Genomic DNA, 288358 nt, shown 5'->3' on the forward strand with positions numbered 1-288358 from the left:
AATTCAAGGTTTACAATTATTTTCTTATACATAATCCCATTTTAATTTTGGACCTCAAAACTCCAGGATATATATATATGCACACACACACATATACATATACATGTATATGTATGTATGTATAATATATACACAATTTTGTGTATTTACATATATATACACATATATACATATAAAGATTTGGTAGATAATAAAACTGGGCTCCAAATCCATGCTTTCTGAATCAAAGTTTTATGCTCATATATATATATATATATATATTAACATATGTATATATTAACATATATATATATAATTTATAATTACTTGTTTTTCTCACTCATGTCCCTTCTGGTCATATCACTGCCTACCTCCCTTAGCACTTTCCAGTATTCACTATTGTCTCTTTTTTGGCCATACTTTTTTTCACATTACATTTTCAGATTCTCTTCAGATTACCTTTGCCTACTGTAATTTAATTTTATTGCATAAGCAAGACATGTTGCTTATTTCTGAAAAAATGGAAATTGCATATTAGGACACTGAAAAAAACTTAAGAATTTTTTTTTTATTTGAGAGAGAGGGAATAGGAGGGAGAGAGGAAGAGAAACCTCGATTGTAGAAAGAAGTATTGACCTGTTGTCTCTCATATGTGCCCCAACCAGGGACTGAACCTGCAACTCAGGCGTGTGACCTGACTGGGCATCAAACCAGAGCTTTTGCTTTGCAGGGCAATGCCCAACCACACAGGTCAAGGCAAAACTTATTATTATTTATTTTGAGAGAGAGAGGAAAGGAAGAACGATTTGTTGTTCCACTTATTTGTGCATTTATTGGTTGATTCTTTCTCGGTTTTGATGTTATATTCACTATCATTGGTTAATTCTTGTATGTGCCCTGACTGGGGGTCGAATCCACAACCTTGGGGTACTGGGCTGATGCTGTAAACAACTGAGCTACTTGCCAGAGCAAAAAAATATCTTCTGTACCCACAGTTTACCACCATTAACATGTTATGAACATGTAAAGGTTTAACACCTTTAACACATTATGAACATTGTCCTGTGATTAAAGTATTTCATATATTAATGACATATAAATTCCGTTGGGTTAATATTCCATTAAAATGTGTTTTTTTAGTTGCAGGGCTAGACTTTTACAATTTTCACTGCTTGTAAAAAAATATCCTTTATTACAAATTCATTCAGTCCTTCAGCTTTTCTTTAGTTCTTTCAACGAGTGATCAGTCTCCATATCTTGGTTGACTTTTGGGTCAATAATAGTTCTTGATAACATGCTCGACTTCCTAGTGATCAATGTCAAGAAGTTAACTTAAAGTAGAAAATTCTTTTAGGCTTGGGACTTTGTTGTAATTTGACTGTTTTATACGACAAGAGACACACAGATTACCTGAAGTCTTTACCTTACTCGTAGTGAGGGAAATGAAAAGGGAAAGAGAAAGAAACATCACTGTGAGAAGCTTTGATGAGTTAGCTCTTTCATGTACTCTAACTGGGGACCAAACCTGCTACCCAGGAATGTGTCCTGACTGGGAATCAAACCAGTGACATTTTGCTTTGTGGAACACCACCCAACAAACTAAGACACACTCATCAGGGCAGTAGTAGTGATTATATTTACTTTCTTAAATATTAAGCTCAAACTATATATATTTGAAATAACCGGTAAGTAGTAGTCTTCTTTTGCCTTTAAAATTTTAAGTTTGCCTTATCCAACAATCAATCAATGCAAACCTAGTAGGCACATCTGCAACGACACAAAGTCAGTGGTCAAAACTAATAAAATGTGAAATCCATAATTACAGTCTCAATGATGCACATCATAAAGGGTTGAAGCACGTTTAACGAGGCATTCAGATTTACAACTAAGGTTAAAGAGTCTAAACCAGATGTTGGCAAACTACGCCAGAGGCCTGTTTTTGTTTGTTCTGAACTAAGAATGTTTTTCACATTTTTAAAGACTTGTAAAAAACAAAAACATAAAACAAAGAGTACGCCACAATATGTCTGGCTTACAGAGCCAAAAATATTTGCTTTCTGGTCCTTTACAGAAAAAGTGTGCCAACTTTAGATCTAAGTTACAGGAACATAAAATGCACTTAGAAGAAAAGATCAAGCATTTAAAAGTATGTTTGTAACTATAAAACAGTACATATAAGTAAAAAAAGTAACCAAGTCTTTACTCTCCTTTCAGCTTAGTTGCAAATGACATAAAAACTCATTTTTGTTTTATTTTTGGAAGTCATAGATTAATACAAAAAAATCACAATTTAAAAAGCACCCAAATACATTTAAAAACTGATTAGTGACACAAGAAATAAAATGAAGATAGATCACAATTGTAATAAAGTGATCAAAGAGCAAACTATCAATCATAGAATTCTACAACATAGAATCATAGAATTTTAGAAGAAGATGGGACCTTAAAAATCATCTAGTTCAGTCCTTGTATTTTAGAGGTGAGAAAATTGAGGCCCAGCTTTGGCAAGGGACTCACCCAAGGTCACATACCTACATTCCTACAAAGTGAGAACCATAACCCAGATCAGTAGAGATAGGTCAATATTATACTCTAATATTTATTTTTCCATTTTAACATATATAGGATTTGGAAAAATTAGACACCTTCACACATCTACAGAAATAAATCCTTTTATTTTATAACATTCCTTTTCTTTAAGATGCATACAGTACTTATAGCCCAAGAATTCTGAGAAAAGCTATAGAAGACCTGGCACTATTTTTGATAATTACACAACTGGGCAGCAAAATAACACCTTTATAAATGTCAGGACATATAGAAATAAAATTTAGTGTTTGCCCCCAAAACAGGGAAGTTACATTCAATACATTTCCTTAAATGTGCATTTTTTAAATGTTTAAATGTTTTCTAAAACTTTGGTCGCCATGCTTTATTATAACTTGTTAAGCTTCACAATTATGTAGATGATTAAACCCAAGTGGTAAGCAAATGTTTCACATTAACACAAAACATCAATAGCAAGCTAATACTGCACAATCATATTAGCAGACTGATATGAGAAATACATACTTTTCAAATAGCACACATAACTTTGTGATAACATAATTCAATGACTTTTTTTCCACTTCATAAAATAAGGTTGAGTAATGAGACATAGAAGAACATGATTACATAATAAAAAAGTATATTTTTTAATTACAAATCTTATTGTACATACAGGGCAACAAATTGTGATTTCTATAGAAGAGTGCAAATGAGCAGGAGTTTACTCAAAAATACTAAAATTGGATTCATTTCATGTGACTCAGATTTCATGAGTATTAAGGTATATTAGTTATTTTAGGTTTTTGTTTGATGGGACAAGTGGTGTGTTTGATATAGGACAGATGTATACTTACAGGCTACAAATAAAAATAGCCATTAATTTAACTTACTAAATGAGAAGTACAGGCACTGAAAATGTAACTTTAAATGTTCCATTTGTCATCATGTAAACAGTTCTGTTCATCACACCGTATTTCATGAAAGATTCATAATTCATTTCAAATTGTCATATTAAGCAATTCCTCTAAACTCTTTTTAATATGTGGCGGTTGAGATGCAGCCTGATTTAACAGATTCTGGCCCATCTGTGCAAAAAGTGCTTTTGATAATTTAGCTGTGGCTATTCGTATATTTCCTCCAGCTCCAGGCAGAGAGCCACTATTTGTCATGTTCCCTAAGAGATGCCATAAAACCACCAACACTTTCTGTTCTGTGGCATGGGGCTTTCTTTGATAGAGTTCCATAACAATATCTGAAATACAAAAATATGGTAAATCATGAGGTTTAAAAAAATAAATTCAAGTTCTACTCATTTAAAAGCATATAAAAATATACTAAACTTTTTCCCAATGCTATTATTCTAAAATATTAGCCATCCTACAAGAAGTAGGCTAGAAACTTTCACACCAAACATTGGAATCTTCAAGTATTAGAACTTCATACATGATGATTAGTTTAGACAAAAGTAGTAAAGATGGTAATGAAACCCACAAACATCTCAATGTTTACCAAATGCAGTTACTTAAAATGTAAACATTTTTGATCCATGACTCTTTTCATCAAACACATAATTTGAAATAGCAGTTTTCTATGAACACCAATATTTGATTTTAATTATTTCTATTTATCCTGCTTATTTATATTAATTGGGAGACTAAGCACTTACTGTATAAAAACTGGATAAAATTATTTTAAAGAAAATTTAGGGCATAAAAGTCTTAAAAGACCCTCTTGTGGACCATTATAAAATTTATTTCTACCTCATGGGTAATGATATTGAATTTGGTAGCTATCCTAAAATTAAAATAAAACATCGATCAGTTTATCTTTAATTAATAAAATATTTATTTAGAAGTAACAATTAAAAAATATTTACCAGCAAGCTTTTCAGTCATATCCTGTTTTGCTTTTCCATTTAAAAACTGAGCTTTTGTGCAAAATGGCTGTAGAAGCAAGTAATTGTCTAAACAAAAAGAACACAGAGACATGTTTAGAGTTATGAGATCTTAGTTTTCAATTACATAGCATTGAAAAGCAAAAAAATATGCAAATGATTACAAATGTGTTAAAAAGATTTTAAAATCTACCTTGCTCACCACTATTAAAAATTTCTTTATAAAACCCTTAACAGAGTAATATTCTTAGAGCAAATGAGACATAAAAATACAACACAAAATATCAGAGGAGCTATCATATGGTATATGTATACATACATATGTATGGGTATATGTATACACATGACATGTATACACACATACGTGTGTACACACACACACATCTCCATCCAGAAAAAGTACATCCATTGTTAATATAAAGAAAATGGGTTGCAGGACATTGATGTAAACTGGCAGCCAAGGAGAGTGGGCTGGAATGTGCATATGTGAACAATAACTTCACTGTACTAGTCAGTGGCTATGAAAGACGCCATTGAATGAGCATGGCCTCACATTCAAAATGAACAGGTAGAGCAACAAATCTGCATCAAATTTTGCCTTAAGCTTGAACATTCCTCTGCAAAAACTATTTGGATAATTCAGAAGGCTGCAGCTATGGGCAATTGGTGATGGGCAGCTTCATCATGACAATGCACCTGCTCATACATCACATCTCATGCAGTTTTTTAGTGAAACATCAAATCATGCAGGTAACTCAGCCCACCATCAGTACAGATTTGGCACCCTGCGACTTCTGGTTTTCCCCCAAACTAAAATCACCTTTGAAAGGGAAGAGATTTCAGACCATCAATGAGTTTCAGTAAAATACCACAGGGCAGCTGATGGTGATTAGGAGAACTGTGTGAGTTAGCAAGGTGCCTACCATGCAGGGGAATGAGGTGTCACTGACCTATGTACAATGTTTCTTGTATCTTCTTCAATAAATGTGTTTATTTTTCATATTACATAGCTGGATACTTCTGGACAGACCTCATACACAAAGAATTGCTTTTCTTCTAGGTATCTTATTCTAAATGGTTCTATATAGGTTTTTCAAAAAACAAAAATGATTGCTTTTGGGGTAGTTTTATTTTGAAATGATTATAGATTCAAAGGAAGATGAAAAGACAGTACAGAGAGGTCTTGGATGTCTTTCACCCAAGGGTTACTCTTACACGATTATAGGTGCACCCTCTACTTTGATCTTAATCTTTACTGTACTTTTTTCCATTATTATTTAGTCCTCTTATGGCCCCCACCCTCCAGCAACCCCCACACTGTTGTTTATGTCCATGAGTCCTTTTTCCATTTTGCTCAGTCCTTCCACACCACCATTAGCTGTCACCTTGCTCTCCATCTATGAGTCTGTCTCTATTTTGCTTGTTAGTTCAGTTTGTTCATTAGATTCCACATATGAGTGAAATCACATGGTCTTTCTCTGACTGGCTTATTTCACTTAGTATAATGTTCTTCGGGTCAATCCATACTGTCGAATAGGGGAAAATTTTCTTCTTTATTAAAGCCAAGTAATATGCCGTTGAGTAAATGTACCATAGTTGGTTTATCCACTCATCTACTGGAGAACACATGGGCTGCTTCCAAATCTTGGCGATTGTAAATAATGCTCCAAAGAACACAAGGGTTCCTATGTTCTTTGAAATTAATGGTTTGGATATCTTCAGATATATTCCCAGAAATGGGACTGCTCGGTCAAAAGGCAGATCCACTTTTAATTTTTTTAAATATTTTATTTATTTATCTTAAGAGAGGAAGGGAAGGAGAGAAGGAGAGAAATATCGATGTATTTTGTGAGTCCCCTGCTGGGAACTGGCCTGCAACCCAGGCATGTGCCCTGACTGGGAATCGAACCACGATCGTGTGGTTCCCAGGCTCACGCTCAATCCAGTGAGTTACAACCAGCCAGGGCCACTTTTAATTTTTTGATGGATCTCCACACTGTGTTCCAAGGTGGCTGCACCACTCTGCATTTCACCAACAATGCAAAGGGGTTCCTCTTTCTCCACATCCTTGCCAGCACTTGTTTCTTGATTTATTGATGACAGCAATTCTGACAGGTGTGAGATGGAATCTCACTGTGGTTTAAATTTGCATTTCCTTGAAAATTAGTGTTGTTGAGCATGTTTTCAGATGTCTACTGGTCATCTGTATGTCCTCTTTGGAGAGGTGTCTATTCAGATCCTTCACCCAATTTTTTAAATGGGTTGGTTTTTTTTTTTTTTGGTGTTGACTTTTCTATTTTTTAAGTTTTGGATGTTACCCTCTTATCAGATATATCAGCAAATATGTTATCCTATTCCGTGGCTTGTCTTTGTATTTGGTTGATGATTTCCTTTATTGTGCAACAACTTTTTATTTTGACGTAGTCCCATTTGTTTGCTTGTTCTTTGGACAGATACATCCGATAAAATATTGTGACCAGCAATGTCCAAGATTTTGCTGCCTATATACTTTCTACAATTTTTATGGTTTGGAGTAGAATTTTTAAGTTTTTGATCCATTTTGAGTTTATTCTTTTGTGTGGTGTAACAAGGTGGTCTAGTTTAATTTTCCTGCATATACCTGTCCAATTCTCCCAACACCATTTAATGAATAAACTATCTTTAGTCCTTGGAATGTGCTTGCTTCCTGTGTTTAATAATAATCGATTATGAAGGTGTAGGTTGATTTCTGGGCTCTCTATTCTGTTTCATTACTCTATGCATCAGTTTTTATGCCGGTACCACACTGTTTTGATTAACAGCATTATAGTACAGTTTCGTATTAGGTAGCATAATTCCTCCAACTTTGTTCCTTCTTACAATTCCTGTTGCTACACAGACTCTTTTGTGGTTCTATATAAATATTTCAAATATTCATTCTAGTTCTGTGAAATATGTCACTGGAATCTTGACAGGAATTGCATGGAGTCCATAGATTGCTTTGGATAGTATGGATGTTTTAATGATGTTAATTCTTCTTATCCATGAGCATGGTATGTGCTTCCATTTATTTGTATTTTCTCCTACTTCTTTCTTCAGTGTCTTGTAATTTTCTGAGTACAGGTCTTTTACATCCTTGATTAGGTTAATTCCTAGGTATTTCACTCCTTGTGTAACAACTGTGAATGGGATTGTTTCCTTAACTTCCTTTCTGCTGGTTTGTTACTGGCATATAAAAATGCAAGTTATTTCTCAATATTAACTTTGTATCCTGCTGCTTTGCTGAACTCATTTATCAGTTTTAATAATTCTTGGTGGAAACTCTAGGATTCTCTATGTATACCAGCAAGTCACCTGCAAATAATGAGTTTTACATTTTCCCTTCCAATTTGGAAGCCTTTTATTTCTTCTTCTTGTCTGATTACTGTGGCTAGAACTTCAAGCACTATGTTGAAAACGAGATGACATCCCTGTCTTGTTCCCAATCTTAAGGGGAACACGTGTAGTTTCTGCCCATTGAGTATGATGCCAGCACTCAGTTTCTCATATATAGTCTTGATTATGTTTAGGTATGTTCCTTCTATTCCCATTTTGCTGTAAGTTTGGATAAAAATGGGTGCTGGATTTTTATCAAATACTTTTTTTGCATCTATTGATATGATCGTATGGTTTTTATTCTTCACTCACTCTGTTTATGTGGTGAATCACATTTATTGATTCGTGAATGTTGTACCAATCTTGCATTGCTGGAGTAAACCCCACTCCATCACGGTACATGATCTTTTTGATTCATGGCTGTATTTGGCTTGCTAATATTTTGTTTAGGATTTTAGCATAGGCTTATCAAGGATATTGGCCTATACTTGCTTTGTAGTGTCTTTATCTGATTTTGGAATTAAGATAATTCTGGCCTCATAAAATGAGTTTGGAAGCTTACTCTCCTCTTGAATTTTATGAAATAGTTTGAGAAGGAAATGTTAGTTCTTGGAATTTTTGGTAAAATCCACTTGTGAGGCCATCTGGTCCAGGATTTTTGTTTGCTGGCATATTTTTAGTACACCTTCAATCTCACTAGGTGTAATCTGTCTATTCAGATTTTCTGATTCTTCTTGATTTAGTCTTGGAAGACTATGTTTCTAGGAATTTATCCCTTTCATCCTGATTGTCCAGTTTGTTGGCATATAGTTGGTTCATAGTATTTTCTTACAATCCTTTGTATTTCTTTCATGTGCTATTATTTCTCTTCTGTCATTTCTGATTTTATTTATTCGAGTCCTTTCTCTTTGTTATCTCAATGAGTCTGATTAAAGGTTTGTCCACCTTGTTTTATTTTTCAAAGAACAACCTCTTGGGTTCACTGATCTTTTATATTGTTTTATTAGAGTCTTTCTCATTTATTACTACTATGATCTTTATTATTTCCCTACTCCCTAAAGCCCACTTTGGGCTTTTTTGTTGTTGTTCTTCTTCAAGTTCCTGTAAATGTGAAGTTAGATTGTTTGAGCTTTTTCTTGTTTATTTGTTTGTTTTCGAGGTAAGACTGTAATGCTATGAATTTCCCTCTTAAAATTGCTTTTCAGTGCTCCACACATTTTTGGTTTTGTTCTCATTTACATTTGTTTCAAAGTATATTTTCATTTCTTCCTTGATCTCATTGTTGACCCATTCATTGCATAATAACACATCATTTAGCTTCCATGTCTTTGCATGATTTTCAATGTTGTTCTTGTGAACTGATTTCTAGTTTCAGAGCACAGTGGTCAGAGAAGATGCCTCATATAATTTCAACCTTCTTAAATTTATTAAGGCTTGTTTTGTGTCCTAACATGGTCTATCCTAGAAAATGTTCCATGTGCACTTGAAAAGTATGTATATTTTGCTGTTTTGGGTGAAATGCTTTTAAGATATCAGCAATTAAATCCATCTGATCTAGTGTGTCATCTAAGGCCTCTGTCTCCTCTTTGATTTTCTACCTGGAAGATCTACCCATTGAAGTCAAGGGGATGTTAAAATCCCCAACTATGACTGTATTTCTATTGCTATCTCCCTTTATGTTCATCAAGACTTGCTTTACAACCTTAGGTGCTGCTGTGTTGGGTGAGTAAATGTTTACTAGGGTTGGGTTATAGGTCCTTGTTGGATTGTTCCCTTTATCATTATGCAGTGAACTTCTTTCTTATTATAGCTTTGGCTTTAAAAGTCTATTTTGTGTGATGTAAGCATTGCTAAGCCAGCTTTTTTCCCCCTTTCCATTTGCATGAAATAGTGTTTTCAAGTTCCTTTACTTCTGGTTCCTGTGTATCTTTCAATCTGAGATGAATTTCTTGGAAGCAGCAATATATGGGTCTTGTTTTCTTCTCCATTCAGCTATCCTGGATCTTTTGGTTGGAGCATTTAAGCCATTTACACCTAAGGTGATTATTAACAGATACATATTTAGTGCTATTTTATTATTACACTGTTTTCCTGTTTTTTTCTTTCTTTTTCTTCCTTTTTTTCTTGTTGTTTTTCTTACAGCAAGCCCTTTAACATTCGTTGGAGTACTAGTTTGGTGTTAGTAAACTCCTTTAGCTTTTTCTTGTCTAGGGAGCTTCGTATTTCTTTGATTTTAAATGATAGCCTTGCTGGGCAAAGCAGCCTTGGATGTAGGTCCTTGGTTTTCATCACCTTGAATATTTCACACCACTCCCTTCAGGTTTGAAATGTTTCTGTTGAGAAATCAGGTGACAGTCTAACTGGTGTTCCACTGTAGGTAACTACCTCCTTTTTTCTTGTGGCTTTTGGGATTCTCTCTTATCTTTAGGCCTTGTGATTTCAATTATGATATGTCTTGGTGTGGGCCTCTTTGGTCGAACTTGTTCAGGACTCTGAGTTTCCTGGACTTGTGTGTCTTTTTCCTTCACCCAATTAGGGAAGTTTTCGGTCACTGTTTCTTCATATATGTTCTTGATGCCTTGCTTACTCTCTTCTCCTTCTGGTATTCCCATGATGCAGATGTTGTTATGTTTCATGTTGTCCAAAATATTTCTTAAGCTCTCATTTAATTTTTTTTCCTTTTTGTTGCTCTGCCTACATGTTTTTTGCTACTTTGTCTTTCCGAACACTAATTCTATCCTCTGCTTTATCTAACCTACTGTTTATTCCTTCCAGTGTATTATTTATTTCAGTTATTGCATTCTTTATTTCTGACTGGCCCTTTTTTATGGATTCTATGTCTTTTTTAAAGCTGTTGAGTATCCTAGCAATCATTACTCTAAACTCTCTATCTGATAAATTGTTTGCTTCCATTTCATTTAGTTCTGAGGAATTCTCTTGTTCTTTCAATTGGAGCCTGTTTCTTTGTCTTCCCATTTTAGCTGCTTTTTCTATTTCCCCCCCTTAGATGTTAAACTTTCAGTGATATAGCTGTTAGCTGTAATCAGCAGCTCAGGTTAAGCTCCACAGGGTAGGGCAGATTAATTCCAGCAAGCAGGGCTGTTGGTTCCCCTCTGGCTAATGCTACTTGAAGAGGAGTGGTCTGCTTGAGAAAGATGGCTTAAGTAGGATGGGGCATGACTCAGCACAGGAATGCTAGCAGCTGTTCCTTCAGTTCCCTCCCCAGAGCCACAAGCCCCAAATTCTCCTCAAGCATCTCTAGTCCACTCTACCTGCCCTCTCCCTGAGCTCAAGCTGTTTGCAAATGAAATTTTGTGCATTGGCCCTTTAAGCAGCTCTCAGTATCTCCAACTGTCTCTCCCTGGCAGACAAAAACCCTGCTGCTTTTCACCATTAGATGTTATCTGGGTTCCTTTCTGGCTCTGGTGCTGTAGGATTGGGAGCTTGTTTAAAGTTTAGACCCCACACTTCTCAAGGGAACCCCCAGCCACTGAAATATTCCTCCAGAATTTCAGCTGTCACCTTTGGGAACCCAGCCTGCCCTCACACCTCCTCCATACTCCCTACCAGTCTCATTGTGGTGAAGGGGTCTTCTGTCTGTCCTTGGTTATAAAGCTTCTCTCCAGCTAATGTTCAGTTAGTTATTTAGGATGAATACTCTGCAATTTAGCTGTAATTCCACATTGGGCCTGGGAGAAGGTTAATGTAGCTTCTACTTTCTTCTGCCTTCTTGGATCTCCTTCTCTGCTTCCTGTAAGTTCATTTTATGTCACCCTACTTTCATGAGCGACTTACATTAGTACCTGGTTTTGCTAACCAAAAGAAATCCCAAGATGATTTTCACTTTTATGAAAAAAAAAGGTGAAAAACATTCAACATTTGTTTGTAGTAAACCAATACAAAAGCAGTACACATCCCACTGCCTCTATGTTGGCGGAGTGGAACCACCTTTCCCAGCAACTACAAGTAGTATCTCAACATCAAGTTGCCAGAGATTTGAACTTTGTGCGTTCTGCGCTTTATCTTGGTTTACTTTGTGAATCCATTAGAAAGATGTCTCCTAAGGTAACTGCTTTTACAATTTAGACCATTTTGAATTTTGAATGGTTTCAGAGGAATACTATACTTTTGGGTATCAGGGGATACTTGTATAGCACAGTATCAAAACAAGGACTCTGACATTCATTGATATAATATGTATATTTAGTTCTATGTCATCTTATCACGTGTAGATTTGTGTAACCATCACTGCAATTAAGATACAGAACTATTCTATCACTACAAAGATCTCCCTAGTGCTTGCTACCTCTTTATAGTCCCACTCAATCCCTCTCCTTTAACTGCCCCTAAATCCTGACAATCACTAATCCATCTACATCTTTGTAACTGTATCCTTTTGAGAAGGCTACAAAAATTGAAATCCTATAGCATGTGACTTTTCAGGACTGGCTTTTTTTCCCACTCAGCATAATGCCCTTGAGATCCATCTAAATTGTGCTGTGTGTCAACAATAGTTCATTCCTTTTTATTGCTAAACAAGTGTTCTATGGTATAGAAGAATCACAGTTTGTTTCACCATTAACCTACTCAATTACATGTAGGTTGTTACAGTTGGCTGTTACAGATAAGCTATCATGAACAATCCTCTACAGGTTTCTGCATGGATGTAAGTTTTCACTTATATGAGATAAATGCTTACTAATGTAATTGGTGAGTTATATGTTAAGTGCATGTTTAGTTTTTTTAAGAAACAGCAAAACTATTTTCTGGAGTAGTCATACATTTTATTTACACTGTTACCAGCAATGTATAAGACATTCAGTTTCCCTGAAAACTTGTTAGCATTTTGTGTTTCACTACTTTTTATTTCAGTTGTCTTAATACTTGTTATAGAGCAAATGTTTGTGAACCCCCTCAAAATACATATGCTGAAATCCAATCCCCAGTGTAATGGTATTTAAACGTGGGCCTTTGGGAAGTGATTCAAGTCATGAAGGGGGAGCCCGCGTGAATGGGATTAGTGCCCTTATAAAAAGTCTCAGAGAGCTCCCGTGCCCCTTCCCTCATGCGACAACACAGCCAGAAGACGGGTATCTGTGAAACCAGACTGTGGGTTCTCACCAGACACAGAACCCCACAGAATCTGCCAACACCTTAATCTTGGACTTCCCATCCTCCAGAACCACGAGAAGGAAACATTTGTTGTTTTGAAGCCATTCAGTCCGAAGTTGTTATAGCAGCCCTAGGATACTTGTGTAGTGATCATGGTTTTAATTTGCATTTACAGTTCCCTAATGACTACTGATGTTGAACATCTTTTCATGCGCTTATTTACCATCCATATATACTCTTTGGTAAAAAGTTTTTCATGTCTTTGGCACATTTTCTAATCAGAAAGTTCATTTTTTCTTAAATGTTGAGTTTTGAGAGTGCTTTCTATATTCCAGATATAAGTTCTTTGTCACACATGTGGTTTGCAAGTATTTTGTCCCAATCTGTAGTTTATATTTTCATCCACTTAATAGAGTATTTTACAGAGCAAGTGTTCTTAATATTGATGAAGTCCCATCTATCAACTTCTTGCTTTCGGTGTCATGCTAACAGTTCTTCACCAAGCCCTAAGGTCCTGAGGATTTTCTCCTATATTACTTCCTAAAAGTTTTATAGCTAAGTTTTTCATTTAAATCTATGTTACATTTTGAGTTAATTTTGTATAACGTGTGGCTGAGGTAGGAAAAACATTGAAAAGTCTAAGATAAAAGGAGAGAAAGTCAATTTAATAGGGTAACATTTAAATCACTAAAAGTAATTTAAAGTATACTAAGTAAATGAAGAAACTTTATGGTAACATTAAATAATAAAAATTGAATTGTTAGGATTTCAGCATTAAAATATATATATATATATATATATATATAAAATAAGAAAGTACAAAAGTAAAGTCCAAGCAACTGGAGAGCCAAAATGAGATCTCTTACCTACATGCTGACTCAGTGCCTGAACAACATTTGTGGCAGCAGCATAGATGCCAGGATTCTTGGAATTCAGATTGTTATCGACTATTGCTGGAATTAGCATGTTGATTATAGGAGATAAGTTGTCTTTAAGTAAAGGAATCATTTTGTGCATTGTTTCCAAAGCAACCAGATTTACCTTGCTATTAGAATCATGAAGTCGAGATTTAAAAGCATCAAAAATCTGAAAGTAAAATGGTAAATTATTTGAAGTTAAGTAATATTTTTAAATATCGTATTTAAATTTCTTTTCGTATTTCAGGGTTTCTCCTTTAGCATACTGTTTAAACACGCATACATACACCTTATTTAACCTGAATTTAGAAAACAGAAACTTCATAAAATTTGAATGATAAATCTAAGTGTTGAATATTCTTATAGCAAAAATGGAAGACCTCAAAAACCACCCCAAAAGACAGCCTAATAAATTAAAGTTGAGAAATTTGACTCACTAAGCAGATGACTGATTTACTATAGATGTGATAAAAATTATGTTTTCTAAAAAGTGTGGGTTAGCTTAGCTGACTCTAAGGACTTAAGAGATATTTCTATTTTTATTTATTTATAGCAAAAGTAGACATGTAAGTTTTACTGGAGAGATTTCATTTCAGTTTCTTATGAGAATTTTAGGTGAAATTTTAGAGTTAAATTTTATTATTACCTCTTAACCTCATTACTTTAACAATTCTTCCTTGCTCTTCAGAATTCTTAACTTTCATAAATTAAAGATACAAAGCACGTCAGGTGAGTTAAGAGCTATTCTATGAGTCTGAGACTATTAATTAATAATTCCCGATATATAAATATATATTTTAAAATATGTAAATTTTTTCATATTGAGAACAGTCTTCCTAAGAGATTTATTTTTACTTGACAAAATCAAAATATGTAAATTTCTGGTTCCCATGATATGGTGTTGTGGTACTTCTGAAAATTAATGAGACACCACCTCTAGAATTAAGAGTAGTTAGTTATAGTATATTTGCCAAATTTAATGCACATAATAAAATTAAAAATGGAATTTAACATTTATTACTCTCTCTTATTGCTTGTTTTCCTAAAAGTAGGTATATAAATTGGTATATTTATATGTTTAACCTCTGTACAAAAACTTTAATATATACATTCTAGAGTAGAATTAAGTCTTTTTTTTTTTTAAAGATTTTATTTATTTATCTTTAGAGGGGAAGGGAAGGAGAAAAGGAGAGAAGTATCAATGTATGGTTGCCTCTTGTGAGTCCCCTGCCAGGAACTGACCTGCAACCCAGCCATGTGCCCTGACTGGGAATTGAACTGCAATCGTGTGGTTCGCAGGCCTGTGCTCAATCCACTGAGCCACGCCAGCCAGGGCTTAAGTCTTTTAAATATATACATCCTACAGTAATATCAAGTCTCTGGTTTATAAAATAGTTATTGATTCACTCAACGTATACTTACTGAATGTCGGGTTTCAAGAGCTTTCAAGGAGTTAACATCTAAATGGGAAGATTCATACAAATAAACAACTATCTTGTTACTTACTCTTCACTAGTTACTTTGACTGGTCCTCAAATGCTTTTTTTTTCCTCAAATGCTTTCAAAACAGCAAAATTTAATCTATTCTTTTCACTAAGGTTACTTTAACATTTTAAAATAATATATAAAGTACTAAGATTTAGGGCAACTTTTTATACTAATACACTCTATTTGTCCCAGACTGAAAATTAAAATTAATTTTGATGTGTCCTTACCTTTACAATATTTCCAACAACAAGCTCTTGATTGTTTTCAGTATCTGATAAAAGTTGCTTAATCCCATTAATACGATCACGGAAGTCTTTTGCATTTAGTAAACCAGTTATGACTTTGATATACTCAGCACTTTCTACGGAATTATGAGGAACTGATTTTCTGGTGGCTTCACGAATTTCAGTTACCTCTCTAAAGTAAAAGAAAGGTAAATTTAATGTCATTATTAATTTCTTATAAAAATACAGACATAATAAATAATTTTTGTTATATATTTATTTTCTAAGGATTCACAAAATAATCTAACCAAAAGCCCCTATACCTGTGTTGGGACCTCCAAGATCTCCCCTGGATTTGGTGATTTGCTAGGAAGCATGGGGTTCACCATGCAGTTTTACTCACATTGAATACTTATTACAGTAGAAGGATAAAAAGCAAAATCAGCAAAGGGAGTAGGCACATGGGTTAAAGTCTAGAGGAAGCCAGATGTAAGCTTGCTAGGGTCCTTCCCCAGTGGAGTCACACAGTACAAACTTAATTTCTCTAGCAACAAATTGACAACCTATGTGCAATGTTGTCTACAAAAGAAGTTTATTAGATGGTTAGTGTCCAGAGTTTTTACTGGACATCAGTCATGGTTTGTTTTCTGCCTAGGACGTATCAAAATACCAGACTCCCAAAAGGAAAAAACTTCAGTGTAAACCATTCTGATTGCCCAAATAATCTAGGCACCATAAACTATGCTTATTAGTTAGGGAATGGCGAAAACTATCTTGGAATCCTGGTTCATAGGTGTCAGGCATGAGCTAACTATGCAAGTAGGCCTTTTTAAGAACTGCAGTCTCAGGCCTTCTATGTTAACCTTTTCCTATGAAATAGACATGTGAACATGCAAGGGAAAATTAGAAATTTGGGACCAGCAGGATTCCAATGACTTAGTATCTGCAGCACAATGTTTTCCATTGCTATAAAAGGGTGACTCATTGTAGTAGGTGATAATATGTTTGAAACCAAAGAGTCTGCAAATTAATAGGTCCTACAGAGAGTGGTAACAATTGCCAGTAACTACCATTTCACCGACTAGCAGTATAAAAATCAATGCTAAAGCTGTCTTAGCTGCAGTGATTTAATGAATGACTCAGAATCATTATAAAAGTAGATACAGCAATAAAATATACATAAAAAATAGATACAGGATGATGATCTAAAAACACAGAGCTTGAAAATACTTATCCATTATTTATAGTTTGTTTAAATAATTTAATCTGAAGTTAATTTGTAAAATGATTCTATTCTAATTAATTCTATAATAAGAAAAATAAAGGATTACATTTATATTTAAACTGAGGACTATGTAATACATAAAAAGTGAATAAATAAAAAGAAAAAAGCAGAAGAACACCCCTAGAAGCCATCTAATTACTGAAACATATTTATAAAGATGGCTTTTTTACTGTTCAGAATAGGATGGATTTCCATAAAATAACACAACAGACTTCAGAGGAAAGATAAAGTAACATGAAAGAAATCACTACATATATTAACATTAATAAGTTTATTAAAAAAGAGAAGACATTAAGAATAATAGGATATAGGCTCAAACATCATCAACACAATATTAGCAAATCACATTTCATAAGTTAAAAGAATCATATACAATAACCAAGTGGGATTTATTCCAGGGATGCAAGGATGGTTCAATAGCTACAAATCAATCAACATGATACACCACATTAACAAAAACGAGGGATTAAAAAGTCATATGATCATCTTAACAGATGTAGAAAGAGCATGTAATAAAAATCAACATCCACTCATGGTAAAAATACTCAACAATCTGGATATAGAGAAAATGTACCTAAACATATTAAAGGCTATATTTGACAAACTCTCAGCTATTACTACAATCATCAACAAAAAGTTGAAAGTTTTTCTTTAATATTAGGAACAAGACAAGGATGCCAATTCTTGCCACTTTTATCCAACATACTACTGAAAGTCCTAGCTGAAGCAATTAGGTGAGAAAAAGAAATAAAAAGGTATTTGAATTAAAAAGGAAGAAGTAAAACAGTCTTTATTTGCAAGTGATACAGGTATACCGAAAGCTCTAAAGGCTCCACCAAAAAACTTTTAGAACCAATCAATAAATTCAGTGAAGTTCAGGATTTGAAATCAATATACAATATTCAATTGTTTGTAAAACACAAAAACACAACACGAAGTTTATAATAATAAACTATCAGAGAAATTAAGAAAACAACCCCAATTATAATTACACAAGAATAAAATACCTAAGAACTAAGGAAGTGAAAGACTTGTACACTGAAAACTGTAAAATAATGATAAAAAAACCCTTAAGACACAAATAAATGTAAGATATTTTGTGCTAACAAATTGAAAGAAATAATATTGTTAAAATGTCCACAGTATCCAAAGCAATCTATAGGTTCAGTTCAATTCCTATTAAAATTCCAATGGTATTTTTCACAGCCCTAATATTTATAGGGAACCACAAAAGACCCAGAAGAACCAAAGCAATGTTGAGAAAGAAAAACAGTTGGAGGCATCACATTTTCTGAATTCAAACAATATTACAAAGCTACAGTAACCAAGAAAGTATAGTATTTGCATAAAAACAGACATAAATCCATGGAGCAGAAAAAAGAGCTCAGAGATAAATCCCCACATATATGTACAATTAATTTATGACAAAGAAGTCAAGAATATATAATAAAGAAAGGATAGTTTCTTCAATAAATGGTGTTAGAAAAAGCAAACACCCACATGCAAAAGAGTAAAACAGGACCCCTTTGTTACACTATACACAAAAATCAACTCAAAATTAAGGACTTGAATCTAAAACCTGAAACCATAAAACTGCTAGAATAAAAAAAGGTGGTGAGCTCGCTGATATTGGTATTGGAAATGCTGTTTTTGGATCTGACACCCAAAACAAAGGCAAGAAAAGGAAACACAAGCAAGTGGGACTACATCATACTAAAAAGCTTCTGCACAGTAAAGGAAGACATCAAGAAACTGAAAAGGCAATCGACAAATGAGAGAAAATATTTTCAAATGATATATCTGATAAGAGGTTAATGTCCAAAAATATAAAGGACTCATCTGATGAAAAAAAAAGCAATCTGATTAAAATATAGGCAGGGGGACTAAATAGACATTTTTCCAAATAAGACATGCAAATGGCCAACAGGTACGTGAAAGGTGCTCATCACTAATCTTCAGGGAAATGCAAATAAAAATCACAATGCTATATCACCTCACACCTGTTCTATTATAGAAAAGACCAGAAGGCTATTATAGAAAAGACCAGAAGCCCTGGTGGGGTAAGTTCAGTTGGTTAGAGCATCATCCTAACATGCCAAGGTTGCAGGTTCAATCCCTGGTCAGGGCACATAAAACAATTAACCATTAAATGCACAAATAAGTAGAACAAAAACATCAGTATTTCTCTCTCCCCCCTCTCCTCTCTAAAATAAATAACTTAAAAAAGTAAATTTAAATAAAATAAAAAGACAAGAAATAAGTGGTGGGAAAAATGTAGTGAATCCTTGTGCACTCTTAGTGAGAATGTAATCTGCTATAGTATGGAGATTCCTGAAAAACTAAAAAATAGAACTACCATATGATTCAGCAATTCCACTTCTGGTTTTATATCCAAAGGAAATAAAATCACTACCTTGGAAAGATATATGTACCACTAGGTTCTCTGTAGTATTATGTACAATAGTAAAGGCACAGAAACAACCTAAGTGTCCGTTGATGGATGAATGGATAAGGAAAATGTGGTATATATACACACAATGAATTTTTTTTAATTTTAATTGTTGTTCAAGTGCAGTTTTCTGCCATTTACTCCCATCCCAGCCCACCCCCGAAGGCCTTGCCATCTCCCTCCCATTTCTAGCCACCCCCCCTTGTTTTTGTCCATGTGTCTTTTATACTTATTCCTGTAAAACCCTTCCCCCTTTCCCCTGAAATTCCCTCCCTTCTCTCCTTTGGTCACTGTCAGCCTGTTCTCTATTTCAGTGTCTTTAGTTATATTTTGCTTGCATGTTTGTTTTGTTGATTAGGTTTCTGTTAAAGGGGAGATCATATGGTATTCGTCTTTCACCGCCTGGCTTATTTTGCTTAGCATAATACTTTCCAGTTCCATCCATGCTTTTGCAAAGGGACAGTGAAATATTATTTATCCATACAAGGAAGGAAATCCTGCCATTTGGGATGACATGGATAGACTTTGAGGGCATTATGCTAAGTGAAATAAGTCAGAGAGATAAAAATATTGTATGATCTCACTTCTATGTGAAATCTAAAAAACCTCAAACTCATTAATAAAGAAACAGATTGGTAGTTGCCAGAGGCAGAGAGTGAAAATGGGTGAAGGTGGTCAAAAGGCACAAATTTTCAGTTAGAAGTTTGTACTGGTGACTACGGTTAATAATAGTGGGCTGTGTATTTGAAAGCTGCTAAGAGAGTAAATCTTAAAAGGTCTTATGACACAAAGAAATTATGTAAGGTGATGGATGTTAACTAAACTTATTGTGGTAATCATTTCACAGTACATACATACATCAAATCATTATGTTGTATACCTTAAACTAATATAGTGTTATATGTCAATTATAGCTCAATAAAATTGAGGGGAAAAAGAATGAACATAGTCACGGAACATTTATAAAATATATTAACTATTCAAAGTAAATGTAACATTAATGTATTGTGGAGACTATAACATAGGTAGATGTAAAATGCATGACAAAAACAGCATAAAAGATGAAAGGGGACATAAAAACATATTGTTGCATCATTCTTACTTTATACCTAAATTGGTCTAATACTATTTGAAAGTAGATTACTAGAAGAGGAAGATACATACTATAAAGTATGTATATTACAAAGTCTAGATCAACCACTTAAAAAAAATGACGAGGCAATAAATGGAATACAAAAATAAACACACATTCACACATTAATCAAATCAAAAGAAGGCATGAAAAGAGAAAAAAAGAAACAGAGACTATAGGACTAATTGAATAATATTATCAAGATGATAGGCTTTCACCCAACTATATGAGTAATTAACATCAAATATAAATGGTCAAATACCCCAAATAAAAGGCAGAGATTGTTAGATGGAATAAAAAAGCAAGACAATTATATACTGTCTACAAATAAAACCACTTTAAAAATATATACTAGAATATGCAAGTCAAAACCACAATGTGTTAAAGAAAAATTATTCTGACACTTGCAAAATGATACAGAAAACTTTATTCAAGAGTACTGCAATAGGGATTGCGACTATTGCAACAGGAGAGAAAGGTGTGTTCAACTCTGAATGCAGAGACGAATGGGGATTTACAGCCAATATACATAGTGAGGGGATCACTGGACAATACTAAGAGGAGACATCAAGTAGGCTACATATGTATACATCAAAGGTGGAAGATGAGGAACCTAGTCAGATAACAAGGGGAAGGGAGGGAATGACTTAGCAGGATTCTTTGCTAAGACTGACTTAGGTAGGCCGAGAAAGGGGCCCAAGCAGGAAGCCCAGTGCAAAAGAGGGCTCAGAGAGGCCTGTCTAAAACGTGGTCAAAGAGTCAGACAGTCTGTCAAATGAGATACCAGTTTATATCCACTTGGATAACAAGTGTTGATGAGGATGTGGAGAAATTGGAACCTTCTTTATTACTGGTGAGATTGTAAAATGGTGCCACTTAGAAAACAGTCTGGCAGTTAGTCAAAAGGTTAAACATAGGGTTATATCCTGTGACCCAAGAGATAGAAATATGTACACAACAAAATCCAAAGATCCATCAACAAAGGAATAACAAATATCCATACAATGAAGTATTATTTAGTCCTAAAAAGGAATGGGCTATTGATACATACTACAAACGGATAAACTTTGAAAACATTATAAGTCTAAGAAGTCAGTTACAAAAAACCTCATATTATTTTATTCCATTTATATGAAATGTCTACAACTTTAAAACCCACAGAAACCAGACTGCCTATAGTTGGAAATGAGAGGATTGTGGGGAAATGAGTACAGACTGATAATGAGTATGGGAATTTTTTTTTGAGGTGATGATAATGTTCTAAAATTGATTGTGATGACAGTTGCACAACTTAGTGAATATACTAAAAAACCACTGAACTGTATGCCTTAAATTGCTGAATTATACAGTGTTAGAATTAGATCTAGTTATTTAAAAAATGACATACCAAAAGAAAAAAATATATCATACAAACACTACTGAACTATTTATCAAAAAGTCATATATAAATATATCTGAACTTAATTACATTGCACAAAAACACACAAAGCAAAGAGAGATAGAACTGAAAGTGTAAGTAAACAATTTTACAAATATGGTTGGAGATATCAATACTCCTATCTCAGAAACTGATAGAGAATAGACAGCAAATCAGTTAGTATATAAAAGACTTCACTAACACAATCAATCAATTTAACCTGAAATTTTATAAAACATTACATCCAATCTGGGTATAAATACACCTATTCAAGTAAATATAAAAATATTCTCTAACAAACAACACATTGGATCATAAAAGAGTAATTTTAAAAGGATTGAAATCATATGGAGCATAATTAATGACACAACAGAACTATTTGAAATTATGAATAAGAAGTTATTTGGAAAATCTCCAAATATCTGAAAATCAAACATACTTCCAAAGAGTTCCCGTATTAAAGAACATATTCCTGTATTAAGGAAAAAACCGTAAGGTTTTAAACCATTTATTACCTTAGCATTAGTCAATACCAGGAGAAACCATCATAACATTATCAGTAATAAAATAGAACAACAACATCCACCTCATGAACTGATGCACTGAGAAGGGCATCACATAATTTTTGTGGTGTTCTTGTCAAAACTGCATGACATCCACTGTTAGAAAACATTAAATAAATCCACAGCATTTTGGTGAGAGAAGATTCTTGATATGATTTCATCCTTCTTAAATTTATTAAGGCTTGTTTTGTGTTCTGACATGGTCTATCCTAGAAAACGTTCCATGTGCACTTGAAAAGTATGTGTATTTTGCTGTTTTGGGTGAAATGCTTTTAAGATATCAGCAATTAAATCCACCTGATCTAGTGTGTCATCTAAGGCCTCTGTCTCCTCTTTGATTTTCTGCCTGAAGATTTACCCATTAAAGTCAATGGGGTGTTAAAATCCCCAACTATAAGCCCTGGCTGGTGTAGCTCAGTGGATTGAGCACAGGCCTGTGAAACAAAGGGTTGCTGGTTCGATTCCCAGTCAGGGCACATTCCTGGGTTGCAGGCCAAGTCCCCAGTAGGGGACGCCTGAGAGGCAACCACACATTAATGTTTCTCTCCCACTCTTTCTTCTTCCCTACCCCTCTCTCTAAAAAAATAAATAATTTTTAAAAAGTGAAGATTTAAAAAAAAACCAACTATAACTGTATTTCTTTCTATTGCTATCTCCCTTTATGTCCATCAAGACTTGCTTTACACACTTAGATGCTGCTGTGCTGGGTGAGTAAATGTTTACTAGGGTTGGGTTATAGCTCCTTGTTGGATTGTTCCCTTTATCATTATGCAGTGAACTTCTTTATCTCTTATTATAGCTTTGGTTTTAAAAGTCTGTTTTGTGTGATATAAGCATTGCTAAGCCAGCTTTCCACCCCCCTTTCTATTTGCATAAAATAGTGTTTTCAAGTTCCTTTACTTCTGGTTCCTGTGTATTTTTCAATCTGAGATGAGTCTCTTGGAAGCAGCACTATATGGGTCTTGTTTTCTTCTCCATTCAGCTATCCTGGGTCTTTTGGTTGGAGCATTTAAGCCATTTACACCTAAGGTGATTATTAACAGATACGTATTTAGTGCTATTTTATTATTACACTGTTTTCCTACTTTTTCTTTTTCTTCCTTTTTTTCTTGTTCTTTTTCTTAAAGCAAGCCCTTTAACATTTGTTGCAGTGCTAGTTTGGTGTTAGTAAACTCCTTTAGCTTTTTCCTGTCTAGGGAACTTCTTATTTCTCTTTGATTTTAAATGATAGCCTTGCTGGGCAAAGCAGTCTTGGATGTAGGTCCTTGGTTTTCATCACCTTGAATATTTCACACCACTCCCTTCAGGCTTGAAATGTTTCTGTTGAGAAATCAGGTGACAGTCTAACTGGTGCTCCACTGTAGGTAACTACCTCCTTTTTGGGGGGTTGCTTTTGGTTTTCTTCTTACCTTTAAGCCTTGTCATTTCAATTATGATATGTCTTAGAGTGGGTCTCCTTGGGTCCAACTTGTTCAGAACTCTCTGAGTTTCCTGGACTTGTGTGTCTTTTTCCTTCACCCAATTAGGGAAGTTTTTGGTCAATATTTCTTCATATAGGTTCTTGATGCCTTGCTTACTCTCTTCTCCTTCAGGTACTCCCATGATGCAGATGCTGTTATGTTTCATGTTGTCCAAAACATTTCTTAAGCTCTCATTTAAATTTTTTTTTCTTTTTGTTGCTCTGCCTGGGTGATTTTTGCTACCTTGTCTTTCAAAACACTAATTCTATCCTCTGCCTTATCTAACCTACTGTTTATTCCTTCCAGTGTATTATTTATTTCAGTTATTGCATTCTTTATTTCTGACTGGACCTTTTCCATGGTTTCTGTGTCTTCATTCATGTTGTTGAGTATCCTCATAATCATTACTCTAAACTCAATCTGATAAATTGTTTGCCTCTACTTCATCTAGCTCTCTTGGAGAATTTTCTCCTTTCATTTGAGGTCTGTTTCTTTGTCTTCCCATTTTGGCTGGCGCTGTTTTCCACCTTAGATGTAAACTAATTAGCCACTAAACCCATCTGTTGTTAATCTAATCCAGCTGTAATCATCAGTCTGGCTTAAGCACCATAGGGCAGGGCAGAGTAATTCCTGTAGTAGGGACCATTACTTCCCCACCAGCTGATGCCACTTGGAGAGGACTTCTGCAGTATTGGGAAAACTCAACATAGGGATCCTCGAAGGGACTCTTGCAGCTCTCTTCCCCAGACCACCAGCCCCAGACTCTCCTCAAGTATCTGTAGTCCACTCTGCTCTCCCTCTTCTGGAGCCCAGGGTAAGTGGCTGCATATGAAATTTTGTGCATTGGTCCTTTAAGAGCCTCTCTGCATCTCCAGTCATCTCTCCCTGGAACACTAAAACTTTGCTGCTTTTCACAACTCGACATTATCTGGGTTCCTTTTGGCTCTGGCGCTATAGGCTGGGGAGTCCAGGTTGGGGTTTAGACCCACACTTCTCCGGGAGAATCCCCCAGCTGCTGAAATATTCCTCCGGAACTTCAGCAGCCCCCTGTGGGTGCTCTACCTGCCTTCTCACACCTCCTCTGCACTGCCTACCAGTCTTGTGGTGAAGTGGTTTCTTCTGAAGCCTTGGTTAAAAGGTCTCTCTCCAGCTAGTGTTCAGCTGGTTATTCTGGATGATTTCTCTACAATTTATTGATTATTCCAGACTGGTCCTGGGAGGTTAGTGTAGCTTCCTCTTAGTCCTCCACTAGTTTGGATCTCCCACTTTACTAATGTTTCATACATGTAAAAGCAAGAAGGTATAAGTATATTTATACTTGCCTTTTAAAGCTAATTACCTCGCACTTTCTAAGTCCTTAACAACTTTTAAAACTCCATTAAAATTTGGTAAATACCTCTGGGACAGCTCATGGAAATATCCAAATGAGACTATTACCACTAGGGAGTAATTTCTCTAATGGTGTGCACTATAAATGATCTTACCTTTCGGCTGAATTGAAAACATCTCTAGAAACAGATGATGACCTTGTATTTCCGACACCACCAGTATGAGATCGTCTTCCTTTTGCTGAAGGAGTGTCTAGTGGTAAATCACCCAAACCCTATAAGTAAATATAAGAAAAGGCAGTGTAATGAAAGCTTTATAACTACTAAATTGAAATAATTCTCAAAATGTAATTTTCATAAACACCATTATTGATCTTTTTTTAATGATTGATACATTCTCCTCCCATGATACTTGAAAAGATTCACAAACATAATACACTTCATTTGAGTAAGATTAGTTTTTTCATGGTTATTTTAGTAAGTTCGGTATTAATGAAGCTGAAGTCTTTAACACCAATAGGTAGAAAATGTATTCTAAAATGTGTGTTACCATATATTTCTGAAATATCCTTTCATAAATTAATACTTTGCCCAAGGTTATCAGAGAGAAAGAACATAAATTACCACAGAAAAATTTTACAATATTAAACATATTTTTACAAAAAATAATTTCTAAATGGAATACTTTTTTAGAAGACAATTTCACATTTTCTTTCACTTGCTATTCTGAGCCAATCATTTCACAAACATTTCTTTTTTTATTTATTTTTTTAAGATTTTACTTATTTATCTTTAGAGGAGAAGGGAAGGAAAGAGGGAGAGAAATATCAATGTATGGTTGCCTCTCATGTGTCCCCTGTTGGGAACTGGCCTGCAACCCAGGCATGTGCCCTTACTGGGAACAGAACCGTGGTAGTTTGGTTGGAAGGCCCAAGCTCAATCCACTAAGCTACACCAGCCAGGGCTCACAGACATTTTTGAATCCCATTTTCTACCAAGATAAATGGGGCTTTCCCCCAAGGAACTCTCTATCACTGTTCTGCAGTGCAGTCTAAAAGCTGTAATAGTAAAACATACAAGCTAAATAAAACAGGCCCCAGTATGATAAGTATCACTATCTTCATTTTATACAAATAAAAATTCTGGTTAAGGAATGATGTGCCTAAAACTATAGATAGTTGCTAATTCTCAGAGCTGATTCAAACCCAAGTCTTGCAACTCCAATAATCCACACTACATTCTACCTAATATCAAGCTTCTGTTCAATAAACATTTAGTAATACCATGAATGTCTACTTAGCATTGTCACTGCTGAAATGCTACTGTAGATATATTCTAAATATAAATGAAAAAGTAATTATTTCTTTTACCTTCCTGGGCAAATGAACTCTGCTTTGAAAACTGTTTATATAATAAACTTTTTCCACATACCTTGTGTCGTAAGCTCTTAACAGATTCCTTAATATATGGCAAATCTTTACATGGGACATACTTTTCCAGCATTTTATCAAAATTAGGATGATACATCATGAGGAAAAGCATCTTTCGACCATAATACCTGTAAATATTTGAGTAATATGTAAATAAATTTACATCTTAAGAAGCTCAATTTCTGTGCTTAGATATAAAGAGCCAAAAGCACTGATTCTATATTTCAGGCACCCAGGGTCCATATCAGGGCTGGCCTTTGACAGAGCTGTGCGTTAGGAGAAGTCCTGGGCTTCTTGCCCAGTGACCATTTGCTGCTCATCTGCTTGCCAGATGTTTTGGCCTAAGTCAACCTTTCCTTGGTTCTGTATTTCTGACCCTCTGTCTTTTTTCCTAGTCACAACTTACCTGGGTTTCAACTTGTCAAAAACCTATTCTCTGCTACTTAAAACACAGCCAGGGTTAGTTGATAAATCATGGTTGATGTATTAATGAATGTGTGATGCTCTTTGAACTAGGTTTTTTACATTATATGACTTTTAAAATAATTCTCTTAGGATAATACTTTAAGTGAAGATAGCATTCTAATGGCAGAAAATGAAATATCATGGAAGTGCATACTGAAAATATCTTTGATTTTTTAAAGAGATTTTACAGTATCTAAAAAAAGAGAGAGATTTTACAGTATCTTATAATACCATATTACTATTTTTCAAGGAAGGCTGGCCCCCAAATAAATTAGTTATACTTTTGCCTATAACTTAGGATATGTATATGGGACTAGAAGAACCAGAGAAGGCGATGCTTTAGAGGGGAGATGGGTATAGGCTGATCTCAGTATTATATATATCAATAGGTTCCCAAATATAACGAAATTATAACAAGTGTGTAACAGAGAATAAAAATTACCTTTTCTCTCCCCAGAACCAGAATAAAGTCTATACCTGGAGAGCAGCTCCTAATCAGTTATAGTTTCAAAGACAATTCTAACTTTTAGCCCTTATAGTCTTTAGAATTTTAAAGACTATAGGTTTACCAGAGGCCCTAACTTGGGAATGGCTAAAACAAGCAAACAAGCAATGGGAACACAAAATGTGAGAAATATTAAAACTGAAAACTTGTAACCATTTTGTAATTTTAATTTTCCAATAAGAATCTAATAAGTGACAAATGGATAATAAGAATTACTATGCCATTAAGGTATAGTGACGACACAAAACCACTATTATCTTTTATTGCTCCAAACTAGTCTATGATGATCCAGCCCTCCTAATTTGTTTTGAACATTACTATGGCATGCAGAACTTGTAAAACGTGCCCTAAAGATGTCCTGCTCTTTCAGAATTATTTTATGTTATCTGGTACAGCTGATCTTAAGGTAGGGAGGTTGGTTAAGAAACACATATANTATAGTGTAGAATTTTAAAAACTATAGGTTTACCAGAGGCCCTAACTTGGGAATGGCTAAAACAAGCAAGCAAGCAATGGGAACACAAAATGTGAGAAATATTAAAACTGAAAACTTGTAACCATTTTATAATTTTAATTTTCCAATAAGAATCTAATAAGTGACAAATGGATAATAAGAATTACTATGCCATTAAGGTAAAGTGACGACACAAAACCACTATTATCTTTTATTGCTCCAAACTAGTCTATGATGATCCAGCCCTCCTAATTTGTTTTGAACATTACTATGGCATGCAGAACTTGTAAAACGTGCCCTAAAGATGTCCTGCTCTTTCAGAATTATTTTATGTTATCTGGTACAGCTGATCTTAAGGTAGGGAGGTTGGTTAAGAAACACGTATAAAGGACCCAGGGACAAAGCCAAAGAAGGGAAGGGATGAGGGTTGGAGTCCAGGGTGGGTGGGGCGGGGGAGAGTGATGGGTGGAAAATGGAGCAACTGTACTTGAACATCAATAAAAAATAATAAAGCATAATTTGCTGAAAAAAGAGATAGGGAGATTATCTAGATCAAATCTATTCACATGAGCCTTAAAAGCAGAGCACTTTCTGTGGCTCACAGCAGAAGAGGTTCTAAGCATGAGGAGGATTCAGCTTGCTATTGGCTGGCCACAGATGGAGGGGCTGCATGGATGCATGAGAAGGAATTCAGGTAGCCTTAAGGAGCTGAGACAGAACCCTGACAGCCAGCAAGGAAATGGATTAACTCAGTACTACAACCACAAGGAACTAAATCTGGTGAAAAACCTAGAAGCAGATTCTTCTATAGATCCTCTAGGTAAGGGTCTAGCACTGTGATCACCTTGATTTCCACCCTGTGAGATCCTAAATCAAAGCCAGTTGAGCCATGCCAGACTTCTTACTTAAAGAACAGTAATCTAAAAAAATCTGTGGGGCCTTACACCACTATATTTGTGGTAATTTGTCAATAACAATTAATATATTTACCTTCTATATTAGCTTTTGGTATAATGACTTCCATGGGATTAACTCCAGCTACCTAAAGGGTGTCTTTGCCTTAAAATGTTAAAAATTTCATATCCATTTTCACTTTCGTCTCTACGAACTCAGAATGACTCAGTAGTCATTCTCTTCCCATCTACTCTAACTTCCATGCTCTAACTTCATACATAACAGCCATTAATTTTTAAACTTTATGTGGGGCATTATCAATCACCCACTCCAACCTTCCTAATTTTATAGATGAGGAAACAGAAGCTAACAAAAGATGAATAACTTGCTTAAGGGAGAACTGTGATTGGGGCTAAAAATTGAACCTAGGCTTCCGATGAAGTCCAAAATTTCTGTCACCATTACACCTACTGTACCATCTATCTGCTAATTATTTTGTCATCTCTCTGTGACTGTTCTTAACCTTTATAAAATTGTTCTTCCAGTACAGAAAGAAATCAGAAATTCACAGAATTTTTCTGAGTACAGATATCTCCTGTTGCAGGAGATAAAATAAAATATGCAATTTATTTTCTCATGTGCACTTAATTTCCTTGGTTTCACCTGACTGCTTGGAAAATATATCATTTTCCCCTACATGCATTACCTTACATTTCCCCACAGGGAAATCCTTCTGCCACTATTCCGCCCATGGAGAACAGTGCTGTTTTTGTGCAATTCATCCCTGTGACATGGCATCTTACTACACAGAACTAAGTAGTGTCGTGTATAAATTTGGAGAATTCACTATACGCTCCCCCCAAATCATTTACAAATTGGTTAAATAAAACCATTCCCCTAGCACCGTTCCTTGGAGACACCACTTGTCCATTTAGAAAAATGTTCATTCTTTTTAAACCTTTGTTTCTTTTTTTAAGACCTTCTACTAAGAGATTCAGCAAATATTATTAGCAGCTATTCACCTGGTTTCTTGTGAGCTGTCCTGAGCAAACTTAGCAGCGGCTGGTAATATACGATCAGCCATATCTTTTGTTCCAGATAAAATATGCTCCAGTTCCATAAATCCCAATACATCTGATAGGTGCTGTGCTGTACATCTTCTTACTGCAGTGTGTAAATGGCTACAAGGAAACATGATGACTTAGAACAAAGTTCATATATGAATAATGTTCCTAAGATACACCTTTAAAGTTACATGATTAAACTACTATTAACCTTCTTTGCCCATGAAAGCAAAAATGACATTATTTGCATTAGCTATTCCTCCCTATGAAGTTAAAAAAAAACAAAAATTAAGTCACTAACATTTAGTTTTAGACCTACAAAAGCAGGTCTAAACATTGTTAGAATGGTGGTAATATTATTCTTTGTAAGATCAGTACCTAATATAATGTTTATCACATCCAAATTATTACTGTTTTGTAGATTTAACTATTTATTTTTTTAATATTTTATTTGTTTATTTTTAAAGAGAGGGGAAGCGAGGGAGAAAGAGAGCCAGAGAAGTATCAAAGTGTGGTTGCCTCTCACACACGCCCACTACTGGGGACCTGGCCCACAACCCAGGCATGCGCTCTGATTAGGAATTGAAAAGGTGACTCTCTGGTTTGCAGGCTAGGGCCACATACAAATTATTTAATAAATGGTTTTCAATTGAAATAATACTGAAATCTGCTTGTTTTTCTTTTTATCTCAGATTACAAACAACTGCATTTTTAGTTTAAGGACATATTAGGATTATTTTGAACATTACCTTTGTCCTCCATTGATAAGAGAAACAATTGCACGTGCAGGAGTTACACTACTGACCATAGCTTTCAAGGCTCTGTCAACATCTTCTCTTATAAATGTGTTTGATTCTCCTGCCTTATGCAACAAAACTTTCACTGTAGTATCTAGTTCTTGATCCATGCTCTTTTTCAGATAAGTGAAAAGATCACTTAAACACACCACGGCAGCTCGAGAAACACCAGAGCGTAAATTTTTCACCTAAAAAAAATTTCCAAAATGTACATTTTGCTGATATTCTGAAAGAAAATCAGTAATAATGACTTTGCAACCAAATTTACTGTTAAAGTAAGATGTTTTAATATATATTATCTTATATCCTAAAAGTTAACATTTAATACATTTTTTAAAATGTTGCCAAGTAAGACATGAGTTACTTAAACCATAGCTGGCATACTCACATCATCTAGTACAGTTTTTTAAAAGATAAATGTGGCTTATTCATTCTTTGCTATTCAAACAATCTTTAACTCAGCTAAAGATAAGGTTACCTCTTGAACTACTGCAAAATTTGTTTCATGCAACCTTGTGTTCAATATTTCAGAATGGAAAGCAGCTAAGCATCTAATAAAATTCAGTCCCTCAATTTTCTTCTCCCTATGGGAAAAAGAAAGAAATGACAAAATCACTTATTAAAATGAGGCAGGATGGCTTTCGTGTTTATGAAATACTGCCAATAAGGATATTTTGTCTATTTTCCCTTGTCATGTAGCAATCTCAAATTTTAAAAAAAATGTGAAGTTGTGTTGCTCTAATAGTTCTCTTCCTTGATTCAAAAAACCTAAGAGCCAAAACCACTACTGATAAACTTAAGCGCACATTCTATAAATAAAAGAAAAAATTTTTTCCCTACTGAGAGTGCCATATTATTTCTAGAGAACAGAGGGGAAGGAATGGCAAACAAAAGGTGAGGGAAGCAGTAAAATAAAAATGGAAAAAGGAAAGTAACTACCTGTTACCTTGTTGGTGAATGTATAATTCAAGAATAGAAAACCACCAATAGGCGGTTGTGTAATTTATATTTCTTTTATATTATTTAATGCAATGGTTTTCACCCTTTTTATCTCATGAACATATAAGCTACTAAAATTCTGCAGCACACCAAGAATATATATTTTTTGCTGATCTGACAAAAATAGGCATAGTTTTGATTCATGTACACCAATGACTATTGTTGTGTTGGCTGTTGTCGTTTTTTAATTTGACAATCTCAGGAAAAAGAGGTCAGTGCCCCTGAATAAATAATCAGGTATTGCATGTTTTACAAATTCTTATAGCACACCTGTTGAAAATCTTTGACCTGGTGAGGCAAATGAAGGGTAGGTGGATACTGACAACAACAGGGTGCATTCAACTGGAACTTAGATATATTTCAAATTTGATGGTTTTCATCTTGTGGGTTTGACAATGTGAGCTAAGAGGAGATTCCTTAGTTGGTAATATTAATGGTGATTAAATTTTAAAGCATTTAAATTCTCTGAGAAGTTATGGAAACAGAGAAAAGATCTAAAAATCTAAGAGTAAACCTACTTAAGTAACTGTGTGGTATGCCCTGGCCAGGTGGCTCAGTTGGTTGGAGCATCGTCCAATGCACCAAAAGGTTGTGGGTTCAATCCCTGGTCAGGGCACATACCGAGACTGTGGGTTCAATGTAGGGTCAGGGCACCTATGGGAGGCAACTGATCAATGTTTCTCACATCAATGTTTCTCTCACTTCCTCCCTCTCTAAAATCAATAAACACATCTTTGTGTGAAGATAAAAAAATAGTAACTATCTGATTCAAAACTTTCATTTGTTGGGTAAACATAAAACAGTATATAATTACAGTTTAGATGTAGAAACCACCCGATTCTATACATGATAGTAAACAGAAGGTAGAGTTGAGGGAAATAGAAAAAAATTAAGAAAGAGTGGCTAATTTTTCCCAATTTGGTCAAAATTAAAAACTCTGGGAGCCAAGAACAAGCCCCAAACAGGATAACCACAAAAATACATAATACAGGACATCATAATCCAAGTGCTAAAGAATGATGGAGGTAGCCATAGAGAAAAAGACACACAGCATACAGAAGAAAAATGGCAATAATTTCAGAAGACTTCAGGTCAGAAATATGAAAGCCAGAAACTAACTGAACAAATATAAGTGCTGAGAGGAAAAAATAAATGAACTTAACAAATCTTGACTATAGATGGAGATTTCAAAAGCCCTTTTCTAGTACTTGATAAAACAAATAGAAAAATCAGTAAGGATACAGAAAATTTAAACACTATTGATTAACTTAATGTGCTTAACATTTACAGAACATTACAACCAACAACAGCAGAACACAGATTATTTTTATGTGAAATGTTCATCTGAAAAAATTAAAGTATCTCTGTACTCATGGATTTCATAATGAAAAAAACACACAAAAAAATAAGGTCGGGTAGCATTATGGGATGTTAAAAATAAAGCAGCATAAAGGAACAGAGAAAAAACTATTTTAGTGAGGGTCATGAAAGAAGGCTTTTCTGAGAAGATGTTATTTGACAGGTATCTGAATGAAGGAGAGAGAAAGCTCTGGGGAAAGTGTTTAAAGAATGAAGTACAAAGTTCATGAGGTAGAAATGAGCTTGGGTGTTCAGAAAACTGACAGGTGGTTATGGTGGGTAAGTAATGCAGAGCATGGTAAGAAAAAAGACTACAGGAGTCAAGGGATAGAAAATAAGGGACCTCGTAAGCCCCAGTAAGCAGTTAAAAAAATTTTTTTTAGTGTTTTAGAGAGCATTAGAGGGTTTTATATGGGGAATGTCATGGTCTGATTTGTGTTTTAAAAGCATCACTTTGGCTGTTGTATGAGGTGAGCAAATAATGGGTGCATAGAAACCAGTGACGTCACTACTAGTCAGGTGAGAGGTAACTGTGGCTTACATTAAAAGAATAGTCCAGATTGCAATAAGTAATTGGGTTTAGGGTATGTTCTGTAAATAAAGAAACTGATGAAATGTGAAGAAAGAGGAAAAAGTTAACATTCTTACTTAGTATGAACGAGTAAATGTCCATGGCAGGGTCATTCAAGATGGTAAATACTGAGGGAGAAGATTTGGGACCAGAAAGGGAAATAAAAAGTTCTGTTTTAAGGATTTTTGCATATTTGTTCACAAAATATATTGTATATAAATCTGTAGTTTTCTTGTCTTTGTATGGTTTTGATATCAGGGTAATAGGGCCTCAAATAATAAGATGAAAAGTACTCCAGCCTCTTCAATGTTCTAGAAATTTATGTAGAATTAATTTTTTCCTTAAATGTTTGGAATAACTCACTAGTGAAACCATATGAGCCTGAAGTTTTCTTTGTGAGAAAGCTTTTTTTTTTTTTTTTTTAAAGAGAGGAAGGGAAAGAGAATCATTAATAGGGGAGAGAAGCATCAACTGGTTACCTCCCTACTTCACCAGACCAGGGACAACACACATTGGGACAAGGGATCAAATACGCCCAAAATAGGGAACAAACTCATAACATAGGTATGTGTTCCAACTGGAAATCAAAGGCACAACCCTTCCATTACAGGATGATGCTCCTACCAATGGAGCCACACTAGCCTGGGCCAGATTATCTAATTTCTTTTTTTTAATGTTTATTGTTATTTTAAGAAAGATTTTACTTATTTTTAGAAAGAGGGAAAGGGAGGGAAGGAGACAACAATATGTGGTTGTCTCTTGAGTGCCCTATACTGGGGACCTGGCTTGCAACACAGGCTTATGCCCTGAATGGGAATCAGACCGGCAGCCCATTAGTTCACAGGCTAACACTCAATCCACTAAGCTATACCAGCCAGTGCTCTTTTTTTTTTTTTGAGTGAATATTGGTAATTGGTGTAATTTCAAGGAATTTGTCCACTTCACTAAGTTGTCAAATTTATGGGCATAAAGCTGTTTATCGCGGGCCTGCGAACCACACGATCGCGGTTCGATTCTCAGTCAGGGCACATGCCTGGGTTGCAGGCCAGTTCCCGGTCCCCGGTTCCAGGCAGCGGACGCATGAGAGGCAACCATACATTGATATTTCTCTCCCTCTCTCCTTCCATTCTCCTCTAAAGATAAATAAATAAAATCTTTTAAAAAAAGCTGTTTATCACATTCCTTTATTATTTGTTTAATAGCTATATGATCATTAGTGACATTCCTTTTCATTCCTGATGTGATAATGTTTTTCTCTCTTTTCTCCTGTTATGTCTGACGTGAGGTTAATCAATTTTATTATTAATTTTTTCTAAGAACATACTTATGCTTTTGCTGATTTTTTAAAAATTATATTTTACTGACTATGCTATTACAATTCTCCTAATTTTCCTCTCTATGCCCCTCTCCATCCAGCATACACCACTTCCTCAGACAATTCCCACACCACCCTCCATGTCTACGGGTCATGCATATAAGTTCTTTGGCTACTCCATTTCATATATTATACATCATTGCCATGGTTATTCTCCTCGCCTATTCTCCCTTACACCCCTTCCCATCTGGTAACCATCAAAACACTCTCCGTATCCGAATTCTGTCTGTGTTCCTGTATGCTTAGTCTGACTTATAGATTCAATTGTTTATGGATATGTATTTATTGCCATTTTATTGTTCACAGTTGTCATCTTCTTTTTCTAAAATAATTCCCTTTAACATTTCATGAAATAATGCTTTGGTGATGATGAACTTCCCTTAGTATTTTCTTCTCTGGGAAGTCCTCATCTTCCCTTCCTTTCTAAAAACAGCTTTGATGGGTAGAGCAATCTTGGCTGTCGGTTTCTGCTTTTCATGATTTTGAATATTTGCCAGCCCCTTGTAGCCAGGAAGAATCTTTGGGAAATCAGTTGACAGTCTTATGAGAATTCCCTTATAAGTAACTGACTAGTTTTCTCTTACTGCTATATATATAATTGATTATGCCACTACAGCTGTCCTATTTCCCCCTCTTCATTCCCCCTCTTTAGTTCATGTCCACGTGTCACAAGTTCTTTAGCTTTTACATTTCCCACACTATTTTTGCCCTTCCCACCATCTATTTTCCCCCACTGTCTATGCAACTTATTCTCTGTACCTTCTCCCCCCACTCTCCTCCTCCCACTCCCCTGTTGCTAACCCTCCATGTGATCTCCATTTCTGTGGCTCCGCTCCTGATCTAGCTGTCCACTTAGTTTGCTTTTGTTTTAGGTGTGGTTGTTAATATCTGTGAGTTTGCTGTCCTTTCACTGTTCAGATTTCTTAACTCCTTTTTCTTAGATAAGTCCCTTGGTGATGATAAGGCTTGGTGATGATGAACTTAAACTTGACCTTATTTGAGCAGCACTTTATCTGCCCTTCCATTCTAAATGAAAGCTTTGCTTTCATTTAGAGAATGAGAGCAAATGTAGATAGAGAATAGCAACGGACTGAATTCTGGAGCACTCCTCACTTTTGAAATCAACAAAAAAGCAAGCATCAGAAAGTACTAAAGCAGGAAATGAACCATGACCCTGATTTTCCAAGGTGAAATGAAAAAAAAAAGTATATTAAGAAGAAGGGCATGTTGACCATGTCAAATGTTGCTGAAAGCTAAGTAAGATGAGGACTAATAAATGAAGAGTATAGATTTAGCAAAATGGTCACTTTTGTAGTTTTAGTGAATTGGTGGTCATTATGGGAAGTGCTAAAAGCCAATTAAAGAAGATGAGAAGAGAACAGGAGGTAAAAAACTAAAGACAATGAATTAGCCTTTTTAAGAACTTCAGCTAAAAAAAGGGCAGGAAAGAAATGTGAAGATGTGCAATTTAGGCAGGTTTTTAAAAAATAAAAGCTATGATAACACATTCTATGTTGATTAATATGATCTAGTAGAGAAAACTGATGATAAGGTGTACGATGGGGATGGAAACAGATAATGAAGGGACAGAGGACTAAATGGGACCAGAGCAACCAGTGGGTGCTCCAACTGAAGCAAGGGAGGTGGGGCGCCACTGTCTTTGTTTCCCTGAGTTGGGCTGGGCTGGCTGGGTGGCTGCTGTAGCTGTATTAGTAGTGAATAAATATTTCCAGGATTGTTGGAGGGCATATTTCAGAGAAGCACTTGGAGAAATGGTGGTATTTATATTCTAATGCCAAAATGTTTTTATAATCTATAATAAAGTTAAACTATGCCCGTATAGTATATAACTTATAATATAACTGGTAAATATAGTAATCATAGAACCAAAGTTCAGCTACATTAATGAGTTAAAAAAATTCAAACTACCTAAGAAGTAAAATAATTATTTCTAAGACTATTTTAATAAAAAATGTTTCAAGGTTTTTAATTAAAAATTCATAGAAAAATTTTGGAACTCAGCTTAGTTTTAAGTTAAGAATGGTGAACTTACCAATCCTCATCAGCTAAAAGCTTCAGGGCTTCTATCAGTGCTATTTCTGGTTTGGAAAATGGTCGTAGTTCTGACGAATCCATTATTTCTGGACTATGAGTAACAGAAGGCATCCTTTCTTTATACTGTGGAATGGCTACAGGAGATGCTTCGCCTAAAATTAAAAAAAAACTTACATACAGTACCAGGAAACTCTGATACAAAGGGATATGAATGATATTCTGATTATAGATTCTATAAATGTGTCTTATAAGGACTAGTACTATTAATTTAGTGCCCAACAAAAAATGTAGTATCCAAATACCAAAGCTATTTAAAACTTTACTTTTTATACACAAAATTATTGTTACATATAATGTAAATATAGATGGGTTTTTCAGTTATGAGTCACATAACAAAGACTAGCTTTAAGAACTAAGAAGCATATGATCCCACTTTGTAAAACTGTGAATATATACCTGTTTTACTATACAACAGATAACTAAAAATGAAGCTTCAGGTCATCTGCATATAAAGTTCTAGTAAAATATCAATTTTTACTCCTGGCACAGAACTAATAATAATATATCACAAATTCTAAGCCTATGTGTAGTAATAAGAACAATGTTTTTTCCATAATCAACTATTCTCCAGATGCAAGACACTGCCTTCGATGTTGGGAAACAGACCATCATCCCTAAGTGCTCGTGGTAATTACTGCCCTGAGGATACTGCACAATGTAAGACGAGGAGGTGTTGGAAAGGAAAAGATCAAAAAGATCAAACAGAATATGTGATGGCCTTTATAAAGGGGTAAAGATTTATTAGCTACTTTTCATGTTTATATTACCCTTAAAAAGGTAGTGTTAGGCAGTAGGAAATCACTACCATAAAAGTATTTATCAATCATGCTATTCGTGACAAGATGTTATGTAAAATACATGAGAAACACAAATATTTCACTTGATGTTGTATGCTAATTATGGGTTCAAATGCATTTAAAATTCAAGGGCAACAAGGCCTTCCCAATGTTAGCTTACTTTTACTAAATACTTTGTGCCAAATCTTGTAACTTCTTTTAAAAGCTTTACTACATTTAATTTTCTTTTTTTTAAATTTTTATTTATTTATCTTTAGAGGGGAAGGGAAGGAGAGAAGGAGAGAAACATTAATGGGTGGTTGCCTCTCACGTACCCCCTGCTGGGAATTGGCCTGCAACCCAGGCATGTGCCCTGACTGGGAATCAAACCTCGATCGTGTGGTTCTCAGGGCTGTGCTCAATCCACTGAGCTACACCAGCCAGGGCCATTTAATTTTCTCATAAAAGCTGAGTTAGGTACTCTCATTATCTCTGTTTTGCTGCTGTAAAAATAACTGAGTTTAATGGAGGATAAAATATTTATTCAAAGTCTCAGTGATAATGAGTGGCAAAGGTTGGATTTAGATCCAGGTCCACTATCACCTGTGATTTTGTATAAGAGGTCTAGGAAAAATTCCTGCTGTCAAGAAATTTATCACATACCTGACAAGAGATGTTCAAATAGATAAATATGTCATATTGGATTACTATAGTGATAAATTAGTAACAGTTTTTGTTAAAATAAATCATACATGGTAAAAATGATTTGACAACAGATATAATAGACCTAATTTTATTTTTCTTTAAAATTATTTACTTATTTGAAAAGATTTTATTTTTATTTATATTTAGAGAGAGAGGAAGGGAAGGAGAGAAACATCAATGTGTGGTTGCTTTTTGTGTGCCCCCAAGTGGGGACTTGGCCTGTAACCCAGGCATGTGCCCTGGCTAGGAATTGAATTGGCTACTCTTTGGTTTGCAGCTATGCTCAATCCACTGAGCTATGCCAGCCACGGCTTTAAACTTTTTTTAAAATTTTATTTATTGATTTTAGAGAGGGAGAGGAAGGGAGAGAAACATCGATTTTTGTTGTTCATTATTTATTCCTTCATTGGCTGATTCTTATATGTGCCCTGACCAGGAATCAAACCTGCAACCTTGGTACCTCGGGAAGATGTTCTAAACAACTGAGTAATCGAGTTAAGGCAAAAATAAAAAAAATTTAATTATACTTCACAAATTTGTGTGTCATCTTTGCACAGGGGCCGTGCTAATCTCTGTGTTCCAATTTTAGTATATGTGCTGCTGAAGCACTCACTCTCATTTTATTATTTTTGGTGATTCAGATGTATTTTCATTAGGTTTCATATATAAGACTGGTATGTATAACTTGAACAACAATTAAAATTAAAAAGAAAAAAATCCTAACTTAAAAAAAACAACTGGTATGTATAAGTAAAATCCTTCAGCTTTAGAATGTCACAACCCAGAAAGAATAACAAATACAAAATACTAGCCATTATTTATTAAGATTTTGCCTGGCCTTGTGCTAAGTGCTTCACTTACACAATCTAATTTCATTCATCCAAGAACCCTATCTGACAGTTATATTATTTGTACATTATGAAGAAATTGATGCTAAAGTTTTAAGGATTCCTTTTCTATATCTACTCCACCTCAATTATAGAAAGAATAAGTCATTATGGAGATGTAGATAAACACCAAATTTCAGCCTTGTAAGTTATATCTGTATTCATTTTTTCAGGTGAAAAAATGAAACAAAATTAAACAAAATTGTAGTTTAGAAAAGGAGGTGCACTGAGTATCAACCTCAAGCAGTAATGATCAAACTAAGTTTTTTTTAAAACTTCCCTTGTATACTGACATTCTTATAAAATACAATAAAACTGTCATGGTGATGTCAAACTGTTAAAATAGTTTCTAAAAGTTTACTTTCACTTTTTGTATTTATCTTGTAAGCATATACTTCTGTTGAAATAATACAAGGGTGGACTTTAAGGAAGCACTATCCTTTGCTTCCTAGAAACAAAAACTGTGAAGCCTCCATTATAGGCAAAAATCACAGAATTAGTTGATGTCTCTAGCAAGAAGGAATACCTAAAAATTTATGACTTGTTGCTATTTGTACTATTTGCTACTGGTAACTAATAGCTTAAGCAAGGAGTTTTGTGTGTTTTTCTCCCCATAGATTACCTGACATTAATAGTGAAATTATTTGAGAATGCTAACAGGCTTAAACTTCATGAACGAATAACACTTAACCCATTCTTTGGGCCATGTTTATCCAGTAATTCCATAGGCCAAAATCTCTCATTAGGCATAATCTCAACAATTACTAAAATTTTTAAAACAAATTTTTATTTTTTTAAATTGAGGTATGATTAACATGTAACATTATATTAGTTTAAGGAGGATAACAATGATTCCGTATTTGTAGACAGTGCAAAATAATCTCCACAGTAAGTCTAGCGACCATTGTCACCATATAGTTACAATTTTTTTCTTTTAAAATTTTTATTAATTTTTAGAGGGGAAAGGAGGGAGAAAGGGAAACACCAATGTGCAAGAGGAACATACATCAATCATTTTTCTCTTACACGCCCCCAGTTGGGGACGTGGTCCGCAACCCAGGCACATGCCTTGACTGGTAATGGAACTGGCTACCTTTTGGTTCAAAGGCAGGTGCTCCATCCACTGAGCCACACCCACTGGGGAAAATTTTTTGTTCTTGTAATGAGAACTCATTTTTAAAAAAGATTTTATTTATTTTTAGAAAGAGGGGAAGGGAGAAAGAGAGAGAGAGAAACGTTAGTGTGCAACTGCCCCTTGCCTACCACCTACTGGGGACCTGGCCCGCAACTCAGGCATGTGACCTGACCAGAAATCAAACCGGCAACCCTTTGCTTCTAAGTCCAACACTCAATCCACTGAGCCACATCAGCCAGGGCAAAACTTTTAAGATTCACTTACTTAGCAACTTTCAAATGTACCATATAGTATTATTAACTCTAGTCACCACTCTGTACATTATATCCCCGTTACTTATTTAATTTGTAACTAGAAATTTGTACCTTTTGACTCCTCTCACCTATTTCAACTTCCCTGCCAAACCTCCCTTTTGGTAGTCATCTTTAGGATACAGATTTTTAAGTTTTCAAGACATCTTGCATTATAAAAGAAATACAAGCTAGAAAGAACCTCAGACATTTATCTAGATTAGTTCAAATCTCTTTTATATTTATCTCTGAGAAGGTTAAATATGTTGTACAAGGTCATACTGTCATACTTCAGTACTTGTAGGCTTCAAAACTTGTCAAACCCTATACTGGTTGCATTTTCATGAGAAAAAAATGTTTTAGTCCTTGGTGCTTGCTTGGGAGTTATCACACTTGCTAGAACTTGTATGAATCACAATGCCACCCCGCAAAAGAAAAATGCTTCATTGCTCAGCCCTCGTTGGTTCTGGCTCTCATCATGAGTTCCAGAACAAATTAACAATGAGTACCGAGGTATCAATGTACTTATGTATTTTTTCTATACTCCCTGGTTTTCTTGGTTAATACCTAGACTTCAGATCCAACATAAATTTAAGATTGTTTATTATAGTTCATACAGTTTATTCCTCAGAAATAATTAATAATGATAAACAAAAATAATAATCCTTACTGTTTGTTTTAGTTCCCACAATAATTCATTTCAATTTCTGATTTTACCTAGTTGCTACTATAACTAAGACCTATTCGATATTTTTAAAAACAATACAGGACACATAGAGCCTACTCTTGGTCAGGGACAGAACCTTGTAAGTACTCAATGAATTACTGATAGTTTTGAAATGCCTTTGTAAGTAGCGTTGGCACAAATGGAATATTATGAAAGATGAGGAGATGGGATCACACTTATCTGTGTTTCTATAGAAACTATTTAAATACTTGTTTTATGTGGGATTTTACTCAGTTTTCAAATTCTACTAAAGAATGCCCCTCAGCTACCAAGCAAGCATTTGTAGCTTGTACATTGTGGCAGAACAAGCTAGAAGCTTAGTGCTGTGTCCTGTTTTTATAAATAAAGTATCTTGAAAATTAGGCAGTGGGATATATTTACTGAGACCATTTGACATGGCTCACCTTGCATGTATTTTTACAAGTGGGAATTAATGTTTTTATTTTCCCAAAGGCTGAGAAAACTGTCCTAGAAGACTGAGGAGCTGATGGTCTTTGTTATTTTGAAACTCCATGGACATGCCCCCTTCGGGATGGGCATTTCTATTTCCACTATGTGACTCCTGTATAAAGTTGGCTGTGGATTCTCACAAGGAAGAGTAATCTGGTCCTATGCCAGTAGACGGAAATGGATGAATAAGAAGGGCCCACATCCCCTATTGCTGACAGTGGCCAATGTCTGCCATAGTGGCTCAGCCCTATTCCAAATGTCCACAGAGGTGGCTGTGACATGGATGGCCCAGGGCCCCTTGTTAACTGGCCCGCTCCTGTCCAAGCCAGTGCCCAAGGAAAGTGCATCAGGGCCTTGGAGGCCTGTCTGCAGAGACCAGGGACATTGCCTTTCCACCTGGACTTCACTCCCAGGATAAGCTGTACAGTTACAAAAGAGTCAGGAATGTAGTACAGCACTTGGCAGTCATTTTAATAAATTCGGCCACAGTTAAAAAAAAACACACAATACAGGAAACATGGAACCTACTCCCGGCCAAGTATAGAACCTTGTAAGTACTCAGTGAGAGACAGAATAAATTATACAGATAATTTTAAAAAATCATGACCTAATACAAACCTGCTTCATAATCTCAGTTACCTTACCTATAAAATGGGAAATCACTCCTCAGCAAAACAGAAATATTTGCAGGGAATACAGAAGAGATCTTGGCGATAATCTGGACTTTTGAGATAATTTAAATATTTATCAGGGTAGAAAATGAGTCCTGTTTCCAGGTCACAAAGCTAATTAAAAGGGAGAACTGATATTTTGTTGGGGACCACTTTGTGTAGTATTGGGAATTCAAGCCAGGCCTTGAATAAGGGTCTGTAATGTAAGTCTTAACCAGAACGCTGGGAATGCTGGGAGGCAGGAATGACCTGACACTAGCACCAAGGTTTCCCATGGGAAATCAGGCCTAAAGAATGCATTATACCCCTTGAGGCTTCCCTTTGCATTAGCCCTGTTGCCAGGAATCAGATATCTAAAACCAAAGCAGAAGGAGTGAACTCCTAATCTCATGAACCACGCCTTAACCACCCTCTGGAAGTCAGTAGATCTAAAAGACCCTGACCTGAGGCAGACCTCTGGTTTCCTCAATTATTATCTATAGATAATATCTGTTTTCTGTAACTATGGCCTGTAGACATTGATTGATAAGCTTTGCATGGACCCTGTATACCCCTGCACATATAGTTATTAATAACAGCCTCAGGGCTCAGGGCTCCTCTCCTCTGAGAGATTAGCCAGCCTTTCCTACCCAAGTGGATCTTACATTGATAGCCTCAATTCATCTGTGACTCCAGGGGACACTGTGGGGCAGGGTTCCCCACATCATTTAAAAAGCCAGGTATATCTAAGGATTCCTTCTAGTTTACACTCTCTCCATCACAAATGAACTACCAGATGTGGTCCCTTCAGTTTAACAAGCATTTGTGACAGTACTCTTTACATTTAAACAAGTTAACTTACCTGAATCTGAGAACACTAAAGATGATGACCTTTTAAAACTGGCCCCATCTTTGAAAAGAGGGTTGAAAGTACTGTTCTCTAAAGAGCAACTCTCATTTTTGGATATTCCCACCTCATCTTCAAAAATATTTAAGTCTAGAAAATAGAAAAACAATCGATCAACTTCCTCTTTATGAGAAATAATATTTATTATAATAGAAGCTACTGGGTCTTGCATATTTCAGCATATTCCACTATTAGCCATGTCTATGACCTTCAGCTAAATGATAGTACACTAGCTTTAAAATATTAATAGTTAGAAAAACACACCACAAGCAAAGTTCCACTTACTTTCAGATGCCATTTTCTCGGTTCCTATATGTTTCATTTGTCCCCCAGGATTCTGTTCCTTCTTTTCACAATCTTTAATGTCAAAAGGTTCTTTTTCCTCTCTTCTCTTTTGTTTTATCTTGTCAAAAGTAGATTTTGAAACAGAAATTTTGATCTGCATGAAAGAGTTCAAATATCTGAAAGTATTCAGGGAATTTGATATTTAAAATAACTACCTTCATCTGAGGTAACTGTATATAGGCATTAAATATCTATATACAAAATAAACTACATTTCTTCATTCTTATTTCAGGAATTCTAAAATAGAGTAGAATTATACAGTGCTATTATCCAACTGAATTTGTGCCTCAGGATATTAGTCTGTTAATTGTATCCCAGAAAATTGTTTACATATACACATACACATATACATGCATAGTACATGTATAGTATTAGATGCTCTATACCAGAATGTGAATATATCTGGTGGTTTAAAAACCCATTTATTATTTAAATGACTAAACATCTGAATTTTCAATTATACTGAAATTTTAAAATTTTCAATTGAACACTCACCAACCCAAATCTGATAGATACAAAACAATAATTTAGTATAGGCTTAAAGTTACCACCCTAAAATTAAGCAAATACCCTTACATCTTTTTCATTCTTAACATCAAGATATGATGGAATACTTTGTTGAACTGCTCTTCCATAAATCCCTGATGGTGGTTCAATATTTTGTTTAACTGAAAATTTATCCCCATTTTCCACAGAAGATGTCACTGATTGGCTGCAGGTTGCTGGCGCTGAATTAGGACTTCCAAATACTCCTGAAATCAATGAACAACCAAATTGCCATTAAATATTTATGTGATATCCCTCTGGATAACACAGTTTAAGACAGGGCTCTTGTCAGCCTGCTTCAGTAGCTTAGTTTTAGTTAGAGTGTTGTCCCAATATGTCAAGGTTGGGGGTTCAATCCCTAGTCAGGGCAAATACAAGAATCAACCAATAAATGCATAAATAAGTGGAACAACAAATCGATGTATCCCTCTGTGTTTTTTCAAAAATAACTACCATTTGAATTTAAACTACAGTAAAACTGCCTTAGATATCCTAAAAAGGTCTTAGAAGTATCCAAACTGTAGCTATTTATGTACACACACAAAAAATGTCTACTCACACTCTCTAAAATCAATAAATAAAAAATTTAGCTCTACCTGGAATAGTTCAGTGCATTGAGTGCAGGCTGTGAACCAAAGGGTCACTGGTTCAATTCTCAGTTAGGCCACATGCCTGTTTTGGGCCAAATCCCCAGTGGGGGCCACGTGACAGGCAACCACACATTGATGTTTCTCCCCCTCTCTTTCTCCCTCCCTTCCCCTCTCTAAAAAAAATAATAAGTAAATGAATTTAAAAAATACAAGGCCATTGACTTTAAAAAATAAATCACATAGTTAATAAAAAATGTTAAATAATCATAAAATATAAAAGCATATACCTTAACAGAATTATAAGAGTATCACAAGACATAATGTCAAATGACATATGTAAGTTATGAGTTCACAGGAAGAAAAGGTTGGTATGCTCTGTGTTTGAGATGGTTTCAATGAACAAAGATTTGAGTGGTGATTGGAAAACACAATGGATTTGGAGAGGACTTCCTGCCAAGATGGAGGTGTAGGTAGACTCACTGTGCCTTCCTCGTAGAACCAAAATAAGGACAACAAGAATTTAGAAACAAAATAACAACCAGAACTGACACAAAATTGAACCGTATGGAACTCCAACAACCAAGGAGTTAAAATAGACACATTCATCCAGACCAGTAGGAGGGGCAAAGTCAGTTGGCCAGGCAGAGAGGGGTTACAACAAAAAAAGCGGTGGCACTGAGCATGCAAGGCAGCAGCTGACAAACCCCGGGTGCATAAGATGGCAGCAGATGGACCCCAGGTGCAGGATAGCAACAGGCAGACCCAGTGAGGCAGCGATTGTGAAGCTGGGCACAGAGTACAAGGCAGTAGGCGGTACCACATTGGCACACAGATAAACCAGGTGAAACTGGGGAGCGAGACAGACTGAGCAACCCAGGGGCCCAGCTTGGGAAATAAAGCCTCAAAACACCAACTGAAAACACCGATGGGAGTTGAGGCAGCAGGAGAAACTCCCAGCCCACAGGAGAGTTCGTTGGAGAGACCCATAGGGTCCTAGAACATACACAAGCTCACCCACTTGGGAATCAGCACCAAAGGGCCCAGTTTGCTTGGGGGAAGCATCAGAAGTGACTGAAATCCGACAGAAAGCAGAGCAAGTGCCATTGTTCCCTCTTGGACCCCGCGTACCCCACGTACAGCATCACAACCCAGCCACGTGGGTTGCCCCATCCTGGTGAACACCTAAGGCTCCGCCGCTCACTAAGTAACAGGCACAACAAGACCAAAAAATGGCCCAAACAGAACAGATCAAAGCTCCACAGCAAATACAACTAAGCGACGAAGAAACAGCCAACCTATCAGATGCACACTTCAAAGCGCTGGTGATCAGGATGCTCACAGAATTGGTTGAATATGGTTGCAAATTAGATGAAAAAATGAAGACTACACTAAGTGAAATGAAGAAAACTGCACAGGGAAACAATAGTGATGGGGAAAAAACGGGGACTCAAATCAATGGAATGGACCAGAAGGAAGAAAGAAACAACCAAACAGAAAAGAATGAAGAAACAAGAATTCAAAACATGAGGAGAGAACATCTCCAGGACATCTTAGGAACCTCCAGGATATCTTTAAATGTTCCAATATCCAAATTATAGGGGAACCAGAGGGGAAGAGGAAGAGTGACAAGTGGAAAAGTTATTTGAACAAATAATAAAGGAGAACTTCCCCAATCTGGCCAAAAAAAAAAATAGACCTTCCAGGAAGTCCAGGAAGCTCAGAGAGTCCCAAAGAAGGTGGACCCAAGGAGGAACACACCAAGGCACATCATAGTTACATTACCCAAGATTAAAATGAAGGAAAGAATCCTAGAAACAGCAAGAGTTAAGGAGACAGTTACCTACAAAGGAGTTCCCATCAGACTGTCAGCTGATTTCTCAAAAGAGACCTTGAAGGCAAGAAGGGACTGGAAAGAAGTATTCCCAGTCATGAAAGACAAGGACCTACATCCAAGATTGCTCTATCCAGCAAAGCTTTCATTTAGAATGGAAGGACAGATAGAGTGCTTCTCAGATAAGGTCAAGTTCAAGGAGTTAATCATTACCAAGCCCTTATTACATGAAATGTTAAAGGGACTTATCTAAGAAAAAGAAGATAGAAAACATAAACAGTAAAATGACAGAAAACTCACAATTATTAACAACCACACCTAAAACAAAAACAAACTAAGCAAACTAGAACAGAAACAGAATCACAGAAATGGAGATCAGATGGAGGGTTAGCAACAGGGGAGTGGGAGGAGGAGAGGGGGGAAAAGGTACAGAGACTAAGTAGCATAGATGGTAGGTGGAAAATAGACATGGGAAGGGCAAGAATATTATGGGAAATATAGAAGCTAAAGAACTTATGACACATGGACATGAATTAAAGGGGGAAATGTGGGTGGGAAAGAGTCTGCAGAGTGGAGGGGAATGAAGGGGGGAAATGGGACACTGTAATAGCATAATCAATAGCATATATTAAAAAGTCTTTCTTAAAAATTCTTTAAAAAAACCCCCACAACACAATGGATTTGGAGATGGAGGAAGGAGGGAAGGACATCCTATAAAATAGAGATACTTATAAGCAGAGTTAAACAAGTATAAAGCCTGTATGTGAAGTGAATAAACTGGTTTGTTACAAGGCAAGTAGGAAAATAACAGAAAATAAGTTTGTAAGAGTAGGTTGGAAGCAATCTGAGGAGGGCCTTAAAATAACCTAATGAGACTCTATCAGGCAAAGAATTTAGGAATGCTTTCCAGACATTTCATTCTATTTACCCAAAATAAGATGTATACCCTTGATGCCTATCATTATGTTCTAGTTTTTCAATTAAAAAATAGACTAGTTAGGATGTGGTAGGGGAATCCTTTCTCAATGCATATGTATATCCAGTTATCAAGTTTTACACTTTAAGTATCTTACAATTTTACTCATCAATTAAACATGAATAAAGCTGGAAAAGCCCACCTAATTTTAAAGGATATTTGCAACTGTGTTTCAAAGGTCTCTTAACCCTCCTGAAATATAGAACAGGTGTTAATTCTGATTTGGCTAGACACTATACAAGCAGTAATAAAATTATATTGTTATACTGATTACTAAAAGCTTACAAATAAGAACCACCATTTGAATTTAAACTATGATAAAACTGCCTTAGCTATCCTAAAAAAGTCTTAGAAGTATCCAAATTGTAGCTATTATGTACACAAAAAATTTATCTGAAAATTACGGACATGAATTTACTATAGTCTAGAAAATAGAAATATGAAGTATTCACGTCTAATTCTTTCAATAACTTTTCAAAAAGAAAGTTCTATTCAGCACCTGAATCACACTCTTCTCTATTCTTTACTGATATATTTTGCTTATGTGCAAAATATTTTGTTTATGTGCATAAAATATTTTGTATTTTAACAAAATACAATTAAAAAGCTAAATAATTTTGAAATACCTTTTCCAACAACTACTACTGAATCTTCTGATAAGGTATTTGTGGATGTAAAGTCAGAACTGGAAATCTGTTGTAAATTTGATGATGACCCTGTAAATCCTAAAGAAAAAAAAAGCCAACATTTAAAAATACTTATTATATATTACATAGTATTTTAGGATAGCATGGTATGATATTTTATTTTCCTTTTTGTAATATTGTTTTAAAAAGTGGAAATTTATTTCATACAAAGAATTTACAATGTACTTATTCACACATATTCATTAATTCAATAAATATCATTAGAATACTCAGTATAGACTAGGCACCATAGAGAAAAGAAACCCTCTTTTCTTTAAGAAGTTTATACATGCCCAGGTTAGTGGGAAAGATGCACAAGAAAACAGGCAGAGCGTGATTGTCAAGGGTAACAAAAGGGTAACCATGAAGTAAAGCCTCTAACCCTTGGAAACCGATCAAGTCAATCTCACAGCAATCTGTACTTTCCTAGGTTAACTTTCACCTCGGTTTGTAATTATTTATTTAATTATCCTCTCTCCTACTAGACTTTAAGCTCTATGGGAATAGAACCTATGTCTAGTTTTGATCATCATTCTTTTCCGGGGCCAATTAGTATAGTGCTTGGCACATAGTAGGTATTCAATAAGTCTATGTCAGATGAATGTTATAAGGTAGAAAAATAAGCAAAATACAATTAATTTAGGGCCTGTGAAAGAAAACCATGGTAAATTTAATTTAAAAACTGCTTAAATAAATTAAGCAAATATCCAGTCAAGAGAGAGGTATAGATAAACACAGTACTCAAATCATCCTACAACCAAATCAGAATTATAACTAAACTACAGAACAATCATCATTCATAACCTCCAGAAATCTAGATGAACGCAAGTCCTACAACTAAAGATATAAAGAAGAAGCCACACTGAAACTGGTAGGAGGGGCAGAGACATGGAACAAGCTTATCTCACACACACATGAAGGAGATAAAAATCAAGAAGGATGTCTTAGCTCTGAAGGTGCTCCCTGAGGAAGAGACAGAGAGCAAAGATTTGAAAAGCTATGGGAAAGTGACAGGAAACTTCCCTAACCTGGTGAAGGAAATAGACATTCAAATCTAGGAAGTACAGAGAAATTCAAACAAAATGAACCCAAAGAGGCCCACATGAATACATATCATAATTCAAATGCCAAAAGTTAAAGACAAAGAGAGAATCTTAAAAGCATCAAGAGAAAATCAGTTAGTTACCTACAAGGAAGATGTTGTAAGAATGTCAGCTGATTTCTTAACAAAAACTTTGCAGGCCAGAAGAGACTGGCACAAAATATTCAAAGTGATGAAAAACAAGGACGTACTCTACCCAGCAAAGCCATCATTTAGAATTGAAGAATAAAGAGCTTCCCAAACACAAAAAAGCTAAAGGAATTCATTACCACCAAACGAGTATTGTAAGAAATGTTAAAAGGTCTTCTTTAACAAGAAGAAAAAAAGATTGAAAATATGAATAATAAAATGGCAATAAATACTATCTAGCAACAATTAACTTAAATGCAAATGGGTTAAATTTTGCAATCAAGAGACATATATATGGAGGCTGAATGGAAAACAAGACCCTTATGTATGTTGTCTACAAGAGTTTCAGTTCAGATCAAAAAGCACACATGGCCCTGGCTGGTGTGGCTCAATGGACTGAGTGCTGCCCTGAGAACCAAAGGGTTGCTGGTTCAGTTCCCTGTAAGGGCATGTGCCTGGGTTGTGAGCCAGGTCCCCAGAAAGGGGCATGTGAGAGGCAACCACACATTGATGTTTCTCTCTTTCTCTTTCTCCCTCTCTTCCCCTCTGTCTAAAAATAAATAAATAAAGTATTTTTTAAAAACCCCACACACATAAAGATCGAGATAGGGGTGGAAAAGATATTCCCTGAAAATGGAAACAAACAAGCAAACAATCAAAAGCCGGGGTAGCAATACTAATACCAGATGAAATAAAGTTTAAAACAAAGACTATATAACAAGAGACAAAGGATGACCCAGCAATTCCAGTTCTGGGTGTTTATCTAAAGAAGCCCAAAGCACTAAATCAAAAAGATATATACATGCATATGTTCAATACAGCATTATTTACAACAGACAAGACATGGAAGTAACCTAAATGTCCATCAACAGATGAAGCAGTGATGGATTTGTACAATGGAATATGATCTAGCCATAAAAACAGAATGAAATCTTGCCATCTGCAACACCATGGGTATACCTAGAAGGTATCATGCCGAGTGACACATGTCTGACAGAGGAATACAATGTTATATGATTTCACTGACATGTAGAACCAAAAAAACAAAATAAATGAACAAGCTGAACAGAAACAGACTTTAGATACAGAGAATATTATGACAGTTGCCAGATGCAAAGGGTGTTGGGGAGATGGTGAAAAAGGTGAAGGGATTTCAAAGTATAAACTCATAGTTACAGAACAGTCATGGGATTATAAAGTACAACAAAGAGAATATAGTCAATAATACTGTAGGAACTATGTGGTGTCAGATGGGTTCTAAATTTACAGGGCTAATCACATAGTAAGTTATATAATGTCTAATCACTGCATTGTACACCTGAAACTAATACAATAGTGTATGTCAAATATATGTAAAAAAAAAATAAAGTAAAAAAAAGCAAAGAGAAGAACATATACAGTATATTACTTGAAAAACCTGTTATGTATACTCATATCTTTGTGTGAACATGAAAAAAGGCAATAATAATTATATGTATCAGACAAAAATAATTAGTCAATAAATAAAATGTGACAAAAATTAAGCAGATAAATTACTTTGCTAACTTGCTAAAGCTAATGACTTGTTTTGGCTATGTGTGAACATGGCAGAGATTAAAGAAAGACACCCATGTAGGTGATCATTTTTCATATTTTCCTTTAAGTATAGTTTAGAATAATCAAAATTAATGTTCATGTGACAGCACATGCTAACTAACAGAAACATCAGATAACCCCAGCAGGTGTTCAGTAACAACGCGAAGAAAATTTCAGTAAATGAAACAATTTTCTCAACAATAATCCACAAACATAAAATTTATATATAAACTACCAAGAGATGATTCAATAATTAGACAAACTTCATGAGAAAATATATAAAGAGCATGTTATCTTTAAGTAATTTAACTTCATTTATCAAAGAGGCTGACATAACTAATCATTTTTAATGTTACTTTTACTTTTTACACTATATTTTCTTCTAAACGAAGATGTATTGAAAGAAATATTGCTCAAATTTCAGTTCTAAAATATAAAGGAAAACATTTTAGAAGATCCTTTAGCCATAAACTATCCTTATATAATTACTTTTTGTTAATTTTGTCCAATATATTCAAGTAGAGAAAGAAAAATATTAACTCAAGAAATCTAGTTTGCTGACACTCTAAGCATCCATTACTAATCACTTTCTCAAGTCATTCATTGGGATCCAGATTGTTATCATGTTAGAAATGAGTAGGTTCAGAGAGCAACCAGCAGAGGAGAGGAACAGGAAGAAGAGGTGATTCTGAGATCTAATCCTATAAAAGTCTGAGTTTTCTTACAATATGAAGTCACTCACATATGCACCTCATTGTGATATTTCTTTTGGAAGCCTTTTCATTCACTGTACCAATGCACTCAGTATTCAAGCAGATTTGAGAATGTAATTTTTAAGTGACTGTGCCCATAGCTACACTGTTCGTTTTGGATGGCTCATCACCACTCCATTCCTTTAACATGTGGCACTGAGCACCTTTATATACAAAGCATAAGAGGGATATAAAGATAATAGTATCTTTATTTTTCAGTATCTTAACCTACTTCAGCCCAGGACAGTGGGGAAAGCTTTCTAAAAAATTGGCTTTTAAGCCAGTATTCAAAGAGCAGACAGGACCTGGACACATTAAGATTGGGAAACGACATGTAGGCAGACAATACATGCTAACTAAGAAAACTGCTAGTACTAAAAATGCAAAAGCATAAGACATGAAAGGCAGTACAACAGTAAGAAATCATGCAAAAAAAAAAGTTAAGCTAAGGTAAGATTCTTAAGGATATGAAAAATTAAGCTGCAGAGTAAAAAATTTATTACGTGGGAACAGGGAACCACTAAAGATTCTGAAAATGTTAGAGAGGGTGTCTTTATTTAAGAGAATTCTGGCTGAGTATGCAGCCTGCATAAAAAGAGACAAAAAATAAAAGGCAAGATGTCTGAGCTGAAAGCTCCTGTAATGATCAGGGACAGGTAATGAAGGCCTGGGTTAAACTAAGAAGTACTGGTAGGATGGGCCACTGATTAAACTTGGAGGGTAAGGAAAAGATGCTCAAGTTTTAAGTCTCCATAACTGAGAAAATGCTGATGCTAGTATCAGAAATGGGTAACAAAGGAAGGGAAACAGGTCTGAAAGGAAGGTAAGTTTGGGTTTGAACATGTTTATTCTTGTTGACTACAAGATCAACTGCTGGTCAAAAGATATACATATTTTTATGATTCTGCGGTCCAAAAATGGATACTACTTGCAGTGAATCAATATATTTAGCAATTACTTCAAAACAATTATCATTATAAAAATAAAGATGAGCCCTGGCTGGTGTAGCTCGGTGGATTGAGCTCGGGCCTGCGAACCACACGATCGTGGTTTGATTCCCAGTCGGGGCACATGCCTGGGTTGCAGGCCAGTTCCCAGCAGGGGACTCATGAGAGGCAACCATACATTGATATTTCTCTCCTTCTCTCCTTCCCTTCCCCTCTAAAGATAAATAAATATTAAAAAAAATAAATATGAAAAAAAACCCCTGTCATTCTCTTTTATAAAAACAATGAATAATTGCCCTGGATGGTGTATATTGAGTGCTGGCCTGAGAACCAAACAGTCACCAGTTCAATTCCCAGTCAGGGCACATGCCTGGGTTTCAGGCCAGGTCCCCAGTAGGAGGCATGCAAGAGGCAACCACACATCAGTGTTTCTCTCCCTCTCTTTCTTCTCCTCTCTCTAGAAATAAATAAATAAAATCTTTAAAGAAAAAAAAACAATGAATAACTAATCTCTTCCACAAAGAACAGATATTGAATTGTATTATGGATTAAAATTTAAGAAATTTACAAAAAAAGTTTCTAATCAAGATCTCTTAATTTACTTCCACAAAAAATATACATGTCCTAGAATGCCTAATTGCCTGCACACATATGACTTAAGATACTAGAAATAATAAAAGTTGACCTTATTACAACCACTGCTGTCATACAAAAAAAAGGGAAGCTTCTTACTCACTGGATGACTTCTAATTATTCTATTTAAATATTTATACCCCTTAAAATCACTCCTTACCGGAAGAGAAATTTTTAAAATGTAGCTATAATAAGATGTCTGAAACATGGACAGGACAATAACAGAAATGCAACTTGCTAACTAAGTTAAAAAAACAAAGAATGTAAATTATTAGGGCAAACAAAGAAGCCTTCCCAGGTTCTCCTACAGGGAAATTATTATACTCCTGTTTGTAGTTTTACTCATGGTTGTAGCCTAAGTAGGCATTTGAGAGTCATTTACTAATATGATTTCTCCACCCCATCTTAGTGGTAAAGTGTCTTATTTAAAAAATGTGAGTGTGTGTGTTCTGGGGGTAGGGGACAGTATCAGTAAGGATTCCCTAGTTTTAACCTGTTGGGCAGTTGCTACCCTGCCTCCTCAGTCGCAATAGCTCCTCAGGCAAGCCCATAAGCCAATAGATGAATTGGTGTGTTCTCCTACTTAGCAAAATTATTTAAATAACATTATCGGCAAAAGGGTAAGAGAAAAAAATATCAAAATGGAGAAATCGCAGTTGTTTATTGGCATGCTTTGGGGGGATTCTGATTTAAAGACATTTGGTCTTAAACTTTAACTTGTCATGAAATTTACCAACCTTTTGTATGCTTATGTCTTGGGTGTTCCTTATTTTGTATTTTTAAAACACTAGATGAAATGTCGTATGACCTATTATCTTCAAAATCACCACATCCAAACCCAGAGTTCATACGCTGACCAATTACACTTACATTGGTTGTTGTAATCCCTATAAAATAAAATACATAAAAATACTTATTTGAATGATTCGGGTAATGTGATAGAGAGATACATACCTCCCCTCTAAGTCTATATGCCTTCTAGCCTTTTAAAAATGTCAGTAACATAGCAGTTGAAATTGTAACAATTTAGGATTGTTACACAATTAAACAATTATTTTTTAGGATTAAAAAAACAATTATTTTTTAATTGTATCTTATTTTAAATTTTTTAATATTTTTTACTTACTGGCAAATAAGACATTTATTATAAGCCATCCTACAACATTTCATAGAACAGGCTTTAAAATTACAAAAAAATACAAAATTCAGTGTTAAAGAGATTATCAAACATATATACATTGAGAAATACGACAAGCATTTAATGTTTAAATGACATTTTTAACTTTGCAACAAAAAGAAAAAAAATTACCTAGAATGTTTACACTGTCTGTGTCTTGTATTCCTCATTTCTCTCTTTGCTCCCACTCTTGTGTAATGGGTCTATCCTGGTCTGGCTGGTAAGGCTGGACACCACATAGTGACTAAGAGCTCATAATCTGCAATCTCACTTCCTGACTTTAAATCATAGCACCATCATTTAAACCACTGACAGAACCTGGGCAACACACCTAACCTTACTTGTAAAATAGGGATAAATAACAGTAGTACTTCTTCCAGAACTGTTGTGAGGATGAACTGAAGAAAACAGACGTAAAGGGCTTAGTGCCTAGCATGTTATAAATTCCCAAATGTTACACTCCTATTTGAATTAAAAATAAATAAAAACCCTACATAGACCTCATTTTAATAAATTTTAATCTGTATGTTTGAATGTTTAAACTGACCACCCTATACTAATATTCTATCGCTGACAAAAACCACAAAATGTCTACTAAATGAAAACCCTAGGCAATATACATGGAGTCACCATCCATTTTTATATATAGCTCTTAGGTAAACCACTAAGTAGTAACAATAAAATATTACATTTTTAGCCCTGGCTGGGTGGCTCAGTTGGTTGGAACATTGTCCTGTACACCAACAGGTTGCAGGTTCGACCCTTGGTCAGGTCACATACAGCAGGCAACCCAATCGATGTTTCTTTCTCACATCAATATTTCTCTTGGGCCCTGGCTGGTGTAGCTCAGTGGATTGAGCACGGGCCTGCAAACCACACGATTGCAGTTCGATTCCCAGTCAGGGCACATGCCTGGGTTGCAGGCCAGTTTCCAGCAGGGGACTCATGAGAGGCAACCATACATTGATATTTCTCTCCCTCTCTCCTTCCCTTCCCCTCTAAAGATAAATAAAAATTAAAAAAAATATTTCTCTTGGAAAAAAATAATCAATTAGAAATATATCTTTGAGTGAGGATTATAAAAAAACAAACAACAAAATACATAAAAATCAACCCAAATGAATTACGCGGTAAGTTCCCTGACACCAGGCCTAGTGATACTTTTTTTTTGAAATTGACACCAAAAGTAAAAGCAACAAAAGTTAAAAATAAGTGAGTGGGATTACATCAAACTGAAAAGCTTCTGCACAGTAAAAAAAAAAAAAAAATCATCAAAAAATGAAAAAGTAACTTACAGAATGAAAGAAAATATTTGCAAATAACATATCTGCTAAGGGGTCAATTTCCAAAATATATTTAAGAAATTCATGCAAGAGCCCTGGCTGGTGTAGCTCAGTGGATTGAGCAGGGGCCTGCGAACCAAACAACCACAGTTCAATTCCCAGTCAGGGCACATGCCTAGGTTGCAGGCCAGCTCCCAGCAGGGGACTCATGAGAGGCAACCATACATTGATATTTCTCTCCTCTCCTTCCCTTCCCCTCCAAAGATAAATAAATTTAAAAAAAAAAGAAATTCATGCAACTCAATAGCAAAAAAGTTAACATCCATTCTAAAAATGGGCAGAAGAACTGAATAAAAATTTTTCCAAAGAAAACATAAAGATGGCCAATAGGTACATGAAAAGATACACAGCATCACTAATCATCTGGTGAATGCAAATAAAAATCATGATATATCACTTCATACCTGTTAGAATGTCTATTATCTAATAGACAAGAAATAAAAAGTATTGGTGAAGATGTGGACAAAGAAAACACTTACGCACTGTTGATGGGAATTAGTGCAGTCAGTGTGGAAAACAGTATGGAGGTTCCTCAGAAAATTAAACAGAGAATACTATGTGATCCAGAAACTTCAGTTTTTGGTATATATCCAAAGCAAACAAAACCACTGCCTTCAAAAGATATCCACATTTCCACATTCACTGCCGCATTATTTACATTAGCCAAGATATAAAATCAACTTACCTATATTTTGGGGACTATAAGTCACACCCTCCACTGATCTGGGAGGAAAATGGGGGGGTGCGTCTTACAGTCTGAATGTAGCTATATATTTATTTACATTGGTGAAATATTATGTTATTTATGTTATTAAATATTTTACCACATTTTTTGCTTCAAATTTTTTCCCTTTGTTTTCCTCTAAAACCTAAGTGCATCTTATGGTCCAAAAAATACAGTAAGTATCTATCTATGGATGAATGGATTAAAAAGATGTGTTATATACACACAATGGAATATTAGCCGTAAGAAAAGAATGAAATCTTGCTATTTGCAACAACATGGATGAAGCTTCTGGGCATCACAATATGTGAAATAAGACAGACAGAAAGAGACAAAAATACCATACACTCTTCTTTATATGTGGAATAAAAAAAGGTTAAAGATATAGAGAACAGACTGGTTACTATAAAATTCTAACTCTGAAATGTATTCATTATCATTTTTGACATCACTTACAATAAAAATCATACTTTCTATAAACCGTATTTATAAAACAGTTATACAATACCTATACTGGTGCTTTGTTCAGCCATCTGGAAAACTTTATTCTTTCCAGAAGAATGTCTTGTTACACAAGGTTTTGATCCAAATGTTGGAAATACATCTGACCTACAATTAAACAAAGTAATTTCAATAAACTTTTTATAATCTTAAATCAAACATTCTTTTTTATTGGTACCCCTAGTTCACCTTTTGAACTTCCAACCTTTTTAACATACAGTCATTCTTAATTATTCATGAGATGATAGCCAAAGGAATGTAAAACTCTCCAGCTTTTACTGTATAATCTTCTGCTGGGTCCAAAAAACAACTAATCCAAAGAAAGTCCATTCCAAATGAAAAAAATGATTCTAATTATCTAATATACTATCTTCCTTCATATATAATAATATAAAAAGAGACTTAACTATATGATAAATAAGAGATCAGCAACAAATGAGTTTAGTAAATAATACCAATTTCTTCTTGGACTACCATTTGCTGTATTTTCCTCACTTTATAAAAGGCCTACGGGCCTTAGTTCACAAAGAAAGCAAACCGAAGAATGTTAATCTTACTGTAAGAAAACTTTTAAATAAGCGTTGTAAGGTCAGTAGTCCAATGATAGATATCATAAACAAGAGTTATTATGAAGGAGTAAAATTCTTCACAATTGGGTAGGCATATTTGTTCATTGGCCTAGCCAGAAATGAGTTAAACATTTTAGAAGACTAATTTCTCTAGAACAGATTACTATAAATTTACATTTATATTCAGTATAATTCACTTGTATGGAAGTATTTCAGTCTCTAGAAGGGTGGTTCTCAACAATTTTTTCTCCCCAAACCACTTAAGGATGAGGGCCCTACATGAAGTAGTAGTGGCCATTTCTTTGACCATGATTCTAAAAGCAGGATGTGAGCTGCTTGGGAATAACTGCTCTAAAGCTATTAAACTTAAATGCAGAAATACTAAATTCACTGAAGATAATTGAGTCCACATACAAAGGTATACTGAACTCACTTCTCACAGAGTTCAGTATTGGAAGAAATCAACTCCATGAGGCAACAGAAGGAACAGTGAATTCTAAATGTTAGAGTATCAAATGAATTTCTTTTCTCAACTGGGTACCAAATTACTTATAGGACCTTGTAACTGCAGTAGTACATAACATAAAATTTCACATTCATGAAAGATAAGGGAAGGACTTTAGGTCTAAAAGGTAAATATGTATTTGAAAAAGATAAATACATATTTGAAATGTCTCATAACAATGAAAAAATAGTTACCAGATCATGTATCCATTCCAAATTCATTTTGTAAAAATGTTGCATTAGTCTACCTAGGTAATTACAACAAAGGACTTTCCAGTAAGAAAAAAATTGGCAAAATTGCAAAATAAGCTGCTATTTAAATTAAAAATGAAAATCATAGGATGAGAAAAACTTCTCACAACATGACACAAAAATTCAGTTTAATTTTATAAACTGCTGAAATAAAACACCTTTTTGCATTAAAGTTAATAGAATACCATCTCTCTTTTGACTATGCAATTTCTATTTATTGTGCTTAAAGTTTATTTAAGTGGAAATAAATTTAATTTCAAATATTTACATCTAACAGTTGTATCTAAACAGAATTCAGGATAAAATTAAAGAAAAATAAAATTAAAAAGTCTGACAAGATTAAGCGCTAACAAGTATGTGAAACAATTAGAACTCTCACACGTGGCTGCTGGGAATGTAAAATTGGAAAAGCATCATAGAAAACTGTTTGACAGTTACTGAAAAAGTAAATGTGTATCTTTTACTCCAATCTTAGGTTATTGTCTATAACAAAGAAGGAAAGGATTCTCTGAAATCCTAAAATTTTGTCACAGAGATCTCACAAAGTTGGGATCACTGTTTAAGACTTAAGAATTCATTAAGTTAATTCAAAAAAATCTATTGCTACACTAAAAAATATTCTCTGTCAGTGTGGGGTTGCCAGTACTCCAATTACAACACTACTGCTTTAAGACGATGCCTAAGAGGCCTGCAAAAGCTGACACGAAGTCCTACATTTCTACAAAATAATGGAATATAAGAAATAGTAGGGTTAACAGCTAGGCGGTGCTGATGCATAAAGTAGAGGAAACTGGTGCTGAGTTTAAATGAAAGCAGTAATATCAGCTATAGGTCAATTGCCAAAGAGTCAATGACCCAGAGAAGAGCTAAAAAACAAGGAATATCGTGGTAAATTTTAGACAGGTAATTGAAAAACTGGGGCGTGGGAGAAGAGATATCATTCATATTAATTTAGGTGCTCTAGATTAAAGCTGGGACTGTGTTGTCTCTCTCTACTGCCACCTCAAACCAAAGCCACGCAAAGTAATATGCATAAACTTTTCCACTGTCTTTTAAATGTATTTTAATACCTTAAAAATTAGAAAATTGTTTTAAAGGTTTTTTTTCAAATATAATATTAGAGCTTCAGAAATAGAATACAGATTAGCCTTCATTTAACAAGTCAAAACATAAAATACATTATTCTCTTTCCCTGGGGAGTAGTAGACAGAGAAGAAGTCAATGATTCTTGGCTGTAAACTCCACTTTCACTGTAAGAGCTGATGTTCGGAGAGGAAGACCGAGATGGAGAGTCCACAGTCAAGTCGAGCTTAATTGCAGAATCAGGGCTTTCAAGATCAGAAGTACTGCCACTCAGTTTTGCTCTTTTCTTAGCTGCACTGTTACGAAGGGACCTAAGAGAGCTCTGCATCTAAGAAAAAATAAAAATAAATAACTTTATGAAATAATTATATTAGTAAAAGTTATTCTTAGAGTTTTAAATCCATAAACCAAATCTAGTTAGCCACTTTTCTTCAATCCAGTACTAACCAGACGGATGTTAACATTTCTGCACATAGTATAAATAAAGATCTCATCACTTTGATATTTGTGAACAACCCACTGATTGTAGACTCCAGAAAAGGAAGGATCTCAAGCTATTATTCACCATGGCATTTCCAGCACTGGGCGCAAAGACTAACATATTGCAATAATTCAATTAATAAATGAATCATTGAATCAGATGGTAGGCAGCAGAGTGAGTTAAAGTCATGGAGGTCCAGCTAACCTCACGCCACTTGTGTGCTTATGTGGTTATTTAGAAGTTCTATGAGATTAGCAAAAAGTAATCCATTTTCTAACTATTAAAGTTCACATCCACCTTGCCAGAGTTATGAGTTCAGAGAATAACAGATCATTTTATGTAATTCCTAAAACCAAGTATTTCTAGAAGTGCAGAGCAGAAATCATTATTTGAAACTAATACATTAAAGTTGGGAATAAAAGTATGAACAAATTAAGGAACACAGAAATATACACAAGCTGTGTTTTGTTTACATTTTGATTATAACAATTATAAAAGCTGGTTCAGTATTATGGCCATTTCTCTAGTAAATCTTTGAAAGATTCAATATCCAAAAAGAGTAGTATCCTCTTACATTTACTAATAATCATATTTAAAAAATTACCCTTTTGTCCTGGCTGGATAGCTCAGTTGGTTAGAGTGCTGTCTCAATATGTCAAGGTTGTGGGTTCTATTCCTGGTCAGGGTACATATAAGAATCAACTAATGAAGGCATAAATAAGTGGAACAACAAATCAATGTTTCTACCACTCTCTCCCTATCTCTGTCTCTTCCTCTTCCTGTCTCTAAAAAAATTTTTTTTAAATTACCCTTTCAATTATACAATTAGAGAAAGAGGCTTATTTTTAAGCTATAAACACAATGTGAAAATATATAATCAGATGACATTTATGTATTATTGTAGCTAAGGGCCTCTTCTTTAAGTTTTTTTTTTTTCCCAATTTTTTTATTTAATTATTTTTCAAGTACAGTTTTCTGTCTATTACTCCCATCCTGTCCCACCCCCCATCTTCTTTAAGTTTTTTCTTTAAATAAATTCCCTTCCAAGTACCACTGAAAGACAATGAAAAAATAACCATAAAAATAAGGAAATAGCCCTGGCTGGTGTAGCTCAGTGGATTGAGCGTGGGCCTGTGAACCAAAGGACTGAGGTTTGATTCTCATCCAGGGCACATGCAGGGGTTGCAGGCCAGTTCCCAGCAAGGGATGCATAAGAGGCAACCATACATTGATATTTCTCTCCCTCTCTCCTTTCCTTCCCCTCTAAAAATAAATAAATAAAATGTTTAAAAAATAAGGAAAGATTTTTACAAGTTAGAATTTGGAATGACTAACTGTACTTTATTAGTTTTACACACTTATTATTAAAGAAATACTTTAAAAATACACATTAGTACTTCTTTTTATTGAGCAAACAATCTGTACGTGATGCTTACATCTTTAAAATTCATTAAAAAAAGACCACAAATGATCAACATCTAGTGTTTCAATATCTAGTGTTTCAGTTTACATAGTTAATAATGTAAAAACACTGTTTTAAACCTGGTATCAGGCAAACTGAAATGATAAAAAGGAAGCATCTATGAAAATAGTGCTCTGAGTCCAAAGTAATATAGCAGCCACATTCCTCCTCTGGCATATTAAAATGTACAGTTATCATATTGGCAATACAGTTTTATAGTTTAAATGGAGTGATCCAGGAGTCAAAGATGAGTATCCAATATGATCTCAATTTCATAAGATAAATAAACTTGCACAAATGCACAAAAGACATGCTGAAGAATAGGGAGGGAACTACATTATGTCTCTTTTATTTAACAAACTATAGAAATGATCCCTGAAAGTATAGTCCTGTGTGTCTCATTTACATACAAAACAAACAAATGACACATTTTCATTTGGAAAGGGTTAATGTAAGAGTATACTGCTATATTATTCTTACTTTAATTTTTTTTATTTATTATTGATTTCAGAGAGAGAAAGAAGAAGCAGGGGGAAAGAGAGACAGAGACCGATATCGATTTGCACTCTACCCACATATGCATTCACTGGTTGCTTCCTGTCTATTCCTTGACTGGAGACTGAACCCACACTCTGGTGTATGTATTGGCGTGATGCTCTAACGAACTAAGATACCTGGCCAGGGTGCCTTTAATTAAAAACAAAACAAACAAACAAAACAATATATATACACATAGAAGAAATACTTGAAGTAAGACACTATATAGTGTGTTAACAGTAAATTATTCTGGGCAGTGGGATTTGGTGTGATGAATTTTCTTCCTAGTACTTCACTGAAGTTTCCACACTTTCCATAATGAATGTAAAATATTTTTATAAATAAGAGAACATGTACTGGGATTAAACACTACTTGATTTTTACTCAGATAAAACTACTATATTATAGAAAATTACAAGCACTTAAAAATAGTTAGAAACAATATTTAGTTCTAACCTCTTCTTGATCCAAATCTTTATCCTTGATATTTAATTCTGAAAGATCAATTTTAAGACTATCTCTCTCACTCTTCCAAATATCATCAGGCTCTTTCTTTTTCGGTCCCACTGTGCTTAAACTGGCTTTATCAGGCAAAAGGCTGATTCCTCTTGGTATGGGAGGGACAGGCTTAGTCCCATTCAGGCCCCGTCGGGAGGATGGTGATCTCACCAAAGCAGGTGTAAGTTGAACTGAAGAAGGTTTTTCTTGAGAATTTTCTCCTGCACAAAAAAATGTATATTTTACTTTTTATCTTTTTTTTAATTTCAGAGAAGTGGAAGGTTTAATCACAAGTGTTTAGAATACAGTGTTTTTAAATTAAAAGTCACATTATCTTTTATTAGAAATAGATTACTACTTAAAATGAGCTAAAAGTATCACTGTTCCCTGAACGAACATAACAAAAATGAGCCAGCACAAATTTATTTATATGAACAAAAATATTAAATACCAAGTTAAATTTCTATCTTCATACACATCATCATGACTATTATTTGTAAGGTAATGTCCATAATAAACTAGAACAGTTACTTTTCTTGCTTGATGTAATTATATAAACAACATCTGAAGGACTACTATATGCAAAGCAGTAGTAACACTGGTCACTGAGGAGAACAAGTTGAATAATGTCTCAGCTTTCAATACGATATTTGATCTTGTAGGAAAGACAAATTCAGAAAGAAATTATTAATACAAGGGAATGAAGGTTCAGTGCTAACACAAAGTGATAAAATTGACTATGAGTTAAAGTGACCTTACGTTTACAAAGTGGAACATTAATATCGTTTAAAGGTGAAACATCTTACCTCAGACACTGAGGATAGAAAAGTGTGTGCAACATAGGGGTTGCCTTTAACAGATTTTTATTTGAGACTGAATCTGCCTTGAATAAACTTACATGCTGATTTCATGATTTTGAAGTGGGCTATTTTTAAACTAAACTCATGAAAATAATTTTAACATACACCAAGCATTCCACAATTACTGAATGAATACCAGACATTATAGTATTTATATGAATGACATTTTATATTTGTAAAGCTAAAATTCATTAGTAGGTTCTTAGGATGTTCAAAGTCATGTCCATTACAAAGCATTATTTTTTGCCTAGTTCTGAAAAAGGATTCTTAAATGGCAGTATCAGAAAATGAACTGACAATTTCAACTGAATTCTATATTACATATTTCATCTAGTTAACATATTATTAAATATTTTCCAAATATTTACTAATGCACAGAAATAAATGCAATTTACAAGCTTTCAAATATCTAATAACCTTAACTTAAAGCATAAAAATAAATTTGAAAAAAAAAGCGTTAATTTTTACCATCATTTCTTCCTGTGGGGCCAGATGATTTTTGGCTGACAACCTTTTTCTGAGGACTTGGCTTTGATATTCCTTCAAAGCTTTTAAGAGGCCAGGAATTTGAGAAATTAACAGAATTATCCTGAGACTTCTTTGGAGACACAGTAAGAGATGTGTGTTTTGGGCTAGTTCGAGGTGAGGAGAAAGGACAGGATGGAAGGATGTAGGCTCCTGGACTTGGATTTGGGCCAGAGTATGATGAAGTACGTTCGGTTTGACTACCAAATGTTTGCTGTGTCTTACTTCCAAAATTTAGGCTAGGATACACTGTAATAAAACAAAAGAGAGTGCATTATTCCCACTAAGCTGTACACCTGAAACCAATACAATACAAAATTGAAAGAAGTATAAGAGACAATATGTTCTCTCTCTCTATATATATATATATATAGATATATATGTATGCACATATACTCCTTTGTATGTGTGTGTGTGTGTGTGTATATATATATATATATATATATATATATATATATGTATGTATGTAACTTCTAACAGTTTTAAGATTTTCCCTTTTTACATTAAGGTTTTTCCCATCTGGCATTTATATTTTTGTATAACAAACTTTAAAAAAAATCTTGTATATAATTACAAATTTATATGTATATTTTTGTATATAATTACAAAAAAATTTATGTATGGAGTGAGGTAAAGATCTAATTTAATCTTTTTCTATATAGATGGTACAAGTTCCTAGNTATATATGTATGCACATATACTCCTTTGTATGTGTATGTATATATATATATATATATATGTAACTTCTAACAGTTTTAAGATTTTCCCTTTTTACATTAAGGTTTTTCTCATCTGGCATTTATATTTTTGTATAACAAACTTTAAAAAAAATCTTGTATATAATTACAAATTTATATGTATATTTTTGTATATAATTACAAAAAAATTTATGTATGGAGTGAGGTAAAGATCTAATTTAATCTTTTTCTATATAGATGGAACAAGTTCCTAGTGCCAGTTTTTGAGTCACCTGTTCTTTCCCTTTCGTTTATAAATTTCCTATATATTATTTGCGTCTATTCTTAGATGCTTCTTAATGATTCCATTACTCTATTTATCTATGCCTATTACAATGATTTATTTACAACTGCATTATTTGATAAGATAAGTTCCCTTCCAGTTTGATCTTTTTAGAATTATCTAGGCCACATGGTTCAAACTCATTTTCACCAGGGGCCACGTCAGCCTCATGGTTGCCTTCAAAAAGCCAAATGTAATTTTAGGACTGTATAAATGTAACTACTCCCTAACTATGGGCAAGGAGCTCTACATTTGGCCCTTTGAATGCAACCCTGAGGCAATGTGGTCCCCAGTGAAAATGAGTTCGATATCCCTGATCTAAGCCATTCTTGACTCCTCCTCCTTTTTCTCATATAAATTTCAAGATCAGCCTCTTAGGCTCTATAAAAGATCCTGTTGAGCCCTGGCTGGTGTAGCTCAGTGTATTGAGCATGGGCCTGCAAACCAAAGGGTCACCGGTTCGATTCCCAGTCAGGGCACACGCCTTGGTTGCAGGCCAGGTCCGCAGTGGGGACACATGAGAGGCAACCACACACTGATGTTTCTCTCCCTCTCTTTCTCCCTCCTTTCCCCTCTCTAAAAATAGATGAGTAAAATCTTAAAAAAAAAAAGATCCTGTTGAGATTTTGCTTGAAATGACACTGAATTTACAGATTAATCTGGGAAAAAACTATCATTTTCCTGATACTGAGTCTCCCTATTTAAAAATATAGGATCTTTTAATTTACTCAGGTCTCTTTCCTGTCTCCCAAAGAAGTAGTTTAGTTATCATAATAAAGGATATGCAAATCTTTGTTAGATTTCCAAATATTAACACATCTTGCTGATATTACCATTCCTTAAAAACTACATTTTCTGATTTTATCAGCCAAGATGAGGCATAGGTAGATACACTTTGCTTACTACACAACCAAAAGAAGAATAACAATCAATTTTAAAACAAAAAACAACCAGAACTGCCAGAAAATAGAACTGTATTGAAGTCTGACAACCAAGAAGCTAAAGAAATATTCATACAGACCAGTAAAAGGGGCACAGCCAGGCAGCCGGGGTAGAGTGGATGTGCAGCAAGGTGGTGGCTAGCAGACCTGGCAGGTGAGGCAGCAGCTAGCAGACCAGGCAGTCCCACATCCAGGTATGGATAAGCCAGGAGGAACAACTAGGGAATGAAACAAACTGCGCAACCCAGGGTTCCAGTACCAGGAAATAAAGCTTCAAACCTCCGGCTATAAAAATCTGTTCGGGTTGTGGAGGCTGAAGAAATGGCCATTCTCATAGGAGAGTCCCTTGGAGTGGCCACCAGGTCCTAGAATATACACAAGCCCGCCGAGCCAGGAATCAATGCGGCACCTAAAAGGGCTTAATTTGCTTATGGGTAGCAGAGGAAGAGACTGAAAGCAGGGTAAGAGTCCAGAAAGCAGCACTGTTCCCTCTATGACCCCTCCCCCACATACAGCCACAATGTAGGAAAGTAAGTTGCCCCACACTGGAAAATACCTAAGACTCCACCACTTATAATCTAATTGGTGTGCCAAGACAAAGAAATATGGCCAAAATAAAAGAACAGATCAAAACTCCAGAAAAACAACTAAGCGATAAAGAGATAGCCAACCTATCAGATGCAGAGTTCAAAACACTGGTAATCAAGATGTTCACAGAAATGGTACAGAAATGGTTGAGTATGACTGCAAAAATAGGGGGGGAAGTGAAGGCTATAAAAAGTGAAATAAAAAAAAATATACAGGGAACCCACAGTGAAGGGAAGGAAAGTGGGACTCAAATCAACAGTTTGGAACAGAAGGAAGAAATAAACACTTAACCAGAATAGAATGAAGAAACAAGAATTCAGAAAAGTAAGGAGAGGCTTAGGTACCTCCAGGACAACTTTAAATGTTCCAACATCTGAATCACAGGGGTGCCAAAAGGAGAAGAGGAGGAGCAAGAAATTGAAAACTTATTTGAAAAAATATTGGAGGAAAACGCCCCCAGTCTGATGAAAGAATTAGACATGCAAGTCCAGGAAACTCAAGAATCCCAAAGAAGTTGGATCCAAGGAGAAACACACCAAGACACATCATAATTAAGTTACCCAAGACTAAAGATTAAGGTAAGAATCTTAAAAGCAGTAAGAGAAAAAAAGACAGTTACCTACAAAGGAGTGCCCACAAGACTCTCAGCTGATTTCTCAAGAAAACCTTGCAGGCAAGAAGGGGATGGAAAGAACTGTTCAAAGTCGTGAAAAGCAAGGATCTACATCCAAGATGACTCTATCCATCAAAGCTACCATTTAGAATGGAAGAGCAGATAAAATGCTTCCCAGATAAGGTCAAAAGTAGTTCATCATCACCAAGCCCTTATTATATGAAATGTTAAAGGGACTTACCTTAAAAAAAGAAGATGATCAAAACTGTGAACAGTAAAATGACAACAAACTCACAACTAATAACAACTGAACCTAAAACAAAAACAAACTAAGCAAACAACTAGAAGAGGAACAGAATCACAGAAATGAAGATCACATGTAGGGTTATCAATGGTGAGGGGACAGGGGAGAGGGGGAGAAAAGGTACAGGGAATAAGAAGCATAAATGGTAGATACAAAATGGTCAGGGGGAGGTTAAGAATAGTATGCGAAATGTAGAAGCCAAAGAACTTTTATGTATGACCCATGGACATGAACTAAGGAAGAGGGAACGTTTGAGGGAGGTGGGATGCAGGGTGGAGGGGAGATAAAGGGGAGAAAAAATGGGACAACTGTAATAGTATAATCAATAAAATATACTTAAAAAAACCCTACATTTCCTTTTATTTTTTAAAAAATATTTATTTATTCATAGAGAGAGGGGACGGGAAGGAGAAAGAGTGGGAGAGAAACATCAATGTGTGGTTGCCTCACATGTGTCTCCCACTGGGGACCTGGCCTGCAACGCTGGCATGTGCCCTGACTGGGAATCGAACCGGTGACCTTTTGCTTCACAGGCCGGCGCTCAGCCCACTGAGCTACACCAGCCAGGGCAAAAAACCCTACATTTTCTGAAAGTAGCTGATGTTCAGGAACTTTATTACATCCAAGTATTACACCTGGCAACCTTGCTTATTTATTTAATATTTTAATAGTTTTCTGTGTATCCTTTAGGATTTTCTATGTAGATAATCTAATCATGATAATTATAATAATGGTGTTATGATGATCACAACAATGCGCTAATGTCTATTGAGCTCTTACTATATGAAAGTGATGCTCTAAGTATTTTGTAGGTATTAACTAATTTAATCCTTATAAAAATGTGGGTAGGTATTATTTCTATTTTACAGATTTAAAAACAAAGTACAAAGGAATATTAAGTAAATTACTGAAAGTCACACTAAGGGCATTATAAAACTGAGATATCAACCCAGCCATTTGGGGTCCCAAGCCTGTACCCTAAACTACATCATACCATGTTTTATCTGGGAATAATGAAAATTTTGTTTCTCTCTCTCATCAAACAGTGTAATTCTAATTCTGAGCTAGGCATTCCTGAAATAGGTAACAGAATGACTACCAAATTTTTATGGCTAATTTCCCCTTAAAATCCAGACTTAACATCAAAATGCCACTTGACATCTCTACAGAGACAGATGTTCTAAACATTACATATCCAAACAAACTCTTGGTATCCAAGGCAGATCTGTTCTTTTCCTCCTCTCCCTCTTCCTGGTAAATGGAAGTTTTATTCTTCAAGTTGCTCTGGCCAACAGCACTGGACTCATTCCCGGCTCCTCTCTTCTCTCGAACTTCACATCTAACCCATTAACAAATCTCACTGGCTCTACATTAGCAATACAGGGTGATCACTAAATCTGGAAACTTAGATGAATACAGAATAAAAGGCTTATTCATATTACATTATTATACCTGTAAAATAGTTACAGATGTTTCCAACTTTGCAGCCACTTCGTCTATCATAATCCAAACACTTATCAATACTTTCATTGCATCTTCTCTAATACAAACCATGTCATCTCTCACCTTTACAATTGCCATAACTTCCTAATTCATTTGCTTTGCACTCACACCCACTCAGTGCTCTGAGTAGCAGCTCTGATCCTTTTTAAAGGCAGTCAAGCCCTGTCTGGTGTAGCTCAGTGGATTGAGCACAGGCCTGCAAACCAAACAACTGTGGTTCGATTCCCAGTCAGGGCACATGCCTGGGTTGCAGGCCAGTTCCCAGCAGGGGACACATGAGAGGCAACCATACATTGATATTTCTCTCCCTTTCTCCTTCCCTTCCCATCTAAAAATAAATAAATAAAATCTTTTTAAAAAAAAGAGCAGTCAGATGAAGCTGTTTCTCTTCTCAAAAACCTCCAATGACTTCCCAACCCGCTCAGAACAAAATACCAAATTCTTACCATGCCGTACAGGGCCACATGTTAAGTCCTATAATTATTCTCCCTCTTAGTCATTCCACTGACATTCCTGCTTTTTATTCCTAGAAAAAGGTCAAATATGGCCTTACTTCACAGCACTGATACACTGTTGTTCTCAATGTCTGGAATGTTCTTTCTCCACATACCTATGTGGTCTAATGCTTCACATCATTGAGGTTTCTGTTTCAATGTTCTCACTTCAGAAAGTCCTTCCCTCTCACATTCCGTCCCCTCACACTGTCTTATTTTTTCAAAGCACATATTTCCATTCTTATTGATCATTAATTATCTTCTCCTCTTTCAGATTCTGATCTTTAGATTTTTGAACAATGTCTAGTCTCAATTAAAGAAATTAACAATAAATAAGTGCTCAATTGCAGTGGTAACAGTGAACATTTGTTCCCTTACTTGACTTTAAAGTGAATTCTAATGTTTGACACCACTAAGTATATTTGCTATTGGTATGTACAGGTATCATTATCAGGTCAAGAAAGTTATTCTTACTTTGTTTTGAGTTTGTAATTTTGCATGGATATTGAATTTTCATCAATTGCTTTTAGTCTTATTTACTAACACAATTATATGGTTTTTCTCCTGCTACAATAAAGCTCACCTACAGGTTATTCTAGAAAACCTCAACTTAGACATAATATGTAACATACAAATTTTAAAAACACATTCCTAGACAATATGTAGATTTAGTTTCCTAAAACATTGTTTAGGACTTCAACTTTCACAAAAGTATGACTGGATCACCATTTATTTATTTTCTTTATTCACTGACTTTATCTGTTCATGAAATTAATAAGGTTACACTTATTTCATAAAGTGAATGAGTCCTTCCTTCCTTCCTTCCTTCCTTCCTTCCTTCCTTCCTTCCTTCCTTCCTTAATTCTCTTAAGTTTGTATAAGATTTACCTCTGCCTTGGAGATTTGACGAAACACAAGGAAAACCATCTGGGCCTGGGATATTTCGTTTGTTTTTATGGGTAAAATTTTAAACCTAAAATTCCTTTAATGATTATAGATCTGTTTAGTTTTTATATTACTAAGATAACTTTGACAAACTTGTTAACTGTGTTGTTCAAATATACGACATCATCTAAGCCAGCAGTCCTCCACCTTTCTGGCACCAGGACTTGTTTTTCCACAGACAGTGAGGGGTGGGGTGTGTAGGGGGGCAGGAGGCAAAGCGGGGGGGGGGCAGGGCAAGAGGGGTAGCTCAGGTTAGCTTCACTTGCTAACAGCCACTAATCTCCTGCTGTGGAGTGTGGAGGGAAGAGGACGGAGACAAAAGGGGAACTCAGAAAAGGTGCGCTTGCAGCCTAGTTCCTAATAGGCCACAGATGGGACCCTTACTGGTGTGGCCCAGGGGTTGGGGACCTCTGACTAATCCCAAACTTCTTTATCCTAATAAAATTTTCCACTAACATTTGTAGATTTGTTAATTTTATCCTTGTAATTTTGTCAAATTATATATATACACTCACATGTGCATGTACACACACGCATTTTTTAAGCCTTACCTTCTTAGTGAATTGTTCTTTTTTTAATCAAAATGACCCTTTTTAGCCCAGAAAGTGTTTTTAGTTTTTAGTACATACATTTACCTTAACATCAATATTTTTATAACCTGCTTTGAGTATTTGTCAAGGGTAACAGTTACCCCCTTATCATGGGAGATAGGTTCCAAGACCACAGATGCCTGAAACAACAGATTGTACCAAAGTCTATATATACTGTTTTTTCTACACATATGTATCTATGACAAAGTTTGTTTTATATTTTAGGCACAATAAAAAATAACTAACAATAAAAAAGAACATCAGGCGTAGTGGTATAGAACAATATAACAATTTACTATAATAAAAGTTATGTGAATTGAGCCGTGGCTGGGTGACTCAGCTGGTTGGAGCTTCAACCATACACCAAAAGGTTGAGAGTTTGATCCTTGTTCAGGGCACATACCTAGATTGCAGGTTCAATCCCTAGTGCAATCAAATATGGGAGGCAAACCAATAGATGCTTTGTTCTCTCTCTACCCCTCCCACCTCCCACCTCCCCTCTAAAATCAGTAAACATATCCTTGGGTGAGGATTTAAAAAAAATTTGAGTGAAGTGAATGTGGTCTCTCTTTCTCTCCAAAATCTTATTGTACTATACTCACCTTTAAACTTAAAGGGGGCACTTGATGGCATATCTTTTTGGCATATCTGTATTTGCAGCATCACTACTCTTATGCTTCGGGGCCGCTACTAAGTAATACATGGGTGACCTGAACACCAGCACTGTAATACCACAACAGTCAATCTGATAATCAAGACAACTATTAAGTGACTAATATGTGGGCAGTGTATCCAGAATGGATGCGTTAGACAAGATTCATGTCCTGAGAGAGACAACTGAAACAGCAAGACAATTCATACACTACTCAGAACAGCACATAATTTAAAGCTTATTGTTTATTTCTAGAATGTTTCTATTTGGTATTTCTGGATCTATGTTGAATGCAGGGCAACTGAAACTGTACAAATCAAAACCATGAATAAGGGGATTACTGTGTATGTTTTCCATGCTTTATAGTCTCTTTCTACTTTGATTTATTTTAGGTGTGACTTAAACATAGGATTTAAGTTTTTAGAAATATAATCATTTCTGTTATTTAAATGGTATGTTCTGTCTATTGAGTTACTTCTACAGTCTTATTTTGTGCTTCCTATTTATTGTGTCTTTTCTTTGACACCTTTTTCTTGACTTTCCCTGCTTTTTCATTTTATTCCACAACTGATATAAAAGTTTAGTTATAACCTTTTGGAGGGTTCCCTTAAATTTTCCTTCAATATCTTTTTTTTAAGACTTTCCATGAAAAAGACCTAGTATATGCATAGTAACAAATACAAAGTTCTTCTGAATACTTAAACAACTATATATATTACTGGTATCATTTACTTTTAATTCATATCTAACATGGTTAGAATACCATACCTAGATTTTATTTGGATGGGAAATTGGCTACAGTGGTCACACATCTACATACAGAACAAAAACTCTGATTTCCTGATTTCGGTTACAGTGTTTTATTAGTAAATTCTGATGCTTCCATGTTAGTATCTCATTATATATTCCTTTTGTTAGGAGATTTAAATATATTTCTTACAAATAAATCAAAAGTCAAATCTTTTATGCATATAAACAGAAACAATGGTATGCAATAAAATGTACCAACACTTTCGACAGTTAGTGTGGCTCACTGCAACATTTAAATTGGGACAGGAAGGACTTCCAGTCAAGATGGAGGCATAGATAAATGTGACTTGCCTCCTTGCACAACCTCAGTGAAATTACAACTGAACTATAGAACAACCATCACTCAGAACAATCAGAATATCCAGCTGTATGGAAGTCTGATAACTAAGGAACTGAAGAAATCACATTCATCCAGATGGTTAGGGAGGCACAGAAAGGTGGAGACGTGAAGACGCGGAACTGGCTGGCCTCAAACCCATGTGTGGTGGATATGAAATGGAGGGATATCTCAGGAGGTATCCAGACCCAATCAGACCACACAGCCCAGGGTTCAAATGCCAGAAAGGTAAGTCCCCATAACTTTTGGCTGCAAAAACCAGTGGGTGTTGGGTCAGCAGAAGAAACTGCAAGATGCTCAGGCCTCTCCTCTTTAAAGGGCGAAAGATTTATACGATCTGAAGAGAAACCAGAGTATAAGCCTCTCCTCTTTAAGGGCCCCACACCACACACAGACTTACTCAGATTCACACCTTCTGGATTCCAGCATCAGGGCAGCAGCCTGAAAGATGCCAGTGGAATATAGGCAGGAACCAAAGTATCTGGCATCAGAGCAAGAGCTGGAGGACAGCTTCTTCCCAGACAGAATTGAAGACAGAGGCTAGTGTACCTTTTCTGAGCCCCCCAACACAGAACCACAGTACAGCGGCACCATATCCGAATCTCCATCACCCTGGCTCACACAGTAAGCCCCACCCCAATGATTACCCAAGCATCCGCCCCAACCAACTTACAGGCCCACCTGAGCTAGAAGCAGTGGGTTTTCCATATGAAGGGCTGAGCTAAGAACAGGCTTCAAACCTTCCTAAATCCACCCAAACAAGCAACAGCTTCCTTCTGGCTGAGTGGTCCCAAGCCTGGCACTAGCAGGAGCCATCCGTAGATCACTTTATAGCTTATGCCAAGGGGCCCCACACAGAGCACAGGAGGAGGATGACCTTGGCTTGAACAACCTGGGAAACCCCAGAGCCTTCACATGCAGCGGATGGTTACAGACCATGTCAGAGCACCACCCAACCACTTCCATAAGCCATGGAGGGAGGTAGTTGCTGGCCAGGTGTCACAGCCAGTCCTACTAGCTCTCTGTACTACATAAATCTCTCCCATTGACCTGCTCAGGGAATACTCAGCCTAAATGGAGGGCATACCTCTAACACACAGCTTGGGAGATAGGGGAGGCTGTGCCACTGGACCCTACAGGACACCTACTACATTAGGCCACACTACCAAGACATGGAGTCAAGGCAGCTACACCTAATACACAGAAACAAACACAGGGAGGCTGCCAAAATGAGGACACAAAGAAATATGACCCAAATGAAAGAACAGAACAAAACTCCAGTAAAAAAATGAAACAAAAATAGTGATAAGCAATCTGTCAGATGCAGAGTTCAAAATGCTGGTTACAATGATGCTGAAGGAACTTAGTAGGTACTTCAACAGCATAAAAAAAAAAACCCAAGCAGGAATGAAGGATATACTAATTGAAATAAAGAATAATTTACAGGGAATCAACAGTGGAGTGGATGAGGCCAACAATCAAATCAATGATTTGGAATATACTGAAGCAAAAGACATCCAATCAGTACAGTAAGAAGAAAAAAGAATCCAAAAAATCAAGGACAGTGTAAGGAGACTCTCAGACAAGTTCAAATGTTCCAACATTTATATTCTAGGGATGCCAGAAGGAGAAGAGAAAGCAAGAAATTGGAAACCTATTTGAAAAAATAATAAAAACCCCTTCCCTAATTTGGTGAAGCAAATAGACAAACAAGTCCAAGCAGAAGAGAGTCCCAAACAAGATGGATATAAAGAGGACCACACCAAGACACACCATAACTAAAATGCCAAGGGTTAAAGATAAAAAGAGAATCTTAAAAGCAGCAAGAAAAACAGATAGTTACCTACAAAGGAGTGTCCATAAGGCTATCAGCTGATTTCTCAAAAGAAACCTTACTGGCAAGAAGGAGCTGGAAAGAAGTAATTGAAGTCATGAAAGGCAAGGATGTATATCCAAGATTAGTCTACACAGCAAAGCTCTCACTTAGAATGGAAGGGCAGATAAAGAGCTTCCCAGATAAGAAAAGAACTAAAGGAGTTCATCATCACAAAACCATTATTATATGAAATGTTAAAGGAACATATTTTAAAAAATCAAAACTATGAACAATAAAATGGCAATAAATATCTATCAATAACTGAATCTAAGAAGCAAAATAAACAAACAAGCAAGACAGAAACGGTATCATAGATATGGAGGACATTGGGATGGTGGCCAGTGGCAGCGCTGGTCTGGGGGAATGGGAGAAAAGGTAAAGGGATTAAGAAATACAAATTGGTAGTTACAGAATAGGCAGAGGGATGTTAAGAGCAAGTATAGAAAATGGAGTTGCCAAAGAACTTACACACATTACCCACGGATATGAACAAAGGATCGCTGAAGGAACTATGGGGTGCTGGGTAAAGAGGAGCAAAGGGGGAAAAATTGGGACAACTATAATAGCATAGTCAACAAAAAATAAAATAAACTTGGGACAGGAACTTCTAGATGATTTGGCATGTGGCATTCACCCCTCAGGTCTCTCAAAAGCGCCATGGAGAATGTTAGCTGAGAAGGTGGTGGTCCTGACCTTCTCAGGACCGACACTTTTGACAAAACTGGTTAAGTCATATAATTTTCAATATGTAACTTTCTAGTAAGTTAAATCTTGATATTAGAAGAACATGATATCTCTTTAGCAGCTGCTCTAATAATTATTCTGAGAGGCAGAAAATTAGGTAGACTACAAAGACCTGACTAAACACTAAGAGTGAAGGTAGTCTTCAAAGGTAACGTAACCATTCAGGGATACCCTAAACAGGGCATGCTAAACAACACAGAGAATCTTCTCTGCTTCTACTAATTATGATTTCCAAAGTTATCTAGCCAAGATTTAGGAAATTACTATATTATTAAGAAAGACAGACTATTTTATTGGGAACAACACTACAAAGAAAAACTTTATGGAGTCATATGGCCCTCTGGAGTGTGTGGAGGAAAAATGTAGCTAAATATAAATGCAATATTAACTAAGTCCTCTTCACTAATTTCGAATAGGCCTTACTTTTTCATCAACAAATATACACAGAAGTACATCCCTATCATTCAAAAAATTTTAATAAATATATGACAAAAATTAAAATGTCTCTAAAATATTTGATTTGATCCTACTTTTAAATAATAATTGATAAAGCTATTAATTAGCATCAAAAACTCTAAAACCCCTTCAAATCCAAAATCCATACAACTGACAGCCTCAAACATTGCTTTTGTTCTATAAGAGATCTGAAATGATAATCAGGAAGTTATGGTTCCTAACAGGGGACACAATAAAATCTAAATAGCTATAAAATTTTAAACTATTATTGAAAATAACTGTCTTCTGCTAACACAATACTCCTTAATGGATAATGTTACTCTCAATTACTTGATTTTAAATGCTCACCTTCACCATGAGTAGAAAGTCAATTTTAATCAGTCATATTTATATCATGATTATTAAATCTATAATTTTAGGGTAACAGTTATTAAAATTTTTACTAAGATGTAACTTTTTTGGATGAGTATACCTATACAAAATAACATACAACTAGATTTGAAAACCTTACATAATATTTATAAATCACTTGTCTATAAATAAATTGGGAATTTAAACCTTTATCTTGATGACTGTTAGTTGTCCCCAGGTACTGCAAATCAGAATCCACACTTCCAGTTTTACCATGTATCTGTGAAAATCCAAGCTGTCCACATTTCCCAGAAAGATTTGTCTGATGTGTTCCAGTAGTGCCTTTGGAAGGAAGGAAGGAGAAAAACATAAAAACAAAAGTTAGCTCGATTTCATGAATACATCTAATTCCATAAATGTTGGTAGTCATTTATGTGGGAATAAATACAGAAGTATATGAAGTGACCCAGGCAAGCATGAAAAGGAAAAGCTTTTGCTATTGGCAGATCTGACTAGAGGCAGGATTAAGTAAAGTGCACAGAAAAGCATACTGAAAAATGTAGACAAAAGCAGTTTCTTCCTACATGTTCCCTTCTCTTACCATGTAATGTTCCTTCAGACATGGCTTTTTTTCTTCCTAGTATTTGCAGTAGACATTCTACCCTAAAAAAATCTACTGCAGAACTCTCCTACCTTCTTTCCTATCATAGCGTCTGAGCTTATCTAGGTATATGAGGTCTGTCCAGAAAGTATCCAGCCATGCACTATGAAAAAGAAACATTTATTGAAGAAGAGACAAGAAACACTGTACAAGGAGAATGACTCGTCAGACCCCTTCAAAGTAGGCACTTTGAGACCTCACACAGTTCTCCCAGCATCTTCCACTGTTCTAAACACTCTGCAAAATCCTTTGTTGGAATCACCATCAGCTGCCTCATCATATTTTCCTGAATCTCATCAATGGTCTGAAACCTCTTCTCTTTCAAAGGTGAATTTAGTCTTGGGAAAATCCAGAAGTGGCACGGCTCCACTGAATCAAATCATTAGAAACTGCAGCATGATGTGCCTTCTGCTCTGGCAGTAGAAGCCATGGAATGAATTTTGCCACAAAATTTTTCATGCCAAGATCCTGCATCAAAATTTCAAACACTGAAGTTTTTGGTATCCCCAGATTAGCTTCTAGGTCTTGCACTGTTAGTTGCCAATCTTTGTTGATTGCAGCCTGTACATGCTCAACATTCTCAGGTGTTCTGCTTATTGCAGCAGGCCTTCCAGAATGTGGATCACTTTCAACAGATTCTTGACCACCCTTGAAGTGTCTGTGCCACACTTTTATTTGTGAACTTATTTCATCATCCCCAAAAGACTTCTGAATCATCTGAACTGTTTCCATGGAGTAATGATCAAGCTTAAAGCAAAATATGATGCAGATTCATTGCTCTACTGGCTAAGTCATTTTGAATGTGATAGCCACACAATACATGTGCTCACTCAAGGTGCCTACCACACCCCGTGACCACTACAGTGAAGTTGTCATTGTTCATACACACGCATGCTACTCCACTCTCCTTGGCTGCCAGATTACATCAATGTCATGCAAACCATTCTCATTACATTAACAATGGCTGGACTTTTTCCGGACAGACTTTGTATTTCCCAGATTGCTTTCCCTCTCCTGTGACTGGTTCAGCTTAATCCTGAGCAGGGGAATAAGTCAGAATTAAAGAAGGTAATAATGATCGCTCTGGGATTCATTTATTCATACATAAAATGAGCTGATCCATTGTAGTTCTAAAACTATGATTTTTAAAATTCTCTTCTTATAATTTCAAGCTCCTCTATCCTTCATGTACTGGACATATTTTAAGTTAATTCTCATCTTCATGCTTTGGTTAATCTCTCTACCTTCAACAGTCTCTCTCACCTCACTATCACAAAACCTTCTCCTCTTTAAAGTCCAGCTCAAGTGCATGCTCCTTCTTGGAGTTTTTATGAGTCACTTTAATACCTATGATCATTTGCTTTCTTGAATCCCATATAATTTGTATCATCTGATCCATCTTTAGGTTATATGTTGTCTTATTATCCAGTTATTGAAAATCTGTATTACTAGGGAAGAGTTTCTCAATGGCATAGAAATCATGAGCCTTATAAAAGTTCAAAGTAATGGTATAAGCATAACTAGATATCTTTTTGCATTTTTTCTCTATTAAATTACACAATCATCACAACACTTTTGTATATGAAAATACTTTGGAATATTAGTGCATAAAGATCTATAAATTCTCTTAGGGTAAAAGTGGTTTCTAAATAGTGTCCAAACTCACAGCCAACAAATTTCAGTGACTGATGACATTTGGATAATAAATGAATGTTAACATCTATGAGAAACTCATAAACCATTTTCCCTTTCCAACTGGTTCATTCTGTTAACACATTATTGTTTTTCTAATTAGCTGGGTGCTAAGTCTTGATATCTTTCCTTACTACCCTTCTTTATCTTCTATGTCCAGCCATCATATTTTCCTGATTATTCTTTTGTATACCATTTGTAAACAATCTTATCACCCTGACTTTTTTCCTCAACATCAACAAAAAAATCTCCATTAGCTCCCTATAGCTTATAAGTATTTGCTCAAATCTTTAAGCCTAGCCACAGGGATACCCATACCAAATGTATCTTTGACCATCTAGAATGAATCTCGCTTTCTATAGCTCCCAGAATATCTTAAGCCTATTCCTACTGTAAGCCTTTGCTCTTCTCATACTTCCCATCTAACTACTTGTATCACATACAGAACAATGCAATTCAAGTACTATCTCCTCTTCAATGCCTTTTCTATGACCATGTCCTCTGAACCACCGTTACATCTGCTTCTATAACACTTAATTGAACAATTAAACATCTTCATAGTCAGTCTGGCCAAAAAAACCTCATGGCACTCCTGACTTTCTCTCCGTACACCCACATTCCACACCTAATCCACTAACAAATGTTGTCAACTCTACCTTTGACAAATAATCAGAATCTAATCACTTTCACTACATTCACGGCTACCCTAGTCAAAGCCTCCATCAACTATAGCCTGGATTCCTACAACAGACTCTGTTTTTGCCCTTGCCCACCCTAAATTTGCTTTAAATGCAATGTCAAAAAAAAAAAAGCCTGGAAAACACAAGGCATCTAATGTTACTTTTTCCCTCAAAATGTTCTTCACTCAGAGTAAAAGCCAAAGTTCATTCAATAGTCCACTAGGTCTTACAAATAAGAACCTAATATTTCTAGAATCATTTTCTACTTGTCTTTCCTTTACTCATTCATTGCAGACTTACCAGCTCCTTGGATCTTTCTCAAACAGGTTCTATACTCTCCACTTACTCTTCCCTCTTCCTGGAATTATTTGCTCTTCTCTCTTGATACGTGTATGGTTTGCTTCAAGTATTCCTTTCTGAATATGGCCTCTTTCACCACATTATTTAAAATAGCCCCTCCTCCATACCACTCTTCTCTGCATAATTTTTTCCATAACATCTACCATTATCTAACTTAATATATTTTGCATTTACTTAATGTCTGCTTCACCCTAAATAGAGTGCAAGATCTACAAGGCACGAAGTTTTCCCCTTTTGTTGACTGTTATATCCTAACTACTTGGTAAAGTACCTGAAACATAAGATATACTCAATATTATTGACTTACACTAGGATTTAAAGGGTTTCAGTGAGAAGTCCCTCTAGGGTCTTATGAGATAATATATGTCAAAGTTCCCTTTCTTACTAGATCTTTAACAAATATTTATTGAATCTGAATTGTCTGCTAGATTTTTAAGTTCTATGAGCCCTTGAATAAACTATAAAGTTTAGAAAAATCTTTTACTTAGTTTAACATGTCCGTTACTTCCACCTATTACTTACCAGCAGCACATACAGGAAGTGAATCTGAGTTAAAATCCCGACTGTTTTGAAGTAAATTTCTTGATACTCTTTTTCTGCTAAAACATAAATCATCACTGACTGGCATTCCTTGGGAGGGCTTTAATTTTGAAGATGAGATGAAATCATACGCTGAAAGCTATAAAAAGAGAATAATAAGTTAGCAAATTTGTGTTAAGTCTATAACAAATGAGATAATTTAGACCCAGTTACAAAATTCAGACTAAAAGAAATTATTAAACTTATCAAATATACAATGATAGAAGGTGCATTATATAGTATGGTATAATAACAGTATTTTTCATTGTATGATAGAAACCCCATTTTTCCCCCTTTCTTACTACTTCTCCCCAAATCTCTTCTGTACCTTACCTTCCTAAAGTACACATCAGCCAGCTTAGAAAGAAATAACAGTAACAACAAAAAGAATGAAATGACATCTTGAATAGAGAAAATAACATTTCTGATTCAGCAACACAGCTCATCACACTATGCCCTCTGTGTTTCAGCATTAGAGAATAAATGACAACTGGAAGTCACTCAACCGGCAACCATCCTACTCAACTACTATTACCGAGGCAAGTTTATTATTCATAATCTGCAGCCCAAATGTAAATGTATAAATAGTCACAGTTCTCTTAAAACACAGAATGGCGCAAAAGTAGGTTTACAGTTGTGAGTATGTGAAAAGTTTATTCTTTAAAATGCATTTTTAAAAATTTGTTTTAGAAAGACAGCAAGTGGGAGAAAGGAGGGGAGAGTTAGGAAGGGGGCAGGAGGGAGGGAGTGAGGGGGAGAGGAAGAGGGTGAGAAATGTCAATTTTGTTGTTCCACTTATTTTATGTATTATTCCTTGGTTGATTTTTATATGTGCCCTGACCAGGATCAAACCAGCAACTCTGGTGTACTGGGACAATGCTCTAACCAACTGAGCTACCCAGCCAGGGCTACAGAGTTTTTACTCTTTTTTTAAATATATTTTATTGATTATGACATTACAGTTGTCCTATTCCCCCCTTTATTCCCCTCCACCCTGCATACCCCCTGCCCTACCATTCCTCCCCTTTAGTTTATGTCCACGTGTCTCAAGTTCTTTAGATTTTATATTTCCCATATTATTCTTGCCCTCCCCTTGTCTATTTTCTACCTACCGTCTACACTACTTATTCTATATACCTTCTCCCCTCTTCTCCTCCTCTCACTCCCCTGTTGCTAACCCTCCATGTGATCTTCGTTTCTATGGTTCCACTCCTGATCTAGCTGCCCTCTTAGTTTGCTTTTGTTTTGGGTGTGGTTAATATCTGTGAGTTTGCTGTCCTTTCACTGTTCATATTTTTTCATCTTTTTCTTAGAGAAGTCCCTTTAACATTTCATATAATAAGGGCTTGGTGATGATGAACTCCTTGAACTTGACCTTATCTGAGAAGCACTTTATCTGCCCTTCCATTCTAAATGAAAGCTTTGCTGGATTGAGCAATCTTGGATGTAGGTCTTTGGATTTCATGACTTGGATACTTCTTTCCAGCCCCTGCTTGCCTATAAGGTCTCTTTTGAGAAATCAGCTGACAGTCTGATGGGAACTCCTTCATAGGTAACTGTCCCCATATCTCTTGCTGCTTCTAGGATTCTCTCCTTTATTTTAATCTTGGGTAATGTAATGATGATGTGCCTTGGTGTGTTCCTTCTTGGATCCAACTTCTTTGGGACTCTCTGAGCTTCCTGGACTTCCTGGAAGTCTATTTCCTTTGCCAGATTGGGGAAGTTCTCCTTTACTATTTGTTCAAATAAGTTTTCCACTTCTCACTCTTCCTCTTTCCCTTCTGGTACCCCTATAATTCGGATGTTGGAACGTTTAAAGATATCCTTAAGATTCCTAAGCCTCTCCTCATTTTTCTGAATTCTTGTTTCTTCATACTTTTCTGTTTGGTCATTTTTTTCTTCCTTCTGGTCCACTCCCTTGATTTGAGTCTCAGTTTCCTTTCCATCACTATTGGTTTCCCATGCATTTCCCTTCATTTCAATTAGTTTAGTCTTCATTTGCTCCTCTAATTTGTGACTAAAATCAACCAGTTCTGTGAGCATCCTGATCACCAGTGTTTTGAACTGTGTATCTGATAGGCTGGCTACTTCCTGGTCACTTAGAGTCATCAGCTCTGGGGCATTGAGTTCTTCTTGAGCCATGTTTTGGTCTGTTTGCACTTGTTATGTATGAGGAGTGGAGCCCTAAGTGTTCACCAGGGCGGGGCAACTCAGTCGCTGGTTTGTGATACTGTATGTGGGGGCGGGGTCCAAGAGGGGCAATGGGGGTCCCCTCTGCTGCTTCCCACCACTGGGGCCTGTGTGGTCTGTCTCACTGCTCGCTCCTTCGCCTGGTTTATCTGAGCGCAAATGTGTTACCACGGTCAGCCTGCTGCCTTACACCCTCACTGGGTCTGCCTGTTGCTACCCCACACCTGGGATCTGCCAACGGCTCCCTGAGCACCTGGGTCCGGCAGATCTTTCCTGCCCGACCCTGCTCCACTGCTGGCTCCGCCCCTCTTACCGGTCTGGCTGAACAGTTTGTTGTTGTCGGTTCCATATAGTTAAATTTTCTGTGTTTTGGTTGCGTTTTTGTTACTAACACTTTGTTGCGTTTAAACTTGGTTGTGTGAGGAGGCACAGTGTTCCCACCTATGTCTCCATCTTGGCCAGAACTCCAGAGTTTTTATTCTTATATTATTATTTTTGTACAAACAACTGTAAGCCCACTTTTGCCTGACCCTATATTTTCTTATGATAGGCATTTTAGTTAAAACAATGTATATAAAACTTTATATATGTCTTGTACTTCATAGTTTCCAATTCCTTTTTCACATACTCCCTTTGATCCTTGTGGTACAAAAGTGCCAGGATAGAATTTTGAAGTTGTGCCTGATCATAGTTAAAGAACTAAATGAGAGCATGATTCAAATGTTCAGAATTCTTCACCAATGACAACTTCAGTTGTTCTGGATCACTTCACATTCAACAAGGCTATAAAGTATTTTAAAAATTGAATGAACCTACTAGAAATTATACTTACTGTCTATGTATTTATTTGGAGTTTTCAGACAGAAAATTTAATCAAATCTAGACACATGGTGAACTATAAGCCTTCTCAATAATGCCTCTTCACAAATATTGCCAATTATCAAACACCATTAAAATACAATAAAATTAAAGCAAGGTCTGTTTGAAAACTTTTTAGCTACTTGTCAACTAAAAGAAAAGTTTATAAACTACTAAATATACCTTACGGAACTTGTTACGCCTCATCAAATTTTGTGAAAAACCTGCTAACTCCTTCAAAAATTAACCGAGAAAATACTGAGAGAAAAATAAAAAACAAAAAGAATGCCTCAGAACAAAAGGCCTGACTTTATTTTATCAAAATATATTATAATGTCTATGATTAATTATATAATAGTCAGTAATACAAAGACACAATGAAATAAAAAGGAAACCAATGATAGTCAATTTCTGATTAGTTACATTTAAGATATACCCAGTAAAAATAGTAACCCAGAAAAAATTCTCCAGTATGGGATATATTTCACATCAGATTTACTCTGTAATTACTTTCTGCTTAGGCAACAAAATATTTGTATGTATACGCCAGATAAAATAACTAGTGGTGGTGGTGGTAATGGTGATAAAGGGGGCAGTGGTAGCAGTGTGTGTGTGAGTGCGGAATTTTCATGAACCTAGAAGTCAGTCAGGGATTAAACTTTGCTACAGAAAATTCTGCAAATATTTAAAAGCAGACTATAGGACATACTATTATTAATATGACGGACCCTTTTTGGTCTCATTTCAAATTAGTCAAGTGATCTTTCATCAGGATAAGCTTTGATGGAACTAAACAATGAACACAGGGAAAGGGAAATGAGAGTAAAAGAGGAAAGTACAGACATAGTTACAAGCTAAATTTACAAAATGTGAAGCAGTCTGTTTAGAGCACTTTAGGAACATGGCACTGAGTTTTTGGTCTTTGACGTTAATATCTAAAATTTTCATTTGTTTGATTCCTTAGAGTTAACGGTAAATGAAAACATCATAAAAGGCAAGTTTCACATTTAATATTAACAAGGACTTCAAATTCACAGTCTTACCTACTATTTGAATCGTGCATTCAATTCCTTATATGTTTTTCATAAAAGATTCTCTGTCCTAATAATGCTTTTTATTTCAGGAGTGTAAAGGGATGTATAAGGGGGTTTAAAAGGGGTGTAAAAACACAAATACAGTTTAATTTTATTTTGGTATAGTAGCAAATTATCAGAAAAATACCTTTTAATAGCTAATGCCCTCAGAAACCCCCTACATTCCTGCATTTATTGAACTCAGACTAAACTTAATCTTGATCTCCAGTTTTCGGAGCCTTTCATCTTCTGCCAGTTCTTTTTGGTTTTGCCTTGACTCCAACTTTGCCCCTTAATGGTGGTCATTAAATTTATTCCAATTACCCAAAGTCTCCTTCTGGAACACCTTCGTGTGCTTTTTTCTAATGCACACTTTCTATGCACACTTTAAGAAAACATAGGTGTGATACTATGTATATAAAATTTTGTATGTCACATTTGCACTTAACATTATAACAAAAGTATTTCCCATGTGGTCAAAACCTCTCATAAGTACTATGAACTTTAATTACAAAAGTAGTAATTGCTTATCATTAACAAACAAAAACAATATAGAAGTGAGATATAAGATGAAATTCTTCTTTGGGACCACTTCACTAGAATCCTATTGATAAACTCTAGTAACTCATCTTTTTCTATATGTAAACATTCTTCAGTAACTATTTTAAAAGTAAAAATAAATCACACAACACAGTGGCACCTAGTAAGTACTCAGTATATTGTAGACACCCTTCCATGTTAACTCATACATATCTGCTTATTCTTTATAATGGTTGTCTAATATTCCACATTATGGTTGGACTGATGTTCCCTACTGATGGACATTTTTTTGGTCACAACTTTTCACTATTACAATCTTGTAGTCAACATTGTTATGCACATTTCCTTGTGTATCATATTAGCATTTCCGTAGAACAAAATACTAAAAATGAAATTGTTAGGTCTAATGATATAAACTATTTTTAAAGGCCTCATAATATTCTTCTGACTAGATATGCCATTCTCCTATTATGGAATACTTACTTGGGTTACTTCCAATATATTTTTTATATTGTGATAAGGAAGAAATGTCAGTGAGGGAAATGGTACATACCTGGCTTAAGATAGTGCTGATTGAAGGAGACTGACAGACTTCGGAAAGTTTGTCACATATACTGCACAGGTAAAATATATTTTTAACAGAACTCAAAATGTTTTCTTTGCTATCCTTAGGTATCCTACATAAGGGTAAAATACCCAGATAGAACTCTGTACCTGTCAGCTAACCAGTACCAATAAAGTGTACAAACAAGACTTACTATGTCCAGTCTGCAATATATATATTTTTCTTTCTCATTTCTGGTTTTTCCTTGATTTAGCCAATTAGCAGACTCTCTTACATGAAAGAAAAGAAACTGCAAAATAATAAGCCAAAAGTTTCTGACTTCTTGATTAATGTTTACTTATGGGGGTTTCACTAATACATTGTCCTTTTGGGTCTTAACATGAGAATCAAACACATGGCCTGAAAGTGTACCTTTTCTGAGACTTGGATCCTTTGCTAAACAATATGACTCTTACACAGTCAATGTGATTCAGGGCAAAGCCTGCTCCTGGTTCTGATTTTGACTGAGCACATACACAACAGTTTCCACACAGATGGCAGCAGTGGTGGAAATGGGTTTTGATTTTATGTCTATTTTGTGATTTCTGCTGGATGACAGTACCCTGCTCAGGTGGCAGCTGATAGGGAATCTGGAATCTTGTTTCCTTAGTGCTGTGTTCTGTTTATGTTTGTTTTTAAATGTACTGATCTGAACTCCTTTATGCTAATAATGAGACTACTCTCTCCATTCAAAACTTACGGGTTTTTTTTCATGTTTACTTATTATGGACCTAATACCTGTAAGTGCCTATAAAAATAAAATCCCAATACCAAAGATGAAAGGAAATATTATCCATAACATTCAAAAATCAGCTTTCTTCAATTTCTCTAAATGAATGACTAACTACAAATTAACATTCTTTAGAATTCTAAAGGTAAAGATAGAAAAGAAACTTATTTAATTATAAGTTAGACAAACCAAGAAAAATGATAATTTTCAAAAGCCAAACAAAACAGTATTTAATAGTTTTCCAAACCTTAAGCAAATTGTCTTTTAGAAGGTAAGTACATTCAATGCCATTATTATAGATATGGATATTGAAACACAAAACAAAAAAACAAAGTGCCTCTCCAAATTCCTGGGAATCACAATTCTCAATCTATTAGTTATCTATTGCTGTGTAATAAATTATCTCAAAATATAATGGATTAAAACAACAAACATCTTCCTGTAGACCAGGCATTTTCAAGTAGCTTAACCACATGGTTCAGATTTCTCTGGAGCTACAACCAAGACTTAGCTGGGCTGCCTGCTATCAACTGAAGGATTGCTGAAGTTCACTCAGGTGGCTACTATCAGGAAGCCTCAGTTCCTTGCCATTTAGGCCTCTCCAGAGGACTTACTCATAGCATGGCAGCTGGCTTCCTCCACAGCAAGTTATCTGAGAAACATAGCAACCAAGATGGAAGTCATGGTGCCTTTTTTTTCTTTTTTTAAAATATTTTATTTATTTTTTAGAGAGAAGGGAAGGGAAGGAGTGGGAGAGAAACATCAATGTGTGGTTGCCTCTCATGTGTCCCCTACTGGGGACCTGGCCTGCAACCCAGGCATGTGCCCTGACTGGGAATCGAACCACTGACCCTTTGGTTCACAGTCTGTGCTCAATCCACTGAGCTACACCAGCCAGGGCTTTTTTCTTAAATATATTTTATTGATTATGCTATTACAATTGTCCCATTTCCTCCCCTTCATTCCCCTACTCCCTCCATACCCTCTCCCACCCACATTCCCCCCACCTTAGTTCATGTCCATGTGTCTTGTTTTTTAGCTTCTACATTTCCCATACTGTTCTTGCCTTCCCCCGATTTTCTACCTACCATCTATGCTACTTAGTCTCTGTACTTTTCCCCCCCTTTCCTCCTCCCACTCCCCTGTTGCTATCCCTCCATCTGATCTCCATTTCTGTTATTCTGTTCCTGTTCTAGTTGTTTGGTTTATTTTTGTTTTAGGTGTGGTTGTTAGTAATCGTGAGTTTGTTGTCACTTTACTATACATTTTTTACCTTCTTTTTCTTAGGTAAGTTCCTTTACCATTTTATATAGTAAGGGCTTGGTGATGATGAACTCCTTGAACTTGACCTTATCTGAGAAGCACTTTATCTGCCCTTCCATTCTAAATGAAAGCTTTGCTGGGTAGAGCAGTCTTGGATGTAGTAGGTCCTTGCCTTTCATGACTTGGAATACTTCTTTCCAGCCCCTTCTTGCCTGTAAGGTCTCTTCTGAGAAACCAGCTAACAGTCTGATGGGAACTCCTTTGTAGATAACCGTCCCCTTATCTCTTGCTGCTTCTAGAATTCTCTCCTTCATTTTAATCTTGGCTAATATAATTATGATGTGCCTTGATGTGTTCCTTCTTGGGTCCAACTTCTTTGGCACTCTCTGAGCTTCCTGGACTTCCTGGGAGTCTATTTCTTTTGCCAGATTGGGGAAGCTCTCCTTTATTTTTTCAAATAACTTTTCCACTTGTTGCTCTTCCTCTTCTCCTTCTGGTACTCCTATAATTCGGATGTTGGAACATTTAAAGGTGTCCTGGAGGTTCCTAAGCCTCTCTTCATTTTTTTGAATTCTTGTTTCTTCATTCTTTTCTGTCTGGTTGTTTCTTTCTTCCTTCTGGACCACTCCATTAATTTGAGTCCCAGTTTTCTTTCTGTCACTATTAGTTCCCTGTGCATTTTCCTTCATTTCACTTAGTGTAACCTTCACTTTTTCATCTAATTTGCGGCCATATTCAACCAATTCTGTGAGCATCCCGATCACCAGTGCTTTGAACTGTGCATTTCATAGGTTGGGTGTTTCTTTGTCACTTAGTTGTATTTGCTGTGGACCTTTGATCTGTTCTTTCATTTGGGCTATTTTTTTGTCTTGTTTCGCCTGTTACTTAGTGAGGGGCAGAGCTTTAGGTGTTCACCAGGGTGGAGCAACCCACATGGCTGGGTTGCATTGCTGTGTGTGGGGGTGAAGTCAGAGAGGAAACTATGGTGCTTGCTCCACTCTGATTTCAGTCCCTTCTGCTGCTTCCCCCAAGCAAACTGGGCCCTTCTGGTGCTGGATCCCGGGTGGGTGGGCTTATGTACATTATAGGACCCTGTGGGTCTCTCCAGTGAACTCTCTCATGAGGCTGGGAGTCTTTCCCTGTGCCTCAATCCCACCGATGTTTTCAATTGGTGTTTTGAGACTTTATTTCCCTGTGCTGGGGCTCTCAGTTGTGTGGTCTGTCTCACTCCCCAGTTTCGCCTGGTTTATCTGTGTGTGAATGTGGGACCTCCCAGTCAGCCAGCCTTACATGCAGTGCCTTGCTTCACAATCACAGCCTTGCTGGGTCTGCCTCTTGCCACCCCATGCCTGGGGTCTGCCAGCTGCCACCTGTACTCCCAGGGTCCGCCCGCTGCCGTCCTGTGCAACCGCCTTGTGTGCCCCATGCTGCTGCTTTTTGTGCTGAGACCCCTCTCAGCTTGGTCGCCCGACTCTGCCCCGCCTATCGGTCTGGATGAATGTGTCTATTTTAACCACTTGGTTGTCGGACTTCCATACAGTTCAATTTTCTGTCAGTTCTGGTTGTTATTTTTTTTTCTAAATTGTTGTTGTCCTTATTTTGGTTGTGCAAGGAGGCACAGTGTGTCTACCTATGCCTCCATCTTCTCATGGTGCCTTTTTATGACCTAGTTTCCTAAGCCACAAATCAAGAATTCCTACTTTAATTATTTGAAGTAGGCCCAGACACATTCAAGGGGAAAGGCAAATGAACTCCAATTCTTCAAAGAAAGAATCTCAAAGAATTTGAGGTAACACTCATATATGTAAAACCAATCACTTAATAATTATGCTTCCCCGATGAACTTAATGAATCCATTGATGCTTAATTGTGTTTTTGTTTCTTTAGCTGGTCAGTATAGCTTTCTTTTTAATTTACCTGTGTTTGTCATATCCTTTTAAAGTAGAATGTGACTTGAACATTACATTTCTATTCACAGAACCTGCTGAGTTACTTTTCAATGGCTTTACAACATGCCTAGGTGAGCTTATAATTTTGCTACCCTAAATAATACTTTTCTATAGAAAGAAGCCCTATGGATATGAAATATGTTTATTTTGCCACTTAAATGATTATGAAAAGATATGAAGTGTGTAGTCATAAGGCAAACAAAAAGGTAGTTCTTGGTTACATGACTTAGTTTTTTTTCTGTGTCTGTGGGAAACAAAAATGGGTTTCTTTGGATGAAGCTGTATTTAACAGATATAGCTGACACTACCTAGGTAAAAAAAAATTACAGGAAAATACAAGTATGTATACAAAATAATGGGTATGTTTTATCCACTTATTAAGGGAATTGTTATAGCTCTTTCAGGATGGTGAAACATTATAGTGTATATGTTATTTGTTTTTAAGGTTTATTTTTTAAATTATCTAAAAATTATTTTTAAGTTGTTAAATAACTCATTTACACTGAGAAAAGAAACGCTTTTTGGTTGTTCATGATTTCAACAAGCATTAAATATAAAAGTTTTTTTGACTTCCGGCCAAGATGGAGGCATATGTAGATACACTTTGCCTCCTCATACAACCAAAAGAAGGACAACAAATTTAAAAACAAAAATTAACCAGAACTGCAAAAAAATTTAGCCGTTTGTCAGTCCATCAACCAAGGAGTTAAAGAAGAAATACTCATTCAGACTGGTAGGAGGGGCAGAGAACGGCAGCCAGGTGGAGAGAACAAGTGGCAAGGCGGTGGCTAGAGGAACAGGACAGGCGGGGTGGCAGCTAGCAGAGCAGGTGGTCCTACATTTGGGAGCAGATAAACTGGGAGGAAAAACTGAGGAGTGAGACAGACTTCACAACCCAGGGTTCCAGTGTGGGAAATAAAACCTCTGACTGTAAAAACCTATACCCATAAGACTATCAGCTGATTTCTCAAAAGAAACCTTGCAGGCAAGAAGGGACTGGAAAAATGTATTCAAAGTCGTGAAAGGCAAGGTCCTACATCCCAGACTACCCAGCAAAGCTATCACTTAGAATGCAAGGGCAGGTATAGTGCTTCCCAGATAAGGCCATGTTAAAGGACTTCATCATCACTAAGCCCTTCTTATATGAAATGTTAAAGGGACTTATCTAAGAAAAAGAAGATGATCAAAAATATGAACAGTAAATGACAACAAAGTCACAACTATCAACAAATGACCCTAAAACAAACAAACAAAAAAACCCCTAAGCAAACAACTAGAAGAGGAACAGAATCGCAGAAATGGAAATTACAGTGAGGGTTATCAGTGGGGTGGGGGAGTGTGTGAGGGGGGTAAGGTACAGGGAATAAGAAGCATAATAAGGTCCAAAATAGACAAGAGGAGGTTAAGAATAGTATAGGAAATGGAGAAGACAAAGAATTTATATACATATGACCCACAGACATGAACTAAGGAGAGGAATGCTGATGGGAGGGGGAGTGCAAGACAGAGGGGAATAAAGGGGAGAAAGAAAGGGACAACTGTAATAGCATAATCAATAAAATATTTAAAAAATAAATAAAAGTACATTTTTCAAATTTCTCAGATAACCCAATAAAATTTTAAACAGAAATTAATTACTACTTATTTGAAAGAACCCTACACACCTATACTGATATTAAATGTGCTTTTAGAATTAATCACGATTTTGACAAACTTTAAATCTAAGGATATTTTTATTCAGAAACTCCATGTTTTAAAAAGAAAATTAAAGACTACCTATAGGAAACAATCCAACATCCAAGAAAAATCCCTGTTTTTAGGATTAAGTTCAGATCAAATACATTAGTGCAAGTCAATAATTTTAGTTTTTCTATTATTTTAAATGTCATATTGCATCTTCTAAATCTTTCCCACATTCCTCAAATATGCATCCTCTGTTTTCCATTCTCAGCTTGTGTGTGTATTTACCAGAATATTGAAGGCAGTATTAGAACCCTTCTCTAAAGATGTGGTTCACAAGTCAGCAGCATCACCAACACCTTGGAGCTGATTAGACAGGTAGTCTCAAACCTTATCCCAGACAAAATGAATCAGAATTTGCATTTTAATGAGATTCTGAGACAATACATATGCACATTAAAGTTTGATATGCACTGTTCTAAAGTTCATATACTTTTGACATATACACACATGCATACCTTCTTGCTATCTCAAAATTTTTCTGTATCTTAAGTCATCTTCCTGATGTTTTTCCTTCAATTCCAGAGGAAAAGACTTCCTTATCTGTTCCAAAGCTATCCTTTCTCTACACCTGGGTTCTTGAGTCATTCAGTCTTTATTTAAGGACATTAATTCCTTGCCTTTTTGTCTCAAATGTGATTTTCAAATATGGTTACAGGGAATAAACTGTACATATTTTGTACATATAATAGCTACCACAGTGCAGTACAGAGTAGGCATGTTAAATTCACAGCTGTCTCCATTCTCTGCCTCTTCTGAATCAAGTGTTTTCCTATTTTAAAACACCATAACAACTCATCCTGCTACATCCTGCTATAATCTTGCCTGGTCTTTTCTTTCACTGTCAAATCCTTAGATATTTTCTTTTAACAGATACTAGTTGATTTTGACTGTGGGTGCATCACCATGCTTAATACTGTTACAAAAACAAACAAAAAACCCAGTCCCTATTATCACAGTGCTTACCATCATGGAAAAGAGAAAAGACTTGGCTCACAAGTGCTAAATACCAAAGGGCCAAAAAATGCTAGCTAGTGCTAAATTTAAAGCGTAGTCCACAGCCTCACACTTGGCTTTGCACAGTGAGAAAATCAAAAAGATGGTGAACAAATGCTTGCTGCCTGTATTACCTTATCAACTCATCTCAAAACTTTAAAATTTGACCTCTGTCTACAACATTCTTCTAAAACCACTCTTTTTCATGTCCCAACGACCTTTCAATAACCAAATCTACCATGAAGCAGGTATGCTCCTTCCTTTTAGTCTAGGTTACTTACTACTATGACTCTTACTATATTGTAAAGAAATCTGTTAGGAAAAAAATAGCTCTTATGGTAGCCAGCTAGTTATTTCTGATTACTTGACCCCACTAAGCCATTAAAACACTCACAATAACATAGAAAGAGATGTAAAGTTAGAACAGCAGAGGAATCTGGTTATCAGTCTATGATATGCCAGGACACAAAAATAATATGACTAGGTGATGGAAACAGGAACAAGTCTAAATATTCAAAAGTAAGGAAGATTAAACAGACCAAGATAACTTATAATCTAACATATTTTTGAAAGATTTTATTTATTTATATTTAAAGAGAGGGGAAGGGAGGGAGAAAGGAGAGAAACATCAATGTGCAGTTGCCTCTCACGCAGCCCCTACTAGGGACCTAGGTTGCAACCCAGGCATGTGCTCTAACTGGGAACTGAACCAGCAACCCTTTGGCTGGCAGGCTGGAACTCGATCCACTGGGCTACACCAGCCAGGGCTATTATGAGCTAATATTAAACAGCCATTAAAAATCCTACTATAGTATGCTTTATTTGATGTTGAAGAAAAAAATGTTCATGGTAAAGTAAATAAAAAAGAAGACTTCTATATATGGAAAATAGAATCTACACCTGTATACAGAAATTGAAATGATAGTTGAAGTACAAATCAAAAAACATTCACTGCAGACCTCTCTTAGTAGTGAAACTGCTGCAAATTTAAATTTCTTTGTGCTTTTTTATATTTTCCAAATTTTCTACAATGAGCACATATAACTTGTTTTAAACTCAGAAGTATTAGAGGAAATCAAAAAAGATAAAACTAAGATAAAAGTACCACAGAAATTATCTTACAGGTGGCAGGCTGAATATATAAGAGCAAGTCATGATTTTCCATTTTCATTGTCCTCAATCTCTTCTGCATTTAACAGTACTGATATACTTCCTGAAACTCCACTTCTAAAACCTTGTTCTTACTTGGTTGTCTTCCAATTCTTACAAATCCTTTCTCTTTGCCTTGTTTGGTTCTATCTCCTACTGCTATTCCTTAATTGGGACTGTGTGCCGAGATCAAGTCTTAAACACTCTACTCACAACCAATCATTCTCAAATTTCAGCAATTACTTCTCAGTACAGTTACTTCCAAGATTTACATCACTAATTCTTTCCTTATGTTCTGAATAGCAGTGTTTAAACTCAACTGGAATATTCTATCTTCTTCCACTAAAATTAATTTTCTCCCAAATTAATTTCCTCTTTTTGGACTTTCCTATGCATATTCATGAATCTGTTACGCATTTGTCATCTTAAATTTTAGAGTTACCTCTCTCTCTCTCTCTCTCAACACCTAGTCACTGAATCCTTTGAAATATCTCTTACATATATCACTTTCTTTCCACTAAGTCTCCAGTCTCCAGCTTCTCTGAAACACACACAAAAACACCATACAACTTACACATTACTGCTGTTGTGATTAATTTTCCTAATACATTGCTTTAAAAAAATCCAAGTAAAAGCAACAGGAAAAATATAGAAACTAGTCTCAAACCACTGTCAAAATTAAGAGGGTAAACTAAATTCTAGTCTCCAATCTAGTCCCTCCCTCCCTCTTCTTATCTTATTTCCTACCACTACAGCTACAAAAATCATGCTTCCAAGCAAACTCAGCTATTTATCTTCAAAACAAGCTACCGAAGTATGTATTGGGTTGGCCAAAAAGTCCATATGTTTTTTTTCCATAAGAAACACATTTTTCATTTTCATTAAGAACTTTATTGATTCAGATATTCTGTGGCTATCTTCTGTGTGCTATAATGTTACTTGTTCTCAATTAATATCTTGACTTGATCACTGTCAACTTCAACTGGTCTACCCAACCATGGGGCATCATCCAGCAAGAAATCTCTAGCAGGAAACTTCACAAACCACTTTGACACAGTCAATCAGTTACAGCACCTTCTCCATACACTGCACAAATCTTTTCTTGTGTTTCAGTTGCATTTTTACCTTTCTTGGAATAATAAAGCATAATATGCTGAAAATTTTGCTTATTTTCTTTCATCCTCAATTACTAAAATGGTTACACAAAAATTCACCAATTTTGATGTGTGTTTTTTTAACGCATGCTGATATAACTGCTGTCACAATACAATCTAATAAAATTGTTTCAAATGTCGTTAAAGACAACTAAGCACTACTGGAGCCATCTTACAAAAAAAAAATACTCCCCCCCTATCCAATAAATGAAACATTCTTGAGTTTTTCTGGAAGCTTTGCTATTTAATGTCACTAACCAATATTACATGTGGACAAGAGAGAAATAACAGATTAACAGCAGACTGCAAATATTGAGGCAGAGGTGGGTAAGAGCCAGTACAAACAAGACCATGGACCAAGACATTCTGGAAAAGACAAACTGGAGTAAAAAGATCAATGGTTGCTAGGAGTTAGGTAGGGAATGAAGGAGGAGTAAATACTCAGAACACAGAGGATTTGGGGGGCAGTAAAACTATTCTACTATGATTGTACGGCAGTATCAGCAGTATGATACTGCCGTACAATGGTGGATAATGGACATGGGTATATTTGTCTAAATCCACAGAATGTATATCACCAAGAGTAAAGCGAAAGTAAAGCTATGGACTTGGGGTAATAACGATGTATCAGTGCATGTTCAGCAATTGTAACAAATGTACCGCTGTGGTGTTAGGTGTATTGTGGGAGGTTGTACATGTATGGGTGAGGGGGTATATGGGAAATCTTTGTACTTTCTATTTAATTTTACTGTGAACCTAAACTGCTCTAGAAATGTTTATTATAAAAAAACTGCACACATAAAAATAAGTATGTAATCCCTGTCTTCTATTAAGATAATTTCCAATGTAGTTCTTCTACCATTTCTGACCAACAAAATATAACTTAATTTCTTACATAAGTTTTAATTTCACCAAAAGCTTGCAAACACAACATATGCCTACACTGAAATTTCAGAAAGGCAGTTCAAGCACCAAAGTTCATAACTTTGGGAAAGTGCCCCAATTTTAATTAACTGCATCCTGTCACATGTCTGTTTTACAACAAAATGAAAAAATGGAATCTGGAGCAAGGTTAAAGATTCCGGATAAATGACCCCCACACATACCTAAGTTTAGGTAGTCACATTTCTCCAGGGAAGCTGGCACCACATTTACCCATTAATCAATATGTAATTTTTTTCACCTATCCCACCAACTACCTAAGTTCTCAGAACAAAAGATTCTCTCTCTTGGGGGCTCGGGGCTCTGGGGCACTCTTGGCACTCTTGGCTCTCTGGGCACCTGGCCTCAGGTCACCCAGGGGCTTTCCACCCTGGTCTTCAGCAGCTCTTACTTTTGCCACCCTGCTTTGCCTTGAAACTTTGCCTTCCGCCCCCCACTCTAGCTAGTCCCATTCTCTTCTATAGTAACAAATTACTAATAAATTGATTGCATGCTAATAGATTTTGCTGATCTGTTAAGTCTTTATATGCACCAGCAGCAAGAACCAGGTCTCTCCCATCAACAGATGGAATGAATGAGAAAATTAGTTCACCTCAACCTCTTTAAGGTCAACTAAAAAAAGGACTAATTCCTTATTTGCAAAAATGATCTCCATACTCTGCCCCTGCCTACATTTCTAGTGTCTTCTGTTACTTCCCACCACAAAGCCTTATTCGGCTCTACAGAAACGCACCATTTCTTAATCTGCTAAATCCTTTCATAACTCAGTCTCTGAACATATATTCTCTTGATCTGAAATTCACCAGGATCCACACACACTTCGCAAACTCCTACTAAGTTCTATAACACTACTTGAATCATAATTACCCAGAAAACAATTAAGAAAAGTTTGAACATAGAACTCTGTGAGATACTTCTAAGCAGAAAAAGAACTTCAAAGAAATCTTGAACTTTATTTAATAGGTAGTTAATTGTTATTGGTGTAGTAATTATTTTTTGTGTATTGTAGTATACAGCATATGAGTAAGTATGACTGGGATTGGGAACCAGAGTTTTATTGTGGGCAATACAAATAGGGACTAAAATTAGATGAAGAAGAGCCCTGCAATGCTGAATTTGAATTGAGGGTATCAGCATGAATTCATTAAAAAAAAAAAAAGTACTTGCTGGTTCTTCCAGGTGAAAGGGCGAATCTACAATGGTAGGCAATAGCAATGAGTACATCTATACACAGACTTTGGTTTTTAAATCACATGCTTCACTAAAAAGCAATTCTGGTAGGGCCCTTGGGAGGAAAGAAAAAGGTTGATTCTAAGTCTGGAGCAAGAACAGTACAAGATGAGCCTGGTCATCACATTATGTTTAAGTTAAGGAAGTGTTCAAAGAGCATCATGTCAAAAGCCATAGGAGCCAGCTACTGGTCAAATCTTTGAGACAACTTTAGCATCAAAAGTAATACTTAAGTAATTACTTAAGTACAGATTTTAAAAGAATGCCAAGTGACAAATATAGGAAAAATATTAACAAGTTTTTAAATGATACAGGTAAGGATCATTAAAGAAAGCTAAGAACAGCCCTGGCTGGTGTAGCTCAGTGGACTGAGCATGGGCCTGCAAAGTAAAGGGTTACTGGTTCGATTCCCAGTCAGGGCACAAACCTGGGTTGTGGGCCAGGTCCTCAAAGGGGGCCCTTCACAGGTAACCACACACTCATATTTCTCTCCCTCTCTTTCTCCTTCCCTTCCTCCTCTCTATAAAATAAATAAAATTTTAAAAAAAGAATACTAAAAACAGTGGGTGAAGGGTTGTTAAGGTATTCATAGGGCCTCAAAATATCATTTTACAAATCACGTGCAAATTATAAAGAAGAAAATAAACCTTTACAAGGATGTGATCTGGCTATCACCACCTTAAGCAAGTGATAAAATTTAGCATCACCAATAGTAGGACAATCTGGTATTATATTTCTTGTGGTGTGATGCAAAGTTAAGTTCACAGCATCTCTCTTATGCAGTATTTCTGCTAAAACTGTTTGTGTTTAATGTAATCATAAGAAAACAATCAGATAAATTGAGAATGCAGGAAATTATACAAAACACTACTCTAGATTCTTCAAAAATGTCATGAATAATCAAAGAAACAAACAGGTGGGCATGTTGTTCTAGATAAGAGAGATATACAGGGTTCAGCACAGGTAAAGCCCCTTTTTACTACTGAATCACAAGCATGTAATTCTGTAACACAATAATACCACACTCAAGAACATCATATGACATTTTAGGTGATATGTTCAAGTTAAACCTATACAATATTACACCCATATTATTATCCTACCAACCACACTCAAGCAGGCATTACTTTGGTTGGACCCTCTATTAACCATATGGACCTTTATTAGACCTGGTTGATAAAAGTAAAACAAATACTATAAGACACATTTTGGGGACAACCAGAGAAGTTTAAATACAGGCTTTATATTAGATATTACTGAATCACTACTGATATTCTGAGGTGTGATAATGATATGATGGTTAAAAAGGAGAGTGTCATTCTTAATGAGATCTATGCTAACACATTTAGGAGCAAAATATTAACGTATCTTTCAAATGGTTTGGCAAATATAGAGTACATATGGCAAGATGATAACAACTGGAGAATACAGATGAAATATATGAATATTCATTGTATTATTATCTGTAGATGTGAAATTTTCAAAATTAAGGATCTCAGTTCAGATGTCATATCTTGGAAGGCCTTTTTAACTTTTCTAGTGCAATTCTTTTTTCTGTTTTCAGTATTCCCACAAGAGTCTTTACATTCCTATCTTAGCACTTAACAAATTTGTAACTGCCTGTTTACAGGTCTCCTTTGTGGAACCTGTCTTATTTTCACTCCCAGAACTAAGCTCTTTATCTGGCAGTACCTAAGAGGTTAATAGTGTTTGTTGTATGAGATAGTTGATAAGCCAAAGGGACAGGTCAAAACTGAAATCCACGTACTGTCTCTACCATATCGTGCCTAGAATTTAATCAAATCTACCAAGCAGAAAGCCTATTAAACATTCCTATGTGATCAGTATCATCAATAACAAATACCCACATCAGCAAATTGATTTGAAAACAAAGCATAACAATCCTAAAGCAGCTTTACCCTTAAATCATGACAGATATATTTTCATTTTAAATTTTTTTAGTTTCAACACAAGAAAACTAAGATGCATACCTGTTCTACATCCTTGGAATTGGAGGTCTGGTTTTCTCCCATGACTCCAGGCTGCTCATTTTCCCACGGTAATTTATTTTTTCCTTTTCCTGCACTTAAAACCCTTCGGGTACAGACAGTTGGACTGTATGATCCATACATTTGCATGCTATCCCTTGTGTGGTCACCACAGTGGCAGTATGCACTCTGAGTTCTGTTACCAGCCAAAAGCCAGTCTGTATCTGCTCCGTGTGCCACATGGCTTGACCTACCCTGGGCAGATGATGGCATGAGTACTGCATACTCTACAAATCCCTGTTCTGTTAACCTTGGGAGGGTTTTCCTAGCCAATCTGGCTTGCACAGCATTCATCACTCCATCTCCATTGTCTTGTAGTTCAACAGTATCCACAGCTTTGAAAAGAGCGCTGGTTTTACCTGAGCCCATTGATGATGCCAACACAGCAAAGGCTTCGAGAGCTGCTTGGCGAACCCTGCGTTTGCTGTCTACAAGTGCTGGGGCAAGATCAAAAGACAGTTTGGTTAAGTCAAAATCCTCACTGGGATAAGTTAAGAGGGAGCAAATGCAAATGTTCACCACCTCCTCCCTTACTCTGGAATGCTTATGTTTGAGATGTTCAAGGAGTAAACAAAGCACCTGTTGAGGACCTACTTCCTTCATTAGCTTGAGGAAGATTTTCATGTACTCTTGTTTGATCACCAACTTGTTGTCTGCCAGAACTTTGACAGAAGCTGCTATAACTGGTCCCAAGAAGTGTTGTACCTGCTCTCCAAGGCGAATAACCAGTAAATGCAGAACCTGAAGTGTGCCATGGACCACTCTGAAGTTAGAATCATCTAACAAATTATAGAGCAAGCTAATAAAACTGACAAGGCTAGAATGTGGGGTAGAACTAACGTTAAATCGTCCCATCACCTGTTTTAATTCTTCAATGGCCTGAGTCCGGTTCTTATAGTCTTCCTGATCTAACAATCTTGAATGAAGCTCCTGAGGAATAATCCCAAATTTAAAATTGCTGTTGGAAGTGGTCACTGCACAGGGAAGGGGATCTTCAGGAAATCCACAGGCTTCAAGTTCCAAATAATAAGGAACCTGACTGCCAAACTGGGACTCCAGGCGGCGATTGTAGTGTCTCCTCAGAGCGGACGGCAGGCGAGAGATATAGGATTGAAACTTCTCTTGGCCAAGTCGCTCCCCAATTTGTTGAAGTGCACAGAAAGCTGTCTCAGATTCTTCTTCTATCTCCTGATCGCCAAGCTTTCGGGCCAAGGATATTATCACCTCGGTAAGATCTAGGCCGAGCAACAAATCCTCAGTAGTAAGCAAGATAGGGAACAGGAGCGCTGTGGAAGCTCTAAGCCGGGCATCAGTACTTTCCAATCCTTGCTGTATAAGTGTTCTCAGCACCTGTCCAGCACTACGTTTCAGACATACGTGCAGGATCTGCAACGCATCTTTCCGCAGGGCTGGGTTCTCTTCCCGCAAAGAAACCACCAATTGAGGCAGAAGTGCTAAGCTAAAGGCCTCTTCCAGCTGGCCTGCCTCCCCCTGACCCCGAAGAACATCCGAGAGGAGCTGCAAGCAGAGTCGTTTCTCATCATTATCTCCTTCTACAAGCACTCGACCCAGGGCTCGATACAACGCTTCCTTCCGTCTGGGGAAGCCAAGGCGACCACCCCGCCGTGGTAAAACAGCCTGCAAAGCCTGGAAGGCCTCAGAAGGATCCGGCGCGGTCCGGAAGAGTTGAAGGAGCCGACATTCCTCTTCATCTCCCCCTGACAAACTACCTCCAGACCCATTCCAACTATTTGAGATGGCCTCCGCGGACATCAAGAGGGTCGAGGCCAGAGGCGAAGGTGTAGGGGGACAGGAACCGTGGTCTCCTGAAGCTCCGGGGCAGCAGTAATTTTTCCCGTCTCTCATGGTACCCCCACCTCGACTTACATCAGTCTCTGGAGCGGAAGGAAGACTGCGGCTCTGGGGGTGATAGGAGCACTGGGGTGGAAGGGGATGCAGCAGGAGCAGCGCAGAGGGCGCACCCGCCATGGAGGGTCGTTAGGAGGCGGAGGCTAGAGACAACCATCATCTCCAAAGCGCTTGATGGAGTCCAACCTTCTGGTTCCTCTCCAAGTCCCAAGCTGCAAAGGAGGAGAAGCAGCAGCTTCAGCCAGATCCCCGACCACCCCCAACTCCGGAAGCCTTAGGCAAAATGGCCCCCGCCTAAAGCCCCCGACCCCTCGGCTTCCACCGGGCGTAACCAGGGGCACCACGTGACCAAACCGATCGCTTCCATGGTGATGCATCCAGCGCAGACCTCTTGACCCGGAAATCAACCTGCCGTGGTGACTGCTGGGTCATGTAGTTCACACCAGGTGTTAAAACTAAGTAGATGTGTCTTGGAAAAGGACGTGAACACGCTGCGAAGGTAGCAGGTTTAAGGAACGTATCTAGAGCTGAGAAAGCAAAGAGGGTGTGAGTATGGGAGGGGGCGGGGAGGAGGCATTAGGCGGAAGTGACGGTATTCTCGTCCAGGGCGGAAGTTCCCTGCCCCACCCGTGAGAATTGAGGTTTGACTGGAGGCGAGCGAGGATCCAGCTCGGGTTCCAGTTGTCCACGCTCCTCCTCTTGTTGCCGGCACAATTCCTGGGATTCAGGTATTTTTCTATTGCTGTCCACCTGCAGCTCAGGCATTAGCAGAGTTTTGCTGAAGTGCCGCTGGTGCTGGAGAGAGGTAAAGAAATAAACGGGAGCAAGCCGGGAGAAAGGAGACATCTTGTACAGGAGTAGTTTAGCGTTGTAAACGAGTTGCAATCTACAGCTCTGAGGAAGTGCCGTCCCTTCCCCCTGTTGTGCGCTTACTGGGCCAAAGTTGCGCATTAAGGCCAAAAAGTACGTTACATACTTTTTCAAATCCTGGTCTTTTGGGGCCCTTACTCTCCCCGCCCGTCTCTCTTTTCCGACTTTGCTTAAGCTCAGCGGTGAATGGGTTCAAGGTTTTATGTCAGTTTTCCTTACCACCATAACTTTAGGTTCTCTTTGAAAATATAATCTTGGATATGTCTTTCGCGCCCCCCCCCCCAGCTAAACTACCTCTCCCTTATATGTTCTCAAAATCTTCTAATACAGTTCTTCTGTGGGACTCACTCCTCCCACTCCCTCTGTCACCCCAGCCTCTCTGCAGCATCTTCCTGCGTCTCTGCACCCTTTCAGTCTCCTGGAAACGGAGATTGCAAAGAAAATTTTACTTGGGGTAGAAGTTCTCGACATCACGGTCCTAAGAGATTTCTGCTCTGTAGATTTTAAGGCTGATACTAGACATTTTATTTTAGATGAAGTGTGTATTCGACGAGCATTTTCTCCTTGTAAATGAAACTTAAGCAGTCACATTTGAAGAGATGGGGTGTCTAGTGTAAGGCTGACTTCTTTGAAGTGTGGAAGAGAATTTTTTGTCTTTGAAGTAATAGCACAATTACTTTTGAATCACTCATTGAGAAAAGTCTGGGTTTTCATTTGAAGTCTCCAGTTTATTATACACTTCAAATATCTCTTAGATACACTTGAGTCACGTGTGACAAGTCACTTTATAAATAATGTTGCTGAATAATTTAAGAATAATTTCTGGATGTTTTCTTAAAGCACAAGTTGAATACCATACATTTCTTTTTTTCTTTTGGGACTACAGTAAGTGTAAATAAAGCTTGTGTAAACCATGCAACTTGTTTTGGTTTTAAGCTCTACATTGTTCCTTTAAAAGTATGCATTTTGGTGGTTAAATGAATCTACCTAAATTTGGTTTAGGTATATTTCAGTAGATCAAAGAAAAAACACTTTCTCTCTCTCTCTCTTTTTTTTTTTTTGGTAGGAAGAAGGTAAGGGCAGGGAGAGAAAACCAAGAGATGCTTGTGGCAGTTGTCCATGAGAAGGAATGTCTGATTTTCATATTTCCAATGTATACTTTTACTCATATATTCTCAGATTTTTGGAACCCAGTGCAAACTAATCTAAATAAGAGACTGATTTACATATTAGAATGTACACATTAGAATGCTGCTTTATGTTGGAATAGGTTACCCTTTCCAGTGATTAGAATTTTCAGGTTGAAAACCCAGTGCACTCTTTCCTGTATCTGAGAGCTTGGGACTAGTAAGTAGAGGTTTTGTTGTAATCATGGAATCAAAGAGAAGGCACTTAGAAAGGCTTGAATGATAGTCATCATCAAAGTTATGGTACAGGCTTAAGAATTATTCCTTATCCCGATTGAGAATTCTTCTCCAGGGGCTTGGATACTTAAAGGAACCAGTTATCATGTCCTTTTCCTTAGAACAAAGCTAGATAAATCTTCATTTGACTACTTTAGCAGATCCTTGTAGATAGATCGCTGTGTTATAGATTGCAATTTATCTGTTACATTTAATTTCCTGGATGAAGACTTGGAAAATGCATTAGTGTCCACGGTGGATATTTAGGAAATGAGATCTTAACAGCATGACATATCTTTTTTTTTTTAAGACTTTATTTACTTATTTTTAGAGATGGGAAAGGGAGGGAGAAAGGGAGAGAATCATCTGAGAGAAACACTGATGAAAGCCCCCAACTAGGTATGTGCTGTGATTCTAATTGAACTAAGGACCTTTCTGCTTCATGGACAGTGTTCAACCAACTGAACCACACTGGTCAGGGAAGCTTCACGTATCTTACTAATTATCTTTTAGGGTTATTTTGTGAAAGATGAATCTCAACCATTTAATGTGTGTTCTGTTGATTTCTATTACAAAGATTTTTTTAAGTCTTATTTTTGAATTCTAAGAATTAAGGGAATTCTAGGAATTGTTTATTGACTAGAAAAGCCTTTTATATTGAATCATAGATATAGATAGGATGAAAAAGTTAAATTCCAGAATAGTGAACTGTATTGTTCAGTGTACTAATAGTACACCCCTGAAAGTTGAAAGGAGTTAAGTAAGCATACATTGAAAATAGCAAATTCAGGTAAAACAGGTTAAAATTATCAGTGATTTCAAAAAAGTTTAGTTGAAATAAGGGATTATAGGAGTGTCTGTGATATATAACTTAATTTTTTTAGCTGAATTTAAGCAAGGTAAACACAATTTTTCTAAAAACATCCTTTATTTTCTTTGTCAGTGATAAGATATTAGTTGGTTAAATGAACCACTATCGTTTTTCCGGTGTTTTTACTCAAGTGTAACAGATTTCAGGAATGTTGAAATCATTGTGAGTTTTGTAAACTATTAAAAATTGTGTATAGGTTGAGAATTTATTGTGAAGAAATACCATGTAATAAATATTAACAGGTAATTATAATACTACCACCATTTATTGAGTGTTTGCAGTGTGCCATACACTGTACTAGGTACTTACTGAATTTTAATTAATTTAATTCTCACAACAAATTTTTGGGGTTATATTTTCTACATTTGTATGATGGCACATTTTATGGATGTTTCAATTGGAGAGAATTGGACAGAGAAAGAAAATAAAGTTCAAATTACCCAATTTAGCTACTTGGTTGGAGCTTTGGAGAAGTTTTGGTAGGGGAGAGTGTTTAACCTATGGGATAAAGTTAGATTTTTCCATTATTGGTTATTCATATCTTTTATTATATTGATGTATTATTTGATTATATAGATTTTAATCAGAGGGGAGTTTCTGTTTTGAATCTTTTTACTTTCTTGTTTGATTCAAAACTTTAAGAGGGTTAAGAAATTATGAGCTTAAAGAAATTCAAGAAATTGACTTCTGGCCAAGATTGAGGCGAGACACACTGTGCCTCCATGCAGAACCAAAAGAAGGGCAACAACAAATTTAAAAACAAGAAACAACCAGAACAGACAGAAAATTGAACTGTATGGAGGTCCGACAACCAAGGAGTTAAAGACTGGTAGGAGGGGCAGAGACAGGCAGCTGGGTGGAGAGGACTCACAGCAAAGCAGCAGCTTGAGGACAGCATGAGCAAGGCAGCTGCTGGCAGGCTGGGCAGTCCCACCTTTGTGTGCAGATAAACCAGAAGGAACAACTAGGGAACAAGATAGACGGAGCAACCCAGGGTTCCAACTCAGGGAAATAAAGCCTCAAAACCTCTGACTGAAAACACCTGTCAGGGTTAAGCGGCAGCAGGAGAAACTCTCAACCTCACAGGAGAGTTCACTGGAGAGACTCACTGGGTCCTAGAATGTACACAAACCCACCAACCTGGGAATCAGCACCAGAAGGGCCCAATGTGCTTGTGGGTAGTGGGGGAAGTGACTAAAAACCAGCAGAGAGCAGAGCAAGTGGCACTGTTACCTCTTGGGCCTCTCCCCCACGTAAAGTGCCACAACGCAGTGATGTGGGTTGCCCTGCACCTGGTGAACACCTAAGCCTCTGCACCTTGCTACATAACAGGTGCGCCAAGACAAAAAAATATATATATATGGCCCAAATGAACAGATCAAAGCTCCAGAAAAAAATACAACTAAGCATTGAAGAGGTAGCCAGCCTATCAATGCACAGTCCAAAACACTGGTAATCAGGAAGATCACAGAATTGGTTGAGTATGGTGGCAAAATAGAGGAAAAAGTGAAGGCTACACTAAGTGAATTAAAGGAAGATGTACAGGAAACCAACAGTGACGGGAAGGAAATGGGGACTCAACAGTTTGGAGCAGAAGGAAGGAACACTCAACCAGAACAGAATGAAGAAACAAGAATTCAGAAAAATGAGGAGAAGCTTAGGTACCTCCAGGACAACTTTAAATGTTCCAACATCCGCATCATAGGGGTGCCAGAAGGAGAAGAGGAGGAGCAAGAAATTGAAAACTTACTTGAAAAAATAATGAAGGAGACTTCCCCAATCTGGCCAAGGAAATAGACTTCCTAGTCCAGCAAGCTCAGAGAGTCTCAAAGAATTTGGACCCAAAGAGGAACACACCAAGGCACATCATCATTAAGTTACCCAAGATTAAAGAGGAGAGAATCCTAGGAGCAGCAAGAGATAAGAGGACAATCACCTACAAAGGAGTTCCATCAGACTGTCAGTGGATTTCTCAAAAGAGACCTTACAGGCAAGAAGGGGCTCGAAAGAAGTATTCCAAGTCATGCAAATCAAGGACCTACATCCAAGATTGCTCTATCCAGCAAAGCTTTCATTTAGAATGGAAGGGTAGATCAAGTGCTTCCCTGATAAGGTCAATTTAAAGGACTTCATTGTCACTGAGCCCTTCATTTATGAAATGTTAAAGGGACTTATCTAAGAAAAGGAAAGTAAAAAAATAGGAACAGTAAAGTGACAAGAAACTCGCATCTATTGACAACTGAACATAAAAAAAAGACAAAAATAAGCAAACAACCAGAACAGGAACAGAATCACAGAAATGGAGATCACATGGAGGGTTTTCAGTGGGAGAGTAGGAGGGGGAGAGATGGGGGAAAAAGTACAGAGAATAAATAGCATAAATGGTAGGTAGAAAATAGGGGGAGGTTAAGAATAGTATAGGAAATACAGACGCCAAAGAACGACCTATGGACGTGAACTAAAGGGGTGAATGTAGATGGGAGGGGTGTGCAGGGTGGAAGGGAATGGGGTGGATGGGACAACTGTAATAGTATAATAATAAAATATATTTTTAAAAATTAAAAAAATAAAGCTTACCGTGTGCTATTGAAAAAACAAATTTTAAAAAACAAGAAATTACTAGTTTCTTTTTCACGTGTGGAATTGAACGGATGTTTTTGATGTATATAAGTGATGTATTTTAAATTACTTTTATGTTCTAAAGCCATTGTGCGTATCTAAGTCAAAACTATAATTTTATACAGAAATCCAAGCTTTATTGCATTTTAAGCACTAATTTGTATAAGTTAACAGAATTTCATATCCATTGCATTCGGTTTTTCAGTGGATGGGTTAATCATGTAACTTAGTCTTCAGTACCGGCTTCAGGGACTTGCTTTCTTTGTCATTGCTGAATCTGTGATGTAGTGATTCATATTATAACAGGCACTCATTTTACTTTTGTTTCTCCACATATGAAGAAAGTCAATCTCAGTAAAAAGGAAAATATGTCAACTTGTGTTATAGACTCAATGGTAAAATTATATGCCATCATTAGTTGAATTCTGTCAGGAACTGAACTGTGGGAAAGAAATTTAAGAAAACAGCTGATATGATCAAATATTCTCTTAAACTCATAAATTACACATTTTACAGAAAAGTACTTGTGTGTTTGAATTTTTTTAAACAATCCTCATTTCCCTTGACCATTTATTTGTTTTCATTGTAGCAGATAATTGCCTCCCAACTGATTTCAGCACCACTGTTTTGTAGTTTAGGTATCAATTAAGTAGTTGCTAAGTAGTTGCACACAGCTTGACCTTTGTTAGCTTTGTTTTAAAACCTAAAATTGTGAAGCTGCCATAGACTCTGGAAAGCTTAATTTTATCTAACATTGTCTTTATGTTGTGAATATTTATGTAACAAGAATGTGATTAGAAGTGAATAACACTATTACCTTTTAAAAAACTTTTCAAATGAATGCCATTTGTTCAATATTGACTAATTCAGTTACCTGGATTTGGGGTATACCCGAAATTTGTTTTATAATACCAAAATTAAAAACAAAATAAGTATGGCAGAGATGTGGAGGAAGACAATGCAGCCTTTCTATGATATAAATAACAAAAGGAAGTGCATGTTGCATAGATCCCTCTTTATTTCATTTGAAATCCTTTTTGTATTTTGTATCTCATCTACATAGTGTTTGATTATATTTTATATATACATGTATATGTATGTGATCTATCCTTTTTGGGTTTCTAGTCTGCACTTTTTTTTAGTTTCTTGTTTGAATTAAAACGTCAATGAAATTAAGAAATTATGAGCTCGTGAGACAGTAGAGTGTAGTTATTTAAGAACACTGGAAACAGAGTACCAAGGTTTGAGTCTTCCCTTGGGCTTAATGCGTGCCTCAGATTTCTGTATCTACAGAATAGGAGTAATAATAACAATGCCTATCTTGTGGTGTTACTCTGCAGATGAAAGCTTAGTACATATGACAGTCATACAAAGGCAACATTTGTAAATATATTCAGTAAGTATGTTAAGCAGGTCAGCGTTGTTCAGAATTGTTAATTTTCAATCTAATGTGTAGAGAACATTGTTCTAACATTTGAAAAAAATTATAGGCCCAGTAATGTCTCCTAATTATGTAATCTTATTGGCTCTCATGAACTCTCTGAACTTCAGATTCTGCATGTGTAGGTCTCATGCCAAATTTAGTAGCTGATATATGCATAAAATTTCAAAAACATGTAAAAGTAGAATAGAATAATATGAGGAACTCTCATGTGCCTGTCAGCCAGCTTCAACATTTATCAACTCATGACATCATCTCTGTCTCCATCCACTCTGTTATCCTATAGTTAGTAGTTTGAAGCAAATCAGTGAGATTATATTATTTTATCTATAAATATTTCAGTATGGGTTTGTATGTATAGAAGGTAAAAACTCTTAAAAATGTAACTATAGCCATGGTTGAGTACCTCAGTTGGTTAGAGCATTGTCCCCATATGCCAGGGTTGCAGGTTTGATCCCTAGTCAGGGCACATAAATATAAGAATCAACCAGTGAATGCATAAATAAGTGAAACAACAAATAGATGTTTCTCTCTCACTTCCTCTTTCTTTCTAGAAAAATAAGTAAATCATTTTTTAAATTATAACATCACTATTCAGCAATAAAATATAACAATGATTACTTAAGATAATCAATAATCCAGTCACTATAAAAATTTGTTCCCTGGTGTGTTGTGTACATATGCATATATGTGCACATGCCTCTATGCTTCACATGTTGTATCTGCTTAGAACATCTTTAAGTTTATTTTAATCTGTATGCTCCTTCTCTTTTTGTTTCTTTTAGTTTATTATTTGAAGCATCTAAGTTATTTCATAAAATTTCTTAGGTTGTTTTTGATGATTCCATCTTTCTGCTTTTTCTGTTCTCTGTACGTCAGGTAAATTTTTATTGGTTCTGTACTGTTGACTACGTGTTTGATTTTGGTGTGTGGTGGGGAGTGGTGCAAGAATATTCATAGGTGATATTATGGTCTTCCATCAGAGACAACCAGACAACCTTCCAATGTCTGGTTGTCTCTTTGTGATGTTAGCAGTACTTCGTAATTGTGCCTACCTCCGCTAATTCATTAAGATTGCAGGATGATAATATTCTATCATTTCTTCTTTATTTACTAAACTGGAGTACTTTTATAAAGAGAAAGCTCATCTCTCTGGTAACCCAGTGGTATAGTTAGTATAGGAAACCCATGATAAATGCTTGATTCTTTCCTTTTAGTTACTAGGTTTTCAATAATGACTTGATTCATTAGCATCCTCCAGTGTTGAACAAAAAGAACTTTTTTTAAGTATAACTTTGATTTTTTTGAACTCATGAATTTAAGTATATCTGATGTGTTTTAATCAATTACAGTTACTATTATTGAGCAGTTTGTTCCAGCTTTTGCTAGTGAGAGCTTGCTCACTTAGACTCCTAATTTTTTATGAACTTAATCATTGATAGCTTTCTTGCTATCTAGTAAAGATTTCAAATTTGTCATGACATTTTTCTTCCCCAGGCCTGAAATCAGCCATTTGGCCAAGGAGTTATGTTCCCTTGAAGGGGAACAATATTTAGGGACCACATTTGGGTGCTGTGAATGCTCTTTACTACTTGGTTGGCTATAGTTTCTCGCCCTTTCCAGTAGACAGAATTAGGTGATGTAATTATTTTCTTCCTTAAGATAATACTATGTGTATTTTGTACATTTTTATATCTCTTACATGTATTTTATGTTATATACATGTTATGTGTTAGCATATATAATATTTATATATATATTTATTCTGCTAATTTTATTCAAAATCAGACTACAAGGTTTACATTTAACATCTCAGCCTTACATTTTTATCTTTTTCTCTCATACCGAGGATTCCAGATCACAATGACCCTGAGAATCATAGAATTAGAAATGTCTTGTAATGATGGATTTGCGACAATGCACTTGTAACATTTTCAGAATACAAATGTCACTTTCAACAGTAATGTGATTACTGCAAATGGTATAATATTTGGGAGTGGGGGTGCATATCTTACTAGGGATGGTATGATACATTACTGTTTTAAAGTTATTTGAATTGTTATGATTAGAAATGTATGATTAGATTGGGCCTTTGATATCATATCTGAAAAGTTAACTGCTGTACCCAAGGTCATCTAGATTTTTCTCTTCTATTATATTCTAGGAGTTTTATAGTTTTGCTTTTACATTTATATCTGTGATCCATTTTTAGTTAATTTTTATGAAGTATGAGTATCCAAATAGTTACAGCATCATTTGTTGAAAGACTTTTCTCTGTTGTATTGCCATCACTGCTTCATTAAAGATCAGTTGACTGTATTCATGTGAGTCCATTTCTGGGCTCTTCATTGTGTTCCATTGGTCTATTTGTTTTTTCACCTGCAACATACTGTCTTGACTACTGTGGCTTTACAATAGATAATTCATGAAGTAGTGTGAGTCCTCCAACTTTGTTCTTCATTATTGAGTTAGCTTTGAGTCTGTTGCCTTTTCATAAAACTGCAGAATCAGTTTGCAATATTCATAAAATAACTTGCTGGAATTTTGATTGGGATTACATTGTACCTATAGTTCAAGTTGGGAAGAACTGGTATCTTAATAATATTGTCTTTCTATCCATGAACATGGAATATCTCTCCACATTTATTTGGTTAGTTCTTTGATTTCTTTCATTAGAATTTTATAGTTCTTGTATAGATCTTGTATGTAATTTGTTAGATTTACACCTAAGTATTTTATTTTATAGGTGTTAGTGTCAATTATAATGTGTTTCTAATTTCAAATTCCACTTGTTCATTGCTGGTGTATAGGAAAGTGATCAACGTTTGTATATCAACCTTGTATTTTGCAAGCTTACCAAAATTGCTTAGTAGTTTCAGAAGTTTTTCTGTTGATTGTTTTGGATTTTCTACAATCATGTCATCTGCCAACAAAGACCGTTCTATTTTTTCTTTCCAACAGTATACATTTTATTTTCCTTTATTGTCTCATTGCATTAGTTAGCTCTCTTTTTTCAATCCCTTTACTAATTTTTTATCTATTTGTTTCCTGTTTATTCTTCACTTTTCATTCTGAATAACATTCTTCTTATCAGACAAATGGGAATTGAGAGGGGTATGTTTCACAAAACAGCACATATACTTAAATTAATTAAATTAATTGCATGTAAAGGAATTGAGTTTTTAAATGTTCGTAGACTTCCAAGTGAAGTTAATTTTGACTGAGCCTTTTGAGAATTTGAACTGGTTGAAAAGTTGAGGGAGAAGAAAGATTGTAGACAAAATCTGTGATATGGTAAGAAAATATTTGTGCAGCACTGTAGTCAATTACATGGCATGTATTGATTGAAAAGGCATTTTGGAAAGAATGGGAATTAGTGAAAGTGATTAAGGGAAGAGGCACTTTAAATAAAATGAGACTTAGGTGCTATCTCATGGCACCTGAAGTTATACAGAATTTTATAAAACCATTTTCATGTAACTGTTTGAGGTAGATGAGAGGTATTCTTATTTTACAAATGAAAAAAATTAATGCTTAGATTAAAAAAATTACCAGTACTATATAACAGTATGTGACCTTACTATCTATATTAACAATGTCTCTCTTCTTCACTGTTGTCATTTACAGCTTTTCTCCTTGCCATAGTAGCTTACACTAGTAATTCTTTAACAGTTTATTGTGTCTTCATGTGCATTATCTGATTTGATTCTCTAAAGCCTTATGAGATACATAGTTTAGGTATTATTATAATCTAATTTTACAGATAAGGAAAATAATGATGAGACAAGGTAAAATTAATGATGTAAAGTAGGTAGAACTGCTTTCTTAATTCCATCAGTTACTTTCTATATCTGCTTGCCTTTCCTATTGTTCATTTTTCACTTTTCAGTCTAGATATTAACTTTTCTATTAGCCTAGGCTAAAAGAAGGTAGATAGGTTACAAAGGTCGACACCATAGTAAGTAGAATAAAAGATGCAGATATAAACTTGCATGTTCTAGTTTCTGTCTTTGTACCAATACTCTATTCTGGAATTAAGTACCTATTAGAAGACCCACCAGTTTCTTGAGACTTGTTTATACCATGAATGAGAATTATTCAAATAGATGTGTGTGGGATCATTTGGAAAGATCAGAAGTGGAGGTTTGTGATGTCAGCTGTCAGGTGGCCATATTACCACAATTTGTTAATAGACCTAAAATTTTGTTGAAAAGTGTGAAATGATGAAGTTCTAGACAAAGATAAAAATTTCAGTATTTGCATAGCTTTACTTAAAAATGCACAGAAATGAAGTGTTATACTCTCCTACCAATATTTATATTATTTAACAGTGTTGGGGCTATTTTAACTTTTTGATAATACTTTAAAAATAGGAACTAAATCTACTTTTTCATTATTTCCATGAATTGTATTTTAGGTATAAATGAGACAGGGAGGAAATGGTTTATATTGTGTTGCTGTTATATAATTACGTATTTTAAGCAGCTGCTACATTCTAGTTTGAAGTGTCTATGTATTGATTTCTCATGGCTGACTTAAATTACTACTAAAGGAACTCAGTTGCTTTAAAAAAACAGAAATTTATTCCCTCACAGTTCTAGAGATCAGATGCCTATAATTAGTGTCACTGAGCTGAAATGAAGGTGTTGGCGGGGCTGTGTGCCCTCTGTAGTCTCTAGGGGAGAGTCTGTTTCTTCTTCCAGCTTTTGGTGGCTGCCAGTATTACCCCGTTTGTGGCTTTATCACTGTAATCTGTTGTCTCTGTGGCACGCTGCCTTCTTTTCTGTCTGTGCCAGATCTCCTCCCCTCTTCTTGTAGGGAACCTGTGATTATGTTTAGGGCACACCAGGATTATCCAGGATAATTTCCCCAACTCAGAATCCTTAATGATAATCTGCAAAGTCTTTTTTTCTTTTCCCCATATAAAGTAACGTTCAAAGGTTCCCGGATTTGAGGAGCCATTATTTAGTCTACTACAGTCCTTATTGCTTTTCACTTTTTCTTCTTTTTTCCCCCCTCATCTCTTCTTTCCTATTTTTATTCTTTTTCATCTTTCAGAAGCACATGGTAGCAAGCAGATTAGATATGATCTGAATTTATGAACATGGGTTGAGTGGGTATGGTGTAAATCAGTGAGTGACCCTTATTGTCCTTACTATAGAACATCAGATTGTATTCACATTAACTTTTTGTTGTCATCTAATTAGTTGACAATAGTGGCACCTTTGTAAAGTTTAGCTTCTTTTATCAAAGTAATTATTGAATCTTTGCGTAAAATATGTGAGTTAACTGATATTGCTATCCAATCAAAGGACGTGTTGATTAGATTGGCAGTCATTGATGATATTAGGAAAATAGCCAAATAGCTACTAACATTGTTTCATAACCAGTTTCATTAAGGAAATGTTTTTTCACCTTTGCGTTTTGTTGCAGTCATAGCTCAGACTTGAATGGAATGAAGGTAAACAGGAGGGTTGGCAGGCTTCTGTTCCAGTAGTTCATTGTCAAGAGACCTTTGTGGTTTTAGGCATAACATAAAACCTTTGGACCTCTGTTTCTTAATATCTAGACTAAAAGAGTTGAATTATATGACTGGTAATATCTCTTTTAACTTTAAAAGATTCTATCTGGTATTTAGCATAAACTATTTTAAAAACCAACAAACAACAAATCTTTTTTATTTTGTACTATTAAGAAGAGAAATATTGGCAAGATTATTTTGAATTAACTGTTCATGCTTTTTATTTTTCTGTAGATGGACCACACATCCCCAACCTACATGCTTGCTAACTTAACCCACTTACATTCTGAACAACTTCTACAGGGTCTGAATCTTCTTCGTCAACATCACGAACTCTGTGACATCATTCTTCGAATAGGTGATGTTAAAATCCATGCTCACAAAGTGGTACTTGCCAGCATCAGCCCATACTTCAAAGCTATGTTCACTGGAAACCTTTCTGAGAAAGAGAACAATGAGGTTGAGTTTCAGTGCATTGATGAAACTGCTCTCCAGGCCATTGTGGAATATGCCTACACGGGAACTATTTTTATTTCGCAGGACACAGTTGAATCACTCCTTCCAGCAGCAAACCTACTCCAGATAAAACTTGTCCTGAAAGAATGTTGTGCATTTCTTGAAAGCCAACTTGATCCTGGTAATTGTATTGGAATTTCTCGTTTTGCAGAGACATATGGTTGCCGTGACCTTTACTTGGCAGCCACTAAATACATATGCCAAAATTTTGAAGCTGTTTGCCAGACTGAAGAGTTTTTTGAGCTTACACATGCTGATTTGGATGAAATTGTTTCCAATGACTGTTTGAATGTAGCTACGGAAGAGACTGTTTTTTATGCACTTGAGTCTTGGATCAATTATGATGTACAAGAACGCCAGAAATACTTAGCGCAGCTACTTAACAGTGTGCGATTACCATTGCTGAGTGTTAAGTTTCTCACTAGACTGTATGAAGCAAATCATCTTATTCGTGATGATCGCACTTGTAAACATCTTTTGAATGAAGCTCTAAAGTACCACTTCATGCCTGAACATAGACTCTCTCATCAGACAGTCTTGGTGACGCGACCTCGCTGTGCTCCCAAAGTACTTTGTGCAGTAGGAGGAAAATCTGGACTGTTTGCCTGTTTGGATAGGTAAATAGAGGATTGATGTTAAATATTTTATACTTTTTAAATGCATTTTCCGTGTTTTTAGAATAGTTTGAATTTCTTATTTTTTTATTTGCTTCTCCTTGCTTTTTCTCTTCTTCCTAAACACTTTCCTGGTTGTTTTAATCACATTGTCATCTTTTCTCTACAACTTTCAGCTATTAACACCCACCCCCCACGTGCGCCCCAGTGCATATACTTCATTCTTCTGGTTACTCACTAACTTTTCTCCTACTTCATGTCTTTTTTTCTTTATAAAATCATTTATATCTTTATTTTAGTCACACCAGGTTAGAGAAATTTGAAGCCAGCTGTATCAGAACATGCTAAAGAGAAGAGCTAGGAATCTGATGAGGGAGACGGAGGACGAGATTGGGTTTGTATGAATCCAATTAATTAGAAGAACCACCAAAGAAATAAGAAAAAATAGGAAACTGATAGAAATCGTGGACTTTATGTGCGATTTATGTTCTTTGGTATAAACTTTTTAATGACATTTGTAGAAAAGTTTTCTAATAATTTGGATCTGTCAGATGATTTCTATTAAGAGACAAATAATAAAGTATTTTAGACTTTGTGGCCATATGGTCTCTGTCATAACTACTCAACTTTGCCATGTGTGAAAGAAGCCATAGGTAATACATAAATGAATTAGCATAGCTGGGTTCCAATAAAACTTATTCACAAAAATAGCTGGTGGGCTAAATTTGCCCCATAACCATGGTTTGCCAACCCCTGCTTTAGAGTATACAAATAACTTTTATACATTGAAAATATAGCTGGATGTTATCTGTGCCTTTCCTTTTAATGGAATTGCTTCCTGAAAACTTTTATGTTGGGTATATTTCTTTAATACTTTCTGTTTCTTTCTATTTCCAAGAACTTGATTGATTGCTCTCCCTGCCTCAATGAAGATACTATTGATGTTTTATTGATGTCAACCGGTACATTCTGTACCTTTTAGAAAAGCCTCAGTGTACATTTAATATTATCATTGAAATCAGGCTACGAGTAAAAACATCGGTGTGGTACACTACGTAAATTATTTACTTTTCTCTTTTAAGATTATTTATTTTGGGCCGAGGGGTAGGGAAGAAAAACGAGAGGGGGAGAGCTCTGGCTGGCGCGGCTCGGCATACTGGGGGCCAGCCTGCGGATGGAGAAGTCACTGGTTCAGTTTCCTGGTCTGGCGCATGCTTGGGTGCATGTGTGGGTTGCAGGCGGGGTCCCTGGAAATGCCAGAGGCAACTCACCAGTGTTTCTCTCGCATGACCATGTTTCTCCTTCTCCCTTCTTCTCTCTAAAATAGATAAATAAATGGAATCTTTTGAAAGAGAGGGAGAGAAACATCAATGTGTGAGAGAAATATTGGTGGGTTGCCTCTCGCATACCTCCCATTGAGGACCTGCCCTGCAACCCAGGCATGTACCCTGGCCAGGAATTGAGCTGGTGACCCTTTGGTTTGCAGAGGATACCCAACCCACTGAGCCACACTAGTCAGGGCTGTTTATTCTTCTTAAAGGCATTGATTATTGGCATGAAGTGAATCATATTAGTGAAATGTTATGACGCAATTCCAAATAGGAATTTACATTGTAAAAATTCTTGAACGGTTATCTCTTGGTCTCTTGAGTATTAAAAAATAACCGATTATCAAAGAGTTGTAAGAACTGTTAATATCTGTAAGTCAGTCATCTTTCATCATAGAAGCTATCAGAAGAAAAAAGCGTGATATGATTTATAACTATGAAAAAGTTAGAATCAACCTGAATATTCAGATTAATTCTACAAAATGTATTAAACACCTGTGCATCAGACACTGTGCTAGATAATGGATCTTTAACAAGTTCATAATTTAGTGAAGGGGCAAATATTTAAATAGATAATTGTAATGTATATTTTAATATGGTGATAAAGATAATTCTATGGAAAATATTAAGGAGAAGCATTTATCCCATTTGGGGGATTTAGGGAAGATATTATGGAAAAGTTAATGTCCAAGCTGAGTGTTAAAGGCTAAGCAAGAGCCAAGCAAGAAAACAGTGGGAAGGTCACAGGAAGCACAGAAAGATAAAGTCATATGTTACGGTATAGGCTATGCAGAAAATGAAGAACCATTTGGTATTCCAAAGTATACAACTTTTGCTATCAAGTAGTAGGCCAAGTCAAAGAAGGTTTTTGTGTCCCATGATGACAGAGGATATAGGTGGGTTAAAAAACTATTTTAAGAAGGGGAGTAAAATGATTTTATATCAGATCATTCTTGACTGTTTCATGGAGACATAGCAAGGTGGCCAGGATTAACATCAGAGTGATTAGGAAAGAGGTTATTGTAAAAGTAAGTACAGGCAAGAGGTTATGAGGTCCTAAATTAGGGTAGTAGTTGTAAAGGTAGAGAAGGGGGTTCATTTAAGAAATTTTTGAGAGACCAGATTGATAGGATTTCACTGAACATATAAGAGCTGATAATGAGAGGGCAAATCAAACATGAGTAAGATTTCTTGGTTAGATATTGGATGAATGGTTGATTAGGTTATATAACAAGATAAAGAGAGAATATAGGAGGAGCGACTTAACCGGGGAAGTAATGTGTTTAGTTTTTGAATACTGTGTTTGAATTGCCTATTAAATATCCAAGTGAAGGATATTCTAGTACTAGCTGGATATGATTACAGAGCTCAAAGACAAGGTCAGTTCTGGAAATTGGGTAGTTAGCATATAGTATAACTTCGAATTATAAATTAAAGCCATAACTTCCTGTCACTCAGGAAATTACAAGGAGTTCTGTGCTAGGAACCTGGGACAAAAACCAAATACATTTTTTTATTACACTGTTATTGTATGTCCCTGTATACCACCTAATATAACCTAATTGCCTAACTTGTTTATTTGATTTTGACTTCTTAAATCTGCTTTGTCCTCTAGAACTCACATTCTATTATAAGAAAAACCTGTTTTATCCTTAACTTCTTGTTTGCTCTAATGAAATAAGGCTGAGGCTTAACGAACACTGTTTTTTCTGTCTTAAAACTTTTTTTCCCTTGCCTCATGTATCACAGGTCCTAAAAGTTACTAAGTACTTTTTTTTGTTTTGCTGCTCATAGCCACTTTCAAAATTTCTTTATCTCCCCTCCCTCAAAACCCTCCACACATGTCACGCAAGCCTTTGCCATCAGGCTATGTCATGTCATGCCCCTCCTGTTACCATCTGCTGTTCCTTCAGTAACTTCATTTATTGATGATTTTTATAAGTGGTTGTCTTTCTCATCATTTACATAAATAGTTATTCTTACTGATGTCAACATCTACATAGTATAATCCACAGTTATCCAGCTCCTTTGCCTCTCTCCTTGAACTCACTCCTACCCATCTTTTCTGCCTTACCTCAGGCATCTAGTTTCATGGTCATACCCTCAACTTCGTTATTACCAGTGACTTGAACACTTTGAAGATCTTGGTTTCAGACATTTCACTCTCTGTCCACCACCTCCTTTCTTGCCAGCTTGTTTATTTCAGTACACCCACTGCAGCCATTCTTTGTACCCTTCAAGATCTTTAGTCCTTTGGCCTTCTAATCAGTTAGTCAGATTTCTTGCTCACCAGCCACCACATGTCCTTGCCTTCGCTCTTTACCCAGCTTCGATTCCAGGAACATCGTTGTTATCATTACTTTGAATACACTCATGGCCCTCTTACCAGTCTTTCCTTCCACTGTACTCATCTAGTTAAATTCAGTTTCCCACTTAGGCCGTGGCTGCACCTGAGCAACAGAACGTGGCTGGAGAGACACGTATATCCATCTTAACTGGTCTCACTTGTGGCTCTCAGCACTCCCAGTCACCCCTATGCCTTTCCCTAATTAATGTACTCTTTCACTTCCTTGGAGGACTGTTTTACATCATCTCTTCTCTCCATAAAAACATCCTCACCCTCACTTTCCAACTCTTCAGCTGATGACCTTGTCTCTTAACTCTACTGAGAAGATAGAAGCAATCTGAAGAGAGCTATCTCATTTTTCCATCACCAAATCTACCAACTTATTTCTAAGACCAATCCCTCCACTTATCCATTTATTCACCAGTTTCCACTCCGTCTCTCTATACAAGGACTTTGCTCTTACTGTTATTCTGTCGCTGTTCTGTATTATCACTTTCTCCCACTTTACTGCGTAATAGCCAGCAGCATACAAACATGTTCTAGTTTAAACACCCAGATTAAATTAATCTACCTTTGACTCTTATCGACTTCCTTTGCTCTTCTTTATAGCTGCCTCCTCATGTCTTTCACTCTTTATTGTAAAAGCCTTGGAAAAATTGCCTATACCCACTGTTTTATCTTCCTTATCTCCTATTCTCTCTTGAGCCACTCCAGTCGATATATGTCCCCACCATCTCAGTGAAACTGCTCGCCTTGAGATCAAATAGTTTCCTGATGTATTGTTCTCATTGGAACAAATTCACATTTTAAAAACAAGCAATATAACAAAACTGTATTTAGTTGTTCAGTAACTATTGAATGAACAACTTTCATTGCACTTTGACCATATATGATAAAGAAAATATATTTTTATGCTATGCATTTTGAGCCTGGAACATTGGATACTTTTTCCCAACTTTTTTTTGTAATGAAATATCTATAAATGTAAGAAACCATATATAATATGCATGGTAGATACCCAAGTATCTATTAACCAGCTTAAGAAATAGACTAATAACAATATCTTTGAAGTCTGCTTATGCCCCTCCTAGAAGCTATCTCCTTCCCTCCCCCAGAAGGAATCACTATTCTGGATTTTCTGTGCATTATCCCTTTGCTTTGTGTTATAATTTTGCTGCATCTTATATGTGCCCCAATATATCATTAGGTTTTACTCATTTTTTTGGTTTTACACATTTTATGTAAATGAAGTGTTATATATATTCTTCAGACATGTATTTTTTCATTCAACAGTAAATTTACAAAATTCATCTGTGAGACTGCATGGGGAAGTAGTTCATCAGTTTCATTGTAGTATATGGACATAATATTTTCTACAATGAACACATTAGTTACAAAAATTAATTGAAGTTCCTGAATACACATACAGAAAAGTTCACAAATTCTAAGCTCAAGGCATTACCGCAAAGTGAATATTACAAACCAGATCAAGAAATAGGAAACATGACCAACACCCAGAAACACCCTTGAGCTCCCTCTCTGTCCTCCCCAGAGGTAACCAGTAACCTCATTTTTACCCCAGAGATTGGAAATGTGTTTGAGCTTCATATAAATGGAACTACCCATATTTTGCTGTGTGTAATGTGCACTTCTTTGCCCAAATTTTTGAGGGAAAAATAAGAATGTGTGTTATACATGGAGAGTACTAAGTCTGTATCTGTATGAATGGTTTTAATTCTTTTATTTATGCTTATGCATTAAAAGTATAACTGTAGAAAGTGATAATGATATCTGTATGCAAAATAATACCCTGAAATACAGTAATCAATTTTGTTTCTAAATATAAATAAGTAAAAAATTAAAAGATCTTTTTTTCTGAAAGTTTGGGTCAAAATTATACACGGGGGTGCACTGTACATGGAAAAATACAGTATATAGAACATATTCTTTTGAATTTGTCTTTTTTCTCTCAATATTATATGTATAAGTTTCATCCCTGTTGTGTGTAGTTATAATTTCTTCATTTTCATTGCTGTGTGGTATTCTCTTATGACATACCACAATTTCACCATTTTTTGGTTGATGAACATTTGGCACATTTAAAAACATCTAGTTTTTTAAACTATTACAAGTAATGTTTCCGTGAACATCCTTGTACATATACATATGTGTACATTTCTTTTGTGAACATGTCTAAGAATGGAATTGCTCAGTCGTAGGATGGATATACCATCTCATTTTCCCTTCTCCTTTAGATGGATGATTGTCGTGCCGCTATGAACATTTCTGTGTGTGTGCTCGGTACAGAACTGACTGTAATAGGCACTCAATAGAATACATGCAGAAATGCTACTGCTCCATTAGAATGTGTGTGTATCTTCACTTTTACCAGATGGTGTGAGATTGTTTTCCAGAGTAGCTTTATCAGCTTTATCACTGTCACTAACAAAGTACTCATTCCTTGTTCCACATTCTTGCCAATAGTTATTAGCTATTATCTGACTTTAAATTTTTCCCAGTCTGGAAAGTGTGTTGTGGTTTATTGTGGTTTATAATTTCATGTCCCTGATTACTAGTGAAAAGAAACATTTTTACTTGTTTATGGACCATGTTGATTTTTAAAATTTAATTTTTTTCTGCTTATTCTTTAGTGTGGAGATGTACTTTCCTCAGAATGACTCCTGGATTGGTTTGGCACCCTTAAACATGCCTCGCCATGAATTTGGAATATGCGTTTTAGACCAAAAGGTGTATGTTATAGGTGGTATTGAAACTGATGTGCGTCCAGATTTCACTGTTAGAACACATGAAAATTCAGTGGAGTGCTGGAATCCTGACACAAATACCTGGACCTCTCTGGAGAGGATGAATGAGCACCGAAGCACCCTTGGAGTGGTAGTGCTTGCAGGAGAGCTTTATGCTTTGGGTGGTTATGATGGACAGTCTTACTTACAATCTGTGGAGAAGTACATTCCCAAATTAAGGAAATGGGAACCTGTGGCACCCATGACGACAACACGAAGTTGTTTTGCCGCAGCTGTGCTGGATGGAATGATATATGCTATTGGTGGGTATGGTCCTGCCCACATGAACAGGTACTTAACTTAAGCTGTACATTTTTAAAGTATTGTTAACAGTGATCTCTGGTTTTTAAACAATTCTTGTGTATAAATTAACTTCTCTTTTTTAATTTTTAAAGTGTATAATATTAATAGACATTTTGAAAATTTGATCTGCTCCCTGATTATGACTCTAATTGTTTTACTTGGGGATTTAGTACAAACCTAAGATTCAGTGCCTCTTACTATATTTTACTTTTCATTCAATCAGTATAAATGGGTAGATTTTAAAATTCAAAAATTTGAAAATAAGATGAAGTTAGACAACTTTAGATTTGGGGTGTGTGTGTGTGATAGATTTGTTATTGCATTACCTAGTAGAATAAAAACTTGAAAAATGTAATTTCTATATGCTTATACAATATTATAATGCATCATATAAACTTAGAGCCTTATTTAAATACTTCTTTCTGTGTTCTTACTCTATAATCAGGTATTATGTGATGCTGTTATGCTGCATGCTGAATTTGAGGTTTCTGCGCTTTATATTATCCTGTCCATAAAGGAGAAAAATATGTCAGAAAAATAAAAGCATAAAGTGACTGCTTATATAGAAAATTATTCGTAATTCTGAACCTTTGTTGAAAACTGATGTGCCAGACATTTTATCTCTAATACTAATTAAAATGGTACATGGTTTATTATGAGCATTTTAATGAAAGAATACATTGTGATTTGTTAACTGAGAAAGTAATGGCACAACAGCATCTCATCTGTAAATACTTTGGTGTAAGCTAAGATATTTCCTTTTTTCTGTTCTCTTAGTTGAAGGAAAAATATTTGGGTCCCAGGCATACATTTCTATTATTTGAGAAGTTGCTGACAGAAATTTATAGGATGAAAGGTTAAGTATTTTAGTTTTGAGATAATGCTCTTGAAATTTAGGTTTTTGCTACAATTCATTGCCAACTCTTGTCCAGTGTTTTGCTCTAATGGTTTTTATCCTGGTGACCTTTCAGAAACAGTTGTGGTTTAGTCTATATCCCAGTCTAGTCTACTCTCTTATCTCTGTTCAGAACTCCAGAATTATGTCACTGACTCTCAGATGCTTTAGGATTTTTTTGAGAAGTTATGTTAAGACCAGAACAAACTCAACAAGCTTGCCTTTGTGCCCCTTCTAGGAAAAGCATAGGCTAAAAGGGCTTCTGGTATTTTCTAGAGAAACTTTCTTGGAAATTCTGATTTGATCTGGATTTAAATGAGATAGCTTGGAAATGCCAAGTATTCTCTGGAATGCAGATTTGACTTAAATCCCTGAATTCTCCTAAATCACTCTGAGATTATTATCATTAGCTAGTTCATGTTATGAAGTCTGCGGTATTTGCTTTGTAATAAACCACCATGAATTCTCCTGTATGAAAATAAAACGTCTTCTTTCCTTCTCTCCCCTTTTCCTTAGCTGTGTAGAAGACTTAGTGTCCTTAGAGTGCATCTATGTTCAGTTGGGTGATTTTCAAAGTCCTTTTCCATGCATACTTATTTACTTTATTCTTATATGCATTCTTTGAGGTTGTATTATTGCGATTTTTGTAGGTGAGACAAAATGACTTAACCAGGGTTACACATAGCCAAAATGGTAAGGCTAGGGTTTCTTCAGCTCTAGATATGCCTCATTAGCACTTCAACCCAGTTCTCTGACTCCAGAAGTTCTATAACCTTAATATACTTTGCTGCTTACACAATATATAATGGGATAGCATACAGCTATTTTTGTACGTGGTCCACAAGGTAATCTTTTATCCCTGCAATCTCACTAGCAAAATCTAAACATTTGGAACAGACTACTCTGTTTTTTATCTGACTGTTTATTTAACTTTTAAGAGTTCAAATGGTGGGGTTTACTTTTGCTTTAGTAGGGAGAATGACACAGACTATGTGGATTAATTTTCTTCTGTGAATATTTGCAGTGTGGAACGTTATGATCCAAGTAAGGACTCCTGGGAGATGGTTGCATCTATGGCAGATAAAAGGATTCACTTTGGTGTGGGTGTCATGCTGGGCTTTATTTTTGTGGTAGGTGGACATAATGGTGTCTCACATTTGTCAAGTATTGAAAGATATGACCCTCATCAAAATCAGTGGACTCTGTGTAGACCAATGAAAGAACCCAGAACAGGTAATAATAACTTACTAATTTGTAACATATAGGACAATGTTTTTTATAGTGATGGAATATAATAGTAAACAGTATTACTTGTTCAGGGGTAAAAAACTTTGAGGTAAACTGGAGGCAACTAGATGAGACAAAACTGCATAGATGTCTTTACTGTGGTTTTACTATGCCAGTGCACATATTATAATTTTGAGAAATGCTGGTAATACAATGTATCTTATAGAAGCTCTTCTTGTCCATTTAACAAACGTCATCTTTCTGTATTTACACACACACACACACACACACACACAATCCTCAGATGTTCCGTTTTGCTGCTCACTTTCAAATGTTCTCTCCTGCTCAGGGGTTATAGCTGGTTAAGAAAAAGTTGGATTTCAGGTTACCTAGAGAAAAACAAACACATCAAGGAAAAGAAGAAATTATCTTTGAGCCCAACTGAAATCACATTATTTTAAGGGGAAAGTTTTAGCCCTGGCTGGTGTAGCTCAGTGGATTGAGTGCGGGCCTGCGAACCAGACTATTGCGGTTCGATTCCCAGTCAGGGCACATGCCTGGGTTGCAGGCCAGTTTCTGGCAGGGGCCAGTTCTCTGCAGGGGATGCACGAGAAGCAACCATACATTGATGTTTCCTTCCTCTCTCCTTCCCTTCCCCTCTAAAGATAAATAAATAAAATATTTTTTAAAAAGTTTTAAATTATTGTGGAATACTTTAGGATATTCTTTGAATTTGTGACGTAAGAAGCTCATGAAACATAAACTTGCAAAGAACACTGAAAGGACAAAATGGAATGAACTATTTCAGTTGTTTACTATAATTAGTTTCCATGGTGTTATTGGGAGAGAAAGCCATAAAAAATTGAGAATGTAAAAAAATTTAGGCAGTCTTGTTCTTTTTAGAACTATGACATATAAAGTAGACTTTTTAGAGAAGAAACTGTGTAGCTCAGCTATTTTAAATATTTCAATATATAGGTTTCCCCTGCTACTTGAAAATAGAGTGTTCCTATGACACCTTTCAGTAAGCCAAAATGGTTAAAACCTAGAAGCAATTATGTTAGGACATATCTTTTTAATGGGTGCGCAGAGTAAATTGATATAAAGCACAGGTGCTCACGGACACAGGTCAGAGCTCTGGCGGCTCGATGCTGAGCTACTGAGTGTGGTTCCCAGGGAAGGAGATGGGCAGTGCCGCTCTTGCCACGTAGGGTGCACGCTGCCTCTATACCTGCTCGCTGCAAAACAAATGCCGAACCGTTTTTTGTAAAAAACAAAAATCTTCAGATTTTTTTGGTTAGTGAACCATGCACAGTTGACCCATGAACAGCATTAGTTTGAACTGCTCAAGTCCACTTACATAGGGATTTTTTTTCAATACTGTAAATATATTTTCTGTATCTTAGGATTTTCTTACATTTTTTTCTCTAGCTTGCTTTCCTGTCAGAATATGGTATATAATATATGTAGTTATAAAATATGGGTTAATTAACCATACGGGTATATATTATTGGTAAAACTTATAGTCGACAGTAGGCTATTAAGTTTTTGCAGTCAGTTCTGCTTGAATTTTTGGTTGTGCTGGTGTTGGTGTCCTCAGCCCCTGCATTGTTCAGGGGTCAACTATACTAAGGTGGGTGGGTTTTTTATAAAAGCAAAATGGTGTAATGTGAACTTCTGAAAAGAAGGAGATACTTGTATTTGAAAACCTGGTAAAAACAAATGATTTCTTGAAAAATATATGTAAATATGAATTGAGAAGAAAGCTTATGGAAGAATATATAGTACATTCTTTTTTCATGTTCATTCTCCTTCATTAAAAACATTGCATTATAAACATTTTGATTCATAAATAATCAATGTGGGCAGTGCATTTTACTACATTCTTTTTTTTTACTTACCCAAGCCTTTATTTAAAAAGTATCTGCCATATGCACAATCCCATGCAAACTATTAAAAGAAGGCAGAGATGAATTTTAAAAATAGTGCCCACTCTCAAGGAGTTCATAAACTAATGATAGTGACAAATAGTTTAACAGAAACTGTAGGAAAGGAATTGCTGCATTTTTAATACTAGTTTCCTGTGGAGGAGGGGAGAGAGAGAGTAGGATTGGAGAGCAAAAGTGAAGAAAGACTTCAGCTCTTACCTTACTTTTGTATACAGGGATATTACTGTATTGTTTGTGTGATTAATAGATTATTAATGTGCATTTTAAGAAGACATTAAGATACTAGTTAACTTATTTTTAGTGAGAAGTTTACTGGATGGTTAACATGTTTTTTCTCCATTTTCACTCACCTCTTCTAGGAGTTGGTGCTGCGGTAATTGATAACTACCTTTATGTAGTCGGTGGTCACTCAGGGTCTTCCTATCTGAACACCGTGCAGAAATATGACCCTATCTCAGATACATGGCTGGATTCAGCTGGCATGATATACTGTCGCTGCAATTTTGGATTAACTGCACTTTGACAAGTGTGGCCTCATGGAAATAGGTGATGAACCTCATGTCGCATGAAAGGATGCCCAGTTTTCTAAAACCCCAAAGCTGCATTGCTTTCTTTTTAACTTGAAATGACATGAAGACTCCAAGTTTTGTTGGTACTTTGAACTGACAAGTAGCTTTGGTTGCTCTTGATTACACAGTGAATTGATAATCAAAAAAAGGAAAGATCTTGCTAATTGAATTGTGCACTTTCCCCCTGCTAATACTAGGATAAAGTAGTTTTATGTTTGTAAGTGTACATGTGGGGAAAAACTTATTTTTTTTTTTTAAGTTTTAGCTCTCTTCCTCGGATGTGTACCATGATTTACTAGGATAAATGATGTTTGGATGCTAGACTGTAGTAAATGACTGGATAGAGTGCTGATACTGTCTGTTGGGTATAAATTCATATGCTTTACACTTTAAATAAAGGGCTGCTTTTGGGGGTACTTTTAAGGGGTGTAAATTATATGCCATAGTGACTCACCCGGACATTATTTTTTGCTAAGTGGCTTTAGGACTGAGAGCATAATAACTGCAAGACAAATGCTTTTAGTATCATGATATTTGGGGGCCTATTTAAAGAAGTCATATTTACTGTTTATATCTTTTTTATATGGGCAGATTAATGCTAAATGAATTTACTTAGCCATCTATGCTATGCTAAGCATGGATAGAGTTAAGCATATCAGTTTAATTTTTTAGTAGTACAGCAAGCTTCCCAATGTTGATGTAAATATTTGACATATGTTTAGTATCATCCTTGATGCATATTAGTTTTTCATACATCCTTATAATAATTTGAGTTTTTTAAGACATTTGTTTGCTTTTTCAAGCATTCTGATATAAAAATGGTGCTAACTGTAGGAACTATAATGAAGCTATAACAATGTTTTTTTGGATGTTCAGTATGAGATATGCATGACATGTTTTGATAGTATTTTTCATTTTTACTGGCTTGATTTATTGGTACTTATTAAAAATGATAGTGAATATACTAATGATAGCATCCAAAAATTATATAAATACCCATGTTCTGCTTTCCATAGTGACTTAAAGAAAGACACATTTTGATCTTTCTTCCTATGCTAAATATTACGTGTCCTTCTTAAAACTAGGAATATATGCATTAACTTTAAAGCACTGGGCAGTTATGCATTACTCTGCATTTCTTAGGTAACTGAATATTTTAAAGTTATTGAGGAAAACTGGAACTTAGTGTTTACTTGAGTAATGGTTCTAAATTTGGTCCTATTTTGACTAAAGAAGTGCTCTTTTAAAGCAAAATTGTTTGTTATTGCCAAGTGACAGCTTATTTAAAAGAAGTGGTTGGCTCATTTTGTTTTAAGCATGTTTTAGTGAATGTCTATTAGTCTTGAACACATAACCTTGCATTTTATCCGGATTGTTGGTACTTTTATTTTTGGTACAATAGTCATTTTATTTTATTTTCCTTTTTTTTTTTTTTACCTGCCCACTATCTCTTTACAGTCTCTGTAAAACCAGTGTATATTTGTAAGAAAATTTCATACTTCATTCTTAAGTGCCATAATGTTTTAAACTATTGTTAAGAAGCCATTCTTAATTATAAAAATGTAAGTTCGTCTGTTAGCATATGTGTTATTTCTTAAAAACTGTAGCTGGGCAATTTGCTGTTTTCCTTGTTCTTCCATAAACTGCCAGTTGTAGATTTAAACATATATTACTAAACTATGTAAAAATCACCTTTAAACATTAGTATCATGCTTTGTGAATATTTGCACAAATTATAAAACCTTGCAAGTGACTTTTAGTCTCTTCTAATTAAGAATTCAACAGGAGCTACTAGTAAACTTGATAGGCTGAGAATTTTCTATGTTGCTTGTTTAAAAAATCAATGATATATAGCAATAACTTTTTAATTGATTTTAATAAACTTAATGAATAGAACAAGGTGCACTATTGTGATTGGCCTAGACTTTATTTAAAGAAAAGCAGTTTAAAATAGATTTTATCACATACATAAATGTCCCAACTTGATTTTCTTTGTATTTATGTCAATAAGCTTGTTAAATATATCCTGTTGTTCTATTTTTAATCCTTTGTCCCCAGAAGGGAATTTGAAAGACTACAAAATTATTTTAATTATAAACAGAGCGACACTATATATTTTATTTTAATAGTATTTTACTCTGTATCATTGCCACTACCAAATTAGTATAAAATATATACTTCATTTGATAAATTAGATCAAAGGCATTCATTGCTTTGGAAAAATCTGAATTTGATGTTGAAGAAGACTGAATGTGAAACATTTTGGGCAATAATAGGAATCATGTACCAGAGAACAAATTGTGAAAACCTGTAAAAGGAAGAGAAAAAACCCCAAATTTAACAATATTTATTTCAGGTTTGCCAAACCTACTGTACTACTGTTCACAACAACTGGAATTATTAATGTGACCTGACAATTAATAACTTTACAACAGGGCTTTTTTGTACAGATTTTTGAGAAGTTTATTTATGAATACTCTGCTGACAAATTGTGAATTTAAAGCAACATGTGTCTTATGTTAAAAAGGATAAAGGTATTTGATTATAAATTCCCAGGGTTAAATATCAGTATATTAGAAATCAACAGGAGACAGTTAAGGTTGCCCCAAAAATTTTGAAAAAAATTTTGACAGCGATAACTTGTCTAAATCACTTGGAAGATAATTAATTGCCTTTTATAATTATTTTACAAAGACTTAACCATTTAGGAATGTTTGGCTATTTAGTATTTGTTGAGTATAGTAATAGAACTTAAGTGCTTTTTAATGTAGCCCAAAGGATATTTATGTAAGTTCTACTTGTTATTGCTAATATTGTTTTAGATATGAATGAATATATAATTATAGGGAGTGATATCAAGTATTAGGAAAACATTAGGTTTGAAAATTATTTTGATAATTTGACAAATATGGAGGGTCTACTACATGTATGAGATATTGTAATAGATACTATAGAGGCTAGAAATGTAAATAAGTTTTTCACTCAATAAAATATAGTGAGGGAGACCTGTACCCAAAGAACTGTTATGGTAAAGTGTGAATCTAATTCTTAATCTCCACCATCATAAGAAGTAATTAGAGACCCAATTTATGTATAAACATTTGTGTCCTTTAATGTTCACTTAGGTTTTATTGGCATGAAAGAGAATTATTTTAAAAACCCAATGTCTGTAGAAATTCAAATTTCCTGGAACTTGATAATATATTTTCTAGTAGAAAAACAAAATTATAGAAGCTTTAAAAAATACTAGCTATGTTATCAAGGCTCTGGCCGACATTGAAGGAAATACATGTACATACAGTGCTCTGTTTGTTTTGTGTTTTGGTGTTGAACTTCTGGTATTGCCACCTAAGTGCTCATTTTTAGGAAAATCAGATTCTAGAGTAAATATACTGCTTAAAGTTTAATGAACATTTGATAACCTCTATAACCTCTGTAGTCTAAAAGTTAAGAAATTACAAGATGTCACAAGTCAAGTTAACATCAAGTTCTACTTTTTAACCCATTTTTTCCTTTGTGAAATGGCACTTTAAATCAGACATGTTTTAATTATTCTGTGGCTGGATATATATTGGATTTTCACTTCCAGTATATTGATTCAGTGTTGATATACATTTGAAAAGAGTCAAGAATACAGTTAAGTTTAAATACTATAGGTTTGTAAGTTATTGGTATGAATATGGAGTTAAATAAAAATCCAGTTCTCTGCACAGAGAAAAATTGTTATCCATATGTTTTTTTATGCCTATTTAACTTAAGATAATTAATTGTTATTTTTGTCATTACCATGTGTAGGTCCCATTTATTTTAAAATACCAAGCAAAAAGTTCCAAGTTTGCCTTAAGATACAAATGAAATTAAAGAACTGGATAATAATGCCTATATTTTTGCCTTATGAATTGTGCTGTATCATAAACCAGAGATGGTTCTGATTTTAACAGGATTCTGAAATTTTGTAGATGCAGAGTACAAATATATGTACTCTCTTGAAAAGAATGTGATCTAGTTGTGGATTATGTTAATATTTAAATGTTTCTGTATCTGTACTTTACCTCTGAATATGTATCTTTTTAGCATCAGGGTTTCATTTTATTTTTGTTTACATAGGAAAGTGACATTTAACTTGTTGGAAGTTGTATTTTGTTTTTTATTTTAAAAATTCTTTGTACGTACTATTGTGGTAATGCTCTGTGATGACTATGGTTACATTTCATTTAATGTGAAATGTTTAGAATAAATTTGAAAAACATGACTTTGTGTCAGTTGTAAACTAACCTAAGCTAACTTAGCATGCTCAAATTTTAGGTTCTTGGTAGACATTTGGTAGCCACAAAAGTTGAGGTGGATGTAGAATAACCACACATTCACACACTTATTAAAGAAACATTTATTAGCAGCACAGGCATAAGAGTTCAGCGGCTAAGTTTAATGCAGCTCCGGCTTTCTTATCCTTTAGATTCTGTAACCACTCTTATAAGAAAGGTTTATTGGAGGCAGACAAGGTAACTTCCAGAGAATTTTTTTACCCTTTGGGCGCATCAGGTAACCAGCCACTCTCCTAAAGGGAAGAGCTATAAACAAGAAATTGAGCTCCAGGTGCCATCTTTAAGGAAGTTGTAAACCACAGGCTTGAATGGATTCAGATAACCTGTCCATGCAAGGATTGGAAATGTCTCATATTTTTAGATACTCTCGAAAAGGGACTTTTGGTTTAATTCTTGATTTGTAATGGGTTTTTTTCCCCCTTAACCTGAAAATCATGGTATCTATCAACATTCACACAATTACCTATTTGATTTATTTTAATTATACTTTTAGTTTTGAAATAACAACATGATGTAAATATAATGAATGCAGTTAAGATGCCTTCGTAATTCTTTTTTTTTTTGACCTTAGAATATATTCCACAAGGATAAACAATAAAACACCACTGGTTTTAGAGTCAAATAAAGTAAAATTTTTACTTGGTTAAAGCATAACTGCTTTACATTTACTGTATACTTAGGTTATTTTAATGTTTTCATTTCTACGGATATGTTTTTAATTTTATTTATTTTTATTTATTATTATTTTTGTAATATGTTATTTATTTATCTTTAGAGGGGAAGGGAAGGAGAGAGAGAGAAATATCAATGTATGGTTGCCTCTCGTGCGTCTCCTAGTGGGAACTGGCCTGCAACCGAGGCATGTGCCCTAACTGGGAATTGAACCTCGATCCTTTGGTTTGCAGGCCTGCGCTCAATCCACTGAGCTACACCAGCCAGGCTTAATTTTATTTTTTATGTGATATAAAATATTTACCTGACTCCAATGTTGAAACTCTATGAGAAGATGGATTCACAAAGTGTTTGTCTGCATTTCCATCTCTTACACTATGTTCATTTGTATTCCCCTGGAGGTAGTCATATTTATTAGATATTGGTTCCATTGTTTCATTTTGAAAATATGAGTACACCACCTTCCTTTCCCATTACCTTACAAAACAGCATACTCTAAAAACAGTTTTAAACTTTTTTCTATATATTCAGAGGATTATTCCACATCGATATATTGAATTAAATTCTTATTTTCTGCAGTTATGTGGTACCATACTGTGTGGATATACCATATGGCTTTTAAGTAGTCTGTTGATGGATATTTAGGTTGTTTTCAGACTTTTTATTTATAAATAATGCTGTAATGAGTAGCCTTGTCCATTTGTCATTTTGTTTTGAGTGTAGATTTTAAGAACTGGAATTGCTAGGTGGCATGGTAGATACATAATTTGCTCAATTTTGCCTGTTTTAGTCCAGGCTGCTGTAACAAAATAGCATAGACTGAATAGCTTATAAACAAGTTATTTCTCACTGGAGCCTGGAAGTGCAAGACCAGAATGTCAGCATGGCTGGGTTCTGGTGAGACCCTTCTTAGACTGCCCATTTCTCATTGTACTCTCAAATGGCAAAGAGTACAAAGGGGAAGAAAGCTCTCATGATTCTTATTATAAGGACCCTAATCTCATTCACGAGGTCTCCATCTTCATGGCCTCATCTAACCCTAATTACCACCAAAAGGTCCCACCTAATACCATCACAAGGAGATGGTTAGGTTTCAACAAAAGAATGCTGGGAAAACATGCAGTCTGTAACATTGTCCAATTCTCCCAAGTGGTTATACCATTTTCCATTACCATCCACAGTAGACAGGATTGTCTTACAGATTATTTTCATTAGTCTACATACTTGAAGCATATTGAAAGATAATATGTGGCCTCAGAATCTTTTTGGCTCAAATTCTGTCTAATATGAAAATACAAAGAAAAGTTTCAGATCCAAGATGGTGGAGATTAGGTGGGTGTTATACTCACCTCCTTCTAAAACCAAACGAAGTACAATGGAAATACAGAGCAAGCAACATGGATAACCAACTAAAGACTAGCTGAAGAGAAGTCTTATAACAGGATTTTCAGAAGAAGTCACACTGAGACTGGTAGGCAGGGCAGAGATGTGAAAAGAGCTGGCCTGCCCCCATTCGCAGCTGCTGAGATTCTGAAGGGATATCTCAGCTGCAAAGATTCCTCCTGAGGAGCATGGAGTCTCAATCCCATGCCAGGCTCCCCAGCCCAGAGCCCAGAACTAGAAAGAGGCAGCCATATAACATCTCTGGATGTTATGTGGGTTCTAATCTGTCATGGAGAGATGGGAGTCAGCTAGCACAGATGCCCTCTTAAAGGGCCAGTGCACAAAACCTCATTCTCAGTCCCTCACCCTGAGCTCTAGCAGAGGGAAAGAAAAGTGAACTGGAGTCATGTGAGGAAAGATGGGTTTATGGCTCTTGGTAGAAAGCTAAGTGGACAGATTCTGGGATGCTTGTTCGGAGTCATTCTGGACCATCTTTCCTGGGTGGAGCACTCCCCTCCATACAGCATCAGCCTGGGAGAAAGCAATAGCCCCACCAAGAGTTCCTCACTCCACCCTGTGGAGCTTGTGACCTGCTAAGGAGTCAACTGCCTGGACTGAAGCATAGAGATGCCAGTAGGCAGACGTGGGGTGTCAGTGACCGAGTCACATGAATTTGGGGTGGGGCCCCTCCCCCAACTTCCCCATGAACTTGATTGGCACTTCCCACAAACAGGATACCTGCTACCTCCTGGAGAGTGCTCCAGGCTCCTCGTGGCCCCACCCTCCTGACTTTTGGTGGCTCTGCCCTGCTGAAATCAGGACACAATTCTGGACTAACTGAGTCGTGGCTATGGGGTAGGAGGCCACTGCCTCCACATTCCTCCAAGCATCACCAGCACCTCCCTCTCACAGGAGATCCTGGAAGCCCTGTCCTGCTGAGATCAGGTTCCTGGCAGAATCTGGGACAGACTGAGTTGTGTGGCCCTAGGACAGGGGCCATGTTTCACTTGCACGCCTGACCAGTGCAGAGCCCTCCCTTCACATGGCCAAATCTTGGTCTGTTTGGGCCTGGTAAACTCTGCCATTCTCACCCTGTCAACTCCCTGAAACCCCACACCACCACAAATGTGTTCAAGCACCCAGCAAGTCGGAGCTAGACTTGACATACTATGGGACGTTTGCCAAGTGGCCTCTGACCCTGGAGCACCATGTTCATGTGGTCAAGGAGACTGCACCACAGGGTCCCAAAGAACAACTGCTACATAAGGCCGCCCTACCAAGACTGTGAGATCTACCTAATACATAGAAACAAACACAAAGAGACAGCCAAAATAAGGAAGCAAAGAAACATGCCTCAAATGAAAAAACAGGAGAAAGCTCCATAAAAAGAGCTAAATGAAAGGCAAGTAAGTAAATTATCAGATACAGAGTTAAAAAATGGTTATAAGGATACTCAAGGAAATTAGAACTTCAACAAAGAAATATCAAGCATAAGAAACTACACAGAAACCATTAAAAAGAACCAGTCATACAATAAACATTAACAATTCTTCACCCAAAAAAGAATCAATCAAAATGAAGAATACAACATCTGAAATGAAGAATACTCTAGAAGGAATCAACAGTAGGTTGGATGAAGCAGAGGATCGAATCAATGACTTGGAAAACAAGATAACAGAAAACAGTGAATTGGAGCAGTGAAAAGAAAGAATTATTAAGAATGAGGGTAGTTTAAGGAACATTTGGGACAACATGAAGTCAAACTATCTGCATCACAGGGGTACCAGAAGAAGAAAGAGAGCAAAGATTGAGAAACAAAGAAATAATGACCAAAAACTTCCCTAACTCAGTTAAGGAGAAAAAACACACAAGTCCAGGAAGTGCAGAAAATCCTAAACAAGATAAACTGAAAGAAGCCCACACTAAAACACATCATAGTTAAAATGGCAAGGGTTACAGATAAAGAATCTTAAAAACAGCAAGAGAAAGACAGTATCTACAAGGGAAATCCCATAAGATTGTCATCTGTTTTCTCAACAGAAACATTTCAGGCCAGAAGAGATTGGCATGAAATATTCAAAGTGAATATTCAATACACAAGGCTATCATTTAAAAGTAAAAGAGAAATAAAGAGATTCCTAGACAAGAAAAACACAAGGAAATTCATTACCACCAAATCAGTGTTTCAAAAAATGTTAAAGGGTCGTACAAGAAAAAGAATACAGAGAAACATAGTGATAAAGAATAAAATGGAAGTGAATATGTACCTATCAATAATCACTTTAAATGTAAATGGCTTAAATTTCTCTGTCCTTTTTCATGCTGATATGGTTCTCATTAAATTCCTGGAGTATCCTTATAACCATTACTTTGAACTCTGTATGATAATTTGCTTGCCTCGATTTCATTTATCTGTTTTTCTGAGGATTCCTCTTTTTTTTCTCATTTGGAGGTTCTTTGTTTCCCCATTTTAGCTGTCCCTTGGTGTGTGTTTGTATGTGTTAGATCTGCTTTCACTCCCTGTCTTCATAGGGTGGCCTTATGTGGTAGGAGTCCTATGGGATACAGTGGTACAGTCTCCTTGATCTCCTGATCTGGATGTTCTAGGAACGTCCTTTGTGTGGGTTATGTAGACTCTCCTATTGCATTTGGGGCCTGATTTTTATGGCCCTTTCATTAGTGGTGTCTTTCCTCTGGCTGGCTCGCTGAGAGGCTCAAACCTCACCACATTTTGTATCCCATTGTACAGGTGCCGACAAAGCAAAGCAAAACAATACAATAAAACAAAGACAAAGCAAGCAATTCCTCCAACAACAGCAGCAAAAACAGTGATAAAAGAGCAAAGAATAATAAAAGTGGGGATAGAAATGAAATAGTAGAGAAGGGGGGGGAAAGGAAAAAGAATAAGGGAAGACTGAAGGAAAGAAAACTTTTTTTATGAGAGGAGAAAAGGAAGATAACATGAGTAATGAACAGAAAGAGGAAATCGGAAAAAGAAAGAGATTAATAGAAATAAGAAAAGGAAAGAAGGAGACAGTGGAGTAATCAAAAGTAAGAGTAAAATGAGAAATATGAAAGAAAAAATACAACAAAAGTAGAAGAGAAAGACAAAATAGAAAAATAATAAAAAGTTTATGAAAAATAATAATGAAAAAGAACAAAGTGGAATTTGTCTCATCAGAATTTAATGCTAGCCAGCTGAGTTTTTCCTTTGAATGGCTCTGATGTTGTCTGAGGCTGGTATAAACCAGTGTCAGGTACTGTAGATGTCTAGCCCTTGGCAGTGTGCTCAAAGTGATCCAAAGTTTATGGCTAATTCCTCCAGGCTCGGTTGCACCCAGGATAGGCCAAGCTGCTCTGCAAAACTGGCTTTTATCAGCAGTGGGTTCGGGGGCCGGTCAGTAAACATTCCAAGGTACCACAAGATCTGCCTCTGTCTTTCTCTGCCTGCTGGCCTACTGTCAACCTTAGACTACCCACAGACCAAACTGTTTCTGTGAGGGCTTCTGGTGGAATTGCAGGGATAGAACTCCTGGATCTACTGTGGATGATGCCTTTCAGACTTCAGAGAAGATGGTGGTGTATCCCCTTAATAAAGATCACATTTTTATTTAATTTTTTTAAAAAGTTTATTGTACAGGGGAAAAGGGGAAGGGTTTACAGGAACAAGTATAAAGGACACATGAACAAAAACGGGGGCAGGGAGTGCTGAGGGGGAGTGAGTTGGGATGGGAGTAAAAGACAAAACTGTACTTGAACAACAGTTAAGATAAATAAAAATAATTATAAAAAGAAAAAAATATTTTAATTTTCAAGTTTTCTGTCTTTTACTCCCATCCCAGCCCACCAACCCCAGTGCTCCCCACCTCTCTCCCATTTCCACTTCCCCACCTAGTTTTTGCCCATGTGTCCTTTATACTTGTTCCTGTAAATCCTCCCCCTTTTCCCCTGAAATTCCCTCCCTTCTCCCCTCTGGTCACTGTCAGCCTGTTCTCAACTTCAATGTCTTTGGTTATATTTTGCTTGTTTATTTGTTTTGTTGATTAGATTCCTGTTAAAGGTGAGATCATATGGTATTTGTCTTTCACTGCCTGGCTTATTTCGCTTACCATAATGGTTTCCAGTTCCAATAATGGGGGAGGTGGTGGAAACATGGGAGGGAAATGGGAAGGGCTGGGGTGTTGGGTTGGGGTGGGGGTAAAAGGCATAAAACTGTATTTGAATAGTAACAAAAATATAAATAAATAAATCATATAAAAAGACACACACACACAAACATAATAAAGGCCATATATGAGAGACGTATAGCCAACATCATACTCAATGGGCAAAAACTACAAACTTTTCCACTACCATCAGGGACAAAGTTGTCCACTTTCATCACTTCTATTCAGCATAGTATTGGAAGTCCTAGCCACAGCAATCAGATAAGAAAATAAAATAAAAGGCATCCAAATAGGAAAAGATGAAACAAAACTGTCATTGTTTGCAGATGACATAATAATGCATGTAAAAATCCTATAGACTCCACCCAAAAATTACTCGACCTAATAAGTGAATTTGGCAAAACAGAGGGATACAAGATCAATACTCAGAAATCAAAGGCATTTTATACACCAAAAATGAAATATCAGAAACAGAAACCATGGGAAAAAATCTCATTTGATATAACAACAAGAAAAATAAAGTACCTAGGAATAAACCTAATCAAGGAGGTAAAAGACTTATACTCAGAAAACTACACAACGCTGAAGACAGAAATCAAGGAAGACACAAATGGAAACATGTACCATGCTCATGGATTGGAAGCATTAACATCATCAAAATGTCCATACTACCCAAAGCAATTTACAGATTCAACACAATACTTATTAAAGTACCACTGGAATATTTCACAGACATAGAACAAACACTTCAAAAATTTATATGGAACCATAGGTGACACTGAATAGCTGCTGCAATTCTCAGAAAGAAGAGCAAAGTAGGAGGGATCACAATACCTGATACCAAACTGTATTACAAGTCCACTGTAATCAAAACAGCCTGGTACTGGCATAAGAACAGACGCATGGTCCAGTGGAACAGAGTAGAGAGCCCAGAAATAAGCTCAAGTCTCTATAGTCAATTAATATTTGACAAAGGGGGCAGCAGCATAAAATGGAACAAAAATAGCCTGTTCAACAAATGGTGTTGGGAGAACTGGACAGCTACATGCCAAAAAATGGAACTCAACCAACAAATTACACCGTACACAATGATAAATTCAACGTGGATAAAAGATTTAAATATAACGTGTTACAGCATTAAAGTCCTACAGGAGAACAGGAAAATCTCAGCTATTACATGCAACAATATTTTCACTCATCTGTTCCCTAGAGCAAGGGACATAAAGGAAAGAATAAACAAATGGGATCTCAGCAAAATAAAAAGCTTCTGCACGGCTGAAGAAAACAGCATTAAAATGAAAAGAGAACCAACTGTATGGGAAAACATATTTGCCAATAATACCTCAGACAAGGGTTTTATCTCCAAAATATATAAAAAACTCACATGACTCCACTCTAAGAAGACAAGCGAACCAATTAAAAAATGGGCAAAGGACTTGAATAGATACTTCCCCAAGGAGGACATACAGAGGATCCAGAGACATATGAAAAGATGCTCAGTATCACTAGCCATCAGAGAGATGCAAATTAAAACCACAATGAGATACCACTTCACACCATTGAGAATGGCCATCATAAACAAAGCAACAAACTTGTTGGAAAGTTTGTGAAGGAAAGAGAACCCTAATGCACAGAAAAGGGTGGGATTGCAGACTGGTGCAACCACTATGGAAAACAGTATAGAATTTTCTCAGAAAACTAAAAATGGAACTGCCTTTTGACCTGGCAATTCCACTGCTAGGATTATATCTTAAGAACCCTGAAACAACAATCCAAAAGAACCTATGCACCCCGATGTTCATAGCAGCACAATTTACAATAGCCAAATGCTGGAGGCAACCTAAGTGCCCATCAGTAAATAAATGGATCCAAAAACTATGGTACATTTACACAATGGAATACTACGCAACAGGAAGAAGAATCTCCTACTTTTTTACGATAGTATGGATGGAAATGGAAAGCATTATGCTGAGTGAAATAAGCCAGGTGGTGAAAAACAAAAACCATATAGTCTTACCATTAACAGGAAACTAACAAAAGGAACAAGCAAGCAAAATATAGTCAAAGACATTGAAATTGAGAACAGGCTGACAGTGACCAGAGGGAAGAGGGGAGGGGATAATGGAGGAAAAGGGTGAAGGATTTACAGGAACAAGTATAAAGGACACATGGACAATAATAAGGAGGAGTGGAGACAGGGGAGGGAGCTGGAAGGACTGGGGTGGTGGGAAAGGGTGGGGGAAAACGGCAGAAAACTGTACTTGAACAATAAAAAAAAATGTAAAAAAAAAGAGTTGGCCCTGGCTGGTGTACTTCAGTGGATTGAGCGTGGGCCTGCAAACAAAGGATAGAGGTTTGATTCCCAGGGCACATCCCTGGGTTGCAGGCCAATTTCCAGCAGGGGATGCACAAGAGGCAACCATACATTGATATTTCTCTCCCTTTCTCCTTCCCTTCCCCTCTAAAGATAAATAAATAAAATCTTTAAAAAAAAGAGCTGGAAATCCAGTCCTGTCCCTCCACCAAGTCCAGTCAACATATTCTCCAAGTATTTAAAAAAAGTTTTTAAATGATTTTATTTATTTATTTATTTCTGGAGAGAAGAAGGGGAAAGAAGGAGAGAAACATCAGATTCTGTCACGCCCCCTACTGGAAAGTGGCCCGCAGCCCAGGCATGTGCCCTGACTGGGAGTTGAGTCAGGCATCTTTTGGTTTGCAGGCTGGCACTAAATCCACTGAGCCACACCAGCCAGGGCTTAAAAAAAATTTTTTTTAAATGTTTGTTTATGAGAGAGAGAGAGAGCGAGCTCCAGTGCATGAGAGAGAAAATGTGATCAACCAGCTGCCTCCCACATAGCCCAACCCAGGATTGAGCCTGAAACCCAGGCACATGCCCTGACTAGAATGAACCCCTCGCCCTCCTGTGTGTGGGAGGATGTCTCCAAACACCAACCCACACTGGCCAGGACTCACTAAATATTTAAGGAGGACCCATCCCAATGACCCCCTCGCTTTCCTCTCAAGTCTCTTCCCTCTTATTAAAAATAGAAAGTATTTTAGATTAATTCTTGTGAATTACTTTAGCTACAACAAATTTCTTTGTAAATTTGATAGTGTTTGAAAATTCTTTTATAATTTTAGGGTTTATAACTTTCTAATAGATATTAAAGGTCATTAGGCTTTGTGGGTAGAGGTAGAGGCAGTAGGACTTGACAATTGTCCTTGAAGTCACAAACTAGACAATCTTTCCTCCCAGACCTTCTGCAGGAATGCTAGGCCGTAATTGTGAAAAGCTTAAAGACCTCACAACAGATGTGTGCCGATCTGCTCTTCCCCTGTACTCTCAAAGCCCCACGTGCTCACCCTGCCATAGAACTTACCTCTGTAGTCATCAGGCTACTCATCTTGCCCCTTTTCTAAACACGTATACCTTCAGGGCAGAAATTACATCTAGTTCAACTACCAGGTAGTAGATAGTAGGTATGTAGTAAGTGAACACTGCAGAGAAAGTATGTCTGATGTTAATTTATTTTGGCTTGTAGCCCCCAAATCAAGCTTAGCTTGGCTGGGTAAAAATTTTTCCAGTCAGCCATTTTCCCAAGCCTTAATCTGGTGGCTTCTCGGTCTGAGCACAGATCAGCTCTTATTTCCTGCCATCGTCTCTACTCCTCTCCTTTCCCTCTGTCCTAAAATTTCCATACGTTGAATGTGCAGAGATGTCTACTTTCCTACTCATCACAAGCTTGCTCAGATAGCTTTTCCTACTCTACCCTTAAGGCAAGCTAATCATGCTCAGTGTATTTTAATCTTCAATTCCTCCGCTGTTAGGTTAACAGGGAAACAAAGTCGATTTTGTTGTATGCTTTTGGGGACAATGTATACCACAGGGTCTTGCTTCCAACTCTGGCACCTGGAATACTAGTTCTGAGATGTAGGTAGAACATAAAGGAATAATAACTATAAAATAATGAATTCTTGAAAGCTTGAGAAGATAAAAGCTTCTGAAGCCAAGTGTCCAGGTATAAAGAAATGCCTGAACCGGGGGCCACAGCAGTTTTGTTCACTCACTTCCCTCTCTGTTTCCTCATGCTGACTATTTCTGTCACCACTATGTCAAACCCCGGGGGACACATCTCTTATTTCAAAGCCCCAACTCATTGATTCTTGGTCCTCTTCAGTATGAGTGAGCCATACTGGGGAGAAATCATGGATGATCATTTTCTTAACATTTTTTATTTGGATTTACTGATTTTTTACTGACTTAAATGCACTTTTATAATCATGTTTAAAAAATAAAGCTATACAACTCAAAGGGAAAACAGAGAAGTGACCAAGTTACAGATTTCTAATACTACCATAGTTAACTCGTCTACACAGCTCCTTTGCTCCCCAAGTTCCTACTCCAGTTCATTTTTTAGGTCCCTGCCACAGAAGCTCACAAGATTTTCCTCTTGACAGCTTGCAGAACTCATTGAGAAAACAATGGATGGACTATAAAACTGACTGCTCATTGTGGGTAAATAACCTAAAATACCTCCTCAGGTAGACAGCAGTGTGGGAAACCCCTCTGCCTGGTTTCAGGAGTTGTAACCACCCATCATGGATAAGGCTGAGTGAGTGACCTCCAGACTGTGAGCCACTAAGGAGACAAAGCTTATCTCTGGCAGCAGTGCTGCTTCTGCTTCATCTTCTGCCTCCAATGCTTGGTTGGTTAGTCAGAGACGGATAAGACCCCTCAGAGGGGGGGCAACCTAAGCCGGACACAATCACTTGGGAGGCCCCCGAGGAAGGACTTCAGGGGCTGCAGCAAAGAGGGGGTGACTTGCTCCCCGGCTATTCTGACACAGCCTGAGTCCCCATTTCCATTTGGGAAAAGCACTTCCTGACTCTAATCCACTTAAGCCTAAAAAACCTATGACAGGGAGGGCAGTGCAGCCCTTTGCCTGCTAGAGCGGGTTCCAGAGTGATCGAGCATAAGAAAGAATTCACAAAGTCCTGTGAAGCCTGCCTTGCTAAGAATGCTTTCATTCATATAAGGGTACCAGCAGGAAATGAGTATGTCTCCCAAAGTTTCTGCAACCCCCTTACCTGACACACACTGACTCAGACTAAGCCCTCAGATTTCTTTGAAATGTTATCTACTGTTTGATCCTTGCCGCCTGACACTGATTGATGAGCTTTACCTGTATTCCTTTGTATTGTGAACCTAATAAAAGCTGTTGAGGAAGGGGTTCTTGGTCCTTCTCCTTTGAGAGACTGACCACCTCTCCTCCCCAAGCAGATCATGTCTTGGTAGTTTCATTTTCATCCATGGCTGATGGGGGCACTTGTGCACAAAGTTTCCCCCACATAGCAGCATATAAAGAAACAATCTAGTTCCAGAGACTCTCCATTAACTTCTTCTTCAATATCCCAAAAATAGAGTAAAAGGTTATGTTTTCCCTGGGATCAAATTACATTTGAAGTTAACAGTTGTCCAGTGACCAGATAGTGAAACCTGCACCATCTGGGTGGGTTAGAACCTGTTAGTAACACATAATTAAGATGCACTTCAAAAGCTTTGTGGGTTTAGCTTTTTATGCAGAATTTGATGCTGATTTTAAATGTTAGAGCATTAACAAAGACGAGAATATAGTGGGGCAAAAGTAGTTTTACAGCTGTTATTACTGTACTATGAACTGTAAGCCTACTTTTGCCCCCTGGTATGTTTAGTTTGGCTGTAGTTTGCTACTTATTTCAGTCACTTTTATGTGAACTGCTTACCCTTACTTACAGTGCATTACAATTATTTTCAAATAATTGTCATTAACTCATTTAATTATAAACAGTTGACATACTTAACAAGTACAGCTTTTTGTCATAGTAGTTAACTGCTTACATATAGTTTGTTTGCTCATACTCTAAGCATGAAATAGAACATAAAATTCACTGTAGTAAGCGTGCGAAGCCTGCCTGAAGTCAGTTATCTTTCTTTTTTTTTTCCTGATTGGATCAGATCCAGTGAGAAGGCCTCACATACTAAATCAACTCTAATAATTAATAGTGAAAAGCCATCCTGAAGGGGTAAACCTAAGTAAGATCCCTTGCTAAGCTGGGGGGGTGGGGGGGAGATTTCTTTTGAAGAAGAAAAGTAAGTTGGACATTCTTCCTAAATTTGCTGTATTTATTCTTTATCCTCCTCTAAGGCTATGGTTTTAAAATCATTTTTTGCTTTCCCCATAGGTATAGTTATGATTTGAGGCATGTTGATTATTCCTTCATACCACTGCCCACCTGTACAATTTCTCTAAGAGTGTTTAAGGTTAAAGAATTTTCGGTACCCTCCCCTTCTCATTTTGCAGACAATCTAGTTCATTGTTTTTTACCGCTTTTCTATTATTTGGTAAGCAGGGAATAATTTCTTCTTTCTACCAACCAAACACCACAATAAAAATAAAGTACCTATTATCCTTAAACCCCACTATCTTGGGTCTAGAAGACATACTTAAATTTCAGTACACATTAAATCCATTGCTGATATGAGTTACTGCCTAATTTTAAAAAATCCAAGAATTTCATTTGCAAGAGAATTTGGGAGACTTGCCTGTACATGAAAGAGGTAGAAAAAAATGTTTATTAGCATGTTCAAGGTAGTCAAGATTTTAACAAACATCTAAATCCTCACAACAACCCTGTGAGGTAGGTGATTGTTTTGTGATAAACTAGTATCATTCCAATTAAAGTGCAAATTCTAGAAAAGTAAATCTGCAGTAGGCATAATTTTGTTAATGATACCATTTACATATAAGCTAGAATTTGTGTTTTTCTATACTTTGATTCATGCAATAGAGCCCCCAGAAAAGTTTACTGTGAATCAGATCCTATTTAAATACATGCGGGGAACTATTTAAATAAACCCTGGGGTGAATTTATTTTTGTAAAATAAATCACTACTTTTTATCTCATGTAAAAAAGGAATTTTCATAGTATTTGCTCAAAGTGAGGCATTTTCAGCAACGCTTTGCTCACATCTATACATTCTTCAGTATGTTCTCTCAACACGGCACCCTGCAAATATAAGACAATCTACTGAATTAAACCTAGCAATTTGGTATATGGCAGTGACCTGGGTTATCATGTAGAAATTTCCAAACATAGTGTGCTCAATCTCAACCCAAAACCTAAGGTGGACTGTTTAATGAAATGTAAACACTAAAAAAATTGTAATAAACTTCAAAATGTATTTTCCCTTAAGAATATGATTTAATGTTTTTCTCTTTAAATTTCAAGAGAGAGAGAGAGACCTTAGGGTCTTTGAAGAGAAACACAATGTTCTGTTATCTTTACAATTCTAGTGATTTCTATTGCAAATCAAAGTCTCAAACTACCAATATACTGCTTATAAAGGAGCCAGCAGATGTTACTTGAAAAATCTGTTTTTCTTCCTGTGCCAATATGACTTACTAGAAAAATACTTCCAAGTACCCATGTTCTTTTAAGTATATATTTAAAATACATTTCTACTATTAATCCAACATTTGTAAACATCCAGTTGCCTAAGTTTTTATATTTGTCTTATGTGCAAAATACATTTTTATTGGAGAAGTTCCATGACATTTAATTATGAGATAATTGCTTAGATTAGTTATATAATTATTTTTTACAATAATTCTAATTAGGCTTAGGAACTTAATTCATATTTAAGATCCTCTGGCAGGTTTATAATACTTCGGCAAGTGTGGTTAAAGAAATCTGCCATTATAAAGAAATCATTCAAGCCCAGAAAACATTCTCACCAAAAATTTTTAAAAACTGCTTCAGGGAAATTAGGCAAAACCACAGGTACAATAGACTAAGCTGTCTACAACTTGTACATTCAAATACATACTAGGTCCAGTAATGCACTTTGGATTAGAGTGAGGTAGGGCAAAGAAATAGTGTCAGACACATTTTGAACTGTGAAATTTATAGAAACAGAAACACTGACTTCTACCCACACTTTATTTGGATATACCCCTTGCCCCTCAAAGTGGAGAATTCAAATGACAAGTGTTTTCTTAGATTCATGGACAGAATTGCAAAAAATCTTTGAGGTACATATAAATAAAAAATACAAAGATACATTTCATTTCAACATAAAATATGCTTGTATAAAAATAAACCTGGATATAGAAAAAAGAAATACAAACATTCTTGCATAGATTCTCTATATAAAACATTTACCTGGGGCTAAACACTGGAAAATACAATTCTGAAACTAGTATAGTTGAACTATTTCCTTGGATACCAAGTATATACAAAATAAAAGCCCTTCATCTTGGGGAGCATGGGCAAGAGGGAAAACAATTAAATTTAGCATCAGCCTATATTTATTTTTCTGTTGCTCGAATATAAACCAATGATGACAACAGAAGAAACTCTGGCGGTTTATTTAGCAAAATTAAATTCACATTTCTGAGGCCATCATAGTGCATCCAATGTCCATCAATCTGGAAAGCTGCAGAATAATGATGTTCCTCTTTGTTAAATAATGTGGCACCTTCCAACAAATATCTGTAAATTTAATGACAATGCAGAAAATATATTTTGTTCTCAAGGTAAACATTCCTCAAATTCTTAAATAGGGAGTAAAAATTGAGATTGCTTACAGTCTATTCCCTAAAAAACATATTCACCTATAAAAGTAATGTACTATAATTGGTAATTTGAAATAAAATGTTTAAGAATGTTTTAAATTGATATAATTTAAGAATTAAAAATGTACCTTAATTCATAACTTGTATGGTTCTATTAAATAAAACATACAAAAACCCTGTTTTTTAAAGAGAAAGTATATACTCAGGTTTTTTTTAAAGGTTTATTTATTTATCTTTAGAGGGGAAAGGAAGGAGAGAAGGAGAGAAATATCAATGTATGGTTGCCTCTCATGAGTCCCCTGCTAGAACTGGCCTGCAACCCAGGCATGTGCCCTGACTGGGAATCGAACCACGATCTTGTGGTTCGCAGGCCCATGCTCAATCCACTGAGCTACACCAGCCAGGGCCAAAAAAACTTTTAAAGCAAAAAGTTAAAAGAATGTTGTAATGTCCTAATTTATATGCAGGTATTTTTATCTGTAATGATGACAGCAGCATTTTATTTTTAAATGATGACTTCATATTACATAGTACTTTTGACTTGAAATACAATGGCCAGTATTACTATGTATAGGTACTATCCTAAACATTTTTCATGTGCTATTTCATTAAACTCTCACAGTAGCCCTGACTGGTGTGGTTCAGGTGCATTGAGTGCTGGCCTGTGAAACAAAGGATTGCCTGTTCGGTTTCCTGACTGGGTTGTGGTCCAGGTCCCCAGTAGGTGGTGCACAAGGGGCAACCACACACTGATGTTTCCCTCCCTCTCTCTCTCCCTTCCCCCTCTTTAAAAACAAACAAACAAACAAACAAACAAATAAAATCGTAAAGAAAATTCTCACAGTAATGGCACCAGATATAACCTGTCATCTCTGTTTTAGAGATAAGAAAACTGATGAGTTAAACTGGTTACGTTACTGGCCTAAGTGGGGCTGATTTGAACCCAATTCTTCCTACTCCATAATCCAAGCACCTGAGCACCACGCACAATGCCAGAGACTAATTTCCCATATAGGTTCTGAACTTATCTAAGGTACACAAATTTACAGATAGCTATGATCTTTTCAATAATATTTCCTTAAGGGCTGGGCAAAATCATAATAGAATAGCAGAAAAATATAAAACACATTTACTTTTACTAGTTTTGTGAAACAAACAAAGAACACCTACTTGTGATCAGATAAATCCAAGTGATAGGGTACATATGCCAGATCTTCCGATTTCCAATGCTGCATATTTAAGACAACAAAAGGAGGTGCCCCATGGCAGAAAACTCGTTGGGAGAATTCTCTTAAACCATCACACCTAAAATTGAAATACATAAACTTTATTAAACTTGGAATAAAGCTGTCTCTGATCACTTTTGGGTTGTCTTTATTACTTCGTGTCATAATAAGCATAATTACCTATTTTAGGTATTGGTAATAGTGTGGCTATATTAGTATCTTACATGGGATGGGCAAAAGTAGGTGTAACACAAAGTTTATTATTGTATTATTTATGAATTATTGTATTATTTGTATTACAACTGTAAGCCTACTTTTGCCCACCCTTGTATATCTATTCCCAGAAGTTTATAAACTCTGAGATTCTACATACAATAAATGATATTTTTAAAACTCCAGGAAAAGCTAGCCATTTTATCTAGGCTTACAAAAGTGAGTAGCTTTTATTTTTAGATACATTTTTCTTTATATAAGATGGTTTCAAAGGGAAATAATGGCAGAGAAGGGAATAATATAATTCTTACAGGCCTCTTTGACTGGATAAAATTCCCAAATTGCTTCCATTTCCCATAGGATGAAGCAAATTCTGTTTTATTAGCAGCCTCAAGTATTAAGCATATGAATCAGAACACAATAAATACAGTAAAATCTTGATTAACCTCAATGCTCGTGGTACTGTATTTTGGTTAACGAATATTAATTGACTAAACTAAGTTAACAGAAAAATCATTTTGTTTCAGTATTTATCTCTAAAATATATTAGTTCACTTTCTGAACTTAAGTACAAATTAACTGAACATATTTTATTCTCTCTTTTTGTAATTAGCTCTAAGATCATCCTTCTGTAGATAGAGAAATTAAGACATTGGGATGAATATATTCTTTCTGCTCCTTTGGATTTCTTTTTCTTTACACTATGTTAAGTTTTTTGGTTGTAATTTACCTCTTTCTCCCAAATGAGGAGTGCAGAAAAAATCCAGTTAACTGAGGGTCCCGATTAATTGGGTTCTGGTTAACAAAGGTTTTATTGTACGTACTCAGCAGTGGGGGAAAAAAGAAAAGGCATTTGCTTTGTATTTGTCAATTAACTATATTATATTCTATTTGATAGTGACAATGCAGCATAAGATAGTATAGGAAACTACAAGGTGTTAAGATAAAAAAAAAAGTTAGACTTCCTTTAACATCAAAGAACATGTCAGTCCAGGTTTCTTTATAAACAATGCAGAATACTTTCACCTTAAATGACTATTATGTACTCACCCACGTTCTTCGCATAGTTCAATCTTGGAACAGAATAACTCATCCACAGCCAGTCGTATCAAGTTTCCATGTGGAGTTTCTTGGGGAGGACTACAACAATTGCAAAAGCACATAAAACTGCTTCAACATTTTACAGGTAAATATATTATTAGGATTACAAAATTTACAGGTCGATTCATGATTAGCAAACCAAGTAAAAGTATAACTTCTGTTATTTACCTTTGTCTTATAGATAGTACAAAAACTGGATAAATTTAATAAATGTCAATGTATGAAGCTTTCCAAGAAACATTAAATCTTTCTATAAACTGAAATATGCAGTTGTTGTTACTTTAAAAAATTTTCCACCAGATAAATTTAATAAATGTCAATGTATGAAGCTTTCCAAAAAACATTAAATCTCTCTATAAATTGAAATATGCAGTTGTTGTTACTTTAAAACAATTTCCACCAGAATCAGCTGGTGTGGCTTGGTGGGTTGAGCAGGAGGTCGTGAACTAAAAGATCACCAGTTTGACTCCTGGCCAGGGCACATGCCTGGGTTGCAGGCTAGGTCCTTGGTTGGGGACCTGTGAGAGGCAGCTAACAGATGATTCTGTCCCCTTTTCCTGCCCTTCCCTTCTCTCTAAAAAAAATAAATAAAATCTTTTAAAAACTTTTTCCCTCAGAGGATTCAATAGAAAGGGTTCTGGTTCTAGGGGGAAGAAAGTAGGACCCAGAATCAGAGAAGCAACTGGTTACTCAAGTTGACAGACTAAGTTGCAGCCACTGTTGGCCTCAGTTACCTGATTGGTTAAAATTTTTTTCCTACACATTTCAGAAGTCGTTTTAAATACAGGATTAAAAAAACAGGCAAAAGCTTAAAAAAGTTATACAGAGTATGATAATATTTTATTAAGAAAAGCATAAAATATTAGTATCAATAAAATAGAAATACTTCATTATAGTTCCAAAACATATGCAAATTAAAGTTAGTTTAAAAAAAGACAAATTTCTGAAATGCTTTTTAATCCATTATGATTTAGAACAATAGAACTTTTTTGCCTGATGGATTTCAAAATCAACATCCTCATATCAGCAATACAAGGAAATGGAAAAAGTGTATTTCAAAAAAAGAGAGACATTAATTGTTAGAGTCTAAAAATAATACCTTCAGCTTTTCATAAGTATCATGATGTTACAATATTAGAGGTAAATATGCTATAAGAAAATGTGAATTTAATAAGTTAGGGTATGGAATATATACCTCCCAAAGAGAACAATTTAGGCTGTTTTTCTGGACCATGGGGCCAAACACACTTTCTGAAAACAATGCATTTAGGTCTGCACTTCTGTCCTGGTTCCCCCCGCCCCGGCTGGCCATTATCCTTTTTCCAGCACTTGTCCCCTTCCGGGCTTCAATGTTTCCCCATACTCTATCTACCAGGCCTTGCCATTTGGGCCTTCCTCCCTGTCACTCACCAACTTGGAGGACTGGCTTCTCTCTGAAACTCAAAAATACTTAGCAGGACACCAGCATCTTTCTTAGTCAGCGAAAATGCTCCTTATAGCCACATCTTCTCCAGGTATTATTAGGATTCCAAGTTTGTGATTACTGTCTATAACTAAGCCCTGGTCATAACATGTAGGAGTATTTTCCTTCTTGTTCATGTAGATCTCACCCACCAGAGATCTATTTAAAGGGTGAAACATGTTGGAAACATGTATTGGGTAGTGTTCTTCAAGAGGTTACATTTGTGACATTGGAATTATCTAGTCACATTAGTAAATTCAAGACAAAAGCAACATGTTTTGCACTCTGAATAGTGTTCATTTTTTTGCAAGAGAAATAGTTGGTTTTTTAAAGTAAATTCTAAGATGTTTGTATGTTTCTGAAAGTGTTCATAGTTCATTTTTTTGCAAGAGAAATAGTTGGTTTTTTAAAGTAAATTCTAAGATGTTTGTATGTTTCTGTCATGGGACCTATTGAAGAGTCTTTAATTTGTGCGGTTGACTGATGTGGAAGTAATTACACATAATCTTGTACTATAAGAAGTACTTTGATTATATATACAGATTTATATTTATCGCACTTAATTTAAAAAGCATATTATTTCTGCTAAAAGTGACAAAACAGACTTCAGAGAACATAAAGCAGACTTTACAGCAACTTACTTTATATTAATGGTGCGCTGCTGATCTTCCTGCACGCGAGTTGGGCATCGCCAGTTGGAACAGTAACTCTCTTGTATGGTAGACATGAGATTTTCAAGATTTTTTGTAAAATTATCATGTTCATTCCCAAACAAATCAATTATTAATGAAGCTTTATAAACTTCAGATTTATATTGCTGTTTTTCCATCTTGTCCCAAATCCAAAGTAGCTTCACAGTTGTAAAACTATAGGTGTCCATTAAATAAAGAAAACAGTCTATAAACTCTCTACCTAAATGAAGAGAGAGTTCTCTGGGAAAATTTTCATTTTCATGGAGAATGACATAGAGTAACATTAAGAATCCATCTATGGTGCAGGTATTTTTCAGTCTTATTTCCACGTAGAGCGGGGTACAGGACACTGCTTTGCGGCCAGCTTTGATAGTGAAAACACCTCCCCAAGGAAGAACGGGCCTCCAAAATGAGCGATCTTGGTTATAGTTATTTTTAATTGATGCTTTGATCTCTTCAAACAGTGTCTTCATCCTGTATTTTAAAAGTTAAAATAGAACATGCATGTGACTACATGTTATCTTTTAATGGAAATAAAGCTATCTAAAGACTTCAATTCAATTTGGTTAAATGGCCTCCCAATATGATAAAATTGTTTAAAACAATTCTAGTTATTTGGGGGGCCATATGCATGGTCTTTGGAAAAACTATGTAAGCTGCAACCCTTTTTTGAGGTAAAGAATAGCCATTTGATAGTTTATATTAATCATACCACAGATTTTATCTGTGCTATAGGAAAACCCTGTAACAAAAAAACTTAAATGAAAGTAAAGCTAAAGACACAATCTAAATTTGGCTGTGTGCCTTCCTAATGTAAACCTCTTCCTACCACCCTTTAATATACAAGCGCTATTTTCTTATTAATATATGTAGTTTCGCTTATAAAATGAATACATTGCAAGGAAATCCTTATGTGGGCTATAGAATAATGACCAATTATCTTTGAAAGATAACATAAATAGAGTAATCATGAGAACTTAACTAAATAGTAGCATAGCTAATACAAAAATAATTTCTATGAATGCTGGGATTTTTACTTACAATTTAGGACCATGCTAGATATTTTACTGAATTGGCCAAATATGTCATTGTTTTTTTCCCTGTAAGATGGCTCTAGTAGTACTTAGTTATCTTTAACTTCATTTGAAACATTTTTGTTAGATTGTATTGTAACAGCTGTCAGATCAGTGTGTGTTTATAAAAACTTATAAAAATTGGTGAATTTTTGTGTAGCCATTTTAATATTAAAGCTGCAAGAAAATAAGCAACATTTCTGGCACATTATGCTTTATTATTTCAAGAAAGGTAAATATACAAATGAAATGCAAAACATCTGTGTAGTGTATGGAGGAGGTGTAGTGATTGTTCGAACGTGTCAAAAGTGGTTGGCAAATTTTCGTGCTAGACATTTCTCAATAGATGATGCTCCACGGTCGAGTAGACCAGTTGAAGTTGATAGCAATCAGATTGAGACATTAATTGAGAACAATCAACATTATACCACACAGGAGATAGACAACAGACTCAAAATATCCAAATCAATAAAGTTGGTGAAAATGAGAAATGTGTCTTTTCTTTTATGGAAAAAAAAAACCATATAGACTTTGTGGCCAACCCAATACAATTTGAATTACAGAAGCCATGCCTTGACATCTGATTCATATCTTGAAAAGTATCCTGAATCCCTTCTCTGCATGTTTTGGAGAATTTGCTGAGGTGTCCTCCCTATTTAAATCAGCACCTATCCTTTCCCTAACTTTGAGGATAGCTAAGTATCTTGTTTTTTAAAGTTACTGACAGTATTCTAATAAACATATTCATGTCATATGTACGTTATGTAAAGCAACATTTAAAAAAATTAAAGAATAAGGTTCTAATGAAATAACTGAGAAACTGCTTTACTTGGGACCAAAAAAATAATGTCCAAAAAGCATCACAGTGTTTTTCAATGTGGTACTTTTATGGAAAAGTATACGAGTATTTTTTATGAAGAAAAGGGAAGTTAGAAAGAGAAGTGACTGAGGTGTCTTATTTTGACCATCTTTTGTAGTTCCACACCCTCCCAAGCATAACATGAATCCAACACTCAGTACTGCAAACCTATGTTTTATTTGCACAAGAAATTTAGTTCAAACTGATTTTGCAATACTAGCAGACTAAAAATTCAGTTCCACGATATATTAAACACATCAACAGTATTTTTGGCTTGAAGAAAGATAATCTGCACGCTAAAATGTTCAACACTATATTTAGTCTGAAGTATAGATGTTTATATATAGTAACAGGTTGGTTCTAGTCAACCAATTAGGAATAAGAGGGCGTGGCAAATTTGGAACCTAGGAAAACGCTCAGTTGCTTATTAAGAACTAACACATCTCTGGCGCAGATTTGAAAGAAAAAATTCGTAAGGCATTCAAATACGTAAAAAATAAAAATAACTTTATTTATGCTGAATATAAAGAACTTTGTAGCAAGGTCATAAAATCAAGAGCTTGAGTTCAGATTCCTAAATATTTCATTGAAAAGAAATCGTAAGTCTCCACTGGTTTTTTCCCAATTATCTTTTGGACATGACCGGATGAATAATAACTACAGCACTATAAATCAAGTTATACTCTAAAAGAATTAAACTACAATTTTACATGTATATATGTAAAAAAAAAAGGGGGGGTAGAGTAGTGGAAGAACTAGAAGACACAATCTAGTATTCGCATTAACGTGGTGATTTGTCCCAAAGAAACTACTAAAAATTACTTTAAAAGATGTAGAAACAGCTACAAAGAGCTTTATTTAAACCTGCCTTGTTTTCGCCACACCTTCTAAGATTGTTCGTTAGGCACTGTATTAAAAATCCTGTAGGAGTTATTCGGCTGTCTTTATTTTCCTGCCCCAACAGGCCCTGCAGTTTGAATAAACCTGCTCAACTCCCCGACCTTTTATTTCCTTGAAAAACACCACCTTTTTGTCGCCCCCCCCCCCCGTCATTTTCATGGGTGACAATTTGTACTCTACTTTAGTCATGAGAGCCAGCCCATTTGCCAAAGGCACTGACTGCTGGACGCCCTAGCAGCCTGGGCGTCCTAAAGGGCCCCTCTGAAATCAGCGTTCCAAAATAATCTGAAAAATGGCCACGAGCCCCCCCCTCCCCCAAGCAGCACTGGGCTTCCGGCGGGGACTCACTAGGCGCGCGGTGGGCACCCTGCTGAGCCCCTCCGAACCCCAGCCACACCCACCAAGCCCCCGGCCCGCCACACCCTGGAAGGCCTGGCACCAAGCACTGGCTCCGCAACGCGGGGACCAGAAGCCGGTGCACCAAGGCTGGACGCCGCTGGACGCCCCTGTTAGCTCCCGGGTAGTGGCCCCGCAAACCGCACAGGACTGCGGGCGATTAGCTAGAAAACTGGGCCGCGGAAGGCATTCCCACACACCACAGCCTCTGCACCAAGAAGCCGACTCCTCGTACCTCCCCGGGGACCGAAAGCCGCCGGTGCCGCCGTCCCCGTCGCCGCCGTCGCTTGCTCATGGAGAGCCCGGGCTGCCGTCGAGGACACATCTACTAGAACCGCCGGCTCTCTCGACCCCCTCTGGCGTGAGTGCTGGGCTCCGGCACGGTCTCCATCGCACCCACCGCGGCGGGAGCCACAGCAGTGGCGCCCAGACCCGATTGGATAGGACCCAAGGAGCCAGGACCGCGGGACGCGTTGCTTCTCATTACCGGGTAAGACTCAGCCAGACCTCCGCCTCCAGTCCCCCAGCCCCCAGTTCCCAGCCTCCTGACGGCGCTGCTGCGCAGGCGCAAGGACGCCTAGGCCAAACGTGTGTCAGTCCGGTACGTATACAGCATTCAGCTTCGCCCAATGGGAACCAACAGCAGGTGCGGAGTTGGGGGTGGGGGCGGGACCTCTCAGAGAGGGGCGGGGTTCTAGTGTTAGAGGCTGAGTGGAGCAGCCAAAGTGGGCAGGGTTTGCACGGAGGCGGAGCTTAGCTTGGCTATTTGAGGTTTGTACCATTTTTGGAACTTACTTGATTTTAATTTAATTTTAGGTCTTGTGATCTCAAATTCTTAACGCAGGAGGGGCAAACTTTGTTTTCTCAATAAGTTACAATTAGTTAAGCTTTTGATATAAGTATCTATTTAGAAAGAAATGAGTTACCATTAGTGTGTTAAATGCTGTCTTTAGTGTTGAAGGTAAAGCTTGTCCAAAATGATGTAATTTATAATGAAAGTTAGTACCATTCAAAGAAATTAATAGCTTTAGCCCACTGTAGAGATGAATTTTTTTGTTTTGGATATGAGAAGGCCCCATACGTAAGCGACAGCCGGAAATTTAAGTTAGAGTTGCTTAAAGCTAGAATCGCTGGGCTCAACCGTAATTCCTGTGCAGTAGGCTCTAGTTCTTATATCTTCCCTTAAAGAGTCAAAGCTCACATGGCTCTGCTCCCATAGAACACAGTCCACCCTGGAAAACTACCTCTACCCACACTTAGAAATGGGATACTGTTGAGATTTTCCCCATCTAGTTGTTTAACGGATGAAAACTGTCTGGAAAGTGAAGCTCAACTCTAGAATACACAATCCGGGGAGCTCAATGACAGCCCAGCACATCATTGTGGTCCTTAGACACACCAGAGTCTGGTGGAGGTTGGATGCCTTCTTCACTAATATGGTGGTCAGCCAAGCTATGGACCTCATGGACTTCTCTCAAGAAGTCTAGTCATGGAGGGATGGAGGCTGGGAGAGAAGTTTGACTTACTGAAGGTAATTAGTACCATTGGAGATGGGAAGAAATGGATATCTTTCAAAGCAGAGGGGGAAGAATGATGGCTCTGCTCCCACAAAAAGAATTAATAACTGTCATAGTCTGTTCTTTTTAGTTTTCTGCTTTTTTATTATGGTATTTCATAGGAAACTGAGGCTCTGGGAGATTAAATAACTAGTGCGTCTACATTGGAATTCACATGTGAAAAAGTTCACTCTCAATATTAAAACTATTCTGCAAGTAGAAAGTCCTTTTAAAATGTTTAAAAATTGGCCCTGAATGGTGTGGCTCAGTGGATTGAACTGCAAACTGAAATGTTGCTGGTTTGATTCCCAGTCAGGGCACATGCCTCAGTTGCAGGCCAGGTCCCCATTTGGGGGTATGCAAGAGACAATTGATTGATGTTTTCCTGCCTTCCTCTCTCTCTAGAAATAAATAAATAAAATCTTAAAAAATAAAGAAGTTATTAAAAATCTTTATAAGTTGAATATGTTTAACTGACAATCTCTAATAAGATATAGAATTTATTTTATACTGATCAGGTCATTCTTTTCCACAAAACAGACCCAATAGTGGTGGTTGTCACCATTCCTAGAGAATAGTGGGGAGATGGCTTGTTAAACTCAGGTTAGGCTTGGCTAGGAAGAAGTGTGGATTCCTTGCATACTTGGATGGCTCACAAAACTCATGAGGCCTTTAACCCAGATTTTCATTCTGCTTCCTTTCTATTTCCCTCAAAGTCTGACTGCTGAGTTGCGGTTTTTTTAAAAAAGAACTTTGTTGAGGTATAATAGATATAAGGAGCATAAAGTATAAAAACCATCACTACAGTAAAGTGAATATATTCATCATCCTCAAGTTTTCTCATGTCTCTTTTTAATTTTTCCTCTGATCCATCCTTGCCTCCCACACCTAAGCAACCACTGATCTATTTTCTGTCACTTTAGATTCATTTGCCTTTTCTAAAGAAATATACATATATAGAATCAGACAGTATGTATTATTTTTGGAGGGATCTGGTTTCTTTAACTCAATATCATTATCTTGACATTCATCTATGTTTTTCCTGTGTATCTATAGTTCATTCTTTTTTATTGCTTTTTATTGTATTTCATTATATGGATGTATTACAATTTACTTATTCACCTATCTGTTGATGGACATTTGGGTTGCATCTGGTTTTGGGCTGTTACCAATAGCTACTATGAACATTGTGTACAACTGTTTATGTGGACATACAGGGGTGGCAAAATTAGGTTTACAGTTGTTAGTACAGAAAAAGACATGCAGGTTATGATTATTAAAATAGTTTTATTAACCAAGAGAATGTCTCAATGTAAGCGTAAGCCTGCTTTTGAGCACCCCTGTGTATTTCCTTTTTATCTTAAAAAGGAAATATCTAGAAGTGGAATGGTAAAAATCTAGAAGTGGAATGGTTGGATCATATAGTAGATGTGTGTTTAACTTTACAAGACACTGCTAAATTGTTTTCCAGAGTGGTCGTGGTTGTTCTATTTTACATTCTGATTAGGAGCATATTCAAGTTCCATTTTCTCTACATCATCACTAGCACTTGGTATGTCAGTCGTTTTTAATTTTAGCTGTTCTAATAAGTGTAGTTGAATCTTGTTGTGGTTTTAGCTGGTATTTTCCTAGTGACTAATGAAGTAAAGCATCTTTTTATGTGCTTATTTGCCATTTGTATATCTTTTCTGGTTAGGTGTCTTTTCAGATCTTTGACCCATTAAAAAAGTTGGGTTGTTTGTTTTAGGTTATTAGAGTTCTTAATACTTTCTGGAAACAAATTCTGTATCAGATATATACTTTACAAAGATTTTCTCTCAGTATGTTTTTTTTTATTCTCTTAACAGTACATTTTTAAGAGCCGAAGTTTTAAATTTTAATAAAGTCCAAACTATTTTTTCATGGATTGTGCTTTTTGATGTCATTTCTAAGAAATCTTTACCCACTCTAGACTCATAAAGACCTTTTCCTATGTTTTCTTATAGAAGTTTTCTAGTTTAGGCTGTTGTATATTTAGGTCTATGACACATTTTGAGTTAATTTTTATTTATGGTTTGAGACATGGATCCATGTTCATATTTGTTATGTATGGATACCCAATTGTTAAACAATATTTGTTGAAAGTCTATTCTTTTCTACTGTGCAGCCTTTGTGCTTGTGTCAAAAATAAGTTGTGCAATATCATTTCACAAGCATTCCATTTAATATTTGTTTCCTATCAATGGTGTGTCACGTAGTGTGGTAGCACTGGAGCTAGTTATCAGTAAGTGTTTAAGCCTTCTTAGGTTGCAAAGACTAGAGACCAGATATTAATAACTTAAAATAAGAAATTTATTGGAAGAATGTGAGGCATAGTAGGGTTAAACAAAAAGCCAAAAATCAGGTCTTAGCTACCTTGATTCATCAATAGTGTGGTAGTTCTCCAAAGGACGATGAGATACTATTAACAGAAGAAGAGGGAATGGTGTTGGGCACATACCTCATAACAGTGCTTCCCAACACTTTTTACACCCACACATGATAAATAATCAGAGTTGGGCGGTGTGTGAGGATAAAATGATGGAGATGAAGAGATGTCTCTATAGGGTGTGGTAAAACATTTGTTACATTTTTCTTTATATTATGTAATTGTAAGAAAAAGAAAAAGTATTGTGGTGATATGAAATATTGAATTTCTATAAAGTATATTAAAATTTTAATGAGAAATTTAGGCTTCTTTCCTTGACATAGTATTTATTTCAAACCTTCATTCAAACCTAGCTAATATGTATAAGGAAAGTGTATATATCATAATAGACATGTCTGTTGATAAATTTTCACCAAATGAACCCACTTCTTGTATGTTCCAGTTACATATACTTGCATAACAAATCAACTCTAAATTTGTGGCTTAATATAGCAACATTTATGTTGCTTATGAATTTGGAATTTGGTCAGGGTTTGGCTGGGATAATTTGAAGGCTGGGGGCTGGAATCATCTGAAGGCTCCTTCACTTATATTATTTGGCTATTGATGCTGATACAGGGTGCAGCCAAGGGGGGTGGCAAAAAAAAGATTTGGAATGGTGTCCAGAACTCAAGGTGTGTAGGAATATTGGAGAGACATTTAAGATGTCCTCACCTCTTACTCCACAGGTGTCAGTTGGGAGAAGGGACACATGGAGCCGGAACATGCAGGGCTGTTTTGTACAGCCACAGCCTTGCAGCTAATCCATGGCATGTTCATTTAACATATCTATAGCCTTTGGCTGGTTGCTTAGATATGTTAAATGGCTGTGGCCAGGCTTGGAGCCAGGGGGATGAAGTCACTTCCCCCCAAGATGTAACTGGGGGGCAGGTCCCCCAAGTTACAGCACCTGTGTGGGAGCTTGGAGGAGATTGGCTCTAGGACATGGGGCATACCTGCCCAGACTCATAATGGCCGCCCAGTAAACTTGAAATAATACAGGAATGCTGGCAGGTGTAACTGATTGTGGGAGGAGTCGGAAATAGGGGTACAGAGGAAGATTGGCGCAGGGATTTAAACCCAGACACGGCAGCCATTGGAGAGAGAGCTATGCGGGTTTGGGCAGAGTGAGGACCCCCTCTTGGCGAGGTGAAGGAGAGAGCCATGCAGTTTGGGCAGAGTTAGGACCCCCTATTAGCCATGTGACGGGGAGAGCCACGTGGTTTTGGGCAGAGTGAGGACCCCCTCTTGCCCAGGTAAAGAAAGCCATGTGCTTTTGGTAGAGTGTGGACCCCTGCAGCTTTGGTAGAAGAGCCCCACGCGGGTTTGGGATGCTCCCTTTGGCTGCCTGGCCTGGGAAGCAGGGGAAACTTTGCCTGGAAGAAGAGTGAAAGAACTCTTTGCCAGTGGACCACAAGAAGGTGCCACATGACTTTGGAGTAATTAGAGATTCTGCCTGGATGGCGACACAGATGATGGTACCAGTGGCCTGAAACACAGACATGTGCTCTTTTCCTCATTTACGGTGCCCAGAGTTAGGACAGGGGGAGAAGGGAGCACTGTGTGTGTGTGTGTGTGTGTGTGTGTGTGTGTGTGTAGGTAGATACCCTAAAAGACTTTGATATTTTAATGGAGACGTTAGGTCTGAATAGCATTAAAATAAATATTTTGTTTCCTTTTCACAAATCTCTGGCATTGAGAGATGTCTTTCCAATTGGCAGCAGAGATCGGGCCCAGTAGGGGGTCTGGATGGTATTAGTATACCATCCTCTGGAGTCCAGGCCCCAGTATATCTGTTTTATAACAGTTTTTGGCATCCCTGGGTGGGCCAAATATTGTCCCTGCCTTGGTAACAATGCTACCTGTTACTGGGATCTTAACTGTGTCTGTGATCAGAATACATCCAATTGATTCTTTGACTTTTTCATAGCATGGTGGCTGGGTACCAAGGGTGAGCATCCCAACAGAGAGCCAGATAGAAACTCTAGTGCCTTTTCTTACCTAGCATTGGGAGTCATGCAATTTCAGCTCCAGTGCATTCTGCATAATGGAGGTGAATCACTAAGGCTAGCCCATATTCAAGGGGAAGGAATTGGGCTTCACTTTCTGATGGGGAGAGTGTACGAGGATCTGTGGATACGTTTTTAAACTACCACACTTATCTAACCAGTGCCCTCATCAAGAAGCAGAACATTATCAAAACCTCACAAGGGCAGCCGTTATCCTAGTTTCTAATAGTATAGATTAGTATTGCCTGTTTTTGTACTTTATGGTAATGGAATCATACAATAAGTACCTTTTGTGTCTAGCTTTTTTCTCTCATTATTGATTTTGAGATTCATTCATGTTGTTCCATATAGATTGTTCTTAATACTGTTTAGCATCCTATTTTGTAAATAGCACATAAATTTTTTTGTCCTATTTATTGTTGCTAGGCATTGGGGCAGTTTCCAGTTTTTGGCTAATAGAAGTGCTGATTTAAAATTCTAGTAAAGGAAGCCCTGGCTGGTGTAGCTCAGTGGATTGAGCGTGGGCCTGTGAACCAGAGGATCCCGGTTTGGTTCCCAGTCAGGGCACATGCCTGGGTTGCAGGCCGGTTCCCTGCAGGCCAACTCCCAGCAGGGGACCCATAAAAGGCAACCATACATTGATGTTTCTCTCCTTCTCCTTCCCCTCTAAAGATAAATAAATAAATAAAATCTTAAAAAAAAAAAGAAACTTCATTTAAAAAAATAAATAAATAAAATTCTAGTAAAGGTCTTCTGTTCCTTGTGTGTGTTGAGAATATGTGTAGGATTAAGGTAAGGTATGTAGGATAAAATTACTGGGTTTAAGGTATGCATATGTTAAACTTTAGTAAATACTGTTAAACACTTTTCCAAACTCTGCCACCTGTAGTGAGTAATCATGAACATGATCTCTTAATACTAGGTTTTATACTTGAAATTACTACACAAAATCCCCTTCAAGATGTATTAATAATGTACTCCTCAGATTCTGGATAGTTACCATTGACAGACAAAGCTGGGCTCAGCTGTCTCTGTTGACCAGAACATGGCTTCTCTCCACATGGTGTCTTTTCACATGGTGGCTCAGGTCTGTAAGAGAAAGTGTGTTGGTGAATAAGGCAAATTCTGCATGACCTTCTGTGACCCAACTTCAGAAGTCTAGCCCAGTTTTTGTGCACATAATTATGTGATGGCAAATACTAGAAGACAATTCATCACTTTTCTTCTATTCACAGAACATCCTTTATCATCATTATTCAGAATTTAGATAATTTTACTTTTTAATTCTTTTTTGACATTTTAAAAATATATTTTATTGATTATGGCATTACAGTTGTCCCATTTCCCCCCTTCATTCCCCTCTACCTCGCACACCCCTCCCCTGCCATCTCCCCCTTTAGTTTATGGCCAAGTGTCTCAGGTTCTTTAGATTCTATATTTCCCATACTATTCTTGTCCTCACTCCTATCTATTTACTACCTACCGTCTATGCTACTTATTCTCTGTACCTTCTCCCCTCTTCTCCTCCTCCCACTCCATTGTTGCTAACCCTCCATGTGATCTCCATTTCTATGGTTCCACTCCTGATCTAGCTGTCCTCTTGGTTTGCTTTTGTTTTAAGTGTGGTTGTTAGTAACTGCGAGTTTGCTGTCCTTTCACTGTTCATATTTTTTATCTTCTTTTTCTTAGAGAAATCTCTTTAACATTTCATATAATAAGGGCTTGGTGATGAACTCCTTGAATTTGATCTTACCTGAGAAGCACTTTATCTGTCCTTCTATTCTAAATGAAAGTTTTGCTGGATAGAGCAATCTTGGCTGTAGGTGTTTGGATTTCATGAGTTGGAATACTTCTTTCCAGCCCCTTTTTGCCTGTAAGGTCTCTTTTGAGAAATCCGCTGACAGTCTGACGGGAATTCCTTTGTAGGTGACTGTTCCCTTATCTCTTGCTGCTTCTAGGATTCTCTCCTTCATTTTAATCTTGGCTAATGTAATTATGATGTGCCTTGGTGTGTTCCTTCTCAGGTCCAACTTCTTTGGGACTCTGTTGAGCTTTCTGAATTTCCTGGAAGTCTATTCCATTTGACAGATTGGGGAAGTTCTCCTTCATTATTTGTTCAAATAACTTTTCTTTTTTATTTAAAAGATTTTATTTATTTATCTTTAGAAGGGAAGGGAAGGAGAGGAGAGAAATATCAATGTGTGGTTGCCTCTCATGAGTCCCCTGCTGAGAACTGGCCTGCAACCCAGGCATGTGCCTTGACTGGGAATCGAACCGCGATTGTGTGGCTCGCAGGCCCGCGCTCAATCCACTGAGCTATACCAGCCAGGGCTGTTCAAATAACTTTTCAATTTCTTGCTCTTCCACTTCCCCTTCTGGTACCCCTATGATTCAGATGTTGGAATGTTTAAAAATGCCCTGGAGGTTCCTCAGCCTCTCCTCATGTTTTTCAATTCTTGTTTCTTCATTTTGTTTTGGTTTAATGTTTCTTTCTTCCTTCTGGCCCAAACCATTGATTTCAGTCCTGGTTTCCTTCCTGTTACTGTTCGTTCCCTGTATATTTTCCTTTAATTCACTTTCATAGCCTTCACTTTTTCCTCTATTTTGCCACCATACTCAACCAGTTCTATGATCTTCCTGATTACCAGTATTTTGAACTGTGCATTGATAGGTTGGCTTTCTCTTCATTGCTTAATTGTGTTTTTCTGGAGCTTTGATCTGTTCTTTCTTTGGGGCAATTTTTGTGTGTGTGTTGGTGCACCTATTATGTAATAAGGGGAAGGCCTTAGGTATTTGTCAGTGCTGGGCAACCCAGGTCACTGCGTTGTGGCGCTGTGTGTAGGTGAGGGATCTGAGAGGGAATAATGCTGCTTGCTCAGCTCTCTGCTGGTTTTCAGTCACTTCCCCCACTACCCACAAGCAAATTGGGCCTTTCCAGTGCTGATTCCCAGGTGAGTGGGGTTGTGCATGTTCTAGGACCCTGTGGGTCTCTCCAAAGGTTTCTCCTCATGTGAGACTGGAAGTTTCTCCCACCACCTCATTCTCCACAGACTTTTTCAGTCAGAGGTTTTGAGGCTTTATTTTCCCACGTTGGAACCCTGGGTTGTGCAGTCTGTCTCACTCCCCAGTTGTTTCTCCCGGTTTATTTACTCCTAGCAGTCTTCATGAATGTTTCTTCTTTAACTCCTTGGTTGTCAGACTTCCATACAGTTCGACTTTCTGTCAATTCTGATTGTTTTTTTTGTTTTTAAATTTGTTGTTGTCCTTCTTTTGGTCGTGCAAGGAGGCACAGTGTGTCTACCTATGCCTCCATCTTGGCTGGAAGGTCCAGTATCTTTAAAATATGTATTTTTTTTGTGCCAATGTTGCTGTCCTCCCCAAGTATACAGATGGCAGCCACTTAATATTATCTCATAATTCACTGAGGCTTTGTTCAGTTTTTAGCTGTGTTTCCTCTCTGTATTCACTAAGGATCCTTTCCATTTCCTGTCTCCAAGATTGTTTTCTCTTCAGTATAGTCTGATCTGCTCTGAAGGCCATTCAGTAAATTTTTCATTTTTTAGGATAGACCACATGTTGGGACAGAAAATAAGTCTCAGTAATTTAAAGAAATTAAAATCATATCAAGCATCTTTTCTGGCCATAATGATATCAAACTAGAAGTGAATCACAGGAAAAAAAACCTGAAAAACACACAAAGACATGGAGGCTAAATAATATGTTGCTGAACAATGAGTGGGTTAACAAGGAGATCAAGGAAGAAATAAAAAGATATCTTGAGACAGATGAATATGAGAACACAATAGTCCAAAATCTATGGGAAAGAGCAGAAGCAATCCCATGACAGAAATTTATAGCATCACAGGCCTACCTCAAGAAACAAGAAAAATATCAAATAAACAATCTAACGTTATACTTAAAGGAGCTAGAAAGAGAACAGCAAACACAGCCTAAATATCAGAGTGGAAATCAGTGAAATAGAATTTAAAAAAATACAAAAGATCAATGAAACCAAGAGCTGGTTTTCAGAAAGGATAAACAAAATTAATAAACCTTAACCAGATTCATCAAGAAAACAGAGGACCCAAATAAATAAAATTACAAATGAAAGAGAAAACATACCAAAGACACCACAGAAATACAAAGGACTGTAAGAAAATATTACAAACAACAAATTGGGCAATCTGGAAGAAGTAGATAAATTCCTAGAAACATACGATTTTTCAAAACTGTCACTGGTTGGTGTGGCTCAGGGAACTGAATGCTGGCCTATGAGCTGAAGGGTCACTGGTTCAATTCCTGGTCAGGGCACATTTCTGGGTTGCATGCCATGTCCCCAGTGGGGACCACATGAGAGGCAACCACACACTGATGTTTCTCTCCCTCCGTTTCTCCCTCCCTTTCCCTCTCTCTAAAAATAAATAAATCTTTAAAAAAGGGATTTAAAAAATTTTTAAATAAACTTAAAAAACTCAATCAAGAAGAAGCAGAAAATCTGAACAGGTTTATTACAACAGTGAAATTGAAGCAGTTATTAAAAACTTCCAACAAATAAAAGTCCTGGACTGGATGGTTTTATAGATGAATTTTTCCTAGCATTCAAAGAAGAGCTAACATGTATCTTTTTCAAACATTCAAGAGGAGGGAAAAGTCCCAAGTTCATTTTATGTGGCAAGTATTATTCTAGTTGTAAAACCAGATAAAGATACTACAAAGAAAGAAAACTATAGGCCAATATCCTTGATTACTATATACACAAAAACCCTCGAGAAAATATTAGCAGTCCAGATGCAGCAGTACATTAAAAAGATCATACACCATAACTGAGTGGAATTTATTCCTAGAATGCAAGATTAATACAAGATCCACAAATAAATAAATGTGATATACCAAATATTGTCATATGATCATATCAATATGGGTAGAAAAACATTGACAAAATCCAGCACCCATTTATATTAAGAACACTTAGCAAATGGGGAGTAGAGGGATCATACCTCAAGATAATAAAGGCCTTTTATGACCAAACCACAGGTAATATTTTACTCAATGGGCAAAACTACAAGGGTTTCCTTAAGATCAGGAACAAGACAGGAATGTCCACTTTCACCACTTGTATTCAGCATAGTACTGGAAGTCCTAGCCATAGCAATCAGACAAGATGAAGAAATAAAAGGAAATCAATTAGGAAAAGAAGAAGTAAAACTTATTATATGCAGATGACATGACACTGTATATAGAGATCCCTAAAGATTCCACCAAAAAAACCACAAAACCTACTAGAACTGATAAATACATTCAGTAAAGTGGCAGGATACAAAATAAAGATCCAGATATTTAGTTGCATTTTTATATACCAATAATGAACTGTCAGAAAGGAAAACTAAGAAAACAATCTCATTTACAATTTCATAAAAAAAGAACACCTAGGAATAAATTTATCCAAATAGGTAAAAGACCTGTATGTGGAAAATTATGAGACACTGAAAAAGAAATTGGAGAAGAGGCATGTCCTCTAGGCACAGGACCATGACACATGCAACATGCCAGCAAGCAGATAGTGGCTCACAGCAGTAGAAGGGCACCATGGACTGCATTGTGCATATCCCCAAGGAGGAGAGCAGTGCTGTGCTTCTGGAGGGGCAGCTTGGCCAATGTCAGCCACTACTTCCCCATGCAAGCCCTCAACTTCACCTTCAAGGATAAGTATTATAGAAACAGGTCTTCCTGGGGAATGTGGACAAGCTCATGCAGTCCTGGAGGTATTTTGCTGGCAACCTGGCCCCTGGCAGTGTTGCTAGAGCCACCTTCCTCTGCTTTGTATACCTCCTGGATTTTGCCAGAATCCATCTGGCAACCAGTGTGGGGAAATGGGGCACCAAGCTGGAGGCCAAGGGCCTGGGAGACTGTCTGGTGAAGATTACCAAGTCTGATGGCATCCAGGGCCTGTACCAAGGTTCCTATGTCTATTGCAGGGCATTCTCCACTACTGGGATGCCTACCTTGGAGTGTACCACCATGCTGCCTGACCCTAAGAACACCCATATCATGGTGAGCAGGATAATCACCCAGATCATGAGGTCCTGGTAGGCATGGTCTCCTGCCTTTTCCATGCAATTCGGAGGCTGATGATGCAGTTGAGTGCAAAGAAACTGACATTATGTATAGGGGGACTGTGTACTGCTGACAGAAGGTCTTCAAGGTGGAGGGGGCCAAGGCTTTTTCAAAAGCTCCTGGTCCAATGTCCTCAGGGGCATGGTCTGTGCCTTTGTGCTCGTCCTGTGTGATGAGCTGAAGAAAGTCATCTGGGTGTGTCCCTCACTTAGACATGGGGACCAGGAGAGCCACATAAAATACTTCACTGTTAGAGACTATTGATCTTACAGAAATTTTAATGTTCTTGCACAGTCAGATCATGTGTAGAGTGCTGGGGAGGACTCTGGAACACTCACTGTGATCAGGCCAACTGGTATCCTGATTCTATGCATTGATTGAAGGGAGGGGAACCCTGACATCTTGCTGAGTTCATAGGCAGGGACACTTTGCCACACAGGCCTAGAGCCCAGGTGTTCACAGGACCACATGTATTTAGTGTTTATTTAAAGGAAATCATGTTGCCCATTTGTACTAAAGCATTTGCTATTACTTCTGAATATTTGCTATTACTTCTACGTTGGGCATTCTGCAAACAATTGAAACCAGACGCAGAGAAAAAAAAAGCAAATCAAGAAGATAATAAGTGGAAGTGTATACTGTGCTCATGGGTAGGAAGAATTAACATTGTTAAAATGTCCATACTACCCAAAGCAATCTATGGATTCAACACAATTCCTATAAAAATACCAATAATGCAATTCACAGAACTAAAACAAATAATCCAAAATTTATATGGAACCACAAAAGACCCAGAATAGCCACAGCAATCTTGAGAAAGAAGAACAAAGTTGGAGGCATCATGTTACCTGATATCAAACTATAGTACAGGGCCATGGTCATCAAAACATCATGGTAAGGCATTATAATAGGTAAGGCATTATAATAGGTCAACTGAACAGAATAGACAGCTTAGGAATAAACCCATGCCTATATGGTCAATTAATATTTGACAAATCAGGTGAGGATGTACAGTGGGGTAAAGACAGTCTATTAAATAAATGGTATTGGGAAAATTGGACAGATACATGAAAAAGAATGAGACTAGACCACCTTCTTATACCATGTTAAAAAAACTTAAAATGGACTAAAGACTTAAATGTAAGACTCAAACTATAAAACTCTTAGAAGAAAACAGACTGTAAGATCTCTGACATTTCTCTTAGTAATATTTTTTCTGATATATCTCCTTGGCCAAGGAAACAAAAGAAAAATAAACAAACAGGACTACATCAAACTAAAAAGTTTTTGCACAGTGAAGGAAACCCTCAATAAACTGAAAAGACATATTCAAAATGAATGGGAAAACATATTTGCCAATGATACCTCAGATAATGGATTAATATCCAAAATTTGCAAAGAACTCATAAAACTCAACATCCAAAAAACAAACAATCCAGTTAAAAAAATGGGCAAGGACCTGATAGACACTTCTCCAAAGAGACCATACAAATTGTCAATAGACATATGAAAAGGTGCTCACCATCACTAATCATCAGAGAAATGCAAATTAAAACCACAATGAGATATCACCTCACACCCATGAAAATAGCTATCATCAGTAATTAACAAACAACAAGCACTGGTGAGGATGTGGAGAAAAGTGCATTGTTGGTAGGAATGGAGTTTGGTGTAACCACTATGAAAAACAGTATAGAGATTCCTCAAATAGTTAAAAATGGAACTGCCTTGTGATGCACAGATTCCACTTATGGGAATATATCTGAAGAAACCAGAAACACTAATTAAAAAAAAATTATGCACACCCACGTTCACTGCATTATTTACAATAGCCAATATATGGAAGCAACCCAAATGTCCATTAATAGACAAGAGGATAAAAAAGCAGTGAAACATATATACAGTGGAATATCACTCAGCCATAAAAATGAAATCTTACCATTTGTGACAGTTTGGATGGACCTAGAGGATATTATGCTAAGTGAAATAAATCAGTCAGAGAAAGACAAATATCACGATGTCACTTATGTGTGGAATCTGAAGAACAATATCAATGAATAAAAAAAACTGAAACAGAGTCAGTCATTGATGCAAAGAACAGACTGATGACTGCCAGAGGGGAGGAGGGTTGGGGGACTGGGTGAGAAAGCTGAAGGGATTGAAAAGTACAGATCGGTAGTTATAAAATAGTCATGGGGATGTAAAGACAGCATAGGATATGTAGTCCATAATTCTGTAATAACTATGTATGGTGCCAGTTGAATACTGGAAATATAAGGAAGACCACTTTGTAAAGCATTTGTCCAATCACTATGCTGTACACCTGAAACTAATGCAAAAGAATATTAGCTGCAAAATGTAATTAAAACATTAAACAATGTAAATTAATTTTTTTCAGATATTGTATTTTTAGGTGTAGAATATCTTCTTGTTTCTTTTATATTTAATAATTTTCCCTTTGAGGTGTCCTATTTTCCCTTAATTACATCGATGTTTTCTTTTAAATCTTTTACCATATTTATAATAGTGGTGATAAAATCCTTGTCTGCTAACTTCATCATCTTAGTCATTTGTAGGTGACTTTTTTTTTTTAAGATTTTATTTGTCTTTAGAGGGGAAGGAGAGGGAAAGAAACATCAATGTATGGTTGCCTTTTGTGCCGCCCCTGCTGGGAGTTGGCCTGCAGGGAACCTGCCTGCAACCCAGGCATGTGCCCTGACTGGGAATCGAACCGAGATCCTCTAGTTCGCAGGCCCGCGCTCAATCCACTGAGCTACACCAGCCAGGGCTGTGGGTCACTTTTTATTGACTGATTTTTTTCTTGGTGGTAGGTTATATTTTTCTGCTTGTCTACATGCCTAGTAACTTTTAACATATGCACTATATAATGGATGTTATGTTTTTGTGAGTCTAGATTTTTTTGTTTTTAATGGAGTGGTTTCCTCTGACAGGCAGTTCATTTACTTATATATCAATTTGACACTTAAAGCTTTTAAGAAATGTTCAGCTTTGAGATAATGCTATATTCTCGTGCAATTGGAATAAATAATAGAGATCTTGTGTACCTTTCACCTAGTTTCCTTCAATGGTAACTAATATCTTCAATGACTTTGGTACAATATTAGAAGTAGAACATTTAAATTGTTACAACGCAGGGATCTTATTTAGATTTGTTTTATATGCATTTTGTGTGTGTGTTCGTTTAGTTCCATGCAGTTTTATCACATGTAGGTTTTTTTTTACTTTTATTTTTTAAATGTATTTAATTATTTTTCAAGTACAGTTTTCTGTCTATTACTCTCATCCCATCCCACCCCTATCACATGTAGATTTTGTGACTGTTAACACAATCAAGATACACAGTAGTTGTACTGTACCTGGGCAGCCTGGGGTCTGGCTGCTTGCCACCATGTTCACACATAACATGAAGATCTGTGGGGAAGAAAATAGGTTTTTATTAAAAGGGTACCTGATTTGCGAGGGCTGGGAGCACTCCCGCTCCTAGCCGACGACGTCATCCACAGAGCACAGAGATTCCCTTCTTCCCCCAAAGATAGAAATATTCAACAAGTAACAAGTATGTAAAAAAAAAGAAGAAAACCAAACCAGAAGTTCCTCTTCATTTCTCATTTGTAGCCCAAGGTTATTACTCCAAGGGGTCTAGGTCTCTCCAGCTCTGAGCTTTCTCTCTCTGGTGCACCCTTGTGAGGTCAATGTCTCCATTGCCCTGCAGCAGGTTTTTTTCCTCTCTTCCTCGGGTCGAGGGTGTACTGCCAGATTACTCCAGACGGTCTTGCACGGAAAGCTCCATGCATGGGGCCCAGTGCCTGAGGCTGCCTGTGCCCCTGGGGCCAAGAAACATTCCCAGCTCACACTTGCATTTGCTGCTGCCAGCCTCCTTGCACTGCTGTCAGGGCGAGAGCGCAAAGGGCTAGTACTAAGGAAGGCACACATCACAGTGAGGGACTCCTGTTCCAGGGGCTGGCTTCTGACCACGTGAGGCATAAATCCTCAGTGCTCCTGCCGGTGTGGGGCAAAGCAAGAGAGAGCGCTGGGCGGCCTGGCATCTGCCACTCCCATGAGGGCTCCCGTCCATAGAGGGGAAGGAAAGGGAGAGAGGTTTCTGCCTTTCCATTTTAAAGCCCCCTCCAAAATCCCACACGCCGTGGGAGTGTCCACCTTTTTAACCAATGTGTGCTAATGTCGGCCATGTTTGCCTTTGCTGCTCTTTCAGCTGCCATCATCCACAAGAGGGTAAAGTCTCCAATCAAGCATAGGAGCACCAGCTTTTCGATTTTGGCCACAGCTGGGGCGTCTGGCCCTTACAGCTCAAGAAAGTCCTCACAGCTGTGCAGCCTGTGTCAGGAGCTGCACTGATATTTACAGTAGCCAGAGGGTGTGGGAAGGGTTTCAAGCCGTAGCTCCGGTTTCATTCCTGAGCTGCCTCGCAGCCCCTCCTGCTGCTGGCTGCTCGGTTGCTGGAGCAACACACGCTGGCTTGTTTACAGTTGCCTCAGGCTGTCTCCCTTTTCTGGCAGCCTTTCCTTTTGGTTAAGGCGGGCTGCTTCAATCTGTCTTCTCCGCAGCTGTTTCAATACTTCCTTCTGTGGGGAAGTACTGGCTCTGGCAGTGGGGCTTCCCCTGGACTAGGGCCTCCCCCACCTCCCCTTGACTTGGGCAGACCACCCTGTACACTACCACAAGAATCTCTTGTGATACCTTTTTAGAGCACACTGGGTTGTTTGCGGAGGGTATTTCTCTTGAGATTTATCCAAGTTGATGTGTGAAAAATAGTTTATTTCTTTTTATTGCTAAATAATATTCTGTTATGAATGTACCACAGTTTGTTTAACTATTCATCTGTTGAGGGGCACTTGAATTGCTTCCAGATTTTGCTAATTATGAATAAAGCTTCTATGAGCCTTTCTGTATAGGTTTTTGTGTGTATACAGTTTTCATTTTTCTAAGATAAATGCTATCATTAATAAATCAACGAACAACAAGTTCTGGTGAGGATGGAGAAAAGAGAACCGCAGTTATTGTTGGTAAGAATGCAGACTGGTGCAGCCACTGTGGAAAACAGTATGGAATTTCATCAAAAAACTAAAGTGGAACTGCCTTTTGCCCCAGTTATCCCACTGCTGGGAATATATGGCCTGTCCAGAAAGTACCCAACCATATAATATGAAAAATAAAGACATTTATTGAACAAGACACAAGAAACATTGTACATAGGAAATGATGCCTCAGCCCTCTTCTAAATAGGCACCATGGGACCTCACGCAGTTCTCTCAATCGCCATCAGCTGTCCCATCATATTTTCCTGAGTGTCTTCGAGAGTCTTAAGTCTCTTTCCTTTCAAAGGTGATTTTAATTTGGGGAAATTGGAGAAGTCACAGGGCGCCAAATCTGGGCTGCGGTGGGGGTGGGGGGAGGTGCTGAGTCACTTGGGTAATTTAATGTTTTGCTAACAAACTCTGTAAGAGACATGATGCATGAGCTGGCACATTGTCACGATGAAGTTGTTAATTACCAGTTACCCATAGCTGTGACATTCTGAATCATCCAAATAGTTTCTGCATAGGAACTTGATGTTCTGCATAGGAACTAATGTTCAAGCTTAATGCAAAATTTGATAGAGATTCGTTGCTCAGTCATTTTGAATGTGACAGCCACACAGTACACATGTTCACTCAATAGGGTCTACTGCCCCCACTGACCATGTATAGTGAAGTCATCATTGTTCACACATTCCAGTCTGCTCTCCTTGGTGCTAGGTGACATTGATATCACACAAACTGTTCTTGTTATACTAACAATGGCTCAACTTTTTCCAGACAGACTGTTGGGAACAAGAAAAATAGTCTCAGCCCCAAGGAGCCTGCGTCCCTAGCAAACATCCTGTAAGTCAATTGCCATCTGTTTAGTTTCAAAATTTTCCTTTCAGTTGGGTCAGACCCCACCCTGTTCCCACGTGCAGGCTCTGTAAGCCAACAGCTAACCGCCACATCTGCTTTTGTGCAAGGCTTGCTTGCTTGCCCCTATATAAGGACTTGGCTATAAGCGCTGGGCACGACTCTCGTTTGCAGCCCTTGCGGACACTGTGTCTCTGGACACTCTGAGAGTTCGCCCCTGTGCAGGTTAAACATGGCCAATAAAGTAACATCTTTGAAACCCTGAAAGTTTCCGACATTTATTATCATGGTTGGTGAATGCAACACAGACCATATATATAATCATATATAAATTTACCACATTTGTGATTATAGAACTCCTACCACCAATAACGCTTATCAGTAGAAGAAAAATCAATAAATTTTATAAAAGTGTTTTAAAATGTATTTCACTGACTTTTCTATTGGGAGAAACAGTGTTTAATGATGGTCAATATAGGGAAACCAACCTGTTTTCTTTGCAGGAATTTAGGCTGAAAGTTCGTGTTTGCAATTCAGGTAGCAGAAAGCCAGTTTATAATTTGGAGTTATCCTTTTGTAGATAGATCAGTGGTTTTCTGTACTTGCTAGGCTTCAGAACCATTTGTGGAATTAAAGAAAGAGAGCTATGTAATGGGGATGTAAAGTACAACATAGGGAATATAGCCAATTGTATTGTAATAACTATGTATGGTGCCAGGTGGGTACTGAAAATATTAGGGGATCACTTTGTAAATTATATAATTACAATCACTATGCCGTGCACCTGAAACTAGTGTGAAATAATATTGAATGTCAACTGTAATTAAAAATAAAAGTATAAAATACAGACATGAGGATTATATACCTAAAGATTCTAAAACAGTAGGTTTGGGTAGGACCTAGAAATCTGTCTTTTAAAAAAAAGCCTTTTTGGTAACTCTTATGTGTTCCTTGGTTTGAGAACCACAGAAAGATGGAATATACATATTAATTAGTAAGAAGAGATCGCTTGAAACAAGTCTGTATTAGTCAAGACTCTTGGTTACAAGCAAATGTCAGAAACCCAACAGGCCTGAGCAAAATCCATTTGCTGGCTCATGTAACTGGGTCGTTCAGAGTGGACCTGGCAAGAGCACTCAGTGATGTTCTACAAGGGTTCAAATGGTCTCATTAGCTACGTCTTTCTCTCCTTTCTTCCTCTCTCAGCTTTTCCAACAGCTCCTTTCATGTGGTGGGAAAGGTGGCTTCTGATAGCTATAAGCTTTCATTTTTATTGTTCATAATTCAAAAGTAAGAGACCTTCTGCTCTTAGTATTCTCCTATCAGATTGCATGGATGGACCCTAGGCTCTGCTTGATTCATGCACCCAGCCCTTTCACTAACCTCTGTGAAAAGGATGGTCATGTGAGTGGCAAGGGGTCAGACAGGGCCTTGTGATTACGTTTCATCAGTACCATGTAGATTGGAGAAGGAGGAGGTTTTTGGTGGAAAAGGATGTATTGGGGAGATAAAAACACAGATATACTCTACTGAGGCCTACCTTTCTGAGTATGATGTAAAGACTTCTGGTGGTACAATAATTTATCATGGGCATTAATCATTTAATCTTTAATTCATTCATTCATTTATGTTTATTTAATCTTTATTGTATTTTTCATCATCATTTAGTCTCCTTATATCCCCTACCCCCCAACAATCACAACACTGTTGTCCATGTCCATGAATCCTCTTTCCTTTTCACTCAGCCCCTCCCCACAATCTCTCCCGTCCCCAACTAGCTGTCATCTGTTCTCCATCTATGAGTTTGTCTCTGTTTTGCTGTTAGTTCAACTTATTCGTTCGATTCCATTTATAAGTGAAATGATATGGTATTTGTCTTTCTCTGACTGGCTTATTTAGTTCTTTAGCATTAAGCATTTAATCAAATTATGCAAAGCTTTTGGGGTCACCAAATTTCAAGCAGGGACATTTCTGTTGGAGTTATTGTACAAGCTAAGTATAGGATACACCTGTTAAAGTTTGAAAAATATATCTTCTCTTAACCCTGATTTTCATGGATCAGGGTTAAAAGAACCCTAATGGAACCCATTGGAAGCCATTTGGAACCTCCTAAATGGCTTCCAATGATCTCTACCTCTTGGTATTCACATCCTTGTGCGGTCTTCTTCCGCTTGGCTATAAGCTGTAACTAATGACTTGCTTCTAATAAAAAGAATATGCAAAAATGCTGGGATGTCACTTCCAAGATTGGGTTATAAAGACTGTGACTTCTAGCCCTGGCTGGTGTAGCTCAGTGGATTGAGCATAAGCCTGCGAACCAGAGGATTGCGGTAAGCATAACCACAGGCTTATGCTCAGTGGATTGAGCATAAGCCTGCGAACCAGAGGATTGATTCCCAGTCAGGGCACATGCCTGGGTTGCAGGCCAGTTCCCTGCAGGCCAGTTCCCAGAGGGGGTGCATGAAAGGCAACCATACATTGATGTTTCTCTCCTTCTCTCCTTCCCCTCTAGAGAAAAATAAATAAATAAAATCTTTTAAAAAATTCTGCTAAAAATTTAAAAAAAAAAAGACTGTGACGTCTGTCTTACTGACCCTATCTTGTCCTTTTTTTGGTTTGCTTATTTTCATGAAGCTGGCTGCGTATTGGTGAGATCCAAGTGCAGGGAAATATTGGAGAGGTCCAAGGCAGGAAAATTAAGACATCCTCTCACCAACAGTCAGCAAGGAAATGAACCTTGCCAGTAACCAACCACATGAGTGAGCTTGGAAGCACATCCTTCCCCAGGGAAGCCTTGAGATGACTGCAGCCCCAGATGGCATCTTGGTTGCAAACTGTCAGAGACCCTGAGGATCCAGCTAAGTGGGGCCCAGATTCCTGACCCAATGAAATTGTGAGATCATAAATGTTGTTTTAAGCCATAAATTTTTGGATAATTGGTTTGCAATAATAGGTAAAAATACTATGTGAGATTTAAAATATAAATTTTAATATTCTATATACATACTTCAAGGATTATTGGGACCTGGAGGTTACTTGCTCTCTTAGACCTGGGTTTTGGTTATGCAGTGATGACTGCTGAATTGTTGCATCTTTCTCCGAGTCTCTTTTGTTAGTTAGATCTGGATTTCTGTGTTTCCTTTGCAATCACTCTTTGTAATTCAGCAATTCTGAATCACATTGCTGCCCATCCCACGTGTTAATTTGGTCCAGGGCCAGGACGTGTGGGGGTAACTTTGCCAGCAAGTTACCCCATCCACCACGGATGAAAGTAACACTACCAAGACATGCTCTGCTTGGGGAGGAGAGGTGGCCAATCTCTCAGAGGAGAAAAACCAAGAGCCCCATCTTCAATGGCTTTTATTGGGTTGTAATACACAGGAATATAGGTGGTAAGGATCAAACAGTAGATAACATTTCAAAGAAATCTGAGGGCTTAGTCCGAGTCAGTGTCTGTCAGGAAAGGGGGTTGCAGAAACTTTGGGAGACATACTCATTTCCTGCTCAGACCCTTAACATATGAATGAAAGCACTCTTAGCAAAGCAGGCTTCACAGGACTTTCAGGAATTCTTTCTTATGCCCGATCACCCTGGGTCCTGCTCTAGCTGGCAAGAGGCTGCACTGTCTCTTCCATCACAGGTTTTCAGGCTTAAGTGGATTAGAGCCAGGAAGGGCTTCTCCCAGAGGACATGGGGACTCGGATTATGTCAGAATAGCCGGGGGGTGAGGGTCCGTCACTCCCTCTTTGCTGCAGCCCCCCAAATCCTTCCTTGAGGGCCTCCCAAGTGGTTGTGTCTGGCTTAGGTTGCCCCTCCTCTGAGGGGTCTTACCCATTATTGGCTATCCGACCAGGCATTGGGGCAGGGGAGTAAGCTGAGGCAGCATTTGCTACCAGAGACAACCTTTGTCTCCTTTGTGGCTCGCATTCCAGAGGTCTCTCACTGATCTTTAGCTATGGGAGGCAGTTATAATTCCTGAAACCAGGCAGAGTGGTTCCCAACAAGGATGAGTGTGAGGCAAATGAGAAACTTAGGTAGAAAATTAACAAGGTCCTAGGCACCATACCTGGCTCTGATTCAGCCAATTGAGCTGGTTTTATGTCTTAGTTCCTATTCTTATGAAATTATCTGTTTACCTGTGATGGTGTCCTAATGCTTTAGGAGGAAATGAGCTTTGTCCTATACCTAAGCCTAGGTAGATACCTAACTAGTATGTATATGTCTTTGTGTGTGGCAAGTATGCATTTGTGTAAATCTATTTTCTTATACATTCTGTTCATCCCTTTCTTAATGTCCCCTCTCCAAGGGAGCAAAAGTTGCCAATCTGGTTGGCTAGGGCCCAGGACATTCACTGGGCACTGCATTACTAGTAGGCAGGACACTGTGCTTTAAATATCCTAACCTATAAGTGGTATTCAATTTTGATTTTCCTCCCTTCATGTGGTGAGCATATGCCAGCAGGTACTGTCTTTCTAGAGCAGCCCAGACATTTTTCTCTTTTTTGTGTCTTGAATTGCGTTGAGCTGTTTAGACAAAACTGTCTATCGGTCTTTCTTTCCCCACCCTTGTATGTCCTCAACTGGGTAGTTACATGATGGCAGAGTCCGTTTTCTCTCGAGCCCTTCCATTTTCGATGTTTGGGGAGGAGGTGGGAAGCCCATTTAAAGTGTCAGGACTAAGCCACATTCTTCTAAGCCCAGCTTCTATCAGACCTCAGCATTGGCAGTTAAAGAGTGCTGGCCTGACTGTTAATAAGGTAGTAATTTCCCCACTTTTTAAAAAATTAATATTTTATTTATTTATTTTTAGAAGGAGGGGAAAGGAGTGAGAAAGGATGAAGGGAAAGAAACATCAATCTCAATTGGTTGCCTTTCGCATGCCCACGACCAGGGAACTAGTCCTCAATCAAGATATGTGCCCTAATTGGGAATTGAACCACTGACCTTTTGGTCCTCCAGTCAGGGCTGATTACTTTTTTTTTTTTTTTACTTATAGCTCTCATGGTTGGAAAATGTGCAGGCAGAAGAGGTGAGGATAGGGCAGGATCTGAGCTTAATATGAGTCTAATGTCATTCAAACCTCACCTTGCATTCCTAGATAGTGCTGTTCACTGTGGGGGTAAGTATAAACAGAGAGCCTAAAATTTAAAATCAAGGCGCTGTGTGGGAAGACTTTGGCTTTTGATTGGTATGCAGCAGCTGGCTCCAATTGCGGCAGTCCAGCTGAAGCAGATGGTACTACTGGCATGGGGCCGTGGCTGGGATTGGCAAGAAAACGAGTTCATTTTGGGGTCAGAATCAGGTTCGACTGAGATCAAAGCCTGTGGGGGAAACTTTGCATGCAAGTCCCCCTGTCGGCCATGGATGAAAATAAAACTATGAAGACGTGATCTGCTTGGGGAGGAGAGGTGGTCAGTCTCTCAAAGGAGAAGGACCAAGAGCCCTTTCCTCAATGGCTTTTATTAGGTTGTAATACACAGGAATACAGGTAAAGCTCATCAATCAGTGTCAGGCAGCAAGGATCAAACATTAGACAACATTTCAAAGAAATCTGAGGGCTTTGTCTGAGTCAGTGTCTGTCAGGTAAAGGAGTTGCAAATCTTTGGGATACATACTCATTTCCTGCTCAGATCCTTATCATATGAATGAAAACACTCTTAGCAAAGCAGGCTTCACAGGACTTTGTGAATTCTTTCTTATGCCTGATCACCCTGGAACCTGCTCTACTTGGCAGAGGGCTGCACTGCACCCACCCCCCATTGTAGGTTTTTAGGTTTCAGTGGATTAGAGCCAGAAAGTGCTTCTCCCAGATGGAGATGGGGACTCGGGCTGTCCCAGAATAGCTGGGAAGCAAGGGTCCATCACCCCTTCTTTGCTGCAGCCCCCCAAGTCCTTCCTTGAGGGCCTCCCAAGTGATCGTGTCTGGCTTAGGTTGCCCCCTCTCTGAGGGGTCTTACCCGTCATTGACTAACCAACCAAGCTTAGTCATTGGGGGCCAGAGATGGATGAAGCAGAAACAGCGCTCCTACCAGGGAGATAAGCTTTGTCTCCTTAGTGGCTCACAATCCGAAGGTCACTCACTCAGCCTTATCCATGAGGGGCGGTTACAACTCCTGAAACCAGGCAGAGTGGTTCCTGACAAAAGCCTGAGTGAGCAGGTGTTGAGAACCATCCTGCCTAGTTTCAGAAGCTGTAATCCCCCATGCCTAAGGATGAGTAAAAAGACCTTGGGACCCTAAGCCACTAAGGAGACAAAGCTTATCTCTCTGGCAGGGGCACCACCTCTGTCCCCTTTACTTCACCCTGCCTGGTCCCAAGTGGATGACTGGTTAGCCAATGACTAGTAAGATTCCTCAAAGAAGGGATGAGATAAGAGAGGCATGGTCAAAGAGGGGCCCTCAGGGAAGAACTTGGGGGGCTACAGAAAAAAGGGATGATGTACCCTTGCCCCTAGGCTTTGACATAGCCTGAATCCTCATTCTGTCTGCAAGAAGTCTCCTAATCTCTTGGCTGCCTTACTTGCCCTGCCTGACTTAATCCTGAAATAATGCCAGAGGTGGGTGTGGCTCTATGCTGGAAAAGGCTGGTTCCTCAGGGTGATCAGACCTAAGAGAGAATATGTAAAATCCTGTGAAACCTACTTTGCTAATACCCTCATTTAAATGATTAGAGTCTAAGCAGGAAATGAGTTTGTTTCCCCAGAGTTTTATGGTCCTTTAGCTAGCTGACCCTGACTCAGAATAAGCCCTCATAGTTCTTTAAATGTTATCTATTGTTTGATCATTACTGCCTGACAATGATTGATGAGACTTAGGTATACACCCTGTATTCCTATGCAAATTAAACCCAATAAAAGCCCATTGAGGAATAGGATCCTTGCCCTTCTCCTTTGAGAGTTCTGCTACCTTTCCTCCCCAAGCAGAATGTGTCTTGGTAGACCTATTCTCAACAGTGGCAGCCAGGAGGGGCCCTGCAGGCGAGCTCCCCCCTCCTCCCCCACACTTGAAGCAGGAATCTGGTCTTACTAAGGGGAGAGAAGTATTTTCTCAGGGTGAGGAGAGCCTTTTTAGGAGCTCGTAAACTTGCAGAGACAGCTTGAGATGTTAGAGCAGAGTGCATAGGGAGAGGGCAAACTCTCTGGGATCAGAGAAAACTAATGTCAGAATGACAGGTCTTCAGTGCTCAGGCTTTGTGAGAATCTGTTTTGTGGTTAGGTAGCATGAGCCCATTCTCCTCCTCACCTCGTATCTCTGTTTTTTCAGTAAGGGTAACTTTTGTTCTCCAAGGAAGATCAGGTCCTTTTGCAGGGGGAAACTAGGTGGTAACGAGGGATTATGATTTATTTGGGTTTTTATTTTTCGATGTTGCCCTTGGAGTAGTGAAGATTAACTAAGGCCTTGGGAACTAAAAAACTAAGGAAGAGCAAGTTTTGATGAGAAACCCTTGGCAAAAAGTGCTACTTTTCCTTGGACCCCAGGAAAAAAGAAAACAGCAACTGCACAAATTACCAACACCTTGAGTTTCTGTAAACCTTGGATTTAATTGAAGTCAGTTGCATTTAATTGTATACACTGTAGTCTCCAAATGTTTAGCATGGACTGACCAACATTCTGGCAGACAGAAACCACAGAGAATTTTGTTTTTTTCTTGCTTTTTTTTTTGTCTATCCTCCTTTTCTCAGATAATACAAATGGTCTTAGTAGGTGACAGCAATGTGGGAACTTTGCTTTGTCTGGGAAATACCACTGGGGAAGTTATTACATTTGGTTCTAAATTTTTAAATGGATATGGAAATGGCATTGATGTTCTTGTATGTTTTACTGATATGTTGAGGAAGGGAAATTAGACACCTGAGGGTTGAGGATAGGATTAATTTAATTTAGGTGATGCCAAATGAAGAGAACTCATTCTAAGGGGAGACCACTAGTCTGCAGCTGAAGCAGGCAGCCACGCCTCTGTGGTTACCCTCCTGTGGACATTGAGCATAATGAGATTGAAGGAGAGAACTGTGGGTCCTAATTTCCTTGAGACTTTTATTTCTTCATATTTGGACTTTAATTTCTCCATGGGAACTTAAAAACAAAAGGTGGGGGTTAGAGGTGTACTAATTTAGATTGCTTAACTCTTTGGTGACGTGAATCTGAATTTTTTCTTTCTCACTGCTTTTAGAGAGCGAGGAAAGGGGAGAGAGAGGAGAAAAATATTGATGTGAGAGTGCCAACAACTTAATTTAATTTCAATTTATTACTCATTGGATTAGAGCGTCCACGTCCACTATTATGTATTTACAGTAATACTGTGGCTGTGGACAATGCAGGCATGGCAGTACCAATGGTTAAGATGAGGCTTACCTATATGTCTCCTATTTTATGTTCAACTGCCATAGGAATAGAGGAAGTGCCTTGTTTAAATACAGTGCAAATCCCTGGTGTTGATTACGTCCATGAAAGTTTGTCAATAGATGCATTCCATCATATGATATTCAAGTTAATTCAGAACTTTTGTTATGGAAGCCCCAAAGCCAGTCAGTGCCCTTTTATCTTTCGGTGCATAAATTCTTTTAATAAATTCTGCATTTCCATTTGGATCAAATTGTGGACTTTGTTTTCAGGTTTTTGTTTTGTTTGTTGGTTTTCTCTCCCTCTATCCAAACATCTTTCTTTTCCATTTGTTTGTTTTTTTGAGAGTGTGTGTGTGTCTGTGTGTGTGTTATTATTGGATATACTTCAGGGGTGATGACGGTCCTTGAACCTGCTTATGCTTATAAATTTCTTATCCAAAGAGCATCGAATCAGTATCCTCAAGGTTAGGAGCTTTCCCTGTGGCAACACTTGTTTTATGGGGTTTAAGACCATAGGTTTAAGTCAGGTTCAATTGAGCCCCTTTGCTGTGCCAAAGGGTGCCATGGGTGTTTTTTCATATAACCCTGAGGATGAGATCTCAGTTACAACACGGGCATTTAAGAGTCCTGGTGAGCCGTTTGCTCTTAGCATCCAGGCACTCAACACACCACCTAATGGCTGCTTTCCTGTCTCTTCTCGTCCTCCTCCCTCCCATCTCACTTCCTCTCTTATGACCTAACTACTGTTCTTTCATGAGTGACACCAACAGACTTGTGTGTCGCACAGGGTATATAATTATTCCCCTGAGAACTTCATACAGCAGGGACAGTGCTTGTGAGCACAACCAGTTTGTTCTAGGGAAAGAGTCTTTCCCCAGAGCCTAGCATCCATCACAGCTCCACTCTAAGACACAGATAGGTCTGGGCTGAAACCTGTGAACCATTCCTTGATACTTGGCAGTTAGGGAGAAGAGTACAGTGTGTTTTTGTCTTTCTTCACCTTTACCTTGGGAGTGGACAGAATCACTTGAAGAGCGAAAGGTGTGGCAATGAGAAGAAGGAGGGAAGCTCTGGGACTGTGAAACTCCTCTCCTGTTCACTGATGGCAGGAGAAGCAGTGGCCAGTGGGCTGGTTTCGGCAGTAATACTCTATCTCCTGATTATTCCTTGTTGGGGCCTAAAGACGGCGGATGCAATCTTTTCAAGAAGATAGCACCAGGAGGGCTTGGCTGAGGCAGCCCCAAACAGGATACTGCAGCCGAGCCAGGTAGCCCCCACCCTTGTGGGCATCCCTTGATCCCGCGTACTAACTACCAATCAAGATGCTGATCACGCGCCCACCCACCAACCGTCGCCAAGAGCATGCAGTGAGCATGCACAGGACAACCTATCAGGACCACCTCCCCTTTTCCCCTGCCCCCTATATAACAGCCCCGCCTAAAATAAAATTTGCAGCTTGATCAGAATCCTTTGTCTTGCTGCCTTTCTTCGCACCTCTTGTTCCCATCCCTATTCATCCATTTCAGGTAGACTCGGGACCCCAGTTGACTGTTCCGCGGGATGGAACAATTCCTTGATTAATAATCCTCTGGTATTGAAGAGAGAAAGCACTAACAGTTTTTGAGATCATGGCAGTCTCTGCACTAAATAGTCTCTGGAAAACATAAGCAGTCTGGAGAGCTTTCGTATAAAAGATTTAAAAAGAATCGCACATCGGCGATCCCTCTGCTGAGGTCTGGAAGCCTGAGCACAGGCCATTGAAGGACAGAACTGCTGGCTTTCTGAGGCTTGTTTCCGGAGCAGGGGAGGTGGGAAGTGGCAGGCGAGGGGCAGGACACTGGTGGCAGCAGGGCTGGGTGGAGGGAGGACAGGAAAGCATCGGAGGAGGCAGCAGCAGCAATGGTAGTACAATGGCTAGTACCATGGCAGTGAGGATGGAAAAAGAGGAATGCTTGACACAGGGGCTGTCCCCAGAAAGCAGAGCCAGAGACTAGGAGTTGGATAAAGGTAGTTTATTTGAGAAGTGATTATTTGAAGCAGGGGGAAAAAGTGTAATGTTTGCTTGAAATAGCAAGGGACTGGAAGTGAGCTGTTCACCACCGCTATGGCTGAAATCAGAGGTGGGCTTTGAGGACGGGATATGGATACACGGGAGGCATTTACTGTTGTCCACCCCTCACATAGCTCCTGTTCACATGTACCTCCCATCAAGACCACCTTATCCCTGAATCCTTCCCTAGGAGCTAGCTGGCTTCAATAACTAGGTAAGAATTACTAGTGGGTTAGAAGAATAAGCTTTAGTCCCTGCCGTTGCAGTGGGTCACAAGGCCATGAGTGACTTTTTTTTTCCCTATCCTCTACCACTCATTCCATATTTTTCTTGGTTAGCACTTGGTGGGTGTAGTTTGCTTGTCTGGCAGGGTGATCCAGAAAGACTGTGTGATCCCTGAAGGGTCTGAACTCTTGTCTTGCTCTTTTCAGGTATGGTTGTTACAGTTGCCTGTTTGCTGTGTTGACTGGACGTGGAAGCACCAGAAGATACAGGTGCACATCCCAGATACCAATACACCTCTCCGTGCCCCCATTATATAGTAGCAATCTTAGTTCCTCGTGGTAATCAGAGTTCACTGCCCTTGCAGCATATTTACCTTTTTTGTTATCTGCTGGGCCATGGGCATCAGAATACCAAAGTGAGCAGGACTCTATCTATAGTTTCAGATTCAGTGCAGTCCTTGCCATGCCTCCTGGTGGAAATAAACCCTTCTGAGAACCAAGACCCAAAATCAGACAGCCCAGGATGGGGGGAAGGGAAGCACACATTCTGTACCCAGAGTCACTGGGAGTGATGGAGAGATGGGCCAATACCACGTCCACCTCTGTTCTGTTCCCATATGATCACCTTTCAGATCACAAACTCTGTGCCAGCCATTGGTTGAACTGCATGTACCGCATCCTGGAGCACAGTGCCCCTATCTTTCGGAGTATTAGCCCTGAATTGATGCCTCAGCTGACCTTTAATAGGATTTTCCAACATTCTATTAGTCCAGTTACTTCTGCATGAGTGAAAACTCACCTAGAGCTGTCCCCCAAAGTTGCTGCTGAAATCAGGGGTAGGCTGACCAACTTTTAGTCAGGCATCTGCTTTAGGGGAGAAATGTTAGTATTATTTAAAATGACCAGAGATGTTTTGAAGGCTGCCTTAATTTTTGCCTGGGGAAGGGAATTGATCTAGCCTCACAGATGATACATTATTTTCTAGCTTTATTGAGGTGTGATTGACAAATAAAAACTGTATATATTTAATGAATATAATATGATGTTTTGATATTTATAAATGATTGCCACAATCAAGCCAATTAACATATCTATCACCTCATATATTTATTATTTGTGTGTGTGTTTAGAACATTTAGGTTCTACTCTTTAGCAGATTTCAAATATGCAATGCATTATCGTTAACCATACTCACCATGTTGTACATTAAGTTTAAGGACTTATTTCTCCTGTAACTGAAAGTTTGTACTCTGACTAACATCTCCTCAATCGCCCCATCTCCCTATCTTTCGGACCGTATTTTGCTATTCTAGTCATTAATGGTGGTTGCCTTCCCAGCAAACTTTTTGCTCATTGTCCCCTCCCTCAATTTCTTTTTCCTCACTTATATATTGATTTTCAAGTTCCATTGTTAATTCACTCACCCTTATATTTGAGGATTTCTGGGAAAATGCCTATCTTTTACTTTAAAACACCCTTACCTTTATTTTTGATTCAGAAGCCATTTCTATTTCCTGTTGAGGTAGGAGGTCATTGAAAAGATGACTGTAGAATTTCACATCTTTTTTCACTTTACCTTTATTGTTCTTGCATTTCTTTTAGATTTTCTAACGGGTTAAACCACGCTGCATGGTGTAGGTTTGTCTCTCTGCCTCCAGATGGCAGTGCAGTACCATCAAAGAAGCCCACAAATTTTTCTGTTCTACTGCGCTACTGGTGTTCTTGCTTCTGTAAAGATGACCTTCACTTTGCCAGTGAGAGTGTCTTCCCCTTTCATTATTTCCTCTTTGACCCAATCCTGAAACATTTGTGAACTAATTATATCTGGCATAAAAGTGAGATTTGCAAAACATCAGGGTAACTACAGGGTGCTGGATTGGGTTCAGGGTGCTGCAAAGGCACAGAACCCATTAAACTTGGCATTTTATTTTTTAAGTATTTTTTATTGATTATACTATTGCAGTTTTTCTAATTCCCCCCACCCTTTGTCCTCCCTCCACCATGTCCCCCCAACCCTCCAGCATTCCCCACCCCTTAGTTTGTGTCCATGGGTTATACCTATAAGTTCTTTGAGCCCTCTGTTTCCTATACCATTTTTTATCTCTCTCCATCTATTGTATGCCTCCTGATTATGCTTCTTATTCCCTGTATTCCTCTTTATTTCTCCCTTCCCACTCCCCACTGAAATCCCCACCATGTGATCTCCATTTCTCTGATTCTGTTCCTGTTCTAGTTGTTTGCTTAGTTTTTGTTTTCATTGTTTTTTCTTTTCTTTTAGGTTCATTTGTTGATAGTTGTGAGTTTGTTGTCATTTTACTGTTCATATTTTTGATCTTCTTTTTCTTAGATAAGTCCCTTTAACACCTCATATAATAATGGCTTGGTGATGAGAAACTCCTTTAACTTTACCTTATCTGAGAAGCAGTTTATCTGCCCTTTCATTCTAAATGATAGCTTTGCTGGATAGAGTATTTTTGGATATAGGTCCTTGCCTCTCATGACTTGGAATACTTCTTTCCAGCCCCTTCTTGCCTGGAAGGTCTCTTTTGAGAAATCAGCTGACAGTCTGATGGGAACTTTTTTGTCGGTAACTGTCTCCTTTTCTCTTGCTGCTTCTAGGATTCTCTCCTTTGTTTTAATCTTGGCTAACGTAATTATTATGTGCCTTGGTGTGTTCCTCTTTGAGTCCAACTCCTTTGGGACTCTGGGCTTTCTTGACTTCCTGGAAGTCTATTTCTTTGCCAGACTGGAGAAGTTTTCTTTCATTATTTATTCAAATTAGTTTTCAATTTCTTGCTGTTGTTCTCCTCCTGGCACCCCTATAATTCAGATATTGGAACTTTTGCTTTGAGTCCTAGTTTCCTTCCTGTCACTGTTGCCTCTCTGAATATTCTGCTTTATTTCACTTTGGGTATCTTTCATTTGCTCTTTCGTTTTGTGACCAAGATCAATCAGTTCTGTGAGCATTTTGATTACCAGGGCTTTGAACTCACCATCAAATAGGTTGGCTATCTCCTCATCACTTAGCTCTCTGCCTGAGTTTTACTCTGTTCTCTCATTTGGGCCCCGTTTCTTTGTTTCAGTGAATCTGTTAAGTTGTAAGGGGGTGGGGCCTTAGGTATTCCTCTGGGTAGGGCAACCCTCCTTGCTGTGCTGCAGAGCTGCCTGTGGGGAGGGGCCAGAAAGGGAACAATGCAGCTCCCCTGGTGGCTCTAGGCCCACTTTCCAAGGAACCCTTGTGTGAGACTGGGAGTTTCTCCCACCACAGCAACCTCTGCCCTAGTCCATAGTCAACTGTGAGTCTCAGTTTCCCATTCATTCAGCCTCACCACGGGTTCTCTCTGTCTGCTGATCTAACGGGTGTGGTTGTTCTGGTTGATTTTTTCTTTAACTTCTTGGTTGTTGGAGTTCCATGCAATTTGATTTTCTGGCGCTTTCAGCTGTTTATTGGTTTTGGATTGGTTGTCATCCTCCTTTTGGTTGTGCGAGGAAGCGAAGGGTTTCCACCTACGCCTTCATTTGGCCAGAACCTAGACTTGGCATTTTAATGATAACAAAAATTAGGATAGCTTACAACATGAAGAATTCCTGGTCATATTGACACGTTATTAGGGCACCTAGTACAGAAATTGAGTGCTGTATAGCACTTCCAATTAGCATCACACATCTCAATAGTCACAATTCATAGGTAGCATTTATTGTTATTTCTCAATTAGTACATATAATTACCATCACCATTTCAGTGTTTTGCTATTATGGGTAATTTTATTACAGAGGCAGATTCAAGAAGGCGTTAGTCCATTTGCCATCCCTTTCCTCTGTCCTGCTATTTAAACCCCCAGACATGTGCCTGTGACCCTTTGTCTCTGTCAGTGAGTTTATTCCCTTATGAGCTAGTTAACTCTGCTTCTTTCCATGCCTTTAGCCTGGACCCTTAACACTAAACAGCCTCTTTGAAAATGTATTACCCTGGCCTTGAGGGGGATGCGAAGTGGGAAATGTATTCTCAGTGTAAATCCTTCATTACCGGCAAAGAGTCAAGCCAGTCTTTCCAGCAAGGCTTTACTGCTGTTAGCAGGGTGATGGATGGGCTGAATGCTTGACAGGTTATGGATTGTCACTTGAATCACTGTGCGTTCCTTAGCATTCCCCTGCTGACATTCCAGTTCAAGGATTATTGCCTATGCTTCCATGATATTTTTCTGGCCTTAAGCCCTTCCTGGCACAGCTTGGTGTCTCTTTGTAACTCACAACTCTTCAGTAACTCCCCACTATCAAATGAACAGCCCAATTTCTCTATCTACCCCTTGTGATGTAGCCCCAAGACATTGTTGGTTTTCCTCAGTACTGTGTTTCCCAGAAACCTGGCCTACTCGGTGTTACCTGAAGAAATGGAATGATGTTCAGGCTCTGCCCTTTTGCTCACACAGGTCCTGTCTCTGGAATACGCATTCTCCCACCTCCATTTCACTGCTGAGATGTTAGCAATTCTTCAGAACCTGGCTGAAATCTAACCTCTCCTGAGACACAGTCCTCTGTACTCCACACTGGAAACAATTTTCTGTTTCTGTACCATCCATAATGCTTTGTTTTTGCCACTTTTATGGCATTTGTAATGTCTTTTATTACACTTATGTATTCATATGTCTTATCTTTCCTGCTGGAGTGCAGGGTTTTTAAAAGACAGGGATTTTATCATATTCTTCTTTATATTTTTCTCAATACCAAGGACATAATAGACCAGCGATACACTTATTATTTTTTAAAAGATTTTATTTCTCTTTAGAGGGACGGGAAAGGAGAGAGGGGGGCGGAAAGAAATATCAATGTGTGGTTGCCTCTTGCACGTCCCCTATGGGGACCTGGCTCACAACCCAGGCATGTGCCCTGACTGGGAATCAAATTGGTGACCCTTTGCTTCACAGTCCGGAGCTCAATCCACTGAGCCACACCAGCCAGGGATAGACATAATGCTTATTAATGTGTACATAAAATCCCATTTTTGTAACAGTATATGTACCTAACTGGTGAAATGGCAGTTTTCCTGTTGTCATGGAATTCTGGCAAACTCTGAGACACTGGACAAAAAGTACCACCACATTTTTAAAAGAGATGCTAGGTTATGTGCCGGAACACTTGTAAGATATTGGCCCAGCCCAGCCCAGTATCCGTCATCAGCAGCAGCCTGTTTCAGTAAAGCCTGGACATTCATTGGGAGGATTCTTTGATGGGAGTTTGTAGTAGATGGGTCTTTGAGTCTTCTCCACAAGCCAAATGGAGAGAGCCACACAAGGAACCCTCAGTGAGGTCAAGGGGTACTTGAATGAAGGGGAGATTGCGTTTTGCTCCTCTGCTGTATGTCTGCTGAACAGCACAAGTGTATAGATGTGGCACATGAGAGATTTAATGGATACCTGTGCCCAGGACTTTAGGGACAGATATAGGGAAGATCGAAACTGATGACTGCCTCTCACTTGGACACTTCTGACTTTGGGAGGCTACCTGAGATACAGCAGAAATGGGAATAGGTGGGGATAGAGATTTGTGAATTCTGTGAGCCATGTAGACACTGGAGATGGTGTTAATGGTCTTTATAAAGTGTCTTGTCCAAGAGGGCTGATTGCTTTGAGGAAGGGCTTCAGTAGAAAGAAGCTTCAGTACCTACCTCAAAAGGCAGGTACTCAGGGAGTGTTTGTATCCTGGAGAACATCGTTGGTGTCTGGATGTTATAGGTGAAGGTGCCATAGAGGTGCACAGGTGTCTAAAAAAGGATGAAACTAGTGCTCTTCACCCCATGAGAGAGAACTAGAATTTGATTGGGTAATTGACACAGGGCAACAGATGAGTAAAAAAGCCTTGTCTCCTCATCCCTCTCGCTAGTCCGACCCAGCCTCCTGTCTGAACCAGAAGAGGAAGGGAGGAAGTGAAATGAGGATTGTGAAAGAACAAAAGCCTCCTTCCTCTGGCTCCTGCCCCATAGGTCTCTAATCCTCACATCAGTTCTGAAGTGGGGGAGAGGACAAACTGTTCCTCTGTAGCTGAAAGTGACTTGCGAAGGATTGGGGTCCACTCGTCCAGAGGAGGAGGAGGAGGGAGAGCTGACAGATACAATCTGAAGGAGGTGGTAAAAAAAGAGCTTTCCTGTTTGCACACTACCAGGTTTAACCCATTAAATAAAACAGACACATCTGTCTATATATCTATCCACCTACTGTGGGATTAGATTTACATTTTTTATTTTTGTTTCTCTAAATTTTCTAGTTTTTTTAAAAAAAATAAATGTGTATTTTGTAAAAATATAAAAATAACCTCATTGTAATAGACAATTCAAAAAATAAAAGTTTCAAAAAAAATAAAATTACTCACAATTTACCTATCCACATACAACTGTTGATGTTTTTACTTATAGTATATTTTCTATCCATGTGGTTATTTTTAAAACAGTTGTAGTAGTAGTATTTATGTAATTTTGTGTTTGCTTATTTAATGTAGCACTCACCTATGATTTCAGATATTTTGGAAAATGTGGAAGACAAATTGTGGAGGAAATAGAATGCATTTAACCTATCTGTATTGCTGGAAATTTGGGATGGAAAGTGTTTCAGGGGTTTGACTAGTGTGAGGAGCCTGAGCATTCCAGTCCATCCCAGTTCCTGCACCAGGTTGCATCAGCGTTAGCGTCCAGTGTGTCAAAGGCTGAACAGGCCCAAAGAGCTCAGAATTTGGCAGGTACATTGCTGAAAAGGCTTTGATTGGTACAATAGAACAGAAGAGGAAAAGAAGGTGGGTAAAAATATTTTATAAAGTAAAAAGTTTTTTGATAAGGAAAATTATTTATACTATTGAATAAAGCTGAGTTGGAAATTAATATATTATGGTTGCATACCAACTTGTAGTTCAAGTAGCCCTTTCATGAATAATTTCTCTCTCATTTTTAAAGCATTTCAGAATAACTGCTTATGGTATAAATGAGGAAGAACTGTTATATTTCTTTTAGGGTAGAGGCAGAAATATTATGAAATGCAGAAATAATATGTCACTGCTCAGAGTCACACAGCCAATAAATGACAGCTAGGATTTGAACTCAGGTCTTATGTCTTCCAAATACGAGTGCATTTTTCACAACTTGCTGCCTCAGATGAACACTATAAAAATCACTAGTTCCTCAATATTTCACTAGTTCATCTCCCTAAGAATGGCACTACCAAAGAGAGAAATTTTATGTAGTTATGAGTACAAACTGGAGACCATGTAACATTTTCCATCTCCAATTTCTAGCTATATTCCTCAATCGTTTAACTATTTTGTGACAGAATGTCATCTAGCAAATTAGAACTTTTCGTAATATTATTACTGTTAAACAGTTCATAAAAGGAGGTACACCAGATGATTGGTTGTCTTATCCAAGGTTCGAAAGTCCTCCCTCTTCCTATTCTCAGTTTATTTTAGGAAATCAATGGTATATACAACTAAAATTAGATTTCAAAGATATTTTGAAATTTAGGAGAGATCTATTGGAATGAAGATAGTGACCCTGGTTACTGACATGTAACTCAGAATACTTAAAAATAAACTCCAGGTCTTGTAGTTCCCAGGTCAGAGCTGTTTCTATTATGATATGCTGAGATTCTGGGTCAGTGTTGTATATGTGAGGGGCACATCTGTTCCAATCAGGGCAGCATGGCGATTTCTGGGCTTTTACACAGTCACCCTCAAACCTAGACAGGATGTATGGCATAAAGACCATTGGGACACCCCTAATGACTTAGAGATAGTGCGGTTTGGTGAAGGATCTCTGGATGGTGAAATCTAGACACCTGGTCTTATTAGCTTCCATATTGCACCAGTGCCTTTGCACTTGCTGTCCTCTTTGTCTGGAATGCCCTTCCCCCAGGTATGTCTTGTCCCCTCGTTTCATTTGCTTCTTAGGGAAAACACTCTTGACCTCTTTATCAAGTGTGGCCCTTCCCCTGTTCTTTCCCTTTCTACTCCCATGTTCTAGATTTTTCCTAGTTTTTATCGTCATCTACCATTACATTGTTTCTTGTCCTCGTGATAGTATGGCAAATGCAAGCTCCACAAAGGCGGGGACTTTGTGTAGAATCAGCTTGATTCTCATTTAGAACAGGCCCTGGTATGCAGGAACCAATAAACTTTTTTAAAAAATATTTTATTTATTTATCTTTAGAGGGAAAGGGAAGGAGAGAGGAAGAGAAACATCAATGTATGGTTGCTTCTCGTGCACCCCCTGGTGGGAACTGGCCCCTGCCTGGAACTGGCCTGCAACCCAGGCATGTGCCCTGACTGGGAATCGAACTGCGATTGTCTGGTTCGCAGGCCCGTGCTCAATCCACTGAGCTACACCAGCCAGGGCTGGAACCAATAAACTTTTATTGAATGAAAAAAAAAAACCCTTCAGTAGTAGTTGTGTATTTAGAATCGTATTTCAAAGATGACTAGTTTAAATAATCTTATATTATGTATCATCATAATAAAACATAATGTTATTTATATAATAAATATAATATATATATAATATTATAGTCTTTCTGCCAAAGATTTTCCCCATTTAAATGCTTTATTTGAAAGGCTAAATTTGAAACATGATTTAAAAAATTGAATAACTTTATTTTTTAAAGGGAATTGATAAATTTCACTCTTGAAACATGCATTTTTAAAGATTCAAGTATTGTTTAAAAATCCCTCATTACTGCTGAAAATATTTGCATGTGACAGATGAAATAAAAGTGCAAGACTGTTTGTTAAGTTACTTGTTATCTTCTGAAGATTGCATCTCTACTAACGGCTAGCTTCATGCATCTAGGTTTAATGTTGAACCTAATATAAAACTGAATTCAGAGAGATATCCTACTGTTAAAATCTTAAATTGTTACTTTAGGCCAGTTCAATTATAACAATTCTGTAATTTGCCTCATCATAGAATTACTGGGAACACTTGTCACAAATAAAGCCCACCCCTTCCCCAATCAGAATCACTGGGCAGTAAGGTCTAGGAAACTGTATTTTTCACCTAGTGATGCTTTTTATCATTAGGCAATTTTGAGAAATTGCTTAATACCAATGATTCTTATAGTAAGTACAACTGGGGAATTTATAAATGTGTGCTTGTGAATTCTGTCCCCAAGTACCCAGATTTTAGAAGATGCGAGTGGTCTATTAACTACCCCTAAAAAACAAGGGCTCAAAAGGGTCCGTGTCAAGGATTTGGCTCAGCAGAATGGGGCCTGTGGTCATCAGTGATTGATAGCTTATCTAGTTTAGAAATCCTGGAGGAAAGGCAAATGGTGAAAGGACAGAATAGGAAAGAGCCTTAAGCCAGGAATCATGGCATATTAAATATCAGAGCTTGAGAGTAAGAGCCTAATTTTAACATGGACTCCATCTGAACCAAGTTGCAATTCGTATGCCTGCTGAGAAAGTGGACACTTGTGGGTCTGGGTCTGTGGGAAGAGCAGCAGGATAATTTCAACTGATTAGGAAATGGACTAACTATAATTGGAAGGAGGTGGTGATACTGCTTGAAGAAAGAGGCAGGAAGCTTTAGCTGCCTGTGGTTTCTAATAACGGAGATTTCCTTTGTCCCAAAATACCTTCCTTGACGTATCTTTAAAGAGTGACCTTCAGATAATGTAGGTTTCTGAGCCCTATGTTAGATGTATGGATTAGAAATCTATAGGAGTGATACCAGGGAATTGCATTATTAAAAAGTCCATAGTGATTCTTATACATACTGAAGTGTAAAAATCATGACTTTATCAGAAGTTCTGAAACAGAAATATGTCTAGATAGGCATATGTCTAGATAGGTAAAACTGCAAGCCTACTGGGAAGGATAATACATGAAATGGATTATCAGACTTTCAGTGAACTAGCTCTCTGGAGGAAAAAGGAGCTGAAATAATAATGTAGGGGTGGAGGAAGAGCAAGTAAGTCAAAAGCAAAGGCAAAGAAACTCTCCTGGTTGGGTCTGAGTTGGTTTTCCATTTATGTGGGGGAGAAGCATTCAGAGGAATAGGAAAACTGGGGCCTTTGCAGATGAGCCAAGTGGCACCTTCAACAGAGAAACATGCTGGTGTGGCTGGCACAGAGCAACAGAGTATTTCTCTTGTAAAATGAAGAGATGTTTTATGGGAGAGTATAAATGCTCTCCCTGAAAACTTAGGGCTGTACTACTCCAGTGTTTTTCAGACTTTTAATAATTGTTATAGTTCTATTACTGATTCCTTTAAAGACCCCTGTCTTTATTTTGCTTGCAGGCTTAAAGGGTGCTTTGGTTCTAGTGACTAGTTCTTTTAAAAGAAATATTCTAGAAAAAGAAAGGATTTTGAAATTCAACTTGCATAGTTCATGGATATATTCTGTGGGAATACACAGCGATCCTCTTTTTTACTTCTATCCTTATAAAACAATCATTGGATTTCAATTGCCCTCTTAAAAGGACCCAACATTTGGAGCAATGGGTCCTTCTCAGTGTAAATTATTAAATTGGCATTTTGGGTTAAGAATGACACCGTTGTGACTTTGACATCTAGTGGGCATGAGTGATCTTCTAGGGACTCATGACTTTAGGGTAACCTGATAAAATTGAATTTATTAACTTGTAAAACAAAGAATTAATTTCTTCTGATCTCACGAAGATGGAGATGTCCTGTGTCAGAACATCTACCTATCAGGTTGAGAAGGACAGTGTATTAGTTATTTATTGCTATATAACAAATTACACCAAAACTTTGGTTCTTTAAGCAGTAAACATTTATTGTTTATTGTGGGTCAGAAATTCAGCAGCAGCTTTAGCTAGGTGATTCTAGCATAGAGTCTTTTATGAGGTTGCAGACTTTATGGGAGCTAGAGGATTTGCATACAAAGTGGTTGGCTCATGTGGCTGGCAAGTTGGACTTGGCTTATGGTGGTAGGCCTTAATCCCTCCTCTATGAGACCTCTCAACACTGAGGACTGCTTGAATGTCTTCATGACATGGTGATTGGCATTCTGCATGGTTGGTAATCCAAGATAGGACGAGGCTGAAGTGGCAGTTGTTACACAGGCAAGCCATGATTCAGTGTGGGAGAAGACTACCTCAGGGCATGGTTATGAGAAGTACCAGGAGGCAATGATTACTGGGGGATTCTTAAAAAAGCTGGCTATTCTAATAACAATATCACAACATCACAAACACCCTATTCATCACATTGTATTTATGTACTTTATGCTTCTTTAAATTAAACTACAATTAAATTATAATTCATCAGTTTCCATCTTTTAAGTAAAAATATCATTTGCTTTTAGTTTTTCTGGGGAATGGAGACCAGATGAGCAGTTTTTGGCACAAGGGAAAAATCATAATTTCTCTCTTATTTGAAAGCATTTTAGGACAATATACTACATTTAGGTTTGGTCTAAAGTCTTTGGTTGTGTGTCTTTGCATCTTGCCCTTTTTATTTTGATCTTTGGCTAGCAGTGAAACTCCATGGATTTAAATATCATAAGGAATAGTTTGCAAGATTTCATGTAGAGCAATTTTTAAACCTGTTAATAAAATTTATGTTTATGCATGTGTTCTCAAGTTTTCAAGTAAGAATATTTATGTAGTGTTATTTCTACACTTTCAGAAATGTATTAAAGAAATTATTATCATTGAAGAATTTATTGTTTTTCTGACAGTAACATCTTTGCTGCATCATTCTTAGAGAAAATTTTCTTGATGGGAGGATTTGTGTTCTATGTCTAGAAATAGCCATAAAATACATCCATATCTCTGAAAATCTCAAAGGCAGAGTTGCTGTGATAAAACTTTTGACACAAATATCTCACATTTCCAGCTTTGGCAGCAGCTCCACAATTCTACAGGGGAAATGGAATATGTACATGCATGTAAGAACAAAATACCTTGAATATATGAATAATGACTTCTATTTCAAGAAGAGAAGAGAAAAGATCTTTATCCTAAATTGTATTTTCTAGCTTTATAAACATTTGTAGTAAAAAGATAACTCTCTCACTGACCACTTACAGGTAGCAAAGAACAGTGATCTCTTAATTATTAGTCTATATGCTTGTTGACTCAGACTTTGTAAGTGATACTGGGAAAGGTGAGAGAGAGAGATGGCTTAGGACATGTTGCTGTCAATTTAGGAGAATTCCTCCTTAAGCCAGAAGGTAAATTGTTGGAGGCCCAAGGTCTTATGAACAATAGGATGCTTATGAAATATTAGACAAAAAGATGAATTGGGGAAAAAGTATTAAAAAAAATTGGAGTGTAATTATGTGTGATTCTTTGGGCCATCTAGTTGGTAATCATGACCTGTATAAAAAATTAAATGGGCAGACAGTGGAAAGGAGCGGGGAGTGTTTGACAAGGAAGTGGACCATGCACCCCTGGTGGAATGAGGATGGCAGAGCCACATGTGGAGATGAATCAAAGTAAAGCAGTGGGGAGGGTGCGGAGTGTAGCGGTCCCTTGAAATGCTGTATGTGAGGCTGGCATAGCTTTTGAGTGAGCATCTTTTGAGCATTGTGGCATCAAAGGAGATGCAGTACAAAAAAATTTCTGTCCACACAGAATTTGCAGGATGGCTATAGAGATGAACTAGAAGCTGGCAAAGCAGTTATTTCCCAACAAGGCTTCAATCAGACTTCTGGCCAAGATGGAGGTGTAGGTAGACACACTGTGCCTCCTCGCACAACCAAACTAAGGACAAGAACAATTTAAGGGGAAAAAAAGCCACCCAGAACTGACAGAAAATTGAACTATATGGAAGTCTGACAACGAAAGAGTTAAAGTAGACATATTCATCCAGATTGGTAGGAGGGGCAGAATTGAGGAGCTGGGACGAAGAGAACTGGAACAGCAGGGAGGCTGGCAGACCCTGGGCATGCAAGGTGGCAGCAGGTGGACCCAGCAAGGTGGAGGATTGTGGAGGAGCGAGGAGCACAGGGGCACTTAGCTGACCAGGTGGTCCCACTTTCACATGCAAATAAACCAGGTCAAACTGGGGAGTGAGACAGACCACACAACCCAGGGTCCCAGGGCGGGGAAATAAAGCCACAAAAAACTGATTGAAAACACCTGTTGGAGTTGAGGTGCCCTGAGGGAACTCCCAGCCTCACAGGAAAGTTTTTGGAGAGACCCATAGGGTCCCAGAATGTACACAAACCCACCCTCCTGAAAATCAGTACCAGAAGGGCCCAATTTGCTCATGGGTAGAAGAGGAAATGACTGAAATGCGGCAGAGAGCAGAGCAAGTGCCATTGTTGCCTCTTGGACTCCAGCCCTACATACAGTGTCACAACCCAGTGATGTGGGTTGCCCCGCCCTGGTGAACACCTAAGGCTCTGCTCCTCACTATGTAACAGGTGTGACAGGACAAAAAAAATGGCCCAAATGTAAGAACAGATCAAAGCTCCAGAAAAAATACAAGTAAGCAACCAAGAGATAGCCAATCTGTCAGATGCATAGTTCAAAGCACTGATAATCAGGATGCTCACAGAATTGGTTGAATTTGATTGCAAATTGGATCAAAAAATGAGGGCTATGCTAAGTGAAATAAAGGAAAATTCACAAGGGACCAATGGTGATGGGAAGAATACTGCGACTCAAATCGAGGGAATGGACCAGAAAGAAAATAAAAATGACCAAACAGAAAAGAATGAAGAAAGAAGAATTCAAAAAAATGAGGAGAGGCTTAGGAACTTCCAGGACATCTTTAAATGTTCCAACATCCGAATTATAGGGTACCAGGAGGGGAAGAGGAAGAGCAACAATTGGAAAACTTATTTGAACAAATAATAAAGGAGAACTTCTCTAGTCTGGCAAAAGAAATACACTTCCAGGAAATCCAGGAAGCTCAGAGAGTCCTAAAGAAGTTGGACCCAAGGAGGAACACACCAAGGCACATCATAACTACCTTAGCCAAGATTAAAATGAAGGAGAGAATCCTAGAAGCAGCCAAGAGATAAGGGGACAGTCACGTACAAAGGAGTTCTCATCAGACTGTCGGCTGATTTCTCAAAAGAAAACTTACAGGCAAGAAGGGGCTGGAAAGAAATATTCCAAGTCATGAAATCCAAAGACCTACATCCAAGATTGCTGTATCCAGCAAAACTTTCATTTAGAATGGAAGGGCAGATAAAGTGCTTCTCAGATAAGGTCAAGTTCAAGGAGTTCATCATCACCAAGCCCTTACTATATGAAATGTTAAAGGGATGTATCTAAGAAAAAGAAGATAAAAAACATGTACAGCAAAATGACAGCAAACTCACAATTATTAACAACCACACCTAAAACAAAAACAAAAGCAAACCAACAGGACAGCTAGATCAGGAGCGGAACCATAGAAATGGAGATCACATGGAGGGTTAATAACAGGGGAGTGGGAGAAGGAGAGAAGGGGGAAAGGTACAGAGAATAAGTAGCATAGATTTTAGGTAGAAAAGAGACAGGGGGAGGGTAAGAATAGTATGGGAGATGTAGAAGCCAAGAACCTCTAAGTATGACCCACGGACATGAACTAAAGGGGGGAATGTGGGTGGGAGGGGGTGTGCAGCGTGGAGTGAAGGGAGGAAAATGGTACAACTGTAATAGCATAATCAATAAAATATATTAAAAACCAAAAACAAGGCTTCAATCAAGGTTATTAAGAAGGTGCAGAAGTCATCGTGAACTATGGACCACTCAGAGGAACTTTGAGCGCTTTCCTCTCCTGGTGTCACCTTCAAAATAATAGTTCAGCTTTGATCAGTAAAATAAATAATCTTCTGGATGCAGTTGACCAGTGCAAAGAGCATGTGCTCAACCATCTGAAATCAATCACCCCACAGCCCCATGTTGTCCATTTATTGGACTCCATTCACGATCTGGACCTTTGTCATGTAGTTCCAGCTGAGAAAAAGATGGATGAAGCTGAAGATGAAAGACTCTGTGAAAATAATGCTGAGTTTAGCAAAAACTGCAGCAAGAGTCTTAGTGGGGTAGATTGTTCATCTTCAGAGTGTTGTGGAATACAGGAACACGCACATTTTGAAAACCCAAGCCTCACTTGGATTTTAGAACAGGCGGCCAGTTTAGTAAAACAGCTGGGAGTATCAGTAGACATATTACAGTATGTCAAGCACTTTGAAAATGATTTTCTTTTGTAATGAAAATAATGTTCAGAACATTCCTTAGAGCATTTTGTTTGTTAACAAATTTACCAAAATTTGTACTCATTTCTACATTGAATGCTTCACTATCCTTCATGGAAATTTGAAACATCTTCAGAAAAAAATATTAAATGGAGTATTTCCATGTGACTCAATATATGGGATTGAGGTATGTATATATATATATACACATACCTCAATCCCATATATTGAGGTATATATATATAGCACATATAAATTATATATAATATAAATATATATTATATTTATAGTATAAATATATACTATATATACTCACATATAGTATATAAAATTATATATATAATATAAATACAATTTATATATTTATACTAAATATATAAATATTTAATAAAAATTAAATATATAAATATATTCCCATATATAATTTATATATGATTTATATATATATAATCCCATATATATATATATATATATGATTTAGAAAGAGTTTGAGAGAAAATTGAAGGCTATTTGACATCTGAGCATGATGAACTTATATTTGAATTGAGGATCTCAAGTGGACCTGCTAACCTGAGAGATCAAATCACAGGTTAGTGAAAAGAATGCTAGAATAAGTTTCTTTGAACAGCTTCTTTAACTTTACAGTTACTTTGTGGTACACGGGATGGGTCTTAATCCAAATTTTGCTCCAAATAAATCTACCTATGCAAGAGTTGAAGATCAGATTCAGCCTCAGGACTGTAGTTATTTGGGGGCCCTTTTCCAGTTACAGTTTGCATTCAATATGGAGTGATAGAGGAACAATGTTTTTGGAGTCAGACTTATGTTTGAATCTGGTGTCTGCCACTCACTAGTTCTGTGGTTTTGGGAAAGCTACTAAATCTCACTGACTCTAATTTTTTCAATTTGTGAATCGAGGATGAGAGTACTAACTCAAGGGTAGATATATAATTTGTGGGGGCTCACAGCAAAAGGAAAACGCCAGTAAAAATGTGCTGTTAAAAGTGCTGATATATAAAGCTTTTTTCCTTTATAAATATTTTATTATTTATAATGATGTGATCATTATATAAGCATAGAAAAATTAAAAATTTAAATTATTACCATAAAATTTACAATTTATTTTTCTATCATACAATGCCAATATGTATTTACAATATGTAATTATAAATGCAAATATAAGGGCATTTAACTTGTATGTGGAATCAGCAGCATTTCATAGGTTATACATGCATATATATTTCATTCTTACCAGCATAGTGGGGAAAACTGCAAAATTTTTTATTTTGTTTGTTTACATATGCACATTCCACCAACACTTTCTACCTTCAGCTTACTGATGAGGAAGGAAAGAGTGAAGTGACCCTGACTGTGGGTTGCCTTATTTTTCTCTCCTTTTTTTTCCCCCCTATGTCATCATTTTCAGCATTAGTGGTACTGGGAAGTGACATGGTAAAGAAAGCCTATGACAGGGTTCTTTAGTCCTCCACATTTCCTAGAGTACTATTACCTTCTTCTTCTCCTCCTCCTCCTCCTTCTTTTCTTCTTTCTTTCTTTTTTTTTACCAAACAAGTCCTGGTTCAAAGGGTAAAGCATGGACTCTGATCTGTCAGTGATCCTGCTTTCTCAGTTACAGATGTGTTGTGTGGAGTAGGACCACAGAATTCTGGTGGACCCACTATGTTTTGCATTTTAGTGAGACCCAGAGAAGCGTGTTGCAGAAGCTTATTTGGATAACTCGGAGTGAGTGGCAAGTTACAGCTAACACATACATTCACCTACTCTGCTCATATGCATACTTCATTGCCACACTGGACTTCACTTGTAAAGCACATGCTGAAAAAACAAACAAAAAATGCATTATCAAAGATAAAATTATTAAAAATTTCAAGATGGCTCCAAAAGAGCTTTTATTTATTTATTTGTTTGTTTGTTTAATTTTTATCCTCACCTGAGGACATTTTTTTTTTCCACTTTTAGAGAGAGAGGAAGCAGGGAGAGAAAGAGGAGATAAACATCAATGTGAGAGAGAAATATGGATCAGCTGCTTCTTGTTGCTTTTTCTGGGAATCAAACCCACAACCTAGGTATATATCCTGGCTGGGAATTGAACCTGGAGCCTTTTGGTGTATGAGATGACGCTCCAAACAACTGGGCCACCTGGTCAGAGCACAACATCAGAGCTTTTAAACAAGTGCAGGACCCTCTGAGAACAGGGCTGTTTATATTGTACTTGTCAAATGCTCATGAAACTGGACCTGCACCTGTTTTATAATATTATAAGTCCTCTAACAAAGTACACAGTAGGTGCCCAATGAACATCTTTCAATTTTTTATAGAAAACATTAGATTCTTTCAAAATAGACAGATATTCATGTAAGCAGGACTCAGAACCTTGATGTTCAATAAGTGGTTAAAAGCTACTCACATTTTGACCTATTACTTTTTCTAAGAGAAATAATTACAGCATACTTTTTGGGTTCTTTAGAAACGAATTGAAATACTTCTGCAGATTTGTCCTGATTCAGCCATCTTTTCTGTCTTGGTCAGTATATAAAATAAGGGGATATATATTTGCTGTGATTTTCCAAACCTTGTAAAGCTCTTCTCCCTCTCAAATCTTTCTCCACTAGTTACTTGACATATTGTTTCCAAGTTCAACATTAGAGATTTATTTCTCTGTGTTAAAGTGCTGTCCTATTTTAAAACACTATAGGTAAAACTACTGTGTAGCAGCATGAAGTGGTTTTGTTCAAATGGTGTAAAATGTTTAGAAAAAGAAAAGGGCAGGTTTTCTGTGGGAAGCATTTTGGCTTTGACAGTCATATTTAGTCAGAATTTAGTGAAATAAATAGATTCCTTTACTAAGGGCCCTGAAGGAATCAGTACTATATCTGATTGAGTCCTTCTATGTTCCTACGGTATAGTGAGGCTTCCTTCAAAGGTCAACTTTGAAAAGTTGGAACTCAAATCAGAGGCTGTGTTGGAGGCAAATGCTTAGTGCTAGGAAGAACTTACTAAGGCTTATCTTGGCTGTCCTAGTCAAGGGAGGGTTAAAACTATTGGATTTTGGTTGCACTACTTATCTTATGAGAGACTGTTTGGCCTGGATGTTGGTTCTCCCAGGTATATTTGCCTCCAAAGTTTTCTAAGTAAATGCTCTTGTGTTTTCTGTCCACTCTTGCAGGAATCTATCCCTAAATCTTTCTATCTTTTGGGCCTTCCCAATCAGATATTGTGGCTTAATGGGTAAAGGATACCTAAGAGGCTTCAAGTAGAAACTGTACTTATAAATTTAACTATCCCATGTGGGGGAAACATCTGAAAATATAAGTAAACTTGGGAAGGTAACAGATTAATGAACTAATCTATGTTTTATTTTATTTTATTTTTGTGGGCCAGTCCCTGCCTAAGTCCTCTGCAATTGTTATCTCTTTTATTTCTCACTATAATCATTTGATTTAGGTTCTTCTTGTTTCCATTACATACATGCAAACCTGGCATAGGAGAGGCAATATCGATCATTATTGCCTTCATGAAAGCTAGTTTATTAGATAGTGTATTATTCAGTTCTTGTCACAATACTTAATAACAGACCATCTCAAAAACTCATTGTCTTCCAAAGACAAACATTTATATATTTTTGTTCATGGGCTGTGGGTTGGTGTGGCACTACTGTGTTTGGCTGAGATCAGTTGCATGCACATCTGCTACCCAGGTGTCGTCATTCTCCTAGGGCCATCAGCTACCGGGGATGTTATTTCTCTCATGACCAATCACAGGAGTACAACAGTACAAGCCAAGCTATGAAGTCACATGTAAAGTGTCTGTTTATGTTACATCCACTAACATTTATTGACCATAGCAATGTCAGTATCAAAGGGGCAGGAAAGTATATTTTACCCACTGTGGGAGGGCACTGCAAAGTGACTTGGCAAAGGGTGTAGATGTATAATCTATTATAGGGGAACACTTGGGACCAATAACCGAATTGACTTCTAGCTGGGAGTAGGGCACTGAGAAACTGAATCACACTGGGTGGATGCAAGGGAGATATAGAGGGAAGGTGATGCATAGTGTACTGTATGGAAGGTCTGACACAGCAGCAAGAGGGGTTCAGACCAGGTGGTAGGCATGCCAGAAAGGAAAGTAGCATCCACTCATCTCCTTTTTCCAAGCCCAAGCCAGATTATCTACCTAGAAATTCATTTATGATGGCCCCCACAAATAAGAGGACCATTCAGAGAGAACAATGGCAGCACAAGGCCCCAGGGTCCATTTCGAACCATTACACTGTCCCAACCCAGGGAAGCACTGATAAGGGTTTGTGGTCACAGCTTATTCTCAGCAGATTTTTATGATGTTTGTTAAAAGGCTGGCCTGAGTTTCCGTCATTGTGGCGCAAATAATATTCTAAGTAGCTTTTCTTAAAAAAAAAAAATCCCACTGCTCATAGCAATGAGAATGCTTCTTAATTTAAGGGCTATATTTTGGTTCCTTTGGGGTTTTGATAAAATTTTCTGGGAAAGGGCTACCATATTATTATCCTAGCTGCCACAGACAATCTGAAGTTATAACCAAATTAATAGCATCTTCAAACTTTTTATAATTTTTGGTGTGGGGAGATATTCTAGCCTTTTCAAAGGAGGGGATAAGATTAGAAAGATGAGTCAGAGTCAGATGATAGGAGGCTTTGGAAAGCCATGGTGAAAATTTTGGATTTTATATAGGATTATTGAGGGAAAAAAAGAAGAGGAAGTGAGAAGCTAAGATTGTTTTTTTTAAGAAAGATGTATCTGACAGCATGGGAAAAATGGATTTGAGAGAAGATAATGGATAGGAGGTAGGGACACCTATTTTAAATTTGATTAATGGTTTAAGCAAGAGACAGTGAGAGCAACCACATTCTCTTTCTTGGGAGCACCCTGTTTTGGGTACCTTTTTGAGAGCAACTGTTCCTAACATTCTCTAGTACCTTCAATTCTAAAACAAGAAAATTCTGGAGGGATTTAATAGGAAGTACCATCTAATTTCCAGGTTGATTTTTTAAAAAATATTTTATTGATTTATCTTTAGAGAGAGGGGAAAGGAGGGAGAAAGAGAGGGAGAGAAACATTAATGTGTGGTTGCCTCTCACATGCCCCCTCCTGGGGACCTGGCCTGCAACTCAGGCATGTGCCCTGAGTGGGAATCAAACTGAGGACCTTTTTCTTTCTTTTTTTAAAAAAAATATTTTATTTATTTATTTTTAGAGAGAAGGGACGGGAAGGAGATAGACAGGGAGAGAAACATCAATGTATGGTTGCCTCTCATGTGTCCCCCACTGGGGACCTGGCCCGCAACCCAGGCATGTACCCTGACTGGGAATCGAACCAGTGACCCTTTGCTTCACAGGCCCGAGCTCAATCCACTGAGCTACACCAGCCAGGGCTGAGGACCTTTTTCTTTTCTGTCTGGCACTCAATCCACTGAGCCACATTAGCCAGGTCAAACTGATTTTATTTTCTAAAAAAAACTTCTAACATGTTTGGCAAGAAATAGGTGTTTATTGTTTGTTAAATTAAAAAATTAATTGAGTTCTGTTGGGGGAGCTTTGTCTAGCAGACCCCTCATCCCCCAGCTGTTGTAGATGAGAATAAGTCTACCAAGACATGGTCACTTGGAGAGGAAAGATGACCAGTCTCTCAAAGGGGAAGGGTCTTGAGCCTATTCCTCAATGCACTTTTATTAGATTCAATCTGAGCAGGAATACAGATAGAGCTCATCAATCATTGTCAGGCAGTAATGACCAAACAATAGACAACATTCAAAGAACTGTGAGGGTTTATTCTGATGGGGTCAGATAGCTAAAGGGCCACAAAACTTCAGGAAACAAACACATTTTATGCTTGGACCCTTATCAGACAATTGAGGGCATTCCTACCAAAGCAAGTTTCAGAAGATTTTATGCATTCTTTCTTAGGCTTGATTGCCCCAGGGGACCACCCATTCCAGCACAGGGCCACACCCACCTCCTTTATTGTTTCAGGCTTAAGTCAGACAGGGGAAGTAAAGCAGCCAAGAGATTAGGAGACTTTTTACAGACAGAATGAGAACTTAGGTTATGTCAAAGCTGAGGGGTGAGGGTCCATCACCTCCTTTTTCCATAGTCCCCCAAGTCCTTCCCTGATGGCCCCTTCATGACCATACCTGTCTTAGGTCATTCCTCCCTTGAGGAATCTTACCCATCATTGTCTATTCAGCCATCCTCCAGGGGCCAAGCAGGGTGAAGTAAAGGGGGCAGAGGTGGCACCCCAGCCTGGAAGATAACCTTTGTCTCCTTAGTGGCTTATGATCCCAAGGTTTTTACTCAGCCTTAGCCATGGGTGGCCTTATACCTTCTAAAACCAGGCAGGGCAGTTTCCATCAGAGTTCTACAAGCAATCTATTAGTTTTTTCTCTTTCTTTGGTTGTTTGGTTTATGGAAAGAAAAAAAGAAATGTACCTTGTAGTATATGCACAAAGAACGAAGCATTGGTAAGATTCAAGTCTTTAAAGGGAAGGCATAGGTAGATACACTGTGCCTCCTCAAACAACCAAAAGGACAACAAATTTAAAAACAAAAAACAACCAGAACTGACAGAAAATCAAACTGTATGGAAATCCAATAACCAAGGAGTTAAAGAAGAAACATTCATCCAGATTGGTAGGAGGGGTGGAGATGGGCAGCTGGGTGGAGAAGACTTGTGGCAAGGCAGCAGCTGGTGCACTGGGTGGTCCCACATTCAGTGGAACAACCGGGAGCAAGATAGACTGAGAAACCCAGGGCTCCAGTGCCGGGAAATAAAGCCTGAAAGCCTCTGGCTGAAAATACCTATAGGGGTTTGGGTGGCAGTGGGGGAAACTCCCAGCCTCACAGGAGAGTTCCTTGGAGAGACCCACAGGGTCTTAGGACATACACAAACCCACACACCTGGGAATCAGCACCAGAAGGGCCCAATTTGCTTGTGGGTAGTGGTGGAAGTGACTGAAAACCCACAGAGCAAAGAGCAAGCAGCACTGTTTCCTCTAAGCCCCTCCCCCACATACAGTATCACACAGCAATGATGTGGGTTGCCTTGCCCTAGTGAACACCTAAGGCTTCACCTCTTCCTACATAACAGATGTGCTGAGACAAAAAGAATGACCCACATGAAAGAACAAATCAAAGTTCCAGAAAAAATGCAACTGAGCAATGAAGTAAATGATAGCCAATGTATCAGATACACAGTTCAAAGCACTGGTAATCAGGAAGATCACAGAATTGGTTGAATATGATATCAAATTAGAGGAAAAAATAAAGGCTATAAAAAGTGAAATAAAGGAAAATGTGTAGGGAACTAACAGTGACATGAAGGAAACCAGGACTCAAGTCAATGGTTTGGAACAGAAGGACGAAAGAAATGTTCAACCAGAACAGAATGAAGAAACAAGAATTCAAAAACATGAGGAGAGGCTTAGGAACCTCTGAGACAACTTTAAACATTCCAACATCTGAATCATAGGGGTGCCAGAAGGAGAAGAGGAAGAGCAAGAAATCAAAAACTTACTTGAACAAACAACGAAGGAAAACTTCCTCAATCTGGCCAAGGAAATAGATTTCCAGGAAGTCTAGCAAGCATAGAGGATCCCAAAGAAGTTGGATCCAAGGAAGCACAAGGCACATCATAATTACATTAGTCAAGATTAATGATGAGGAGATAATCTTAAAAACAGCAAGAGAAAAGGACACAGTTATCTACAAAGGCGTTCCCATAGGCTATCAGCTGATTTCTCAAACGAAAACTTGCAGGTAAGAAGGGGCTGGGAAGAAGTATTCCAAGTCATGAAAGGCAAGGATCTACATCTAAGATTCCTCTGTCCAGCAAAGCTTTCATTTAGAATGGAAGGGCAGATAAGTGCTTCTCAGACAAGGTCAAATTCAAGGAGTTCATCATCACCAAGCCCTTATTTCTAATGTTAAAGGTACTTATCTAAGGAAAAGAAGATAAAAAATATGAATAGTAAAATGATAACAAACTCGCAGGTACTAACTGTACCTAAAACAAAAACAAAAACAAACTAAGTAAACAACTAGAACAGAAACAGAATAACAGAAATGGAGATCACATGGATGGTTATCAGCAGGGGAATGGGAGGGGGAGACAGGGGAAAAGGTACAGAGAATAAGTAGCATAAATGGTAGGTAGAAAATAGACAGGGAGGGTAAGAATAGTATAGAAAATGTAGAAGCCAAAGAATTTACATGTATTACCCATGGACATGAACTAAAAAGGTGGAATGCTGGTAGGAGGGGTGTGCAGGGAGAAGGAAATAAAGGGGGGCAAATGGGACAAGTGTAATAGCATAATCAATAAAGTATATTTTAAAAAATCTCTAAGGGGTAAAAACATGCCTTTGGTTTTGCTTGCTGTGGGCATTACCTTCTTGTCTATAAAGGCCTTATGTCAGAGAAGAGTAAGTTGTTGTCCAAAGACAGATTTACTGTTCTTGTCAAGTACACCTGGAATCATATGTGGAGCCCTTCAGTTCAGGCTGAATCAATATATCCCCCACCGTACACAGGTTAGAGTGCAAGAGAATGAGTGTAGCTTCTCTCTATTTAATGCAACTTGTACAGGGGTATGGATATATCAAATAAACTGACAGCTGTCAGAAGGGAGGGGAGTTGGGGGGATGGAAAAAGAAGATGAAGGAATTAAGCAAAAAATATGTTTTATATCATCTATCTATATCTATCATCTATCTATCTATCTATCTATCTATCTATCTATCTATCTATCACATAGACTCAGATTACAGTGTGGTGATAGCCAGAGGGAAAGGAAGCTGGGGGTAGGTGGAGGGGGTCTAAATGGCGATAAATGGGGACAGAAAGAGACTTTGCTTTGGAGCAATGGGTGCCTGAGGCAGTATGTGGATGATGTTTTGTTGAGTTGTACACTTGATACCTGTCTGGTTTTGTGAACCGATGTCACCCCAATAAATTCAATTAAATTACGTAGTGACCCATTCCATTCATTCATGATAATTTTTACTATTTCTAGAGCTGAACCTAAATGCCTTTGAAGAAAGATGTAGCCTCTCAACCAGGAGGGCCACATCTTTTCAATGTGCTTTCCTCCATTCACCTCTAAGGCGAGGGTGACTATTTTGGGTTTATATCCTTCATATCTGCTGAAGACACAGCTCAAGGGGATAATAGTCTCAGGCTGCAGTCATACTGCCCTACCTCTTAAGGACTCACCATCTAGAGCATTCCAAAGTGTTTTCACTTTCTTCCTGAGTATGGTATACTTGCTAGAAGTTAGAGCTGGTACAAAACAGCATTTATATCTCTATTGCCACATCCATCTGATAACAAATCCTGTCATATTTTTTCTTTGCTAGTTTAAGTTTACAGATTTCTGAGTTAATTTATCATAGTTCTTTTTTATTTTTTCCTTTATATTGAATTTATTGGGCTGACTCTGGTTAGTGAAATTATGCAGGTTTCAGGTGCATAATTCCACAACACATCATCTATACATTGTATTGTGTATTCTTCACCCAAGTCAAGTCTTCCATCACAATTTATCACCCCATGCCCTCTACCTTCTCACTGCCTCCCACAGCAATCACCACACTATTGCCCATGTCCAGGAGTTTTTCCTCTTTTTTTCTTTTTTACTTCTTTGCTTAATCCTTTTACTCCTCAACTCCTCAACCCCTCTCAAGAGCTGTCAGCCTACTGTCTATGACCCTGTCTCTATTTTGTTTGTTAAGTCATTTTGTTTATTATGTTCCACTTATAAATAAAATCATATGGTACTCATCTTTCCTGACTGGCTTATTTTACTTCGCATAAAGCTCTCCAGGTCAATTTATGCTGTTGCAAAGCATAAGATTTCTTTCTTTTTTAGAGTTGAGTAGTATTTCATTGTGTAAATGTACCACAGCTTTTTTATCCACTCATCTACTGATGGACATTTGGGCTGCTTCCAAATCTTGGCTATTGTAAATAATGCTGCAATGAATATGGGGTGCATATATCCTTTCAAATTATTGTTTCAGGTTTATTCAGATAAATTTCCAGAAGTGGAATTCCTGGGTCATAAGGCAGTTCTATTTTTTTCTTTTTAATATATTTTATTGATTATGTCATTGGAGTTGTCCCATTCCCCCCCCATTCCCCTCCACCCCGCACACCCCCTTGCACCTATATTTCCCCCCTTTAGTTTATATCCATGCGTCACAAATTCTTTAGATTCTATATTTCCCGTACTATTCTTGCCCTCCCCCTGTCTATTTTCTACCTACTGTCTATACTACTTATTCTCTGTGCTTTCTCCCCCCTTCTCCTCCTCCCACCCCCCTGTTTCTAACCCTCCATGTGATCTTCATTTCTATGGTTCCACTCCTGATCTAGCTGTCCTCTTAGTTTGTTTTTGTTTTAGGTTTGGTTGTTAGTAACTTTGAGTTTGCTGTCCTTTCAGTGTTCATATGTTTTATCTTCTTTTTCTTAGATAAGTCCCTTTAACATTTCATTTAATAAGGGCTTGGTGATGATGAACTCCTTGAACTTGACCTTATCTGAGAAGCACTTTATCTTCCTTTCCATTCTAAATGAAAGCTTTGCTGGATAGAGCAATCTTGGATGTAGGTCTTTGGATTTCATGACTTGGAATACTTCTTTCCAGTTCCTTCTTGCCTGTAAGGTCTCTTTTGAGAAATCTGCTGACAGTCTGATGGGAATTCCTTTGTAGGTAACTGTCCCCTTATCTCTTGCTGCTTCTAGGAGTCTCTCCTTCATTTTAATCTTGGGTAATGTAATGATGATGTGCCTTGGTGTGTTCCTTCTTGGGTCCAACTTCTTTGGGACTCTCTGAGCCTCCTGGACTTCCTGGAAGTCTATTTCCTTTGCCAGTTTGGGGAAATTCTTCTTTATTATTTGTTCAAATGAGTTTTCCACTTGTGGCTGTTCCTCTTCCCCTTCTGGTACCTCTATAATTCGGATGTTGGAATGTTTAAAGATGTCCCAGAGGTTCCTAAGCCTCTTTTCATTTTTTTTGAATTCTTGTTTCTTCATTCTTTTCGGTTTGGTCATTTTTATCTTCTTTCTTGTCCACTCCCTTGATTTGAGTCCCATCAAATCCTTTCCATCACTATTAGTTTCCTGTGCATTTCCCTTCATTTCAATTAGTTTAGCCTTCATTTGTTCCTCTAATTTGTGACTAAAACCAACCAGTTCTGTGAGCATCCTGATCACCAGTGTTTTGAACTGTGCATTTGATAGGTTGGCTATCTCTTGGTTGCTTAAAAGTATTGGCTCTCGGGCTTTGATTTGTTCTTTTGTTTGAGCCATAATGTTTTGGTCTGTTCACACCTGTTATGTATAAGTGACGGAGCCTTAGGTATTCACCAGGGCGGGGCAACCCAAGTCGCTGGGCTGTGACGCTGTATGTGGGGGCGGGGTCAGAGAGGGGCAATGGCATTTATTCCTCTCTCTCTCGGATTTCGGTCCCCTCTGCTGCTTCCCGTAAGCGAACAGGGTCTCCCTGGTGTGGGCTCCTGGGTGTGTGGGCCTGTGCACCCTCCAGGACCCTGTGGGTCTCTCCAACAAACTCTCTGTGAGCCTGGGAGCTTCTCTCGGCACCTTGACCCCAAGAGTTTTTCCAATTAGTGTTTTTAGACTTTAATTCCTGTTGCTGCAGCCCTAGGCTGCGTGGTCTGTCTCACTGCTCGCTCCTTCGCCTGGTTTATCTGTGCGCGAATGTGTGACCTCAGTCAGCCAGCCAACTTGCCCCCCCCCTGGGTCTGCCCATTGCCACCCGACTCCTGGGATCTGCCGCCTGCACGCCTGGGTTGGTCAGGTCTGGCAGCTTTTTCTTGTGCGACAACCCCGTTCCACCAGCCGCTGACTCCGCCCTTCTTACTGGTCTGGATGAATGGTTCATTGTTGTCGGACTTTTGTACAGTTCAATTTTCCATGTTTTGGTTGCATTTTTGTTACTAAAACGTTGTTGTCTTTAAACTTGGTTGTGCGAGGAGGCACAGTGTTTCCACCTACACCTCCATCTTGGCCGGAAGTTCTGGCAGTTCTATTTTTAATTAAAAAAATATGTTTGTTGATTATAGAGGAAGAGGAAAGAGGAGAGAGAGAAACACTGACTTGAGAAATATTGCTTTGTTGCCACTCATACATGCCCTGACTGGGAACGGAAAGTGTAGCCTAGGTGCAAATATGTGCCCTGACCAAGAATCAAATACCCAAACTCTTTGGTGTGTAGGCTGATGCTCCAAGGAACTGAGCCACTCTGGCCAGTGCCCATTTTAAATTTTTTGAGGTAACTCCATAGTACTTTCCACAGTAGCTGTCCCATACCACATTCCTATCAACAGTGCATGAGGATTCCCCTTTCTCCACTTCTTTGCCAACACTTGTTTGTTGACTTATTGATGATAGCCATTCTGGTAGGTGTGAGGTGATATCTCTGGGGTTTAATGGCAGCGAGCATTTTTTCATGTGTCTATTGGCTATCTGTATATTCTCTTTGGAGAAGTGTCTATTTATATTCTTCGCCCACTTTTTAATTGGATTTTTTTTTGGTGTTGAGTTTTATAAGTTCTTTGTAAACGTTGGATATTAACCTTTTATCAGACGTATTAAGGAATATGTTCTCATATTCATTGGGTTGTCTTTTCTTTTAGTTGATGGTTTCCTTTGCTGTGCAAAAAATTTTTAGTTTGATGTAGTCTTATTTATTTATTTATTTAAATCCTCAGCTGAAGATATCTTTTTCATTGCTTTTATTTTTTTAAACTTTAAAAAAATTAAAATTATTTATTTATTTATTTAATCCTCACCCAAAAACATGCTCATTGATTTTAGAGAGAGGAGAAGGGAGGGAGAGAGGGAAAGGAACATTAATATGAGAAACATTAATCAGTTGCCTCTCATCTGCACCCCAACTGGGGACAGAACCCACAACCCAGGTATGTGCCCTGACTGAGAATCAAACGCACAAACTTTCAGTTTATAGGATGATGCTCCAACCAACTGAGCCATATTGCCCAAGGTTTTTCATTGCTTTTAGAAAGAGAGAAGCGGAAGAGGAATGGAGACAGAGACATTAATGCGAGAGTGAAACATCAGTTGGTTGCCTCCCATATGTGCCTGGACTGGGTATGGGACCTGAACCTAGGTAAGTACCCTGATCAGGGGTTGAATCCACAACCTTTCAGTTATGCAATGATGCACCAACCAGCTGAGCCTCACTGGCCAGTGCTGTTTATTTTCTCTTTTGTTTTTCTTACCCAAGGAGACATATCAGAAAAAATATTGCTATGAGAAATGTCTGAAATTGTATTGCCTATTATTTTTTCTAGAATTTGTATAGTTTTGAGTCTAACATTTAAGTCTTTAATTCATTTTAAGTTTATTCTTGTGTATTATGTAAGAAGGTAGTCTAATTTTATTTTTTGCATATATTGGTCCAGTTTTCCTTGTGCCATTACTCCATTGTATGTTTTTGCCTCCTTTGTCAAATGTTAAGAGCTCAGAACATCATAGTTCTATTTCAATAATAATGTCCATGAGTCTAGGGATGATTATTACCATAACTCTATAACTCAGCTCGCCCAAGCTATTGCTAGTGCAACCAATTTAAAGATTTGTATGAAGATGTGTTGTATTAGCCTTACCTGTGATGATTGTCTTTTTAAGAAAATATATACACAAAGAAACCTGTCTTTGTACTGTAAGCAAGGGCTACAGATGTTCTTGGAATATAATAGGGACTCTAATGACAAACTTAAAGGAAATAAGCCTACAGTTGTAATAAGGTTGAATTTATCTCTTATAAGCTATTGGATTCTTTTACCTTTGTGGAAATCAGGCTTTTCAATACCAACTCAGAAGTTGGTACTACCAAGTAATTGGCTAATTGTTCTATGTAGCTATTAGATCATTCCTATTGAATGACTCCCCTATAACTTTAATAGATTATTTCTTCTTAAAAATATCTAAAGGGATAACATTCTTTGTTAGGCATAGTAACTCTCCTAAGAGTCTTTTAGGACATGGTGATTCTAGTCACAGGAATTGAATAATCCAGATGATCTCAAAATTTGCCCCCAACTTTATAAATAATCCAGTGGAATAAACATTGACACAATTATGGCAGATAAAGTCATAGACTTGCATTTTCTTTTGGTCGGCCAATGGAGAATATGCACCACTAGTAAAACTTTTTTTTTGTCTTTGGATTAACATGGGGGTGAGGGGTGGTGAAACAATCTATATCTAAGCAAAATTAAAAAGCAACCTGACTATCTAAGATAGATCTTAAGGAGTTGTTCAGTCTTGTGTTCTTAGTCCAGGTGGGAAATCATAGATCATGGTTCTAGAGTGCCTTATAATAAATACTTCAGTCGTTCTTGTTTTCTTCATAGTTATGTCATGTTTATTAGGCAGAGTATTGAATGCTTCCACACACCACTCTCCTAACAGATGATCTAAAAACTGGTAGAGATAAAACCATGCTGATAATCACTCAAACTGAAAATTAGGCCTCCACAAATTAAACAACATCTCCCCAGAGAATCAGCAGTAATGGTGGAGGTCTGGACATTTTTGGTGATCTTTCCTGCAGTTTTGACTGAGAGAGGACCAAAAGGAGATTGAGCGTAAAAAATAAATAAACAAATAAACTCTCCACAGTCCTAGAAAAATACTGACAATTCTGCAGCTATGATAGGGCTAGAACTTGTTTTAAACCTGTCATTGATTAGTGACAATAATCGCTAATATATAGTGGCCTTGCTCCAGTAAACACATTTTTAAGGCTTACGTCAAATTTCTGCCTTTGTAATCAACATAAAACATGCTTTTAAGGTTGATGTCAACTTACTCTCACCTCTGTAATCAATAAACGTTTTCCAAGAATGCTTTATAAGATCAGAAGGTGTTTTTTTTTTTTGCCTGACCAGCATAGCTCTTTAGTACTTAAAAAAGCATTAATTTTATCATTGTGCTTTTGGTTTTAGGTTTTAAATAGTAGTCTCCACCTTTGACAGGGGGTGTGAGACAAATACTGCTCATTTATTCATGGCAATAACTTCAGACATTAAAATACAATGCCAAGTTTGTTTTCCCCCTTTTCACAATCATTTTTCACTCAAGATCTCTGAGGACAAAGGCAATGTCTAGACAGGATGTAGACCTTTCCAGTTGTGGGAAAATGTGACTGTTCACTTCAAAAGAGGATATCTAAGGCAAGTGGGTGAAAGATGGAGATGTTTGTGATGGGGAAAGTTTATGGAACATTAATGTTACGTGTTTTCTGCTTTCCTACAACCTCATGAAAGAAGAGGAGAATGTCCTATTTATCCTATCATGCCCTGATATTTGTTTGGATATCATGCCCTCCAAACAAATTCTCATTTAGAATTGGAGGTATTTAATATGGGCACTAGTGGTAGCTTCTTGTCTGGAGCTCTCTGAGAAGCAGAACATGTAGGCATGACCAAATTCTGCAGTTGTGTGCACAGCAGAAAATTGGCAGAGTGCACGTACTGTCAGAAGAAGGCAAAGAGGCCCTTGATTCCTTTGGAGCTGAGCCTGTCATTGTTGATATTAATACTTTTCCTGGAGGTCTAGAGCAGGATAAGGAAACTATCTGGGGCTGTGCCCTGGACTCACACTGAGAGGCTGTGGAGAAGTCAACCAGCTGTGAGTTGAACTGCGAAGTGCAGCCTTTTTCCTGATTCTAAGCAGTTGAGGAAATACTGCCCAGCTCGATGCTCAGTCCTCCCATACAATGGAGCCAGCGGCTGGATGCCACCAGCCCCAGAAGCCAGATCAGTGGGGATGCCAGCAGCCAGGGCCAAAAGAAACGGTACTGTGAACCAGCTGCACACACTGTTTCTTATAAGCAGACTCTCCCTGTCTTTGCTGACTCGCTGCCAGGAAGCAGTGAGCTGTTTCCTCTGGGAGTTTAGAGTGAAGAGGGTACCAGGGAAGAAAACTCAAAAACAAACCTTTGAGCTGCGAATGGTGACTGAGATAGTACTTGAATTTTACTGAAAGGGAAGAAGGTTTAAACTAAAAATGACTTAAAATTTACTATATTTGACTGTTTACCAGAATGGAATAGGTTACATGGCCTTTTGGGGGGCTGACTGGGAGTTCAGAGCCAAAAAAATTATGTCTAGCTGTGCAATAAGGATAGTCTGTTTTGGGGGGCTACTATTTGTTGATGACTCTTTAAATAATATCTGCTACAACAGTGGCCTGGAGCCTCACTGTTCCATATCACCGGGCAGGGCTCTTCCTTCTGAATTTGCTTCTGTGCTGGGAGTTTCACCAGTCCTAATAGAAGGAACATGCAGTGGCAGGGGACAGCATCAGAGTGTCAACAGGCTTGAGATCAGGGATGTTCCGGGCCAGCTGAGATTTAAAGAATGAGGAGCTAGCCATGTGGAGAGTCATGTGAGGAGTGAAAGGAAGACCAAATAGGAGTTATCCTTGAATCTCCTCTTTCTCCTATGTTCTTCAACCCCTCTCCAAAAATATATCTGGACTCTATCCATACCTGTAGCATATGCAACTTTCCTGAGATGGAAAAGAGCTTGATGAGCTGTAGGAGGAGTGAATGGAGGTCTCAGAGTGAGGTGGACAGTGGTGAGACACAGGTGGGGGGTTGATATTGTAAGACATTGTGGGAAGGCTGAATAGCTTGGATTTTATTCCAAGTGAAACAGGAAGTTACAGAAGGGTTTTAGGAAAGGAAATGAACTGATTCAAAATATGTGTTCGGATTACTTGTGTCCACGTATCTACTGGACTGGAGTCAGGCAATGGTGGAAGGGAGATTAGGGAGAGAGTGGTTGTGGTAATCTGGTAAGAGACCATGGTCACTGGCATGCCACTGGTGCAGAGGAATAAAAGAGGTATGGGTAGATTCCAGACGTATATTTGGAGATGGCTTGAGGGGCACAAGAGAAAGCGGGGAGTTTAAGGTTGACTTGTCTTAGATAGAATCACTAAGGTAGATGCCATCCTATCCAACTGATGGACAGGATGGCAAAGAGTCCATTTTGGATACGTTAAAGTTGAGATGTTTGTAAGACCTTCAAGTAAAAGTTTTAAACGGCTGTTGTCTTGTGTCTGGGGCTTGGAGGAGAAAGTCTGAGCTAGAATTGCAAATTTGGGGATCATTTGCATAAAAATAGTCTATATTTCTGTGAGAATTGCCGGGGTCACTTAGACAGTGAAGACAGAGGAGAGAGGACTACCCAGGAACCATTGCTGAGCACTGCAAAATGTATAGGTAGAGGAAGGAGAGCCAGGAAGTAGAAGGGTGAGAAATGACCAGTGAGAAAACCTGGAATGGAAAACCAAGAAAAGAGAGGAACTGAGATTGAGAAATAATATTGGAGAGTTGAATAAAATCAGAATAAAGAAAAAGTCCATTGGATTTGTCAGTCTTGGTTTTGATACTTAAATATAAGTGATTGGTTAATTTTTTCTTATATAGTTTTAAAAACTGTTACTGATAAGGTAATCCAATAAGATATAATGTGTATTTTTAAAATTAATTTATTTATTTTTATTTTTATTACACTTGACAATAATATTATATTTCTTTCAGGTGTACAATGTAGCAACTAGACATTTCTATACCTTACAAAGTGCTTACTGCAGTAAGTCTAATACCCCCAATCTGATACCATACATAGTTATAATATTCCTATGCTGTGACTGTTTTTATAACTGGCAATTTATACTTCTTTTTTAAAATTATTTTTTATTTTTTCCTTTCTATTGAATTTATTGGGATGATACTGGTTAACAAATTTACACAGGCCTCAGGTGTACAATTCTACAACACATCACTTGTACACTCTATTTTGTATTCACTGGGTAGTTAATATTCAAAATTTGTAATTTGTACTTCTTAATCCCTTCACTTTTTCACCTAGTTCTCCAACCCCCTCTCCATTTGGCAACCATCACTTTGTTTCTATTTTATTTGTTTATTTATCTTGTTTTATAGATTCCACATAAAAGTGCAATCATACAATATTTTTCTTTCTCTGACTTATTTCAAGTAGCTTAATACCCTCTAGGTTCACTCATGGTGTTGCAAATGTTAAATTTTATTCTTTTTTATGGCTGAGTAATATTCCATTATATATATGTATCACATCTTTATCCATTCATCTGTCAACTTAGGTTACTTCAGTATCTTGGCTATTGTAAATAACACTGCAGTGAACATGGGTGTGCATATATCTTTTTCAATTAGTGGTTTATTTTTCTTTGGATAAATACTTAGCAGTGGAGTTGCTGGGTCCTATGGTAGTTCTATTTGTAATTTTGGGGGGAACCTCCATACTATTTTCCATAGTGGCTGGACAAATTTATAATCTCATCAACAGTGAGTTTTAGAAAATTTGGGCCATTTATCATATACCTGATATTATACCAGGTGGCAACCAGGGATTTTTTTCAAGTATAAAGTCAGCTCTCTTTATGGGCTCAATGTGCTATTGACTATATAAATTCATACAGGAAGACTTGACTAGCACAAGTATACATTAATAAACCTACATTTATGTTGTACAAGTGCATTTCTGAAGGCAGTTTTGTTGGGTTAAAATGAAAACAAAGCCTGCATTATATTTTGAAATCCATTAGGTGATGAAAGAGGACCCGGAGGACCTAGGGCCTGCGTGGGTCTTATTCATTCCATGTTAGATAGGACATGTAACAAACACTCACCTCAAACATGAGGGAGGCCAGTGCCTGTAGATCTACTTCTCTCTACCTAGTGGACTCTTGTATTCCTGAATCCTTGGATTCTAATTTTTTTTTGATTACTGCTACAATGAGAGCATAATTGTAAAAACATATTCTCTTTTTTTGTGTGTAGTTTTTCTGATTACAAATAAAGTTTTCTGTTTCTTTATTGTGAAGTAAGGTTAAATAGCAGCATTGATATATTCCATCATTTTAGATGTTAGTTACACTTTGAATTTATAATTGCTAACACTTAAAAATGGGGTACAGTACAGATCCTCCTTGAACTGCTGATGGTTAATTACTTTAGACAGCTGTATTCAGTCTTGATTTTTGTTTTGAGTATCAATCAAGAGAAAAAGAAACAGACTCTATTTTGAGAGACTTTATGTTTGACCTAGAGTTTTATACACAGACATTATATTAATCAAGTGAAAACAGAATTGGGGAATTTGCAGTCTGAAAGTACTCAAAATTGTACCTCCTGTATATTTTATCCTAGGGAGCTACCGGAGTAGATTTCAGCAAAATGAGAGTGTAAACTAAGAAAGAGGAAGCTATCGGGGTCTGAAAATCATTGAAAAGAGTGAAGGGAAATGCAGTCAATGTGCCCACCATGCTGCAGGCCCATAGAAAACAAGGGCAAGAAGATAACTACAGAGAGTGGCAGTGAGAGGTTTCTTGTTGTTGGAACAAAGGTGAAAAAGATGAAAAACTTAGAAAATATGACATGAGGATAAAATAAAGGAGATTGGTGTTATGTAAAAAGAAGAAAATAAAAAATTTGTTTCAGAAACATTCTCTATTGAGTAGGGACATTGGTCCCGTTAAGAGATAAAGACAATCCTAGTTCCTGACTTTGAGAAAAAAAAAAAAAAAAGACTTTGCTTCCTAGAACACATAGCTCTCCATTGGCAGCATCTTTAAGTCAAGTCTTAACATGTTTAAAATGTATACAAACACATATACAATACCTACATTTTAAAATGATCATTGCTTATGCGTTCCTATAGTTGGACTGGGACAAATTATTCCAACTGCACTCCCCCCAGTCTTTCGTTTAGCTTGCTTTGTGAATAAAAGAATGCCTTTGCAAGGAATAGAAGCAAAAAGAGCAATGGATGAATTGCTCAAGGTATCTGACCTTGTAGGTTGGGCTTTGTGTGCTTCAGACAGGAAGAAAAAGAATTTATAAATTGCATTTTTGTTGTTAATCTGGAAACCTTGACTTTGGAAAATGGGAAATTTATATGAACAGAGAATGTGCTGGTAATTCAATTCTCTAATGTGCAGTCTTTTTTAAAAAAAGATTTTATTTATTTATTTTTAGAGAGAGGGGAAGTAAGGGAGAAAGAAATGGAGAGAAACATCAATGTGTGGTTGCCTCTCACATGGACCCCACTGGGGACCAGCCTGCAACCCAGATATGTACCTTGACTGGGAATCAAACCTGCGACCCTTTGGTTCACAGGCCGCACTCAATCCACTAAGCTATACCATCCAGAGCCTCTGATGTTCAGTCTTTTACTGCAGAACTGAGTAGGGTACAGAGCTGACTACTGTTTAGGTGTAGGGATGATTCTTGCAGTAGAGAGAGTATGGACATGCTTAGGACACCAGCAAAAACCATATGCCTCCACTGCCAAACAGAAAATTCTGAACCTGAACTTTGCAAGTAGAACACTAGACAGAGGCTATTTTCATTTTAGTGGGTATGATTTTTGTGTCACTTTGAAAGCTTACATATAAAATACTGTCATACCTCAGTACTTGTTGGTTTCAGAACTCATCAAACCCTGTATTTGTTGCATTGTGACGAGAAAAAAATGCTTCATCACTTGTCGGTACTTGTCAGTTTCAGCACTCCTCAGGAGTTCTGGAACAACTTAACTACGAGTACCCAGGCACCACTGTATTTAATCTCTTCAGTGCTTAGGCCTCTAAAGAGCCTAATCTGACTCTTGATGGGCAGATGGTAGTCCTCCATAGTGAAATCTGGAGGGATCTCAAGGGTCTAATTTAGCCATTTAAATTTCTCTGTGATGTATGAGTGTAAAGAAATCGAGAACTTATTTGCTTGAATTCTGGTGTGTGTATTGGGAGTGTAAGGAACTTTGGATTTTCACGAGAAAAATGAATAAGTCAGGGGGAGTGTCATGTTTCCTGGGAGGCTGTAGAAGTTACATTCTTGATGTGCTAGATCTAGTACTTATTTACTGTATCTAGATCCTCTTTATGGTGCTTGGGATAAATATGCTGGATTAAGTAGATATTTAGAGAGTTAAACTGATTTAAATATATATTTATGTATGTAATTACCAAGATAATATACAATTATTGTAGAGATTTTATAAATATATAAAGGTGTAAAGAAGAAAATACACATTACTCATCATTCCAATACCCAGAGACAGCTGCTGTAATTAATGTCTCTGTGTGTGATTTGAATCACATTCGTAGCTATATGTATATCCAGAAAATGCTGTGGTTTGCTTTTTTGGTTCCCCTCTTTACAAAAAATGTTTTAGTAATGGAATATTAAAACCCTTTTTGCTTTCTTGATTTCTTTTTTCAGCTGTACTATAACTACTGTATTTTGCTGTGTATAATGCTCACCCATGTTTTTGGCCCAAACTTTCAGGAAAAAAATCTTTTGTTTTAATTTTTTAATTCTTTACTTATATTTATATACTTGTTTTTTTAATTATAAAGGGATTTTAGCATTTATTTTTGAAAATATAATGGTACAAGAAATTTTATGTAACAAATAATTACAAAACACTAGAACAGATACAAGGTATTTCAGGTACTACCCATGTGTAATGATCATCCTTACTTTTCCCTCCAAAATTTGGTCAAAAAAGTATGCATTATACATGGTAAAATGTGGTATATGTTAAGGCAAAAGTTAACATTTTTGTATAACTATAACATCTAATATAGTGCCAAGCATGATTAGAGCTTCAATGAATTGTGATGTATTAAAAATTATTTATTTTTAGAGAGAGAGAAAGGGAGGGAGAAAGATAGAGAGAGACATATCCATGTGTGAAGGAAACATGGATCAACTGCCCCTTGCAGGCCCCCAACCAGGCATCTGGCCAGCAACTCAGGCATACGCCCCACCCCGAATCGAACTGGGACAAACCCTTCAGTTTGCAGACAGTGAGTGCTCAGTCCACTGAGCCGCACCAGCCAGGGCAAATTGTTATGTAGTTATGGATGTCATTTTTCCCAGTATAATCCTATTTTAGTTTTTAATACTCTGGAAGTATTCATGGTTATATACAAGGGTGGGCAAAAGTAGGTTTAAATTGTAATACAAATAAATAATAGGATAATGAATAAATAATAATACAAGAATAAACTGTTTCACATAGTCACAACTGTGCACCTACTTTGCCCACCCCTGTATACTTACTTCCTTTACAGTAAATTTTGTTGAGTGGCTCATTTGCCGCCCAAGGGCTACCCCTGATCAGAGCACTTACAGCTGGGAGTTTGACAGGACTAAATAATGCCTTCTCTCATTTATGGTCGGATTTTTTTGATAACTGGTCTAGCCTCAGGTGTTGGTTTGTAGAATTAAATTAGCTTTGCCCTTTTATAATTCTGATCACTTGCAAATAGAAATGATTCACTCATTGCCTTGCTTATTAAGTGCCTTCTTATCTTACCCATGCAATTATAGGTAGAAAGATGTCAAATGGTTCCATAAGTGCAGTTCACTTGAAATTTGGGTTAGGGGAGAAAACAGGGTCATTTTAGGCTACTGTATAAAATGAGCAAACTTCTGGGGGAAGAGAACAAAAGAACAATAATATGAGCATTTATGGTCTTTTGAAATTGAAAAGGAATGGCTGTCTCAGAAAACAATCCAATTAAACTGTGAGACATGCAATAAGCTCTTTAGAGCTCACAGTTATTGCAATTCTAGACAATTCAAATTTAGTTAGGAATAAATGGCGAACCTGTTGGTTTTGTCACATAAAATACAAATGGGCAGAATGTTCTACTGTGCTCTTCTTCCAGGATGGGTTTCCAACCACAGTGAAACTTCTCAAGAAATATAATAAAAATTGGATATTAAATTTCATGCTCTCTTTGAGTGTGCATCTGTGTTCCAACAATTTAGCTAATCTATATTAGAATGTAATAACGAGTCAACAAGCCTGGTGAATACATTATAAGTGCAATCATACAGTGATAAAGGGACATGACTTTTTTGTGAAATAGATTTTTACTTTTTTTCTTCTATAGGCTAGATGAAAGTAAGCTAATGAGAATATAATTTTAACAGACATCTACTCTCAAGGATTTCTTTTTCATTGACCAATTACAATTTTATTTAACTTCTATTGTTGCATCCACCAACCGCGAGAACAAATGTCGGAGACTTTCAGGGTTTCAAAGATGTTACTTTATTGGCCACGTTTAACCTGCACAGGGGCGAACTCTCAGAGTGTCCAGAGACACGTGCCCGCAAGGGCTGCAAATGAGAGTCGTGCCTAGTGCTTATAGCCAAGTCCTTATATAGGGGCAAGCAAGCAAGCGTTGCACAGAAGCAGATGTGGCGGTTAGCTGTTGGCTTACAGAGCCTGCACGTGGGAACAGGGTGGGGTCTGACCCAACTGAAAGGAAAATTTTGAAACTAAACAGATGGCAATCAATTTACAGGATGTTTGCTAGGGACGCAGGCTCCTTGGGGCTGAGACTATTTTTCTTGTTCCCAACACTATGTATTTTCTTCCTTTAACTGACTAGTATTCAAAGGTTTTTATACACTTTCTCAGAAGCCCATGATATATTTTAATAATTGAAAATATAACAGAAGTAGAGCATACACAGCAACATCAGGAGTCTTTTCTGCACCCCTCCTCAGGTTTCACGAATTTCTCCCATTGCATTGCCTGGGGAGAAAACTGTAGGTCCTCATTCCTAGAACAAATTAGCTTCAGGACAATGTGGGTAAATCCTGGAGGCCTGAGGCTGCATAATAATCATTTAACTTGAAAACATATGTGGAAAGATAGGGCCATGCAGATTATTTTAAACATGGAAGCACAACCTCTTGTTTTTATTCCCGTTATTCAGTGTACTAGATGGATAGGAAATAAGTATTTTCCTTTGGTTTGATGACTGAACCTTCCCTGCTCACGAGGACAGGAAAACCACAGTTTGGTGGCTAAGTTGTGTGTTCAGCACTTATTCAACTCCACTGAGCATCTCTAACACAACAGGCATTATTCTAGGTACTAGTTTACATTTTATGTAAACGATTAGGAAGATGCATAAGGAGAAATGTAGAGGGAGAGCTATACAATTATAAATACAAATATCTGATTTCAAAAAAATGTTTTGAACAAAATAAAGCAAGAAAGGGAGGGAAGTTTGAGGGATTGAGGGCTCCTGGAATGAGGAGACTGTTTTAGGTAGTGACTTGGGCTCTAAGTTTAATCAGTTACTGAGTCTATTCAGACTGCTATAACAAAAATTCCACAAACTGGGTGCCTTATAGACAACAAACATTTAGTTTTCATAGTTTTGGAGGCCAGGAAGTCCAAGATCACAGGTCTGGAAGATTCAGTGTCTGGTGAGAACCCTCTTTCTAGAGGGCTGTCTTTTCTCTGTAACCTCACGTTAGCAGTGGCTAGGGAACTCTGAAGTCTCTTTTATGAAAGCACTAACCCCATTCACGAGGACTTCACCCTAATGATTTAATAGTGCCCCAAAGGCCCCCCTCCTAATATTGGGTATTAGGTTTCAACATATGAGTTTTAAGTGGATATGAGGGGGGACCCCCAAAAACCAAAATTATCTTCTGGAGGGCAGGCCTCTTATAGTACAGCCTTCCCCCACTAGATGAGTGTTCTAGGAACCCATTTGTATCAGTACCAGCTGGCATTGTTGTGAGAGACTGCATTTGACATATGCTCATTTCATGATGGGTGATTTGTAAGTGCACCTGCCCACACCACACTGAGTGTTGAGCAGATTTTGACCAAAAATGGCATGACCCCATGGCTGACTCTCCCTATTCATCTGATCATGCCCTGAGCAACTGTTTTTTTTTGTTTCCCTTAATGAAAAAAGCCCTCAAAGGGAAATGTTTTGCTGATATGGAAGAGGTGAAACAACAACAACTAAAACAGCAGAAGCACTAAAAAAGCATCAAAATCGAGGAGTTCAAAACTGTTTTGAGAAGTGGAAAACATCTTGATAGGTGTACTGCAAATGGAGAGTACTTTGAAGGCGACTGAAGTTTAAACATGGAAGAATAAATACACAATTTTTGAAATACCTTCTGAGGGTTTTTTTGTGTGTGTGTGCCCCCTCGTATAAACAGACCATAGCAGCCACCCAGGGGTTTCGTTAAAAAGTAGCAATGATAGGCTTTGAAGGAAGAGGCAGCGTTGTCCTGGAGGAGCTGGAGGGAGCACGGAGACACCATCTGCGACTAGAAGGGGAAGGAGCTCTGTGTGTACTGCTTGTAGAGTATACTGCCTTTGGCTGTATTCCAAAAATGCAGCCAAACTACAGATGGCAGTTTGTGTGACAAGGGAGGCAGGGCCAAATGCTGGGTTTCCAAGCTCAGCAGATTCTTGTGACCCATTTGTAGAAGGAAGCAGTAGAGGACTTGAAACAAACCTCTGAGACCAGCTTACAGGCATGAGGTCTTTGGGCAGATGACCAAATGGCCTTTCCTTTGCATGGGTATTAGGTAAGATCGTGGAACCTCGTTGGCTGAATCCCAGGAGTGTATGTGGGAGCACCAAGGTCCCTCCAGTTTTCTGCTGGCCAAAAATTATATTGATTTATAGTAAATAGAGGTGGTTTTTCTTTCACATGTGAGTTTGTTGACTGAGATAAATATAGGCCACATTTAAATCACGTTTTCCAAGCTGCATTTCGCCCCCTTCCACCCACTCCAGTCTCATCCTGCTCAAACCGTAAGCACATTTATTTGCCTCTTTCAAATATTTCAACCTGAACATTGTTTGAACAGTCTTGCTCTCTGGAGTTTACCAAGGATTTGATCTTTTATGGCAATATTTCAGAAGCTTAGAAAAAGTTCACTGAGGGAAAAGTTAATTTTGTGGCTGAACTTTATGATCAGTTTTATATATTAAAGTGCTACTTTTTTTAAGAAAACCAAAGACTTAAAGATTAAGTCTTAATTTTTAAAAAATATCCGTTCCCTTTAAATAGACTAAGAAAAAATAGATTGCTTTGATTTTTTTTTTTTTTGATTCTAGAAGGCCAAGGTCTTTTGGCAGCTTTGAGATTTGAGAAAGTTCTAAGTTACAATTCTTGTTTCCCCCTCAGAAAAATGGTTGTGAAGAGGTTTCTGTGCTAACATTTACTATTTTANATCTAAAAAAAAAATATCCGTTCCCTTTAAATAGACTAAGAAAAAATAGATTGCTTTGATTTTTTTTTTTTTTTTTTGATTCCAGAACGCCAAGGTCTTTTGGCAGCTTTGAGATTTGAGAAAGTTCTAAGTTACAATTCTTGTTTCCCCCTCAGAAAAATGGTTGTGAAGAGGTTTCTGTGCTAACATTTACTATTTTACCAAAATGATTATGGGTTATGATTCATGGGATTCTAGTGTTTAAAAATCGGTGACTAAAAGTACTGTGTAATAAAACAAGGCTGATATTTTACTCAACTGCTGTGATAATTTTTCTCCCTCTTCTTTCCTTGAAAGGACATGCTAATGTGCTCCAGTTTGTTTGAACCAGGATTGGAGTAGACTTACATGTTGCTGTGTCCTCTTCTTATTCCAGCTCTTACTGTGTGGAGCCATTTATGGAGAGAGTCAGATACTCTACTTGGGAAGATCTTTCCTCCTTCTCTAACAATAGAACCTCCTAAGTGCAATCTTTTCCAGCTTTCCCCAATCATGCTTATCTTTGGTGTTTTCTCTGTTCTCATGTCACACTCCGTGGTGGGATAAATTGCCAAATCACTCCTCTTCACCAATCTTTCCATCAAAGAGAGACTCTTAACTTAAAAGGCTACAACCTGAGCTGGGGCCTTTACTTGGAAGACAGGGTGCACTTATGTGACTCTCCACTTGTCTCAGCCCAGTCAAACAGAACCATAATTTTTCCCTAATGAAATGAGTTCAATGAGTTGCCCTTTGTTTTTCTATGGCAAGCCAGAGCACTACTACTGGAGAAGTGTTCTTCTTCTTCTTTTTTTTTCTACATGGAGACTTATTGTCTCCAGAGAAAGCTTATGTGTCATTGAGACAAGAGCTTAATTAATTGGTCCCTAAGTTGGGGAATCAGCAGGCTTGCCACTGTCACAGGAGGGAAGCAGGAACCAGAATTGGGGAATACGTGTTCACTTTGGTTAAAGAACGGAAAATAAAGAACTGTGGATAATATCACTGTTCACCACCTGAGGAAGCCAGTGACCTGGGGAAGACATTGGGAATGGGCTATTGCATGTGTGATGTAGGGAGTGGGTGGGCAGGAACATCAACCAGGGCTGTAGGGGCATTATGAGAGTTATGTAATAGGGAATTATTATAGGCATTAGAGGTATACAATTGAGAAGGTAGGCAAGCAAAGGTATGGAAGAAGAGTTACAGGATCAAAAGAGAAATGGCTCACTGGTCCATCTTAGAAGCCAAGCATGTTCAGCCACCAAAGTGGGCTGTGAGGGGAAGGTCTACAGTCAGTTCTTGACTTTGTGTGGCTACTGTCTCTGGTGGGTCTGCAGCCAAGTATCTGGTGGTGTGCCTGGAATCAATGAGGTTGACATTTGGGAACCAGATTTGGACACAGAACAGTGGAGAGTGATGAGGAAATGGGACCTTCTCGTTATGACTGCATCCATCCAGCTCTGTGGCTGTCAACAAGACCCTAGAGAGTAATGGTCACTGCTTTCCTTCTGGTTTTTAAACTTCATGCAAGTTCTTCTGTCCCACCTACCTCAGAATCATACAAGGAAGGGAATCCTGGGAAATGTCTTTGCTTAGTTTAACAGTGTAAAGCCTCACAGCAGGGCTGTGAACCTGAGGGCTGTGGGCCAGATTAGAAACAGACACAGCTATGAGGGATGAAGACACTTCCCTCTCCTTTGTGAGGGATGAAGGCTAACCTCTTGAGATGCCTCATCTAGGAAATGGTGTGTAGAAAACTCCAGGTTATTCAGAGTTTTACTTTGTCCATTCTACACTGTATTTCTCTTCTAAATTCCCCTTTAGTAAAAAACTTCAGTGACGTTGGTATATAATAGAGTTAGCTTTCTGGAGACCAAAAAGGACAAAGTGGCAAGAAAGAAGGGCTGTATAGACTTATTTATGATTTGGATAATAGCAGAAAACTCAGTTAAGAGTAGCTTAAAACAACAGAGATTTATATTCTACATATGGTAAGAAATCTGGGTGAAGCTTGCCCTGAGCTGGAGAAGAGGCTCAGTAATGTTGCATAGAACTCAGGTTTGTTCACTCTCTTCCTACTGTTTCCAGCATGTTGATTTTTTTGCTTGTGCTCGTTGCCTCGTGGTCTTAAGATATCTACTTCAGCTCATGACATGGCATTCTACTCTGTTAAGATAGGAAAAAGCCGAAAAAGCCCAAAAGCTTCCTCCGATCATAGAAAAGTCTTCCCAGAAGGTTAATCTCAGACTTCCCCTTCTAGCTTATTGGCCAGAACATTGCCACCTGACTACCTATAGTTACAAAGGAGTCTGGGAAAGACCCTCTGGCAAAGTGGAAAGGTGTTACCGTGAATGTTTCAAATGGATCATGATTTAGCTCTTGGACCAGCTGGAAAAAGCCTGACTTCCCCAATATTTACCTGGATATGGAATTGATGTTCTGCTTGCACAGAAGGAAGAAATAGTAATGGTGGGTGGGAAGATACCTAAAGAAGCCAAAGAACAGGGTCTGCAACTGAGTGTTTTGCTGTTCCTCAGATGGTCCTGGGTTTCTGGAGAAAAGGGAGCATTACCTTTTGAGTGGACTGTGAAGGTTCTAGAGAAAAATTCACCTGCTCTGGAGAAAATAGGACCAAATATTCTGCAACCTGACAGTTAACAAATGTCAACCTTTAAACTGGAAGGGAGGTGATGGCATCTGGATTTTATCTCTACTATGACTCCTGTGCTAGCCTATTAAAAATCTTCGTAAGGGAGACATGGGGTTGAGGAATGAGAGGAGAGTACCATCAGAACTACAGCAGTGTTAAAGATTGTACATAAATTAGTGATCCCATTATTTTCTCCATGGATCTCTAAGAATGGGAGGCTCAGATCATACTTTTCTCTACTCTTCCCTACTCTCGAATATGCTTTTCTTCATCCCTTCCCCTAACTCCTGGTTGCTCTAGGCTACTCAAAATTGCTAGGCAGTTCTAAATTCTCATGTAATAACTATACAGAATTGGCAATTCTATGGGCAAGAAAGGATCTCTCTGGTATGTATTCGACAACGACTTCTGTTTCTGTGGAGGGTCATCATCATATTATGTATTGAATCTCCAGCCCTAATTAGATTTGAATTATGTTATTTGGTCTTGTATGTAGTTGGTGTGCAACAGATATTTATTGAAGGGCAGCATGGCAAAGCAGAGTCAGACAGACCTGGGTTTGAGACCTGTTGGGACCTGATTCAATCACTTATTAGCTATATTATTTACAACTACTGACTTAAGCTTTTTGATATATAACATGTGAACTAAAATGTCTGTCATTCAGAGGTTGTGTGATTCTCATCAGCTTTGAAATATATTTCTTAATTTTCCACTAAATCAACCCTCTACAAAAGCAAGACCTCCCACTGTCTTTGTCAGCTTGGACTACTATAACAAAATCTCATACATGGTGGCTTAAACAATAGCCATATACTTCTTGCAGTTCTGGAGTCTGGGAAGTCTAATATCCAAGATTTGGTTCTTGGGTGGGGCCCTTTTATTGGCTTGCAGATGGCCACCATCTCACTCTATTCTTTTTTTAAAATATATTTCATTGATTATGCCATTACAGTTGTCCCAATCCCCCCTCATTCCCCTCCACCCTGCACACCCCTCCCCCACCATTGTCCCCCTTCATTCATGTCCATGTATCACAAGTTCTTTAGATTCTGTATTTCCCATAGTATTCCTGCCCTGCCCCTGTCTATTTTCTACCTACTGACTATGCTACTTATTCTCTGTACCTTCTCCCCTCTTCTCCTCTTCCCACTCCCCTGTTGCTAACCCTCCCTGTGATCTCCATTCCTATGTTTCCGCTCCCGATCTAGCTGTCCTCTTAGTTTGCTTTTGTTTTAGGTGTGGTTGTTAATAACTGTGAGTTTGCTGTCCTTTCACTGTTCATATTTTTCATCTTCTTTTTCTTAGATAAGTCCCTTTAACATTTCATATAATAAGGGCTTGGTGATGATGAACTCCTTGAATTTGACCTTATCTGAGAAGCATTTTATCTGTCCTTCCATTCTAAATAAAAGCTTTGCTGGATAGAGCAATCTTGGATGTAGGTCTTTGGATTTCATGACTTAGAATAATTCTTTCCAGCCTCTTCTTGCCTGTAAGGTCTCTTTTGAGAAATCAGCTGACAGTCTGATGGGAAGTCCTTTGTAGGTGACTGTCCCCTTATCCCTTGCTGCTTCTAGGATTCTCTCCTTCATTTTAGTCTTGGCTAATGTAATTATGATGTGCCTTGGTGTGTTCCTTCTTGGGTCCAACTTCTTTGGCACTCTCTGAGCTTCCTGGATTTCCTGGAAGTCTATTTCCTTTGCCAGACTGGGGAAGTTCTCCTTTATTATTTGTTCAAATAAGTTTTCCACTTGTGGCTGTTTCTTTTTCCCTTCTGGTACCCCTATAATTCGGATGTTGGAACATTTAAAGATGTTCTGGAGGTTCCTAAGCCTCTCCTCATTTTTTTGAATCCTTGTTTCTTCCTTCTTTTCTGTTTGGTTGTTTCTTTCTTCCTTCTGGTCCACTCCCTTGATTTGAATCACAGTTTTCTTTCCATCACTATTGGTTTCCTGTGCATTTCCCTTCATTTCAATCACTTTAGTCTTCATATGTTCTTCTAATTTGTGGCTAAAATCAACCAATTCCATGAGCATCCTGATCACCAGTGTTTTGAACTGTGCATCTGAAAGGCTGGCTATTTCTTGGTCACTTAAACTTATAGGCTCTGGGGCTTTGAACCGTTCTTAAGTCATAATGTTTGGTCTGTTTGCACCTGTTATGTATGAGGGGTGGATCCTTAGGTGTTCACCAGGGCAGGGCAACCCAAGTCGCTGGGTTGTGACGCTGTATGTGGGGGTGGGGTCAGAGAGGGAAAAAAATGGCACTTTGCTCCTCTCAGCTCTCTCTCAGATTTCTGTCCCCATTGTGGCTTTCCACAAGCAAATTGGGCCCCTCTGGTGCTGGTTCCCAGGTGTGTGGGCCTGTGTACTCTCCAGGACCCTGTGGGTCTCTTCAGTGAACTCTCTGTGGGCCTGGGAGCCTCTCCTGGCCCCTCAGCCCCAAGAAAGTCTTTCCAGTGGTGCTTTCAGGCTCCAATTCCCGCTGGGGCCCTAGCCTGAGCCGTTTGTCTCACCGTTCGCTTCTTCTCTTGGATTGCAGGAATGTGTGACCACAGTCAGCCAGCCGCCCTGTGCCCTCACTGGGTCCGCTCATCACCACCCCATGCCTGGGATCCACCAACTGCCTGCACCTCTGCTCCTGGGTCGGTTGGACCAAAAGGCCTTTCCAGCCTGACCCCACTTCGCAGCTGACTCTGCCCCCCTTACCGGTCTGGGTGAGTGGTTTGTCGTTGTCGGACTTTTGTACAGTTCAATTTTCACTGTTTTAGCTGTGTTTTTGTTTCTAAAACTTAGCTTTCTCTAAATTTAGTTGTGGGAGGGGGCACAGTGTTTCCACCTATGCCTCCATCTTGGCCGGAAGTCTCACACTCTATTCTTACATAGTAGAGAGAGGAAGTTCTGATAAGGGTATTAATCCTGTCATAGAGACTCTGTTTTTATGGCCTCCTCTGTATTTATTTACCTCCTCTCTTAGTCAGTTTGGGCTGATATAATACAATGCCATGTACTGCTGGCTTATATACAACAGAAATTTATTTCTCACAGTTCTAGGGGCTGGAAGTCCAAGATCAGGGTGGAAGGGTGGTTGAGTTCTGATGAGAACTCTTTTATGGGTTACAGACTGCTGATTGCCCTCTGTGTGGTCTGCCACATGGGGTGAAGGAAGCTCTCTTAGGTCTCTTTTATAAGGGCACTAATCCAAGTCACCTCCCAAAGGCCCCACATATTAATACGAACACATTGGGGATTGGAACTTTGATGTATGAATTTTGAGGGGACCAGTTTGTCCACAATACCCATAAATCCCAAGAGACCATGTGTACATTCCAAACTTATCATCAGTCCCACAGCTACTTTCCTCCTTTTCTAGGAAAATATCTCACAATATGTATCTTTTTTTCATTGTTTCTAGTTTTTAATCCTCCATTCACCTCTCAGCTAAATCCTGAAATAACTCTCACTTATTCCTAACTTGACCCTAACATTTCAGCAGCATTCTGCTGTGGTGATCATTCCCTTTTTAAACTCCATGACATTGCACTTCCTTGGGTTTCCTCCTACCTCTCTGTTCACTCCTTGTCTTTGGAGCTCCTTAAACTTAGTCCTAGTCTACTCACTTCATATTTATTCACTAGGTATTTCCACTTATAACCATGGCTTCACTTACTGCTTACATGTAAATGGCTCCCAAGTCCATATCTGTATCTTGTCTTGTCTCCAAACTTGCTAACTTCTTGAAATTTCTACTTGGACCTCTCAAGGCAGAAAAGTTCAGATTCACCTTCACACTCAATAAATTCAAAATAAAGCTGAAAAATTTTCTCTTACAAATTTTCTTCTCATGCATTTCTCTATCGTTGGGATGGTTCCATTTTTATCCAATTTACAAGCCAGAAATATGAAAAGACCTTTATCCATCATCCCTACCTCCCTGCCATAAGTAAGCAATTACCATGTCCCTCAGGCCTTATCTCTTAAATATTTCTTGAATCTATGTACATCTTCCTGTCTTCACTGCTGTCACTATCTTTCAGTATATCATTTCTTTACTTGACTTTGAAATAACTTCCTACTGGTCTACTCATTTCCTTTTTGCTGCCTTTCAATCTGTCCTTACTACTTCAGTTGGGGTGTTCTTGAAATTTAAAATTATATTATCTCCTGCTTAAGAGGCATCAATAGTTTCTCAGGTTAAAGAACAAAAGTGTTAACTCTTGGCCTGCACATATCTGCATGATCTGGTTTCTGTTTCCTTCTTCAGCTTCATTTCATAGCACACCTTCCCATCACTACTTGTATTGTAGCTACATTGATTGTCCTTTAGTTCCTGGAAAAAAACCTGGCTTCTCTCCACCAAAGGGCTCTGTGCAAGCTCTCCCTCAGCACAGCAGTGCTGCTTATCCCTTCAGACTTATAAACCTTTCCTCATTCTTCAGAGTTCCTTTTTCTCTGACTCTGACTAAGTCATTTTGTTGACTCTGACTCTAAGTCATTTTACTATTCATAGTTTTGATCTACTTCTTTTTCTTACATAAGTCCTTTTAACATTCCATATAACAAAAAGGCTTGGTGTTGATAAACTGCTTTAATTGGACTTTATCTGGGAAGCATTTTAACTGCCCTTCCATTCTAAATGATAACTTTGCTGGATGGAGTAATCTTGGATGTAGGTCCTTGCCTTTCATGACTTGGAATACTTTCCAGCTCCTTCTTGCCTATAGCATTTCTTTTGAGAAATCAGCTGATAGTCTTAGGAGAACTACTTTGTAGGTAACTGTCTCCTTTTCTGCTTTTAAGATTCTCCTTATCATTAAGCTTGGGTAATGTAATTATGATGTGCCTTGGTGTGTGCTTCCTTGGGACCAACTTGATGGCGACTCTCTGTGCTTCCTGAACTTGTATGTCTATTTCCTTTGCAAAATTAGGGAAGGCTTTTTTCATTGTATTTTCAAATGGATTTCCAATTTCTTGCTCTTTCTCTTTTTCTGTCACTGCTATGATATGAATATTGAACCTCTCCAAGTTATCCCAGAGGCTGCTTTATACCACCCTCAGTTTCTAAATCCTTTTTCCTTCATGTTCTGATTGGTTTTGTTTTTTGCTTCCTTATATTCCAAATCATTGATTTGATTTTTGGCTTCATCCACTCTACTTTTGTTTCTCTGTAAATTGTTCTCTATTTTAATTAGTGTATCCTTCTTTTCTGACTAGATCTTTTTTATGCCTTTAAAGTCCTTACTAAGTTCCTCGAGCATCCTTATAGCCAGCGTTTTAAACTTTGCATCTGATAGATCGCTTATCTCCATTTTGTTTAGCTCTTTTTCTGGAGTTTTGAGCTGTTCTTTCCTTTGGGCCATGTTTCTTTGTTTCCTCATTTTGGCAGCTTCCCTGTGTTTGTTTCTATGTATTAGGTAGAGCTACTTCAACTCTGTGTTTTGGTAGTGTGACCTGATATAGTAGGTGTCCTGTAGGGTTTAGTGGCACAGCCTCATTCAAAAATATAAATGAACTGTAGAAATCCTTGATTGGTTATATTCTACTTAATAAAATGGTTTTAATCCACTAATCTTCATTATAAAATTATATAATATGGAATCCATTAATTAGTAAATACTATTCAAATTTCATAAATGCATTTTATGCCTGCTGTATTATGTTGGATTAATTGCATTACTCTGTTAGACTTTTATATATGAGTATCTTTGAAAGAATAATGAACATATATTAATATTTCTCTTAAGTATATTTCTTTTTTTGAGAATTTTAAGGTAGACAAATTGATTAAAACAAAAGAACAAAGGTTGATGTGGTGGGTAATGGTGATTTCAGTTGTTCAAAACTCTTTGTATACAAACAAGAGGTGAGGTATAGCTGACATAAAGAGCGTAAGAACAGTCTACCTAGTCTTTAACTAGTTTCCCCTCAAATAATTGGAAAACCCCTGGGGCCAAGACCACAAAGTTTTACATTTGCTGTTTGCCAAAACATGTAATTCATCTTTCTGATCACTAGATGTCATTGTTTCATTGCAAACTGAGGCCGAAGTGACACAAGAGCCCAGGAGGATTTTATCTGCTAGTCAACACTCTGCCCCCTTGCTGGCTTCTAAGGATGAGGATGTTCTTGTAGCATCACAGAGACAAAAAAGACCTTACTACTTCCACACAGGCTGCACAGAATGTACATTCTTTTAATGGGCTGATGAATGATTAAGGTCAACAAATTTCAAAGAGCCAAAGGCCATTTTTGGTAAATAATGACAACTACCAAGAGGCATTGAATGCCTATTCTGTACTAGGCATAGTTTTAAGCATTTTACAATTGTGGGAGGAATTTCAATGAATTACTCAGATTTCACATGAAGAAACTGAGGCACAGAGAGGTTAAATCATATTCTCAGAACCACAGAACCAGGAAATAGCAGAAAATGACTCCAAACACAGGGAGGCCAATTGCTGATTTTATTTTAACTTTGCCCTTAACTGGTATCCTGTGTGGACTTGCCTTTAAATTAATCACAACCAAGAACAATCTTTGTACAAAGTGTGCAAAATAGTTCTCTTGAAAGAAACCCATTTAGGAATGACTCTAAATATGAATTGGGTATTGAAACTTAGTATAGAACTTCCTAGACTATGAAATCCTCATTTCTGAAGTATTTTTAGAAAATGTAGCCATTTTCCCCCCTGTTTGAATGCCGCCCAGTCACAAAGCTATGATGATTATGTAGCCCCATGGGGAGGGTGTGTGCTGGTTCAGGGTCTTGCACAGCAATTTGTTGGTGGTAGTGTCTCTGGGCTATATGTAGTGGTGATAGAGCAATGACATATGAGGTCTAGTTGATGCCTCTTTGGTGGGCTGAAGTCCAGCATTGTGGAAACCTTTTGAATGAACTGTGGAAAGATTCTAAGTAACTAATCTAGCTAGCAAGTCAGTTAAGTAAAACATGAATCATTGAGCCAATTAGTCAATATATATCAAAACATTAAAAAATACATACAGTTTAACATAACAATTCCCTTCTAGGAATGCTTTCCAAGAAAATATTATTTTGGATCATCAAAGCATCATTATTTTTTCTTCTTTTTCTTTTATTTTTTACTGTTTTCCCCCCATTATCATTTATCCCTCCATCCCTTCCTCTACCTCCACCCACCTCCATCCATAATCACCACACTGTGTCCATATCCATGTGTTCTTTCTCCTCTTTTTTTCTTTTTCGCTCAATGCTTTTTCACCCACCTGTCAAAGCATTATTTATGTAACCTGAAAAAGAGATCAGTTATGTACAGTTTAGTTACTAAAATAAGTAGAAGAAATATCAGTTGCGTCCCAATTGATATTGCCTCCCACATGCCCCTCTTACTGGTCTAGATGAATGGTTGTCAGTCTTCCGTACAGTTCAATTTTTTGTCAGTTCTGGTTGTTTTTTTGTTTCTAAATTTTTGTTGTCAGAGGGACCTGGCCTGCAACCCAGGCATGTTCATAACATTACACTAATTCAAAGGAACATAAGCAACTCTATGTTCATTGCAGTTATTTATCATCACCAAGATATGGAAGCAGCCCAACTTTCCATCAGTAGATGAGTGGATAAAATAAGTATGGGCCATTTACGCAATGGAATACTGCTCAGCTGTAAAAAAGAAAAAAAATTACCTTTAGCAACAGTATGGATGGACCTCGAAAACATTATGCGAAGTGAAATAAGCCAGTCAGAGAAAGACAAATACCAAATGATTTCAGTCATGTGTGGAATCTGATAAACAAACTGAACAAACTGAACAAAAAGCAAAATTCATAGATAGACAGCGGGATGATAGCTATGGGGCAGGGGAGGTTAGGGATGAAGCAATCAAGCAAAAAGGAAGAGGACTCATGGTCATGGACAAAACATGGTGATCACAGAGGGGAGGGGAGTATAAGGAGGCTAAATGGTAATGAAAAAATACAATAAAAATGCAAAAACCAGAACTCTGGCCAAGATGGAGGAGTAGGTAGACACACTATGCCTCCTTGCACAACCATAATTAAGGACAACAAAAATTTAGAAATAAAAAAACAACCAGAACTGACAGAAAATTGAAGTATGGAAGTCTGACAACCATTAATTCAGACCGGTAAGAGGGGTGGAGTCAGTGCCTGGTAGAGAGGTCGCCATGGCAGGAGAAAGGGATGGCTGGCGACCTGGGCATGCAGGCAGTGGTTGGAAGACCATGGGCTCAGGGTGGCAATAAGCAGACCCAGTGAGGCACAAAAGGCAGTTGGCTGATCCTGGTCCCACATTTGCGTGTAGGTAAACCAGGCAAAAATGGGCAGTGAGACAGACCGTACAACCAGGGCCCCAGCACCAGGAAATAAAGCCTAAAAGCACCAATTGAAAACACTTCTGGGGGTTGAGGTGCCGGGACACTCCCAGCTTCACAGAAGAGTTCATTGGAGAGACCCACAGGGTCCTAGAACATACACAAGCCCACCCACCTGGGAACAAGCACCAAAAGGGCCCAATTTGCTTGTGGGAGGGAAGTGGCAGAAGAGACTGAAATCCAAGAGAGATTGGAGCAAGCGCCATTCTTTTCTCTCTGAACCTGCTCCCACGTACAAGGTCACAACCCAGCAATGAGGGGGAGGGTTGCCCTGCCCTGGTGAACACCTACGGCTCTGCCCCTAACTACATAATAGGCGCAACCAGACCCCTCCCAAAAAAGGCTCAAATGGAAGAATAGATCAAAGCCCCAGAGCCAATACATCTAAGCGATCAGGAGATAGCCAACCTATCAGATGCACAGTTAAAAATACTGGTGATCAGGATACTCACAGGAGTGATTGATTTTGGTTGCAAATTAGATGAAAAAATGAAGGCTACACTAAGTGTAATGAAGAAAAATGCACAGGAACCAATAGTGATGGGAAGAAAACTAGGACTCAAATCAATGGAGTGAACCAGAGGAAAGAAAGAAACAACCAAACAGAAAAGAATGAAGAAACAAGGATTCAAAAAAATGAGGAGAGGCTTAGGAGTCTCCAGGACATCTTTAAATGTTCCAACATCCACATTATAAGGGTACCAGGAGGGAAAGAGGAAGAGCAACAATTGGAAAACTTATTTGAACAAATAATAAAGGAGAACTTCCCCAGTCTGGCAAAGGAAATAGACTTCCAGGAAATCCAGGAGGCTCAGAGAGTCCCAAAGAAGTTGGACCCAAGAAGGAACACACCAAGGCACATCATAATTATATTAGCCAAGATTAAAATGAGGGAGAGAATCCTAGAATCAGCAAGAGATAAGGGGACAGTCACCTACAGAGGAATTCCCATCAGACTATCAGCTGATTTCTCAAAAGAAACCTTGACGACAAGAAAGGGCTGGAGAGAAATATTCCATGTCATGAAATCCAAAGACCTACATCCAAGATTGCTCTATCCAGCAAAGCTTTCATTTAGAATGGAAGGGCAGATAAAGTGCTTCTCAGATAAGGTCAAGTTCAAGGAGTTCATCATCACCAAGCCCTTATTATATGAAATGTTAAAGAGACTTACGAAGAAAAAGAAGATAAAAAGTATGAAGTGAAAGGGCAGCAAACTCAGTTATTAACAACCACACTTAAAACAAAAGCAAACTAAGAGGACAGCTAGATTGGGAGTGGAACCATAGAAATGGAGATCACATGGAGGGTTAGCAACAGGGGAGTAGGAGGAGGAGAAGGGGGGAGAAGGTACAGAGAATAAGTAGCATAGACAGTAAGTAGAAAAGAGACAGGGGGAGGGCAAGAATAGTATGAGAAATATACCAGCTAAAGAACTTATGACGCATGGACATGAACTAAAGAGGGAGAATGTGGGTTGCAGGGGGTATGCAGGGTAGAGGAGAGTGAAGGGGGGAAATGGGACAACTGTAGTAGCATAATCAATAAAATATATTAAAAAACTTAAAAATGCAAAAACCAAAAATAAAAACCTAGAAGAATACTTAATGATGCAAAAAAATTCTTACAGTATATTACTAAGTTGGTAAAACTATGCTCTGTGGGATCCTAATATCACAGAAGCTAAAATCATTTTTTATATATTTATATAGGCATGGAATGAAGATTGAAGTACACACAAAAATGTTACTATTTATTTTTTTAGGTGATTGGATAATAGATGATTTTAGTTTTCTCTCCGAATTTTTATTTATTTTTTATTCTTTTTAAAAGATTTTATTTATTTAGTTTTTAGAGAGAGGGGTAGGGATGAATAAAGAGAGAGAGAAACACAAATGTGTGGTTGCCTCCCCCGTCCCCCTCCCCCCCCGTGAGGACCTGGCCCACAACCCAGGCATGTGCTCTGACTGGGAATCAAACTAGTGACCCTTTGGTTCACAGGCTGGCACTCAGTCCACTAAGCCACAACAGCCAGGGCTATTTTTTTCTTCTTTTTAAAAACAGGTAAGTAGTGTGTTACTTATAAATTCGAAAATATCTGACAATCTATTTATATTTTAATACCTGGTTTTGAAGCTTAGGCTTGTTATTTAGAAATGCTCATTATTGTCATTTGTTTGCTGAAATGGTGTGTGCATGCATATGTGTGCGGACCAGAGGACAGAAGGGAGCTCCAAGAGTTACTCAGTTTTATCTACCTCCAAATGACAGTCAGATGATTAAGAAAAAAAGTCTTGGGTGCTTGACTATGCATCCTGATGATCAGTGAAGCTTTGATTAAGTGTTTGTCAGAAAATTTTTAATCTAGTGTTTCTAATGAGGGCCATCAAACTGTGTACAGGCTAACATATTTGAAGGCACTGTACTTTGTGGTTGGAGAGCTTGTCCCATTTAGATCATACGTAGTGTGTTTTTTTTGTTAACATGAAAGCAAAGTGATGTATGGGATACTTTACACTCTGTTGCTGCTTTTATTTTTATCTTAATTTAATAAAGTGTATTTTATTCATTATGATATTACTTTTTCTCAATTTTTCTCCCTGTATCCCCCTTCAACCCTGCCCCCTCAACCCTCCAGCATTCCCCCCCTTAGTTTATGTCTGTGGATTGTACTTATAAGTTCTCTGAATTCTCTGTTTTCTATACCATTTTTGACACTCCCCATCTATTTTATGCCTACAAATTATGCTTCTTTTTCCCTGTACCTTCCCCCCCTTTTCCTCCCCCTTTTCTTCCCCCTCTGCCCTACTGAAATCTCTCCTTGTGATGCCCATCTCTCTGATTCTGTTCCTATTCTAGTTGTTTGCTTAATTTTTGTTTTCATTATTTTTTTTCTTTTTTTTTTTGAGGTGCATATGTTGATAGTTGTGAGTTTGTCATTTTACTATTCATAGTTTCTAATCTTCTTCAATTTCTTAGATAAGTCCTTTTAACATTTCATATAATAAGGGCTTGGTGATGATGAGCTCCTTGAACTTGACCTTATCTGAGAAGCACTTTATCTGCCCTTCCATTCTAAATGAAAGCTTTGCTGGATAGAGCAATCTTGGATGTAGGTCCTTGCCTTTCATGACTTGGAATATTTCTTTCCAGCCCCTTCTTGCCTGCAAGGTTTGTTTTGAGAAATCAGCTGACAGTCTGATTGGAACTCCTTTGTAGGTAAATTTTTCCTTTCCTCTTGCTGCTTTTAAGATTCTCTTTTTATCTTTAATCTTGGGTAACTTAATGATTATGTACCTTGGTGTGTTCTTTGGGTCCAACTTCTTTGGGACTCTGGGCTCCCTGGACTTCCTGGAAGTTTATTTCTTTTGCCAGAATGGGGAAGTTTTTCTTTGTTATTTGTTCAAATAACTTTTCAATTTCTTGCTCTTGTTTTTCTCCTTCTGGCACTCCTATAATTTGGATATTGGCATGTTTAAAGTTGTTCCAGAATTTCCTAAACTTCTCTTCATTTTTTTTGAATTCCTATTTTTTCATTCTGTTTCAGTTGTATAATTATTTATTCCTTTTGTTCCAAATCATTGGTTTGAGTCCTGGCTTCCTTCCTGTCCTGTTGGTTCCCTGAATATTTCGCTTTATTTCACTTTGGGTATCTTTCATTTGCTCTTTCAATTTGCTACCAGGATCAACCAGTTCTGTGATCATTTTGATTACCAAGACTTGCAACTCTCCATCAGATGGGTTAGCTATCTCCTCATCGCTTAGCTCTCTTTCTGGAGTTTTGCTCTGTTTTTTCATTTGGTCCCTATTTGTTTGTCTCAGTGAACCTGTTGAGATGCAAGGGGGCGTGGCCTTCAGTAATCACAAGGATAGGGCAACCCTCCTTGCTGTGCTGCAGAGTTGCCTTTGGGGAATGGGCCAGAGAGGGAACAATGCAACTCCCCTGGTGGCTGTAGGCCCACTTTCCAATGGACCCTTTTGTGAGACTGGGAGCAACCCCCACTGCAGTCCACAGTCTGCTGTTAGTCTCAGTTTCCCATTCATCTAGCCTCAACGCAGGTTCTCTTAGGCAGCCTCACTGTGGGTTCTCTCTGTCTGTGGGTCTTACAGGTTTGGTTGGCCTGGTTGACTGTTTTTTTTAATTCCTTGGTTGTCTGAGTTCCATGCAGTTTGATTTTTTGGCACTTATGCTTGTTTATTGTTTTTAGATTGGTTGTTATCCTTCTTTTGGTAGTGCAAGGCAGCGAAAGGTTTCTACTTACGCCTCCATCTTGGCTGGAACTTTGTTGCTGTTTTAATTTGGCTTCTTTACCACCTTGATCGATCCTTTTGGATTTGCTGTTCCTTCTTTTAATGTGATGTTACACACTACAAAGATTCTGGTTTGTTTTATGAGTGTTGAACATTATTGAAATCACATTCTAATTAGACAGCGAATGCTCAATTACACAATTCTGACATGGTCTCAAACTTATGGTGATTTTACTTAGCAGTTTCTTTACAAACATATTCATCTGCCTTTAAGATAACTTTCAAGTTGTATGAAATGAAGGCATTTACCATGAAGTTATTCTTTTAAATTGGAATTTTATCAATCAATGTGTATCTTTAGCATGCTGAATTTTATGAAGCATCTGCCTCAAGTGTGAGGCCTTTAGGTAGACACCCCTTTATTGATCACAGCCTGAGCAGGAGCAGAGGATGGATGGAACCATGACTTAATAAATGGTCCATCTTGTGGCAAACCTGTGACCTTCTAGTCTCAACTTTGCAAAGGGTATTGGTGACAACTGTGGCTAAATTGATGTTATTCCCCTGAGGCTTGGAACTCTGGCTCTAAACTCATATTGAGTAGAAAATGTTAAACGCCTTGTTTCCAGTAGTCTTTCTTATTTTTTAAATTAATAAGTAACCCAGAATTTTGCCCCCTTGACTGCTTGCTTTGTGCTTCCTTACTGGGAGAACTTTGTTATGAATATATATGAGATTTTGACCTTTGGCATGTTTTGGGGCAGACTATGTTGATTAGGAATTATAATAGGTGATGTGAATCTTCCTGGAAATCAGGATTCAAAAGAGTTTTACTGCTGAGAAAAATCTGAAGTTCATGATGCAGTATGTTGTGTAGCCAGTGAATCTGGTTGAATCAAATTACTGAGTCATGGCTATAGCCTATAATACAGTGAGTATTGCTTAAACTGGCCTTAGCTTCCATTTTCTTCCATTAAAGTACCATCCAAAATTGGAAGTACCACAGTGAAATGCATTTAAGGTAGCTATTTTGATGGAAAATGGCACCTTTAGCTGCATCTTTCTTTTTTGTATTGACTTATAGGATTCAGTAACTGAAGCTGTTTTTTATTTTGTGCTTTTTTTTTTTACTTAGTTGTGTTCATGTGTGAAAGCACAGGTTGCAAATGGAAAAGCCATAGGGAAATAACCTAGACTATATAGATTTCCCTATGTTATTTAGAACAGGAAAGTGTGTTACTAAGAAAGTCAATTTTTGCAATAATCCACTCTAGTTTAACCACTTTTGCTAGGTATTGCAATGTTTAGGGGGAAGAAAAAGACAAGATGGTTATCTAGAAAATGTAATTTTGAGTTTTACTTGATGTTGTATAAAGAAGAAGAGTGGAGGCCATTGAAAATTTAAAAAGTAAGGTAACAAAGGTGACTGATTATATTTTAATGACAAGTATAGATGATACACTGATTACAATCTAAAATTTAAAATTAGCTTATATTAAGAAGGCTAAAATTTGTTTTGACAGGCTGTTTAACCTAGCCTAAGAATCAGGCACTATTCTAAGTACTTTAAGCCTCATAACAACACTATGAATATTGATACTATAAGTATAATCAACTACCCCATTTTACAGATTACACTGTTTTATAAAAGGGAATTTTGGGCTCCAGAGAGTTTTCTAAACTGAAGCCAAGATGTAGAAACATTGTCAAATAAAAATATTGAAGCATTATAACTTTAATTTTTAATTTTGCATGTTCAAAATCCATTATTTTTTAAATAGAGGAGTCAGTTGTAGTGCATTTAAATCTCTGCCATTTTTGTCTTTCTTTGAATTATTGTATGTGGTAAATAAAGCTCAAAACATTATTTCTCTTTTTCCTTTAGCTTAAAAATTTGGTTCTAGGTGAAATAGACTCTGCTGTGCTGACCCTGGCTTTTAAAAACTTTGTTGTATAAGCTATAAATGGTTTCTTAACATGCCCCTCACACCTCATCTATCTTTGTCCACAAGGACCTTAGAATAACAAAATGTACATCCAAGGCTTTGCCATACACAGTGAAAATAGAAAGAGGAAAGGTGAATTCATTTCTTTATCAAGGTGGCTTAAGCAAGGGAGAGGAAGAGGTAAGAGGATGAATGATTTTTATTGGTATATAAAAGAATTGGTGTACTTATTTTTCTGGTCTCAAGGATTCAAGTTGTGAATGAAGACATATCCAAATGTGAAGTAGTGCTTAAAGGATTCTTTTCTTGTATGTGCCCTTGTCCTCCTTGCTCTTATTTCAGACAACCCCTTTCTTGTATTTCCTTTCAATTTTGTAAAGGAAAAAAGGAAACAAATTCCTCTCCTGAGATATTACTGAGGGGCATGGGTAAGGAGAAGGGACAGCCAGGAAATAATAGGGAACAAATGGATAGAGGAGAGCAATTAACACAGTGTATTCATCCTGGAAAATGTTTGTTTCAGGCCACAGTGGGACCAATTTTAGAGCTATAGTTTGTAGTCCGTGTGTGTGAGAGAGACATAAAACAACTTGCCTGAACACTTGCTTATGACTAAATTTCAAATCTCTGTCTGGTTCCAATTCCACACAAAATTTGTGAGCTTAGTCTTTATTGATATTCTGCTTCGGTGTACCTTAGTAGTGTTTTGGGCTACAGAGGAAAACAGAATTCCAAAAGATGGTAGCTTTAAAAATATATCTTGGTACAAGAGACCCTTGACACATCTGCCCTGATCGCACAGATTCTGTTAGTGAGAAATTGATTAGAGTTACCATACTTGTGTAGGGTCTGGGGCTATAACCCTGAGCTCATGAGGAGCTGAAAATTTTTAATCCCTAGTTCCCAGATGTCCCTTTTAGCACCCACAGCAGCAATAAAAAACAAACCAGCAACTGTAATATGTAGTATACTCAGAAAAAATAAATCTCAGTAAAACATAATTTTCTAGAGTGCTGCCTATTTGGCTTTATACTCTCTGCTTCCTCTTCCTGCCCCAACCACACCCCAAGTCCTGAGTATGGTCAGGTAAGACCAACCCAGTTAGGGCCTGGAATGGGTTTTTATTCTGGATTTTAATGAAAATACAGAAGGCTATGTTTATAACTATAATAACAACATGAGAAAAGTATACCTTTATTAGGCATGTATACATCTATACACAAATCTTAAGCTCAGTGAAGAGAGTTATCATGGTATAGGGTTCACTGTTGAACACTTAATTCCTAGTATAGTATCTGACACCAGAATCACAATGTGTTTGTTAAATAAGTGAAAGAAATAGTGAAGTATAAGAAAAATTTCTTTGAGCATACTGATGATAACCTTTATTTAGGACCACTAAGAAAATAGTTCTGAATATTCTGTTCCTTTGGGATTTCCTTTCCCTTCTCCTCTCTCATCAATTTTCCTTCCTATTTTTTGAAACATTCTCTTTCCACCCTTTCTTACCTTTCTTTCTTCTTTCTTTTGTCCCAGGGATAAACTCCTACATTTCTCATGCCATCAGTTCTGAATTATCAACTTCTTGCTTTAGGACCCCAATCAGAATCACGGAAATATCACACAGTCTTTCCCCAATATTTGCTCAAAGCATAGCCTTTCAGCAATGAGCCTCTCTCACTGGATATTTAGAGAGGGTCTGCATTTTTCTAATATGTTCTTAAGAAGCTGGTGCCCCACTTGATTAGTTTACTCCTGTTGAGTCTTCAGTGTGTAGTTCATTGATGGCTTCTTCTGTAGCACCATTAAGAATCTTCATACCCGAAGTAGCAACTCACATGAATTAATTATCCTTTTATGTAGGTCACAAAGTTATTTATTGAACACTTAACCGTATAGTGAAGACTCTTGGAGTTACAATGAAGGATAAGTTATTGTGTTGCCCAAAAAGTCTGTATAGTTTTTCCTAAAAGATAAATTACATATTTTTCATTGTCACCAATAATTTTATTGATTTGGATATTTTGAGTATGTTGGCTATCTCCCACATGGTATAACATTGATTGTTTTTTAAAGATTTTTATTTATTTATTTATTTATCTTTAGAGGGGAAGGGAAGGAAAGAAGGAGAGAAATATCAGTGTATGGGTACCTCTCACGCATCCCCTGCTGCGAACTAGCCTGCAGGGAACCGGCCTGCAGCCCAAGCATATGCCCTGACTGGGAATCGAACCGTGATAGTGTGGTTCGCAGGCAACATTGATTGTTTTCAGTTAATATCTTGATTTGGTTGCTATCAACTTCAACTAGTCTACCAGACTGTGGAGCATCCTCCAGGGAGAAATCTCCAGCATGAAATTTTGCAAACCTCTTTTGACACGTTTGGTCAGTCACAGTACCTTCTCCATACACTGTGCAAATCTTTTTGCATTTGCATGTTTACCTTTTTTGAAATAATAAAGCATAAGATGCCAAATTGTTGCATATTTTCTTCCATCTTCAATATTGAAATGACTACACAGAAATTCACTAATTTTGATGTTTTTTTAAAAATGCACACTGATAAGACAGCTGTCACAATACAATCTAACAAAATTGTTTTGAATGAAGTTAAAGACACTTACTTGTATGTTACTTGTCATACTTGTATGTTCTTTAGCTTCTACATTTCCCATACTATTCTTGCCCTCCCCCTGTCTATTTTCTACCTACCATCTATGCTACTTATTCTCTGTACTTTCTCCCCACTTCTCCTCCTCCCACTCCCCTGTTGCTAACCCTTCATGTGATCTCCATTTCTGTGGCTCCCCTCCTGTTTTTGGTGTCTGCTTAGTTTGCTTTTGTTTGAGTTTTAAGTGTGGTTGTTAATAATTGAGTTTGCTGTCATTTTATTATACATGTTTTTTATCTTCTTTTTCTTACATAAATCCTTTTAACATTTCATATAGTAAGGGCTTGGCGATTATGAACTTTTTTAACTTGACCTTATCTGAGGAGCACTTTATCTGCCCTTCCATTCTAAATGAAAGCTTTGCTGGATAGAGCAATCTTGGATGTAGGTCCTTGCCTTTCATGACTTGGAATACTTTCCAGCCTCTTCTTGCCTGTAAGGTCTCTTTTGAGAAATCAATTGAGAGTCTGATAAGAGCTCCTTTGTAAGTAACTGTCCCCTTAGCTCTTGCTGCTTCTAGGATTCTCTCCTTCATTTTAATCTTGGCTAATGTAATTATGATGTGCCTTGGTGTCTCTTCCTTGGGTCCACCTTCTTTGGGACTCTCTGAGACTCCTGGACTTCCTAGAAGTCTATTTCCTTTGCCAGATTAGGGAAGTTATTTATTTTTTGTTCAGATAAGTTTTCCAATTGTTGCTCTTCCTCTTTTTCTCCTGGTACCCCTATAATTTGAATTTTGGAATGTTTAAAGATGTCCTGGAGGTTCCTAAACCCTCCTCATCTTTCTGAATTCTTGTTTGTTCATTCTTTTTTGTATAGTTGTTTCTTTTCTCCTTCTGGTCCACTCCGTTGATTTGAGTCCCAGTTTTCTTCCCATCACCATTGGTTCCCGTGCATTTTCCTTCATTTCACTTAGTGTAGCCTTCCTTTTTTCATTAAATTTGCGACCAAAATCAACCAGTTCTATGAGCATCCTGATCACCAGTGCTTTGAACCGTGCATCTGATGGGTTGGCTATCTCTTTGTTGCTTAGTTGTATTCTTTCTGGGGCTTTGGTCTGTTCTTTCATTTGGGCCATATATATATATATTTTTGTCTTGACGCAGCTGTTATATAGTAAGGAGCAAAGCCTTAGGTATTCACCAGGGTGGGGCAACCCACTTATCTGCATTGTGACACTGTCTGTGGGGGAGGGGTTCGAGAGGGAACAAAGGTCCTTGCTCTGCTCTCTCGGATTTCAGTCCCTTCTGCCGCTTTCCCCAAGCAAGCTAGGTCCTTCTGGTGCTGATTTCTGGGTGGGCAGGCTTGTGTACATTTTGTGACCCTGTGGGTCTCTCCAATGAACTATTCAGTGAGGCTGGGAGGTTCTCCCAAACCACACCCCCCCACGCCGCAGGTGTTTTCAATTTGTGTTTTGAGGTTTTATTTCCCTGTGCTGGGGCCCTGGGTTTTGCGGTTTGTCTTGTTCCTCAGTTTCACCTGGTTTATCTGTGCACAAATGTGGGACCTGGTCTGCCAGCTGCCTTGCAGGCTATGCTTGTCCACAGTCCCCTGCTTCCTTGGGTTCATCCGCTGCCACCTCACACCCGGGATCTGCCAGCTGCCACCTGTTTTGCTGCAACCCTCCTTCGCCTGGCTGCCAACTCTGCCCCTTCTACTGGTCTGGATGAATGTGTCTATTTTAACTCCTTAATGGTTGGACTTCCATACAGTTCAATTTTCTGTCAGTACTGGGTTTTTTTTGTTTGTTCCTAAATTTTTTTGTTCTTATTTTGGTTGTTCAACGAGGCACAGTGTGTCTACCTATGCCTCCATCTTGGCTGGAAGTCAAAATAATTTTTTAAAAGGAAAGCAAATGACAGAGTTGAGTATCTAGAAATAAAATCTTCTGTAGGCTGAAAGACAGTTAAAAGACAATGACAGATTAGGATAAAACATTCATAATACATGTAAAACAGTGTTAATGTCTGGTACACACGGTCTCTATAGACCAATGTGCAAAGGCAATGAGGTAGTTTCTCCAATGAGAAACTGAGCAACTTATATGATGGGTTATTAGGGAAGAAAAAATACAAGTGGTTAATAAATATGAAAATACTCAAGTGCAGAGGGAATCAGAGAAAATAAAAGTTAGAACAGTAATGAGATAAAAAAATTTTTCAGATGCTGTATTTATCTACCAGGCTGGGAAAATTGTTCTGGCAGAGAAAAGGGAAAATGCAGGTTCTGTTCATCTCTCTTAGTAAGAATACAATTTAATACAGTGAGGGGTTTTTTTTTTTTGGAGGGCAATTTCACATTACTTAGGTCAATTAAAAATGCATAAATTCTTAATTCTTACCTTTGATAAAGGTTTCTACTCCAGGGGAACATTGGCATACTTTGATAAAAACAGATACACTGTTTGTAGCATATGTATAATCATTTTAAATTTATTTTCTTATGTGGTATAAAGTAAGAGTCCAACTTTATTCACTTGAATGTGGATGACCAGTTTTCCCAGAACCATTTATTGAAAAGATTGTCCTTTCATCATTGAATGTTTTTGACACCCTTGTCAAAAACAATTGACCTTGTCAATCAATTGACCAGCTATATGAGCCTTTATTTCTGGGTTCTCTATTTTATTCTGTTGATGTATATGTCCAGCCTTATGAAAGTGTGACACTATTTTGTTTACTGTAGTTTTGTAGTTAACTGTAAGTTTTGATATTAGGAGGCATGAGTCATCTTTGTTCCTTTTCAAGATTGTTTTCCCATGTATATAGATTTTCTTTTTTTTCACTTTTAACTCTAAAATTTAGTGAATTGTTTTGTTTAATTTTATTGTTTTTCTATTACAGTTGTTCCAGTTTTTCCCTTGTTGCTCTCCCCTGCCCTGAATTCCCCTCCCACAGTCAATCCCCACCCTGTTGTCCATGTCTGTGGGTTTATATATGTTCGTTGACCAGACCCTTCCCTTCCTTCTTCCCTTACTCCCCCTACCCCCACCCCTGTGATCACTGTCAGTCTGTTCTTTGTTTCCATGCCTCTGGTTTTATATTGCTCATTTATTTGTTTTTTCCTTAGGTTTCTTTTATAGGTGGGATCATATGGTATTTGTCTTTTGCCACCTGGCTTATTTTACTTAGCATAATGCTCTCCAGTTTTATCCATGCTGTCTCAAAGGGTAGGAGCTCCTTCTTTCTTTCTGCTGTGTAGTATTCCATTGTGTAAATGTACCATAGTTTTTTGATCCACTCATCTACTGATGGCACTTAGGCTATCATCTCCAGTGCTTGGCTATTGTAAATTGTGCTGCTCTGAACATTGGGGTACATAGGTTTTTTAAATTAGTGTTTCAGGGCTCTTAGGGTATAATCCCAGCAGTGGAATCACTGGATGAAAAGGAAGTTTCATTTTTAGTTTTTTGACAAAATCCTATACTATTTTCTACAGGGGCTGCGCCAGTCTGCATTCCCACTAACAGTGTACTAGGGTTCCCTTTTCTCCACATCCTCATCAGCACTTGTTTATTGATTTGCTAATGATGGCCATTCTGACTGGTGTGAAGTAGTATCTAAGAGTGGTTTTAATTTGCACCTCTCTGATGGCTAGTGATGTTGAGCATCCTTTCATGTGCCTATGGGCCCTCTGTAAATTGTCTGTTTAGGTCTTTTGTCCATTTTTTAATTGGATTGTTTGTCTTCCTAATGTTGAGCTGTATTGATACAGGGTGCAGCCAAAGGGGAGTGCCCAGGAAAGATTTAGAATGGTGTCCAGAACTCAAAGTGTACAGAAATATTGGAGGAAATATTAAGATATCCTCACACCCCCTCCAAGGTGTCAGTTGGGGGAAGGGACAAATGGAGCAGGGCCATTGAGAGCTGTTTTGCATAGCAACAGTTTTGCAGCTAACCTCTGGAATGGTATTTAATATACCTATAACCTTTAACTGGTTTCATAGATATGTTAAATAGCTGTGGCCAAGTTTTGGGCCGGGGAGAAGTGAGTGGCTGCGAACCAGGCTGCAATTGGGGGCTGCTTCTCTGAGAGAGTGCCTGCGAGAGAGCCATGTGGCGAGAGGCACGTGGCTTTAGCAGAGTGAGGACCCCCTCTTGGCCAGGTGAGGGGGAGAGCCACACTGTTTTGGAAAGATGTAGACTCCTGTAGCCATTAGGAGGGAGAGCCACATGGTTTCAGCAGAGTTAGGACCCCCTCTTGGCCAGGTGAAAGGGAAAACCACGCGGCTTTGCCAGAATGGAGATCCCTGCGGCCAGGTGAAGAAGAAAGACGTGCTTTTGGTGGAGTGTGGCTTTGGTAGAAGAGGCCCACGCAGCTTTGGCGTGCTCCCTTTGGCTGAGTGGCCTGGAAACCAGGAGAGACTTTGACTGGAACTTGGTACAAAGAACTCTTGCCAGTGAAAGGTGCCGCATGACTTGGGATTAATTGGAGATCCTGCCTGGACAGGCAGGCGACACAGCTCACGTGCCAGCGACCTGAAAAACGGACGGGTGCTCTTTTCCTGATTTACGGTACCCGGAGTTGGGACAGTGGGAGAAGGGAGCACTGCGTGTGTGTGTGTGTGTGTGTGTGTGTGTGTGTGTGTAGGTGTATACCCTTAAAGACTAATATTTTAAGGAAGGCATTAGGCCTGAATAGCACTAAATAAACATTTTGTTTCCTTTTCACAAATCTCTGGCATTGAGAGATGTCTTTCCAATTGGCGGCGGACAGAAGAGCCCAATAGATATTAGTGTATTGCCCTTGGGAGGGGCCCCTGTTTTCTGTAGCAGTTTTTGGCATCCCTCGGTGGGCCAAGTATTGTCCCCCCCCCCGGACCCTTTGTTCGGTAACAGTATGAGTTCTTTATATATTTTGGGAATTAAACCCTTGTTTGAGGTATCATTGGCAAATATGTTTTTCTATGTGGTTGGTTCCCTTTTTATTTTGATGATACTTCCTTTAGCCTTGCAGAAGGTTTTTAATTTGATATAGTCCCATTTGTTCATTTTTTCCTTTATTTCCCTTGCCATGTGAGATATACTGGCAAAAATATTGCTGAGTGGGATATCTGAAATTTTACTGCCAGTGTTTTCCTCTTGGACTTTTATTGTGTTATATTTTTACTTATTTATTTATTTATTTTTAAATATATCTTATGATTATACCATTACAGTTGTTCTATTTCCCCCTTCATTCCCCTCCACCCTGCACACCCCTCCCCCACACTTCCCCCCCTTTAGTTTATGTCCACGTGTCTCAAGTTCTTTAGATTCTACATTTCCCATACTATTCTTGCCCTCCCCCCATCTATTTTTTACCTACCGTCTATACTACTTATTTTCTGTATCTTCTCCCCACTTCTTCTCCTCCCACTCCCCTGTTGCTAACTCTCCATGTGTTCTTCATTTCTATGGTTCAGCTCCTGATCTAGCTGTCCTCTTGGTTTGCTTTTGTTTTAGGTGTGATTGTTAGTAACTGTGAGTTTGCTGTCCTTTCACTGTTCATATTTTTTATCTTCTTTTTCTTACATAAGTCCCTTTAACATTTCATATAATAAGGGCTTGGTGATGAGGAACTCCTTGAATTTGATCTTATCTGAGAAGCACTTTATCTGCCCTTCCATTCTAAATGAAAGCTTTGCTGGATAGAATAATCTTGGATGTAGGTCTTTGGATTTTGTGACTTGGAATACTTCTTTCCAGCTCCTTCTTGCCTGTAAGGTCTCTTTTGAGAAATCAGCTGACAGTCTGATGGGAAGTCCTTTGTAGGTAACTATCCCCTTATCTCTTGCTGCTTCTAGGATTCTCTCCTTCATTTTAATCTTGGCTAATATAATTATGATGTGCCTTGGTGTGTTCCTTCTTGGGTCCAACTTCTTTGGGACTCTCTGATCTACCTGGATTTCCTGGAAGTCTATTTCCTTTGCCATACTGGGGAAGTTCTCCTTTATTATTTGTTCAAATACGTTTTCCACTCGTGGCTGTTTCTTTTCCACTTCTGGTACCCCTATAATTGTGTTATATTTAAAAGATTTATATTTAAATCTTTTATCCACCTTGAGTTTATGTGGTCTATGGTGTAATTTGGTGGTATAATTTCATTTTTTTGCATGGACCTATCCAAGTTTCCCAACACCATTTACTGAAGAGGCAATTTTTACTCCATTTTATGTTCTTGCCCCCTTTGACAAATATTAATTGATCACAGAGACATGGGTTTATTTCTGGCTATCTTTTCTCTTCCATTGGTATATGTGTATGTTCTTATGCCAGAACCAGACTCTTCTGAACAGTGGCCTTGTAATATAGTTTCATATCAGCTATTGTGATTGATCCCTTCTACTTTGTTCTTCATCATCAAAATTGCTGAGGCTATTCAGGATCATTTTTAGTTCCATATAAATTTCTGAAATATGTGTTCTAAATCTGTGAAGTATGTCATTGGAATTTTAATAGGAATTGCATTGAATGTATAGATTGTTTTTTGTTGTATGGAAATTTTAATGATGTTGATTCTTCCAATCCATGAACACAGTATATGCTTACATTTATTTGTATCTTCCTTGATTTCTTTCTTCAGTGTTGTGTAGTTTTCTGAGTACAGGTCTTTTACCTCCCTGGTTAAGTCTACTCCTAGGTAATTTTTTTCTCTTGTTGCTCTCTCAGATGGGATATTTTCGCCTAGTTTCTGTTTCTGATGTTTCATTGCTGGTGTACAAAAATGCCTTTGCTTTCTGAATATTGATTTTGTTTCCTGTTCTATGTGCTAAATTTATTTATTAGGTTGAGTAGTTTTTTGGTGAAGACTATAGGGTTTTCTATACACACACTATCATGTCATCTGAAAATAATGACAGTTTTACTTCCTCCTTTCCAATTTGGATGCCTTTTATTTTTTTCTTGTCTGGTCACTATGCCTAAAACTTGCAATACTATATTGAATAGAAGTGGTGAAAAAAGACACTCTTGTCTTTTTCCTGATTTTAATGGAAAAGTTTTTAGTTTTTGCACATTGAATATGTTGTTGGCTGTGGTTTCTTGTATATGGCCTTAATTATGTTGAGATATTCCCCTTCTGTTCCCACTTTGCTGAATGTTTTTATTATAAATGGATACTGTAGTTTATCAAATATTTTTCCACATCTATTAATATGATCATGTGATTTTTGTCTTTTATTTTCTTTATGTGGTGTGTTACATTTACTGATTTGTGAATACTATACCATTCATTCATCTCTGGGATGAATCCCACTTGATCATGGTATTAATCTTTTTAATTATTGCTGGATCTGGTTTGCCAATATTTTGTTGAGATATTTAGCATCTGTGTTCATCAGCAATTTTGGCTTGTAGTGTTCTTTCTTTTTTATGTCTTTACCTGGTTTTAGAATTAATATAATGCTGGCCTTGTAAAAAGAGTTTGAGAGTCTTCTCTCTTTATAAATGATTTGGATTAGTTTGAGAAAGATAGGCGTTAGATCTTCCCTAAATGCTTGGTGAAGTTTGCCTGTGACACCATCCAGTCCAGGACTTTTGTGTGCTGAAAGTTTTTTGATTATTGCTTCAATTTCACTAGTTGTTAATGCCCAGTTCAGGCTTACTGCTTATCCTTGATTCAGTTTTGGAAGATTATATGTTTCTAGAAATTTTTCTATTTCACCCAGGTTGTCAATTTATTGGCATATTGTTGTTTCAAGTAAGTTCTGACAGTCTTTTGTATTAGTTATAATTTCTCCTCTTTAGTTTCTGATTTTATTTACTTGAGTCCTATCTCTTTTTTTTCATGATGAGTCTGGTTAAAGGCTTGTCATTTTGTTTATCTTTTCAAAGAACCAGCTGCTGGATTTATTGTTCCTTTGATTTGTTTTAGTCTCTATAACATTTAATTCTACTATGATCTTGATTATTTCCTTCCTTTTACTTGCTCTGGGCTGTGTTTTTTTGGTTATTCCTCTAGTTCTTGTAGATGAAGGATTAGGTTGCTTATTTGAAATGTTTACATGTTTTTTAGGTGAGCCTGTATTGCTATAAACTTCCTTCTTAGGACTGCCTTCCCAGTGTCCCATAGGTTTTGGGCTATTGTGTGTTTATTTTCATTTGTTTCCAGAAACTTTTTGATTTCTTCCTTGATAATATTTTTGACCTATTAATAATTTAATAGTGTGTCATTCAGTTTTCATGAAATCAAACATTTTTGAGTTTTTTCCCTTGAGATTGACTTCTAGTTTTAAGCCATTGTGATCTGAGAAGATGCTTGATATGATTTCAGTTTTATTGAATTTGTTGAGGTTTGTTTTGTATCCTAACATGTGGTCTATCTTTGAAAATATTCCATATGCATTTGAAAAGAATGTATATTTGCTTCTTTGGGTGAAAGGTTCTTTATGTATCAATTAAGTGCATTTGATCTAGAGTGGTATTCTTTTTTTAAATATATTTTATTGATTATGCCATTACAGTTGTCCCATTCCCCCCCCCTTTCATTCCCCTCCACACCCCCCTCCCACCCACCTTCCCCCACTTGTGTCCATGTGTCATAAGTTCTTTAGCTTCTACATTTCCCATACTATTCTTGCCCTCCCCTTGTCTATTTTCTACCTACCTACTTATTCTCTGTACCTTCCCCCCCACACCCGCATCCTCCCACTCCCCTGTTGCTAACCCTCCATGTGATCTTCATTTCTGTGGCTCCACTCCTGTTTTAGGCATCTGCTAAGCTTGCTTTCATTTTAGGTGTGGTTGTTAGTAACTGTGAGTTTGCTGTCCATTCACTGTTCATGTTTTTTATCTTCTTTTTCTTATGTAAGTACCTTTAACACTAGAATAAGGGCTTGGTGATGATGAACTCCTTGAACTTGATCTTATGTGAGAAGCATTTTATCTGCCCTTCCATTCTAAATGAAATCTTTGCTGGATAGAGCAATCTTGGATGTAGATCCTTGCCTTTCATGACTTGGAATACTTCCTTCTGGCCTCTTCTCACTTGTAAGGTCTTTTTTGAAAAATCAGCTGACAGTCTGATAAGAACTCCTTTGTAAGTAACTGTCCCCTTATCTCTTGCTGCTTCTAGGATTCTCTCCTTCATTTTAATCTTGGCTAATGTAGTTATGATGTGCCTTGGTGTCTCCTCCTTGGGTCCACCTTCTTTGGGACTCTCTGAGTCTCCTGAACTTCCTGGAAGTCTATTTCCTTTGCCAGATTGGGGAAGTTCTCCTTTATTATTTGTTCAAAAAAGTTTTCCACTTGTTGCTCTTCCTCTTTCCCTCCTGGTACCCCTATAATTTGAATGCTGGAATGTTTAAAGATGTCCCGGAGGTTCCTAAGCCTCTCCTCATTTTTTTGAATTCTTGTTTCTTCATTCTTTTCTGTATGGTTGTTTCTTTCCTTCTTCTGGTCCACTCCACTGATTTCAGTCACAGTTTCCTTTCCATCACTATTGGATCCCTGTGCATTTTTCTTCATTTCACTTAGTGTAGCCTTCATTTTTCCCTCTAATTTGTGACCCAAATCAACCAGTTCTGTAGCATCCTGATCGCCAGTGTTTTGAACTGTGCATTTGATAGGTTGGCTATCTCTTGGTCGCTTAAAAGTATTGGCTCTTGGGCATTGATTTGTTCTTCTGACTGAGCCATTTTTGGCCTAGTTGTGCCAGTTATATATGAGTGGTGGTGGAGCTTTAGGTGTTCACCAGGGCAGGGCAACCCACATTGCTGGGTGATGATGCTGTATGTGGGGGTGGGGTCAGAGTGGGAGCAATGGTGCTTGTTCCGTGCTTTCTCAGATTTCAGTCCCCTTTTTCAGTCCCCGACTTCCCACAAGCAGGCACCTTTTCAATCGTTGCTTTTAGGCTTTATTTCTAGTCACAGGAGTTGTGGGTTGCGTGGTCTGTCTTGCTGCCCATTTTTGCCTAGTTTATCTGCGTGCAAATGTGTGACCATGGTTAGTCCTGCTCTGCCTGTGCTCCCAGGTATGGCTGCCACTGCCTTTTCCTGCTGCAATCTCTGTCCCCTGGCCGCCAACTCTGCCCTTCTTACTGGTCTGGTTAAATGGTTGTTGGACTCCTGTGTAGTTCAATTTTCTGTCTGTTCTGGTTCTGTTTTTGTTTCTGAATCTTTGTTGTCCTTAATTTTGGTTGTGCGAGGAGGCACAGTGTTTCCACTTATGCCTTCATCTTGGCCAGAAGTCTAGAGTGGTATTTAATGCTACAATGTCCTTGTTGATTCTTTACTTGGAAGATCTATACATTATTGACAACGGGGTGTTAAAATCCCCTACTATGAGTGTGTTGCTCTCAATATCTTTCTTGAAGTCCTACAAGATTTCCTTATATTTTGGTGCTCCTATGTTGGGTGTGTATATGTTCACAGGGGTTATATCTTCTTGATGGATTATTCCCTTAAGTATTATGAAGTGTCCTTTTTCTCTTTTTATGGCCTTTGTTTTGAACTCTATTTGGTCTGATATAATATTGCTACCCCAGGTTTTTTTTTCATGTCCATTTGCTTGGAATATTTTTTTCCATCCCTTCCCTTTAGTTTCTGTAGACCTTTTGTTCTGAGGTGGGTCTCTTGTAGACAGCGTCTATGTGGGTCATTCTTCTTATCCATTCAGCTGCCTTGTGTTTTGATTGGATCATTTAATCCATTTACATTTCAGATTATTATTGATAGGTACTTATTCATTACCATTTTTTCCCTTTTACCCATGTTCCCCCCTCTCTCTCTCTCTCTCTCTCTCTTCATCTTCTTAAAACCATCCCTTTAGCATCCCTTGCATTGCGGGTTTGTTGGAAATGTATTCTTTTAGCCTTTTTTTTGGTCTGAGAGACTCTCTATTTTGCCTTGCATTTTAAATGAGAGCCTTAGTGGGTAGAATAGTCTTGGTTATAGGCCTTTGTTTTCATTCCTTGAAATATTTATTGCCATTCTTTTCTGGCCTGTAGTGTTTCTTTGAGAGATTAGCTGGTAGCCTTATTGGAGCTCCCTTGTGTGTTACTAGCTGTTTTTCCCTCGCTGCCTTTAAGATTCTCTCTTTGTCTTTGAATTTTGCCATTTTAATTATGATGTGTCTTTGAGTGGGCCTCTTTGGGTTCGTTTTGATTGGGACTTTCTGTGTTTCCAGGACTCACATCACTTTTTCTCTCATCAAGTTATGAAAGTTTTCTGTCATTACTTTTTCAAAACAGGTTTTCTATCCCTTGCTCCTTTTCTTCTCCTTCTGGCATCCCTATGATATGAATATTATTATGTTTCATTTTGTCCTGTTTCTCCCTTAAGCCCTCTTCATTCTTTTTTAGTCTTTTTTGATTTTGTTGCTGTCTGGTGATTTTTTTCTACCTTGTCCTCCAGCTTGCTGATTCAGTCCTCTACTTCATCTTACTTGCTTTTCATTCCTTCTGCTTTTTTCTTCATTTCAGATATTGTATTTTTCATTTTTGCTGGCTCTTATTGGTAGTTTCTATGTTTTTATTCATGGTGATGTAGTTTGCATAGAGTTCCTTATAGCTTCCCTGGAGTTTTTGTAGTTCTCACTGAGCTCATTGAGCATCCTTATAACCATTATTTTGAACTCAGTGTTTGATAGTTTGCTGGCCCCAATTTTATTTAGCTGGTTTTGGGGGGATTCCTCCTTTCCTTTTGGTTGGGGGTTGTTTCTTTGTCTCCCCATTTTAGGTGACTCTTCTTGTTTGTTTCTCTGTATTAAATTGATATGCTTTTCCAGCTTCCTTCATGGTGTGACCTTCTGTGGTAGGAGACCTGTGGAACCCAGTCATGCAGTCTCCTTAATCGCATCAACTTGATGCTCTTGGGATGCCCTTTGTACCATTTGTATCAACTCTCTGGTTGTAATTGAGTTTTGGTTTTTGGTGGGTCCTTTCCTCTGGCTGCCTGACTGAGTTGCTCCACCCATGATGTCTTTTATACTGTTGTACAGGTGCTGCCAGAACAAAACCAAACAAACCAGGAAATAGGCCTACACCTGCAAAAATAACCTCCTCCCACAATCACACTATCAATAGCAAATGAACCGATATTAATAAAGGTATAAAGAGATTAAGATTGGTTTATGAAAGTAAAAATGAATATGAGATGACTAACTAAAAGAAAAGTGATTCTGCAGTGGTAGAAGGAAGAGCAATAATAAGAATGGTGAATAGAGATAAGGAGAAGTGAGAAAAAATAAAATTTATGTTGTAAGTAACAAAGAGGGGAGAAAGTGGAATGGCGTAAGAAGAAGGGCAGCATATAATATTTGATTTAAACATAAATTTAAAAGATATATGTAGTGAGAGAAATTAAAATAAAAATAAAAAAACAGGGACCAAATTGGAGAAAAAGATCCATCACAGCAATATCAACAACAAATGAACTAAGATTAATATAGGTGGGATGGGAATAGGAGGGAAAAAGAAAGAAGGACAAGCTTAAGAGATATCTGTAGGAAAAAGAAGTGATTTTGAACAGATAGAAGGAGTAGGAGTACTGAGAATGAGGAATCAGACTTGGGCTGTGACAGGGAGGAATTAAAATTTTAAATGAAAAAATAACAAGCGGGAGGAAGGCAAAAATGGAGTAGGAAGGGGGACTGGTAAAATCTGAACTTTGAAATATAAAAATAGTGACGATCTAGAAACAAAAGCACCTTATCCACCACCGATGAGCTAAGACTGATAAAGGTGGAGAAAGAATGAGGGTATTTTAAGAACAGTAAAAAGAATGTGAGATGACTCACAATGGGCAAAAATGGTTTTGAGAAGCTGGAGGGGGGAGAGAAAGTAAGAGTACAGAATAGAAACAAGTCATAGCAAGAGAGAAAATATAATTTAAAACAAAAATAATTAGAAGGAAGAAGATAAAGTGTAGTAAGAGAAGGGAGGAGCGAAATATGAGATTTAAAATAGACTATAATATAAAAACCGGTGACATTAGGCTCAAACTTGGACAAGAAATGAAAGTTAATAAGCTATGCAGGAAAGAAAACACTGCCAATCATAGAGAAGACCATGGCGGAATTCATCTGAATAGAACTTAGTGTTTATCATTGTCTTCTCTTTCTGAATCTGCCCTTGGTAATGTCAGATGATATCCCAATCTGGCCCCTGGCAGCCTGTTCGAGACTACAGGTGATCAGTCTAGCTGTCTGCTTTAGATTTGACTGGGCCCCACTGTTCTCCCCTGCCGTAATTCCATCAGCCCTGGGCCTAGGAGTAGTTCATTTAATGATGGGAGAGGATATCCAGTGCCTTCTCCATCTGCCTCCAGAGGGGGCTTCTGGTGTGTTGGGTAGGTGGGAACTATGGATCACCCCCAGGGGCCACTATTTAATCTTCAGGGAGGGTGGTGGGAGTGTTTCCCTGTCTTCTCACCACATCATAGTCTGTCCCAGATTCTTTCCAATAATGTATGGTTTCTGGTAAATCAACTGACCTTGTCCTGTGGGCGGGGGGAGGCAATCTGTGTAAAAGGGGCAGCTGTTTCCTGCTTGGTGCAGGCAACAGCTCTGTCTAGATGCCGAGGCTAGGTTGGGCCCTGAACCCTACTTTTGGGGACCATCTCTATTCTCTCTGTTCCACTGGGTTTAGTGGATCAGAGCCAAAGGAAGAGAGTAGCTTGTAGTGTTTGGTGAAGGGCCCTTTCAGAGCTTTTTCTTCTTTCCCCTGGAAATGTACCTAGCAGAAGACTACTGAGTTTGGTTTCACTGACCTGCAGAGCCTGTAATCCTGCATGTTGGTGGCTGGGCTCACTTGTGAGGAGATTTGGCTGGCTGTGGCAAATCTGTTCTTCAACTCCTGACTTCCAGACCCCAGCCTGCTGCTCTCTTGCAGGAGGTTTGGGCCTGAATTTTCCACTCAGAACAGCTCCTGCTCATCAGCCCTGATGGTTTGTGTCCTCCAGTCCCTTCAGTGAAACTGTGTCCCTCTGAGTTCTTGGTCAGCAGAGCGGCTGCGCCTGCATGCACTTGAGTGTGAGCCCTGGGCCCTTGCTGAGTCTCGGGTCTGCCTCAACTCTCCTTTTAAAGTTTCTGTGTGGCCCCCACACTGCAGCAGTGATCCCTGCAGGGCCTGCTCTCCATGAATCCTCCCTACCCTCAAATCACAGTTTCTCATGATCAGGGCTGGCCACTGCCTTTCAGAGCTTCCAACAGTTTTAGGTAAAATTTCTCTGGGTATTTCTCAGATGGCATTGGGAAGAGCCCTGTGGCTATACTATAAGTGGTGGGTGCTGAGCCCTCTCCCACCAGAGATCTTCAGTCTAAGGCAGGCTTGCTGCTACCACGCTGTTTCTGGAGCCCACTTCTCCCCGGCTGTATTTCTTCACCCCCCTAGTTCACAGTTCCTGAGCTGATCCGCAGCTGCCCTGACTGTGCAGCCAGAAGTGCTGGGTTGCCCAGCAGTAGTGGCTCCACTTGGAGAGCTTGGAGCACTAGCTACCGAACATCCTGCAGGCAGGCAGGCTCTTGCCCCCTCCCATGCACTCTCTGTGCTCTCGTCCACATATGTGCTCATTCACACATGCTCTCATTCTCTGCTGGCCTCTTGAGTCGACTATGTTTTGGCTGCAACACTGGCTCCGATCTGGGAGCAAGTGGATAGAGGTTCTAGCTATTCTGCCACCATCTTCTGTATCTTCCTGGCAGCACATTGAATGGCGACAGGAAAGCCCACTGGACGGGACAATCCTCTCCAGCAAGTGGCTGCGGCCATTACCCAGTGTGACTTACTCCTCTGCTTCTCGGACCATGTCATCTTGCCTTGGCCAATCTGCTCTGTATTGTAGATCTTCATAGATGTCCATTATCAGGTTGAAGAGTTCCCTTCCCTCCCTAGTTTGCTGAGGGTTTTTATAATAAGAGTTTGTCAAAAGAGCTTTTGAGAGGTGATCATCTCTCTTGAGATGATCTCATGGTGAATTATACTTAGCTGTGAATGTTAAAGCAATCTTGAATTCTTGGGATAAATAGCACTTAGTTATGTTGTATTATTCTTTCTTCATGTTGTTGGAATCTATTTGCAAAAACTTGGCTAAGAATTTTTGCTTCTATGTTCATGAGGGATATTGGTCTTAATTTTCTTTTAATGTCCTTTTCCAGTTTTGTTAGCAGGGTGGTGCTGGGCTTACAAATGCAAATGTTCATTCCTTTTCAATTTTCTGGAAGAGTTTGTATAGAATTGGTGTTACTTCTTTATTATTTTCTAATTTCTTGAAATGGAAGCTTGGATTGATTTTTAGATTGTTCTCTTCTAGGATAAGCAGTTAGTGCCATAAACTTCAGTCTAACCCCTGCTTTAGTTGCACCTCACAAAAATATAACCTATTTTGAGGTTATATTTTATTTTTCATTTGGTTCAAAATAGTTTGATTTTCCCTAAAGATTTCTACTTTTGCCTATCTAGAAGCATGTTTTTTAATTTTCAAGTGTTTGAAGGTGGTTCTGTTTTTCTGTATTGATCTGTAATTGAAATCCATTATAGTCAGAGAACATACTTCTGTTACAAATTTCTTCAGGTTCAGTGATACTAAAAGTTCTGATTTCCTTCTCTGATTGCCCTGCTAGCAGATGCACCAAGTGTTCTCACCAGGATTTTGGTTGCATTCAGTGAGACAGATAGAGGGCAGCTCTGGAACACATGACCCAGCTTCACACGCAATGTCCTCATCCCTGCTGGTGCCCCTCATATCCACCCAGCCTGCTGTCTTGGAGTATCCTAGGCCAGTCTGTGAGTCCCACTGCCAAGGCTGGCTTTTCCAGAAGCAAAATTAGAATTTCTTTTTTTTTTTCTATTCACATATCAACTTTATTTCTTACTATCTACAAATATTTGGAAATATAATATCATATAGTAGGATGAAAATGTGAAAAATTTAGGGATAAATCCAACAAATATGTACAAGACCTAGTCACTGAAAATTGCAATACTCCTGAGAAAAATCAAAGAAGATCTACATATATGGGAGAGAGATACTTTGTTCCTGGGTCAGAAGATAGAATTTCCTAGTTGTCGATTACAAATTACTTTCTGTTGCTGCCACTCTGATGATGGACTATATCTGGGTCCTATGTCTTCCTTGCTGTTGTTTTATACAAAGAAATTCTTCAGTGGTTGTGTAAGAAAGGATGTTTGAGAAAAAAAATTTAATATTTTTTACATGTCTGAAAATATCTCATCCTCATGTTTGATTAATACTTTGGTTTGAAATAGCTTTGTGGATTAAAAATGTATCTCTCTGGAACAAACTGGTGGTTGCCAGATGGGAGGGGTTTGGGAAGCTGTCTAAAAAAGGTGATGAGATTGAGAAGTACAAACTGGTGCTTAAAGAATAGTCATGGGGATGTAAAGTACAGTATAGGGAATATAGTGAAAAATATTGTAATAATTATGAATGGTATCATATGGGTACTAGAATTATTGGGGGATCACTTCATAAATTATATAAATGCCTAATCATTATGCTGTACTCCTGAAACTAACATAACATTGAATGTCAGCTATAATTTAAAAAATTGTACCTCCCTCAAAATGATGAAAACATTGATTTCTTATATTCTACATTCCAGTAGTAGTGTTAAGACTTGCCATTGTTTCCTATGGCTTATACATTGTGTGTGTGTATACATATACACTCTCTGGATTCTTTTATGATCTTATCAGTGTTTTAAATTTCACAATGAGGAGTCTTTGAGTGTATGTGTATTTTGTTCATAAAGAGCTGTGTTAATGAAACAACAGATTATTTGATGGATTTTGGAAGATGTGAGGGTGATTCTGAGCTCTGCCTGGTTGGGCCAGTGCTGTGAAAAGGATGGTTGAGGGAGTTTGGGTACAGTTGTCTGGCATGGACTGTATAGAAGAGACAGGGATATAGAACGAGACAATGGGATTGAGATGGTTTGGGTATTTTGTGCATAAAAGTGAAATGGAAAGATTTTATTTTAAAAGACATTTGGGTTCTTTGACCACATGTCTTGTATAATATGATGCCAGAGTAAAGTTGGATGAGTACAAAGAACTATTCTCTTTAGCTTAAGTCAGCAGGGTTAGTTGGCCATAGAAGGACTGTGTCATAACCAGTCATTGTTGGATCAGGTCAGATTTGTACTGAGGAATCCTTCTCTCATAGTTATAAGACTTGTCTCATTGTGGCTTCTGATCCCACTGACATACCATTGTTGACAAGAAGGTGTGGAGAGGTGCTACTCTTACTAGGAGTGTGACTGAAGCCAATGTTGCATTGGCAACATGACATCACACTTGTATAGAAAAAGATGATTATTTATTAGAATATTTTTCACCTGTTTGTAATTGAAAGCATATTGGTTGACATACTTACTAACTTGTATTATATTTATATTGGTAGCTATTGATATTCTAAGTATTAAATTTTATCTTCCAATCAACCTAATTTTTTTAAATACTTTATTTATTTATCTTTTTAGAGGGGAAGGGGAGAGGAAAGAAACATCAATGTATGGTTGCTTCTCATGCATCCCCTGCAGGGAACTGGCCCCTGCCGGAAACTGGCCTGCAACCCAAGCATGTGCCCTGACTGGGAATCGAACCGCGATCCTCTGGTTCACAGGCCCGCACTCAATCCACTGAGCTACACCAGCCAGGGCCCCAATCAACCTAATTTTTGAAAGGCAAATAACTTAATGAGGAGTAGGCATGTTTTCCTTATAGACGAAACTGAGTAAAACAGAGCAAAACTCATATCTATTTTTTTTTTCATTTGACTCTTTGGGTATTGAGGACGTTTCTTTAGTGTTTAAATTTTGCAGTCTCCAAAATTCTATACAAGCAATATCTGTGTAACAAGAGATACCTGTATTATTATTGTGGTTCCTTTTATGTATTTGAACATTACAATGCAAGCTTATAGTTTTAATCCCCAGTTTTGTCTTACAAGTGGTTATGATACAAGTGTCATTTTTATATGTGTAGTAGGCTTATTCTGTCAGAAGTAGCTTAGGGATTATCAACATGTAATTATCCCTAATTTTTTAATTTAAAGTAACAGCTAATAAAAGTAAATGAATTTAGATTGCTAACAAGTTTTTTCCAATGAACAAGTTGTTCATTCAAATGATACAGACTGGTAATCTAGTGCTATTTTTTGGCAAACTCCCTCTTCTCATATATGTATGGATATTACAACCTCTGAGCAAAAAAATTAGGAGTCATTGTAAGTGTAGGTAGGAGTTTTAGGTATGTTAATATCTATGCTGAGTGAGAATACTATCTGAGAGATTCACATGTGGGGCCCTCATGTCTGAGCTGAGTAAAAGGGAGAGAAAACTTTGAGAAAAGCTAGAAGTTGAGAAAAATAAGAACGTTACGTTCTTCCAAAGCCTTTTTGTAGAACATATGAAAGCAGAGAGAATGCTTTGGAGGCACTGTGTTCCTCCAGCATGTGCTGAGTCACTTGTGTCTGTGCCCAACTATGCACTTTGATTAGAGACAGGCAGAAGTGGTAGGCTGAAGCATGTCTGACCCACAGGACTTGGCCATTGCATAGTCCTGGTTCTGCCACTTCTTAGCAATGAGGTCCGAGGTTATTAACTGCCTTACTTCTCAATGTCCTAATTTGTAAAGTTGGCATAATAATACTCATCTCACAGGGTTGTTCTAAGAGTTAAATGCAATGATATATATAAAAACTTAATGAAATGCTATACAGGACTTCCATAAGTGGAAGTCCTTCCATCCACTTCTATAAGTGGAAGCCAGCCATTTAAATTATTGTGGTTATTGTTATTAAAGGAAATGAAGAACCACAGAAAGTGAAAGGCCATTTGGCATGGGAGAGGATTAAGAGCTAAGAAGAGAGTGAAGCTGGATGTTTTGTTTCCCCTAAGCCTACCTATCTGCATATACAGGGGTGGGCAGAAGTAAGTTTACATTGTGAGTATGCAAAAACAGAGTTTATTCTTAATTGTTGTATTATTTATTAATTGTTGTATCATTTATTTGTATTTCAACAGTAAACCTACTTTAATCCACCCTGTATATATAGATGGAGGGTTTTATGAGGTTGTTTACATTGGCAGAGTGAGGTTAGTGGCTATCATTCAGGAAAATTTACTTGGTATTCAGCTTCTCTGGTTGGAGCCTTATTTTTTGAATAGGTGAATTTCTTTTTCAGTAGTATCTGAGATATTGCCTATATTCTTCACTTTATTACTTCTTTGTAGATTCAATTAAAAATGCCTGAAGCAACCTCATGCCACACTAGAGGTTTGGCGGGAGCGTAACTAGGTTGTTCAGGGGGCAACTGTAATTGCATAAACTGAGGCCCACAGAGTTGGGAAGTCAGTGGTCAACTCTGGCTAAGATGGAGCAGACAGGGTGCTTCCGAGTGAGGTCAACCTTAGAGCAGACGTGCCTTCTCTAGTGGTGGTTTCAAATGCGTCACAATAGACGGAAAGACACTGCAAGTCTCCTCTCCAGCAAGCAAAAAGTTAAAATCAAATACAAAGTGAGAATTAGTATTTTACTTGAAATTAATATATAATTTCACATTATTAGCCTTCATTTTTTTCTCTCCTTTCTAAATCAAAAAGGGTGTACTGGGTAATCTTAAGAATCCCTTTGAGATGTGTGTGTGTGTGTGTGTGTGTGTGTGTGTGTGTGTGTGTTTGTGTGTGTGTATGTGTGTGTGTAGGAAGGGGGCAACAGGAGAGTAAGAGAAACATGGTTATTGACAGCCTACTGTGGCCATGCCCTTGTACTAATACTCAGTGGATTGTGGATATTATCTCGTTTTAATTCTCCTAGCATGCCAAACAAGAGGCCCTATTCTCCCATAGCACAGAGAAGAAAACTGGGTTTTAGAGAGTTTGAATAACTCTCAAACAAGTAAGTATCAGGGCTGGATTGTGTCACAAGTCTGGGCCTAATTTTCTGTAATTGAATGATCTGGAAGCCACAAGTTTTAGTTTCCAGGACAGCCAACACTTTGTCTGACTTTTGAAAATTAGAATTGAGTTCAATAAAAATCCACAAGTAAAAGTAATAGCAACAGGCTTCATTTACTTATTTTAAGTATGTCTTTTTATTTTTCAATTATAGTTGACATATTAGTTTCAGGTGTAGAATGTAGTGGTTAGACATTTACATAACTTAGGAAGTGACCACTCTGATAAATCTAGCACCCAGCTGACACCATACATCGTTTTTACAATATTGCAGACTATATTTCCTATATGGTACTTTACATCCCCCAGAACTATATTTATAACTGATAATTTGTACTTCTTAATCCTTTCACCTTTTTCACCTATCTCCTCAACACCCCTCCCATCTGGTGACTATCAAAATGTTCCCTGTAATCTATGAGTTTGCTTCTGTTTTGTGTGTTTCATTCATTTTGTTCTTTTATATTCAACATGTAACTGAAATAATATGGTGTTTGTCTTTCCTTGACTTATTTAACGTAGCATAACACCCTCTAGGTCCATTCATGTTGTTTTAAATGACAAGATTTCATTCTTTTTATGACTGAGTAATATTCCATCTTATATGTATACTATATGACTTTTATGCATTTGACTATTGATAAATACTTAAGTGGCTTTCACATCTTGGCTATTGTTAATAATGCTGCAGTGAGCATAGGAGTTTATATATGTCTTTTGAATTAGTGTTTTGGATTTCTTTGGATAAATACTCAGAAGTGGAATTGCCAGGTCAAAGGTAGTTTCATTTTTAATTTTTTTGAGGAATCTTCATGCTGTTTTCCACAGTGGCTGCACCTCTACATTTCTACCAACAGAGCATGAGGGTTCCTTTTTCTTCATTTATCTTTGCTAACACTTCTTTGTTGATTTATTGATGGTAGCCATTCTGGCAGGTGTGAGGTGATATTTTGTTGTAGTTTTAATTTGCATTTCTGTGATGATTAGTGATGTTGGGCATCTTTTCACATGTCTATTGGCCTTCTGCAGATATTTCTTTTTTGGAGAAATATCTATACAGGTCCTCTGCCCATCCTTAAATTAGATTGTTTGCTAATTTTTGGTGTTAAGTTGTAGGAGTTCCTTATATATTCTAGAATAATTCCCCTTATCAGACATAAACACTTTATTTTTTCAAAATGTCCAGAGAACATTACATACATAAATAAACAAATCTTTAGCCCATCAGTTGGTGTTGGTGAACATTTACATTTTTAATTTAATTAATTTATTTTTATTGTTGTTCAAGTTCAATTGTCCCCATTTCTCCACCAACAGTCCCCCCGCCACTCCCATCCCCACCTCCTACCCTTGATCCTACCCTCTTTGGCTTTGTCCACGTGTCCTTTATACATGTTCTTTGACTACCCCTCCCCTTTTCCCCCTGTTATCCCTCTCCCACCTCCACTCTGGTCACTGTCAGTTTGTTCTTTATTTCACTGTCTCTGGTTATAGTTCACTTTCTTGTTTGTTTTGTTGATTAGATTCTAATTAAAGGTGAGATCATACGGTATTTGTCTTTCACCACCTGGCTTATTGGACTTAGTGTAATGCTCTCCAGTTCCATCCATGCTGTTGCGAAGGGTAGGAGCTCCTTCTTTCTGCTGTGTAGTGTTCCATTTCAAGATGACCTTCCCTGCTATGCCTTCTCTTATCAAATCCTATTCTCTCTCTTCTTAAAAATGATTCCTCAAATCCCACTGCCATTTTGAACTATTTGCCAGTAAGTCTGGTTTAGAAGTTTTTCTTATAAACTTATGTGGAATATCTTTATGCCCACTTGGCTTATTTAATCATTGTTTAAAAGTTGGTAGTGTTAGGCATGTTTTCATGGATATACGCTTATATTGCCTATAATAGGGTAACTACCTTGGCTACTTTTTAACTCATATTGCCTTATTTTATGTGTAATTACATACTTGTAGAAGAACAAATCCACGTTTTTTCAGGTTCACATTTAAAAAATATATGTATGTTATTGATTATGCTATTACAGTTGCCCCATTTCCCCCCTTCATTCCCCTCCACCCTACACACTCCCTTCCACCCACATTCCCCTGCTTTAGTTCATGTCTATGTGTCATAAGTTCTTTAGCTTCTACATTTCCCACACTATTCTTGCCCTCCCCATGTCTATTTTCTACCTACTGTCTGTGCTACTTATTCTCTGTACCTTTCCCCCCCTCTCCTCTTCCCATTCCCCTGTTGCTAACCCTCCATGTGATCTCCATTTCTGTGGTTCTGTTCCTGTTCTATTTATTTGCTTATGTGCTTTTGTTTTAGGTGTGGTTGTTAATAACTGAGTTTGCTGTTCATTCACTGTTCATATTTTTTATCTTCTTTTTCTTAGATAAGTCCCTTTAACATTTCATATAATAAGGGTTGGGTGATGATGAACTCCTTGAACTTGATCTTATCTGAGAAGCATTTTATCTGCCCTTCCATTCTAAATGAAAGCTTTGCTGGATAGAGCAATCTTGGATGTAGGTCCTTGCCTTTCATGACTTGGAATACTTCTCTCCAGCCTCTTCTCACTTGTAAGGTCTTTTTTGAAAAATCAGCTGACAGTCTGATGGGAACTCCTTTGTAGGTGACTGTCCCCTTATCTCTTGCTGCTTCTAGAATTCTCTCCTTCATTTTAATCTTGGCTAATGTAGTTATGATGTGCCTTGGTGTGTTCCTCCTTGGATCCACCTTCTTTGGGACTCTCTGAGCCTCCTGGACTTTCTGGAAGTCTATTTCCTTTGCCAGACTGGGGAAGTTTTCCATTATTATTTTTTCAAAAAAGTTTTCCACTTGTTGCTCTTCCTCTTTCCCTCCTGGTACCCCTATAATGTGGATGTTGGAACATTTAAAGATGTCCTGGAGACTCCTAAGCATCTCCTCATTTTTTTGAATCCTTGTTTCTTCATTCTTTTCTGTTTGTTTGTTTCTTTCTTCCTTCTAGTCCACTTCATTGATTGGAGTCCCAGTTTTTTTCCCATCGCTATTGGTTCCCGTGCATTTTCCTACATTTCACTTAGTGTAACCTTCATTTTTTCATCTAATTTACAAACAAAATCAATCAGTTCTGTGAGCATCCTGATCACCAGTGCTTTGAACGGTGCATCTAATAGGTTGGCTATCTCTTGTTTGCTTAGATGTGTTGGCTCTGGGGCTTTGATCTGTTCCTTCATTTGAGCCTTTTTTAGGGGGAGGTCTGGTTGTGCCTGTTATGTAGTTAGGGGTGGAGCCTTAGGTGTTCACCAGGGTGAGGCAACCCTTCCTCTTGTCACTGGGTTGTGACCCTGTATGTGGGGGCAGGGTCAGAGAGGGGACAATGGTGCTTGCTCCATTCTCTGCCGGATTTCAATCCCTTCTGCCACTTCCCACAAGCAAATTGGGCCCTTTTGGTGCTTGTTCCCTGGTGGGTGGGCTTGTGTACATTCTAGGACCCTGTGGGTCTCTTCAGTGAACTCTTCTGTGAGGCTTGGAGTGTCTGCCAGCACCTCAACCCTCATAAGTGTTTTCAACTGATGCTTTTATGCTTTATTTTCTGGCACTGGGGCCATGGATTGTGTAGTCTGTCTCACTGCCCGTTTTCACCTGGTTTACCTGCATGAAAATGTGGGACCGAAGTCAGCCATCCACCTTGTGCACCTCACTGAGTCCATTTATTGCCTTCCCATGCCCAGGTCACCAGCTACCCCTTTTCCCCGCTGAGTTGACTCCCCTCTGCCAGCTGCCGACTCTGCCCCTCTTACTGGTCTGGATGAATGGTTGTTGGACTTCCATACAGTTTAATTTTCTGTCAGTTCTGGTTGTATTTTTGTTGCTAAATTTTTTGTTGTCCTTAATTTTGGTTGTGTGAGGTGGCACAGTATGTCTACCTATTCCCTCATCTTGGCCAAAAGTCCTCAGGTTCACATTTTGTAGACATAAGTCACCTGAAGAAACTATGTACTAAAAGCTGAGGTTAAACAGCATATCATTGTGCTTAAAAGTCCAGTGTCGGGGGCCCACACTGGAGTCTGATTCTGGCACTATTTACCAGTTATGTGATGCTGGACATGTTCCTTAGTTTCCTTTTCTGAAAGATGATAATGGTACTTACTTCCTAGGGTTGGGTTGAAAGATAAAATGAACTAATAGTTTTAGAGTGTTCAGAACAGTATCTGCTATTACAAGTATAAGAGTATGCTATGATTATTATTATTTTTTGTCTATAATATTGTTATTTTTTTCCTCCAATTTTTTAATTTAATTATTTTTCAAGTACAATTTTCTGTCTATTACTCCCATCCCATCCCACCCCCCAGCTATGATTATTTTTAAGACAAAGATCTATAAAGGAGACAATTGTCATTATTTATTTATTTAAAATTCTGTGAGTTGTGGACCTGTAAAGTAAGTTAAATTGTTTTAATACTAATGAAAGTTCTAAAGTGTAACTAGATGTGTTAATTGATATGCATATTGAGGAAACAATAAGTCAAAGTAACACGGTTTTTTGGAAAATAAGCATGAACATGCTAAAATCTATTTTCTCATTTTCTAGAATGTTAAATGCACAGATGCTAGAAGTACTGGAAAGAGATGGCAGGATGCCTGCTCCTCCTTCCATAGCTGTGAAGAGGGGATGATGGCCACCTCAGACCATATTCAAACTCCCAAGCCACGTAGGAGAGCTCTTCACAGATCCTTCCTTGATATCAACTTCACCAAAGGTAGCTGAATTCTCCGGCTGCGTAGTTTGAAAGCAATCAAATTCCCTGTGGGAGAATAAGAGACTCGCCCCAAGCACGTAGGCAGTGAAGATTCATTTGAGAGCAACAAGTTCAAAATTTTAATGCAGCAGATATTAGTATCCTCATCTACATTTCAGCAGGGCGATTGGAATGATAGAAAGTCTATCAAAATAAAATTTCCATTTTGATAACACGTTACAAACATCAATCTACTATTTCTGACCCCTAAGAATATAACCCTTTTAAGAGATACTCTTGAAGACATGCTCCTAAATTGAGACAGGTGCTTCACTTTTTTCACACAAGCAATATTCTTTCAGAAAATTACCTGCATTATAGGATAAAACTTTTCTGAAAGTTGAGATTAATACTTACGTGCAACACATTTTTGAAAACCCCAAATTTTAAAAAACTCAAGAAATATTTGACTACCATTGCTTTTTAAAAATTAGTAGTGACATGAAAATATAGTTCCTCATGACCGGTTATTTAAAAGCAAAATTTCTTATACTATATCAATAATTCTGTTATTATTATTTTATGACACATAAGAAAGCCCCCAAAATCTAACTGGAAATAGGAGGGTCAAGTGTGAGTTTTTTATGTTGTGGATGAATGTTTAGCAAATGGAGGTGGTGCCTCAGATGTGACACAATCACATTGTTCTAAAATTGGTGCTTGCCCTCTAGCTCACTGGCCTCCAGCTGGACTCTGAACCTACGAAGTAAGCTCTCCAACCCCCCAACCTTTGTTTTGTTCATCTTCCCTTCCCTCTCTGGCTTGGAATGTTTTTTCTCTGAATCAGTGTAAGTTGTTTTCTTTCCCCCTTTAGATCTTTACTAAATGTCATGGGACAGGATAGCGAGAAGGTAGGAAAATTCCTGGGCAATGGAATGGGTACACTGAGATGAGAAAACAAAGTGACGTCAAACAGTTTGAGCAAGTTATAGCCAGATGGTGAATTGCAAGAACTTAGCTCCCCTAACCAAGGACACTTGAGAGTGAATGGTTTACACCTCTCCTCCCTAACCAAAAATATGTATAGCTTAAATTTTCCTGGTGTGGGAAATAGGGAACAGAGAACCAATTAATGTCATTTGTGCCAAATAAGCCCAAGAACCGATGAAGTCGGGAAAAGATACAAGCCTTATTAAAAGCTAGACAGACCATTAAAAACTAGACAGACCTAAGATAAAAGTAAAACAGTATAGCAGACCAAATAATTTTCCCAATCCACCCCCTCCCCATGCTCTCATTTTGACCCAGAGGCATATTAAAAATACACATGGAAACCTGATGAATATTCTACTGAACCCCCCCCTGAGAACTCCCCTAAGATCCCCACCTGCAAGAAAGAGATAAAAGCCTCAAGACAAAAGGCCCCAGCACCCAGCAGGCTGCATGTGGCCCAGGATGGCTATGAATGCCTCCCAACACAAAATTATAAATTTACTTAAAACCTTTTCTTGCTCATCAGTTTTCATTAGTGTTGTGTATTTAATGTGTGGCCCAAGACAATTCTTCTTCCAGTGTGGCCCAGAGATGACAAAAGTTTGGATACCCGTGCGAGGCAGCAGGCAGCTGGCAGCTTGTCCGTGGCCAATCCCCTGAACCTGTCCCCAAAGTCCCCTTTCCTCTGATTTCCCAGTGAATTAAGGCAGTGCAGCCTAGGCTCTCCTATTGCTTCTTCTTCCTGAGCCCTTCCTTGTTATACCGTCCCCAGCTTTTTTTAAAAAAGATTTTATTTATTTATCTTTAGAGAGGAAGGGAAGGAGAGGGGGAGAGAAATATCAATGTATGGTTGCCTCGTGTGTGTCCCCCACTGGGAACTGGCCTGCAACCTAGGCATGTGCCCAGACTGAGAATCGAACTGTGGTTGTTTGGTTCACAAGCCCACACTCAGTCCACTGAGCTACACCAGCCAGGGCCTATCCCCAGCTTTAATAAACGTATCCTCATAGTCACCTTGATGTGAAGGTCTTTCCTACATAAAGTCAAGAACCCACACACTTTAACTGGCTCTAGGCAGACCAACTCAGGTCCAGGCCTCTTTCCAGTAAAAATTTCGGTGAAGCTTCTTTATTATTCCATCTAAAATTGTACCGTCCTCCAACATCTCACGGCCTTTCCCTTCTTTTCCTCTGGGCACTTACCATTGTCTAACTTGTTTATGTCTGTCTGCCTCCCCAGCAAACTATAAGCTCATTATCAGCAGAAGCCTTGACTATCTTATTTACAGTCATATTTCCAGAGCCTAGAATAGAGTCTGGGATTTATTAGGCATTTAAAACATATCCAATGGATGAGGAAATAAACAATCTTTTATATGTGACTTGGCATTTTTGAGTATGAATGATGTCCTGGGAACTTCAAACAAAATAGTGAAACCACTATGAAAAGAACAAATATGTAGAACAAATCATTATCTTTGTAACATTCTGAGTATTTCAAAAGCAATGCTGTTCATAATCTTTTCCTTCCTTAGTTTTTTGTTTTTAACCAGTCATTATTTTCAGAAACAGCTATGTTGGATTGTGCCTAATTCTTTTTCAGTGCTCCATTGTGGAGAAATATGTCTCTGAGGATGCTGATTTTTCCTTCATTGTCTTGCTTCTTTATTATATACTGTGTTCTTCTTTTGGGACTCACTCTCTCAAAAGATTTTCATATATAGACAAACTTGGATTTGTCTAATGACTTTTTAAAAAATTATATTTTATTGATTATACTATTACAGTTGCCCTAATTTTCCCTGTTGCCCCCCTGTTGCACCCAGCACCCACCACTCCCTAGGCAATACCCACACCATTGTTCATGTCCATGTCCATGGGTCATACATATAAGTTCTTTGGCTACTCCATTTCCTCTATTGTACTTTACATCTCCATGGCTATTCTGTAACTACCTATTTGTACTTAATCTCCTCACCTCTTCACTCATTCTTCCACACCCAACTCCCCTCTGGCAACCATCAAAATGCTCTCTGTATCCATAATTCTCTCTCTGTTCTTCTTGTCTGCTTAGTTTATTTTTAGATTCAATTATTCATAGATATGTATTTATTGCCATTTTATTGTTTATAGTTTTGATCATCTTTTTCTTATATAAGACTCTTTAACATTTCATATAATAATGGTTTGGTGATGATGAACTCTTATTTTTTTCTTGTCTAGGAAGCTCTTTATCTGCCCTTTGATTCTAGATGACAGCTTTGCTGGGAAGTTCAATATTGGCTGCTTGTCCCTACTTTTCATGACTTTGAATATTTCTTGCCAATTCCTTCTAGTCTGCAGTCTCTTTTGAGAAATTAGTTGACAGTCATGGGAACTCTATGCTAGGGAACTACCTTCTTTTCTCTCACTGCTTTTAAGGTTCTCTCTTTATCTTTAACCTTTGGCATTTTAATTATGATGTGTCTTGGAGTGGGCCTCTTTGCATCCATCTGGTTTGGAACTCTCTGTGCTTCCTGGGCTTGCTTGTATATGTCCATCACCAAATTAGGGAAGTTTTCTTTTATTATTTTTTCAAATAGATTTCCAATTTCTTGTTCTTTCTCTTCTCCTTTTGGCACCTCTATAAAGTGAATGAATGTTGAACACTTCAAGTTGTCCCAAAGGCTGCTAACATTGTTAAAAAATTCTTTTTTCTTTTTTTTTGATTGGTGTTTTTTTCTTTCCTTATGTTCTAAATCATTGATTTGATTCTTGGCCTCATCCACTCTACTATTGTTTCCCTATAAATTGTTCTTTGTTTCATTTAGTGTATTCTTCATTTATCACTGGATTTTTTTTTTTTATGTTCAGAGGTTCACACTAAGTTCCTCGAGCATTCTAATAACCAGTGTTTTGAACTCTGTATCTGATAGATTGCTTATGTCCATTTTGTTTAGCTCTTTTTCTGGAGTTTTGATCTATCCTTTCATTTGGGCCATGTTTCTTTGTCTCCTTACTTTGGCAGCCTCTTTTGTTTGTTTCTGTGTATTAGGTAGAGCTGCTATGACTCCCTGTCTAGGTAGCGTGGCCTGATGTAGTTGGTGTCATAGAGCGTCTAGTGGCACAGCCTCCCCATCACCTAAGCGAAGTACTCGAGGTGCACCATGTGTGTGGGTGAGTACACCCCCTTCTTGTAGTCGAGCCTTGGTTGCTGTTGGCAGACCAATGAGAAGGATTATGTTGCAATGACTAGCTGTGTCCACTGACAACCAACCTCTGCCTTTTGTGGAGGATCAGCTGTGTAGGGGCAGGGAGGTGGTGCTCCAACATGGTCTGTAGCTGTCCACTGGGTTCACTGGCTCTGGGGTTTCCTGGGTGGTGCAGACCAAGGTCAGCTCCCACTTGTGTTCTGCCCAGGGCCACTGCATGAGCTTAAAGCAGTCTGGGATGGCTGCTGCTAGTGCCAAGCCTGGAACCACTTAGCAAGAGGTATGGGGGTTGGGGGCTAACTGAGGTCAGCTGGTGCTTGTTTGATAGTATTTATGAACTTGTGAAACATGAGCCAAGACCAACCATTCATATGAAAAAGAAATGGTTAACAGTTTGGGTGGACCAATAAGTTGGGTGGGACAGAGCCTCAGGAAATTTTCAGGGTGGGGCAAAGTGTTAGCTAGGTTGATTGAGTCTCAGATATGTCTCCTGCCGGCTGGCTCTGTGGCTTCTTGGCTCTGTGGAAAGCGAGTTCAGAAAAAGGGACAATGACCTCTGTTCACCTTTCTGTTTGGGAGTAAGCTGTTCTAGCGCCTTTCAAGCTGCTGCCCTGGTGTTGGAGCTCAGGGGGAGTGAGTATAAGTCTGTATGTGGGGAGTTCCTCTTTTTGAGAGGAACTGCTTGGGACTCTTGAAGTTTCTTCCATTAACTCAATCCCTTCTGATTTTTAAAGCCGGAAGTTATGAGGACATATCTTNACAATGACCTCTGTTCACCTTTCTGTTTGGGAGTAAGCTGTTCTCTCAGCTCTTTCCTCGATGCCAGGTACTTAAGTTTCTCCCCATATGCCACTAGCGCCTTTCAAGCTGCTGCCCTGGTGTTGGAGCTCAGGGGGAGTGAGTATAAGTCTGTATGTGGGGAGTTCCTCTTTTTGAGAGGAACTGCTTGGGACTCTTGAAGTTTCTTCCATTAACTCAATCCCTTCTGATTTTTAAAGCCGGAAGTTATGAGGACATATCTTTCTGGCACTGGAACCCTGTGCTGTGGGGCCTGGTGTGGGGCTTGGTCTTCTCCCTCCCAAGATATCCTTTCCAAATTTTTATCCATCACATGTAGGGGTGGGACAGCCCTGTTATGCATCTCTGCCCCACCTGCATGTCTTGATGGGTGTGGTTAGACTTCCATTCAGTTTGATTTCTGATGGTTCTGAGTGATGATTGTTCTATATATTGGTTGTAAATTTGATGTGGTTGTGCAGGGAGGCATGATATATTTATCTATGCTGCTAGCTTGATTGGAAGTCATAACTTTTATTAAGGCGCTGAAGTTTAAATTTTAACTAAATTCTTGTGTGAAAACCAGGGTGATTGTAGTAGTTGACACTACTGTGTTAATTGCAGATTTTTCAGGGATTCATTTTAGCAGCATAAAACACAAAACAGGAACTTAAACAAGAAATGGACTTCTTTTTTCTTATGTAATTATTAGTCCAGTTCCTGGTATTGGCTTGATGGCTCCAGGTGTCAAGGCTGAGATATCTGTTATTCTTTTGGCCCCTTTCTCAAAGTCTAAGGAAGGAAAATGGAGGAACAGCAAAGGGCAAAAATTATTGTGTTAGCTGAGTTCGAGTCCCATTTTTAAGGAGCTTCTCCAGCATCCACAACAACAATTTCCACTTCCATGGCATAGGATGTATGTTTTATGTCCTGTGGCCATCCTGTCTACAGGGGAGATGGGAATATAGTTTTTTTTTTTCTTAAGTACATGGGCAGTGCCAATGAAATTGGTATCCCATTAATAGGAAAGAAAGGGAAAATGGACATTCAGTAGACAACCATCAGTCTCTGGCAAAGTAAAATATACCTGAAAGGTACATAAAATTTTTACTTATTCATTTTTCACAGAAATGAAATATCCTGGTCCATATCTTCCAGAGAGGCAGCATTAGGAAAATTACTTGCAGAAAATTGCATTCCAATATTGTGGAAAGAATGTAAATGAAATACTCTTTACAAACACAGTGTAGCTGATAAATGTAGTAGATTAGAGGCAAGAAGATATGTTAAGTTCTACAGCAAAGAATAATGAATATAATATCTATGCTGTTCTGTGAAATATGTTGCTCAGAAAAAGTTCTAACAGACCAATGAATTAAAAAACCCAGTTGACTGTGAATGAGAGCATGTGTGAGTGAGCATGTGTGTGGGTGAGTGTGTCGGCATGTGTGTGTGAGTGTTCAAGTGCTTGTCTTCTTGCAAGGCCACTCAGGGACAGGTGGCCTGGGCTTGCCTGGTGAAGTTCCTGCTGCCCCCACCACCCAGCCTGGCCCTTCTGGCTATGCAGATTTGGAGTGGGAGCCATTTTGTGGAATTTACCAAATCCTCCTTGGGGAGAAGCTGCCAGAGCACCTGCACCTTTGTGCCGGGCCTTGCCTGTGCCCTCCGTGCTGGGCAGGGCTGCACACCTGGCCACCACTGGGAGCCAGGGTCCAAGAACTGCAGTCCTTGCCAAGGAGGGGATTGTCTGACTGAGCAGTCTGCAGAGCAGCCAATTGCTGGAAGCACTGGGGGCAGAGAGAGGTGGCCTGAATAGCACTTGCTGCGGAGGGCATGGGGGGCACAGCAGGAATATGGCTGTGTGAGCCTGAGGCCAAGACTCATTGGAGGGTGCAGTGTGAGCACCCTGTCACTGTCCAGTGTTATAGTTTTGCTGCTGGACTCTTCCCTTCCTTCTTCCACCCCATCAGAATGCTATGAGACTTGAAAGAAGATGATGGGCCCTGGCTGGTTTAGCTCAGTGGATTGATCACGGGCCTGTGAAGCAAAGGGTCACTGGTTCGATTCCCAGTGAAGGAATATGCCTGGGTTATGGGCCAGGTCCCCAGTAGGGGACAGATGAGAGGCAACCACACATTAATGTTTCTCTCCCACTCTTTCTCCTTCCCTTCCCGTCTCTAAAAATAAAAAAATAAAATATTTTAAAAAAAGAAAAAAGATGATGCATCCAGGATATGTTCTATTGATTTGGAAGAGAGAGGGAGAGACATTGATGTGAGAGAAGTATCAATAGGTCATCTCCTGTATTGCCCTTACTGGGGATCCATCCCACACCTAGGAGCCCTTTCAAGGCAGAGGCAATCTTAGCATGGATTGAGCCCCTTGGTCAGCCAGTTGGAGGAAAGGTCCCACCAACAAACAGGCCAATAATGATTGGGATCCAAATACAAAAAGAAAGTCCACATAAACTACATAAAGAATATTCCTAGAGCATCCAGGTCAGGAGATCAATGAGACTGTCTCATGGGTGCTCTCTTCACTGGGAAGAGATGGAAACCTCTGGAGAAAAACTCACCATACTTTTTTTCCTCAAAGGGGCAAAGCACAGGTTTTGTGTTTATGGCTACCCACCTTGGGCCTCAGCAAAGGGTGGGTGGTGTGGGCTGGAGTTGTGCAAGGAGAGTCTGTAGTGGGAAGCACTGGAGAGAGACTTGGGGAAGTAGCTGTGGGATTTTGGGGGCCCAGATATACCTGGGAGCCACAGCAGCCATCTTTCTTGAGAAGAGCTAGCTCCTCCCATGGGAAAATCAGTTACCTTACTCTGTGGGATACCACTCCCCCACTCTCTGGAATTCCCTTTGCCACAACCTCTGATATCTTGTCACCCCACACAGCAACTTTTTTTGTTCTTTTTTCAGTTTCTCTCTGTCTTGATGCTCTGTTTTGATTGCTTTTTTTTTTCCTTTCTTTTCTCCCATTTTGCATCTTAACCATTGCTGACGAGACAACAACATAAACAGATTCAGGGGTCATCAGAGACGGGTAGTAGGGCACAGCTAATCCATACCTTGTCCTGGGAAATAGACTAGTACTTCCCACTTACAGGGGAGCCACAGAAACACCTCTTCCGGGCATTCAGCAGATCCAAAATCTGGGCTCTGGAAGCCTTCTAGGAGCCCTGCTTTACCGAGTACAGGGAAATAATCCTGGACAGTGTCAGACTAGTGGCTCAGGAGGGAAGTAACACATCCATCATCTTCCCATGTACCTAAGTCTGAAAGGTACATGCCATGGGAGATTCGGGAATCACAACCACCTATTTCCAACTATTCTATCTCTCAGCATTAGTTGGGTTTGTGACTAGTCTAAGATTGACAGGTGCCCAGCAGGCAAAGATAGGCAGAGGTGGATCCTCTTGTCACTTGGGACATTTGCTGATAAAGGCCAGCTTTGCAGAGCAGCCAGGTCCACCATGGGAGCCAGAAAGCCCAGAGGAATCAGCCACAAACTGTGGTTCACATGTAGCTTTGAAACAGTAACCAAGGGCAAGACATGGATAGCACCTGACATTGACTTATACCAGATTCAAATAGGGGGAAGACATCCAAGGAGAAACCATAAGGCAAGATCTAAATTGCTCTGAGACAAATCCACTTGGTTCTTTTTTATTATGTTAGCTATTTTTCTTTTTCATAGACTTTTTATTATTATTTTGTCTATTTCTTTTTCTTTTATTTTTGTTGATCTATTTTTTTTATATCTCCCATTCTACTCTTATCTTTGGTTACTCCACTGTTCCCTTCTTTTCTTTTATTATTTTTGTTACTTTTTCTGTGTTCCTTTTTCATATTATCCTCTTTCAATTGATTATGAGTAGTACTGTTCATTTTTTTCCTCTCATAATCACTTCCTTTTCTTTGTTCCTCTCATATACTTTTTCCATTCCCTTTTCTCTAATATTCCATTTCCCTTTTCACTTTCATTATTTTTTGTTCTCTTCTCATTGATATTGCTGGGGTGATCAGAGGGGAATGGTGCTTGTATTGATGTTGTTCTTGTATTGTTTTGCTTTGTTCTGCCTGTGCATATGCAATATCATACAACATGTGGTGGGGGTGGGGACTCTTAGTCTGCAGCTAGAGGGGAGTTTCTACCAGCTAATGTACCATTAACAATCAGGACCCAAATACCACAAGAAAGTCCACATAACCCACATGGAGGACATTCCTAGAACATCTAGATCAGGAAATTAAGGAATCTGTACCACTGGGTCCCACAGGACTCCTAACACAATGGGCCACTCCTCAGACAAAGAGTCAAGGCAACCAATCTAATACATAAAAACAAACACAAAGAGTCAACTAAAATGGGGAGACAAAGAAACAAACCTCAAATAAAAGAAAAGGTGGCATCTCTAGAAAAAGACCTAAATGAAATCAAGGCAATTTATCAGACATAGAGTTCAAAGTAATGGTTATAAAGATACTCAAGGGACTTAGTGAGATCTACAAGGAACTTAGTAGGAATGACATCAGCATGAAAAAGGACATAGAAACCTTGACTAAGAACGAGTCGGAAATGAAGAATGCAACATCTGAAATGAAGAACACACTACAAGGTATTAGGCTAGACAGGCTAGACAAAAGCAAAGGATTGAATCAACAAGTTGGAAAACAAGGTAGAAAAAAACACCCAGCTAGAGAAACAAAATGACAGAAGACTCAAAAAGAATGAGAATATTGTAAGAGACCTTTGGGAAAACATGAAACATAAAAATATTCTCATTATATTCATTATATTCACATCAAAAGGAGAAGAAATGGAACAAGTGATAGAAAACCTGTTTGAAAAAATAATGATAGAATAATCCTCTAACTTGGTGAAGGAAAAAGTCACACAAGTCCAGGAAGTACAGAGGATCTCAATTAACATGAACTCAAAGAAGCCCACCCCAAGACACATCACAATAAAAAATGGCAAAATTTAAAGAAAAGGAGAATCTCAAAGGAAGCAAGAGAGAAAAAGCTAGTAACATACAAAGGAGCTCTAATGAGGCTATCAGCTGATTTCTGAACAGAAACACTACAAGCCAGAAGGGACTGGTATGCAACATTCCAACTAATGAAAAGCAAGGACCTGCAACCAACATTACTCTACCCTCAACTAAGGTTACTCTAAATCTTTCACATTTAAAATAGAAAGCAAAATAAAGAGTTTCTTAGAGAAAATAAGGCTAAAAAAGTACATCTCTATCAAGTCAGCATTGGAAGAGATGTTAAAGGGACTGATTTAAGAAGAAGAAGAAAGAGAGAGAGGGGGTGGGGGAACACAGGTACAAAGGGCAAACATGGCCATGAATAAGTACCTGTTAATAATAACCTTAAATATAAATGAATCAAATGCTTCAATCAAAAGACTGAGGATAGGACTTTGCATATATTCAGACCACAAGAGACCCACCTCTGAACAAAATACATAAATATTCTGAAAGCAAAGGGATGGAAAAAATATTCTGTGCAAATGGACATGAAAAAAAGCTGGGTTAGCAATACTTATACAAGACAAAATAGACTTCATAACTAAGGCCATAAAAAAGAGACAAAGAAAGTCATTACGTAATACTTAAGGGAGTAGTTCAACAAGAGAATATAACTGTTGTAAGTATATATGCACCCAATATTGGTGCTTCTAAATATGTAAAGAAAATATTGGATGACTTTAAAACACAGCAATACAGTCATTGTATGGGATTTTAACACCTCATTGTCAACAATGGATAGATCTTCCAAACAAAAAAAAAATAAATTGCAGGATTGAATGAGACTCTAGATCAGGGTTTTCAAACTCATTTTCACTGGGGGCCATATCAGCCTCATGGTTGCCTTCAAAGGGCCGAATGTAATTTCAACTCCTTAACAGCTAAGGAGTAGTTACATTTATACAGTCCTAAAATTACACACTACATCAAATGGAGTTAATTGATATTTACAGAATGCTTCACCCCAAAGAAACAAAAATACACTTTATCATTTACTAAGATAGACCATGATGTGGTACACAGAAAAAGGCTTAACAAATTCAAGAAAATGTGAATATATCAAGCATCTTCTCAGATCACGATGGCCTGAAACTAGAAACCAAACTCAAGAAAAAAAAATCTTAAAAACATTTTAACAAATGGTGGCTGAATAACAAGTCATTAAATAATGAATGGGTTAACAAGGAGATCAAGAGAGAAATCAGAAAGTTCCTGAAAACAAATAAAAATGAACACACAACAACCCAAGACCAATGAAACACAGCAAAGGCAGTCCAGAGAGGGAAGCTCACAGCAATACAGGCCTACCTAAAGAAGATAGGAGAATCTCAAATAAACAACCTAACCCTACATGTAAAAGAACTAGAGGAACAATAACAAATGAAGGAACAACAACAAATGAAGCTCAGAGCAAGCTGAAGGAAGGAAATAATCAAGATCTGAGTGGAGTTAAATGACATAGAGACTAAAAAACAATGTGAAGGATCACATTGAATGCGGGACCTGGTTCTTGAAAAGATAAACAACGTGGACAAAGCATTGACTAAATTCATCCAAAAAAACCCCACAAAAAAAAAAAACAAAAAAAAAAAAAGAAAAGAAAAGAGGACCCATACAAATAAAATCAGAAATGAAAGAGGAAAAGTAACAAATGATACCACAGAAATACAAAGAAAAAAAGTAAGACACTACTATGAACAGCTATATGTCAGGAAATTGCACAAACTGGATGAAATAAACTTCTAGAAACATACAATCTTCCAAAACTGAATGAAGAAGAAGCCGACAGTCTGAAAAAACAAATAACAACTAACAGAATTGAGTCAATAATAAAAAAACTCCCTGCACACTAAGCTCTGGACCAGATGGCTCTATAGGTGAATTCTACCAAACATTCAAAGAACACCTATTCTTTCTTCTCAAACTATCCTAAAATTTGAGAAGAGGGAAGACTCCCAATCTTTTTATGAGTCCTGTATTATCCTAATCCTAAAACCAGGTAAAGACACACCACAGAAAGAAAATTGTAGGTCAATATCTCCGATGAACATAGATGTTAAAATCCTTAACAAAATATTAATAAAACAGATTCAGCAATACATTAAGAAGATGATGTACCATGATCAAGTAGGATTTATCCCAGGGATGCAAGTATGGCACAACATTTATAAATCAATAAATGTGAATCATCACATAGACACAGTGAAAAGCATAAATCACATGATCATATCGATAGACACTGAAAAGGTATTTGCTCAAGTCCAGTAGTGATTTATGATAAAAACATTCAACAAAATGGGAGTAGAGGGAGCAAGACTCAACATAATAAAGGCCATACATGCAAAACCTGCTGCCAACCTCATACTCAATGGGCAAAACTGAAAGCATTTCCCTTAAGATCAGGAACAACACAAGTGTGTTCACTTTCACCTCTCCTATTCAACCTAGTGGTGGAAGTCCTACCCACAGCAGTCAGACAAGAAGAAGAAATAAAAGCTAGCCGAATTGGAAAGGAGAGAGTAAAACTGTCATTATTTGCAGATGACATAATAGTGTGCAATGAAAACCCTATAGGCCCCACCAAAATACTACTCAACCTACTAAGTGAATTTGGCAAAGTAGTGGAATACAAAGTCAATGTTCAGAAATTGATGGCATTTTTGTACACCAAAAACGAACTATCAGTAAGAGAAACTAAGAACAAAACCCCATTTATTATAATAAAAACAATAAAAAATAAACTACCTAGGAATAAGTTTAACCAGGGTGGTTAAAGATCTGTACTAGGAAAACCGTAGAACACTGAAGAAAGAAATTGAGGAAGATACAAATAAATGGAAACATATGCCCTGTTTATTGGTTGGAAGAATTAACATAATTGAGAATCTGGACTACTGCTGGTTGACTTGTTATAGAAGAAATTTATGCATACTAAAAAAAGATTGATTCAATGCCATTTGAGATTCTTTCCATCTCTAAGATTCTGTTTTCACTGCTTGAGCTGAAATTTGTTCCAGTGAAATGGTATGAAAAGTATATCTTATTTTCATTGTAATTGTGTAAAGAATTTGATTCTAAAGATTAGCAAACCATCTTCAGAAAGAGGTCCAAGCTCAACATAATAATTCTGAATTCACAGGACAAAGCTACCATGAAATAACTGCCAGATATGTCAAATTCCAAATGAAAAGGGTTCTGTCTTTCAATTCCATTAAGCAAAAACAATAAAAAGTGTTATGCTTAAGTATGAAGAATGATACCAATTATGCTTTGCCAAACATTGAGTGATCACGTAGAGATACCACATGATTTACCACTTAATGAATTTCTCACTTCACAAATTCTATATTTAGCCATTTAGACTTTAACTTCAGTGAAAATCATCCACTCTTTGATTGGGGGTGCAGAATTCCAGAGACTGAAGTTTGATTATGAATAATTGCATTCCAACTCAATTTTTATTTTTAACTCAACTTATCTCCTTCACTGTTTTCTCTTAAAACAAAACAACCTACCCTATCAAAAGTCACCACAGAAAAAAATAAGTTAAAAAATTTTGCATATGAGTGTCAGCAAAATGAATGCAAAAGATTGCAAAAAGGAATTAACAGAATTAAAATGTCCATAATACCCAAAGCAATCTATAAATCCAATGAAAATCTTGTTAAAATACCAATGACATATTTCACAGATTTGAAATACTTCAGAAATTTATATGCAACTAGTAAAGACCCCAAATAGGTACAGCAATTTTGAGAAAGAAGAACAAAGTAGGATGAATTACAATCCTATATTACAAGGCCATTGTAATCAAAACAGTCTGATACTGGCATAAGAACATACATATAGATCATGGAACAGAATGGAGAGCCCAGAAACGTGGAGAGTTCCATGTTTTTATGGTCAATTAATATTCAACAAAGGGGTCATGAGCATACACTGAAGTAAAAATAGCCTTTTCAATAAATAGTGTTGGGAGAACTGGGCTGGTACATGCAGAAAGTGAAACTAGAACACCAATTTACACCATACACAAAAATAAACTCAAAATGGGTAAAAAACTTAACTGTAAATTGGCATATCATAAAAGTTCCAACAGAAAACATTGGCAGTAAAGTTTCAGATATTTCATATAGCAATGTTGTTGCTAATATATCTTGTAGGGCAAGGGAAATAAAGGAAAAAACAAACAAATGGGACTACATCAAATTAAAAAGCTCTGTATGACTAAAGAAACCATCATCAAAATGAAAGTGAGCTGACTGTATGGGAGAACATATTTGCCAATGATACATCAGACAGGGGTTTACTCTCCAAAATATATAAGGAATTCATATGACTCAACACCAAGATAAACAATTCAGTTAAAAAATGGGCAAAGGACCTGAACAGACACTTCTCCAAGCAGGATGTACCAAGGGCCCATAGACGTATGAAAAAATGCTCAACATTACTAGCCATCAGAAAGATGGAGATTAAAACTGCAATGAGATACCCCCTCACACCTGTCAGAACATCTGTCATTAATAAATCAATAAACAAGTGCTGGTGAGGATGTGGAGAAAAGGGAATCCTAGCACACTGTTGGTGGGAATGTAGACTGGTACAGCCACTGTGTAAAACAGTGTAGAATTTCCTGACCAAAAAAAAATGGATCTGCCTTTTAATCCAGCTTTTCCATTGCTAGGAATACCCCCTAAGAATCCTGAAACACCAATTCAAAAGAACTTATGCATCCCTATGTTCATAGCAGCAATACATACAATAACCAAGTGCCGGAAACAGAGTAAGTGCCCATCAGTAGGTGGATGTATTAAAAAACTGGTGTATTTACACAATGCAATACTATGTGACAGAAAGAAAGAAAAAGGAATTCCTATCCCTTGCAATAGCACGGATGGAACTGGAGACTATTATGCTAAGTCAGGCGTGTCAAACTCATTTTCACTGGGGGCTACATCAGTCTTGTGGTTGCCTTCAAAGGGCCGAATGTAATTTCAACTCCCTAACAGTTAAGAAGTAGTTACATTTATACAGTCCTAAAATTATTTTGGTCCTTTGAAGGTAACTGCAAGACTGATGTGGCTGCCAGTGAAAATGAGTTTGACACCCCTACACTAAGTGAAATAAGCCAGTTGGTGAAGGACAGATACCATATGATCTAACTTAAAAGAGGAATCTAATGAATAAAACAAACTAAAAGTAAAACAGAACCAGAGACATGGAAACATGGACAGACTGACAGTGGCCAGAGGAAAAGGGGGGTGGGAGGAATGGTGGACAGAAGGGGAAAGGATTAGTCAAAGAACATGTATGAATGGCCCATGGACTTGGACAATAGTGTGGGACAATTGACTGTGGAAGTGGGTGTGTGCTGGGCAGAGGAGTGCAAAGGTAGAAAATGGGTACAACTGAAATAGAATAAACAAGTGTAAAAGAAAGAAAGAAAGAAAAAAATATCAGCACAGATTTAAGTCATAGTTCAGAGTAATTCTGGATGGGTCAAGGTGGGTCATAAAGATAATTAGTTATAGATTGTATAATAATTAAAGGCTCAATAGATTGAGTGCCAGCCTGCAAACTGAATAATTATTTAGGTTATATAATAATTTAAAATACATTATTTGAAAAAATCAAATTTAATATTTTACCAGACAGATTATGTAATTAAAATAGTTATATTTCACAAACATAAACAGTTTAAAGTATTTTCAGCTCATCTTTTTGATAATTAAAGTAGAAGAATATTGCAAATAATGATCTTATATGTATTTCTATGTTATTTCTATAAGTCATTTAGAATTACTTTAATGCAGAATAATTTTTAATGTTTTCTGCCATAGAATTCCATTTTTTAAAAAATATATTTTATTTATTATACCATTACAGTTGTTCTATTCTCCCCCTTCATTCCCCTCCACCCGCACACTCCCTCCCCCACCATTCTCCCCTCCTTAACCACATGTCTCAAGTTGTTTAGATTCTATATTTCCCCCACTATTCTTGCCCTCCCCCCTATCTATTTTCTACCTACCATCTATGCTATTTTCTGTACCTTCTCCCCCATTCTCCTCCTCCCACTCCCCTGGTGCTAACCCTCCATGTGTTCTTCATTTCTATGGTTCTGCTCCTGATCTAGCTGTCCTCTTGGTTTGCTTTTGTTTTAGGTGTGGTTGTTAATAACTGTGAGCTTGCTGTTCATTCACTGTTCAAATTTTTTATCTTCTTTTTCTTAGATAAGTCCCTTCAACATTTCATATAATAGGGGCTTGGTGATGATGAACTCCTTGAACTTGACCTTATCTGAGAAGCATTTTATCTGTCCTTCCATTCTAAATGAAAACTTTGCTGGATAAAGCAATCTTGGCTGTAGGTCTTTGGATTTCATGACTTGGAATACTTCTTTCCAGCCCCTTCTTGCCTGTAAGGTCTCTTTTGAGAAATCAGCTGACATTCTGATGGGAACTCCTTTGTAGGTGACTGTCCTCTTATCTCTTGCTGCTTCTAGGATTCTCTCCTCCATTTTAATCTTGGCTAATGTAATTATGATGTGCCTTGGTGTGTTCCTTCTTGGGTCTAGCTTCTTTGGGACTCTCTGAGCTTCCTGGATTTCCTGGAAGTCTATTTCCTTATCACACACATTGTAAAAATAGTAAATGGAATTAAAAAATTGAATTCCCCCAAAAGTAACACACTTTAATTTTTAAAATATTGTCTGTAATTATACAATAAGTTGTTTTAACTCTAGGCTAAAGTTTTTTTGTATTTGTCTTAACTTTAAATGAATGAGGACCTCACTGAGTTTATATTGCACATTGAATTGTAGTTGTCTACATTTTCTCGATTGTAAATGATGAACAAAGAAAGCTGTCTTATTTTCTGTGATTTTTGGTTTAAGAAATGCACTAGAGCCCTGGCTGGCGTAGCTCAGTGGATTGAGCGCGGGCCTGCGAACCAGACGATCGCGGTTCGATTCCCAGTCAGGGCACATGCCTGGGTTGCAAACTGGTTCCTTGCAGGCCAACTACCAGCAGGGGATGCACAAAAGGCAACCATACATTGATGTTTCTCTCCCTCTCTCCTTCCCCTCTAAAAATAAATAAATAAATAAAATCTTAAAAAAAAAAAAAAAGAATTGCTCCTTTCTACAGAAGAAAAAAAAATGTTTAAAAAAAAAAAGAAATGCACTAGAGATGCAATGATATTATTTATTTATTTACTTAGAATATCATTACTCAGCTTTAATAATTATCAATATTTTGCCATTCTTGGTTCATCTATTTCCATTATTATTTTACATCCAGACAGGTCATTTCATTGCAAAACTCTTCAGAATGCAGCTTTGAGTTTTTAAAAAAATCTTCACCTGAGGGCGTATTTCCATTTATTTGTTTTCTTTTCTTTTTTTAATAGTATTTTTACCATTACCATTTATCCCCCTTATGCCCTCTTCCACATAGACCCACCTCTTCCCCCAACAATCATCATACTGTTGTCCATGTTCATGAGTCCTTTGTCTTTTTAGCTCACACCTCTACCTCTGACTCTCCTCCCTCAAGTTGTCAGCCTGCTCTCATTGAGTCTGTCTTTATTTTGCTTGTTAGTTCAGTTTGTTCATTAGATTCCACATATGAGTAAACTCATGTGGTATTTGTCTTTCTCTAACTGGCTTATTTCACGTAGCATAGTCTTCTCCAGGTCCATCTATGCTGTCACAAAGGGTAAAATGTTCTTTTTTTTTTAATAGCTGAGTAGTATTCCATTGTGTAAATGTACCATAGTTGTATCATAGATGAGTAGATCCACTCATCTACTGATGGAAACTTGGAATGCTTCCAAATCTTGGCTATTGTAAATAATGCTGCAATGAACATAGGGGTATATATGTTCCTTTGAATAGTGTTTTGGGTTTCTTGGGATACATTTCCAGAAATAGACATTTTTCATAGAAACTTTTTTTCTGATATATCTCCTCAGGCAAAAGAAACAAAAAATAAAAAAAAATGAGTTTACATCAAACTGCAAGTTTTTGCATAGCAAAAGAAACGAGCAACAAAATAAAAAGCACCCCACTGAATGAGAGAACATATTCTCTGATATATCTGATAAAAGGTTAATATTCAAAATTTATAAAGAGCTTATAAAACTCAACACCAAAAAAATCCCCAATCAACCCAATTAAATAATGGGCGAAGGACCTCAATAGATATTTTTCCAAAGGGACGGCCAAGAGACCTATGAAAAGGTGTTCACCATCACTAATTGACAGAGAAATGCAAATTAAAACCACAGTGATACATCATCTCATCCCAATCAGAATGGCCATTACCAGTAAATAAACAAGTGTCAGAAAGGATGAGGAGAAAGGGGAATTCATTTGCGCTGTTGGTGGGAATGCAGACTGGTGTAGCCACTGTGGAAAGCAGTATGGAAATTTTTCAAAAAAAAAATGAAAAATGGAACTGCCTTATGACCGAGTATAATGATATTTAGATTAAGTGAGGCTCAGAGGACATAAGTATGACTCACACATTGTATTTGGATTCAAGATGCTTCTATTTGATGGGAGAAACAAATGTATGAGACATTAACTTCTATTGCGGTTGAGGGCTATGCTAGAGATAGGAACAAAGTGCTGTGGTGTCTGGAGGAGGGGGAGGTGCTGCCACAGGAATCAGGGAGGGAGATGACATTTGACATGAGTCCTGAAGGCAACTTACAAGGTGAGAAAATTATGGATGGATATTTCAGGGAGAGAGCAAGAAGCAGGTGGTACTAAGGGAGAATTCTCTGAACGCATGCACTGTGAGGAGGGGCAGTGAGTGCTTGGCAAGTAGCTGAGGCTTACCCTGAAGGGCTCCAAATACTATTATTTAGAAAGAATCTCCCTCCCCTTGAAATCTTTTTTTTGGTAATGTCTTATCCACTGGCATCTCTCCCTGCAACTCTGCTCTTTGGCTATAAATCAGTAGCTGTCACTGCTGTATTTGGCCCTGAGCCCAGTCTTTCTTCCCTATTATGGTCATGATACCTATTGCAATAGTTCTGAATAGTTTTTATTAATATTTAACAGGTGTCAGAAATTTTTTTCATTAATAGGGGCTTAATATGGCTATACCTAAAATATTACAAGAGGTTCCTTAGTTTGACAACCTCCTATGTACCCAGCATATTACCATTACTACCCAGGCATGGTTGTTCAAACATGTCAGAACCAGAAGGCACTAAGTACACTTCATGTTCAGGCTAGGAACCAAGAGACAGGATTATGGGGACAATCAATGTTGAAAATCGAAGACATCAGAAAATGTGGGGCTGAACAGTTGAGGTAGAGTGGTGGTAGTGGATGGGTCTGGAAATGGGGAGACAGCCAAGATTGTGGGGAATAAGAATATGAGAAGCAGGTGCTGAAGTGATCTCATTCCACTGGGAGAGATTTTTCTCTAGCCTGGGGATGCTCTTAAGAAGTTAAATGTTTGGCCCTGGCTGGTGTAGCTCAGTGGATTGAGCGCGGGCCTGCGAACCACATGATTGTGGTTCAATTCCCAGTCAGGGCACATGCCTGGGTTGCAGGCCAATTCCCAGGAGGGGACTCACGAGAGGCAACCATACATTGATATTTCTCTCCTTCTCTCCTTCCCTTCCTCTCTAAAGATAAATAAATAAAATATTTTTAAAAAAGAAGTTAAACATTTGGACACTATATAATGATAAAGGGAACAATCCAACAAGAGGATATGACCCTGGTAAATATTTACACACTAAACATAGGAGCACCTAAATATGTAAAGCAAATCTTGAGTTTCATAAAAGTAGAGATCAACAGAAATACAGTCCTAGTTGGGGATTTAACACCTTATTAATTTCAATGGGTAGATCTTCCAGGCAGAAAATCAACAAGGAGACAGAAGCCATAAATGACACACTAGATTGAATGGATTTAATTGATATCTTTCAATTCTGTTGCTCTGTCTCTTCAACTCTACCCCTTATTCCTTTTTTCCCCTGAAGTATTTTAAAGCAAATTCCTGAAATAATACTACTTTACTTTTGAATAACTCAGTATACAATTCAGATAAAGACAAAAAGCCGTAAGCATAATGCCATGATCACACCTAACAAATCTGATAATGATTCTTTTTTCTTTTAATTAAATTTAATTTTAATAATTTGATTTCTCTACATTTAACATACAATATTATATTAGTTTTAGGCATACAACACAGTGATTAAATATTTATGTAGCATACAAAGTAACCTGCCTGAGAAATCTAGTACTCATCTGACACCACACATAGTTATTACAATATTAATGACTACATTTCCTATGTTGTCCTTTACATGATCATGACAAACTTTGTAACTACCAATTTGTACTTCTCAATTCCTTCCCCCTTTTCAGCCATCCTTCCAACCCCCTTCCTATCTGGCAACTATAAAATGCTGTTTGTATCTATGAGTTTGTTTCTGTTTTTTTTCTTGCATTTTATTTTATTTTTAGATTCCATGTATAAGTGAAATCATATGGCATTTGCCTTTCCCTGTCTGACTTATTTCACTGAGCACAATATCCTCCAGGTGCATGTATGTTGGTGCAGATGGGAAGATTTCATTCCTTTCTATGACTGAGTCATATT

At 37.7% G+C, this 288358-nt stretch overlaps 3 protein-coding genes and 3 pseudogenes across 6 annotated transcripts; 3 read left to right on the forward strand and 3 right to left on the reverse strand.

The window, feature by feature from the left end:
* Positions 1–2635: 2635 nt before the first annotated feature.
* TOGARAM1 (TOG array regulator of axonemal microtubules 1) lies at positions 2636–100983 on the reverse strand. Its single transcript, XM_037047210.1, has 22 exons — positions 98938–100983; positions 80472–80628; positions 76764–76898; positions 64276–64581; positions 62906–63168; positions 60065–60297; positions 57569–57669; positions 54554–54703; positions 48619–48717; positions 44626–44801; positions 43990–44143; positions 43660–43794; positions 37116–37269; positions 31237–31342; positions 30711–30946; positions 29920–30078; positions 26581–26707; positions 25306–25424; positions 15519–15708; positions 13753–13972; positions 4403–4489; positions 2636–3778 (listed from the first exon to the last, which is right to left on the reverse strand). The coding sequence occupies exons 1-22, from the start codon at positions 100981–100983 to the stop codon at positions 3525–3527; spliced, it is 5607 nt and encodes a 1868-aa protein (XP_036903105.1). The 3' UTR covers positions 2636–3524.
* Positions 39171–39267, reverse strand: LOC118987856 (uncharacterized; annotated as a pseudogene).
* A 471-nt stretch (positions 100984–101454) lies between the features above and the next one.
* On the forward strand, positions 101455–129778 carry KLHL28 (kelch like family member 28). 3 transcript variants are annotated; one of them, XM_037047214.1, is made up of 5 exons: positions 101455–101591; positions 113892–114721; positions 121045–121488; positions 123420–123628; positions 125931–129778. In XM_037047214.1, the coding sequence occupies exons 2-5, from the start codon at positions 114009–114011 to the stop codon at positions 126092–126094; spliced, it is 1530 nt and encodes a 509-aa protein (XP_036903109.1). In that variant the 5' UTR covers positions 101455–101591; positions 113892–114008; the 3' UTR covers positions 126095–129778. The 3 variants fall into 3 exon arrangements, with proteins under 3 accessions (XP_036903109.1, XP_036903106.1, XP_036903107.1); XM_037047211.1 differs by having other exon boundaries at positions 101456–101591; positions 113823–114721; XM_037047212.1 differs by lacking the exon at positions 101455–101591 and adding an exon at positions 101636–101668 and having other exon boundaries at positions 113823–114721.
* A 10327-nt stretch (positions 129779–140105) lies between these two features.
* On the reverse strand, positions 140106–153797 carry DORIP1 (dopamine receptor interacting protein 1). Of its 2 annotated transcripts, none has more exons than XM_037047216.1 (5): positions 153459–153797; positions 149945–150469; positions 147791–147880; positions 146472–146606; positions 140106–140184 (listed from the first exon to the last, which is right to left on the reverse strand). In XM_037047216.1, exons 2-5 carry the CDS (start codon positions 150466–150468, stop codon positions 140142–140144), a joined length of 792 nt encoding a protein of 263 aa, XP_036903111.1. In that variant the 5' UTR covers position 150469; positions 153459–153797; the 3' UTR covers positions 140106–140141. The 2 variants fall into 2 exon arrangements, with proteins under 2 accessions (XP_036903111.1, XP_036903110.1); XM_037047215.1 differs by lacking the exon at positions 140106–140184 and adding an exon at positions 143273–145218 and having other exon boundaries at positions 153459–153795.
* A 10966-nt stretch (positions 153798–164763) lies between these two features.
* LOC118987688 (ADP/ATP translocase 3-like) lies at positions 164764–165612 on the forward strand (annotated as a pseudogene).
* A 14385-nt stretch (positions 165613–179997) lies between these two features.
* LOC118987689 (protein YAE1 homolog) lies at positions 179998–197032 on the forward strand (annotated as a pseudogene).
* The last annotated feature ends 91326 nt before the right edge of the window (positions 197033–288358 follow it).

This window comes from Sturnira hondurensis, unplaced genomic scaffold (assembly GCF_014824575.4).
Source record: "Sturnira hondurensis isolate 20B ecotype Veracruz unplaced genomic scaffold, ASM1482457v3 Scaffold0005329, whole genome shotgun sequence".
In the NCBI taxonomy this organism is placed as follows: Eukaryota; Metazoa; Chordata; class Mammalia; order Chiroptera; family Phyllostomidae; genus Sturnira; species Sturnira hondurensis.

Excerpts from the sequence above, each read along its gene's own strand:
- TOGARAM1 (XM_037047210.1), bottom strand. The coding sequence starts at position 100,983 with ATGGCGGGTGCGCCCTCTGCGCTGCTCCTGCTGCATCCCCTTCCACCC. Across the intron at positions 57,670-60,064 it reads CCCCAGGGAAAGAGAATAAT|GTCAGATGTATTTCCAACAT; the intron begins GTATTTTATGTT and ends GTTTAATTGTAG. Across the intron at positions 44,802-48,618 it reads AGTAGTAGTTGTTGGAAAAG|GAGTATTTGGAAGTCCTAAT; the intron begins GTATTTCAAAAT and ends CATTGATTTCAG.
- KLHL28 (XM_037047211.1), top strand. The coding sequence starts at position 113,823 with ATGGACCACACATCCCCAACCTACATGCTTGCTAACTTAACCCACTTA. Across the intron at positions 114,722-121,044 it reads CTGTTTGCCTGTTTGGATAG|TGTGGAGATGTACTTTCCTC; the intron begins GTAAATAGAGGA and ends CTTATTCTTTAG. Across the intron at positions 123,629-125,930 it reads AATGAAAGAACCCAGAACAG|GAGTTGGTGCTGCGGTAATT; the intron begins GTAATAATAACT and ends CACCTCTTCTAG.
- DORIP1 (XM_037047215.1), bottom strand. The coding sequence starts at position 150,468 with ATGAAGACACTGTTTGAAGAGATCAAAGCATCAATTAAAAATAACTAT. Across the intron at positions 146,607-147,790 it reads GAACTATGCGAAGAACGTGG|GTGTGATGGTTTAAGAGAAT; the intron begins GTGAGTACATAA and ends TTTCAATTTTAG. Across the intron at positions 145,219-146,471 it reads TTGGATTTATCTGATCACAA|ATATTTGTTGGAAGGTGCCA; the intron begins GTAGGTGTTCTT and ends TTAAATTTACAG.